This window comes from Lissotriton helveticus, chromosome 3_1 (genome assembly GCF_964261635.1).
Source record: "Lissotriton helveticus chromosome 3_1, aLisHel1.1, whole genome shotgun sequence".
NCBI lineage: Eukaryota > Metazoa > Chordata > Amphibia > Caudata > Salamandridae > Lissotriton > Lissotriton helveticus.
The window spans coordinates 128695863-128984220 of NC_136061.1; the positions used below are offsets into that span (position 1 = coordinate 128695863).

At 46.3% G+C, this 288358-nt stretch overlaps 1 protein-coding gene across 1 annotated transcript; it reads right to left on the reverse strand.

Moving 5' to 3' along the window:
- Window positions 1-105669: 105669 nt before the first annotated feature.
- LOC144822182 (myosin regulatory light chain 2B, cardiac muscle isoform) lies at window positions 105670-236719 on the reverse strand. Its single transcript, XM_078679374.1, has 7 exons — window positions 236655-236719; window positions 199809-199898; window positions 196243-196318; window positions 194209-194313; window positions 187496-187574; window positions 126463-126511; window positions 105670-105901 (listed from the first exon to the last, which is right to left on the reverse strand). The coding sequence occupies exons 1-7, from the start codon at window positions 236655-236657 to the stop codon at window positions 105803-105805; spliced, it is 501 nt and encodes a 166-aa protein (XP_078535500.1). The 5' UTR covers window positions 236658-236719; the 3' UTR covers window positions 105670-105802.
- Between the last annotated feature and the right edge of the window lie 51639 nt (window positions 236720-288358).

The window sequence follows — 288358 nt, forward strand, 5'->3', positions numbered from 1 at the left end:
TTAGATATAGGTATACTATATCTAAAGCAAAGGGTGATTACACCACCTTGCCCCAGCTGTCAAGCAGCCAGTTGTGTCAGATTTGGATGGCCAGCCAGGGGTGGCATAATACATGCTGCAGCCCCTGGTAGTCCCTGGGTACACCTATGCCCTGGGTACCTAAGGTACACTGTACAGGGACTGATAAGGTGACTCAGTATCCAATTTAGATATGTACCTAGGGTACATGGAATCCATTTTACAGAGAGAGCAGTAGGCCTGGGGCCCTGAATAGCAGGGTCCCAGGTCAACTAAGTCAGAAAACCAGCAAAACACCAGGCAAAAAGTTGGGGGCAACCATAGTCAGGGATCTACCTTCCTACAGACACATTACACCAGTCCGTTCAAGCAGGAGCCAATTGCCATTACCAAAAGGTTAACATCCAAGACAGATTATGCAGTGTATGTGTTGGAGTGTCCGTGTGGGTTGAGGTATGTTGGTATTACCAGGTTACCCGCCCACAAACGGATACTCCAACACATCCGGGCGATTGTGGGACATTACCAGACTTACTCGGTTGCCAGGCATTTTGAACTGAAACATACAGATAATCCAGGCCAACTCCAATTTTATGTCATCGATACAGTAGTACCATCTAGGAGAGGAGGAGATCGAGAGGCAAAGCTCCGTCTCCTCGAGACGAGATATATATTGGAGTTGGACAGTAAAAATCCAAATGGATTAAACGATAGGGAGGACCTGTATGCATGCGTTTAATGATGTATCAGTAAGATAGTGCTTGTCCGGTCATTTTGATTCAATGAAATTATTTATTGTGATTTAAATGAACTACAGATTGAGGCTGAGCGATGTACAGTGATCCAAGTTATGAATGTTTTTATGATCTGTTTGTCTTTTGCACTATCAGCATATTTTGCACATTTTCTTTTGCACTTTGCACTTTGTACTTTACTTCTTGGGACAGACTTGTACCATCGCCATTGCCCACAGGGGCTGTATGAACCTTGATGGTACATAGGACAGTTGTTATTCCTAAATTTGGGATTGTGCAATTTTTGATACAGAGGAACATAATTTTTAGCGGCATTTTGTAATTTAGGCCGGTGGCATTGGGGTTATTCTGTTTTTATGATCAAAAAGAACACCATTTTAGATGATATGAGATTATTTTCCTCACTACTGCCACCACGATCAATATGGATAAATATGAATTTTATACATGTTTTTATCCTTGGATATTTTATAATGTGCCCCAAAATGCTACCACCTCGACGTTTTTGAAATATGCAACAATATTTATGTATTAATTTCATGGCGTTTTTGCACAGTATTTTGTCTATGTCTATAACTTGATAATCAATGCAATTGCACTGTCACTTTAAAAGTCTGTCCTTTTGGCTTGTAGTATTTCATGTGATCAAGCTTCTTTTCGAGGCGAAACGCGTCATGGTGGACGCGCTGGCATAAATTAATTAAAACACTTTGCACCAGCAACTTAAGGGTCTGCTCTTCATCATTGGGTACTTTATACGAAGGCTTTTCTTTGGATGACGATTATCCATATAAACATATATATATATATATATATATTTTTTTTTTTTTTTTTTTTAACTTCACTTTATACCCTGAAGTATTGGAGACGCACTTCACTGGGCTCACGCTCACTTTTAAATCATATTGTCCATCTGGCAGTCCTTAAGCGTTTCGTTGAACCTTTCAACTTCTTCAGAGGTGTGCCGCACGTTGTCAGCCTGCTACGATTCTACCGCAATTGCCATTTAATTTCAAACCTTCAGTGGGTTGTCCCTCAGGTGGGTGGGTTCTTCATGGCATGCTGGAACCAGTAGTTCTCGTATGCAGGTTGGATTAAAACCCTCCGGTGGATCGTGCAAGTTTATTAATTTAAAATAGGTAAATCCGTGATGATGAGCCACAGTGCCCTAATTCAGCCCCTTTGCAGGCTGAATCAGGAGTCATGTGACGAGCCACCGGATAAGTAAAATCCTTGTTCGCAATGGCACGCATGTGGGATGAAGTATACAGGAAGTACCATCAATTGTGTAAAGTTGAGAATTTTGGAGCACATGCGTGCCATTGCGAACAAGGATTTTACTTATCCGGTGGCTCGTCACTTTTTAATCAAACACAAGAGTGATAGGAACCTATTACAATATTTCTGCTTAGATTATGTACCTGATTGTGCCAGAGGAGGGGATAGGCTGCAAAGATTGCGCTGACTAGAGTCTAGATACATTGTGGATTTGCAGAGCCCAGGGGGCCTAAACAGTGGGGAAGAACTGGCTGTACATTTGGGCTCATAGGGTAACTAAACTTTGTTAGCATTGGTATCTGCAATCCACAAGTATGGCATGATAAAATGTATCTTGATATGTGTACTATTCCGCATTTTAAATGTGATTCCATTTCTTGTTTTGGTTCTCCAGGCACCTGACTATTTCCTTCTTGTGATGGACAAGATAATTTGTCCACCAAGATACTTTCACAAATTAAGGGGCCTACTCATTTATTTGCACATAAATTCAGTAATGAGATGTGATATCAATTACATTGAATTTGGACATTAGATAACAAGATATGGACAGTTAAAGGGTTCTCTGTTTTTATGTTCCAGTCGATCATGGAAGGTAACTTATGCTTAAGATGGAAACAATAGGACACTTAGGCAACCATCAAGGTTCCCATTGCCGATCCACGGCAAGATAGTATTTGTCAAACCGACTGTTTGGGTGCACTTGATAAATTGAGGTGGTGTTTATATATATATTTTTTACAATGTTAGCCACGTATCAGAGTCAACAAGATTAATGTAAAGAATGAATAGGATATCGTTCCAAGAGGGCGCTCACAATTTCGTGAGACGCGTGAAGTCCTGTTTTTGTTTCCATAATGTAAGAACTACAAATGGCGCCGCACTGTGCGTTACGCAGTGACACAGAAGAAGGGAATTACCGAAATGCGTCTGTCAGTGAAATAAAGAACACCACTTTGTTAAATATTCCTGTGAGTGCTGCCTCTTTTTCCTGTGAAGTGGGAGAAACTTCGGAGCTTTAATATTACGCGGCACACCAACGCATGGCAGCACCCGTCAGCTGAGTGACTCGCTGTTCTGGTGTACCAGGAGCGGCAGTACATATATATATATATATATATATATATATATATATATATATATATATATATATATATAGTCTGGGTTGCGGTATTGCTGGCGTGCATCCAAATTGCTGGTAGTGCTTCGTAAGACCCCACCGCTGGTGCCTCTTAACAACTCCATAAGACTCCTCCAGCTCAATAGTCAGAGAATTAGCACTCATAGGCAAGAATAAAAATTACGGTTTTAATCAATCTGGTCTCTCAAGACTAGCAACATTAAACAATAGACATGTTTCGGGAGTATAGCTGCCTTTGTAAGTATATATATATACGGCAAAGCTTGTATATAAAACTACATATACAGCACAATTGTTATATAAATTCCTGGACACAACAATGGAAATACTAAATAAAACATTTTGCGGGCGCTCAAATTTTGCATTGTAACTTCTACGTTGTGTTATATGAATCCTTTGAAAAATGATATATATATATATATATATTCCTATATATGTATGGGAACTAAATATCTGTGATATATGTTAAGCATAGGCTGCCTACTAGTTTACAGTAGTAAAGTGTTTTGAAGCTATGTGTATGTAGCTGGATTACAGTGATTAGTTGCATCTGAAAAGCCAATACCATTTGATCAGAGTATCTTCCTTGATTCCATTGCTGCCCCAGCTCTTCCAGCCTCTAAGACCAGTCTGCCTCTAACAACAAGTCTTATTAGGTATGTAATTAAAGGAGGTATCTTATGGAGGACTGACATGAGCACAGCAACCAATTAACTCTGACATAAAATCTAACAGGCAATAAATAAAACTGCTTGTGTGAATGCAGCCTGTATCCCTCCCATGAAAGTCGGTGTGCCTCAGGGATCCATCCTAAGCCCGTTGTTATTCAATCTGTATCTGGCTCCCCTCGCCCCTTTGGCCTTTGGCGGATGATACCCAGCTGTTGTTCACCTGCAAAAAGGGTGAGGAGCCCAACGGAGAGAGGATGAACAAATGCTTAAGTGAGGTCTTTGCTTGGTTCGGACTTAACCAGCTTCAATGTGACCCTGAGAAATCCGAGGTGATCCTTTTTGGCTCATTTATTCAGAAAGCATGGAGGCGCTAGTGGCCTAGCGACATATTACCTCCTCAGTCATCAGTAGGAGCAGTGAGAAATCTTGGGGTAAAAATGGATGCCTCTCTTGATATGAAAACCCAAGCCAAATCAGTAGCGGGTACCTGCTATGGCATCCTGAAAATGCTCCGGGGATTTCTTCCCATCTTTTCGCTCAACCATAGAAGGACAGTGGTCCAGGCCCTGTTTACGTCAAGACTGGACTACGCAAACGTCCTATATTTAGGCCTTCCGGACTGTCTCTTGCATAAACTTCAGGTTATACAAAATATGGCAGCCAGAGCTATTCTTATGTTGGGTGCTAGAGAACGGATTTCTCCCCATCTAAAGAACTTACACTGGCTGCCCATTCGCAATAGAATTCACTTTAAGGCCCTTGTGTTGGCCTTTAATGCGCTTCACGTACAGGAGCCCAATACATCAGGAAACGGGTGTCTTTCTATACTCCTAGCAGAAATTTAAGATCATCACAACTACATCTGATGACGGTGCCTAGGTTTGTCCGCTCTCGCAGAGGCGGCCGCTCCTTCCAAGTCCAATGATTTAGGGCTCCTTAGAAAACAACTAAAACATGGCTATTCCATGATCAATCTATCTAGAGAGTCTGCCTCGTAATGTTTCTTTGCATGTTCAGCTTAGTGCCGGGACACTCTATCGAGTAGCTGTGCGCTTTATGAATAATTAAATAACATAACAAATGCACACATTTCTTTAATATTAATGTCATTCTTACTAATCAATGTTAATCCTTTAAGGTGTTCAAATGGTACCTTCCCCTGGTGTCCAGTGCCCTGTCCAGTTTTCTGTTTGAACACAACCATACACAGTCAGGCCACTATTTTTGTATCTTTATGACAAGGTGTTCAATCTACGAGAGGTGTGGAGGAGCGGGTGATAACTGGATTTCTTCAGCCCTTTTCATTTACGTCAAGCCCTAATGATCACAAACAGATATTCATTGTGGGTAGTAACTAAAAATACTAAGGTTAAAATTAAGGTATGGTTAGCTTTGATTATAAAGCGTTAACGTGTTTTAAAAAACCTCAGAAACTCATTTTAAAAACGATATATTACAGTTATGGTTACGAATTAAAACAGAAAAGTCTATGAAATTCACAAGCAATGGCTAGTCTGCAATCCATAATTCACATAACAGCCAATTCAACCATAACACCAAACAGAGTGCTCAAGGTGCTGTAAATAAGGGGGGTCACACAAAACTCACTAAAATAAATGATAAACTCACAGAGAACTTAGCAGAATGAACAATAAAGACTTAACAGTTGTCAGACCACTCCCCCACCTGTGCAGGGCTACCATGAAATCCATAACGTTGTGATGGAATAAACTGAGGTTAATGGAGAGATGATGGAACACACTATTTTAGTGAATTGGTCACTAAGTTGACAGTCTAAAGCCTTTATGGTTGGTGATAACAGAAAGTCAAAAATACAACAGCATACTGGATATGGATGCCCGATGGCGAAAAACTCAGGCGAATCGGAGTTAAAATAGGAACACCACTGTAATGACATTCCCCCCACCATCTGATGTGCTACAATGGTAACATTCAATGAAACACATGCAAGGGTTGTAAGATTTCTGTCTCCGAGATGGCTCTTTCTGCCACAGCGGTGCCTGTTTTTGTTTGTGAGAAATTTCCTGTGAGTGTAGGAATGCTTGCCATGTAGCAGATGTACTTTGTATTCTTTGTCTCCCATGTTAAACTAGAGTTAACCAATGGAAAGAGGCAGGAGAAATTACCCTCAATATTGTATTTACTATAGGTCTCGCAGCGCAAGCGCTGTCTACGCGAGACCTGAAAAATTAACATAAAGTTCTCAAACAACATGTATGGGGTCACTCAAGTATATAGTGGAGCAGATGTGACAGGACAACCAGTGGTTTTGGTGCACTGGTAGGGAAGACGGTGTGCTGGATTGTGACTGATGGAATGGAGAAAGATGGGCTAGAGCAGCACCTTTCTGAATTGGTTTCCCTTGTGATGTGGTGGACCAAGTCTATGTAAAATCCTACTGATTGTAGCGGCTCTGAATTGGCAATAGACGAGAACTTGTACAGATAGATTGATTTGTGAATGGAATGTGTATGAGGTATGAGTGAGTGGTGTGGTTGTGTCATTTCTCTACCTGGGAATGAATGGATTGTAGTATGTAAAATGAATTTTGTATTGTAGATCCTTGATGACAATTATGTATTTTTGATAAAGTTGTAAGCTGAAAACAATGATGTGGAAAAAAAAGTACTAATGAAAAAATAATTAAATAAAAGAAAATGAGAAAGTAAAATGTATATGTTTTTGTATTTTGGTTTTGCCCGGGGAACAACCTTTACAACGAAGGTTTTACAACGCGGTACTGTTACCACGCAACTTTTACAACGCAAGTCTTTACGACGACTTGCGCTGGGGGGCGCTCCAGGATAGTAAATAGTTTAATTTACTATCCAACTCCTTCCCTACTATCCACGGGGACTGGAGTTGGAATAGTAAATTAAAATATTTACTATCCAGCGCCCCCCAACGCAAGTCGTTGTAACGACTTGCGTTGTAAAAGTTGCGTAGTAACGGCACGCGTTGTAAAAGTACGCGTTGTAACGTCGTACATCCGTTTTGCCCATGTTTGAATTCAGAGTTTGAATCCTTTAAAAAAATAGAGAGGTCACGAGGGAGTTATTTCATAGTGGATGTGAATTGGTCACCACGAAGGGGAATTGCAGTGTGCACAATAAGGTCCTGTTACATACATGGGCCTTACAAGAGAAGACCCTGCAGCTTGTTGTATTAGGAAGCACAACTCACATTATATTTAGGAACTGGCATATCCCAAGGGTGTGCTGATGAGTTCTCTTGCTCACAGTTGTAGAGATTATGGGTTGTCATTAGAAGGGCATATATAGGCAACAAGCATGTCCCTGGTAGTGTGGATAATGGGAAAGCAAGGGCACTGAAGCTGGCTTTAAGATCACCAATGGTGTCTATCTAACAGCCTTATAGAGAGAGCTGGCTGGAGTTTTTTTTTAAGTGGGGCAAGAACAATGTTGGATGGACCGTGGGTATGGAGAAGTGTGGCTCAATGGTTAAAGCGGCAGACCCTAATGCAGAGGTCTGGCCTGGGACCTGGGTTCAATTCACGCCTCGTGGATCTTGGGCTCAATGTCCCCGGACCTGATAATTCTCGCCTCGGTGCCTATTCTAATCAAGGGTCCCACTCTGCAACTCTGGGCAATAGCTTGCTTAATCTCCACAACGGCCTCAGCAGCGCTAGGATGCCTGGCTTCACCTTGGGGGTGCCCTGGAGTGGGCACTTCACAGGGAAAGGCCAGGAAGGGTTCCCAGCGGTATGTGTACAGCGCCTTGAGACCCCTTCGGGGGTGATTTGTGCGCTATATTAGCACTACATTTACATTTACTACATTTATCAGATTGTTGAAGGATGTGGTTAGGCACTTTTTATCGGTTTCTGAGGAGGCAAACTGGTTCATAGTTTCCTTCACGCTAAATGGTTTCAGAGTAATGACTGACGGAAGTTAGAAAGGTGGTTGATGGAAGAGGGTAAGTGATAGTGTGTTGTGAGAGTAGTGAGTATGTTTCCTTTGGATGTAGTTTGGTTCTTTTAGGAGGGCAAATATAAGGGTGTCATAGGTTTTGTTAAGAAGTGATATGGCGGTACAAGAGTGGTTTTCAAATTAGGTGTCAGAGATCCAAGATGGACCTGAAGGAATAGGGCAGGAAGATGAAGGCACGTACACCAGAATATGTGACCACATGCTCAGTGAAGGCTCCGTTACAGTTCAAGATGCATCGAGCTGGTAATCAAGGAAAGAAATATAAATAGGTCATTAATTGCTAATAAAGACTAGAAAATGCCGGGGGAGAATTTGCCATTCGACAATACTTGGATGTTAAATAAAATATCCTTTACTTACCATTTTTTGGTGGTGCCATCTGTTCACACCCTTTTGACGACGCCCCCGATGGTCACTTCTGGGGTACGAACTGGAAGTACTATAAATAATACTACCATACAACCCAGGAAAGCAGGTTAGAACTCGTTAGGGGCATAGATAGCACTATATGTATGCCAACACGATGCAATAAATACTACTTGTGGAGTTAGACCTCCGTGTTTGATAGTTCATCTTGTGATATCCACTCAGCGCAGACTGTCGCATAATGAAATTAATATATTCTTCAGCCACTGAGTACAGGTCAATTGTTTCCGCTGATAATAATCTTCATTTTTTTTTGATCTTAGGTACGGATTTTTGCAATATTTATGTTCATTTATCCAAGGGTATGTTGTCAAATGTAGATGCACAATTTCCATTGTAATTAACCCCTTGCATACTCGGGACAGCACCCGGCCGTCATGCGTCACGGTGGGCGTGTGTGGAGGACGGCCAGGGGAAGTCCGACTCCCGCCCACTATTCAAATCGCCCGCACAGCGCAAAAATTTATGCTGCATGCAAGGGGTTAAACTATTTGATTTATTGCAACATGATAATTCATTCTGCTCGTATATATTTTTTAGGGTTTATTTTAGCTTGGCTTGATATTTTAATTTTCTAGTTAATATTCCTAAGCACTCCACAAGGTTTCATAAAATTGTTGTCTTGATTTTTCAGCTCTTGTTTTTAAACAGTAAGCACAGGTTCACAGAATATAAGTAGGTGAACAGCCAGAAGGGCTTCATATTGATTGTTTGCTTTAAAAAGTATCCAGCAATGTTCAGACAGTATATACACTGGAATAGATCATTATTAGATAGAGAGATACTACCACCCAGTGATTCTGGGCTGAGGGTCGCGTACAAGCTGTAAACACCTTTCCTGTCCGAAGTCTACAGAAAAGGCATACCTAGGTCTCCGACAGGCTTACCTGCACGACAGGCTTGACTGCTCGAGCATAACATAATCGCTGAGGTGCAGAGACAGGAACAGCAGCTGTCTCCCAATTGATCACTGCTTATGTTGCTGGAAAAGGGAGGCAGGTGTAGACCAACTATGAACCTTGAGTTGGCCCCTTTTGGTGCCAAGATAAGTTTTGTTAGCTGAGGGAGTGGAGAGGTTCAGAAATCAATGTAGTGAAATCCTAAATTACTGTCATAATGTTACAGTATATTATATTGTTTTGCTTATTGATAAATATCATTGATACTCTCTTGTTTGTTTTCACAATAATTTATATTCATATTGTTTGCCATAGGATAGGTTTTTTATTTTATTAAAAACCCAAAATCCATTACTAGTGTAAATTCTGGAGTGAGTGTATTCACGAAGGTTTGGGTTCCACTAACTATTCCTTTGAGTCTGACGGGACTAATCGTTACCTAATGCACACCTTAATCATGCAATGCTCAGTGGGTTGTGGGAAGTTGCAGTCCATCGGTTCTTGGTCTCATATCGGTACATTTACAAATTCCTTAGAGGCAGAGCGTCTAGAGAACACTCTCCCAGGCCGTGTTCTGAAGAGGATTCCAGAAAACGTGTCAGAAGTCCACAGAGTTGTACTCTTCACCTAGTTTGTGAGGGAGCATTCACCATGCAGCAAGGAGAGGTAATATCTTGGCTCTAGGATTGCCACAGGTCATCAGCAGGTCTTGGCTGTCCGTCACAATGATAAAGGATTTGCCATATAGGAACATGTGGTGGTGTACAGAAACCAGATCCCAGCTAGACTTTCATTTATTGGTTGGGAGTTTGCACATTCTGTGTCGACCAGGCTCCTGCAGGCAATGAGATTACTCTATTCCCTGACCCCCAACCAGGTTTTGCAGTACAGGATGTCTCCCAGGTGTTCTGAGCTGACTCTACCAGTGCTCGCTATATATGATATGGGCCGTTGACACGTCATCCTTAGTATTTGAAATGTGGTCAGGAATTCAAATATCCACATAAACATCTGACTCTGGTGATTTTGGTGGATGGGGGGGCTGGTGGTGATGAAGTTTCTAATGTAGTGGGAACTTTAACTCATCACACTTAGAATGGACCTCACATCACTTACATGGTTAAAACTGAGTTGTGAGTTTTGTCCCCATACTACAACTTTCTCTGGGTCAGGTTGCATTCCTCAGTTTGAAAAGCTGCATGTGTTTTGGCTCATGTTAGTTGTAGTCAGTGTAATGTTTTGCAGCAAGATCATTAGTTCTTTCAGAAGTCTCATCTGGAAAGATGTGGAGCAGCATCCTTCGATCATGTGATGCTGAAATACTATCATTACTGAATTTGAGGAAGTCACAGTCATGTACTAGATTGCACAGGTGGGTTATCAGTACCATCATAAAACTTTATTATGGAAACCAAAGGTTCTATAAAAGCATACATAATTAATACATAGTTCAATATCCTAAAATATATATTTTTTAGACACAAACATCCCGGCCTTGCATCATACATAGTACCAGCAACCTGTTGATAAATAAAAAAGACTCATAAAAGTATAAAAGTGGTACAAGCGTATTTCATGAGATCGGTGATTCAAAGAGGACAACGACTGTATCTATACTAATATAATAAAGAGAGAACCCAAACCTTTTAGGCGGGTAAACTCCGGAACCACAGCGCCAATCGGAACACCCAATACTCAACTTTATCAGACTCAACGCTGGAAAAACTGAGGTCCTCTTTTTCAACCAACCTTCCCCTCTAGCCCCTAATCTCTGGTGGCCGGAAGACTTGAGCCCTTTTCTAATCAAGTTCAAATAGTCTCCGCTGCTTGCTTTTGCAAAATTAAAATGATAAAAAAGTTCATCAACTACCTGCCGAGCAATACCCGAAAAACCATAGTCCAAGCGCTCATAACATCGCATTTGGACTATGCAAATGGACTCTACTTGGGTCTGACAGCAGGACTGTGCCACAGACTCCAGATAATTCAAAATGCCGCTGCCCGTCTGGTTGGTGGCATTTCACTTAGACAACACATTTTCCCATACCTGAGGAAACTGCACTGGCTCCCCATTTCTAGAAGGATCGAGTTCAAAGCCATGACCCTGGTCTTTCGGACTACTAAGGGCTTAGGACCAGCCTATCTTATTTCCAGTCTTCGCCCATATAGTCATTCCAGAGCTCTCCGCTCTACCACCAAACTGTTAGTAGTTACTCCTAGATTTAAAAAAGCGCAGATCTGGAGGTAAAACCTTTGAAGTGTGTTTCGCAGATCCCTCAAAACCTTTCTTTTCTGCTAGGAAGCTCTTGCTCTGGAACTACAGCTGTCTGCTCATTAGCGCCGGGACACCCCGTTGGGGTAGCTGCACGCTTTATAAAATACACAAACAAAATAAAATAAATAAATATGTGTTTGAAGAGAGGCAAAATTCCTGTACCCCCATAAATCACTTCTAGAAGAGATGGCAGATATACATTTTGCCCAGTAAATCTGTAATAATGCCTTCACCAACTTATTACTGAGCCTTGAGGCAAAATCGAACACAGAAACTGTTATACTTGACCTAAGTTTTTTTTTACCATCATACACAGGAGACCAAGAACCGATTCAATCAAATAGATTACCTAAGTATGAAAATAATCAACCTTTACTAAAGGGCCGTCTCTTCCTATCCTGGTGATGGCGTGAGGCTGTTCTGGCTGTTTCTACCTGGTGTTTACTCGTGCGCCATCACTTGCCTTTTCCCATTACTGCTGCGAGACTACTCTTGCTATCCCCTGGGATGGGGTGATGGCAAGTACGAGATGTAACTTCATGGCGGCTGCAGTATGGCCGTGCTTCCTTTTGACACTCCTGGACAGCTCGCTACAGTTTGAATATCTTGTATATGGCCTCGTGGATGGCAATTGCTGGCAGTCGATGGGTCGCCCCTTGTGCTTTTACGAGACTTTGGTTTCTCCTGGTCTGAACTGGGTGCCCCCGTTCGTACTTTCCTTCTGACCCGTCATCTCCAGCTCTATTCGATCTGTACCATCGAGGAAGAACGGCGCAAAATGGCGGCGACACCCCGGACACTGCTGCTTCTTGTACCATTGCAGGGAATTCGGTTCCTTTGGTGTTGACACGTTCATTTGTTATGCTGCTCCACCTGGTTTTTTTTTTTTTTTTTTTTCTCCTGCTTGAAACTTCCTGCCCTGTTTCTATTCAGGCCGACGAATTGTATGTACGACAATGACGCTTGGCGCCCTTTCCCCTGGTATGGAGAGTCTTGCGTATTGTTTGACAAGCTTGCGAGGGTGGGCTATATAATCGATCGTGTCCCTGCGTATGGTTTCTGTCTCTCAAAGTTTGGAAAGATATTATTGCAGGGATGCGGGACTCGGGAGGGAGGGTCGGGTCCCTTGGAGGGCCCCCCCTTAGCTTTCTTCCCCTTCTGTGGGGTTTTCGATTCCTTTTTTCTTCTTTTCCCTTTTCTTTCCCTTTCTTTGTGTTGGATATTGTTTTTCTCTTTCCTCTTGCCTCTTTCTTTCTATATTTCGGGTTTAGCTCTGGGCGACAGGCACGCTGCTGGGGGGTGGGCCGTGGCCATGTGCAGTGGTGCAGGGTGGGGGGGTGGAGGTGGGGTTTTGTTTTTTCCCTTTTAGTTCCATGGCCTTTTTTCATGTTGTTCTCTTGGTTTTTCTCCCCTTTTTCCCTCTTTTTTCCTTTTTCGGGGTCGGGTTTCCTGCACATCTCTGGGTGTCTCCCGGGTTCGGTACGGGGGTCTCTGTTATACTGCTCAATTTGATAGCGGGCGGGTATTGTTTGGGCGGGGGTCTGACCTGTTTGTTGATTATCCTGATTATCCGTTTCGTTATGTATGCCCTGCCTATGATGGTCCTGCCGTGCATATCCTGTTCACAGTACTACCTTAGTGTTGGCGATGTTTAATGATGTGCGATCCGATCCTGTTTTTTCCTCCTTTCAAAAAAGAAAAAATGCAACCTTTCTGATCCTGTGAACATGTTTTATTCGGCTCTCCTGATTTGTACATCGATATTGTGAGGGGTACCATGGCTTAGATCCTGATTTACATTGTTTGGATGTACTACCTCTGTACCTTTGATTCACTGTCTCGTATGCCGAATTTTGATTGTACCTGTGCAATGTCAATAAAGGTTTTTAAAAAAAAAAAAAAAAAAAAAAAAAAAAAACCTTTACTATAGTTCAACTTGGGGAGTTCGGAGAACATTCTCCTCAGGCTGTTCAAATATGAAATTCCAGGAGTCTCGGTTTATTGTTAGCCTCCAGGTGGATGGCACGTTTTGTATCCTATGACTTTCTTTTAATAAAGAATTTATACATCTAACTACCGTTTCCCGATGCGTTTCTACACTGGCGACGATTGGAGCAGCCAGGACCCCGCTCCACACCTTAACTACGAATTACATTTTTTTTCATCTTACAAGGGAAACGTGGAAAATTGGAAGGAACGTCCCAACATATATCCCTCACTACAGCATTCTTAAAGGTACGGTACTACACTGTTTTGACGTTTCAGCCTACACTTTTTTTGTGCTGACACGCTTCAGGTTTCGGCGTGTTTTATTGATGTCACACAGTAGGCGAGTGGTGGCACGCGCTTACGTATTTCAATGCTCACCTGCCTCTTTATGTTTTCAATGCGCCCTACTTCCCATGACGTCCTCTGCACTCAGACAGAGATGCATAATAGTAACTGTTTCAGGGCCGGTCGCTCCACACACTGCGCGGACCCCCGTGAGTGTGCCCAAGGTCCCCCGCTACCGCCACGAGTACACCGCTGCCCGCAGCAGAGGATTCTGGGTCCGGTAGTCCTTGACTGCGCTGCCCGTGATTCGCCGCTGCTCCTTCTGCTGAGGATTATTGGTTTGTTATTGTGCTGTGCCTGTTTCTTATTGTTGTACTTTTTCTGCTGCCCGTGACTGTTATTTTGCGTTGTTACTGCCCCCTCGCCTCCGTCTTCCCGCTCTTTCCCCCCCGCTCCCCGCCGCTGCTCCCCTGCGGCCCGCCCCTTTGTTTTTCAGTAACCCTCCCCATTCGCCGCCCCGCTCCCGCCTCCCAGCTGCTCCTCCCTCCCACCTGCCCACACGTACGAGCAGAGTTCACGCGCAGCGGGCGCGCCGATTGTGTGCCACAGGCGCGCCAAAGGCAAGCCCGTCTACGCCCGTCCGTGCCTGGACAGCGCCCAGCGCCAGAACCCCTGGTCCTCGACGATGCCAGCCCACCCGACGGACTTACAATGCCGCCACCCTCCACGCACTCAACGCCGGCCGGAACCCCGCCTGCTACCGAGCCATCTCAAAGCGCACCCACGGACCCTTCACCTGCCAAGCCTGCAAATTCACCTGCCTTCGAACCTGCACCGCAACCGCCAAACCGAGCACCAGCAACAACCACCTCAAGTGCATCCTGCTCAACACCCGCTCCGTCCACAGGCACGCTGTCGAATTCTGGATCCTCCTCGACACAACATCAGCAGACGTCGCCTTCCTCACCGAAACCTGGATGAATGCCTCCTCAGCCCCCGACATCGCCATAGCAATCCCGTAGGGCTACAAGATCACCCGGAGGGACCGCATCAACCAAACCGGAGGAGGCATCGCCATCGTCCACAGGAACACCATCCGCATCACGACCAACTCCAACGACACCCTCACCGCCACCGAGCACCTTCACTTCCAGATACACACCGACCCCAAGACCACCCTCAGAGGCACCCTTATCTACAGACCCCCCGGGACCACGCACACAATTCAGCGAAGCCATCGCAGACTTCGTCAGCCCGCACGCCTTAACCTCCACAGACTACATCCTCCTAGGGGACCTCAACTTCCACCTGGAGAACAACAAGGACTGCAACACAGCGCCGCCCTGCTGGACAACCTCGCCAACCTCGGACTCAAGCAACTGGTGGACACCCCCACCCACCTCGCCGGCCACACGCTTGACCCCGTCTTCTCCTCCAGCAAGCACATCTCCTTCAGCCACTCTACCAGACTACACTGGACAGATCACAGCTGCATCCACTTCGACTTCAGGAAAACCACGACCCCCCAGTAACGGCCCCTCGCAGATGCTGGAGCAAGATCACCGCCGACCAGCTCACCACCACCCTCAGCCAGAAGCCCCCCACCGACACGATAGACCCCAACGAAGCAGCCCGCAACCTCACACAGTGGCTCACCAACTGCGCCGACGAACTCGCACCACTGAAGAATCCTCCCAGCAGACCCGGCAGCAGGAAAGCCTCGTGGTTTACCAACGACCTCAAAAACTCCAAGAACACCTGCCGCACCCTCGAGAAAGCCTGGCGCCACGACCAGACAGCAGAAAACATGACCGCCCTCAAGAACGCCACCCGCAAACACCACCAGCTGATCCGCACCACCAAGAAGACAACATTCAAAGAACGACTGGACAACAACACCCACAACAGCAAGGAACTCTTCAGCATCGTTAAAGAGCTCTCCAACCCCAGCGCCTGCAACAACGACATCACACCATCACAAGACCTCTGCGACTCACTCGCCTCGTTCTTCCACCGCAAGATCGCCGACATACTTGACCTCGCACCCAACCACCGAACCAGCGCCCCCCCAACGACCACCCTCTGCACCTGGACCCCGGTCAGCACCGAAGACACCACCCGCCTGATGAACACCATCCACTCCGGCTCCCCTACCGACCCCTGCTCACACCACATCTTCAACAAAGCCGACTCCATCATCGCACCCCAACTCCGGAACATCATCAACAGCTCTTTTGCATCCGCCACCTTCCCGGAGAGTTGGAAACATGCCGAGCTGAGCGCCCTCCTGAAGAAACCCACCGTGAACCCCACGGACCTCAAGAACTTCCGCCCCATCTCGCTCCTCCCCTTTCCAGCCAAAGTCATCGAGAAGACCGTCAACAGACAACTCTCCGCCTTCCTCGAGACCAACGGATCCCTCGACCCCTCACAGTCCGGTTTCCGAGCAAACCACAGCACCGAGACCGCCCTCATCGCAGCCACCGACGATATCAGGTCCCTGCTCGACAACGGAAAAACTGCTGCCCTCATCCTCCTGGACCTCTCAGCAGGCTTCGACACCGTATGCCACCGCACCCTGATACAACGCCTCAGCAACACCGGAATCCAAGGAGCGGCCTTGGAGTGGATCATCTCGTTCCTCGACGGAAGAACCCAGAGAGTCCGCCTCCCCCCGTTCCGATACACGGCCACAGAAATCATCGGCGGCGTCCCTCAAGGATCCTCGCTCAGCCCCACCCTCTTCAACGTCTACATGAGCCCTCTCGCAACCATCGCACGCCAACACAACCTCAACATCATCTCCTACACCGACGACACCCAGCTGATCCTCTCCCTCACCAACGACCCCGCCACCGCCAAAGCTAACCTCCAGGAAGGAATGAAAGACGTCGCGGAATGGATGAAGATCAGCCGTCTGAAACTGAACTCAGACAAGACGGAAGTCCTCATCCTCGGACCATCTCCCTCTGCCTGGGACGACTCCTGGTGGCCCCCTGCCCTGGGCACCTCACCCAAGCCAACGGACCATGCACGCAACCTGGGCTTCATCCTGGACTCCTCCCTCACGATGAACAAGCAAGTCAACGCCGTCTCGTCATCCTGTTTCAACACACTGCGCATGCTCCGAAAGATCTTCCGATGGATCCCCACCGAAACCAGGAAGACGGTCACCCACACCCTCGTCACCAGCCGTCTGGACTACGGGAACACCCTCTATGCTGGAACCACAGCCAAACTCCAGAAAAGACTCCAGCGCATCCAGAACGCCTCAGCGCGACTCATCCTGGACATCCCTCGCCACAGCCACATCTCTGCCCACCTGAAAGACCTACATTGGCTCCCCGTCAACAAGAGGATCATGTTCAGACTCCTCACCCACACACAAAAGGCTCTCCACGACACGGGCCCGAAGTACCTCAACAGCCGCCTCACATTCTACACACCCACCCGCCAGCTCCGGTGTGCCAGCCTCGCCCTCGCCTCCATCCCACGAATCCGCAAATCCACCGTCGGAGGAAGATCCTTCTCCTACCTGGCAGCCAAGACATGGAACTCCCTCCCCACTCACCTACGGCTGACCCCGGACCATCTGTCCTTCAGGAAACAACTCAAGACCTGGCTGTTTGAACAGTAGCGAACCCCCCACCCCCCTCAGCGCCTTGAGACCCTCACGGGTGAGTAGCGCGCTATACAAATTCTGCTGATTGGTTGATTGATTGATTGAACTGTGGTGCCACTTATTTTGTGGAAGGCTGTGACTTTTCATTACCCATATTATAGACACTTTAAAGTTCTTGTACAAGTTCACGCGAAGAGAAATACATCTATATAGAAGACAGTGACTTTTCTAAGCATTGACAATTTTGGGGCATACCCTTGTATAGTGTAAGCTCCTTTACACATCTATGATTAAATTTACGTTATGCTCTAGCTCTACATGTTAAATTTCTGTATCTAGGAACACGTGTAGCGACTTGACCATCATGCATATCACTCCACCACCATTTTCTCTCTGTTCACTAGGAAAACCAAACATTCGTTGGTCCAAATGGAAAAAAAAGTATTCCTAAATTATGCTCGCTTTTGTGGAATGTCCTTATGTGCAGAAAGGAAATCTGCCTAGCTGATACACTGTTTAGGACCTGAGGGCAAAGAAGACTTTGAGTATCTTCCCGCCCTTGAAGAGAGTGAGTCCGAAGATATGAATGAATTTGATGTGTTTAAAAAAATTGGACAATCATTACTTACCAAAGGTCAGTACCATACAAGAAAGGTACCACTTTGGAAAGAGACATCAAAAGTTCCAAGAATCAGTCGAAATGTAGTGACCAAACTCAGCAAGTTAGGGGCTTTGAGTAAATATGGAGGGTCCTTAGAAGAAAGGATCTGTGACCAGTTCATGTTAGGGTGTAAAATAGAAAAATAAAGGATGAGTTGGGGCGGAAAGATGATCCTAAACTAGATCCTAAACTAGATGAGGCCGTCTTGATTATCAAGAGCATAGAACACTCACTTGCGTGTGTGTAAGTTAAAAAAAAAGAAAATGTTATCAAGTACCCATGGGTCACTTTTTGCAGTGTGCAAAAATATCGCGAAAAACTCCGGAAGAACCTGAGGAATCAAATACTCTACATTATTACTTGACCCGGGCTCCTCGAGTGACTGATTTCCCACATAGATAAAGCCCTGAAGGCGGACCGTAGGGTTTATTATCAAAAATCCAAAATAGATGGTAGACCTGTCATTGCAACTTACGGAGGGGGAGTGGTGACGAGCGTTTGGACAGGTCCATTAGCAGTCGCGGCTGCTCCCACGACTCAGTAGTGGGGCAAGGAGGAGGGAAAGGGGGTAGACAATACAACAACAACAAAAAACACGTACCTGCCGCCCAGCCCGCTGGCCGGCCACCGCCTCTCTTCCGTCCTTTTCCGGCTTCTGTTGGAGCAGGAAGCTGGATAGGCTCCCCAAAGCCAATCACAGCGCTGCAATGCAGAGTTATACTTGGTAAGCAGCCAGGCTCCCCTGAGCCAATCACAACACTGCAATGCAGGGTTGTGATTGGTCTGAGCGCCGTGGTTCGGCGCTCAGATGGGGAACGGAAGCTTGAACATGTTCTCCACCCAGGCTGTAAGGCAGCATGGGTGGAGAACATGCGTAGTGCGCTTGAATGTTTGGCCGGCCCCAGATGGCCAGCCAAACATTCATGCGCCTTTAGCAGGGTGCCACCACTCCTTCCCCCTTCCAAGGCTAGCCCACCCCTAGAAAACTGTCCCAGCACAGAAAAATAAAATGATAATAACATCTCGTTATTATCATTTTATTTTTCTAATCCACTGATCCTTGTGTGCCCGTTGCCAGCACTTTCTGCACCAAAGTTCACTATTATTCAGTATGATCTCTGAGCATACTGGTTTTTACTTCCGGTTTCATGTTTGTGGCATGATTTTATATGGGAGCTAGGACGCATATTATTATTTGCATTTTCTAAAACCCATTTGGGATGTATTCTTTATGTAAGTGTGTTTCATTTGTTTTTTACTGCAGATGTTTTCCCCTGATGAAGAGCACAGAGTTGCCCGAAATGCATTGGGATTGATATACTTAAAATGGATGCACTGTATAACGCATGAAGCTTTGCCCTGCTCAAGGACGGAATTTGATATGAAAGTATATCACATGTTGATTTAAATAAACATCACAATCAGAACAAATTGGTCTAATTGGAGGACTATTCATTTTGTTTGAACTTCTACCCAATCACATTGGGAATTATTGGTTGTGCACAGGAGAACATCTCCTAATCAGGAGATGCAACTTGGATTGCACCAGAAGTCAGGGGAGATCGTCTCAAATGTATAGCTAGTTCCAGATCTCTGATCCGGGATTCTACAGGGAATTATATCCGACTCCCTGTCGCTGCCATGTTTTTTGTTTGTTTTGTTTACTGTTATTTGAATAACTCATTAGCACAGGAATTGTACAGCATGTTAAGTATAAAGACGTCATTTATAAAACTGCTCCAGTGCCGGAAATATAGGCAAGTCCTGGAGTTGCTGTGATCGACTGCGATACTATGTGGGATGACATTTAATGTGATACTTGTACAATTATGAATAAAAAACAAGTTTAAAAAAAAAGATTATAGTCTCCATTGCCCAGGGCATTAGCCGATTCAGTATTACCCGTCCAGCCATCTTAAAAACTGAATCAATCAGGGAGATAGGTCTATAACAAGTAGGATTTGACCTATCACCGTTTTTATATACTGCTATGAAGATAGATTCAGACCACGAACAAGGAATAGGGGCTGCAACCGAGGCATTCAAAACCTGGGTAAGCAGAATGGCCCAAATCTGCGGTTCCAATATGTAAAGATCAGGTGGGCTACCATCAGGCCCTGCTCCCTAATTTTTTGACAGCCAAGAGATGGCATTTGAGACTTCCTCTAAAGTAAAATATATGTTGGAATACTCAGTAAATAAAGCTTCTTCTGCCCTTGTGACCACCGGTACCTTGTCTTCAATACTGGAAGATAAATGCTTAACCTAGTCATCCGCAGATATAACAGAGGACAAGAAGCTCCCTGCGGTTGGGCAAAAAGTGTTTTTTTAATAATATCCCATATTAATGCACTGTTCGAGAGCTGGCACCAGGCTTCCTCCATTTGTCCCTTCCCTTCACCACTATCTTGTATCTGGCCTGTAGACAAAAACCAGCTCTCTGTTCCTTGGTGTGGTCTTAAGAGCTTTCTGTAGATCGTGATTGGCCCTAGAACATTCTCTATCAAACTATCTGAAAACTGGGGGAATAAGGGGTTGTGCAAGATCTTCCCACTCGGTAATTTATCTACTTTGCTTGCAAAGTAAAAGGCACTAACAATATCCTGAGTCTCATTATCAGTTACATAGGTTACAAAGTCCGACAGACAAGAAGAAAAATGGGCAGTCTGAAATATATCCACCGATACCAAAGACCATTTTATCTGCTGTTCATTATTAGTTGTAGATAAATAACCTTGCTTGGGCTGGGGAGTAGACCTTCTCTTTCCAAGTCAGCTCAGGGTGAGCCAGATATGATTGTGATCTCTAAGGCCACCAACAGGTACTTGAATGTTCTTGATAAAATAAAATAGTGAGGCAGAGACAAAAATAAAATCTATAACCAAAGAACAACCTATACCAATATACGTCGGGGGACTGAATGGTCCGTAATAGCAGCTAACCTCTCAAAACTTTAGATAAAGTTAAAATCGTGGAGTAAGGAATCCAAAAGGGCCTCTGGAGTGGTATGCTGCATATGTAGTAAAGGTTCAGATATACAATAGGTCAAACTGCCCTGGTCCGCTCTACCACCACTGCATAGATCAGTGTTGAAATCTCCTGCCAGTATATAAACTGCGGAGGAAGGATTATCATCTCTATAGGTATACATAAAATCCAGTAAATGTTTTAACTGTTCTAACTTAGCATCCGTGCTGCTGGCATTGTAAAAGTTGATTATTAGTGTTCGTTGATTTTTAAGGAAAAAAAGTACAATCACCTGAATACTAGGTGAGTCTGTACGAAGCTGTCGCCAACTAACGCCAAAAAGAGATATTAAGGTCGGCAGGCCACCCCTAGTCCACCTGCAGGGAAGGACTGGCTGGAGGACGAAATGAAATAAAACCATCCAACAAAAAAAGGGGACAGCCATGGCCCAGGTTTCTTGAAGACAAATGAGATCAAACTTAGAGACAAGGTGCTTATTTGCAAGCCCCTTGCGCCGCCGGTGCGTCATTTTTAATATGGGAAAAACTGAGGTACCAGCGGCATAAGGGGCTTGAAAATAAGCCCCAAAGTTTCGCCATAATTCGTCAGAGGCCTTACTTCACAGGCCCACAATGTTCCAACTCAAACTGTGTGCATTATTTTAATCAGCTATATCAGACTTAATTGGGGTACACTTATTATCAGAAATTGGAGATTTTAAGCAATATCATTGGTGAGTTGTCAGTCCTTAAGCTACCCATTGAGTTCAATACCTGTTATCTATTCCTGGTTTATATATTACATAAAGCTTCAGTTGCGTTAATTAGAAGGACACAGAGTTGAGGTTGGTATTGAGTTGGTCGTTTACACCAGAATGCTAGGTCCCTACATGTCGTATGAGTTTTCCTGACGGTCTATAGAAGAAGCCTAAAAGGAAAACCAGTGCAAGGACAAGAGCCAAAGAGACAGGAAACTGTACTTCATCTAAGCTCCATGGACCACTTGAAGAGGAAGAAGAGAAAGTGGAAGCAGGAGGCACTAACCAATGAGAAGCAAGGAAATTAGAGTGACATGGGAGTCAACCAATGGTAAGTACCAGGAAGTGTGGGGATGGGTTTTTAGCCGTTTTAAAGCTTTTTTTTATTCACAACAGCATGCACTCTGTAAACGAAACCTAAAAAGGCAAATCCGGACATACACTGTATCTTCAACCATGAACTTGAATCTGGCCCTAGGTTGAATCAGAGTTTATGAGCGTCGTCCACGTGCTGTGCTTCTAGACTTCCTGGCGTTGCAATTTGGCGCCTTTCTTTGATCTCACACCAGCCATGAGGCCACCACACACCTCCCAAAACAACCACTGTAAACAGTCTGCGCTGCTCCCGCCTCTGATGAACCTGCGTCCGCTCCATTGCCGCCTGTTGCTGCGTTCGCCGGTCAGGCCCACACACGCCCAGCCATTCTTTGATGCTTAACAAGCAAATTCATGTTGCCTGTCAAGAGCATCAGGACTCTCTCTTCCGGAGGCTACGAACAAGAAACCATTAACTTCCGCGGCGCTGCTCAAACGCACAGGAACTCTGGGGAGGAGGAGGCCTGACACAGTGCAGGCCGAGGGATGTGTAAGAAACGGGAGCGCCGTCGTCGGCCGCTAGGGGGCGCTTGTGCAGACAAGAACTAGACTCCCTGTCACCGAGCAGACGAGTTGAGAGCTGGCAAAGTCCCTGTCTCAATGCTGGAACATGAGATCGGTCCGATAGGGTTTCCACCTTTCACAGTACTGCTCAGTTGTTTCTGTACTGAGAATTTTGAAGGCCCTGGGGCTGGTGACTGAGTAAGAATATGTGTAAAATCCCTGGAATTTGTTTTTAACATAAGAATTCTATTTCTACCTTTGTTTACAATAACGCCTCGTCAGGGGTAGTAAGCACTATAGAGAAATATCATGTAAATGCATTAATTAGGAATAGTTTCAACAGATCTAACTTAGTACTGAAGCAAATTCTTCTCAGAGGGGTAAATGCATGCTTTAAATTATTTTCATTAGCTAAAAATACAACCAGGCTGCCCACGTTGGTTAAATAATATCCAGGCGGTACCCCTAGCTGATTCCAATAGCAAAACGGGCTTATGCTTTAATGAAGTCAGTCACACCATCCTGCAAAAACTCACTTTTCCCTGACCTCAGATTTAAATTCTTTCCTTGATGTTGTCCCTGTTATTATTTTGTCATGCACACAACGCCACAAAGAAGGGTCCCAGCCAACATGAGTACTCTATACAGCAAAACGTAATGGAACTAGTTTCATAAATTATTTTTTCACACTGAAGTCTGACATACAGATATAAATATTTGGGACTTTTGTGACTTAGTTATATATAGTTTATGCTTCATACACAAATCCTGGAGAGTGTTCAAATGCATGGGATACAACTACACCCACTCCTTATTTGTGAGTAATTTACTATAGCATTATAACCCAAAGGAGTTTCCATTTCCTACAGGCCATCTCAAAGGATAAGTGCTGGGCCTAGCCCAAATTTGTTTCAGAAGCCTGGTGACGCCACTGCCGAATGTCAGGGTGGCGAAATATCAAGATGTCCTAGTCTTAATTCTACCTCATTCTTTTATTTCTTCCACCAACTCACTCTCTCTGCCCATTTATCTGATTCTTGCTGTTTCTTTATCCCTTCTTTCTCCTTTTTGTTACTGTTTTAACATCCTTTTCTTCCTCCACATTCCCCCTTTATTCCCTATCTCTCTCATTCTAGGTTAAAGTCTGATGACTAAAATAAGTCTCTGTCCCAAAAAAGAGTGCAGATGGGCCGCACCTGCAACCACCAGATCAAATTAAGCACTAGTCTTAGGGCTTTAAAGCTACTAGAACAGTCCATCTATTAGTGTGATAATGTTCTAAAATAAACTAGGGCAAACTGAAAGACAAGCACTGGAAATTTGGAGCAGAAGGTCTACACCAGCCATTATTGGCCCGGAGCCACTCCATTATCTTCAGTGAAGATTCCAATATTCCAATGTTCTAATCAGATGTAGTGTTCAACTCCCTTTGCTCACTTTCTCAGTGGGTATGTCAGAGCAGCCGCCAGGGAAATGACATGCAAATACGATGAATACTGAATTTACATAGCCTGAATTAGAAAAGGTTAATAATGTCCAATCTGCTAAAAAACAGCAGATACACTAGCCGCACCTACGGTAGTGTACTCTCTCTTTGAAGAATACCCAGATAAGCGGACCTGCTGCAGGCGAAGAGCCCTCCAGGTCTGTCTGCGGCTCTGCCAAAGTTCAGTGTTAACTCCGCCTTAAATGAAGGCAGGTTTGCTGCCTGACCGAGAAGAGCTGATTCGGTACGGTGTCCAGGGGATTTCATTTCATTCGTGACTGGCATGGAATTGGTGGCTGAACTTAGTTCAGTAAGTGTGGTGCCCTAAACATCCTCAAGTATATTAGTGAAAGTTTTTTTTCATATTGAATGTTTTGAATTTTATCGACATTAACATGTAAACATAAAAATGATATTCGCTGTGTATTATACACCTTTAGACCGACCATAGCTAATGCAGGTCTGTGTTTAAAATTGCTAACGTTTGGCTGCCATCTTGTTTCACGCACCTGTGCATTTTATTTCCAGGAGAAGCTGAAGTACAAATTAATCGACACAATGCAGAATACAGCACACATGGAAAGAGGAAAAACAAGGAGTAATAAAGTTATTTCTCCTCGTTGTGCCTCCCCTGCGGAGGCGTAAAGTTATGGTGCATCACCAGGTTTACATGGTTTTGAAAATCTTGGGGAAGCATCAAAATTCATGGGTGTTGCAAGGGAAAACCCACCGCAACGCCCATGCCTCCCTAGCGCAGAGTAAGGCAACACAGCAATTTGTGCCACCTAGCCTAACTCCATATCTATGAGGCCATTCAGAGCTGTGCAAAGTGGCTATGCGTGACCTAATAAATATGATTTTGTAGTTTGCGTGACAAAAAGTGAAGCTCCAGCGGCTCAAGGAGCCCATATTATATGCCCCTAACAGACCAAAGAATATAAACAGACAGTATTTGAGGGCTTAGGGTGAAGTAATGTGTATAATTCTGATAGGTTCTATTACATTTATTTAATAGTTTTTAACACAACACAGGATTACTTCTTATTCATCTGATGTTTGATATTTTGTATTTCTTGTTTAGTTGGTTTGTCAGGGCCAATGAACTAACTAATACAAAGTAAAGTATAAAGTTCTTATACAATGGAGATTATGTATTAGTATCGGGGGTTGCTCATCTGACCCTCTTATACCACTATCCCAGGTTTCAACAGAAGCTGAGTAGACTCCACTTATTTATTTATTTATTTATTTGATTTGTATAGCGCACTATAACCCAGAGGTCTCTAAGCGCTTTGACAGGATCCACAGGCAATTCGAAGGCTACAGCAGATTTATCATTTAGGAACAGCCCCATGCTTGCTGAAACAGCACTGTTTTTAGTTTCTTTCTAAAAGACATTAACTTAATGTCCTTTCGCAGATCCAGAGGCAGTTTATTCCATAGAGCTGGTAGGGTGTGTGAGAAAGCACGACCTCCCACCGTGACCAACCTACAACGCGGCTGGACAAGGAGGGCTGCTTCAGCAGATCTAAGCTCCCTAGCTGGTCTATAGGGAAGCAAACGTGCCTTCACATAATGGGGTGCCCTTCCATACAGAGCCTTATGAACAATGCATAGCCCCTTGAACATTAGCCTCTGCTTGACTGGCAGCCAATGTAGTTCACGCAAAAGGGGGGAGGCGTGTGTATGCCTTGGTTTTTTAAAAATGAGTCTCGCAGCATCGTTCATAACAATCTGCATTCTTTTTAAGAGTCTTTGTGGTAGTCCTATATACAACGAGTTGCCATAGTCCAGCCTGGCTAAAATCATAGCGGAGACCGCACTCCTCAAAGAGGAGAAGGATAACACAGATGAAACTCCACTCAGGTCCACCACCCGTTAGTCTCTTCGTGATGTAGTTAGGAGTCTTTATCAACCCCTGACTCTTGACGTGAGGTAAACTCTGAGTGTAGTCCAGCGTAGTGATCTTCTAATGATCAATACAAAACACAACGTGCTCCGGCAGATGGCTCACTAAAGCGGAGTCCACAAGGGATAAAACACACGCCAGCCCTAAGGCCAAAGGAAAAGGCAAGATGACCCAGCTCCGTGTACATTGCATTAAAATCTGTCCTTACAAATGTCATGTGGGTAATCATGGAGTGTCTTTAACACATTTTTATCCACAGACCAATGGCTTTCTTAAAGCACTTAGTAGACCCTAAAAATAATGACAGCTGACCAGCAAGAGCCTTTGTGGAAGAAGCGTGCTATCCTCCTCCCATTCACTGAGTTTGGCTATTGGAAGGGACCAAAGAAGGAAGTGCGTTTTAGTTCCATTGAATTTCTGTTTGGGCACCCGGTGAGAGTTCTTCTTAGCCTTGTTACAAAAACATGGAAAGACTAGCCGCAATAAAATATGTGCATGAAAATTGGGTAGCATAGCTTGAGCATAAGGCTAACAAAACCCCAGAGCATGATGAGGGCTACAAAGAATCTGAAGTCGGACATTGCTGATCGAACACCGGACACCCTGACATAGTACAAACCTGGACAAGAGGTTTGAGCGGCTCAACCTGTTAAGACTAAGTAGTCTAGATCCTCAATAATACTAGTTACAGTGATGCCGACTATTTAGTTTTCTGTGTTGGTTTCTTTATGGGGCATCGCCACCTCTTTGTTTTGTCATATAAATTGTTTAATAGTGTTATTGATTCCTTATTTGACCCGGGCAAAGTTACATGAGAGAGGAAGGGGGAGCCTCCGCTCCGAGCCTGCTTGGTGATTGGCAGGTGAATTGCGCATGTCGGGTTGGACCGGTGTCTTGCTCTGGCCGGCCCGACATGCGCACTTGAACCTTCTCCAGGCTCTGCAATGTAGGAGCCCCAGAGATTGTTGCCACACTCTCCAAATTAGTGTTGGGAGTCAATGACTGAGCCAATTCCTGCGCTGCTGGAGTCATGGCGGTGGGACTGGGCCTGAAAGAGGTGAGGTCATAACTTCCTCGTGGTATGCACGCACACGACTTGAGTGGAGCCTGAGGCACAGACAAAAAACTCATTGTGTTCGGTATTGGATGGTGGGTGTTTAAACTTTTAGTTAGCCTGACTCGCATCTCTCTGAGTCTCTGTCAGAAGAGGGCAGTCAGCTCTTAGGTATCAGATGACTCCTTGATTGTATGCCGTGCCTGAGCATAATAAAGATTGTTTTCAGCGCTGGGACACTCCAGGGAGTAGCTGCGCGCTCTATAAATATACGCTAACATAACATAACAAAGAGCGGGACGTCGGCTGCAAAAAACAGCCAGGTTAAAATAAAATCGAAAGAAGGGTGTTCACAAGAATGCATCAAATTGTCACTTTGCCTGAAGTATTGCTAGCTCTGCTGTGCATTGTGAAGTGAGAAACGCAGTTCCCAAGAAAGCATTATGACAATTCTAGCCTTTTTACTGTGAAAATCGCCACAGACACTTCCCCCACAAAAATATCTGGTTGTAATTGCTTCTTCCCCTTTGCGTTCCAAGTCACAGAAACCTGTTTTGTGGGGCACAGTAAAACAGCACCAATCTCACTGCCAGCTGATGCTCTTGCAGGCGACCAGCGTCACCTTTTAAATGCTAACAAGAAACGGCGAGGTGGTTTAGCTAAGCCAACCTTTACTGTGGGTATAGCTTAATCTGAGTATGCAGAAGTCGCCTCTTTGTGGCGTGACTCACCTGCTTTCACTTCATTATAATGCACCTGTAGTGGCAGATACACGACTGAACTGTTGTGGATGTTTGTAAGGAGAAACTAAAGCTGCCTTGTGTTGCATGGCTTCACAATCTCTGCTGGCCCCCTCAGACAAGCCACAGCAGCTAAGCGTTGAGCCCATAAATGATTCACTGAGTGGAGCGCTCTTTTTTAATACAGAAAGCCCGCCTTCTCATTCCAAAATACATAATACGTTATTCAAGAAGTTCTGATTTGTTGATCTCTATAAAAGCACAGGAGGCGCTATATGTCACGGATAGGGACCCAGTACGTGCTTTAGGAAGCAATGGGTCCATGCACTGAAGAGGCACGCTTAAATATATTTTAAACTGCATGACTTTACATGACATATCAGCTTGTCTTGTTAAAAGAGGGCCACGGGTGGTCCTAACAAGGGGAGTGAAAAAGACGCAAGAACTTGGGAGCAATGTTTTTTAATTTTTATGATTAACGCATGTCTTACTCCATAGGAGACAGACACAACAACATCAGGGGCCTCATTTTTGAGGTTTTGCCGTAGGGCAGCACCGCAGGCCTTCCTGCTGCACTGCCCTACGGCAAAAGAAAAGGGGAGGAATGTACCATTATCTGTCAGATAAGGCGCATTCCTATCCTTTTCCCCTTTAGCGGCGCACAATGGCCTCCGTGCGCCAACAAAGGCACCTTTGCACCATGGTGCATGCATTGCGGGGATGATTAGTTTTGTGAAGGAAGGGAAACTTTCTTGCGAAAAAACTATCACAAGAGGCTTGTTCCTTTTTTAGGGCTCGGCCTACGCCCACGAAGTGGGTGGAGTTTCGAGCTCCTAATGTTAAAGAGAAAAAAAAAGTATCTCTAGGGCTCTGGCCAGACACATTCCAGACACATTCCTTAGTGTTTTCTGGCATCTGCCTAGTGATTCGTCTTCGCTGTGCTGGGTATTTTGTAGCGTTGATGTGATAGGCTGTAAGTAATTTACGCGTGCCCGATGTGGCATATTGTGTGCGAGAACGAGCACGGCAGAGTGATTAATCTTAATTAGGAGCTGTCAGAGTGCCCGTGTAATGCAATCCAGATGGTGCGAGCGCGTTCACCATAGCATTGCATGTATTATGCGCGCGTTTAACATTTACCTTTCGCGCACGGCAGTCCATTCAAGTTTACTCGGCTAATTTCAATGTTTGAATAGCTGAAATGCTTTTACCGAAATTAAAAATGTTTGTTTGGAATAAAACGTTTACAGTTTTCAGCTACCTTGCACCTCCTTGTTTGAACACGGAATGTAAAGCGAGTTTGTTTTAGAGCACTGATGTGCGATAAAAATAAGTGGGAGAGTGCAATTTCGGATGATATTGAACATTCAACTTATTTCAACGGGTGGCGAGTTCAGTAAGAGGTAAAGAGTGCAAATTTCATGGCGGTGCAGAGTGGCGGTGCAGAGTGGTGGTGCAGAGTGGCAGTGCGGTGGTGCAGAGTGGCGGTGTAGAGTGGCGGTGCAGAGTGCGGTGCAGAGTGGTGGTGCAGAGTGCAGAGTGGCGGTGCAGAGTGCAGAGTGGTGTTGCAGAGTGGCGGTGCAGAGTGGCGGTGCAGAGTGGCAGTGCGGCGGTGCAGAGTGGCGGTGCAGAGTGGCAGTGCAGAGTGCAGAGTGGCGGTGCAGAGTGGCGGTGCAGAGTGCAGAGTGCAGAGTGGTGGTGCAAAGTGGCGGTGCAGAGTGGCGGTGCAGAGTGGCAGTGCGGCGGTGCAGAGTGGTGGTGCAGAGTGCAGAGTGGCGGTGCAGAGTGGCGGTGCAGAGTGGCGGTGCAGAGTGGCAGTGCAGAGTGGCGGTGCGGTGGTGCAGAGTGGCAGTGCAGAGTGGCGGTGCAGAGTGGCGGTGCAGAGTGGCGGTGCAGAGTGCAGAGTGGCGGTGCAGAGTGGCGGTGCAGAGTGGTGGTGCATAGTGGCGGTGCATAGTGGCGGTGCAGAGTGGCGGTGCAGAGTGGCAGTGCAGAGTGGCAGTGCAGAGTGGTGGTGCAGAGTGGCGGTGCAGAGTGGCGGTGCAGAGTGGTGGTGCAGAGTGGCGGTGCAGAGTGGCGGTGCAGAGTGGCGGTGCAGAGTGGCGGTGCAGAGTGGCGGTGTAGAGTGCAGAGTGGCGGTGCAGAGTGGCGGTGCAGAGTGCAGAGTGGCGGTGCAGAGTGGCGGTGCAGAGTGGCGGTGCAGAGTGGCAGTGCAGAGTGGCAGTGCAGAGTGGCAGTGCAGAGTGGCGGTGCAGAGACGCAGTGCAGAGTGCAGAGTGGCGGTGCAGAGTGCAGAGTGGTGGTGCAGAGTGGTGGTGCAGAGTGGCGGTGCAGAGTGGCGGTGCAGAGTGGCAGTGCGGCGGTGCAGAGTGGCGGTGCAGAGTGCAGAGTGGCGGTGCAGAGTGGCGGTGCAGAGTGGCGGTGCAGAGTGGCAGTGCAGAGTGGCGGTTCGGTGGTGCAGAGTGGCAGTGCAGAGTGGCGGTGCAGAGTGGCGGTGCAGAGTGCAGAGTGGCGGTGCAGAGTGGCGGTGCAGAGTGGTGGTGCAGAGTGGCGGTGCAGAGTGGCGGTGCAGAGTGGCGGTGCAGAGTGGTGGTGCAGAGTGGCAGTGCAGAGTGGCGGTGCAGAGTGGCGGTGCAGAGTGGCGGTGTAGAGTGCAGAGTGGCGGTGCAGAGTGGCGGTGCAGAGTGCAGAGTGGCGGTGCAGAGTGGCGGTGCAGAGTGCAGAGTGGCGGTGCAGAGTGGCGGTGCAGAGTGGGGGTACAGAGTGGCGGTGCAGAGTGCAGAGTGGCGGTGCAGAGTGGCGGTGCAGAGTGGCAGTGCGGCGGTGCAGAGTGGCGGTGCAGAGTGCAGAGTGGCGGTGCAGAGTGGCGGTGCAGAGTGGCAGTGCAGAGTGGCGGTGCGGTGGTGCAGAGTGGCGGTGCAGAGTGGCGGTGCAGAGTGCAGAGTGGCGGTGCAGAGTGGCGGTGCATAGTGGCGGTGCATAGTGGCGGTGCAGAGTGGCGGTGCAGAGTGGCGGTGCAGAGTGGTGGTGCAGAGTGGCGGTGCAGAGTGGCGGTGCAGAGTGGCGGTGCAGAGTGGCGGTGCAGAGTGGCTGTGCAGAGTGCAGAGTGGCGGTGCAGAGTGGCGGTGCAGAGTGGCGGTGCAGAGTGGCGGTGCAGAGTGGTGGTGCAGAGTGGCGGTGCAGAGTGGCGGTGCAGAGTGGCGGTGCAGAGTGGCGGTGCAGAGTGGCGGTGTAGAGTGGCGGTGCAGAGTGCAGAGTGGCGGTGCAGAGTGGCGGTGCAGAGTGGCAGTGCAGAGTGGCAGTGCAGAGTGGCGGTGCAGAGTGGCGGTGCAGAGTGGCGGTGCAGAGTGGCGGTACAGAGTGGCGGTGCAGAGTGGCGGTGCAGAGTGCAGAGTGGCGGTGCAGAGTGGCGGTACAGAGTGGGGTGCAGAGTGGCGGTGCAGAGTGCAGAGTGGGGGTGCAGAGTGGCGGTGCAGAGTGGCGGTGCAGAGTGGCGGTGCAGAGTGCAGAGTGGCGGTGCAGAGTGGCGGTGCAGAGTGGCGGTGCAGAGTGGCAGTGCGGCGGTGCAGAGTGGCGGTGCAGAGTGGCGGTGCAGAGTGGCGGTGCAGAGTGGCGGTGCAGAGTGGCGGTGCGGTGGTGCAGAGTGGCGGTGCAGAGTGGCGGTGCAGAGTGGCGGTGCAGAGTGGCGGTGCAGTGCAGAGTGGCGGTGCAGTGGTGCAGAGTGGCGGTGCAGAGTGGCGGTGCAGAGTGGCGGTGCAGTGCAGAGTTGGTGCAGTGGTGCAGAGTGGCGGTGCAGAGTGGCGGTGCAGAGTGGCGGTGCAGAGTGGTGGTGCAGAGTGGCGGTGCAGAGTGGCAGTGCGGCGGTGCAGAGTGGCGGTGCAGAGTGGCAGTGCAGAGTGGCGGTGCAGAGTGGCGGTGCAGAGTGGCAGTGCGGCGGTGCAGAGTGGCGGTGCAGAGTGGCAGTGCAGAGTGCAGAGTGGCGGTGCAGAGTGGCGGTGCAGAGTGCAGAGTGGTGGTGCAGAGTGGCGGTGCAGAGTGGCGGTGCAGAGTGGCGGTGCAGAGTGGCAGTGCGGTGGTGCAGAGTGGCGGTGCAGAGTGCAGAGAGGCGGTGCAGAGTGGCGGTGCAGAGTGGCGGTGCAGAGTGGCAGTGCAGAGTGGCGGTGCGATGGTGCAGAGTGGCAGTGCAGAGTGGCGGTGCAGAGTGGCGGTGCAGAGTGGCGGTGCAGAGTGGCGGTGCAGAGTGGTGGTGCATAGTGGCGGTGCATAGTGGCGGTGCAGAGTGGCGGTGCAGAGTGGCGGTGCAGAGTGGCGGTGCAGAGTGGCGGTGCAGAGTGGGGGTGCAGAGTGGCGGTGCAGAGTGCAGAGTGGGGGTGCAGAGTGGCGGTGCAGAGTGGCGGTGAGTGCAGAGTGACAGTGAGTGCAGAGTGACAGTGAGTGCAGAGTGACAGTGAGTGCAGAGTGACAGCAGAGTGACAGTGAGTGCAGAGTGACAGTGAGTGCAGAGTGACAGCAGAGTGACAGTGAGTGCAGAGTGACAGTGAGTGCAGAGTGACAGCAGAGTGACAGTGAGTGCAGAGTGACAGTGAGTGCAGAGTGACAGCAGAGTGACAGTGAGGGCAGAGTGACAGCAGAGTGACAGTGAGTGCAGAGTGACAGTGAGTGCAGAGTGAGAGTGAGTGCAGAGTGACTGTAGAGTGAGTGCAGAGTGAGTGCAGAGTGACGGTGAGTGCAGAGTGAGTGCAGAGTGACAGTGAGTGCAGAGTGACAGTGAGTGCAGAGTGACAGTGAGTGCAGAGTGACTGTAGAGTGCAGAGTGACTGTAGAGTGCAGAGTGACAGTGAGTGCAGAGTGACTGTAGAGTGCAGAGTGACAGTGAGTGCAGAGTGACTGTAGAGTGCATAGTGACTGTAGAGTGCAGAGTGACAGTGAGTGCAGAGTGACTGTAGAGTGAGTGCAGAGTGAGTGCAGAGTGACAGTGAGTGCAGAGTGACAGTGAGTGCAGAGTGACAGTGAGTGCAGAGTGACAGCAGAGTGACAGTGAGTGCAGAGTGACAGTGAGTGCAGAGTGACAGCAGAGTGACAGTGAGTGCAGAGTGACAGTGAGTGCAGAGTGACAGTGAGTGCAGAGTGACAGTGAGTGCAGAGTGACTGCAGAGACAGTGTGTCAGGGTGCACATTGTGTGAGTGTGCAGAATGAGTGTGCAGGGTAAACAGTGTGTGACTATGCAGGGTGACATTGGGAGTGTGCGGGTGAGCAGTGTGTGAATGTGTAGGGGCAGTGTGTGAGTGTGCAGAAAACACCACACACACATACACCACACACACATAACGCACACACAAACCACACACCTCAGTCTCTCAACACCACACACTTGTCACCACTCAACACAACACACTCACCACCACACTCACTCCCCAGGCTCACCCCCACAGACTCACCACCACACACTCACCAGCACACAGAAAACAACACACACAACAAAACACCCCCAGCCGTCAATGAATGCTTTCACCATGCACAAACACCAACAACCATCATCCATCTGTGCACGCTTTTACCAAGCACACACCCACCAGCCGTCAGTGCACCCTTCCACCAGGCACACACACCTCCAGCCGGCAGTGCACTTTTCCACCAAGCAATCGCAGTATGGTACACTTTACTTTTAAACATATTCATATAAAGCACAGCATGCCACCATTGGTAAAATTACAATTCAACCAACATACTTCCACTACACACCACATGCACACACTCCATAACACATGGCAAAAAGACATTGGCATTTACAATGCCATTAGCTCAAACTGAAATAAAACCGAGCCCGATTGCATTTCTAATGCTTGTCTTTGTGTGCTGCAAAATGCAAAGAGAAATGAAGATATCTCCTCGTTGTGCCTCCCTTATGCCTCCCCTAGAGAGACGTACGGTTTTGGCGCTGCCTCAGATTTACGATTTTTCGTAAATGTGGGGCAGTGTCAAAAAGCCAAGGATATTGCTGAGAACGTCCCCAGCAGCACCCATTGCACGCCCCTTTAACGAAGAAAACTGTGTTAAAGGGATCAATATTTATGAGGCAGCATAAGCCAAAAAAGTGCCTTAGTGCTGTTTCGTAAATATAGAGCAGGCTCCTGCGCCACGGACCGTCACTAAAAAGACTGTCCCATGAATTTTCTAACAAAACCTGTTTGGAACCCCAGGTTCGAATATATAGTGCCTGATGTATTAAAAGATTTTAACAATGCTTAATTTGAGGGAACAGCACTTATTTTATTATCATCGAACATTTAACAAGAGCAAGAGAGGGAAAAACACAGAAAGAGAAGGATGGAGGAAGGAAAAGATGAAAAACCCTTCACAAAAAGAGAAACCTGAACCTGCAAGAGTGGGATAAAGAGGTAGGGAGTGTCTGGCAGTGGATTAAAGAGGCATGAGGTGGATTCAGGGCTCTACAGCCTTTGTATTTGATGTGCTATCATTTAATAGCGCTGGCCGTGGGCTTCTGAGTAGCGATTTGGGCCCCGGCACTCATTGTTTTACCCATAAAGCACTGATTTTACCCATTCTGCGTATATGAAGAAGTGAGTTGATATAAAGTGAGCCACGATAACCTGATGGGCCTGATTCACAAAGGGTCTCTGCCCTCCTGGTGGAGGCTCAGCAGTCGTGTGGGAGTCTCCACCCTTGGGCGGAATCTCTGCAATGAGAATTCTCATTGCGGAGATTTCGGCCTGGTGCCGAGACTCCTCCACAACTATGGGCCTCCGCCACCAGTGTGGAGACCCTTTGTGAATCAGGTCTGATGTGTCTGCATCTTCATTTGCTATGCAGAGTGCTTTTCAGCAAAATGTTTGATCAAAAAAATAATATAAATATGTTGTGTTTTGCACGGTGACATTGCTGAAACTATCAAAAACCCATATGAAGCAGAACTAAATAGGATTTTCGTGAAAGGCTAGAATTATTACTTTTGCCTCATACCCTTGCGGAATAAAATCTTCAAAATACCTTTGGCCGTGGCAGGCAGTGTTTAATTTGAGCCACTGGGGCCCACGGATACTCTTTTTTTGGGGACTCACACATCCTTTTCTTCAACAGACTCTGACCCAGAGCGCAGATTGAGAAAGGCACACAGAGGGGGGAAGAAGGAGGAGAAAAAATACTGAAAAAATTTGACAAAAAGAAAGCAGGGATGAAAAAGTACGTGCAAGGGTGAGATTAAGGGGTAGGGTGTGCCTAGTTGTGGATTACATGGGTATGAAATGGAAACAAGACTAAGAAGCCCTAGTTTGCGGCACACTGACATTAAATATCGGTAGCTGTGGGCCTCTGAGAAAAATGTGGTGGCCGATACTTACTCTTTTACAACTTAAGCACTACCCAGGAGATTGTGGGTGAACCTAATTAAACTTTTCCATCAATTCTACAAATAACAGGATATCATCCTTTGCATTTACAGCCATGCTTACTTGTCCGCTAACCGTAATTTGAAGCAAAGCTCCATCAGACATGGAGTAACTGCTGCCCGGGACCTTGGTGTGTCATAGACAATGCTTAATTTGAGCCAGTGGTTTCCGGTACTCGGCACCAGCACTTCATTGTTAGCACTGGTATTGCGGCGTGTTGCATTTAGGGATGAGCACAACTACACTTGTTTATTAATTCTATGTACATTTAAAATGACTAATGCCTGCCACCAAAGCCATTCTTGCAACTTTGGAGGCTTAAATAGTCTGAACTGTCAAACGTTTAGGAATCTGATCGGTAGGAGTTGTTTTGGTTCTGTGATTGGCAGCGATGGCAGGGGGGCAATGGGTGGTGAAAACGGCAGTGGCCTCCTGGTGAAGTCCCTGGGCTTTTTTTTTTTTTACAAATTAAGCACTGATCATAGACCCTCTGAAGACATACCATCAGACATTTCGTAAGATCATGGAGAATATTGACAAAATTGGAACACCCGGGCCGCCCCGACACGGCGCGTGCAGCCGACGCCTCCCTCCCGAGCCCTGGCACTGCTCCGGCAGAGGGTGCCTTCAAGGGCTCCGCGCTTGGCGGAATGTTCCAAGTACATTTAATTAGGGACATTCATCATGCGAAGTGCACAGGAACGACGAGCACCACATTAGGCGACCAATAACAGTAAATCAAAGACACACGGTTAGACGCCAGTGTCCCAGGGCCGCGTTTGTTTTCCATGCGCTCCATTTACAAAAGCTGTTTATGTCGCAATTGTGCTGCGCGTGCACTTAGTGACGGAGCGCGCGCGAGAGTACGTGGGGACGTCCTGACGGCGCGTCCCTCTGATGTGGTCTCCTCCAAAGGAGAGGCAGGGAGGGGTGAGGGCGGTGACAGAGAAGGGGGCATTTCTGTGGCCTCCCCTTTGTAGCGCCGTAGGTTACAGTTTGAGAGCGAGAGAGAGAGAAGAGAGAGAGAAGAGAGAGAGAGGTTTATTGAAGGGTCGAGAAAGAGAAAAGAGAGAGAAAAGAGACATAGGAGAGAAGTACAGAGGGAGATACAGACAGAAGAGACACGGAGAGAGTGTGGGACTGACTGTGAGACTGTCGCGCAAGTTTGAAAACGTAAGAACGAACGAGTCGAGGCGGGGTACGACGCGGGTGGACGGCGTCCCCCCACTTATTTTACCGGGAGCTTGATAACTGGAGCAAATGGAGCCACACATTCACTCTTTGGCCCCTCTGGGGCGAGATCGGAGCTCATTCAGAGCACTTCTCTGATGAAATCGCATCTAAGGGGTGAGCGAGGGGAGGCAATGGGTCTGATGGTGCAAGCCACCTTTCGTGACGTCACTTCCTGTCGTGAAGTCAGCGTCCCCCCACTTCTTTTTTTAGGACTTGTGCCCTGCGTGCAAGAAGGTATAAACTAGTGTATACCTCAAAATGTAGGTCACCGCGTGCGCTAGAGAAGTGGGCGGGCAGCAACCAGTGTGATGTGGGCCTTAATGCAAAGTAGAGCAGTAGGTCCCAGAGCCCTAACAGGGTGGTAGAAGGCAGTCATTATTGAGGGGCAATGAGCGTCACATCCTTTGATTTTGGTACCGCTGCACCTGTTACTAATGACAGCTTTGCCCCTGGGCCACAGCATGTCATATGGGAGAATAGGTGTCTAAATTCAGCATTGTCTCTGCCAAAATGTCAATGATACCGTCTGTTTTTTCAATTTTGTTGAGTACCCGGTGAATAGTTTGGATCATTTGTTTCGAATTAAACTAATTCGAAAAGTAATTGGAGATAATAAGAGATCCGTTTGAAAGCAATGGGAAAGTATCGGGGCATATTTACCAATATGTCACGCAGCGCAGCAATTCACCTTGCTGCGCTGAGTGACAGGGAAAGGGCAAGTACACGCCATATTTAACATAATATGGCACATTCTTGCGATTTCCCAGCGCTAGCAGGCAATGCGCTGCCTAGCACTAGGGCAGGCACTCTTGCGCCATGGTGCAACTGTGCCTGCATTGTTAGCAGGGTTGTTTTTGAGCAGGAAGGGGCAAATTCCTGTACAAAAACAATCCCTTGATATATTTTTCTCTTTCTACGTGTTCTGAAAAATACAGCGCACAGAAAAAGGAAAAACAAGGAAAAATAAAGATATTTACCTCTTGGTGCCTCACGCCTTACTGGGGAGGCGTACGTTTTTGGCACTACCTCAGAGTTACAATTTCTCGTTAATCTGGCACAGTGTCAAAAAGCCATGGATGTAGCTGGGAACGCCCCCAGCAACACACATTGCACGTCCCTTTAATGCAGAAAACTGCGTTAAAGGGAACGTTATTTACATGGCAGCATTAAGCCAAAAAAAGTGACTGCCTGGTAAATATAGAGAAGGCTCCTACGCCACCAGAATGTCAGTGCTCTTGATAGGCCTATATCGTCTGAAGAAACAGTCGTTGGGAGTGATCCAGACTGTTCTGATGGCTGGAGATAGATTGAGCTTAAGAGAAAATGGGGGAGAGGAGTAGGCCTAACGGCTAGTGCGGTCGACCTTGAATATGGGGAACCGGGTTCGAGTCTCGGCAATGATGCTGAACATTCTGTGATTCTGGGCAAATCACTTAATCTCCCCGTGCCTAACAAAAATGAATGTGTCCTCATGTAACGCAACTGGTGCTACGTAAAGCGCTCTGGTACCCGATACCAGGTCAAGTTCGCGATATATAAAACTCCGTAAAAAAAGAAAAAATGAAGTGTGTGGTGATAAATGAATCAAAGCATTTAAAAGTGAGTAGTGAGGGTTAGGTCATTGTCAATAAGCTCACAACATGCAGGGATAGGGTCAGGGGGATGAATACGTCTGAGTATGGGGATCTTAGTTATCAAGTTTATTGATCATCTGTTTAAGGGCATGGGTAAGGTCCACAGTGAGAGTAGAGTGAGGCAGGAGATAGCTTGATCTATCCAAGGTAACATAGCAAGATAATGTTTTGCTCCATATATCCAATTTATAATCTGCATTAGCATTTAAATGTTAAAACAGTTTGCATAAATCAGTTACTGACAAATTATGTGACAGTAGGGTGGATTTATAAATATACATATAAACGGATGTTACCATTATCCATTTTATGGAACTCAAATTACCAACCTAAGAAGGATTGATGGTTGAGTCTACCTTACCAGGTTTGAACTCTTCATCTTCAAATCGCCTTATTTACTAGATATCTGCATTTATTGTCCATAAACTAGAAAGATGACCTGCTTTTGTTTCTTCCTGCTTGCACACATTACACTTCATTGTCTGGATTAGGTTGTTGGGAATCTAATAATTTTATAATTGTTTTTACTGTAGGCTTTCTCTGTTTTTATTCCTCTTGCTGACATTTGTGTTACTCACACTCAGCACTATTTTTGTAGTCACTTACCAGCACTTTGACTTTGGATTCTTTATTGAAGCTTCACCCATGGCAGCTGACATGTTGAGGTTTAGTCCCCCAGTACCTCAGAGGTCTATTTGTTGAAAGTCACTCTGGGCATGCGCAAAGGGCCCTCAAAGGTGAGGCATAACCACCCAGCAGGTATGTCAAAGGCATTCTAAAAACAAGCCTGTCTGCGTCCATCTGCACATGGCCCTCGCCCAGCGCATGGGCCCTGCATCTTGTTCTTGTCAGACTCTGTACATGTGTTACCATCTCCTGTCATATATGTCATTTACAACTTCTTCCATGCCTATGATGCATGTTAGCAACCAGCTGTCCAATCCGCTTCCAAGACAACACATTCACCAATCTTTGGTAATTGCTAATCTGGCCTGCTGTTTGTCAGAAAATAGTCATGTTAACAGTTTATTTTTTAAAATATGCCAACATATAAGGAGGACCTTGAGCTTCTTATTACCTCAAATAAACAACATTATTTCACTTACTGTACCTGGCTTTGTGACTCCTCCATCCTCAACATGGCATTAGCAGTGTCTCCAGGCCATAAAACTATAAAATTATCCACCAAAATGATGCTCATAAATGCTCGGGGACTTGACATTATATATAGGGACATCTTTACAATATCTGCCATTCTTTCCATTTTGTTTCCTCTTGTAGAAATTCTGGGGCATATTTACAAGCCCCTATCACCACAGATTTACAAGGGAGTGTTAACCCATTTAACATGGCTTAACGCTGCCTTGTAAATAAGACACCCTTTCACGCTATACTTAGCATGAAAAGGGTGGGCAATAGGTGTTGCGGTGGGCGTTCCACCTCAACACCCATTGATTTTGACGCCTGCCCCCTATTTACAAGGGTGACATAAATAAGAGGCAGCGCCAGAAGTAAGACCAGTGGTCTTACATGGTGAAACAAGAAGAAAAGCTTTATTTCTCCTAGATTTTGCTGTTTCTATGTGTGCTGCATTATGTCCCTTTGTTTGTTAACATTAACATTGATTCCACACATTGTTTCTCAGGAAATCTTTATTTACCAGCCATCAGTTTTGGAAGTTCTCTAACCAAATTTGTGGCACTGTACATTTTGAAATGTACAGCGGTGGCTCGACTGTAGGGGCAACTGGGCATTGCCACTCTACCTGGAAGCTGCCACACAAACCTTGAAAGCTGCACAGTTTTCTTTTATATTTAATTCTTGTGAGTGATTTGAAAACATTCAAAACTCGTTACTTGGACTGCGCTGTAATCTTGTAGTTATAGTCAGGTAGTGCCGGAGGCATGGTTCTTCTCTCGTAAAGCCTAGAGAGGTGACAGGGGCACCATGAGGTAAAGTGCGCATGTTGGACTGTACAAGAGCTGGGGTAAGCCCAGTCTGACATACTTACTTCAAAGGGAACTTAACTCATGCCGTATTAGAGAGCCGAGGAGACAGAGCCTCAAAGTCCCTGGTCTCCAACGGAGCACAGGGTTGACCTGCCCAAGCCAATCCCAACACTGTTCTCATATACTTTACTGAAAGTCTGATACTCTTTATTTTAAAAAGCAGCATTTGGATTGGCTAGAGCAACAAGAAGTTAACTCGCCGCAGACCAACCATGTGGCTCAGGTCTCTGAGAAATGGCTGCTCCTGAGCACCGCAGGGTGTGGGCAATGCTAATTGGGCCTCACAGGATGACCTTGGATAGCAATAGTGAACAGGAAAGCTAAACATGCATGAACTCCTTCGCAAATCTTAACTAGATGAATGGTAAGGATTAAGAACATCTTCTCTGTGGAGCCGCTGTCCCAGAAACAATAATTTAATTGACTGTGACGGATGTATGACGTTACAACGCATACTTTTACAACGACTACCATTACAACGAATTTTTTACAACGCAAAAACTTTTACAACGCATACCATTACAACGCAAGATTTTACAACGCAAGTACCTTTACAACGCATACCATTACAACGTAAATATTGGTAAGTATATAATATTTTTTTTAATATAAATTATTTTACATTATTAAAATATAATTAAATTTTAATTAATTTAATTTAAATATAATTTTAATTTATTTTTACAAATTAACCCTATACCCCAAAAACCCAAAACTGACCCTGAACCCTAAAAATTTTTTTTTTAATTTACATTATTTTAAATTATTAAAATATAATTAATTTTTATTTAATTACATTTAATTAATTTAATTTAAATATAATTTTATTTTATTTTTACAAATCAACCCTGTACCCCAAAAACCCAAAACTGTCCCTGAACCCTAAAAATACCCCTTTACCCAAAAACCCAAAACTGACCCTGAACGCTAAAAATACCCCTTTACCCAAAAACTGAAAACTGACCCTGAACCCTAAAAATACCCCTTTACCCAAAAACTGAAAACTGACCCTGAACCCTAAAAATACTCCTTTACCCAAAAACTGAAAACTGACCCTGAACCCTAAAAATACCCCTTTACCCAAAAACTGAAAACTGACCCTGAACCCTAAAAATACCCCTTTACCCAAAAACTGAAAACTGACCCTGAACCCTAAAAATACCCCTTTACCCAAAAACTGAAAACTGACCCTGAACCCTAAAAATACCCCTTTACCCAAAAACTGAAAACTGACCCTGAACCCTAAAAATACCCCTTTACCCAAAAACTGAAAACTGACCCTGAACACTAAAAATACCCTTTACCCAAAAACTGAAAACTGACCCTGAACCCTAAAAATACCCCTTTACCCAAAAACTGAAAACTGACCCTGAACCCTAAAAATACCCCTTTACCCAAAAACTGAAAACTGACCCTGAACCCTAAAAATACCCCTTTACCCAAAAACCCAAACATATAATATTTAAAAAATAATTATATACTTACCAATACTTACGTTGTAATGGTATGCGTTGTAAAGGTACTTGCGTTGTAAAATCCTGCGTTGTAATGGTATGCGTTGTAAACGTTTTTGTGTTGTAAAAGTTTCGTTGTAATAGTAGTTCGTTGTAAAAGTTGCGTTGTAAAGGTTGTTTCCCACTGTGACATATTGTACTTTGTTTGAATTTCTTCGTCTTAGACATCCCTGTATTAAGAACAGCTGCATGTCTGAGGTCCTAAGGCCTTGCTTAACAATGAATAAGTCCCGGATTGTGTAGGACTACCTTGTAAACGGGAAGCAGCAAAAAACCTTTTAGAGGTATTTTTATTTATATAATAATCAAATTAAACTCTTTACAAAGAATAGTCAAAGTGAAGGTGTTTGAGCGGTCTCCCGCTCAGCTCTCATGCTGCTAGACTCTCAGACATCTGAAGTTTCACTAATTAAATGTAAGGTTTGTATGTGAGAATCTCTTTTGTATTACCTAAAACATCTCAATTCTGACTTTTGAACTTTGAAACTTGTTTGTTTCTGTGCCATGTCCAAATTTCTGCAGTTTTATTTTGTTACGAAATGTTTGTATTTGTTTGAGGTTTGTGTTAAGGTAGTGCAGTTGGTTAATGTTCCTGCCAGCGGCGGCTGGCATGGAACAGGGGTGAAAAAAATATTTAACATCTCTGCATTGCCGCCTTCACTTCTCTGTCATATCTCCTGCACACAGGCTCCGCTAAGCCAATCACTACACTGCTTTCACCAGCATGACAGCAGCGTCGTCATTGGTGTGAATGGCCTGGTTCGGCGCTCAGGCAGGGAATGGTAGCCTGTGCATGATATCCACCCAGGCTGTGCAATACAGCCAGGTGGAGAACCTGCTAAGTGCGCATGACTGTTTGGCCGATCCAAGGTGGCCGGCCACACCATCATATGCACTTAAGTGCACATATTTCCTCCTCCCCACCTGCTCTGACAGCCCAGCCCCAACCTTCCCTAACCTGGCTCGCAATTAAAACTAAAATGATAATAACATTTTTATTATTGTCATTTTATTTTTCCTTTTTTGCACTGCTGAAAAACAGTGTGGTGACACTCTGCCTTAGCGGAGGAGCCGCCGCTGGTCCATGCCGCAGTGATTGTTGTTTACCCTCCAAGTCTCAGTACAGAAACAGGGCGGAATCCCCTCCTCCATAGCTTTCAAGTGTGACACGAGCCTATACTTTCAAGCAGTACTTTTAATGGAAGTATAGATGTGCAGTTATTCACTATTAATAGTACTTGTTTGCTCCTGAGAAGTGCTGATAATCTCCCATTAATTGTATTGCAGAAGTGCTGAGAAGTGCAGGTACCCTTCCCTGCAAATTAAAGTAGTGCAGGTACTCAGCACTGGACTGTACCTGCCCATTTAAAACACTGCTTACAAAGATAAAAATAAAACTACAATTCGCCAGAAATACAATTTACTGCACACTAGACCAAACAGGTTGACAGTGTCCCAAGCTACAGTGAGTGTTTTCTCCTGTAAACGCTAAAATTACCTTTGCTTAGGAAAATGTTAAGATGCACTGTTAAAAAAAAGTCCAAACCTTGAGTGGTGTTTCTTATCTGTAGTTCCTAAAACGTTTGCTCAGTGTACATCTCACATTCAAGAAGTACTGAAGATATCTACTCTCTGACATCACATTAGTCGGGCTGGTGTGGGCTGCAGCCAGTAATAAATTATCCAGACAACCCTGAACTTGGACAGTAAGTAGCAAGAGGGATAGGGGCTCCTATATTTTCAGGTAATTAGACATTTTATTAATAGCAGTCAAGTTTTCACTTTGCTTTTTTGACATTCCAAACTTTGAAGTGTGCTTATCTGTCACACTTTGAGTGAATAGAATATTTTCTCGAATTTGACGATAACCCACATCTTTGTGAAAATGAGGATACTGCTCAGAGCTCCCAGATAATCCCAAAGTTGATGATCATTTTCACATAATCACGATGAAGTCCTTGTCACTTCTCCACATGTCTGTCAAGTGTACATCAGCATCTAGATGACAGCATAACAACGATTTCTTTCAAATGCATAATATTGTCAAATATCCCTGAATTTTAAAATATCGCCACACATAATTTGGAAATTTACGAGGTCCTTTGTAGTCTTTCAATGTATCTGCTCAAGCTCCAGAGCTCTAACAATTCCCCCTTTCCTCCATGAGCTGTGTAGAGCCTGTGTTCCTGAAATAACAATTTGGTGAAAGTACAGTACGTACAATGTTCTTTCTCGGTGCAGTTGCACAAAGCAGGAGCCTTTGTGATACACAAGTTGTCAACACTTCTTCATGTGCTTCTGCACCTCCACCCATTTTTGGGGTGTGGTAAATAATCATGAGGATAATATGATGGTGATATTTTTTTTTGCAGAGCCCATACAGCATGTAGGGGGAACACCGCGGTAGCTCGAATTCACCTTAACATTTCCAATATAGTAATAGCACAGCGAACACAATTCTAAACCGAATGTACATGGATGCATACATGCACTCACACTTCACGAGCATCAAGAAACGAAGAAAAGAATAAACATACTACTACACACCTTCCCTCTTTAGCATCAAAAGAAAAAAATAAACTTTACAAAAAGATAAAAACATCTTATAGAAAATAACCAGCATAGGGGCCAGATGTAGGTAATTCTATTTTACCGACTCATAAATACAGAATTTTACCGATTCGGTATTTATGAATCGGTAAAATAGAAGGAGGGAGATTTAGGTAATTTCGGTAATTGAATTACCGAATCTGTAAAAATCGTTATTTACCGAATCGGTAAATACCGATTCGGTAATGCCCATTGATTACTATGGGCATTGAAGTCCATAGGAATCAATGAGCATTACCGAATCGGTATTTACCGATTCGGTAAATACCGATTCAAGCAAGGGTGCAGGGGGTATCACTTTGACACCCTCTAGCACCCCAAATACAGGCATGTGTGCCATGTGGCACACAGACATGCCCTAAGGGCATGTCTGTCTGTCACATGGCATAGGTGTGCATGCACACATGTGCATGCACACCTGGATTTGGTATTTTACCACCCAATTGGATTGGGTGGTAAAATACCGAATCTGAAAGGCCTTTGGGACTCAGAAGAGTCCCACCTACATCTCGAAGTTACCGAATCGGTAAAAATACCGATTCTGTATTTTACCGATTCGGTAAATTTACCGATTCGGTAAATTTACCGTATCGGTAAAATTGGCCCCCTACATCCCAAATACCTATTTACCGGTCGGTAACAGCCGAAATCGGCCGTTACCGGTCAGTAAATGGCCACCTACATCTGGCCCTAGGTCATTATATTTCTTTGGAAGTCAAGAATCCCTGACTGGTCTGTTTAGTTTCGCGACAACTAGAGTGACTCCACACGCACAGGGGTGTTGGTTATGTTAACCCAATGTATGTGTGTAAGATGGAATCATCTGGCCTATGGCCAGACGCATTTAATAGATAGCCCAGGAAAGCGGGTGTGGCCACTCCAGAAGGTGACCACGAAAGCACGCGTAATGTCCGTGTGATTGTTGACCTCGCCACGTTGGCCTGGCCAACAACCAGTCTGCAATAAGCTGTCTGCAATGAGGCACAATAAAGTATCTTGAATCTTGAGGATGACCAATCTCGGAATCTACTCTGAAATCTAAAATATTTGATGAAGAATTCACAGTTTCTTCACCAACATCTAAGTCACTCTACCTTAGCCAGTCTTGAAATTCACCACCAGGAACCATTACTTAGAAGAACAGAGGTCTTCCCAATAAATACAACCTTAAAACTTCTTGAAAATTTGCCTCACCTTTTTCTACCAACGTAAGGTTTTTATCTTAAGATGGTCTCCTATCTTTAACTTTAGTTGTGTATGAAATGTTTTAGGTTTGTATTTCAAATCTGAATTCTCCACATTCTGTTTTTTTCTGAAACATAACATTCCTTCCTTTTCAACCTCCGGCAATTTGCAGTTTAGCGAACCAGGAATAAAGCTTGTATGAGATTTCCTGGCTTTAAAGATTTCAAATGGTGTAAAACCAGTAGAATTATGGGGAGCACAATGACATTGCCATAACAATTTTTCTATGTCCCCCAACATTCAGACCAAAGCTAATGGAAAACTGAAAACCCTCCTCAATCACTCTGTTAAATCTCTCAACTAGGTTATTCATCTTGGTTGCGTATAAAGCTGTATGGATATGTTTAATTTCCCACTTTTCAAAATTTTGAGATAGATGATTAGCAACAAATTGTTTGCAATTCTCACTAATAATGGTCCAGGGAAAACCCTCTTTAAGAAAGCAATTATTCAAATATTTCTAACCAGATTCTGAATTTAAAGTATGGTGCCATTGTACATCTGCCCACTTTGAAAAATACTAAAGTATACACAAAAATGATGGAGAGAATGCATGAATGAATCTGAGCACTGGTATATACTCAGGGCTGCATCACAGTCCATTGTTATTTTGCACACCATGCCACCTCAGTTTGGACCCAGCCATATGCAAATCAGTCTTAACCCTGCTCCAATGGGAACAGTCCAGCTCTTACTGCCAGGCCAGGTCCTCCCTGAACTGGAACACAAGCAGCCCAGGACCAGTTCCACCCTAGTTAGGGCTAATCAGCCAGGTATAGCTTGGTTCTAGTAAAACTGTGTGCACAAGACCCACGTCTGGGCATACCCATCCCACTTCCGGTGAAATACTAAAGAATACAAAAAGTGATGAATGGCATGCTTGAATTAATCTCAGCCACTGGTAAGTACTCGAGCCACATCCCAGTCCATCATTATTTTGCATTCCATGCCACCTCAGTTTGGACCCACCATATGCAAATCAATCTTCACCCAGCTCCAATGGGAAGAGTCCAGTATGAACTGCCAGGCCAGGTACTCCCTGAACCAGACTCCAGTGCAGTTCATCATCTGCCACTTTCATTGGCTGATCAATATCTTGGTCACAGTTCAATATTGAAGGATGTGGTCAAAGTTGAGAAATTAACAAACAATTGCAAGTATTACATAAAAAAATGTAATATGCCTCATGTCCATCAAAGCTAGTTCAGTGGTGGCTCCTCAGCTAAGGCGGAGGAGCGTCGCCCCACTGCTCAGTGAGCAGTGCACAAAAAGGAAAATAAAATGATAATAACAAGTGTTATTATCATTTTATTTTTCTTGGTGGGACTCGGAGCCAGGTCAGGTGGGGCGGGGCTGGGCTCGCCGCCGTCAGAGCTGAGTGAGGAGTGGTTTACACTGCCTAAGTGCAGATGACGGTTTGCCATGCCTTTTTGGGCCGGCCAAACCATCATGCACACTTAGAATGTTCTCCACCGGGCTACGCTGCCCAGCCCGGTGGAGAACATACTCAGGCTCCCAGGCACTGCCTTAGCGGCCTGTTTGGCTGCTCAGACCAATCATGACGCTGCTGATGCAGAGGTGTGATTGGATGGAGCGGCAGGGAGCTTGGGTGCTTCCGGTTCTGAGGACGAAGAGGAGGCAGCGGCAGCTGCGACATGTACTTTTATTTTTTATTATTTTTATCCCCCTCCTCCCGCCCCACCAACCCTGTTCCGAGGCAGCCTCCACTTGGTGGGCTACTTAAGTTAGTCGTTCTAAAAATTAGGTTGTGGTTCTAAACATGGTGATACTTAGACATGTCCCTCCACCAGTAAAAGCATTTCAAATCGGTTTTTCAATAAACTCAAGCACTGTTCTCCTTGCTTTACATAACTGAGGTGCACTTTCAAATATTTCGACATTTTTAAGAGCACCCCTGTAGAAAAGACTTTTTAAACTCTGCAGCAAAATCCATAATTTATCCTCTGTTTCAAAAATTCCTCTTTGATGTGAGAGAGAGGGGAGTTCAATAGTTATAACTGTCACAAGTCACCACTGGAAGCACACCAATTTTACGATATTGGGTGACTTTAACATTTGTTTTGGAGCCTAAGCAACGGGGAGTTAACTACAGACATTTTAGGCCCTAAACAATTTATATAATTCCTTACTCATTCTGCTCTGCATCATCTGGATGACATTTCCTCCTATGACCACACTTTAATGGCTTCTGATCCTCAACCTAATGCTTGGTCTGATCACATTGAAATGCCATTTTCTTTCCCTTTTCCCTACCACAGTGCCGATTCCTTTCCTAACATTATCAGAAATAGTGCCCTGAGTGGATCCTTGTCCAAATTTTGTCGTACAGGGGGCGCTAGAGAGGCCACTGCAAGATGGCCACGCCTCAGTGCGGCTCTGCCGGCGAGGAATGGTTATTAACCAATAATCCTATCACCGACCCAACGGAACCCTTCTCTCTAGGGATTTAAACGGAGGACGGCAGCAGAAATTTAAATATCACGCTATTACACTATTTCTTGGATTATCCGCGACAATTGCAGCTTGCGGCCGGGCAGGCCACTGGAAGAGAGATGTGGCTGGGCTGATGTGGGGAGAGCACTGTGCCGATGTCACTTGCCTGATGCCTGCCTTCACCGCTGGCTGACCTCTGTGCCATGGTCCCGGGGGTGAGGGCTACCTGGCGAAGTGCCTTGCTGGATCATTGGGACAAGTTGAGGAGCTGGCTTGGACCTAGCTCGTGGAGTGTGGTGGACTGCATGGACCGCAGCCCTTAAATGACAAAGGAGAGAATGGTTCATTCTGCTCCTTTTGGACGGTACGGCCCCCCCTTGTGCTTGCCTTGATGCCGGATCTACTCTATGGATGCTTGGCACCTGACATACCAAGTGGACCCAGGCACCCATCTAGTACCTAGCCGGTGGCACTTGGCGGGCCTTTGAGGCTCTTGGCGGGGGAGGCGCCCAAAAGTAGTGGCGCGAATTGGCCTGCACCCGGCTTGAATGTGAGACTGGACTGCACTTGATACTTGGAACCCCTCCCCCTTTGTGCTTTTTCAGGCAGGGGGGACTCCTGGGAGTGATGACGGAAATATATTGAGGCCCTGAAACCCTGGCAGCCTGATCTAGCCTCACCTGATGCTCCTGGGGTGTTTACATCCTCCTCTACTCACTGGGGCGACCACCCCCCTGTTGTGGCCCTCCTCCTGAACCCCAGGTCTGCAGGAGAGTGTTTGCTGGGGCACAAGGGCATCACCCTTTGCCACTCTGGGCTGTCCCAGCCTGGTTACACACAACGTATGCCAGTGGCTGCCTGAATCCTCTAGCTGGGACATTTGCATAGGACATTATGGGAAAGGCGGTTCGCAGTCAACCCCGCCTCACATTTGAGACTAAGCATACCGCTAAGCCCCCAAATGACGAACCGGTGACCCGGGACAGGAATCTGCGCTGTCCAATGACACTGCCCTTGTGGTGACGATGCAAGCCATGCAACAAAGCCTGGCATCAATCGATGGGAAAATAGACATGGTTAACCTATGCAATGATCACATGGCAGCGAAACTGGATAAACAAGCTGCTTGGATCACAACAGCGAAAAAATTGAAGCGCTGGTACTCCTGTGGGAAATAGTGTTATGATTGGATGTGTGACTTACTTGTCAGTCCCCAGTAAAGGGCACTGCGGGTGCCAGGGCTTGTGAGTCAACCCCTACTCGTGGGCCTGCAGCGCCGATTGTGCCACCCACGTACATAGCCCGAATAAGGTATAAGTGGATGAAGTTTGGTATGCCTGAACTCAGCGTCTAAAGACGCAGCCTTTAGCAAGGGTGCCCTTTTCATTCTGAGTTAATAAAGGACACTTTTAGAAAGTGGGTATTATTTTGCTTGATTTGTGTACAAATACTGGGTCCCAGACCCCTGAACTTTAGAACTCATCTAAATCAAGAAGACTGCACAGAAGAAGAGCCGGAGAAACTGCTGAAAGGAACGACCGCTTTGCTGCGTGCTTTGCTGGGCTGACTTGCAGTGGCTGCTTCTGTCTTGGGCAGTGAAAGGCCCGGACTGGACTTTCTGCAACCAAATTGGTAAGACTCTTCAAGGGCTTGAGGTAGAGCTTGCCCCCTGTTCACGAAGTCTCAGGCACAGCAAAGACTTCAGTTTCTTTGACCTGCAGCACTGTGGACTGCGTGTTTTGTGCTGCAACCCGAAGAACACCACCCGAAGATGTCTACGACGACCCTGCCGAACCCGTGTCCTGAAGGCACCTCAGAGGGCACCGCCGCAATGCCGCACTGCGACCCTGGTCTCACTGACGATGCCTGCTGACCCCATCACCGAGCCACTGCTCGCACCGTGACCTGTGGGCACTGCACTCCGCACCGCCTTGCTTCACACCGAAGCTTTGGCACCGCAGAGGGCACCGGCGCCAGGCCGCCCCGCTACCCTGATCTCACCGACGATGCCTGCTGATGCCATAGCCGCTGCTCGCACCTGTGGGCCTGCACTCGGCACCGCCTTGCTTCACCACGATGCCGTGGCCTTCCTGACGCCGCCACTTCCTGCCGAAATCGACGCCACTGCCTGCACCATGGTTTGGGGGCACCGCTCGTAAGTTACACGACACACCACCCTCATACCAGACCGCAACCTTGGCCCACCAAAGCCGGTGTCATAGACTCCAGTTCGTCAGCCGATGACAGCGCTTCAGCAATGACAACGCCGCTGCTTGCACCGTGACGAGCACCACCTCCATCTCGTACTGCGACCCTGGTCTCACCGACGATGCCATCTGATGCTGCCACCAAGCTGTTGCTCGCACCCCGACCTGGGGGCACCGCACGCTGCAGAGCTACGCTACACACCGCAGCACCCGACGCCTGTTGGCGCCAGCACTCCGGATCCCATCCGAAAGGAGCTCGACCTGCAACGCGAGTGACTTCAAGGGCCTCATCACCCTGCAGCTCTGAAAGGTACTGTTGGTGGGTCTTCCTGACACCGTAGTTGGCCTGCGACCCCACGGTCATCCAGAACTATTTTTGGATTTGTTGTACACGACGCCGTGATAGCCCAGGACAGAGCTAGCGACATCAAGGAACTATTTTTAAAGCATATTTTGATGAGCGAAGATTTTGAAGTATAGTATTGTGGATTTTTATCGTATTTGGTCTCGTCTTAAGTATATACAAATATTGGATATTTTTCTAAACTTGTGTGGTGTCCTTTTGTAGTGCGTACACTGTATTACTGTTGGTGATGTGCAAATGCTTCACACACTGCCTCTAAGATAAGCTTGGCTGCTCGTGCCAAGCTACCAAGGGGGTGAGCAGGGGTTATTTTAGACGTGTAACTCCCTTATCCTGACTAGAGTGGTGGTTTTTGCTTGTCTTTGGCCCACATCCTAGCCTGCTAAACATCCCATTTCTAACACCTCTGCTGTGTCAGTTGTTACCCTTGTTCTGCTCGTTATCCTTGTGACTGGACTGTCTTTCTGGTAATATTTAGTAAATTGTGGTTGCTTTGGCTCATTGTGCCTCGTAACTATGGCTGTCTTTTGGTAATTATCTCTACATTGTAATTGTTACTGTGCCTCGTGGTGCCCGTTTTATCCCTTTTCCTTGTGCTTATCCTTGTGTCTTGGCTATCTCTATTGTTAAGTGTTGTAACTCTAACTGCTGTGCCTGTTATCTGTGCCCTTGCCTGCTTTTCCATGCCCGTTCTCTCGCCACCCTTTTCCCGCCGCTGAACCCCCATGGCCCCTCCCCCTGCCGGCCCCACTTCCGCCTCCCAGGGGAGCTTCCCTCCCCCTTCCCTATTTGATGGAGGCTGCTGTGCAGGCACGCCGCGCCAAAGGTAAGCCCGTCTGCGCCTGTCCACGACCAGCGCCAGGAACCCTGGATCTCCGAGTAACCACTGCTATGACCGAGCAGCCCTCCTCACACTCAGCCCTGGAAGAAACAACAACTGCAAGCTGTTCACGCCGCACACCACCCACGGACAGTTCTCCTGCCATCACTGCCGCCAGACCTTCACCACCCTCCGCACTCCAACGGGCACCAGCCCCACGCCAGACGCCAACACCTTGGAAGCCCTGAGATGCATCCTCCTCAACGTGCGCTTCCTGTACAGACATGCCGTAGAGATCTGGGACCTCCTCCAAACCCTCCCTTCAGACGTCCTCTTCTTCATGGAAACATGGACCAACGCCTCCTCTGCCCCGGACATCACCCCCACCATCCCAGATGGATGCAAGATCCAGAGGAAAGACCGCCCGACCGCCCAGGATGAGGACTCGCCATCGCACACAAGAGCTCCCTCAACTTCACCCTCAACCGTGACGCCCCCTCCTGATCGACCGACGCCAACATCGCAGCCAAAGAACTACACAGATGGATCTCCAACTGCGCAGATGAAATCGCACCCCTCCGCAACCCTGACAGACGCCCCAGGAAGGCCATCTGGTTCACTGCCGATCTCCAAGAATCTAGGCACACATGCAGACGTCTCGAAAGAATTGGCAAAACAACAACACGCTGGAAAACCGCACCACATACAAGAACGCCATGACAGAATATCACCATCTTATCAGATCAATAAAACGAACCTTATCCAGAACAAGATGTTCACCAATGCCGGCAACTCAAAGGAACTCTTCAGCATCATCCAAGATTTCACCAAACCCCCCCCCCAGCAAGGCCACAGACATCATCCCTTCCCAGGACCTCTACATCAAGCTAGGCTCCTGATGCCATCTGAAAATCAAGGCCCTCTACGACAACTTCAACTAACGAATTCCGGACCTCAAAACCACTCCCCCTCCAACAACACCAGCCAATCCACCATCTCCACCTGGACCCCAGCCACCACCGAAGACACTGTATCAACCATGAAAAGGCATCCTCTCAGGAGCACCCACCGGCCCCTGCCCTCCGCACATCTTCCACAGAGCCACCATCGCACCGTAACTACGATGCACCACCTTCAAAAAGGGCACCTCCCCCAACGACTGGAAACACACAGAAGTCAATCCCCTGCTCAAGAAGCCCTCGACAGACCCTTCAGAACTACCGACCCATCTCCCTTCTTCCGTTCATGGCCAAAGTCACCGAGAAGACCGTCAATGTCCAACTACCAACATTCATTGAAGAGAACTCCATCCTTGATCCCTCCCAATCCGGATTCCGAAGCAACCACACCACCCTACTCGCCGCCACAGACGACATCCGCACCCTCCTCGACCAAGGCCACACTGCGGCCTTGATCCTACTCGACCTCTCTGCAGCCTTCGCCACCGTCTCCCACCGCACACCCGCCGCCAGACTCCACGACGCCGGCATACGGGGAACCGTCCTCAAATGACCTCGCAAGACCTTCAAATGGATCCCCACCGAATAAAGAAAAAACATCACCCATGCACTCATAACCAGCAGACTGGTCTACGGAAGCGCCCTCTACGCCGAAATCAACAAGTCTCTGCTCCACAAACTTCAGACCATACAGAACACAGCAGCCAGACTCGTCCTCGATATCCCTTGACCAGAACACATCACCCAACACCTACAAGACCTCGACTGGCTCCCCGTTGTGAAGAGAGTAACCTTCAAGATACTAATCCAAGTCTTCAAATGCCTCCACAACATCGGACCCCAAAACCTCAACATTACAATCTCCTTCCACGCACCAAATAGAGAAACCTCTGATTTGCCGACCTCTCTCTCTCGCCTGCGCATCTCCAGAGCCAGAACAAGCAGAAGGGTCTTCTCCTACATCGCGGCCAAGACCTGGAACGAGCTCCCGTTCGACATCAGATGTATCCCCTCTCTGAACATCTACAGGAAGACACTCAAGACCTGGCTATTCGACTGAACGGAGCTGCTAAGCCCCCCCCACCCAGCGCAATGAAACCCTCTTGTGTGAGCAGAGCACTTTCCAATTCCCTGATTGATTGACTGTTGAAGGTGCAGGACGCTCAAGGCCGATTTCTACATCTGGCATGGTCATGCCCTCCAATACAGCTATTGTGGATTCAGGTCACGTTTGCCCTTGCCGAGATGGCGCTGGAACCTGTGTCGTGTCGTACCTATGTCTTCTTGGTCTGGTTAAAGATTTGCAGCCGGCGATGCGTAGACTGGCAGCAGTGGCATTATTGCTGGCCAAGAGGCGAGTTGCGATGTACTGGGGCAAAGCATGCGGCACCCACTAAACGTTAGTGGTTATTTGATATGTCCTAATGTAAGGAACAATTGGTACTTTATGCTGAGGAACTACCGGCGCCCTCACAACCCAAAGATAATTTTGGCCCCCTCACTACATATTTTTTAAGACTGCCAGACCTCTAAAAAAGGGTGGGAATACGTGTGCTACGATCTACACCGGTTGAACCGACTTTGAAGACTGTCTTGTTCATGTATGGGGGATGTAGCTGATTTACTCTGTATTTCATATGTGACACTGTTTGCGTAGTTTGTACTCTAAGTATATTGCACAAATGGCAATAAAAAGAAAGATTTCAAAAATCCTCTTACAATTTTATTCTAGTGCTTGCTGCTGCCAACATCAACATCTACGGAAACTGGATTGACTCCCTTCTCAATATATTTCTGACTTTATTAGCAAACCATACCAAAAGGACGACTCTGTCTGCTCCTTCGAGCTCTGACGATATGGCAACTGAAAAACCTCAATGCAAAGACCTAGAAGGAGTCTTACATCAAGATTACAGCCCTAGTTTGAAAATCAATCAATCAGCATTTGTATAGCACAATACTGTTACCACTAGGGTATCTGGGCGCTTAGGGTACTTTGTCTCCATCGAAAAGACAGGTCTTGGGCTTCTTTCTGAAGTCCTCCAGGGAGGTGGCTGTGTGGATGCGGAGGGACAGGGCATTCCAGGTCTTGGCCGCATTGTAGGAGAATGAGCGACCCCTACTATGGCTGCAAAGGATGCAGAAAGGGTGCGAGAGAGGCGGATCGCAGGTGTCTTGTGGGTTGGTGGAAGTTCAGTTGATGGCTGATGTAGGAAGGGCCTTGTAAGCATGCGTGAGGTTCTTGAACTGGCATCTCTTTTGGATGGGTAGCCAGTTATACATCTTTCTACTTCAAAAAATACAATAGCTAAAACACTATCTATATTTTCTTCCTTTTGATCTAGAATTGAAACAGCTAGTAAATGTGGCTGAGGTCATTCCAATTGTCAAAATCCTATTTGATCCTGTACCCTCATATTTGTGTGCCCCCGTGCTATTTGCCTTTACTGGGTGATGGAGAAATTGCCTTCATTACCCCTTTTTCCTTAACATTTTTTTCACTCTCCCTCACACCCACCGTGGTACCTCCATACGTTTTACCCTTCTCATTTGCCTTACGCTTTACCCTATTTATTTACTGTACCCTTTTCTCCTATTTATTGATTTTTTTCCCCTCGCCCTGGGCAGATTTATGTTGGGAATGCGCTACATTTGCGTCACGCAACTGCGGCGTAAACGTGGCGCATCCCTACGACCCATTTACAACGTGACGCATCTAGGCAGATGCGTCACGTTGTAAAGCCCTGCGCCACTTGTGGGCGTTCCGGCGCAGGGTGGGCGTTCCGGGGCAGGTGCGCCTCGCAAAAGTGGCTGAGTGAAATCAATAAGATTTCACTCAGTCACTTTCAGGCCAATGCTGCGTCAAAACCCTGCGCCTGCTTGAAGCAGGCGTAGGTCTTGACGCAGCATTGTAAAGATGGGGCACCCCCGAGCCTTGCTGGAGCTGCGTCGCGCTTGTGACGCAACTCCAGCAATGCGCCACCTTTACGGCACAGATGCGTCACGCCCCATGGTGCGCCGCATTGTAAATGCGGCGCACCATGGGTGGCGGAGCAGCGGCGCAAAAAAACTGGCGCATCCCTCGGGATGCGCCAGTTATCATAAATCTGCCCCCCTATTTTTATCCCCTCATTTCCTATTAGAAGCTACTGAAGGGTGTGACGTACCAGAGAGCTGGGTTAAAAATGTCTACTTCTTGTGACCAGTCTGATGACATTGCATAGGGCTGTCCTTAAAACTTTTGGGGTACCTATAATCAAATACTCTTCATAATGGAGTATCTAGATATCCTTCGGGACATGAACAGAACAGAAGTGTGTGGCGTTTTTGCGTTTTTTGAGCGATTACAGAACGAAATTGCTTATTTTTTAAACCAGACCAACATTTCAATGAAATTGAGACGGCACTTTTACTGGCATGACATATTCTCTTAAAATAATACTTTCCCTATGCGTTTCCCTTTTCGGCAGACTCGGTTTGTTTGGCGCCCACCGCGAAGCTTCCGAGGAGTACCATCGAAAAGATTACAAGAAAGGCATGGTAGTGCAAGAAAAACGACGCCATTGAAGTGGTGATTTCGCCTTTTAGTGGCTTTGTGTAAACCTTCCACTTTCTGCATGTCTGGTACGCAGCGGCGGCCTGGAGACGCGTCTCCTTTCATCAGGGGCGGAATCAAGGCTGTCTACTAAACCAAAGAGCCCACATTAATGTCTCCATTGTTTCAACATAATCCAAGACAGCTGGAGTAACACGTTTGAAGAGACACGAAAAACAAGCGCGCTCAAATTAGTCTCAAAACCCCATTTAGGGACATGCTCAGCATTAGCATGATGGAACTGTTAGCCGCGTTCCATGTTGTCGCTCCTTATTGGCCGAATGCTTGAGCTTCTGACCAACCGGATAGCTGACATTTCGTTGCTTCCCAATACCATCTGAAAAATCTTAGATAATGTGAAACTGGCTATAGGGAGACTTTTTTTAAGTACTGCGGGCCTCATTGATGAGGCCGTGCGTCACTTTTACGCCGCCGGTGCGTCACTTTTTGTGACGCACCAGCAGCGTAAATAATGTGCCTTGTTGCACCATATTTACAGTGACGCATCTAGGGAGATGCGTCACTTTGTAAACCCCTGCGCCACATTATACCTGCGCCAGGTTTAATATATGCAAGGGGGGCGTATTGACGCAAGGAAGGGTCGTAGAAGTTACGCAGTGAAATCTATGAGATTTCACTGCGTCACTTTTAGGACGCCGTTGCGTCAAAATCTTGCGCCTGCCTCACAGCAGGCGTAAGACTGACGCAGGCCCTTTCACATGGGGCTTGCCCCATGTGAAAGGGAGCATTGCTGGAGTTGCGTCACTTTTGTGACACACTCCAGCAATGCGTCACTTTTGCGCTTACAGATACGTCAGAAATACTGACGTATCTGTAACTCCTTGCGACATGATGCGCCATACATTAAATATGTATAAGATAAACAGGAGGGAACCCATAGACCAAGTTGGGATGGGTGTAGACTGTAAGCATAGACAATTCCCAACAGGTATCAATAGGAAGACAATTCAACGGGTGTATGCAATATGCATTACAAAAAAGGAAAAAAGGAGTCACTGTAAATTTGAGAACAAACGGGTATTATTCACCATTTAGAAAGCAAGGCAGGTCTTATGCAAGATCATACAGTTAAACAGCACTGTATACAGTAAATGGGGTGACAACCTGGTGGCACTTGGTGCAAGTGATATATACATGAATATATACAGTGAATAGTGATGGTGGTGCAAGTGCAGGGGTGAAAACAGCGTGGTCGGCGCGAAGTGACAGTGAAAATAACAGAGTAATGGCTCCAGAGATTTAAGTAATAATCACTTAAAACAAGATTCAATTTTAGGAGTACAAAACACGTAGGGCGCCATAAAATTAGGCTGTGTGGTCGACGGCGTTTCGATCCTCATCAAATCGGGATCATCATCAGGACGGGGTTGTCGGGGAAAACAGTGAAGTCCGCTACTGTCAAAGTCGTGCGGTCGGAAGGGCTGGATACGTGGGTCCAGAGCTGAATGAAGGGTAGGGGATGTATGAGTCGGCGGGGGTGATCAGCGTCTGAATGAATCAGAGGTATTTATCGTAGGTTAATCCGTGGTGTAGCTTCAAGCAGTGAATGCATTAAATATGACGCATCATTGGGGTCGCAAGGAGTGCGCAGTGAAAAGTGACGCATCGCTGTTTTCACGCAGCGATACGTCACTTTTCATAAATGAGGCCCTGCGTTTTTTGGCAACAGTCGGGACAAGCAATGGCAAAACCAATAGCTCTTGCTTGCTTTTTGGACGTTTTAAGATTCGGTAAGGCACTGAAATGATTACTATGTGAAACTTTATCGTCTGTATTCGTTTTTATTTTGACCTTCCTGTCTTTTTGTACTGTAATTTTAAGTCGGGTCTTTAAGGCAGATACAGAACATATTAGAAAGTGTTCTTTTTTTCTACATTTACCATTTGAAGTGTGTACTGATGAAAGAAAATTATATCGCATTTAGGTAATTTTCATCTTTTTGTACCAGAAGAAACATTAAAATATTGGTCATGCCAGTATAAACCCGTCCGGAAGGCAATCCTGGTTCAGCATCGGTAAAAATATTTTTGAAAAATGCGTAATGTTGGTGCTGACTGAGTGAGCAGCATCTGCAAAAAAAAAACGCCTGTGCACCATATGTATGTGTGTGTCACCACGCATGCCCCCTTATGTATCATGACACTACGGCAGCCCCAGCATGATGAAGTGTGTGCACATATTGCACGGCGTAGAGGCCAATTTTGTTTTTTATTTGCTTTTCCAAGATGGCATACTCCCATCTTGTAACACTAAGTTTAACAAATTAAGATGTGGTGAAGCATATTTAAGGAAAGGAGTGGGCCCAGCACCAATATCTGCCACCCGAACCCACCTAAAATCGAAACTAAACAATCAATGCAAAAAAATGGGACCTTAGTGGTGGAGGAGCAAAGGAAGAACACAGGACTGGTAGAAAAGCAATGCAGTGAGCAGGAAGGCTTGGAGGAGCAACAGAGGTTCCCTGGGGAGAGTATTAAAAAATCCAAGCAGGTGTAGAAGGTTGGGGAAACAATATATGAGCGATATGGATGGGAAAGCAAGATGGTGAGCACCAGAGGGTGGGAAAGTAAAGAGGGAAGCAGCACAAAATGGAGTGTAGGAGAGAACAAGAAAATGCAAGCATTCCCCTTAAATCAAAAGAAGGGCATACCTTGGCTAAGCCAATATGTCCAACCTATGAGAACTACTGACTTTGGCAATGTTTTGTACCCATACTGTACGGCAGGGTAGATGCTTTGCAGTGTGACTACAACTAATTTTAAAAAGCCCTATGACATAGCCATGACTAATGCGCTTTTTTTTAGTGCACTAGTGCTGGATGCATCATTGTACTTTTTTATTATTAATATTTTTAGCTATGTGTTAGACCTGGCCTCGTGGCGTGGTACCCCCCAACCCTCAGCGCCCCGATAGTTGCCCCTGCACAGCAGAAATCCCCGGTCGTCCCATCTTCTGTCCGCCCCCGCTCCCTCCATGACCCTACCGATAGGACGACCAACCCCGTATCCCGCCATCTATCTCCACGGTACTGGACGCCCCCAACCCGCACCAATCCCGAAGGCCTCCGGTAGCCCTCACCCTTCCCCAAGATCCCTGACTCCAAGGCCCCCTGCATGACCCCGGCCCCAGTGAAACCCAGGCACCGGACGCGCCATGCCCGGCTGGGGGGTAGAGGGCTTTCTCTAAGTGAGATAGGGTGGAGTAGTTTCGATCACACCTCTGGCCTCCCTCTGAAGACTGGTTTTGATCGCCCCTCCAGCCTCCCCGAGAGCAGCCCCCACTCCCTGCTGGGTGTCTGGAAACCTCCGGACCATCTTCACAGGATCAAAGGGCCGGATAGGAGGAAACACCGACAATCAGCCCCGGGCACCAGATACCCGCCTGCGAGGGCTCGGACTTCAAAGGGGAACAGGACTATAACCAGGGCCACTCTGGAACTAGCGGGATGATGAATCCTGGAAGAAGAGAGCCCTGCTGACCTGGTCGCGGCTCAACCATCTCACGAAAAGATCGCTACCCGAACTTTGGAACCTTTGTGAGCCCTGCTGACTCGGTCGCGGCTCCCTCGGACTTTAACAACCTCGGCGTGAGCCCTACTGACTTGCTCGTGGCTCCCTTAAAATCTACCGACCTTTGCTTGAGCCCTGCTGACTTGGTCGCGGCTCCCTTGAAACCTCACGACGCTGCAACAGCCTCTACTTGAGCCCTGCTGACGTGGTCCCGGCTCCCCAAGAACTGAAGGACCCTCCGTTCACTCGTGCCCGAGCCCTGCTGACCTGGTCGCGGCTCGAGGAGTATTCTGGTCCGGCTGGACCGACGACGCTACCAATACAACGTAACTCGAGGAGGGTGAGTGGAGCAACCAGTGCGACCGACGCCCACAACAGCCCGTAACCCCCGGATCGAGGATTGAGAGCTGTGCGCCGGATACGCGTCGTGCTGGCCCCAGTACTGTGACTGTCCTGCTTCCCACACCCCTGCAACCAAGAACTTACGAACCCTCGACCTAAATGTAAATATTTGACTATTTGACCTGAAAGTACCTCATAACTACTGCTTGATAAAGAACCTTTTATTCAGTAATCTCTGTGTGGTGTCCATTTATAGAGTGGGGGAATCTCAGCGTGTACGATCCTCAATACGAAGCCCTCTCCTGTAGGGCCTCACGCCTGTGCTTGGCAGCGTTCCTGGGAGAGGTGGGTCACGGGGTGGTCAGGAGAACGACCTCTGTCCCCCCTGGGATCGCCCCTTCTAACATTTGTGGCAAGCGACGGGATCCGAGCCGACATTTACAGATCGTACAGTGAGCGGCTGACACACTACCTACCGAAGTCACACTGGAATCAACGCGAATCCAACATTCCAAGAGAACCGGTTGGAGGAATACACTCATAGAGACCTAAAACAGTTCTGTAAAGACTTTAAAATCGCGACTACTGGTTTGAGCACCAAAGAGGATTTCCAGTCAGCCCTGAAGGCCTGGGTGGAGTCCGGGGCCCCCCTCCCCTAAACAGAAGGGAACGGCGTGGAGGAGGGACAACAGAACAAACCCAGCATCCTAGAGAGGGGAAGAACCGACCCCCCAGCATGGAGTAGCACCTCGGAGAAGGGCCTGTCCCCTGAGGAGCTGGCAGACTGCGAGAGAAGCAGAATCCACGAGCTAGAACTAGCTAAAATCAAAATCGAAGGAGAGCTCAAATTAGCCGGAAAAAAGTTGGCCGTAGAACAGTTGCGCTTACAAGGAGAGTTGGAAGAGAAGAAACTACAGAGGGAACATGAAGGAAAAAAACTTCAATTGGAGCACGAACGCAGCCTGAAAGAGATCGAACTCAAGGCGAGGAGTGAGGAAACTGGGCCCCCGGGGAACCGAGGGACCCCTCCCCCGGTGAAGGCTAAAGTCCACATCCCCAAAGATGTGGTGAAAGAGTACTATAAAAATGACGACATTCAGCAATGGTTTAAAGCCTATGAAGTAGCTATGATCTCCCACAGAGTCCCACAGAAGGATTGGGGGGCCGGATTGTGGGGGCGGTTCCTGAGCGAGGGGAGAGACACCCTTCTGGACCTACCCTCCACTGTAATGAACTCATACAGCCACATGAAGGAAAGAGGCCCTGTTAGCTAGATATGGGCTCACCCCTGAGATGTACAGGCAGCGATTCCGAGACTGCAAAAAGATCCCTGGCACCACGTGGGTGGAGTATGTTACCTTTTACAGCCGGGCCTTAGAAGGATGGATCAAGGGCAGTAAGGTCACCACGTTTGAGGAATTGTTCGACTTAATAGCCTGGGAGCACCTGTCCACAAATTGTTTTGTAGAACTGCGCCAGCATCTCCTTGACAGCAAGCTGACAGACCCTCGAAAACTCGCCATCCCCCATGCCAAGGGCCCCATGGGGGACTATGCTCGGAATGGGCAGGGACCGCCCCGCCAGAGAGGGGGAGGAGGCCAAGGTTGACAACAAGAATTCCAGTCAGGACCCCAGCGTAGCCCCCCGAGGAACCAGCCCCAAAACTCTCCACCTCCCTCCATGTCCAGTGCAGTGCCCCCCCCATGTAGGCAGGGGCCGAGATCCAACATAGCGTGTTACAAATGCCAACAGCCAGGCCACTATGCCAGTGACCCCCAGTGTCCCATGAACAAGAGGCCCGTTGCTGCGGGCCCCCCGGCTCGCCAGATAGCCACTGTTGCCCTAGGAGAAGAGGTTGAGGATCAGGAAGAGTGGGAGCCTGCAGCCATGTCCCTGGTATCCCTAGGAGATATAGAAATGATCCCTGGGCCCCCCCTGCCGACCAACACCAAGAAATATCGGCAGTGGGTGACGGTCAATGGGCGCCGCATAGGGGCCCTTCGCGACACCAGGGCGAGTGTTACAGCTGTTCGCTGTCACCTGGTCACCGAAGAATAAATGATACCACACGTCTTGTACCCTGTTATTTCAGCCGACAATTCTGAAAGTCTCTGCAGAATGGCTTAAATTCCCTTCGAGTGGGGGGGAGTCTCCGGTACCCTACAAGTAGCCGTCCGACTCACCATGCCAATAGACTGTTTACTGGGCAACGATCTGGAGAGCTCCCCGTGGGCGCAGGTAGAGCGGAAGGCTCACCTGCGGATGCTGGGCCTACCCGAATGGGTGTGCGCCACTACTCGGTCCATGACCGCTAGCATACCCACCCCCGGGGGGTAGAGCCAAAGAGCGTAGGCCAGATCTCAGACGACGGGGAAGGAGGGGAGCTACCAGAGCCCCTCGGTCTCCCCACAGGAGAAGAAAGCGACCTCGGCGCAGGCCCCCTCGGCCCTACCGTCGAACAAGGTACTGAATTGGGCGACCTACCCGAGTTGGCTCAGTGGCGCCAAGAAGGTGGGCCTTCCCGGGAGGAGTTCTGCCAGGAACAGGCCACCTGCCCCTCCCTCATCGGACCGCGACAACAGGCAACCGCCCAGGCTGCGGGCGACCCGTCCGGATCCCATTGGGTCTACTGGGAGAATGGCCTCTTGTACAGTGAGCAAAAGTCTGCCAAACTAGGGTCAGCCCGGGTGCTGGTGGTACCCCTACGATTCCGAGACTTCCTCCTGGGCCTGGCCCATGACGAGCCCTTGGCGGGACACCTGGGACAGGATAAAACCTATCACCGGCTGGTCACCCATTTCTATTGGCCACGAATGCGCGCCGACGTAGAGACCCATTGCAAGTCCTGCCCGACGTGCCAGGCCAGCGGGAAGAGCGGAGGGAAGCGCAAGGCTCCCCTCCAACCATTCCACGTAGTCAGTGCCCCCTTTGAACGGGTGGGAATCGACATTGTGGGACCCCTGGATCCCCAGGCCGGCCTGGGCCACCGATTCATCCTAGTCCTGGTGGACCATGCCACCAGGTACCCCGAGGCCATCCCCCTCCGAACGGTGACGGCCCCCGAAGTGGGGCGGGCCCTGATGGGGATATTTTCCCAAGTGGGATTCCCGCGAGAGGTCGTGAGCGACCGAGGAACGCACTTCATCTCGAAATATATGAAGTCCCTGTGGCAACAAGTTCACCACTCCGTACCACCCCCAAGGTAACGGCCTGGTTTGAGCGATTCAACCGGACCCTCAAAGGAATGATCATGGGCCTTGAAGAGCCCCTGAGGCGCAAGTGGGACATCCTCCTACCCTGCCTCCTGTTCTCCTACTGGGAAGTCCCTCAGAAGTCCTTGGGGTTCAGCCCATTCGAGCTGCTTTACGGACACCCCGTCTGGGGACCCCTCAGCCTGGTCAAGGAGGGCTGGGAGGCGGCGCCCCGAGACCCTCCCCCAGATGTGTTTCGATACAACCTGACCCTCCGGAATCAGACTCGGAAATTCAGGGAACTTGCAGAGGCGAACCTGGAGGCGAGCCAGGAGGAAATGAAATGCTGGTACGACCATAATGCCACTCTGGTCGAGTTTCAACCAGGCCAACAGGTGTGGGTGATGGCCCCGGTAGAACCCTGCGCCCTCCAGGAAAAGTGGACCGGGCCTTTCAAAGTGGTAGAGCGCAAGAGCCAAGTCACCTACTTAGTAGATGTGCAGTCCCCCCGGAACCCGCTCAGGGTCCTCCATGTGAACCGCCTCAAGCCTCACTTCATGCGGTCTGAGCTGAGTTTGCTCCTAGCCACCGACGATGGAGCGGAAGAGGACACTGAGCCTCTACCCGATCTCCTGTGTGCTAAGGAGAAGGATTGCTCCGTGGAGGGGGCGAGTCTCTCCTCCTACCTCACCCCAGAACAACGCGAGGACTGTCGCCAGTTACTGGGGCAATTCTCCAACCTGTTCTCCCTCGTCCCCAGTGTCACCGATTGGTGCGTCCACGATGTGAACACTGGGGACAGCCCTCCGGTACGGCACAGAGCCTACCGCATCCCGGACAGAGTCCCAGCCTGCATCAAGGCAGAAGTCTCGAAGATGTTAGTCCTGGGGGTGGTCGAGTCCTCTGACAGCCCGTGGGCCAGCCCCGTGGTTCTGGTCCCGAAGGCGGCCGCTCCAGGCACCGCCCCCGAGCTGAGGTTCTGAGTAGACTACCGTGGGCTCAATGCGGTCACCCGAACTGATGCACACCCTATTCCCCGCGCGGATGAGCTCATTGACCGCCTCAGATCCGCCCACTACCTCAGCACCTTCGACCTGACCTGCGGGTACTGGCAAATTGCGCTCAAGGAGGGAGCAAGGGAGAGATCCGCCTTTTCCACCCTGGATGGACACTATCACTTCCGGGTGATGCCCTTTGGAATGAAAAATGCCCCTGCCAGTACCTGGTTAACCAGTCTCTGGAAGGTGGCAGGGGCATTTTTCATTCCAAAGGGCATCACCTTGGCTGGAAGAATTCAGTGCCGCGTACCTGGACGACATTGGGGTGTTCAGCTCCCACTAGACCGAACACCTGCGGCACCTCTGGGAGGTGTTGATGGCCCTGCGTCGAGCGGGCCTTACCATCAAGGCCAGTAAGTGCCAGATTGGGCAAGGATCAGTGGTCTACTTAGGACACCAGGTCGGGAGCGGACAGGTAGCCCCCCTCCAACCCAAGATCGACGCAATTGTGGCCTGGGAACCCCCCACGACCCAGACGGAAGTGAGGGCCTTCCTGGGGCTCATCGGTTACTACCGGAGATTCATCAAGGGATATGGCAGCCCAGTAGTCCCCCTCACGGAATTAACCTCCAAGAAACAGCCGAAGAAGGTGCGCTGGACCCCCTCCTGCCAGGAGGCGTTCGAAGCCTTAAAGACCGCCATGTGCACTGCCCCAGTACTCCAGGCCCCGACTACTCTCGGGAGTTTGTGGTCCAAACTGACGCCTCCGAGCATGGCATCGGGGCAGTCCTATCCCGGCTAAACGAAAAAGGCCTAGATCAGCCAGTCGCATTCATTAGCCGGAGGTTACTACCCCGAGAATGTAAATGTAAATGTAAATGTAAATGTGCTGGACTTGTAAAGCGCACAGCTGCCCGTAAGCGTCCCGGCGCTTGCTTAGGGAACCCGTCCTGGTATTCCCCTGTGAGAAACCCTGGCAGGGTGTCCACAAGGTGAAAGCCAGGCATCCCGCCGCGAGGGGCCGTAGTGGAGATTAAGCAAGCTATTGCCCAGAGTCGCAGAGTGTGACCCCGTGAGTTGAGTAGGCACCAGAGCGAGAATTGTCGAGTCCGAGACCCGCCGAGGCGGGGAATCGAACCCTGGTCCACGGTCGATCTCAGCTTCCGGGTCTGCCGCCTCTAACCACTGAGCCACGCTTCTCCACTAAGAACAAAGGTGGAGCACCATCGAGCGGGAGGCCTTCGCAGTGGTTTGGGACCTGAAGAAGCTGCGGCCATACCTGTTCGGAACTCACTTCCGGGTCCAAACCGACCATCGGCCCTTCTGATGGTTAATGCAGATGAGAGGAGAGAACCCCAAGCTGCTGCGGTGGTCTATTTCCCTCCAGGGGATGGATTTCACCGCAGAGCACCGCCCTGATGCTGACCACGCCAACGCTGACGGCCTGTCCAGGTTTTTCCGTCTCAGTGAAGAGAACCCCCCCCCTGCCTTTCAGCTGGGAGGGACGTGTGTTAGACCTGGCCTCGTGGCGTGGTACCCCCCAACCCTCAGTGCCCCGATAGTTGCCCCTGCACAGCAGAAACTCCCGGTCGTCCCATCTTCTGTCCGCCCCCGCTCCCTCCATGACCCTACCGATAGGACGACCATCCCTGTATCCCGCCATCTATCTCCCCGGTACTGGATGCCCCCAACCCGCATCAACCCTGAAGGCCTCCGGTAGCCCTCACCCTTCCCTAAGATCCCTGACTCCATGGCCCCCTGCATGACCCCTGCCCCAGCGAAACCCAGGCACCAGACGTGCCATGCCCGGCTGGGGGGTAGAGGGCTTTCTCTAAGTGAGATAGAGTGGAGTAGTTTCGATCACACCTCTGGCCTCCCCCTGAAGACTGGTTTCGATCACCCCTCCGGCCTCCCCGAGAGCGGCCCCTACTCCCTGCTGGGTGTCTGGAAACCCCCGGACCCATCTTCACAGGATCAAATGGCCGGATAGGAGGAAACCCCGACAATCAGCCCCGGGCACCGGATACCCGCCTGCGAGGGCTCGGACTTCAAAGGAGAACAGGACAATAACCAGGGCCACTCTGGAACTAGCGGGATGATGAATCCTGGAAGAAGAGAGCCCTGCTGACCTGGTCGCGGCTCAACCATTTCACGAAAAGATCACTACCCGAACTTTGGAACCTTTATGAGCCCTGCTGACTCGGTCGCGGCTCCCTCGAACTTTAACAACCTTGGCGTGAGACCTGCTGACTTGGTCGCGGCTCCCTTAAAATCTACCGACCTCTGCTTGAGCCCTGCTGACTTGTTCGCGGCTCTCTTGAAACCTCACGACGCTGCAACAACCTCTGCTTGAGCCCTGCTGACGTGGTCGCGGCTCCCCGAGAACTGAAGGACACTCCGTTCACTCGTGCCCGAGCCCTGCTGACCTGGTCGTGGCTCGAGGAGTATTCTGGTCCGGCTGGACCGACGACGCTACCAATACAACGTAACTCGAGGAGGGTGAGTGGAGCAACCAGTGCGACCGACGCCTACAACAGCCCGTATCCCCCGGCTCGAGGATTGAGAGCCGTGCGCCGAATACGTGTCGTGCTGGCCCCAGTACTGTGACTGTCCCGCTTCCCACACCCCTGCAACCAAGAACTTACAAACCCTCGACCTAAATGTAAATATTTGACTATTTGACCTGAAAGTTCCTCATAACTACTGCTCGATAAAGAACCTTTTATTCAGTAATCTGTGTGTGGTGTCCATTTATAGAGTGGGGGAATCTCAGCGTGTACTAAGTACAAAGCCCTCTCCTGTAGGGCCTCATGCCTGTGCTCGACAGCGTTCCTGGGAGAGGCGGGTCACGGGGTGGTCAGGAGAACGACCTCTGTCCCCCCTGGGATCGCCCCTTCTAACACCATGTTACCCAGCAGCAAAGCAGCTATACAGCATATGTACAAATTATTGCCAAAGGGGAAACATCCTTTACAACGCAAACCATTACAACGCATTGCGCTGGGGGGCACTCTAGGATAGGGAATAAGTTTAATTTACTATCCAACACCTTCCCTAGTGTCCACGGGAACTGGAGTTGGAATAGTAAATTAAACTATTCACTATAAAGCACCCCAAAGCGCTATGCGTTGCAAAGGTTTGCGTTGTAAAAACCGCGTTGTAAAGGCATTCGATGTACAAGCATGCGTTGTAATGTCATACATCCTTGCCAAAGATGACAATGCCTATGCTATTAAGCAAGAACAAAAGGGAGTGGCAAAACCAATAGTCTGAAAGGAAAGACCTATTGGCTTCCTTTGCCAATGCTTTTTATGTCTTAGCACAACACCCCTGTGATTCTGAGCATATCATTGTCCATGCACGAAAAAGAAAAAAAATACGACTTTTGGCAAACAAAATTCTAACACATAAAGTAAGCAATTGCACCCATGTCCATGTCTTATTGAAAATACATTCGGAAGCGGATAATATCTGTTGTCACAATAAAAGCAGAAAAAATCTGCTGTATCATTATTCACCATTTGAAAGAAGAAAATGGCCTCTTTGAAGTGCGTGTGGCATATTAAAACATAGCTAGAAATGACAAGAGGTTCCACACGAACAACAGGAAAGAAGTGAAAATAAAAGTAGTACCTCAATCACAGCGTGATCAGCGGAACGACAGCAATCAAACTAAAGCCATCAGTACTTGGTCCATGCTCTGGCCAAAAGAAGAGCAACTGAAGCCAGCACACACTGGCCAATTAGATGGCAGCAAATAAGAGTAAAAAATAAGTCAAAGAATGTTAAACAATAGGCAGGCTTGCAAACCCCCGTGTTCGATACAACATCTCTCACAAGTGACAGCGCATTCGCTGTCACAGGCGAGACCTAAAAAGTAGTTCTCTGAATGTCAGTCAGACAGTATTCCACTTTTACAATTTGAGTTTTGCCTTCCGTTCCTTGACAAAGACCATTGCTACACAGAGGTACTGTCAGCCTTGGCTTCCTTGATGTGATTTCTCCTAACTTATTTGCCTCTACCTCCTGTATTTTTGACAGTACGCTGGATTTAGTTTTTGCTGGCTTAGATGCTTTGGTCACTTTGCCACTGCTGATCAGTGTCAAAGTGCAAGTGCTCCATCTATAAAATGTTGTTGGAATTGGTTATCCATGATTGGCATACTTGATTTACTGGTACGTCCCTAGTACAGTGTACTGAGTGTGCCAGGGCCTGTAAATCAAATGTTACTAGTGGGTTTGCGTAGTCAAAAAAAGGAGGGGGGGACCAGGAGCTGGTTAATGGTTCAGTGCCCTTGCTCCAAACTAACCATGAAGTCAACAAAAGGGGGGGCACTGTTCCAGAGTAAGTGATGCAAGAGGTCATACACTCGCTCCAAAGAGGAGAGGAGGCAGGGGGAGTGAGACAAGGAAAATGCTAGGTCGCGGACTCAGTGAAATGAGTGACGGGATATGTTGAGAAAAGACAATTCTTGTCTCTTTACCCTCACACACCCCATAGGATGTCATGATTCATCATTGGGCAGTTGCTCCTCTTCGGGCAGGCGGTGCAATGCCCTACGGGTCCCCCGAAGGGTCACTTTAGCGTAGATCTTTTAGAGAACTGCTGTTGGGTGCATGTGGGTGTGTGGATAGAGTCCTGGATATAGAGTTCTATCAAGCGTGCAGTGAGGTTAAAACTGCCTATGGGTATACCTGAAGAAGTTTTAATGGGGAGGTACCCTTGGCAGAGTAAAACAACCCGTAGGTTCAGAGTTACCAACAAAGGCGTAATGTGCCCAGGTAACTTCTCAACATCTTCCTTCACTCATTTCACTGAGTCCGCGACCTAGCATTTTCCTTGTCTCACTCCCCCTGCCTCCTCTCCTCTTTGGAGTGAGTGTATGAACTCTTACATCACTCACTCTGGAACAGTGCCCCCCCCTTTTGTTGACTTCAAGTGGGCTTGCAGCACTGGTTGTGCCACCCACAGGAGACGCCCTGTAAATCTGTCTTAGATCTAGCACTATAGTGTCTGTGCGCAGTTTAAAGTGCCATATCAACCTGGCATGTGAACCCACCTTCCAGGGCCTAACCTTCCTTTTTCTTACATATAAGGCATCCCTCGGGTTGGCCCAAGGTACACCTATGGGCAGGGTGCAGTGTTTATAAAAGGTTTTACATGTCCTGATAGTGAAATACTGCCAATTTCGTTTTTCACTATTGAAAGGCTATCTGTCCCATAGGCTAACATGGGAATTGATTAGTAACATCATACAAGTATAACTTTCCATTGGGACAAGATGGAGTAATGGAGTTTATACTTTCTGAGCTCAAATTTAATAACACATCTTTTTAGGGAGATGGTTTTTAAATTGTGTGTTTGAAAATGTCACTTTTAGAAAATAGGCACTTTCTTATTTAACCATTCTGTGTGCCTCTGTTGTTTGTGTATTGACTGTTGGTTTTGAAGTGACAGGGGCTGGAGATTTGCATTCACTGTAGACAGCCCCAAAGGGGGTTGAGGTATGTCCGGGCTTTCCTGGGTGACTGGTTAGGCTGAATAGGCATTTAGGGGCATATTATCAAGGGGCTTTATCTCCGCTTTTTTGGCTTTAAAAGCCAAGAAAGCGGAGATAAAATTATCTCCCTATTACCAAGCTGTCGCTAACACCAGTTAGCGACAGCTAATAGGAGATAGTGACCATCTTGGGCCCCGCTTTGCATGTCAGTGATATTTATCACTAATGACATGCAAAGTGGGCGTGCCAAGATGTTAGCGATTGAAAACAGTCGCTAACATCGCTATCTCCTATTAGCAACTTTTGGAGATATTCGCGCTAAGCGCGAATATCTCCAAAAGCTAACACTTGCCCAGGAGCAGTTCTTAGCCATGTTATCCAATGGGAGGTGGATAACATGGCTAAGAGCATTTGCTCGATAATGCATGAATATCGCGGACTTTTCAGCGATATTCATGCATTGCGGCCGTTTTTTATCGCATTTGCGATAAACCTTGCTAATAGCAAGGTTTATCTGCGATAAAAATCGCCGATTTGCGGCGATAATTTTTGTCTCTAAATAAGTTAGAGACAAAAATTATCTCTATTGGTTGGTAATATGCCCCTTAGATTGTTGGGAGGAGTTTCCACTAGCACCTGAATAGGCAATGTCTCTTCTGCACAATGCTGTCTCCACTTCCTCTAGTGAAGCTGGGTCAGGATCTGTCAGCAGCGCAAAACAAGTAATGCTACTAACCTTTTAAATCTACCAGCGGGGATGAAGGATTTCAGAGAAGCCCCCCAACTCCCCTGAGTGCAATCCCCCCCCACAAAGTAATGAGACACTGCTATGCAAGGAAGCACTCAGGGGAAAAGGAAAGTGGATAAAACAACAAACGATACTGCCAGGAAGGTGGCATCTTATACCTAAGTCTGGTCTAGTATCTCGGTATGTCTTCAGAAGCCACCCCACAGGTAAGTAATGCATGTGAAAGTAAAGAGAGTTGTGTAAGAGGCAGAATAGGGATTAGCTTACATACCACTACTACAGAACACACGTCTGTTTTACATACTCACAAACACTTATGCAGCAATACTCTGACAGCGAAACATGATAAAACTATCCGTTGAGAGAGCACAAACATCAGATAGACAGTGAGGAGTAGGAATTGAGGGTGGTCTCGGAATCAAAGAAGGCGCTTTGATGATAGAAACAAACGTCACGTCACGTTCAGATTCATATAGTTAATGCAAAAGTTAGCGTACTTCTGTAATACTGTTGCAATCCTGATATAAATATATATATATATCCTTGCAAGCCTTTGGTAACACCACAAATAATAGTACAGGCTGTACACAGCACAGCGATAAAGGTGCCCAGTTCGCTGTTGAAAATACAATGTGGTGAGCACAGTGAACACCGCCCACGCACTCCCGCTGTACCAAACATGGGAGCCGTGCTGGAATAAACAAAGCCCCTTATGCGTCAGGAGCGCTCCTGCGCTTCTCTCCTGTCTTCAGGGTACGATGCCTTACTATGGAGTTCTTCAGCGGTGAGGAAGGACGAGGAAGGCCTAGGAGGTTGACTTCTCCGTCGGGTGCAGGAAGGCTCGCCAGCAGCGGTTCCACCTCCGTAAAGCAGCAACAAGAAACCCTTCCGAGAACTAAAACTCTGATCCAGAAATAAGCAAGATTGTCAAGCCCCTACCCCAGGAAGGGGAGGGGCTTTATAGAACAGGACTTCCAGGCGGCGCCTGATCCTCATTCCTGCCATGCGTCCCAAGGATTTCTGGGACTTGTAGTTTACTTGTCCCCAACTGCCCGATGGTGGCACCATTCTCCCACCAGACACAGCATCATACACAAAGGGGAAGAGAGCCCTATGTTTGGATGCAATTAACCCCTTCAACCCCAGCCCCGCTGAGTGATCACGACAAGCTGGGCCAGAGAGGGCAGAACTGGTTTGGACGAGCTCAGAGATCCTAACCAAAGAGAAGAAAGAGGACATGGAGTGTAAGTAGTGGACCTTAAACCCCAGAGGATTAGATCACTTCTGGACTCAAGAGGAACCTCTAGTAAAGAGAAGCACTGGAGTGCTGTAAGGAGGAGTACTGCCCATTTGCTGTGTGCTTTGCTGGGTTGGCCTGCAGTTGCTGCTTCTGCCAAGGAAAAGACAAAAGACTGAACTTGCTTGAAGAAGAATCTCAAAGGGCTTGTGTGTACTGGTCTCCTGTTCAGAAGTCTCAGGGACACAAAGACTTCATCTGCAACCCACTGACCAGCACATGGATTCTTCTGTGGACTCCTGTATTCAAAAAGGGTCAAATTCCAGTTCCTGAGCCCTGAGAATAGTGTGGTAACTGCTGCATAGTAAGAGAAACAACTCTGTGGCCATCAGCGACGCTTCCTGTAACACCGCTACCTGCACCGAGGCCAGGCACACCGCTCATGAAGTGCACAAAACACCGCTCCGCCTACACCGCTGCTAAGTGCACCCATCGACACCCTTATGCGCTTGCAGTTATCGGCCCTCCCGACACCAGCGCTCTCGCGACGCTGTCACCGCCAGCGCCTGTATCCTGTTATCGTGGAGCCAATAACCGATGAGGGTGACTTCACAAATTCTGCGACTTCGCATCACGTCACTGGAACAGATTCCTCACCGCCAATGCCACCTAACTTCCCTGTCCTGGACTTGTCGCCTCGCCTCCCACGTGGCAGAAGGGAACCGGCTTTGCCTCGGCACTGACGCCTCACCTCCACAATGCCATGCATCATCCATAGACTTTGTTTTCCAAGGTACTGTTGTTTGGGCGTCCGTTTGACACTGTGCCCAACACCGAGCACCTCGCAGTCGGTGCCGTTCTATGGATTTATGCCTGTTACGACTTCATAATAGCCCCAGGTGGAGCTATTTGTTTCTACAAGTGCCATTTTTTAAGTAACTGTTCTATGAGTGATATCTTGATACATGAAAGTTGGATTTTTGTTGTTTTGGCCTTGTTTGGTTTAGATTCAGATACTTTATTTCTCTAAACTGATGTGGTGTCCATTTGATGTGTTTTCACTGTGTTACTGTGAGTTTTGAGTACAACTACTTTACACATTGCCTTTGTCATATGCCTGTCTGCTCGTGGCAAACTACCAGGGGGTGAGCAGGGGTTATCTGAAGTGTTTAACTCCCTTACCCTGACTAGAAGCCAGGGTCCCTACTTGGACAAAGGTGCATACCTCTGCCAATTAGAGACCCCCAGTTCTAACAGGTACCATTTTCTAGGCACTACACTAGACACATTACCAGTACAGCCAAAGTGCCAGAGTATTCTGTACATACCTACAACAGCAGGGATTCTTCAGAAACATCCACATGTTTGAGCGTGTCAGGATGCTAACTCCAGCGACATACCGCCAGGTGTAGTCTCTACTTCTCTGTTACATTGTACTCCAATATATAAAGTTCCAAGTGCAAGGAAATCATGACCTAGATGCATATTTTGTTCTTTTTTGCTACATATCCCATAGTGTGTGTTTCCGAGTTTCACAATAATAGATTGTCAATGGTTAGAGAAGAGGTCACTTCAGTGGTGTCCGGCTCTAGTTGATCTTGGTCAGTTAAGTTAGTTGTATCCCGGTTCCCGTTGAGTACTTGGAGGAGGTAGCCTGTGATAGGTTTGTAGAGGAAAGAGTAAGAGTGAAGAGAGTAACAGAACCACTGCCTATGCAGGCATGTTTTTTGTCCTTTATGGGTCCTGCCTGTCTGTGATTCGAAACCTTTCAAGAAGAGGTGGGTTTATACCTGTTATGAAAGGTTCATTGATGGGAGAAAGGGCGGAATATTTGATAGACAATGGCAGAGTGAGTAATCCTAGAATGAGTGACCTCAAATAGCAAGTGTGTGTGAGAGAGAGCAGTTCCTCACGAGTGACACAGCAATACTTAAGGTGGATTAGTCATTTGCGGCAGATTTGATCTTGTGGAGAGGATATTGGCATCAATGAATTATATGACCAGCCCAAGAGATTGATACTTAATTGTAACTTTGGCTTGGAACCGCCCTTTGACACAGATATTTTTAAGATGTTGTCAGACTCTGGTAATTTCATTGGAAATTGATTTTCTAGTCATGATAACATCTAGCTAATAATAGGTATACATTTAATGATCTATTATTTAAACTTCTACCACTTTAATATTCTTGTTTATTTTCTTAGGTAATAGACTCGGGTCACCTTGAACTGCAGCGATAAAAAAACATAAAAATTCAGGGTCATATTAGCAAAGAGGTGGTGGAGAGAGATGTCACCCTTCTTTGCTTAACGCCTATCTCTGCCATTTCGGAAACACAAGGGTGCACCATATTACCAAGGATATGGTGCAGCCTTGCGTTTCCCCCAGCGATGGCGCTAAGTTCTACAACTTAGCGCCAACGCAGACACCCTTGCACCAGAGTGCAAGGGTGTCTGCGAGCAGGTAGGTTTGTTTATGTACAGGAAGGTGTCCCTTCCTGCACATAAACAAACCTAAAATGCCAGTTTGTAACTTACATGTGTGCTGCTTCAAGCAGCACACATGTATGTTACAAAATGGCATTTAAAAAAGAGATTTGTTTATGTAAAGGAAGGCACACCTTCCTGTACATAAATACACCATTGCATTTTGCTTTTTCCATGTGTGCTGGACAAGAGAGCACACATGGAAAAAGCAAAAAAGATTAGAAATGAAGCATTTCTCCTCTTTGTGCCATCTTAAAACCAGGTTTTTACAGGTCTTAAGTTCGGCGCTGCCACCTATTATCGCCCCCCTTGATAATAGGTGGCAGCGTTGAATTCAATTGGTGTTGCAGTGGAACGCCAACCGCAACACCCACTGCACGCCCCTTTCACGCTAAATTTAGCGTGAAAGGGGCACTATTATCAAGGCAGCATTAAGTCACTTAACGCTGCCTTTATAATAGGAAGCTGACCCTATCGCCACCACAACGTCACAAAAAGTGACGTTGTGGTGGCGATAGGGGTTTGATAATATGCCCCTCAGTTCTCTATAACAGTGCAAAGTTGTTTCAAAAACGCTCCTGCTTGGACAGATTAATGGAAACGCTGGCATTTCTGCTGAGAAAATATGCATACATGTCTCCTGCTGACGCTCTGCTTCAGGGTCGAGACCCCCTAAATGCAGAGGCAGAAAGGAAGAAATAAACAGAAGATAAGACGGGGAGGCAAAAATGAAAAGAGACAGTCTAACTTCTATCCATACTCCTCACTCATTCCATCCAATCAGATTCAGTCATCGTCACACCACCCATGCAGGTGGAACATGCATAAAATTGTTTGCATACCTGCATTACCCATGAACATCACAGGTGACACATGCTGTTAGCACCTACATTCAGAAATTTAGCATTAGCCACCTGTGTGGTCGAGATGACACTAATAATCTAATGATATAATTAATAAACATCTGGGCTGACACATAGAGTAAAAGGTCTACAACTTAAACTTCAAAGGCCTGTAATACCTTTCTTTAGTATGGGTGTTACTCATTTACAATAATGTAGGCAAAAAAGCCGATGTTATCTCCAACTCTTTAAGCCGCCAGGGCGTCAACGGATAGTACACACAGCCTAGATTAGACTGGGAGGGGCATTGCAAATAATTAAGAAGGACTTCTTGAAAGTCCTTCCTTCCAGATGCTTCCTGGAATCCACCCTCAGGGAGGCCACCACTGTCCTAAAAGAAACCCTAATCTAGTAATAAAGAAGGCGTTGTACCCGTCTACTTTTGTCACACTGGTCAACTTTGGCTCCGAGGCTGTTGCATGAGTTAGGCATCTAAGGGCTGTACAAGTAAACTATTCTTACCTTCAGAATGAAGTGAAATGTTTCTACCAAGATTCAGTAAGACAGCATAGAGGTGCATCTTGGGCCAGAAAAGCAAGCTCCTTTAACAAGAACAGCAGGCAGGCCAGAGCAAAGATTTTGTGGGGCATGGAGATACACAAGAGCAGCAGGAAAAAATCAGCAAAGGTGTTTTGAGCATCTGCTGGCTGCATCTGCCCAAGATGGACATGTCTAACAAGAGAAAGTAACCGATCTTTAGTAATGTTGGATTAGGTGGATATGAACGATGCCCACGCCCAGCACCCATTGTTCTGTTTGTGACTCTAAACTACCTTCTGACAGGTTTCAGCATTTCCTGTCTTTAGTTCTAGTGTTGTGCCATGTCAGACCGTGTTGTTCATTTGTGGATGGGTGATGATGTGTTAACACTCGATTTCCTTCTCATTGAGCTCTTATCTATCCAAACAGCTGACTAGTCTGCTGCATTGTAAATAGACATGCACCCCTACCCTGAGCGCCCAACTGCATCCTGGTACCCTGACTTTTTGTTTGGTTCTGGCATCACATTATTCTAGCATGTGCTCGGTGACTTAGACCTCTCTCTGGTACTGTGAGATCCTGTAGGGGTGCACAAACCATATCATCATAGTAGGCACAGGGCTACTGTCCAAGACCTCGTTGGGTCACATAAAGCGATGATGGTAACGTAACAAGTTTTTATGAATCAGTAGAGGGGCCAGACCTTCTGCTCTGTGTCCAGGAGTGTCTGGTCTACTGACTCCTCTCATGTAATGTTCCACAATTATGTGAGCCACAGATCCTTGTACTGACATGGCATGTGTATGTATCAAGCACATGTATATGCAGTGAGTGTGCGACACATGTATTGTAGTAGGACTCTGCATGTATGAGAGTCAGAGTACTGGAACCAAGGGTATCCATTGTGTATGATCCCTGGTTTAACATGGCACAAGATGGCGAGAGGAAACAGCTTACCCTTACAGGATTTCTGTGGCATTCATGTGGCTGGAGGGGTGGGGCGCAGGCATTGAAGTGAAGGAGATTTGAGACGGGCTACCTTTCAAAATTCAGCGAGGGACTTGTTATTAAAGGGCTATTGATTAGTTCTTCCCTAAGCACTGTCATTTGGTAGATGGTAAAAGTGGAGGGAGCGATTGCAGTTCGGGATGTTCAAGGTGAAGAATTTTTTAGGAAGGTCCGGTCCTATTGTCTGTCCCAGATTACTGCTTCTGGAAGGCTGATGACAGCCAGGTGCAGAGATCTAACTCTTTAATGTGCCCTTGTTTTGAATACTCCTGCTTGGAGGCAGCTTCATTTCTACCTGTTGTGGGAGCCCTCACCTTCCACAAAGTCTTTGTCTAAGAAACAGCCAGAAAACAACATTTGAAAGAAAAGCAACGCAAACTAGATCTGCACCCTTAGCCAGTGGATCAGCATCCCCTATCCGGAAAGACTATATTAGTGGGATATACATCACTCCACTTTGTTCCAGTTCCAAGTTCTTCATGGCCAAGGAAGGGAGTGCTTTGCTGAGTAGTTGAACTACTGCTATGTTATCACGATTTTGGTCTGCTTGACATCCAGTTGCCCAGATGTGAGGATACTTCACCTGAAGCCTCCACTCTCTGCTGGAGGAGCTGAGCGCCGCATAGAAGCTATGAGTATGCCTAACTGGCTGCTGAGAGAGGGACGGAGTGTGCCTGGCCCTGCAGGGAGAGAGACTGTCCAGGAAAAAAGACTAGTTATATATGAACCAAAACAAGAGCAACCATTATGTCCATGTGAACAGGGGTATTAAGTTATCCTTGGAACAAAAGTTCACATGGAACTCATTCTTGGGAAGGTTTTGTAGATTCACAGACCTTTATAACAAAATCTACGATTACATCAACAATGTTATTCAATAAGAATATGTGAGAAAGAGAACAGCACAGCCAGTATTTTTATGATGATGGTCACCTGTGTCTGCGCACACATACAGGACAAAGGGAGACTCTTTTGAAGATTTTTTTCTCATTCCTTCTCATTCTTTATTGTTTCAAGGCTGCCAGCGTTTGAACAGAACATGGCCTTCTTGTGACGGTGAAGAATGATAAATGATATATTTTGATCAGTGATTTCTAAAAAACTGCTGGACGGATTTACACCAAATCACAAAAAGCACGTTTTCTGAACCAAGATGTAGCTTTCTGCCAAATTTGGTGTCATTCTGTTTCGGTGTTTCAGCAGAATTGCTATTCAATTTTCCTACGGGTAATTGCAGGGGGAAACATGTTTTGGGATGACTTATCAAACGATGTCAAAAGTTATTATCAAAAAATGCTTTTCCTACGATCTTAACTAAAACCACCCAGTGGCGGCCACCACTGGGTAATGTACACACATACATATTCACTGAAAGAAACAAAGGCTAAAGTAATGTTATAGTTCGGCAATATATCAGTGACAACATTAACGTTTTGAGCTAAAAAAAAAACAGAAATACACCAGTTATAGCAAGCAGAGCTAACTATAATTTTCACCCCCGCGATGCAATCTTTATGACCTCACATATTACTTCACTCATGACATGTTCTGTGACATCATTTATGAAATCACTGATGACATCTCAAATTATATCATTTTTAATCTAAAGTAATATTTATTACCATACTTAAAGGCAACTCCCTGATGCGCATGACTGGGGCCTGGCCCTGTGGGACCGGCTCTGTAGCCAACCCGTCCCGAGGCAGCCAACCCCTCTCACAGATAACCCCACCCGGCCTGTCGTTGCATGCAGTGTGGGGGTGTCAACAGGGCCTGGCTTGCAGCAAGCTCTGCGTCCAAATCCCTGTATGCAGCTACCCAGTGGCAGCTGGCACCGACTTGCGCACGCCCCTTGATCATGCGTGGCATGGGATTAGTTGTGCAGCCAGGCCTTGCTTCCAACTCCCCGCAGGTAGCGACCCCATGCTGCACACAGCCTTTGACCATGTGCACCGGGAGGTTGGGCACAGGGGATGGCATGGTGAGCCTTAATAGACCATGGGGACCCATCCCCCAGGGCTGAATACAATTTTCAAAAAGGGAGGGGGCATGTGGCCCCCCTCCCAGATGTTTTCTGGGCCCTGGAGACCCAAACCAATGGGGCCAAATTTTATATAAAATGGAAGGGGCGAACTGCCCCCCTCTCCGAGCCTTATTAGGCCCTGGGGACCCCATCCCCTTGGGCTGAAATGTAAATAAAAGGGCTACCCAAGTAGAGTACTTTCTACTTGTTAATTAGTGACTGCTACATCTTTGGGTGAATGTCTAGTGCATACCCTACACTACAGCTGCGTAAAAGACTAATAGGTAATGTCTCCAGTGACCTTGAGTACCTGTCAATTTGGCAATGTGATTGTTCCTTGAGCGTCTTCATACAGAGATAAGTGACAATTTATTTTCAAACCTTTTTTTTTTCAGTTCCATAGTACCAAAACAAACAACCATGCAGCACGATTAACACTGGGAACATACACTGAACAGTACCTTCCGTAACAGTAGTACGACAATGTTCTGGAGATAAGTATCTAGAAACAGAATTATAACACAGCAAAGAAGTACAATCAGTGACAATTCTTGTAGAGGCGAGCGCACTCCCACAAATCGAGTCAGTACCCTCAGCATTCGAGCACTCTCCATCTGGGGGTCACAAAGCGTTCACACAGGGCCCCCCTTACATCCAAGTCATCCTGACGTTTTTCCATCTTTTCTACTATGTTTTCAATGCAGCTTTTCTTACAGCGACCACATCCCACTCCAAGAGGTCCATCGAGGGGCCCCCATGCCCACTCCAGGAGATAGCCACCCTCCTCCTGGTCAACACCAAAGCCAGCTGCAAGAACTAGGAAGCCATTTTCCACCACTTGGTTCGAGCAATAGCCCCAGCGGACAATACTGTGGTGTAGGGACACGTCGCTGCTTTGTGGTAAGCACAAGGCTATCCACTACAATTACACAATAAGCCCTCACTGGCTTGCATCTCCAAGCCAGATGCAGGAAGTCCGCCCCCACACAGCCAGGAGGACAAGCAGGGTTGTGATCCAGAGATATACGGTTAAAAGTCAGGGTCAGTAGATACGGTGGGGGGAATTAAAATGAATCAACTTAAAACGAGCATTACTGGAGACTGATCTTGTCAGGGAACACACCCCGTGCCCAACCCTCATTTGAAAGCGGTTCCCCGAAGTCCGTGTCCCATGCCACCCTCGCAAAGGTAAGGAACAACCACCACCATGGCTCTATGCAGCAAGGACACTACGGGGCAGATTTACAATCCCTTTGCGCCACTTTTGCGTCACTTTTAACATGGAAAAAGTGACGCAAAAGTGGCACAAGGGGCTTGTAAATCTGCCCCTGAGTGCCCCCGTAACCCACAATGCAACATGACTCTTGTGTACTGGACATGGCTGGCGCTGCAGGACGCGCTGTCCAAGGCTGCCGGGCATGAAGAAAGTGACCCGCCCAACCCCAAGTCAATCTGCACATCCTCGAAGAAGATAAAGTGCTCGATGGGGCATAAATCCCCCAGTAACTTGTAACCCCCATCCCTTTATGCTTGGAAAGACATATTGGCATTCATGTGCCGGAGCGGAGCAATAATCCATATCAGCAATTCGCAGTGGAACGGTGCCCTCCAAACTGCCACCGCCACGAGCCGCTGCAAAACATGTGCCACCTGCCGGACCACATAAGGCAGCCCCACCGAAATACCCAAAGCCTCCATCAACACAGGAGATCCTTTCCCCCAATTGTTCCAGCCACCAGCTGTTTCTCCCAATTACTGCTGTCTGCCATCCATCGGGCTGCGTGCTTCATATGTGCCGCAAAGTAATAGCACCCCAGTCATGGTACCTCCAATACCCCTTCTCATAGTCATCGCCAAAGTGTCCTGAGACACCCTGCTGGGCTTACCCACCCTAAGTAAGAGCTATTGGGGATCACACCACACCCAAACTTAATTTCAGAAGGCAAGAGAAAGGTAGCACAAGGGGTTGTGGCATCAACATTGGCAGTAAAGGGGAGGAGCCAAGATGGCGACTGGTACGGACGTGTAGGTTCCCGGCTCCACCAGCTCTCCTTCCTCCGCGCTGATATCCTGATCTCTATCCTGGCGATTTGTGGCGGCGGAACGTTCACTAAGCTGTGCTGACCTAAATTGTCTTTCCCCGGGCTCTCAACTCGCCCGGCAGCCGAAGATATCTGTGCAGAGACTCCGAGCCCTGACCCCGTGGCTACACTTCCGTCCGTCTCCGAGTAGGGGAGGCATGGGGGCGGCCGGGGTGTCCGTGCGATACCGGTGCTGAGAGGGTGGCGATATCCTCCCGAGACGGACTCCTGATCGCGCTGCCTGCCGTGGAACACTGCGACCTGCGCCCTGTGCCCTAGCGCCTCGTCGAGACGCTCTGCAGATACGGCGTCTTTGTTTGAGGCGGGTAGCGAGCGAGAAGGAACATACGGCCATGTTTGATTGACGTTGGGTGCCTGCTCTCCTGGCCCGGTGTAACGGCCTGAAGCGCTACGGTTCTCAGTGTCGAGAGCCCGATCGGCATCGATTTAACGGGCTTGGCGCCCTGTATTGCCGACTGGTCACGCCGCACCCGCCTCGGAGATTATTCTGTGACCCACTTCTCATGGCTGTATCTGCTGCTCCGGGGAGCGGGGGAAAGTGCCCGTCAATGTCTGCGGCTTGGGTCGCCCGGAGTGCGCTGGGGGACGGCTCGCGTATTCCTTCCCGGGAGCATGATGACGAGGGTCTGCAACCACCGTTTTCTTATGGAACTATCCTGGCCGCCCTGTCTGACTTTCGAGCGGAAATATGTGCGGATTTTTCAGCACTGGGTGACCGCTTCGACATCATGGAGTCTGTTCTACGGCAGGGACGCAGTGTCGGAAGCCAGCCAACTTTGAGACTCTTTCCATCGGAACCTACTGGGGATGCATTGTATCCTTTTACTCGTGGAGAAGACGTGATTACCTCTGTCTCCACTGACGCCTGCCACCGGCCGTCCAATAGACTTGCCTGCGACACTTTGTTTCCCCTATCTCCGGGGCCTGCCACACTGTTGCCTGCGACAATGTTTCTACCTCGAGACCGGGACACGCGACTGCCGGCCCCTTCGCTGTATTTCCCCTTGTGGCCTTTGTTCATTGCGCTGGGGAGCCTATACTTCCCCGATGGCCTGAGGGAACTGTTTAGTGGGGACAAAGGATTGTATGGTGATCCTCGACGGCCATTTTGTGTAACCATGTTACTGTCCTTCTTTATGCTGCCATTTTGTCTCTTTGTCTTGGTGGGGGCGGGCCTTCTTCATGTACCTCATTTTGGGAAGTCTCCGAGATCTGGCCAGGGCTAAGTTCCTCCTTTTATGTTGCCGGTTGCTTGGTTGGTTGGAACGGGATTGGGATCGTTATACATTTGTTTCAGTCATGCACGGCGTATTGTTTTTCCCCACCTGTCTCTACATTATTACTTAATTCTGAACTATCGCGAACTGTGTGGGGTAGTCCTTTTGGCTGGTGGGCTGGGACCGTTTGGAATTGCTCCTCCTCCCGCTTCACTTGTTCTTGTGAGAGTTGTAGAATAAGATGGCCTTTTCTCACTCTCATATTTAGGTGTTAGACACGTTATTTTCTTATTTTTCCTTTTCTTCACTTTCTTCTCTTGTACTGCATTTCGGGTTCTTTAATGGGCGACAGGCACATTGTCGGGGGGGGGGTAGGCCATAGCCTCCGCATTGTTGTAGGGTGGGGGGATAGTTTTAGTTCTCCTTATTTTGTTTCTATGGGCCTTTTTTCTTAACTTTCTGCGCTTTCTTGTTCTATTTTCCGTTCTGGGTCTGCGACAGGGGTTAGTAGGGAGTGGGTGGCGCTGGTGGTGGTTCGAGAATGATTCCTGCTATTCCGTTTGTTTTACACTATATGGCCCCTCTGATGGGGTGCACATCGCTACTGTTGCTACTATTTATGCTGCCTACTCATGTTGAGGAATTATTGTACGGACTCAGTTCTCTTTGCACCTATTCTTCATTGTTTTATATTTGATCCGAAAAACTTTAAACTTTAACCTTTAATGCTCCTTCTCCTTGGCGACTAGATTTCCTCCAATGTAACTGTTATTAATTGTTGCTATACCACCTGAGATCGCTGAGAGACCGCATTGCTAGCACCTGTGCTCCAAAGTATTGTGGCCGGCCTGACGGTTGTAGGCCCGTATTTGTTCCCTTTTTCATGCACAATAAAGGTTTTCGAAAAAAAAAAAAAAACATTGGCAGTAAAAATATAACAGAACATACTCAATGGAACGTTATGTATCTGTTTAGATTGGGACCATAGAGATTGTGGCGTGCACTTGAATCGTAAAGAGGAAGAAAATGAACATAATTTGGTGATCTACCATTAATGAGGTAGGAGTCAATGATGGAGGTATTGTGGTTACTGAACAATACTTATGCATGGTTGGACCTTTGCCTCGCTTGTTCTGTATAATAAGAGATTTTACATTCTATTTGGCTCAATAGGAATTGAATATGATAAGCTTTAAGGTACCTGCGTCAAATGACGTGGTTATATATATTTCTTCACATGGGTTGTATAGATATAAATACACTTTTGTCTCAGTGAGAAATTTTAGGAATGTGGTCACAACAACACAACGAACTACATGAGAGGAATGTATTGATTAATGTATGTAGTATTGCACAATACCGTAGATTGATCTCAATCCGTAGTACATCAATGAATGAGAAAGAATGTTCTACCTGAATGTAGGCCTGTGTGTTAATATGGTGCACTTGTTGCAGGCTTGATTAGTCTTTTTTGAACAAGGTTGTCGGAAATATGGGCTCTATGACACTATTGTAACAGCGCTAAAGAGTGTGATTATAAATGCGCATTTTGTATCATTTCCAGCCCTGAGGAAGCCGGTGTTTTTTCCCTACCATGGCGAAACGAGTAGGCATAAGGGATTGGAGTCTGATGATATTAAAAGAGAAAGAAGAACAAGAGCCCAACTGATTATTGCTTATAATTTTGTTTCACAATTCTAATTTGATAATATGTGTGCTCCAAAACATTGTTAAAATATTGTTCAATCCTTGGATTGCGTTTAGGGAAGTAGGGTGTTCTCTTCCCCCTCTGTTTTTTGGAAGCACCTAACTTTATTGTCTTGAGAGTGTATTAAGTGTGATTACTATATGAGCGCCAGCATTTCCTGTACACCCGGTAGTAGTGATTTTTGAGCACCGAGTCCAGTTGCCAGACATGCCAGCAGGGGCGGCCTTAGGCATGTGCAAGCTGTGCGCCTGCACAGGGCCGCCAAACCCCAGGGGCCGCCATGCCAATATATATCCTTAATATATTAATCCTCTGAGGATGGATACATATATGCGTGGCGGCCCCTGGCAGGGATTTGGGGACTCCGGCTCTGTAACACCTTCCTGAACTCCTGGGGGCTCCGCCCTGCCCAGACCCCATTTTCCGGGGCCCCTACCTACGCTCCCTGCCCAGGGCCGCCATGAGCCTAGAGCCGCCCCTGATGCCAGAGGGTAGGGGACATAGCGCATTCTTAATTGTGTAAAGGCAGCGCAGGAGATGTACCATCCTCGAGACAGCAATTTTTCCCATAAGCAACTGCGGCAATGTATTATAAAACTTCACCGAAGAATGTAACAATTCCAGCACCATACTAGTATTGTACCGCAACTGACTCTCTTTGGTGTGAGTGACCATCACTCCCAGGTATCAAAATTGATCCAACAAGATCCGCCCAAAAACCGCCAGCAGGAACAAAAGTGACTTCCTGCGAAACAGGCGTAGCCCAGACACAGCCCCAAATTCATCTCCTAAGCACAACAGTATGCCCGGTAACTCCCTAGGATAAGATAAAACAGCATGCCATCTGTGTATAGCAACAAGAGGTGCCATGTCACGCCTAGTTCTATGCTCCAACCATGCAGTTCCCAGCGGACCTAAATTGTCATATGCTCCAGCGCGGATGCAAACAAATGGGGTGACAACAGACAACCCTGCAGAGTGCCCCTCCCCAACTCCCAGCAATCCGACCGATAAAGTCCCACCCGGACCCTGGTGCTGGGGCGTGTATACTGTGTAACAATAAAGGGTATGGCTCACAATCAGTAAGGCTGAGCACTTTAAACCAGACAACAAACGAGATGCCAATACTGATCAACAGTTTAAATCACTTGAAGAAAAGGCGCAAGAACCATAAAACTATGCAACCTTAAGCTTATTAGTAGCTTTTATTTCCATAGCTCATATTGTTATGGTATTTTTGTATCTCAAATGGAACACTCTAATACATGTGGTAGACCGGAAATAAATTGTGAATAGAATAAAACAAAGAAAAAATCTTGCATTCCAACACTTACATACAATCCCATTCGTTCTCCACAAACACCATACATACTAATCGTCCCTGGGGTACATTGTGATACACTTACACCACCTATAACACACCCCAACTGCCAAACAAAACTGTGGTTGACCTCCAAATTTCTTTTGCACACTATACAATATTCACAATAATTTACAATAAATGAAATGCTTTCATTAAATGGGTACAATACAACCAAAATTAGTATACAAGACAAATGTTTGGCAATAATACAACAACCAGGGACTACGAGTTTCAAACCACCTGGTTCATGGGTTCTCATCAGGACCAAATGAGCTTAAGGTTGCATAGTTTTATGGGGCGTGTATACAGCATCTGGATCCAAATCTGAAAATTCGACAAAAATCTCATAACCCTCAAGACTTCCAGCAAGTATCCCCAATCCACGGTGTCAAGAGCTTTTCTAATGTCAGTAGAGACCAGCGTCATTTCCTCACCCAAACCCTCTACTTCATGTAAGCCGTGCCTAATCTGCCTCAGATTCAACCCTGTATTTCAACCCAGGATAAACCAGCACCTATTTCTCCACCCACCCATGGAAGCTTGAGGCGTCATAGAAAAACTTGGATCCGAGGCTCCATTATGTCCAGGTCTCTCCTGAAGACCCCCTCCAGGTGCAGCTGAAAAGTGTCCACCACTGCATCCTTAGAGGCTGCCAACACTCCATCAGCTGCAATCAAGTGTGTTATAGGGGTAACGGATGCCTCCCTTCACAAGATCCAGGCCAAAATCCTTCCGGACTTATCACCCTCCCTATGGATCCGTTGACGATACTGCTTCAATCCGAAATACGGATATGCACCTCAGTTTCCTCCCTTTGGAGTCCTGGATTAGAGAACTATGTCTGCAGGTATGCCATTCCAGTCTCCTCTGTCTGGAGTTCCCTCCACAATTGCCTTCGTCCTCCGCATGTCTTCCCCATACACTGGCCTCATAACATCGCCTTCATGCCCTCCCACTCAGTAGTCCTACAGAAGTCATGTCCCAATTATGTTCCATGTATTCCATCAGTGCCCATGGCAGCACCTCCCTACCTTCCACATCTGTCAAACATCCACTAGAAATCACCACACCATACTCCCCGCCGCTGACCCACCCCACCCCACCGTAGTTCTCGGCAGACAGGGTATGATCAGACAAAAATCTAGCCAGGTACGAAACAGCCACCTGTTCATGCAGGGACATCCCCACCACCAATACTCGTTCCAGTATGCTGAACATGTTATGCATGAGGGAGAGGCATGTGTATGCCATGTGCAGTGGACTATGGATCTGCCAAACATCTAACAGCTGTCGATTATGCGTCACCACGCTTAAGGCGGCCGTCATTCGGGGTTTTGTGCCCAGGCAAGGGGGGAACCTATTGAGCTCCCCGTTCCACACACAGTTGAAATCACCCAACCAGACAAGGGGAAATCCGTGACAGAAGATGAAAAAACTACAGACAAAGAGTTGAATCTCCACTAAACAAGGGTACTTCCTCTTAATTATATGAAGTAAGTGCTTCTTTGTTTAATGGAGCTGTTCTCATGTTCATCTGCATCAAGAAAGCTCCATCGAAATCGGTGGGATACACGCTCAGGTCACTTTGGTAAGTTGAGCTGTCCATCAACATGGAATATTACAGGAACACCATTGCATACTATAAACGTGGAAGGGGTGCGGCCAAACGGGCAGAGCTTCTGGTGATTTTGTGAATTTGCATTCTCAGCAGTTATTAAAAGAGGAAACCATGTACTCTTCTCTCAAACCAGGATACAACAAGAAAGAACCCACTCGTCTTGGACATTAAATACAGAAGAGATTGCACTCCAATAAATAAACAATGCATTGACCTACATCAAGGATTTCAGATGTTAACGTGGATTTGTAGAGAAAATACACTTGCTTTGCCTTGGCCAAGCACAAGATCTTAGGATGATTACAGAAGTGGAGCTGGGCACCTGATATGTTTATATTTGTAAGTGCTTCCCTGGGATGTTTACTTCCTGTGAAATGAGCATCAGGGTCACAATGGAACCTTGCCTGTGTTTTTATCCAAGGCGAGTCCACAGTTTTACACAAAATGTCTACTCAAATAGAGTACTTTCTACTGGTTCGTTTTTTAGTTCTACCTCTGGCAGTGAATGTCTAATGTAATGTCTATGCTACAGCTGCTTAAAGGACCATGAGGTAATGTCTCTAGTGACTTTGTGTGTTTGTAATTTTGGCAATGTGATTGTTTCTTGACTTGAGATTCTTCGTACAGACATCAGTGACAAAATGATTCCATGTACAGCGAAGAAGACAAGACAACAGACACAGAGTTGACTCTTACAAACAAGTGCACTTCCTTTTAATTAGATGGAGTAAGTGCTTCTTTGTTTGGTGAAAATGTCCTCATATTCATCTGCATCAAGAACGTACCATCAAAATTGATGGGAAACGCACTCGAGTCACTTTGGTAAGTTAAGCTGTCCATAAATGGCTGGAACAGCATTGCATTCTACTAACGTGGAAGAGGTAGAGTCAAGTGGGCTGAAAGTGCCATTAATATCAGTGGAAAGCGCACTCAGGTCACTTTGGTAAGCTGAGCTGTCCAACTGCCTTGAAAATGGCGTGCACGCGCAGTTTTCTCAAGCATTACCGGTACGGCGAGGAAGAGGAGGAGGGCAGCCCGGGGACACTGCAGTACAGAGGTAAGCGGTTTTAAGTTTCTTTTTAATTAATGTTAACTTACTTCTTAATATGGGGGTAGAGGCTGGAGGCGGGCGGCGTAGTAGAGCTCCACGGAGTTTGTTTGCAACTCCATGGACCTTCGCGTAGCCCAGCTATGCACACTATGCCCGGGGTTAGTCCTCTTATATAATTTTATTTATAGTATGTCTCAGTGTCCTGCAATGGCTGCCAGTAACATTTTCTTGGATTGCTGGCAGCCAATCAGAGCACTTGATCCCATTGGAGTCTGACCCCCATGGGAGCAAGATTGCCCAAGGGAAAAAAACTCCCTGGACCAATCAGAAAGCTCTATTTTTAAATTAGCACTCCCACAAGACTCCTGAGACCCTCTCACAGACCCAAGAGTCCCGAAATACAAACATTTTACACCTTAATTACTCAAAAACTACTGAACTGGTTTACACCAAATCAGACAAAGCACATTCTGCAAACTAGATCTAGTTTCCTGACAAATTTGGTGTCATTCCATGCACAGCTTTTGCTGTAGCCCTGCCTAAAGAAGTCTATGTGTTTTGGGACCCTCTGTTTTCTCAGCTCCCACTTGATGGATCACCAGGAGATTTGTCACACGGGGCCAAAGTTTTCAGCCAAACAGAAAAGGAATCCTAACTGTCGGGTGGAGCTACGGTCAGATATCAACATACTGCAGTCTGCTCATAGTTTCCTGCAACTTAAATGTCATGTTGGGTTTGGTCTCCAACTTGAATATGTTGCGATTCATATCTCTGTTAAGGACACAGTTGAAGTCCACCGCCCAAAACAATGGACATGCCCACACACGGCAAACGTTTCTAGGATTCTAGGGTCGCAAAAAAGTCACGATTGTCAGCATTGGAGGCATAGATATTAAGAAGGCACAAGTCCACACCATCTCATGGGTCATGCATAAGAACAAATCTCCCTTCTATATCTGTTGTATGACTAAGGTGTTGAAACAGGGACCCAGGTGCAACCCAAATGGAGACCCCCCCATGGCATACGGTGAGTATGTAAAGGAGTACAACTGGCCCCTCCACTTTCTCTGCAGTTGCTGTGCTTCCCTGTCCAGTATGTGTGTTTCCGGCAACAATGTTATATAGATCCCCAAAAGTCTCAAATAAGTGTGCGTCCCATAGCCTTTCGCTAAGGAATTCGGACCCATCACATTCCACATGAGAAATGGAGTGGATCTACCCTTCAGCCATTATCCCTGGAACACATGCCCAAGGTCCCCCGCTCTCCTCACCCCAGGGACCTATGCCACTGTACTGACCCACCGACTCACCCCCCATCGCACCCCCCACCAAAGAAAAGATCACTGTACACTGCAGTAAATAGAACCATACAAAAAGACAATCAAACCCCCATCCTCCCTGGGTAAACACATCTAAACAAAACATGTGTCTCCCCATTTACAAAATACACCTGTATGTGATACAACTAGAACTCATGACTGTGTGCAGATGTAACAAATCTACCACAATCCACTCAATTGTGAAATATATCCCAAGGGTTGGGTGTGATCCAGGTCAACCAAAGCAGCCAGAGTCACAACTCAACCTCTATGGCGTCCCTATAGCACCTACTCAATCACTCACCCTCCCAATACCCACAATATAGTCCAAACCACAGGCTAGGAGTAACTGGGTTTGTGGGGGGGAATAGGAACCCAAAAACAGGCCCAGGCCCGCCCAGTGGACCCACCTGAGTGCCCACAAACTCTCCATAAAAGATAATGTATCTTTGCATGAATGCCACAGTTACATGCGGGTTCTAAGCATTTACCCGCAAGTCAGAGAATGTATTATAGACTCATAAAATACCATCTCTTCTGGGCAATCATCACAGGGAAGTGGATGCATCACCGGCCATGGCCCCTCATTGGGTAGCCAGCAGGAAAACAGCTTCGGCTTGGGTGGAGTCTCAAATTGTGGTGGAATCAGTCTAGAGGACCTGCGTCTCCTCCACCAAATCCAAAACAGTCCTGGCAGAGGCAGCCGAAGTGACCGACTCAACCAGGCTGTTTCCTGTTCCTGCCGCTTCTGTTCCAATTCCAAAGTGCTGTCTCTGCAAACCGTCACCCTAGCGCTGGATGTGGTGCGCTGCTGTCATCTGCTTCTCTTCCTCTTCGTCGAGACATTCTGCCTGCTCTCCCGGCCCCACTGGCAGGGTTTTGCCCAGTCCTTCAGTTGGATGGCTTGTTCCCCATGGATTTCTGACCAGCCCCAAACCTCTTCTGGTCATGTGAAGGTTAAGCTGGATACAAGAGTGTATATTTAAGACCCATTGCCCTCAATTTCTGTTTGACTCCATTAAAAGTTTGTCACTGCTGATAGACAGTTTGGGTATAATCCAGAAATATCTGGATCATCTGGTTCTCACAGGTAGGGTCACCCTTCTGTTGTACTTCCTGCAAAATTGTGTCCAGTTCCCTGTAATTGAGGAGTTTCACATTGATGGTTCTCGGAGCACCTCCCGGCAGCAGCGGGTGGAGAATAGCGACCTATGGGCTCGTTCCACTACAAAGAACCGTGACTGTTCAGCTGTCCTGGAGCTGTGACTGCACCCAGACCTCCAGGAGCTGCTTTGGTGTAGTACCCTCAGCCTTTTCAGGGTACCCCACAACTCTCCAGCTTCTGCGTCTGATTTAACAGAGCAGCCACCATGGGCTTCAGTGCCTTCATCTCCTGCTGCAAATCTGACACCTGCCATTCTGTGGCAATTGACCGCTCCAAAACCAAACGAGCATCAGCAGGTAGTATATTAACGTCCAGGGGATTGGCCTCAATTTTCACCTGCAATGCAGCGCTTGAAGCCTCGATGGCTGCCAGGATCTGAGCCCTGTAGCTCCTGCAGTCCCCCTTCGCCACCCGTCTGCTGGCCCCCGATGCCCCAGGGGCTGGGAACTGGTTCATTTTTGTTTGCTGCATATTGCAAAATGTCCTGCCGTTGCCCATGATGCCTCTCAATATGCCAATACAGATACTGCACGCTCTGTGTCATCTGACAGCCAGCCTCCCTGCCGAGAGGCCACAGGGAAACACTCAGACTGTCACCAATTGAGCACAGAGCAGTGGGTACCCAGTGAGGCCGACAAGAGTGGGAGAAATATCTGTAGGCTTAGGCTTAGGACCTCCTACTAAGACCATGCAGGGCACCATCGACATCCTGCGGCCCCTTCCTGATCATACTACTGTTGGCCGCCACTCCCCTTTGACACTGATTCAAGAAGCCCCGTCTGTAGGATGACCACCCCTTTGGCATCTGTTCCGCAGGGGCGGTAGCACAGCCTCCGCCATGTGGACTTGGGAGGTTGGGTACTGCGGCCACTTGTTGACTAATCCCAATTCACTGCCTCACAGGGGTCAAATAATGTGGGCAACCCACTTTAGGCTCCCCTGCTCCACTACTAGGTCCCACCAGGGCTGTAAGTCCCGGCTCAAAATGCCAGCAAAACAATCAGTCGTCAAGGGAACTCAGGTCTCACACAGACACAACGTCGCGCTCACTAGTGCCCACCACACTGCTCAGAGGCAAGGGGGTGGCAGTCTACGCGGTCGCCCCACTGTAGGGCAAAGTGGCTGCGGGTGTGACAGGCAGACCTCAGTGAGACGGGAAGAAGAGCCAATCAGGCAAGCGGCAGCCCCCGTTTGTGGGTGTGTCACCGCTCAATTAAGTGTCCTCAGAGGCACCGGCATGTGGGCCCGGGTCCGAGGTATTCCCAGTACAAGGGGTCCGGATCGCTGTATGCTCCAGAGAAGTTCTGGTCCGCATGCTTCCAGCCACTGCTGCGGTTCAACGATCACACCTGAAATAGAGCGGCTCACCAGATGTAATGCTAGAAAGGCTCTGGCCTCTTGGAGGGAGTTACACCCTCCCCGATCAGGATTCCGACAAAGGCAGGCCAATACACGAACCCCTCAGTGGGCTGCTTCATCGCGCAATAAACACACCACGCTGATGTCTTAAGCTTAAAAGGCTGTTTATTAGGACCAGGCTGCACACCATAATCAATAACCACATAACAACAAATAACCAATAACAAACCACAACATCAACTCTTCATCCATTCACTCCCTTTACCCACTCCAAACTCACCTCTCATTCCACTCCATGACCCGTGCCATTCTTCATACATTTCTTCAGATCTCTCCTAGCATCCTCCCCGATATCACCTGGCATTACACTCATGCCTCCAGCCCCCCCACCATTCACTCTTCCCACCCAAGGGATGGGTGCGCCAGCTAGTGACCCCCCACCCCTCCCAAGTACCGCCAACCCTGCAGCCTGTCCTAAACTGGCACGCTCCGCCAACTCTACTCACAAACCCTAGTAACTGTAGGGTGGGTGGGTGGCCTTTCCCTAACTTGACCCTACCGATGATGCCAGAATCCAGGAAGAGGAAGTCACCTTCCTCCCCTACATTCTTATACCCAACCCGAAACCACACCCCCTGACCCCAGTCTGGCCCTCCCTGCGTGAAAGACCCCCGGGGAAGACTAGTCTGCGACTTTGCTTCCCCCGGGGCCCACCACCGCCGACCCAGCAGGCCTCCTCCAATGCTCACGCGGGTGTCCACGGGCAAGACAATCTGTTGGCGGCGGGTGTGTATTTGAAGACTGGAACACACTCCCTCTATCAACCAAGTCTCCCAGGTGAACCAGGGTATGGTAGAACTCCGGGGTGGGAGTATTATAGAGGATTACTTTCGCTCGGTCAGGAGCTTTGTCTTAATGCACCCATTCAGCCATCTTGCCGGCCACGCCCCTCATATATAAACGCACACACACAGACAGTATACACAACAGATAACCACATAATACGGACCAATAATGCCATCTTGAGGGTCCAGTGACATCATACACCACGAGTCAGAAGGCCCAGCGGTTTGTATAGGTCACCAGAACCCCGGATACATCAATATTGGACCTTATTACACATTATGGATGTTCAGTATTTGCTACATAATTTGCAAACAATTGTAGATTTCATTAAAACAATTTTTCTAGCTAAAATGGAATAAAATAAGACTTCCAGAAATTGTGTTGCATAATTTGCATTTTTTTACCACATAGTTAAAAAAAACTTTGCCACAAAATGTGTTCCTCCAAGCCCAGACAATGTGAGTTGTGCAGAGCTATCATTATGATGATGAAATCCGTATTGCTCCAGAAACTGTGAAATTGTTCTCATATTTCATGATTCACCGTGAAATATGTTTTTTTGTACCCCACCTCAGTGAACAGTCACATCTCTTTCTACCAACCACCCAGATACCTCCACTCCACAGGACTCCTACTCGCACATATCCCACGCATACACAGAATCAGATATGGAGACGAGCGTTTTCTTACATCACACCTAAAGCAAGAAACGACCTCCCACTCCACATTAGAGCATCCCTCTCTCTTCCTCAATGCTGCAAGAAGCTGAAGACCTGGCTTTTCAATTAACCAACCAACCCCAGGCAGTGCTAGGCACACACACCTGCTCAGCGCCAAGATACTGTAGCCGGTGAAAGTACGCTTGGCAAATGCACATAACACGATAAAGGGAACCGTGAGTCTGACTTGGACAAAATGTATGACCGTAGAATTAATTTTAGAGATTTTACCATTCACTTTCTGTTGATATGTTCTTTTTCATGCAAGCTATACAGTACATATCAGGACAATATTTAAGACAAATATATTCAAACTGTCACGGACGCCATTTATTTATTGTACACAACTTCATGTCATAATATTGCCATCTCCCTAGGACATCATCATTAATGTAAGAATGGAAAATGATTTGATCTGGTTGTTTTTACCAAAATTTATATTTTTTATTGTATTGCTGTGTATGTTTAAAGGTCTTTAAAGTCTAATAGCCTTCCAGGCATAACAGCAGGTAATTTTATGAATGACTAAATATTTGTCCTTTGGTGCAGCAAACATGGCCTTCGTTACAAGGCAACAGCTGGTACCAAACAAACAAACCTCTTTTCAAGGTATGGGCAGGGAAAATGAGTTGCAAGCCACCATCATGTTTGCAAGTGTGTTTGTGTGTGGTAGTTCTATAAAACAATGCTCATTACATCTTTACTTGGGATGAACACCATTACCCTCTCTCCAACACTATCATAGTCATACCCAGCAATTAGATCGATGCACGGGTCCACACACCTACCAGTCAAATCAAGGCATCCTTCACAAACACACAGAGACATACTCACAGAGGTGCCTACCTACCTACTATTATTATCAACTGACTGCTGAATGCCCCATCCACTTCACATACAGCAACAGTGTTCCACTTAATTAAATGTATATAGGTATTCTTCATGTAAAATAGGACACTCGGGCAGTAGACAGGAGCGGAAGTGGGGACGTCGCCCCACTGGCTCAGAGCCAGCAGGTGAAAAATAAAATGTTTACCTATAATTGTTTAATTTTTTATTTGATGTTCTGGGCCAGCATATGCAGAGAGGGGTTGGGCCAGGTCATGGGAAGGGGAGGAGGAGTGCTACGTGCACTTTTAAATGTGCATGTTTGTATGGCCGGCCGTCTCAGGTCGGCCAAATATACATGTGCACTTAGGTTTCTCCAGCCAGAATGAAGAAACACCACTGACTCCTAGGTCTGAGCAGAGCATCTTTTCAGCCCGATCAGGCCAATCCCTGTGCTGCTTTCAAAGCATAATAGCAGCGCGTGCATTGCACAGCCTGCTGCTCCAGGTAAGTGTTATTTTTTTTATTTTTTATTAACCCCTTCACGCGATCCCCCTTCTGTGCTCCCCCGCGCCTCCTCCATCTACCGCACCACCTAACGTGTCAACCGCCACTGGCAGAAGAGAGAGTGGACAGATTCTGCCTGCTGTTCAGGGCTGATAAGCAGATTTACAGGCACACAAGCAAAGACGCTGGAGATGCTGGGTAGGGCCAGTCTGGGTTTGGCAAGCATTTTGCATTTGTCACCCCGAGTGGGCTGGGGATGCTCAGACGTGAGTCCCATGCTCTCCACACCACTGGAATCAAGCTATCCTTGCTGAAGACGGCTGATAGCCAGAAACCGGTCCTAGGATGCCTGATTCCGGTCCAGGAAAGACATGGCTTGGCAGTTCGGGCTGGACTGTTCCCATTAGGCACAGGGTCAAGGCTGATTTGCATATGGCCATGTCTGAACTGGGGTGGTGTGGAGTGCAAAAAACGATGGATTTAGGCCCAGATCTCTGTAATGGGGTGAATGTATGACATTGTTCTGCATTCTGTCCATCAACTGTTGTTTTTGCCTGGGTTTGGCAAGCTCCAAGGGGAAACAGCCTTTAGATCGCATGCTTTACATCGCATGCCATTACAACGCAGTTGTTACAACGCAAACCATTACATTGCAGTTATAACAACGACTTGCTGTAGGGGGCGGAAGGTGTTGGACTTACAATCCAACACATTCCCTGCTATTGCACAAAACTGGAGTAGGAATAGTAAATTATACTATTCCTAAGTCCAGCGCGCCCCCTACAGCAAGTAGTTGAAATGAAATGCGATTTAATCGTTTGCGAAGTAACAACGCGGTCGTTGTAACAGCCGCGTTGTAATGACATGCAATGTAAAGCATGCATAGTAAAGGTATATATTCGCTCCAAGGAGCCCATAAGTGTTAGTTAGAATGGTAAGATGTGAGCACGAAAAATGAACAGGGCATTGACCTGCCCCACATGTGTTATTGACGTGCAGACAGATCTCATAATAATATAGGTCACCAAGACCTCTGGAAGCACACAGACCTGCTCCAGGATTTTTATAGGGAATGTTTTGCGTTTGTAACCCACGTCTACCGTTTCCGTGGCGCCATATTACTTTCTAAGCTCCCTTCATGTTTCTTGTGCACTGGGCCCAGGGTCATCTCTTGTCAGTGTGCTGCATGGAGACGACTGGTCTCTTCCAAGCATCAGTAATAGTCCGTCTTGGATCATGGGAAGAGTAGGATATTTCCAATTCTTAACAGGGATCTTTGTAGCGCGTTATGTCTATGGATGTGTGTGCCAGAGGACTTTACCCTTAAAGTAAACTTCAGCTGCCACACGCCTTACCGTCCTATAGAAATGAATACATTAATTTGGTTGAGGTCAATTGAACTGTATTAAAAGAGGTTCGAATTGCTACTGATCATTCACTCTTAAAGCCAGGCACATTGATCCTGTGCCAAGTTAGTCGCTAGGCCTGACTTACAACGGACAGCATGTGCAACAGTATTGCAAATTCGACTGCAGGTGCACAGGAGGACGTAGTGACCATGCCACTTTACTTGCAAGCCCAGTTGAGCACGTTCCAAAATTGCCCAATATTAGAAAATATACTTTTTTTCAGAAAGCCCAACTTAACATTTGCTCCACTGCAACAGATTCTGTATCATTCACCCTAGGAGGAGGCATCCTCTCTCTCCCCTTCTGTCTACAGTCACTGATCATGCTGATGTATGAACAACTGCACAGTGGTTGGTGACGGGCACCTCATCCTGAGGTCTTTTGCTGGTCCTAAGAAGAGCATTCTTGTGTCTCTCTGTGGCTGAGATTACCAGATGACTCCATGTCGTGTGATAAGCTTGCAGATCTGGCCTCCTCTCTTACAAATCTTTGTTTTTAGATGTTTTAGTCCAGTTTAGTAATGTGCAATAAACAAGGCTACAGTTGGCAGAATGCATTAGTTAGATTTATCTGTGATTGGTTATGTCTTGTGCACTTGCTACCAATTTTATGCTTGCAATATTTCGGTGACCTACAAAGTCTGCCACTGACATGAAACTAAGGACCTTATTTATGAAGCCCTGTGTCACATTTACGCTGCCACTGCATCACTTTTAGTGAAGCTGCCGTGGAGTAAATAATGCACCACGTTGCGCCATATTTCCGAAGTGACGCATCTAGGCTGATCCGTCACTTCATTAAACCATGCGCTACATTATACCTGTGTCAGGTATAATGTATGCAGGGTGCGCATTGCCCCTGCATCAAAGCCTCGTAGAAGGGGCGCATTGAAATCTGAAAGATTTCCTAGGCTACTTCTAGGACGCCACTGCATCAAAACCTTTTGCCTGCCTCGTGGCAGTTGTAAGGGTGACGCAGCTTCTTTCACATGGGGCTTGCCTCATGTGAAAGGAAACATTGCTGGAGTTGCGTCTGTTTTAGACACACCCCAGCAAAGCATCACTTTTGCACCGATAGATACGTCAGTAATGCTGACGTATCTGTAACTCTTTGCAACTTGATGCGCCATACTATAAATATGGTGCATCCATGGTGTCGCAACGAGGGTGCACTGAGTAGTGTCGCATCGCTGCTTTGTCGCAGCGATGCAACACTTCTCATAAATAAGGCCCCAAGCCTTTCCCAGCCCTAACGCCTTTCAGTGGCATTGGTTTCATTAACATAAAACAACCAAATATCTCAATGCTTGCGGTGGGTTTTTATCCGACCCCAGTGTTGAGTTGAAAAGAGAACTATGCTCACCCATCTGGTGCACTTGGAAGGTGCTAACTTAGGACATTTCTAGTCTTCGGTGATAAAAATAAATCAGCTAGAAATTTCGTGCCCTAGTGTGAAGACATTTTATCCTCTGTAGACACTCACAAACTTTGTAAAACATCTAGGCACTTACTTATGAAGAGCTTAATCCGCCGTTGTGTCACTTTTCGTGATGCTGCAGCGGCATTATCAATGCGCAATAAAGCGCCCTATTTACAAAGTGATGCGTCTAGGCAGATGTGTCACTTTGTAAATACCTGCGCTACATTATACCTGCGTCAGGTATAATGTATGCAGATCGTGCGTTCCCACGTAAAAAAGGCTTGTAGAAGTGGTGCAGTGAAATACTAAAGGTTTCACTGCGCCACTCCTATGACTTGACTGCGTCAAATCCTTATGCCTGCTTCTAGCAGGCGAACGGAGCGATGCAGGGCCTTTCACGTGGGACTCGCCCCATGTGTAATGACACATTGCTGGAGTTGCAACAGTTGACCAACACACTCCAGCGATGTGTCGTTACTGCGCCACCAGATACGTCAGGATTCCTGATGTATCTGGTCGGTTGTATGACATTACAACGCATGCTAATACATAGCATGCCATTACATCGCGGTTTTTACAACGCAAGTCGTTACAGCGACTTGCGTTGGAGGGTGCTGGACTTAGGAGTAGTATAATTTACTATTCAAACTCCAGTCTACATACAGTAGGGAAGGTGTTGGATAGTAAATTATACTATTCCTTGTCCTAGAGCGCCATCCAGCGCAAGTCGTTGTAACGACTTGCGTTCTAAAAACCGCGATGTAATGGCATCGCGATGTAACGACTGCGTTGTAAACGACGTTTCCCATCTCGTCAATCCTTGTGACATGAAGCGCTGTAGTGTAAATACGGCGTAACCATGGTGTTGTAAGGAGGGCGTAATGAAAAGTGTTGCATCACTGTTTTTCCCCAGCGATGCCCTACTTTTAATAAATGAGGGCCCTAGTTTTGGTTAATTCGGAAAGGCAGCTAGTGGGGTTTGGACTTCACGGTTCTCAGTGCATTTACAAATACAAGCTCTCCATGGTCAGCAAGATTTAAGGGTGAACCTTGGTGCTTGTCTGTGTAGGCGCTCAATCCCTGAAACTCACTTCCGGCATGAATAGGAGGATTCATTCAAAATCATCATGATTCCCAGAGAGCAGAATAGACCTGGCTGTTCCCCAGTGAAATGACCTCTCAGTCATAGTGAGACAAGATGAAGTTAGTTTGTATCTTTAAATTCAGCTGTATCAGTGCTTCCAATGGGCAGGTACTGTCTGGTACTCAGTATCTCCCCTTCTTTAATTTTAAAGGGGATGTACCAGCACTTCTCAGCACGACTGCAATGCTGTCAATGGGAGAGTACCTGCTCTTCTCAGCAGCAAAAAGGAGTACCTGCACCATTTTAAGCACTGAGCTCTATCAATCCTGAATCTTTCTGCATCTTTCCACGTTAAGGCGCATCTCCAGGTGTACAAACAGTACTGGAGCACCCTTTCAAATCATGCACACAACACCCATTTTTCCCACACAGATCACGTCGTAAATTCACACCCTACCAACCACACAGAGTATCCGGGGATACCCTTACCCTTCCGCCTGCTACCATGTAATGTAGAATCTTGGTATAAACTTGTTCATGGCCATGCATTTGATAATAAAGGTAGAGATCTAGATACATTAAAACACACCTGATTCAAACTGGAGGCGCCTAGGGTTTATAGCTTAAAATGACGTTATTATAGCTTTCTCCTGCCCCAGATTATTTCTACTCCAATGCAAGTAAGTAGAGAAAATACATTCACATGATTATATTTTCAAAATCTCCCTCTTTACTGTGTGCAAATGTTGACATTCATCATCCTAGGGCTGCGATTATCCTCAAACTAAATCAGATGCGAGAGGGATCTTTTTAGGTTTCCTCTGCACAGCGCTTGTGCTGTGCTTCCGAAATCTCTTGTAATGAAAAAACAAGCCATGGCATAGCCAATAGGTCTCGCCTTTGGAAGCTTATGTGTTTAGCCAGAGCTATTAGGTTTGGCAATATTTTTAATGTATGTGTTAGAGCAGTGTAGCTGCTTTGCTCAGTACTGCAAACTTTTGGGGCATATTTACAAGAGAGTGGCGGAGTGCAGGTTAGCTCCAAAATTGCTAACGCCGTGCTCCTTCACTTTAGAAACGCAGAGATGTGCTGTATTTACAATAATACAGCACACCCTTGTGCTTCTCCCCGAGCTGGCGCTAAATTTAACTGCCTAGCGCCAATGCAGGCACTGTTGCATCATAGTGCAAGGGTGCCTATGTTGAGGGAATGATTGTTTATGTGCAGATGGTATCCCTTCCTAAACATAAACAATCCAGAATTTGCAACTCAGAATCCAGAATTGGCGATTTGCAACTCCTATGTGTGCTGCATTGTGCAAAATAAAATTTTGAATGTAAGCACTGAAAGGAAATACGTCATCCAATCAAGTGGATGGTAAAAAAGCTATGTTACAGCGTAGGAACAAACACAAGAGGAAAGTAAACCATCAAAAAAGAATAATAAGAGATTGACAGGAAAGTCAACACATGATAAGCAAGGGCTGACCCAAAGCTCACTAGAATGGTTTGATATATTTTTGCCTCTGCAGTGTTTGCATGCAATACTGATAAACCTCTTGCCATCGTAGGATGACCTGCATTGGGCTTCCTTGTTAGTGCAGTTTCATAAATTTTCAGCTAAGTTAACTGCTTTCTGCAGACAGTCATAGAAAATGTATGCAGACAGTACAAGGAAAATAGGGGGGAAAAGGTGTACAAATCTGTTTGTCTAAGAGCAAGACTCACTGGAGGTGGCTTTGTGTTCCCTTAGCCACACACATTTCAAGAACAAAACAACGCATCTTTGTTTCTCACTGCCGTTGCAAAGTGAAGAGTCGCTCAGCGGAGAGTTCCGCTTGCAACGTGGATTGTTGTTGGGAAGCGAAAGATATCCAATAGGCAGTTCTTCTTCCTTCACCCGCCACGTTTTGCTAAAAGTGTTCTGGACAAGGAGGCATACCCAGCCTTCAATCTATGCCTTTCCAAGATGATCACCTCTCCAGTGTTTGTTCCCTGAAGTACCCAAACCAAGATGGTGGGAGCCTATTTTCCAGTGATGTCATTTCCGGCCTGGAACACATATTAGGATACTTGTTCTGGAGAGGGATATGTCACAAAATGTTTCCCTTTTCTTCATCATGTTCATCACCCATTTAGTTATCTTTTTGTCTCTAAATTGTTGCTGTTGTTCATCAGGTTTCCTTTTGGATTCTTTTTTCTGGAAAACTTTATTCTGGGCTCTTTCTTATCCCTGATTCAGGGTGTATTTGGTGCCTAGCTATTCAACTTCTGCTGTAACTATCAACTACAATCAAGAAGTTCCAGTAGAGCCAAGGAGGGTTTTACTGCCTTGTGTGGTTTTTGTCTCAGAACAGGGACCATCTTTAACAAGACACTAGTCATCTTTCACATGTATATTTCGCCAGGGTGGCACCGTGGCTTTTGGGAGGAATCCCCCTCTTCTCAGGCAGTCAAGCAGGGAATAGAGAATCTCTTATTGCGTCTAGTGCGTGACAGACTGCCGTGCCAAAGACTCAATAGGCTTTTCTGTGTTATCAATCTCTATCAGGATTTTGAACTGCATCTTGAGAACGCAGGTTAAAAACAGATCTTAGCTTTAAGTTCACCTAATATCCCAATGGTACCTTTGGGTGTCCCTTGTTTTTTGAAGGATTGTGTTAAGATCATTTTTTGATTCTCTCATTGTGCTTTTTCTGTTTTTTGCCCAACACACTTTACCTAACATGATCAGCTAAAATCTTTCCATTCAAGATGGAGGATTTTCTAAGGAGGGGGTCCACCTCAGTCCTACACACCTTAGGGGTGGTCCTGGCAGAGAAGGGACACATCTCTCCTGTTTACTAATTTTCCCACCGACCGTATAGCCCAAAGTGGGGCTTGTTCTAGGGGACTGGCATCTCCACTGGCTGGAGAGGCCCTGGCTAGCATAACGAAGGGCAGGAAGTCTTTGAGGCTCACCGCTCTGAATGCTTTTCCTGCTTAGGGGTAGGTGAGAAGCACCTCCACCCCAGGCAGGCTTTGTTCCTGACCCACGAACGCACAAGGGCTCCCGCCAGAGGGGACAGAAACATGCCTGTGTGGAGAAGGTCGGTGCAGACCAATCAGCAGTACACTAGAGAATGGGTCATTTTTCAGGGGGCATCTCTAAGATGTCCTCTGCGTGCATATTGTAATAAATCCAGCACTGGCATCAGCTGAGAAGTTTGATACCAAACTTCTTAGCATTCAGTTGAGCCATCATGGAGCTGTGGAGTTTGTAATGACAAACTCCCAGACCATGTACTCAGCATGGCTTCACTGCAATTACAATGCCTAAGAATGGACTTGGACAGCGTGGGAGTATATTGCTCATGCAGCTATGCCCACACCTGTGGTATAGTACACCCTGCTTTAGGGCTGTGAGGCATGCTACAGGGGTGACTTACCTATGACACAGTCAGTGTTTTGTAGGCATGGCATGCAGGGGTGTGTGCCATGTCGACTCTCATGTCTGCACCAAAACACAGTGAATATTTGTTAGGTGAGGGATCTCTGAGTGTGACACAATACATGCTGCAGGCCTTAGAGACCCTCTCTAGTCACAAGGCCCTTCGTACACGTTACACCTTTTTGCAAGTGGCTTACATGTGGGCCGCATATCTGCTAAACAAAGGTACGCATATCTGCTAAACAAAGGTATAGTTTTTGGAAAGCACACAGACACTGGGAACCTGATTGACAGGGATCCAGTGCACGTTCAGTCAAAGTGCATCAGAAATCTGGCAACAAACCTACTATCCCTCACTACCTCATCCTTTATTTACTCTAGAAAGAAATATGGACAAGGATTTATTGAACATGAGAGCTATTTGCTGACAGACTGTACACACTCGTCTTGCATATATACGAGGGGGAAACATCCTTTACAACGAAACTTTTTCCACGCAGTACCTTTACAACGCAGGTATTACGGAGGGCGCTGTTAGATAGGTAATAGTTTAATTTACTATCCAAAACCTTCCCTACTATTCACGGGGACTGGAGTTGGAATAGTAAATTAAACTATTCCACTATCCAGCGCCCCCCAACGCAAGTCGTTGTAACGACTTGCATTGTAAAACCTGCGTTGTAAAGGCATGCGTGGAAAAAGCATGCGTTGTAACGACATACATCCATACGAGGTACATTATATGATACGAGAAGCTATTCAGTTAGCCCCATGTGATTTATTTTAACACACAAGCGTTGATTAGGAATGAAGAAGTCATCGTCGTCACTGACAAGACGAAACTAGTGTTGTCTAAAATCTGTAAATTATCAAGCATTCGAGAATTTACTCCCAAAAAAAAGATTTGCAATCACAACACTGTGGAAAATATTTTATTTGTGTGCAATTCTTCTCCACTTAGATGATATCCTAGATGTATATGTTGCCTACAAGCTCCTGATCTGAATCAATCCTGAATGTTTCACTCCAGACCCGCAGACTCACAGCAAAAGTGACTATGGACTACGATAGCCAATTCCAATTTTTTTAAACGATATTTAGGCCATGATATTTATGTCAGACAATATTTTTGCTATCAATATTCTGACATTCAACCCCTTGTCTGCAATAAACCACGTGCAGCACATATATGCCTGGTCAGAATGGGTTAAGAGAGTTTTATACTAATCTAGGCTATTGACTACCCACGGACTGCATGCAAAGAACATTTCAACCATAGAACTAAGATATGACTGTCCAGTGTATCAACAAAGTCTTAGCTAGGTGTGCTAATTGAGCATTGTAAGCTCAGGACTATGTCAATTGACTGTAACACAATGTGATGGACAATACATTTACATGTCAAGGAAAAGTCTTATCAGGATGGGCTAGGCATGAAAAAGTTGTACACCCGGGAGCTTTTCAAGTGCAAGAAGTGAAATAGAATTTTCAACCAAACTTGCTGATGGAGACTAAACCCTGACCAGTAAAAAGATTGTTTTAAATAGTTATGTATTAATCAGACTGACCTGTGTGCGGAAAAAACTGGAATGGGTATGTTACATATCCACTGTTACCCTCTGAGGCAGCAAATGTATAAAAGACTACGTTCTGTGTCATCTCATCTGAAACTTTCCACTGTCCATAGTGGGTGTACGCAGTGTGTATGCGAGTTTGCATGCGTGTGTGTGTGGCTGTTTGTTTATGTGTGTGTGTAGTCAACCCAGTGATGGGTATCTCGATGCCCTGACATGAGGGTAAACGTCCACGCTGCCATTACAACGCAAGTTGTTACTACGACTTGCGCTGGATGGCGCTGTTGGTTGAGGAATATTGTAATTTTCTATTCCAACACCTTCCCTACTGTTACGTGGGCTGGTGTTGGAATAGAAAATTATAATAATCCTCAATCCGCGCCCTCCAACGCAAGTCGTTGTAACAACTTGTGTTGTAAAATCCGCGATGTAAAGTACCGCGATCAAAATCATCGCGTTGTACTATCATACATCCGACATGAGTATTACTACCAAGTTATTTGGTGGATTGAGTTCCACTGCATTGTACTGATTGCTCAAGTGAAAACACAATTGAAAGGAAGACGATCAACGGATGACACTGGAATGATTAATTTGATCCACGTCAGAAAGTCTGAAGCCCTGAGGCTGAGCATTTGCCCCACCAAAAGAAGAAGTGAAGGTCATTGTCAACACATGCCAAAATGCCCTCTAGACTCAAACCCACTGAGAAGCTGAGGAAGTCTGGCTCACTCAGATAAACATCAACCTTTGCCAAAACTTCCAAGTCTGGTGAGGATTAAGGAGAACTCTGCTTGGGATCATTTCGAATCCCACTGAATTCTGGGTTTTAGCAAAGATCCAGACGAGATTTCCAAAGACAGATGCACACCTCACACGTCATTCGAGCTTTCTTCTTTGTCAGCAGGAGTGATTGTGCATTCAAGAATTTGCTATTTTGTGTGTGTGGATGCACCGGCTTTGGTGAAAACTTCAAACTCAATATGGACAATAAATTGATAGCAGCAACACCCTACTGAGAAGCTCATGAATCTTTAAGGACCTAGGGCAGTAATTATAATGTAATTCGAGCTTTCTTCTTTGTCACCAGGAGTGATTGTGCATTCAAGAATTTGCTATTTTGTGTGTGTGGATGCAGCGGCTTTGGTGAAAACTTCAAACTCAATATGGACAATAAATTGATAGCAGCAACACCCTACTGAGAAGCTCAGGAATCTTTAAGGACCTAGGGCAGTAATTATAATGTAATACGGAGGGGACTAGAATATCCTGACGGTTAGGGTCGCAGCTTCTCCACAGCCCCTTTGTGAAAGCCCAATGAACAAACCCTTTGTTGACAGTTATTCAAGAATCCAATTAAGTGTACAGGATGCCTATATATCTGCAGAGCTCAGTAACGTCCCTTAGGCTTGTTGTGGTTTAAACTGATGACAAAGCCTTTGTTCCTTTTGGGGACTATAGAAATGTTGTTAACACAGCCAAGCATCCTATAAAAAGTTTTAGTCCTGAAGAAGCTCTTCTTAGGAAGAGCGAAACCCATTGGCTGTGGTTTGAAGTGTGCTCAGGAATGTAATATATAAAGAACACCCTCATGTGAACTACTGCTTCTAGAACTTTTTTAAACTACATGAATGTTGATAAAATATTGAAGTTTCACTAGTTTGTGCCTCTCCTTACCGTATTAATCTGTGCAGAAGAGTGCACCTAAGTTGCGAAATGTGATATGTGAACATTTATCAAGCTAAACACACTGACCCCCACACTTAAACTCAAGAAAAATGACAAAGCTGCAGTTTGGCGACCTATCATAGTCATAGCTATTTAAAACTGTGACAGAAAAATGTTGCCACAAATTTTTTTTAAAACACTCCTTGACGCTATTAATTTCTCTATGCACCTAACTGTTCCGAAAAAGTACATATTCAGAAACTACCAAGAGAAAAAAGCGCCATCCAATCTCTACAGGCCAAATCGTTTAATCTTCTCTCTGGGTAGGAAAGAAACTCCAAATTGTGCTTTTGCTCTGCTTTAACCAACACCAATTTATATGACATTTGAATACCACTGGTTGATTATTCGTCTTCTCAAAGCTATAATATTAGAAGATGTTTGTGATGTGGAGCAAATGTGCGGAACCCCCTTGAAGAAAGAATTGAAACAGGAACAGCAGATGAGTTGAGAGGTGTGGAACAGACTTGGTGCAACAAAAGCACTGAAAACATAAAGTCCAGTTAGGGTCTGTAAGCAATGAGAGGCAGCTACATGCAGATGGGATGTACTAGTGGTCCTAATCGTTGGTCCAACTCTACGATCAACATATTGGGCCCACCCTAGCTGGTACCAAAAAATACATTTAAGTACATTGTGTTTGAGGGTTGTTGCCTTTCTAAGACACTCAGGGCAGCTTTCCGATCTTGCCACCCAGGCTTACGGTCTCTAATATCAAATGCTAAAATGTGAAGATCCAAACCTGGCCAGAGATACTGAGCTCCGCCTCTGTTTGTATGGCTACTGAAGGACTACTGTTACTCCTGCTCGCTAAGTATTTTCCAAATATTGTTGAATGACCACATTCCCAAGGGAAAATGACTCCTTTCGTCAAATGACGTCTACAAGAACTGAGCACCCGCATTCAATCCAGTTCCCAAATTATGGACGCCAGACTTCATCGTAAAAATGGTCTTCACAAAAGGTTGTCTTTTATTTACACTGTTATTTGTGGTTTCAATTGTGAACAACTATTTGTATCTGCTGCTGCAAAGGCTACAGCATACAGTATAATATTTTGTAAGCTGGTCCAAGTCCTAGTCCTTCTCCTCGCCGTGAGTGATGATATAGCATAGGTTCTTGTAGTCGAGGTTACCAGCGACATCTGGTGGGAACGCGTTGAACATCTGGGTTATCTGCAAGACAAAACAAGCATGAGATAAAAGAACTGAGTCAGAGACTTCAAGGCATGGTGTCCAAGCTACTGACAACCCTGAAAAAACGACTATCAAACCCCTGACAGTAACATGTGGCATGAAAAGCCTTTGTGTTCCCAAGAGTTATGTCAGATTTCATCAAGGTCATAGACCTCTTCCGGTTACCTGATCACATCAGCTTTATTCAGCCTCGAAAGGAGGCTCCAAAGGATGACATTAGAGATTGAAAAGAACCCCCAGTAAAGAAACCTATAGTTTTGAGATTATGTTAGTTAGAGATGTCTTCATACTTGAAACGGCTAATGCCCTGTGAACCTTTTGCCTGGGAGGCCTATTCTCATGGACTGACCATCCTTGGTTTATTTTCAGTGCTGGTTGGTACAGATTCAGTTCATTTCAGTTCATTTCATTTCAATCAGGTCTTCTGACGGAAGCCTTTTTATTATATCAGCAATAGATCACAAAAACCTACATGAGTAGCTGTGCTAAGAGTTTCAACAGTGTATGTAAGTCTCCTTGGTGTGTGTTGATCTTCCTCACAGCCTTTGCTTTTTGAAGCCAAAACCTTGCTCCAGATCCGCTGGTTGCAGTTTTTTATTGCTTGCATCTTGATGTACGAGTGACTGGAGAACAGTATTACAAAGGCTAATATATATATACTATACGATATGATAATATACTATATTATACTATATTATACAATGCATGGAATGGTGCCGCTCTTCATCAGGAATAAAATCACCAAACACATTCAACAAAGGAACCTCCGCTCTAGAATTGCACTTCGTCTCAAAATCCCAAGATACAAGAAAAAAAACATGGGTGGCACATCCTTCTCTGTTCAAGCAGCCAAACTATGGAACTCTTCATCCCCCCAACATAAGATCCACTGACAACCACCTTATCTTTAGAAAACTACTCAAGATTTGGCTCTTCTTCACCACATAAGCACCATACGCAAACAGAAATATACATCATATCTCTCTGTATAAAAGCATTTATTTTAATTATAGATATGTACCTATATATGTGTATTGTTTTGTATAAACATGTAAAGTAATTGTTTTTTAAATACATTTTTAAGTACAACACTTCAAAGGCAGAGTATATCTAATGCATCTTTAATCTACATATACTTACCTACTTTATGCATCTATATACCTTCATTGTACTTGAATCTATATATTTATTACTTTTCTCCTAAAAAAGCATACACTAGAATACCCTATTTTTCACCCTATACTTCTCTTAATATATCCTCTACCTCAACTCTCTGACTCATCTCAAACCTCTATCTACTACTCTTTCCAATGTACTACCCTGTCCTTTATGGGTTCTGGAATAGGGTGCTACTCGCCAAAAAAACTTCAACACCCCATCAGGGGTAACACGAGCTATATAAATGCAGACCTTTTCCCCTCTTCTATCCCTCCACTACCCTTCTCAATCAAAATAACTGACTAATATATCCACCACTCAAATCACTTTCATATTTCACTATACTAATTAAACACTAATCCTCTATGTTTTCCGGAGTAGGGTGCTGCTTGCCAAAAAAGCGCATCGATCCCTCGTCAGGGGTAGTAAGCGCTATATAAATGCAATTACAATACAATATTATACTGCTGCTCGTCTGTATTTGGCGGGGTTCAGAAACATGATTGTCAATGACTCGGAGTGGTATGGAGGCACCTCGTGCTTCACCTTGGCACGTGGGTGCTTCGAGCCACGACCACACTGTATCCTTTAAACACCATTCAATGACCGAGCTTAGAACGATGTGTGCAAAGACTCTGTGGATATTAAGTCAGGTGATAGAGACCTTCGCATGCATCGGGAACCTCGGTCATGGGAGTCGTGATTTCTAGAATAAAACCTAAAAATACTTACCTGCTTGGACCACCTTGTCTTCATTCAGCACTCGACCACCACTGAAGATTTAAAAAGTCAATTTTCTATTGCCCATCACAAGTCCTCACTCATATTTTGTAGCTATTTTGAAGCTACTGAAGGTGTCAATGTATCCTCTTGCTCACCTCTACTGAGTCCCTACCAAAACATAGCTGACAATACAGGTTAAAAAAAACGCATCTAAGCCACTTTTAATGCGCTCTGCGCAAGTGAATGCTGGGTTGATACACTGAGTGTGTATCTTATAACAGTGAATGTTCCTTCAATAGCAGTGAATGTTGATTCTACAGCAGTGAATGTTGATTTTATAGCAGTGAATGTTGATTCTATAGCAGTGAATGCTGATCCTATAGCAATGCACAGAATATATTTGTCATTCATATGGCGCTGTTACAAACTAGAGGTGTTACTATGGAGTAGTGGTCCTTAATATTCCAAACAAATACAGAACCAAGGGTGGAATTGCACAGAGCCTGGCCTGCACACATTCAACACCTTTTCAAAGAGAGTGATACCTGTGTGCCTGTTTGTAGCACAGGTACTTAGGGCCCGATTAAGGAGTGGAGGACAGGTTACTCCAGCACAAGCATATCTACCTTATTACAAATGCATTATATCCTATTACACTTGTGAGAAGGGCTGACGGGATAGCCATCACTTTATGACGGTAAACCCATCCGTGAAACTCTTAATCAGGCCCACAGGCAGTGGTTGGCTGCTCAGATAAAGATGACCTATTGGGTAATTAATATTTCTCAAAGGCAGCATTTTGTAAATGGCCCCAAACCTTAATGTTGCTCCATTTTCATCTTGAAATTGTCCCTACAGTGATTTAAGTCTACAATCCTACACAGGATTTTCTCTTCTGACCTCATCAACAAGGTCTCTTTGTCGATATTGCCTATTTGTGAAATAGACTTTTGTTTTCACCATCGTAATATTAAAACATGATCACGCAACATTTGCACGGCTGACAGGAAGCATATAAAATGCAGCCAGCCTTGAGTGAGAGTACCTGTGTATGGGTGAGAGTGAAAAGGGCATGTGCAAAAAAGGAGGTGCGAAGGAGCGGTTGTGAGCATCAGAAGGCACCATGTGAGTGGGGATTTGTGTGTGAAAAGGGCACAAGGGTAGGGCTCCCGGTTTTATGGTATTTATTTTCTTTACATTTCCGTCTGTAGTTATCTATATATTTTGGCCATTTTATTGGTATTTATACATATTTATTTTATATTTTGAAAATAAATGGAATTGTAAAATGGTATATTTAACTGATAAACATGCATTAATACTTTGATACCGGTCGCATTATAGCAAGTTAAGAAACCAAATACATCGACATGCGCTAGAGGGTGCTGGACTTTGGGACAGTCTGAATTACTATTCCAACTCCAGTCTACGTACAGATGGGAAGGTGTTGGAATAGTAAATTACACTATTCCTTAGTCTAGAGCGCCCTCCAGTGCAAGTCGATGTAACGTCTTGCATAGTCAAAACCGCTATGTAATATACTGCGTTGTAATGGATGGGTGGTAAAGGATGTTTCCCCTGAAGGATAGGCCTACTGGAGTCCAGCAGTCGCAGACGTCCCTGGGTGACAGCAGCAGCACGTTAGGATGCTAATGTGGCATATCACTTAAGTGAGAATGATGTCAGAAACCACATATTACCACAGCCATCCACCATTACGCTCCTCTCAGTGAGTAAAGCACCTGCTCCAGAGATCTATCTGTAACCTGCACCCAACTCATGCCTTAACTGTGTATGTTCTGTGAGCAATGAAAGCCTGCTCCTGCTGAGCTAGTTCTATGAGGAAGGAAGCCTGCACATGCTGCCCTCTGTGAGACTGGGAAGCCTGCTGTGCTACTGTCATGCCGTACCTGTTTTGTAGGGAAACATAGCTTGCACTGGCACTGTCTGATGTTTAGTTGTACTATCATGGGGCAAGCTTGCACTGCTGCTGCCATATCTGTACCTGTCCTCTAAAGGATGGAAGCTTTCACTGTTCCTGTCCTCAGTGTACCTAAGAAGATGTACTTCCATTGTTGTTATGAAAAAACAAAGAATGTATTAAATGCAGTTGCCTAACATGCCCTATGAACCCGGACTGTTTCACAATAGTTGATCTGAAATATTGTCCTGAAGAAGGGGCCTCTCCCTTTATGCACAAATGTTTGAGCATCGAAACATACCAAAGGAAAAGCGAAGCAGGGTCTATTGCATCTCAGGCTACCCGTCAATGTGCATCTCACACCGTTGTCGCTAGGATTCGAGCTCTCAACACTATGTCCATGCACGTTATGTTCCTAGGACCTGAGGTCTATCCACTGCCTCCATAGGCCACAACACCTTTCACTGTGAGCCCTTCAACCCCATGCTCTTCACTCTGCCTAAACATGCCCCAAGTTCAGGAACCCAAATCCCTCATTCTGCCTATTGATATACCTTTAACTGTGGCAGATGGGGAGGGTGTTCCAGGTCTTGGCGGCGAGGTGGGAGAACGATCTGCTGCCGGTGGTCGCTCTTCGGATGCGGGGGACGGTGGCGAGGGAGAAGTCGGCAGAGCCGAGCTGTCGGTTTGGGGTGTAGAAGGTGAGTCTTCTGTTGAGGTATGCCGGTCTGGTGTTATGGATTCTCTTGTATGCGTGGGTGAGGAGATTGAAGGTGATCCTCTTGTTGACGGGAAGCCAGCGCAAGTCTCTCAGGTGTGGTGTGATGTGGCTGCGGCGCGGGATGTCGAGGATCAGCCGAGGCATTCTGTATGCGTTGAAGTTGTTTCAGGAGTTTGGCCAGGCTCCTGCGTAGAGGGCGTTTCCATAGTCCAGCTTGCTGCTGATGAGGGCCTTAGTGACCGTTCTTCTTGTTTCGTGGGGATCCATCTGTAGATCTTACGGAGCATGCGGAGGGTGTTAAAGCTTCAGTGTCTGGCTGCAGCTCTGATACGCTGACTGAGGGAGGACTTCGGTGTCTGGCTGTATCTCTGACATGCTGACCGAGAGGTCAGTCTTTCAGTTCTAGCTCTGTACGCTGATAGCAGAAGGCTACTAGTAAGCTGGCTGTGAAAACCGATTGAGGGAGGCCTTCAGTGTGTGGCTCTGTTTCTTTCAGACAGATAAAGAGAAGCTTTTAGTCAGAGCCGGAGCTACGCATGGGCAGTGTGGGCAGCTGCCCAGGGCCCCGTAGTCAGCCCTCCAATGTGGGAACTGCACCAATGCAACTGAGTGAGACCCAGGGCTGGCTTTAGCACTGGTGGCACCAAGTGCCACAATCACTTTTGGCGCCCCACCTCTCATGAATGCCTCCTAGATTCTGTCACAACCACCTGCAAAAGTGCCCTCATCTCTCCTATCATAAGATAAGACCCCCCCCTGAGGTCACAGTGCCCCCCTCCTTAGGTCAGCGCCCAGGGCGGCCGCACCAGTCGCACTGCCCTAAAGCTGGCCCTGGTCAGACAACGGCATGAAAGGTGCCACCTTGTAAGTGCAGCACCTTAGGAGGCCCCCTCTCCTGGCCTCACTGCTATGGTGTGGCAAGGGGAACCCGAGAGGAGGGGACCCCCCTCCTCATTCGTAGGTGTAGCAAGGGGGGACCCCCTCTCCCCATTCCCAGCTGAAAACTCAAGTTTGTCTGGCAATTATGCCTCTGCCCCCACACACGCAGAGGTGCAGTGGGATGGCTATTGCCCTGCTGTTTAGCTCTCTGGCAGTATTAACACTCTCTGGAGATTAGCAACCCGCTGAAGCCCCGTGAGCCTGAAAGGGCGAGATTTTGATCGATACCTTATATCTATTGATCCAAACCTCGATCTGGTCGACTGAACCTTTGTTGCCTGTCTAGGAGGAAAACAGTACACCCATTTCCAAGCCAGTTCACCCAAGAAAGGACTCTACTCTCAAAGATCACGGACAACTTCTAGTTTTCAAAAGTTTATTGTAAAGATATAATGAGCTGCAAATACAGGCATCTCAGAATGAGATTCACGAGATACACAGGTCCAATTACATACATGTGCTCTCGAAAAGCCCTCAGACGAGCAACAGAAATCACTAACACAAGTTCTAAGAATAGTAAAGCTATCAGCATAGACGCATATCTCTCCTTCATTTAGGTTGGAGGAAAACAAACACAGGTTAGGCGTCCCTACCCTGTTCTAGATGGTATCCCTACTTAACCAAATCCCAACCTAACAAAGGTGTCAGCAGTGAATGACCCCCAAGGGAAGTCACTCACTCTAAGTCTCTTGGTGAAGACCTATAGTTCTCCAGTCATGACCCCTCACTGCCTACCCATCCGCTCTCTAAAGGGTCCTCAGGTCTCTGCTCTAACTCCACCCAGGGGTGCTGTCCCTAATACAAAACAGTCAACAACATTTGAGACGCCCCTTGCGAAACGCCTCTCACGTGGTGCAACTTCAGGCTTTTTCCATGATGCTTTGTATTGGGCCTCAGACGTTAGAGTTGACCTTGCTTCTCAGACTCTTCTCCGGCCCGCTGATACCCCTTAAACATTCCAGAACCCTCCTCCATGTCTGGGCCGTCTACTGAACAGACCTCTATTCATTCATTTATAATCGGATCCCCCCTTTCCTGTTGCAGACAGATATCTGCCGCCAAGAACCCAACTCTCATAGACTTCTAAAAAGGCTTGCAACATTTCTCAGCCCAGACATGTACGTATAAATCAATGATAAAACATTTCAGGCCTACAATATTTCTCATTATGATTATAGCATTCAACTTCTTCATTTAATTAAAGCATGTTAATACTCTTATTCTATTATTAAGTAAACATTTCTATAAATCATGGTCTATTAATGCAGTGACCAAAAACGTTAATATAATCTGTGTCGTGAAAAGAACCATCTTCCCTTTCAACTCCAGCTCTGGCCCTGAGGCCTACCACGTTCTGCTTTTAACCATATACCATCTTATGTTTTAGCAGCTTCACGACATGGATTCAAAAATAATCACGTCTAATAAAGTCACATAATGTCACACATTTCTGTATTAGTTCCACTTCTACTTAAATCTCTATATTAACTATACATTCAGAATATATTTGCAGATACTATTAGCACTCATGGCATTTCTCTTCATGATTTGTGCTTACTACAGGTAAGTGTGATGTACTCATACATTTAAATCAGTTTGCGCTCTCTCAGTTCCCCCCTTTGATGACCTCTCGGGGTCATCACTAACATTTAAACTGCAGTTATTGCTGGCATTCTCTGCGCTTCCAGAGCTCTCAGGCTCCTGTACTGATTATCTTGTATGGCAGCCAATCTCTGCAGCTGCTCTCTTTGGGCCCTTTCTGACCTTCTTGCTCTGTACCATTTGAATACCCTCACCAATCCCCACAATACTATCCCACAGATCAATATTATGATGATAGGCTTTAGGATGTACCATACAAAGCTTTTGCCTAAGGCGGAAAACCACCCTCCAACTGTACTCATTCCGTGGCCCACCTTTTCCCAGACATTTTCTCTACTCAAGTCTTCGATCTCCTTGTGAATACTAGTTATGTTCCTAATAACTTTCTCAAGGGGCTTCGAATTGTCTGGAATGTAAGTGCAACATTCCTGGACCTTCAAAGCCTTACAGACTCCGCCCTCTTTTGCTAGTAGGACATCTAATGCAAGACGATTTTGAAGAACCATAGCCCTTATCGATTGCATCTCTCCTTCTACCAGCATTAAGGACTGAGCAGTGCTGGCAGACAACCTGTCGACAACTGTTGCCAGTCGTCTAATTTTAACATCATTAAGGATTATTCCCAAAAGAGGGAACATAGCTCCAAAGACATCTCCAACCATTTCGGCATCACCTACATCTCTCCTTCCCCTCGATGATGTCTGACCCTCAATGATCACTAAATCTTGTGCATGATATATTTTGGGGAAGACAATTGCCAAGTAACATGATCCATACCAGTTGTCAGGTAGTCTCACGTAAGCATTTCTTCCACATACAAAATACACATTTGGAATCACTTGCATTCCCTTCAGGAAATCCTTAGTGTAGTACTCTAAATTAAAAGCATGCTCGCAGTCAACTTCACCCACGTATACATTTTCATAATACGTTTTGGCTCGGTGAAGACATAACTTTCCTCTCTGCGCTTTATCTAAAGCTATTGGACCACTACTACCCTTTCTCTTATGTGACTTCTCTTCCTCGGTCCAATCTATTTTCCCTTGTCCTGATTTTTTCAAAATCTTTTGTCTCCTGTAACGATCATCCACCTGCCCTATGAACTTCTTCTCGACTTCTGACACCTTGCATGTCAGGTTATTTCTACGGGCATGTGAAGTATCTAAGGTAATCCAAGGAATGAAGAATTTGGCCAATCTGTCTTCACTCTTCCAGTAATCCCATTTATTCATCTGCTTATAATTCGGGACTTCTGGCAACACTGAATCATAATTAGAGAAATAGTATTCAAAACTATCTCTCTCATAAAATATACTAAGCAATAAGCTACATGTAATGCCATATGTCAGAGGGAGGTGATGATAGCGAATTCCTTCATCTACAGACGCAGGCAACTGCATGCAGACGTAGCAATCCTTAACCTCCATGGCATCCACGTATTCATATAAAAGTTTAGCATAAGCATTTGACCTAAAGTCTCCTTGGGACTCGTCTACATGTAACCTGCGGGCTTCTGCAGCTAATAACGCTTTCTCTTGAGTGTTTTCCCTTTTCTCACCAGCAACAATAGGTGTAAGCGTTACTACAGAACTCACATCAGTTACCTTTACCTCTTCTTCATTTCCCTTTACATAAGAAATTGTTACCACTAAAGCTATTAATATTATCACTCCTACTATTAGTGTACCTATTATACATTTAGCTCTGCGGTTCGGGGTGCCGGCCTCCATTTCGTCAGACAATCTAGCTCTCTCTTTATCTTTGCAAAAAGTTCTTTTCCTCTCGTTCCTTTACAGTCTCTTTTCAATCCTTTTGTCCTTAGAATCCACACAACTGGAGGCTGACAACCTTCTTCGCAAAAGTCCTTTAACAGTTCAAAAAGACAACCCTAGCCCTTCTCCATCAACTCAAGGGAAGTTCCCTAAAATTCTCTGCTTCCTGGGCGCTAGGTAATCTTCTTTTTCTGCTTGCTTTATTTACAAAGTCCTTTAACAGTCTACTATCAGATTTGTGGTTGCAGCTTCAATAGCATAGTTCAGTATTTCCAAACGAAGATTGTGCTCTTCATGTCCTTATTCCAGTGATCAGTTCCCTTATGTGTGTTTTCAGCCCAATCGTTCTCCTCTCATCTAGGTCTCGATCTGAGTAATGTAACCTGTGGTTACCCTGTAATGCTTTGGTTCTTGACAAGTCCACCATATATTTGCCTGCTAGTTCGACTAACTTCTCATGGACTGCTCTCGCCTTTCGAGTGATGTCCTTTGCCATATACAGTATTTCATCCTGTTCATACATTTCCATTCTTTCTAAAGGCAGGGTACCATCTACCATGTCATCCAGATCTGACCTTAAGCTGGAGACATCAAGTCTCTTGGCTTTTATCTCAGCTCGCAATATGTCTTTCGAAGGGGGCTCGCTGGTCTCCCTACCATCCCAACTTCGAGCTCTGCGTTTGGGCTCAGGAGAGTTAATGGGTGGCCTCCCTTGCTCCCATCTCTCCAGGTCCCATGCTCGGCCATCCGATCTTGGAAGGTGATGGAACACGGGCCTGTTACCCCTATTCTGGCTCTGCCCATTCTCTTCTTCTTCTCTCCTCTCACTGCACACCTCTCTGTTATTTTCTCTCTGGTCGCTACACTCCCTTTGCCTCGTATCGCTCAGTATCCGATACGATCCTTCCTGGTTCCCCATATTCCCTGGGCTGCGCTCATTTCTGTCATCACAGGGACTATGGTGCGACCTCTCACAACTCCCATTCAGTTCTCTGGTGCCGGGCACACAGTGTGGACACTTAAAGCTGTTTCTGTACTCTTGTGCTCTCTTCTCCCCTTCACTGAGTATTGGGCGCGCCACCCCTCCACTCCCGGGGCCCCCGTTTTCCAGGTCTGTTCTACCTCCACTCCGGGCCCAATGGGTGACTCCCCTACTCCCTCTACAGTCCCACTCCGGGCTACTCTCCCCAGCCCCGCAGTGAGTCCGTGCTCTGCTGTCCTGACTTTCTCTTTCAGCTTCCGCAGCATTGATGCACTTTTGAGCCTTCACTGCCTCATCCCACTGCTTCATGTACTCATTTAGCTCTTGAAAGGATTTTCGTCCCGATCCCCTCAGATCCATTGGCCATCTAGGGCCCCCAGGATCTCCTCCTGGGTCCCCTGCTGTGTGCATCGGGGTGCTCCACTCTCTGGGTATCGGCATCTGACTTGGGGAATTAGTGGTATCGTTCCTCCTTGCCTCCTCTGCTCTTTCTCTGTCTTTCCGTTTCCGTTCTTCCCCTTTTGCTCTCTCTTGGTCATATATCGATATTATAGGACCTATGGTAACAGGTACCTGTAGTGCATCTGGTAATGGGTAGGATGTGGCGCTTTCCGTTTCCGGCGCTCTTTGTACCACAAACCTACCGACTACCTGTTGCACCTGACTAGGCTGGAACAACTCTTTCTTTGGCTCAGGATCCCACTCTGAACTGGGAAGCGGTCTATGCTCTCCTGCATTGCCCCCCTTTGCTCCTTCAGTATTCTCGACCTCTCCCCCTGCTCTATTATACGGGGGTGGCCTGTCTGTCAGTAATCTGTTTATCAGGCTGTCCTCTGTTTCGCTCTCATCATCTTCTTCCAGGGGACTTTTATTTACTGGCGCCTCTAACACTGGGTACAGTTTATTTATTTCCAAATTATGCACTCTCCATCTTTTAGCATCCGCATCCCACCTGGCATCCTGCACTGCCCTTACCGAGCGTTTCACCCTTTCTTGTCGTCTGTTCATATTCTTTTCATGCGCTGCCCTAATCCATGCTTCAAGAGCTTCAAACTGGGTTGGTCTAGGCAAGGGTCTCTTTGAGGTCATGACTGATTTTAATCGATGTAACACCTCTAATCTGAACGTCCCGTACTTCGGGAACGTCAGTTCCTCATTTCCTTCAGTAATCTTACTCCACTCTGATATCCAAAGGATCGTATGCAACCCAACATTTACTGCCATATAACGAGCTGGCGTACCCTCCGGCGGGGCTTCTTCCCCTTCATACGATCCCCGCTTCTCTTTTTTAAACAGCGCTTTCAACCATTTAAAACACTTCATAATTATGCGCACAAAATCCAGCCTCGCTACTCTGTTTACTTCCTGATGACAATCCACCAATCCTGTCGCGGCTTTGCTAGCTTGGCCTATCACAGCGCGGTCTTTCTTCTGTCGGCCAATCACGTCGCGACCCTGTCTGACGTGTTCGCTAGCTGGCCTATCACAGCGCGGTCTTTCTCCGGTCAGCCAATCACTGCGCGACACCACCTGACGTCACTTTTCTCCGCTTCGCAGCAGCACCCCTCCTTTCTCAACTCGTCTCCCGGTTATGCATGCGTCCCATTCATACACCGAAAAATGACTACTTCCGACCAAGCGGTCACTTCTCTCGACTGTACGTCCACAGTCTATCTGTAATTGTCAACACAACTGACGAGATGTCTATCGTCTCTCTGATAGGTTGCTTACACACACAGTAACTTCCGACCAGCGTCCGTTACTCACGCACTCACTCTTACGTTCCCCCTATCTCGGTCTCTCGGATGATCAATGGTACCTCATGACCCCCTTCACACTAGTTGACAATTACTCTGGGTGTCCGATACACCCGAACCACTTAAGCTCTCCTTGAACTTAAGATTTCCACCGGTTGCGCGCGCTCACAACCTGTTCCACAGTCACTCTACAGACATTCAACTCCGCCAGACATTACAACATAGATACAATACAAAAACACCGCAATCTAACACGCATAACCCTTTATACTCACTCTCGACCGATACTGCTGCTTTTTCTGTCTCACGTCATCCGGATCTTCATCTGCGGGCTGTTCTTCCGATCATCGATTTCTAGGGGCCTTGGGGTAAGCTAACCTGGCCTAGGTCACCGTCCTCAAGAAGGCAACCATCCTCTATAGCTACCAACTGAAAGGGCGAGATTTTGATCGATACCTTATATCTATTGATCCAAACCTCGATCTGGTCGACTGAACCTTTGTTGCCTGTCTAGGAGGAAAACAGTACACCCATTTCCAAGCCAGTTCACCCAAGAAAGGACTCTACTCTCAAAGATCACGGACAACTTCTAGTTTTCAAAAGTTTATTGTAAAGATATAATGAGCTGCAAATACAGGCATCTCAGAATGAGATTCACGAGATACACAGGTCCAATTACATACATGTGCTCTCGAAAAGCCCTCAGACGAGCAACAGAAATCACTAACACAAGTTCTAAGAATAGTAAAGCTATCAGCATAGACGCATATCTCTCCTTCATTTAGGTTGGAGGAAAACAAACACAGGTTAGGCGTCCCTACCCTGTTCTAGATGGTATCCCTACTTAACCAAATCCCAACCTAACAAAGGTGTCAGCAGTGAATGACCCCCAAGGGAAGTCACTCACTCTAAGTCTCTTGGTGAAGACCTATAGTTCTCCAGTCATGACCCCTCACTGCCTACCCATCCGCTCTCTAAAGGGTCCTCAGGTCTCTGCTCTAACTCCACCCAGGGGTGCTGTCCCTAATACAAAACAGTCAACAACATTTGAGACGCCCCTTGCGAAACGCCTCTCACGTGGTGCAACTTCAGGCTTTTTCCATGATGCTTTGTATTGGGCCTCAGACGTTAGAGTTGACCTTGCTTCTCAGACTCTTCTCCGGCCCGCTGATACCCCTTAAACATTCCAGAACCCTCCTCCATGTCTGGGCCGTCTACTGAACAGACCTCTTTTCATTCATTTATAATCGGATCCCCCCTTTCCTGTTGCAGACAGATATCTGCCGCCAAGAACCCAACTCTCATAGACTTCTAAAAAGGCTTGCAACATTTCTCAGCCCAGACATGTACGTATAAATCAATGATAAAACATTTCAGGCCTACAATATTTCTCATTATGATTATAGCATTCAACTTCTTCATTTAATTAAAGCATGTTAATACTCTTATTCTATTATTAAGTAAACATTTCTATAAATCATGGTCTATTAATGCAGTGACCAAAAACGTTAATATAATCTGTGTCGTGAAAAGAACCATCTTCCCTTTCAACTCCAGCTCTGGCCCTGAGGCCTACCACGTTCTGCTTTTAACCATATACCATCTTATGTTTTAGCAGCTTCACGACATGGATTCAAAAATAATCACGTCTAATAAAGTCACATAATGTCACACATTTCTGTATTAGTTCCACTTCTACTTAAATCTCTATATTAACTATACATTCAGAATATATTTGCAGATACTATTAGCACTCATGGCATTTCTCTTCATGATTTGTGCTTACTACAGGTAAGTGTGATGTACTCATACATTTAAATCAGTTTGCGCTCTCTCAAGCCCAATGAGTGTTGCGCGCCTGGTGCACACCCAGCCGGCCCCTTTTGGTTTACATCCGGGCATTACAGCTGCATTTGCTGCTTACGGGTAGAAACTGTTTGAGCCCAGGGCTGATGATCTATGTATACGAGTTATTAATAAACCTGCTGTGTACACAAGCTCTGCTTTGCTGTGACTATTTAGAAACTGCGTGGGGAAATGAGGGACCGAACGAACGGAAACACCCTTAGCACACACTTCGGTATTAACGTCCTAGAATTTTGCGAGGTGAATACCAGCGCCTTTTCACCGCCACCTCACACTTGTGTCTTAAAGGGGCCGACCATCGAAGAGGAAAAACTACTTTCTTTACCGAGTCCTCCACAGCTAACAATCATCAACAATAAGCATTCTAGAATGTTCCTTTTTGTGGACGTCTAATTGTGATGTCAGACATATTGTGACCTCATTCACCGGACGCCACCTTTACTGTTTCTGGCTGAAAAGCACAAGAGCCGCAAACATTGAACCCAGTAAAAGGCCCTGCATGTCAGTGGCGCCTGCTCGCGCTGAAATGTTACAGCCCTTCTTAGCAGCCTGCCCGCTGCTAGTCAGTGCTGCTATTTTTAGCCTCTGTAAATATGCGCTGAAAGCGGCGTAATCAGCATAATTCTGCTTTGTTCAGAAAGCTATTGGTTCTGACAAGTGCTGCGCTGGGGATTTATTAGCGCTTTTAATCACACCCTGGGTGAATTAGTCTAATTTCTACCCAGCAGGACTGGTTGAGAAATGGAGTTGCAGGAACAAGCGACTTTGCATACGAGGTCTGAGCACAGAGCAGATCCGGAATGACTTCTAAGTGCACGGAAACGTGTGACTGGCCCCATCCATCCACTGAAGGCTTGTGAGTGGAGTTTAATCTGTAAGAAGCATACGTGCCAGGGCCCAACCCTTTCCAGGAGCCTTGAGCCAACTACTGGGGCAGCCCAGCCTTGATTCCCCCTCACGCCTCTCTCTTTCAACAGCCTACACTTCAGGGGCGGCTCCTTCGTATTGGCGGAGGAGCGCCGCCCCCCTTGCTAAAAATTGGAGAAAAAAAAAATGCATTTTATTATCATTTTTTGTTTTTTCTGAGCGTCGTCGGCTCTCCGCACGAGTCTCCAGCGGGTCTGGGGTCAAGCAATCCTCTTGTGACAGGCATGGCAGGGGGAGGAGTGGTGGGCACTGTAAAATGCGCATGTCAGTTTGGCCGGCCATTTTAGGCCTGCCACACCCTCATGCGCACTTAGGTTTCTCCAGCCAACTGTGATGCACAGCCATGTTGTGGAAACACCACCGGCTCCTAGGCACTGGCTAAGTGGCAAACAAGGCTGCTCAGACCAATCCCAGCACTACTCTCAGGCTGGGAATAGTATTCCCAGCATGGGAGACAGGGGCGTAACACAGGCCCCTGCAGCCCACGCGGTCCGGGGGGCCCCTAGCTCCAAGGGGGCCCCTCGACACTGAACTCTGGCCGGGAGAGCTCCTGATTGAGCCCGGAGGGGGCCCCCCTAAGTACCGTGCAGGGAGGCACTCTCACTTTTCGTTACGCCAGTGATGGGAGAAGCACCTGGATTGGCATCTGGATGTGTGTGCAGTGTACAGCCGGAGTCGAGGATTGGGAGAGAGGAGCAAGGCGGTGGTCGCCAGATCGATAGGTAAGTGAAATTGTTTTTTTTAATTCCATTTTTGTTGTGTTCCCTTAACCCTCGCCCCCCCACCACGAAAGGCAAACAGCTGCCACTGCTGCACTTTCTGTCTCTTCACCTCACTCTTGCAGGTTTTTTTTCAACCTACACGGCGACAGGAGGGACTGGTTGGGGGCAAACAACTCACCTTGATGCAATTTTGACTACAGGGAGTTGCTCTCACTTCCCCGCCAGTTCGAGTGTTGAACTTCAATAAACTCGGTTACCCATGGAAATCATCCCTACACATGAGTAGGTAGTACTCCTTAAGAAGGGGTGTCTATTCCCTGCTCCTGGACTGAGGAGGTAGGGTTAGTTCTCTTGGGATCTTTTCTGTCATGTGAAGTCCTGAAGAAAGCCGGGGTAATGATTAATTGAATCCTTTGATTCGGCTGAAACATGTCGACGTTTGCTTGCAGAGTGGAGGGGTAGGTGATTCATTATAATTCACCTCACCTTCATCCACTCATTTTTGTGGCCTTTTTCTTTTAACTCTGGGCAAGGGAGCCCATAATTAAAGTTGGATTGACGACATCCTTTGATCCAGTTTTATATCACTATTTCTGCACCTTTATTCACAAATTGTGATCCCAAGTTTTGCATTTTCTTGATGTGTTGTATTGTCTTTCCCCTCCTTATTGCTCCAGCTCCAGCGTCGGCGAGCGTGGGGGGTGTTAGTAGCCCTATGATGAAGCATGACACAGCTTGCTGTGTGTGAGGGCAGTTTTATACACCTGGGTACTCTCCTTGGGACCTTGATAGTTTACAGCGATTCAGCTTCAAAAGTGCTACTTCCTTGTAGAGTGTCTAGGTCATTTTTTAACCCTGCTTTCTTATTTTGTCAAATTTTTCGTATCTTTGTATCTTTGCTTTTGCCTCTATTTTCTGCCATTTTTTCTCTTGCTCTGGGTCAAGTCTGATGATGAAAAATTAGCACTGACCCCCAAGAAATGAGTGCTGGTGTCCACCATATGCACAACTCAAGCACTGCCTCTGACCAGTATGCTTTCAGAATCTCAAGTTTTGAATATCCTGCTACCAAAATATTGTAACTAGAGTATCGATTACCAAACGATTATGAAGACATGTATATGTACGTAACTATATGATCTACTATACTTTACTCCACATATATGTACCTTGACTATTTACATCTTCAAGATACATAGATGAGGCATTAACAACAGTAATAATATTGTAACCTGTATATACTTCCTTCCTGATTTTTTGGTAGCCGATAATCTGGCTATTAAATTTTGGTGGCATTATCCTATTGTGCTCAATGTTGTTATATACAACCCTCGAATTGTCCTTGAACTTTAAGATAAATATAGTGAGAAAGAGATGGCGGTAAGATTCACTGATTTTTTTAAACATAAGCTCTTCTTCATAATGTACATCATAATGCAGACAACATTCACCAGCAGGAAAAACTGGAATGAGGTAGTTCTGCCAATGGCCCACCACTTTGGAATCAAATCAGTCAATCAATCAAGGATCTATAAAGCACCACAAATGACCCATGAGTGTATCAAGGCGCTGGAGTTGCTAACAAGGGGAAAGCAAGGAGAAGAAAGGAGATGACACTCAAAAAAGGGGGAAAAACAAGGGAAAAACAGTGAAAACAGTGAAAACAAGGGAAAACAAGGGAAAACAAGGGAAAAGCAAGGAGTAGGCACCCAAAAAGTGGGGAAGAAGCAAGGAGAAGTCAGGAGCAAGAGCAATGTAGCAGCACAGGGAGCACACAGGGAGAGCTGGGCCTGGGGACTTATGCTTTATTGACAGGCGCAGCAAGGCCTACCAGCAAGCAAACTTCATGCTGCAAGCAAACCTCTCACTGCCCTAAATTGAAATGTCCCAAATCTCTGCCCAGTATTGTTTTGCTTCCAGCAGTCTCTGAGTCCACTAGATACACATCACATTTCTGGTGGAAATACTTCCTTACAAGCCACTTAATCAGGACAGGGTCTACATACACACTACAAAAAAACAGGCAAATCACTGTCCAATTTCCCACGCTACCAAAGATACACAAATAGCTGCCCAATGCCTCCTTACCAATCATCTCAGTGATAAGTACGCAAAATCTCACGCACCAGATGGAATCGCTGCCTACTACACTGCCGCATACAATACAGCTCTGGCAAACAGCATTGATTCCAGCACAAACAGTGCAAAGAAATCTTCGCCATCATGAAGGATTTCACCTCACCAGTGTCCCCCTACAGCTCACCCACCCCCTCGCAGGACCACTGAAACAATCTCTCCCAAATCTTCAGCAACAAAATAACCTGTATTTACTGCAATTTCAAACCTCAACCACACTTGACAAACTACGCCAAACACCACCCGATCTTATCTAAAGAACCAATGCCAGCCTCATGGAACGTCATCACCAAATAAGAAACTGCCACCAACAGAAAGTCCTACCACTCAGGGACCCCTGCCTCCACCACACCTATTCCAGAGGACTGTACCTCATCAGTGAAATGCTCACACCCATTCTCAAAGCCTCCACCTTTTCTGTGGCCTTCCCAGAAGCCTGGAAACACACAACTGTCATCCCATTGCTGAAGAAACCATCCACGGACCCGTCAACATTCGCCAACTACAGACCAATTTCCCTGCTACCATTCATCAACAGACGCCTCACCGAATACCTCAATGACCAACTCCTCAACACCACTCAGTCTGGTTTTAGACCTAACCACAGGACAGAAACTGCCCTCATCGCTGCCAAAGATGCTATCCGCATGACTTAGAATGGAGGAGGAACAGCGGCACTCTCTGCTGAGTTTGACACAGTCTACCACCCCATCGTCATCTGAAGCCTACACGACATCGGAATCCAAGGACATGCATGTCAATGGATCTGCTCCTTCCTGAATGGACACAGTCAGTTAGCCTGGTACCCCACACCTCTGACATCTCGGACCTCATTTTTGGAGTTACACAAGAATCGTTCCTAAGTCCAACCCTCTTCAACACCTACATGAACCCTCCAGCCAGCATCATCCACTCCCATATTGATGTGCTCTTTACGTCAACAACACGCAACTCATTCTCTCACTCCCACACAAGACGCCCTGTACCCTGATAAAGTACAATACCTGCATAACAAAAATCACCCTCTGGATAAAGACCAACTCTCCGAAGCTCAGCACTGACAGGACAAAAATCATGATCTTCTGGAAGAGCACTTTGAAATGATACTCCACCTAGTGGTCAACAGAGCTAGAACCGACACCCACCCACATAAAGAACCTCAGGATTGTCATCAACAGCAAACTCCATATGACCGCCCAAATCAACACCGTCACAGCCTTATACTTCCATACCCTGAAGAAAAATCGATCAGTACTTGTATAGCACAGCACTGTGGCAACTAGGGGTACCTGGGTGCTGAGGGTGCCATGTCTCCATCGAAAAGCTAGGTCTGATGCCAGCTTTTGTTCTGGCATCCAGGGTCGGGAGCTCCTCAGCGGTATAGCAACAGATGGTGGGAGGGCCAGTGGTCCTGGTGCTGGGCCCGGTGCCTTTGAGGACAGGCACAGACGGGCTTGCTTTTGGCATGCCAGCAGCCTTTATAAGTAGTCCTGGGAGGTAGGAGGGGCTGACAGGGAGGTGGGCACCAGCAGGAGAGTTGGAGCGAGAGGAAACAGCTGGAGCAGACAGGGGCCAAAGCTGCACCCGCCCAAAACAAACTAAGCCTACCCAGAAAGGACCAAAGTGGCCCAAGCCAGAAACAAATAAGCAAATAAATTATGATAATAGCACTAGAAATGTGTCACAACTACAAAACAATGAAATTGGCAAAGAAAATAAAAATGAGCCCGCGGCAGGTGGGACCGAACCAGGAGGTCCTCGACTGCTGGACCAAGGTGTCGTCCTCTAACTGACGGAACTAAGCAGTGGCCAGGCGGAGTGGCGCACAAGATCAGGGGTCAAGGGCTATCTTGACCCTTCCCAATCAACACCCGGAAAACCATCGCACATGCCCTAGTTACAAGCAACTCGGACTACAGCAGCACCCTCTAAGTCAGAATCAACAAAAACTCACTAGAAGGCTGCAGATCATTCAGAACTCAGCAGCTGGACTCACACTCGCTTATATCACACCTGAAGAAGCACCACTGGCGCCCCAATACACAAATAAGCACAATTCAAACTCATCACCCACACTTTCAAGGGAAACATCCTTTAGCCTGCATTCACAAAACCAGCCTGCCTTTACGACGAAGCCACTACCCCCGACTGCGACATTATCACTTGTTACTTTAACCTGCAAGTCGTTCTAACGACTTGCATTATGGGGCGCATTGTTCGACTGTGTTGGATTTTTAAGTCCAACACCTTCCCTACTGTTGCGTAGACTAGATCTGGAATAGTAATTTATACAATTCGATAGTCCAGTGCCCCCTAAATTAAGTTGTTGTAATGACTTGCGTGGTAAAGTAATGCGTGGTAATGTCGGAGTCAGGGTAGTGACTTCGTTGTAAAGGCATGCGGCATAAATGCATGCATGGTTCCATAATACAACCCACTTTGAAGGCACTACATAACACTGGCCCAAGATATCGCATAAAGAATCTGCTTTCACAAACCTTCCAGACACCTCGGTTCATCCGGACTCCTACTTGCACACATCCCACACATAAGGAAAACCAGATCCTGTGGTTGAAACCTTCTCCTAAAGCGTGGAATGACCTGCCGCTAAACAAAAGACCCTCCTTCAAATTTCTTGAATTTTGAAAGAAGCTGAAGAACTGGCTTGTTGAGTAGTCCCACTAGGCCCAAGGTTTGGCAAGACTCACACTAGTTCAGTGCCGGGATACCCTCCTAAGTGGCAGTGCACTCTACAAATCTGCAAAACATAACATAAAAATGACCGGACGGATCACTATACTATATCTTGCTAAACCTGAGGCTACTTTAATCATCCCACTGGAGGAGGAGGACATATATATCTCCATCCACCATCCTATCCAACATGACAAACAATCAATGTCTTGAATCACACACTACCAGACAATAGTCAGATAATCATTTACTTGTCAAGAGAATGAATGTCCACAAGGCTTAGTTCTTGTAAAAAGACTTATTTTAAACAGAAGACACCTGCAATAGTTTCTGCCTCAAGATGCAACTCACTCAGATGAGAACCTGACTTCAACCCTCGCCATGCATGTTACAGAATGTCACCTTGAGAAAATAGTTGCACAAGAGTTAGAAAAACTAGAATAAAAAACAAAGCACATTTGTGAAGTCTGGCATAGGTCTTGGGTACATTCATTGCTTCTAACATCAACCTGGTGGGGTTTTTTGTAAGGTGGTTGGGTGGCGGTGGTGCAAGTGTGTAAGGGTGCATTAGGCAGGCAGTTTGAGGTGGGAAAAGAATGCAAAATCATCTAGTTTCTTACCTCTTCCTGGCTAAAGCGGTCAGCCTGTGTCGTCAGCATATCTTTGATACTGTTGAGGAAAAAATAGGCATGGTCAGTCATGGTTAGTCTAGCGTCAATAAATAATGAAACATGGCAATAAAAGTATGATCCTTAAACAGATAAACTTGTTTTTAGGATAAACTAATCTATAAACGCCTGATTTGGGCACAAAAAAAACAGGAGTAGAGGAAGAGCCTAGACCACTACTCACTAGGGTGAAAAAGACAAAACTCTTGATTTTTCTTCCTAATGATACACTAAGGGCCTTATTACCAATACGGCGGTCCATAGGACTGCCATACTGGTGGTAGCGGTTCAACCACCGCCACACTGCAGGGCTGCCGCAGTATTAGGAGTGTGGCATTCCAACTGCCAAAGGACTGCTACGTTCACCGCGGATCCAGAATCCTGCGGCAGTCTCACAGCGCACAGAGAGAAGCAACATGCTGCAATGTCGCTGCGGCACCGCTGTACATATGACTTGCCTGTCTACCGCACCTTTCATGGCGGTGAGATCGCCATTAAAAGAGTGACGGAGCGGCAACGGACTCCCTGTCGCTCCTGGGCCTAGGGGTGCACTCAAGGGGGCCCATTAAAAATGTTTTGAGTACACCCCACGAGCCAGGCACTTTTTAACCATCACTAAATAACACTTCAGACCCCACCACTCACTTACTATCACAAATAACCTCACACACTCCACACATAGTCTGAGTAAAAAGTGCTCCCACGTAGACGTAGGCTGCAGCACGCCGCATCCCGTAGAGGGGTGCGAAGACCCCAATGATGAAGCATGACACCAAGGGCCCTTTTGTTGTGAAGTGTTATTTAGTGATGGTCAAAAAGTGCCTGGCACGTGGGGTGTACTAAAAAAAATTAATGGGCCCCCGGGCTGGCTCTGTTAAAATAGTGTGTTTTTAGGTTCTTATGTAATACAATGTACATCACCTCATGTGTGCGTCAACATGTTTCGGAATGGAACTCCTTCTTCAGGACGGGGTGTAAAATGTTTTACAGTGGAGCCGCGTTGGGGGCAGCAAGGCAGAGACTCTTCCTCGCAATCGATGCATACTGGCTCGATATCCCCCCCACGTTATGAGGCTCATGAGGCACATAATACTATGACAACAAGTTCGCTAATCGAAGATACCTCCTTGATAATTGATTTAGGTACAAATTAACCTTTATCTACAATTTTTACTTTTCTGTAAAATACAGATTTTGTGTAAGAAAACGTGAGTAAGGTGGGGATTTGTGCACTCTGTCCTGAAGAAGGAGTTCCACTCCGAAACATGTTGACGCACACATGAGGTGATGTACATTGTATTACATACGAACCTCAAAACACACTATTTTAACAGTGCCAGCCCGGGAGCCCATTAACATTTATTTGAGTACACCCCATGAGCCAGGCACTTTTTAACCATCGCTAAATAACACTTCAGACCCCACCACTCACTTACTATCACAAATAACCTCACACACACCACACATAGTCTGAGTAAAAAGTGCTCCCACGTAGACGTAGGCTGCAGCACGCCGCATCCCATAGAGGGGTGCGAAGACCCCAATGATGAAGCATGACACCAAGGGCCCTTTTGGTGTGTGAGGGGTATTTAAAGAACACTACGTGCTCTCCACCATTGTAGGGACCACCCACACGCACCAGTGGATTCCATTTGTTTATACAATTCCGGCTAGGGAGAACGAATCCACACCTTCTCTCTCTCTCTCCCTTTATGTTATTTTCGTAAGGTGTGACACACCATGTGGAAGATAGGCCAGGTTGGCACAGTGCTGGAGTTGCATTACGCCCACGACAAAACTCCAGCACTGCGCCAACCTTATGCCAGCAGATGCGACACGCATCTGCCTATCCTTGCACCATGGCGCGCCGCATTGTAATTGCGGCGCATCCATGGTGGCGCAACAATGGCAGTGCGAGTCGCACGTTTCTTGGCCCATCCCTGCTGATTTGCAGGGTTGCGCCAGGAAACGTAAATCTGCCCCTCTGTGTCTAAGGGGAAATAGTGACTTTCGACCTGTCGGCAGGTTTCAAAACTGCAGGCCGCAAGGTACATCTGAGTTGTCAGGACCATTAAATATGAATTTAAATAACAGCATTAGCATGAAAACAGTCTTTACGTATAGCTAGGGCCACTGGAATGAAACTGTGACAGCAGCATTTTTCACATAATTATAAATATGCCATATTTACCACATAATCCATCATCTACTGCATGCTATGCTGACTTCAACAAAAGAAATTCTACCTTAAACGGTTCAAAAGTTACTAAAAATGCAGTGACGGGGGCGTGGCCAAGATGGCGGCGGAGTAGGACGTGCTTTTAAGTCCCTCCGGCGCCTGGCCTTCTATAGCCTTGTATAGCACTCTGCTCCTGTCTCAACTGTGACCCTCGGGGTCCCCTTGCTTCTCCCGGAGATCCGTGTCCCACTGCCGGTTCTCCGCTGCCCTGCCGCGGTGTCCCGGGGGCAGGGAGCGACCTGACGGAGCTGGAGCTGGCGGCCCGCGCGAACGGGACGCAGCGGTGAACTGACGACTGGAGCCATTGCCCGGCTGGGGAGAGCGGCACGCTGGGGCTGCACGGTGAGAGGCGCCCGGGTGTTGCCCGATCGTGCGAGAGGCTGACCTGGACGAGGCAGCGAGCCCTGATGGAGGCGGAGTGACGGAGGCCCAGCGCGGTTGGGGGCGCCGCGCCCTGCGCCCCACGCGAGCCCGAGGTTTGAGGCCTAGCTGTCCTGGAGGTTGTGGCCGTGGAGTGGGTTCTGCCCTAGCACTGAGCTTTCTTGGGCTGCGGAGCTGCTCCTGGGGGTGTGCGCGCGCTGGACGGCGCGAAACGGAGGGCTGTGTGAGGCCCAGAGGAGCAGGAACCCACCTCGGTGATCCCCGACCCACGTGGCGGACTGTTGGTGGCCCGGACGGCCCTCCTGGGATAACCCTCACTCCCCCACTAAGGTTGGAGGGGAGACGGCTTGTGGGGGCCGGTGTGGCGGTGATCTGGACACTGACGCCCCTGGAGCCTGGGTTGGGCCTGGAGTAGGGGACGCCTGCACGAAATCGAGCCTGGGGATTACGGGCCTACTGCGGCGGAGAGCTGAGCCTGTGGTGTCTGGGGGCATGCGAGGGGTGGCCCCGTGGGACTACTGAAGTGCGGGATCACCGGTGCAGAAATCGAGCCTGTGGGTTGGGGGCCTGCGACGGCTGGACACTGGACCTGCAGCGTCTAGGGGCCCCCAAGATAAGGTGTGAGGCGATCGACACATCGGGGCATTGGTGAATGGTGCTCTCTCCCGGCGCTGCTGTGGTGGTACCACTGGACGTTGTATCCCTCTTGAGCTAAGGCACCACGACAGGGGGTTCACTCCAGCAGGGGTGGAGTTGAGTGAATTGCGGTACCCCCCAACAGACCGTGCTTGGGCTGGCTGAGGATCTGCACGGAAGGGCGGTTGGTGAGAGACGTGGAGGGCGCCATATACCGAGTGGGGAACGCGACGCCTACCAGGGGACCGCTGAAGAAGACATCGCACTCTGGGGCCGAAATCTGGACAGTAAAGGTGTAAAGTCGGGCCAGCGGCGCTACATTCTAGAGGTAGGGGACTGGGGCAACGCGATGTCCTCCACGCAGCGCAAAGGGAAGCCCGGTAAGGATGGCCCCCGAAAGGATCCCAGCCGCCGGCGTCCCCCGGACCCAGCGTGTCGCCTAGGCAGAAGGATGACGAGGCCCCCGCAACCAAAGCCTTTATGATGGAGCTTTTCGCTTCTATCAAGGAGGACATCTCTGAACTCCGTTCTCATCTGGCCTCGGACCTCCGCGAGGTGAGGAGGGACGTGGACGGTATCGGAGAGCGGGTAGCTACTCTGGAGGATCACGACCTAAGCGTGGCGAACGATGTTCACCAATTGCAGCAGGATGTAATTCGGCTCACGGAGCAGAACCTGGATCTCCAAGCACATGTGGAGGACTTGGAGAATCGTTCCCGCCGGAACAACATCCGCATTCGTGCAGTGCCATGGGACGGGGAAGCAGGTGATCTACGGGGCTATGTACTGGCACTCTTCTTGCAGATCCTGGATGATGAGGACCTACACGAAATCAAGATGGACAGGGTCCACAGGCTCGGACTGCCTAGACGGGGAGGTGGTCCGCCACCCGACATTTTGGTTTGCGTGCACGACTTTCAGTTGAAGGAACGCATTCTTCGAAAAGCACGGGATATCACGTCATTGTAGTTCCGAGATCATCGTCCTCAATTATACCAGGACTTGGCGGCATCGACACTCCAGAAGAGACGCGAATTTCGTCCAGTGACTATCTTTCTGCGGGAACACAATGTCTCCTACTCTTGGGGCCACCCCTTCCGCATTATTTTCAGATGGCAGAATAGGCTGACGCAGATCCGATCCCTTCAAGTAGCGAAAGACCTCCTGGGTCTTGATGACGCGGCCCCCTCCCCAGGGGGCGGAAGCTCCCCTTCGCGGAGAAGACGGCGGTGCTCCTCATGGCAGAGGGTGGGTCGAGATCGGAGACGACCTGATCGCACAACCAGCTTACAGGAGCGGGGAGAGGCGGTGGCCTCTGTGGCTTCGGCAACGGTGGAGACCTCCCAGCAGAGCTCTGGGGCAGCCTGAGCTCTGAGACGACGGACGATTGGTGCCGGAGGGGCACGTATCTTCAGGTACCATGGGTAAATTTGTACTTTTTGGGAAGACACCCCGGTCCATGGCCCAAGGGGCACTCCCAGTGGTGCCCCGTCCTCACCCCATGGTGGAATCTACAGACTTCTACGCATTGGGACTGTTATGATTCGCCCCTGAGGAAGGGTACCTTTTGGTCCCAAAATGCATTGGGCATCGTGTCTTCAGAAAACCATCTGCGATTGATTTATGCTTCACTATGAATTATGGTTTTCGAAATGTTTAGAAATATGTAAATACATTATATGTTATGAATCAATTTACATCTCTTTGCAAATCGAGTTGATTGTTCTACAGTTAGAACAGATGCACAAATAGGATATTTGAACGTAAGGTATTAATGCATATATACTGCATAAAAGTTCTATGAATGAAAATTAAATAATAGAACGAGAAAAAAAAACAAAAAAAAAACGCAGTGACGATTTGCTGCGCAGTGGAAGTCCCTTTCAAAAAGGTTGACTGCTCACCTTTCTGTTGTTTATTAGTATATTTGAATGTTAAACTGGTGCAAATGAAGTGCAACTAATGCCCAGACAAGTGCAAAAATTCCAAAATAATTGAGTAACAGTATCACAATATGTGTTACGTATGCCACATTATTTGCCTTTCCATTATTTATATGTTTGGGAGTTTTATATAGGCAAACTAGACCTGAAGGTATCAGAGTGATTTACATACCAGTTGCCTTACACAAGGACACATACATTTTGTAGGCATGAGGAGAATAAATGTTTTGCCCAGAATTACCAGATGTCGGGCGTCCCTGCCGAGACTCGAACCCGCTTCCCCAGCTCCCAGGTCGGCCGCTCTAGCCGTTAGGCCACATCTTCTCCCCTCACACATCCTCTTCCTTCCTGCATAATTTACTGAACCCTGAAGCTTAATTCCAGTGGTCCTACTTTAGGCAAATACAGTCTACCGGGCTACCATACTACAGGTTTACAGAATCAGGGTTTAGTTTCTACCTGGGATGCCATGTGAACAGGCCCTGTCTCTTCTGTTCAGTGTCTCACATTCCCACTTGCCCATTGGGTAGCGGGCTGTGATCTCTCCGGCCATTCGCCAGCAGCACACACATCTTTCTGTAAATACTGGAAAGGGGCGGAGCACCGGTGTGTCGTGCAGCACGTGGTGCGGAAGACATGGCTTTGTCTATGAGTGACAAAACCAAATCCTGCCCTGCAGTGGCACAAACCCGAGGACTCTTCCAGTTTCCAGGGTCATACTGTGGGTTCTCCCACATCCCTTTTGTACACGATAAGGAAATGGGATATAATATTTAAAATTATTTGGAAAGAGAATGCCAAATACGGATTCTAGGTTTCAATGGTGGTATTTCACATACCTCCTGCCATTTTGTAAGTCAAGTCAAGTCAAAATAAGCTTTATTCGAGATCACAAAGTGATTCATAAAAGCTACAAAATACATCACTACAATGGTTTAAGAATGACTAAAAATTCAAGTTGAAAACATTTGTATATGAATACTTGATTCTGAATAGGGTTGTTTAATAGAGTTTGTGATAGATTAAAAAAACTGTTTTTAAAATTACAAGAGGGAGTTATTTAACAGTCAATTCTCACGTGGCTACCAGATTAAGGGAGTAATGAAATTTGCGTATTTGCATATTTATGATGTACCTAAAATTGATCTAATAAAGAAGATAACATGACTAACTAGCTAATGAAGTGCACACTCCCTTTTATTTTTTAGCAGTAGATGCACATTTTCTCAGTGGCTTTTCTTTCATATTGTCTTCTTATTTTGGCAGCAGGGAGTGTGACAACACACCTAAATCGCAATAATTTATTACAGTGGAGTAGCCAAGCAATACAATTAATGAATTCATCATTGACTCAATCAGTAGCTACATTGTTTTCACATTACAGTGAGCAGTGATCTCAAACCTACATTGTAATAGTTGACAAGAAACAGCGTATTATACTTGTATTACAGATGTATTATACTAATAAACTATAATTTTTGAAAAATCTTTTTATTTAGCAATTGCTCAGTGTACAAAAGTAGATACAATCTTGTTCGAATAATTCGCAGCATTACAAAGAAGAGGCACACAGCGGCATTACAATGACACTTAGGGGCAGATTTACGAGCCCCTTGTGGCACTTTTACGCCGCAGTTGCGTCACTTTTGTGACGCAGCAGCGGCGTAAACAATGCGCCATGTTGCTACTTATTTACAACGTGACGCATCTAGGCAGATGCGTCACGTTGTAAAGCCCTGTGCCACATGAAACTTGCGTCAGGTTTCATGTGGGCGTTCTGTCGCAGGGTGGGCGTTCCCTCGTAGGAAACCCTCGTAAAACTGACGCAGTGAAATCTACAAGATTTCACTGAGTCAGGTTTACGACGCTGCTGCATCAAATCCTTACGCCTGCTTGAAGCAGGCGTAAGGAGTGACGCACCACGTTATGTATGGGTGGCCCCTATGCATTGCAGGAGTTGTGTCACGCTTGCAACGCGACTCCAGCAATGCGCCGCCCGTACACCACATGATGCGTCACGCATCTGCCCTTCCTTGCACCATGGTGCACCGCATTGTAAATGCGGAGCGTCTGTGGTGGCGCAAGGAGGGAATTGCATGACGCATCGTTTCTGGCGAGGGAAATACGTAAACTACCCCTATCCCAAAGGGGCTTGTCCAGTTCTCTGTCTACCTTATGGAAGAATTCGGGGGGCACCCTGCAGGGGATATTTTGGAGGACATATAGCAGTCAGGGAGGGCCATCAACTTCAACGAATAGACTATTATAGTATTAGACGTATTATAATATTATAGAGACTTAGGAGTGTTTTGCTCACAACCCGAGTGTCTCTTGTAGTATGTCAGGGTGCATAAGTGGCATAGAGGGTAATTATCTTTTTTTATTTCATTTATTAGAGTTTTATATAGCGTGAACATGACCCAAAAGGGTATCAGAGCACTTTACATATATGCAGGTGAGTGAACCAGTGAATCAGACGATAATAAACCGTACACAAACACAATAAAAGTACAAAAGGCCGTGGGAAGTAGGTAGGGATACAAGAATGATCTATTTAATGCTCATTAATAAGAAATAAAACTGACCAATCAGTCACATCAGTAGGGTCATTTCCGAGAAGCCGTTCTAGAGTGAGAAAATCAAGATTCAGATTTTGCCTACTTTTTTAAAAACAGGCATTGACAAATCCAATACATCTATGCTCTAAATGTGCATCCATCAAGACAAATGACGGACAAACTTGGAATGGGTTTTCTAATAAGGCACTGAGGCAGGCAGCATTGGTGAGCGGGTAGATGAAAGAACAAGCAGCCCAGAATAACATGGAGCATGATGGGATAGGAGCAATTCAGGGGTAGAGGTGAAGTAAATAGAGTTTGCCGGGGGTGGGGCTGAAAGAGAGGGAATGGGGCAGTGCTTAATTTGAGCCGGAGCATTCCGATGCTAAGCACCTGCACTTAATTGGTTTCCGGTGCTCGACACCGGCACTAAATTGTCAACACCACATTATGGGAAGTCTGCCACAAAGTGGAGCTGCTCATGTAATTTACAGATGAGCATTATAACAGTTGTTTGTGAAAACATTATACATAAAAAAATTACTAATACCTTCCTCCCCAGCCATTCCTTTAGCTATGGAGACCTGGAATAATCTGAACTGTCGCATTTACATGTGAGAGAAATGGTTAGTAGTTGTTTTAGCATCAATGACAGGGTCAAGCTGCAGTGGCCTTCTGGTGAGAGCCCTGGCACTTAATATTTTACAAATTAAGCACGAATGGGGGAGGACAGAAAAAAAACACATGCACTCTCATGAAGTGTTCGATAGAAAAGTTAAAGAATTCCCTCGGTTATGCAGTGGAAGGAACCAAGTTGTCTAATCCCAACAATGTGAAATCAAAATGCTCCTAGGTAGGACAAATACAAGAATAGGGGGACAGTCATGCAATCAGGTGGAAGGAAGTAAGATAAACAGCAGGCAGGAGCTGACCTAAAGCACACTCCACCCATTCTGGAAACCAAAAGCGTGTCAAAAAGGCAGCTACAGTTGTGGGTTGCTTAGTCCTAAATATTCCTTACATCAAAAAAATACACGGTGGTCTTTAGCAATGTCAGTGCTGGAAGCAAACTGGCCATTTACTCTGTAGCTTCACAGCCCTCATACTGGTCCAGCTCCATCTCCTGCTTTTCAACAGCAAGCAGTGCTTATTGCCTGTATAAACACCTGGGAATGTCGAGGATTAAAGGGGGCGGGGCTCGCTGCCACTGTGCCTGTTCAAGCAAACTCCTCGTGACCATTGAACCGTTGCCAGACTTCAGCAGTGAAGAGATATTTATTCACAAGAGTAAAACGTGTGACTTTTTGCTATTTTCATGTTTAGTGTGAACAATTTCTTCACATCTGGCTGCTAATATTTATCACAATGTGCAACCATCGTGCAAGGAATTTATGGGCCAATTTAATTTTCGGCAGCACACCTATTGTCCTGATAGAGATTCCACCCACCAAATTTAGAAATACTTGCCAAGCTGGTGCTCATTTCTAAAGCATTAACAGGAAATGCCGTCCCAGTCAAAACTGTTCATAGTTTGGTGCAGGGCTCCGTCAACATATTGTACCAAACTAGTTTCTTTTTTATTTTCAAAAAGAAAAGCCTGAGCTGGGTTTTCTTTTTGAAAAAAAAAGTCATCTCCCATGGCGAGGGGGGCATTTTTTGTTTGTTTTGTTTTTCTGCTGTCCCTTAATCCCAGGGTTTGCCTGGCAGTGGCAGACATAAAAAACAGATATATATGTCCACCCATTCTAATTGGGTGGACGGGCATTGAGTCAATTCTCTGATGGCCCTTACTCCGTTGGGCCGTCGGAGAAGTTTGGCCAAGACAGTGATGGAGTAGTCACCACCTTAGCCAAACCCATGGTCTGCCCACATATACATCAGACGGGCAGACTAGTGCATTTATAGGTAGGGAACTCCGTCACCGTTCCAACAACAATTTAATCGGCTCCATAGCCAGAACATTGTACAGAAGAAACTGGGACTTAGAGCATTTGGTCAGGAAGTGTGATATATTTATCTATAAGACCCTACATGTTGGTGCTTGTGGAAGATACTGGACTAAGAGACTGAAAGCTGACAACCTTCCTCTACACACTTAAGTTGCAGGATGGGTGATAGAATTACAAGATCCCGCTGCACACGGTGATGCAGGGGACCGACCATTATCTTTTGTGACCAGAGGCCCACAGGCTACTTAGCACCAGAGTGCTACAAGAGTTGCAGCCATCTTGGAAGAGCATTGTCCATATTAGCGTACATGAAATATACATCTGTAAATGTTGATATCACTTCACTCATTCCTGCCCTTTAGACAGAGGAGATACTGCGAGCGCCGCATACAACACTTGCAACAGCACCACACAGTAAAGCGCACATTTGTTGCTCGGCATTGGCTCCCCACCTCCTATCCTCTCTAGCTTAGCCCCACTTCCCCTCTTTGTCCTATTTTGCAGTCTTTTCTCTGATGACTGTTCCCCAGGCCCCATAATTCCTTCTCTCTCACTGTTTCTGGTGCAGAGACAGGCATAGGGTGTGTGCCTCTTTCTGTTGCCTGCGGTTTCTGTCCTGCTGTCCTAGTATCCACTGTGCAGTGGCGGGAAGGCATCAGGCTACATGGGCGAGTTCATAGTGTGGATCTGTTTCTACTGCCTGTCTCTTCCATGCTGTTGTGCCGGAGATGTGGGGTGGAGTAGGGCTGATAGCCCTACTACTTCTACTCATGGCAGCCTGGGTGTGAGAAAGTGTGCAATGCCTTAGCTCTCACCCCTTGTACTTGTGCATTTCTCAGAGAAGCTTGTACTGCTTCTGCCAGTGTTTGGTAGAAATATTTTTAATATGCAAGAGCTAAAATATTTCCCATTCTGTCACAAGACCAAAGGCTCAATTATGATTTATCTTCTTGTCTAATAATCTCTAGGAGCAAAATTATAACATGATTATCATTCCACAGGATAGAAATATAACAGCATAAAAGTAGCAACGGTCAGCAGCCCAGCAGTGCAGTGACCTCACAATGTAACCATCAATCATAATACAACCTATATTAGAACGATGGAATGTGGAGTACTCCTTGAATACAATGGAGTGCTCCGAGCTTATACGGGCCGGTAAAAGCCCTCAAAGCAAAAGTCCAATATTGTTTTAAAAAGGCCTCTCAGAGCCCAAGGGGATTTAAACCCCCTCAGGCACCGGGAGGCCTTTGTTTTATTTGTTATAAATTCTGCCCTCAAGTGGCAGAATGTTCTAATAGCCTTATAGCTCTCCGTAGCGGGGCTAAATCGGCCATTAAGGTTCCGCTCCCTCGTTAAAGGCCCTCCCCTTCAACTCGGGCCTTTAACACTGAAGCGGGCCTTTAATGGCCGGTAGGCTATAGTATAGCCAACTCTGCAGAGCAGCAAATGTCCTCTTCTGTGTTGCAATATCAAATTATTATTACCCCCTGTTTCTTTCTATGTTTTAAGCATAACATTATTTTATAAGGGTGTGTTTCCGTTGTTGCCAAATTGGTAATAATGGTTTTCTAGGCACATCTAAAGCTTTATTTCTTATTTTTTGCTTAGTTTACACTAATTTATTGAATGGAACATCATCGGTTTAAAGGGGGCCTTGAGGCATTTGGCCTCAAGTATGGCGCATAAGAGTCAACTTTACTCTTCAGCTTAGCATGCAACACTATGGAGCGTTTTTTTCTTCGCCCTCTGCAGGCTGCAACAGGCCCAATGTTGTATTCGTATATTCTACATTCTACATTCACAGGGACTTAACGCATCCAGCCTGCATTTTACTTCAAAGTCTGGGCCTTTTAAACATTGTTCTTCTTCTCTGGGAAAACTTTGTTTGTCGTTTGTAATATTATATAATATAATATATAATGATGTAGAGCTATATGTATATCAAAATAATTCTCTTTACGGCTTAGAGTGCCGCATAAATTATGCAAAAAAAGAAGCAGATAACTCTGGGTAGTTCCCAAGTTTAGATGTAGAGCAACTCCTGTATAAAACACCCTACAACACACCACTGACACACTGAACATGCTCACTTCTAATGTTTGTTTTTCTAGCAACATTCCTAAGCATAGCACAGAGATAGAAAGAAATAAAGAGCCAGATGTACAACCATTGTTTTTTGCAAGTTGTAAATGGCAACATTTTGAGACTCGCCAAATGAAAACTACAACAGTGTCTCAGACACTGTATGCGTTTACTAATGGGGTTGCTAAAGATCTATCTCATTAATATTAATGAGGTAGGTGGTAAGTTGTAACTCTCTAGGAATCTCACATATCACAGGGATGGAGGCCTACTGCGGACAGCAGACAACCATGTCTGTGATTGCTTTTTTAAATAAAGAAACTTTTTTATTTCAAATGCAGCCCATGTTTCCTAAAGGAAAACAGGATGCATTTAAAAGAAAAAAATGAAGTTTTCTTTTCATTTTTTAAGGCCATAGGAACACTGCATGCTCTTAAAAAATATTTTCGCTGCCCAACACAAAGGGGAAGGAGTCCCCTGAGAACCCCTTCCCATTTGTAACTGGTTTACCAACTACTTGAAGTAGTTGGTAACTATGATTGTTTTGCGACCGCATTTGCAGTCGCAAAATAATTGTACATATCAGTGTGTCTCGCTATTAGGAAGGGCGCCCTTGGCATGTCCCTTCCTAATAGTGAGTCGCAAACTATAGTTTGCCATCAGTAATAGGTTACTGGCTTGTAAAATGGGGTATGAACATACCACAACCCTTTTTAGCGGTCACAAATGGCCGATTTCCCATTTGCGACTGCTAAAAAGGGTCATATATCTGGCCAAAAAACTTGTCATTTCTACAGCAAAGTCTTTAATCATAGGATTAGCACAGTGCCATCCACGCCAAACTGTAAAATGACAAAAGCCTTTTACCACTCCAGGCACAGTATTACAGCTTTAGATTGATAAAGTACCATCCAAGCCAACCTGGAATCAATAAAAGACAGATACATGTTTTGCTATCATTATAGTTCTTCAGAGAGATTTAGCTTTGTCCAGACACAAAGAAGCACCCAGTATAAGTCAAAATAATACCCTCTCAGGCTGAGAGTGCTGCATACATTATGCAAACAAGAAGCAGAGACCTCTCGGTAGAACCCAAGTTTAGGTGGAGAGCAGCTACATATATACATATATTTATATATCATATAACATAACATTTGACTATATATATATATAAAACTATTGACCTCTGAGGCGGAAGCCGGAGGTGTTTGCTCGCTCTTTTTTTAAAAAATATTGTGATCTGTGTTATCTGTATTTTAAAATCACTGTGCACCTACCCTGAGCACTCTCCTGGATTTTCGCCAAGCAGTCACCCTGCTACAGCAGATCTTAGCGCTGGGTCATGGAAAGACTCCACTGCCGCCATCGCGGCTCGAACGCTGGGACACGCCCACCCATGAGGCCACGCCCACCTCGAACCCTGTTAAAGCGCTGACTGATAGCGCGCCATTTGAAAACTATTGACCTCTGAGGCGGAAGCCGGAGGTGTTTGCTCGCTCTTTTTTTAAAAAATATTGTGATCTGTGTTATCTGTATTTTAAAATCACTGTGCACCTACCCTGAGCACTCTCCTGGATTTTCGCCAAGCAGTCACCCTGCTACAGCGGATCTTAGCGCTGGGTCAGGGAAAGACTCCACTGCCGCCATCGCGGCTCGAACGCTGGGACACGCCCACCCATGAGGCCACGCCCACCTCTCTTTCTATAAATGTGCATCCCACACAAGCGCAGCGGACGAGCGCAGCAGGAGCGCCGTTTGCGCGCCGAAGGCAAGCCCGTCTGCGCCCGTCCTCGCCAAGTCTTCGCCTCTCGCCAGTCCCCCTGTTCGTACTCCATCAACACCCCTTCACTACAACAGGGAACAACTACTTGCCTGGAACTCTGGTCGGACCTGTGCCCACATAACAGGTATGCCTGGCCTCACCTGCCTTCAATTGTGATGTATTCCTATAGGTTCTGTATCGATCCCCCTATTCCTGACCCTATTCTGGTTAACAAGTTAACTAGCAGCCATCCCATGAGGCAGAAAACCCCCATGATGCAGGAACCGTTATCTGATAAAGCCACACTACGGCACAGGAACGTGTTATCTGATTAGGTCATAACGCTTGCCATCTAATTAGACAAGCGATATTCCTCCAGCCCCTGATAAGGCATACGGAGTTCTCAAAACAAATCAAACCTATGACAGACCTGGGAAAAACCCTGCGGCCATTGTTTTGATTTCACCGAGAACTTCAGCAAAAGAATGTGCTAACGACCAGGTCGTATGACATCCTTATTGACGTATCTATGTCCATCCTTACGTCAATCTCGGCACCTTAAAGGTATAAATATTACCGATATTGCCCTATGCAAACACACGCGGTGGTGACGAGATCGGAGCAGCCAGACTTGCCGAAGCCCAGAGCAGAGCAGACCCCGCTGGCGCAGCCCCGCCTTTCCTGACGCGCTGAGAACGAGACGCTGCTTTCTCCTGCCGAGAAATCCAGCTCCGGCGCTTCCGGGTAGCCCTCGCAGGCAGCCTGGAATATCGAGACGAGAGATACCATCCCTCATTCATCCTAGATTCCAGGTACAGAACTGAATAACCCCTTGCAGAGAATTCTTTAGTCAGTCACTTGGCAAAACAAACTTAACTTAAACTGTAACTTTCTATTCCCGCCCACGTATTAGGCTTAGGTCAGGTACACGGGGTAGGCGTAGTTAGAAACACCAGTTGAGTACGATTAGTCAAATGTAAATGTGTATGTATTCATTTTATTAATTTTAAACCTTCATATGGCTTAGAAACCATATCAATGTTTTTACAGTATTATTTTATACTTCTGCTTTTATTGTATGCACTTTACTTAACCATAAGTATTGCAATAATATCGATCCATTTCTCTTGTATGAGAAAAGAGACTGATCAATAAATAACATCTTTTATTGAACACGCCCGTCTCTTCCTTTTCTCTACAATCTGGTGAAACTAAGAATGCACGTACTGACTGAGTAAAATAAGTCGTCTTTTGTTTTCACACGACTCTAGAGATATACTCTTGATTAGGGGAGAGCAAAGTTGTCATGTTCTATGGTTGTCAGAAACTAAATCCCTTCTTGTCTATCCAGGGAGGTTCAACTCCTCCTTGCCTATTCGAGAAAGTTTCTAGTGAACTCTGAGCTAGCTGGCAAACCCAAAACTTTAAGTCTAATATCGACAGTAGTAGACCTAGTTAACGTCTGGTCTAGGCCTATACTATTGAAGGTATTATTCCAATGCGCAGAGCCTATTGGGATAATAGGAACTACACTACATGGCGCCCAACGCGTTTGGAAGGGCGATAAAACTAACGTAAGACATTTAGAGTAACTCAGTCGTGCTTTTTCACTCAGACCCCTTTTCCCATAATACTCCAAAGACGTCTGGAGTGGGTAAAAGGTAATATCCGCCAGACCTCGCAGGAGGAAACTCCTATGTATGGTTCTTGGTTTAGTCAACGTTGAAGGATACACTGTTCCAAAATATTGTGCATCTAATCTTTGTTTCCATAAGAAACCTGATCTGCAAACAAACTAAATAACGTTCCTGTCGGTAAAATGGGAGACAGTGATGACGAAAGAGAGACAGTTAGGATAGCAACTGAACTCGCAGCTGCTGATAATGCACTGCAAGACACAGACCCGGATATAATACTCATCCCGGTCATCAAGAGGAAATCTATAACTTTAAAACTTATAGAAAATGGACTGACACCTAGAGGTGGCACAGTCATATTCGTGATTGAGGCACACGAATATCGGCAGACAGAGGTATATTATTCATGGATACACTTTCCAGCAGCAAATGCTGTAACAAAGTACTTCCACTATTACAAAACAGAGGACCTTCCTAATGAGTACACTCCTTTCGAGGAGGTGGAAGTACCACTTAAATTTCAAGAGCATCTGCTCTTATTTAATGGCGCCCTAAAACATAATAATCACATCACCAGGCTCGGTCCATTAGGTAGACCAGGAGCAACGTGGCCGGTCCTAGCCGGATACACACCACATCCAGACATCAATGGGATGTCTCAAGCAGAGCTTTTAACACAGCTAAAACAATTAATAAAATTACATAGACAATTAGTCCAATATGTGATGCGGACTTCAACAATTCAACCAGCAATTAAAATTCCACAGCTGACCCCTCACCAGGGGAACACAAATAAAATTACACCACAGAACATACAATCCTGCCTAGGTAAAGTACCAGCTAAACGGGAACAAATACCATTCTGGTTAGCACAAAAAATCACCCAAATAGAGGCGGTGTTTCCAGACACCAACCCGTTAGAAAAACACAGGATTCTGACTATCTGTCTTCCAATGGGAATCGCACCACACGTGGAGGACTGTGACACTTGGGGTACAGTCTTTGCTTCCATTTACACAAAAACGCACGGTGTTCCATCCATTTCGGTAATACCAGATGTGCTAAAACAAATTCAAGACGAATACGGTCCAGAACCCGCTTTAACTCTTGGTATGAAATTACTAAAAGACTTCAAGCAGGTCTCGGCTATATTATTAGCCAACATAAAGGGAGAAGCAGCAAACGTGGCGATCCGCCAGAGGTTAAAGGAGACAGATATAGCAGACCAACCAGCTGAAATTGCCAGAATTATAGAAAAATCCTATGAGGAACTAGGTAGAGATAGTTTAGGTGGAATACCAGTAAAACCACAATTGATTGAAAGTCCTGAAAAAATATTTTGTAATAATAATTCAACATCACAAAAAAAGAGCTGGGATGGAAACAAACAATCCAATCCTAAAGAAAAGAAATTCCAGTCCAGAGGAAGGTCTCCTCGGCGGAGAGAAAAATCTCCGAACCAAAGACACAGGTCACCCCAAAGTGACCCCTCTGGGAAAAGATATAACCTTAGAAATAGGGATAATATAAAGAAGCCTGATAGATATCAAGACATTGATACACGTCCCTCTCAATCTTTTCAGACTTCCTCGCAGAAATCGGAAAGAAGAGGACGATCAGAACAAAGAGAAGAGCACGCCAAGTCCAAAGACAAGGAACCTGCTCATCTAAAAAAGAAATTACAATTTCCAAAAAAGAAGGTAGCCAGTATCAAGGTAGTTAACAATACCGAGAATACTGAGGACACAACTGAAAAACGGAGAATGGGCTCAGACAATGCTAGACAGCGCAGCAGAAGTGAGCATAGCTCGCAAAGTCCTTATGAATCATCTGGAGACAGTGGACACGAATGAATATCTTCAAGTGGAAACTGCAGACACCAGAGTTAGCAAACCTCACAAAATATATGAAATAACTTTACGTATAGAAGGGGATAAGACTAGAAAAATAAGGGGACTATTTTGGGATAATATCTCCAAGGGCTATGACATCCTTCTAGCTGAAAAAGACTGGCCACCAGAGTTTGTCAGGGAGTGCCCTCATGGCGAAGAAATAATTATGCCTGCCTTCTCAAATCATATCCCAATTCATAAAAAATATACACTTGCCAGGAAGTGGGCAGTAGCTCTAGCTCCTGCTTTATATAAAAATCATGTAGGATGGGATGAGGACTCTCCTCCTCACAAAATCCAGTTAAAATCACAACCTACTGCACAAAGACAGTACCCAATTAAGCAAGAAGCTAAAAAACAGGTAAAAGAAATTCTAGATCAATTAGAATACCAGGGGGTGATTGAAACTTGCACCTCACAAATGAACAACCCTTTGTTTCCGGTCTCCAAACCAGACAATTCATATCGTCTAGTTTTGGATTACCGACACCTTAACTCATGTTGCAAAACTTTTGCAGTGCAAAACTCGCATAGTGCTGCACTAATGAATAACATAGTGCGCAAAAAATACAAAACAACATTAGACATCTCTAATGGATTCTTTTGTCAAAACATAGCACCAGAGAGCAGATATTTGTCTGCATTCTCAATAAATGGCACTCAAAAACAATTCTGTCGGTTAGCCCAGGGGTACAAGAATAGCCCAGGGGTATTCTCAGCGAGAGTAACAGAATTACTACAAACATATGATGACGAAGCATTATCTTATGTCGACGACATATACTTAACAGATGATGACTTGGATACTCACTTGAAGAGAGTGAACACCATAATACTTGGGTTCGCAGCAGAGGGTTACAAATTCAACTTTAAAAAATCCAGAATTGCCCATCTAACAGTCCTGTTCTTAGGATACGAATTATCACGTGAAGGCAAAAGCCTGGCTGACAATTTCCTAGAGAAATGTGCCGTACTCCAAGCACCTAGAACACTAAAAAACCTACAGTCAATTCTAGGCTTCCTAAATTTCGGAAGAACATACATCGCAAATTACGCAGAAAGGGTCAAACCCCTTTATGATCTAATAAAACCAGATTTTAAAAGAACCAATTGGACTCAAATACACACAGAAATCTTGAGATCCTTACAAACAGACATGTTAATTAAAACAAAATTAGAAACACGTGATAACACACGCAATCTTGTGATTCGAGTCATCCCAGGAAGATGCGGATTCACATACCTGACCTCTAATGAGGGAGAAAAGGTACCAATTGCATTCAAATCACACTTGTACACTAAGGCTGAAATGAAATTTAGCCCAACGGAAAAAATTCTTACTGCAACACAGACAGCTATAGCAAAAGAACGAGCCCTGGCACAAGGTAAACGAATAATAATCGTGACACCAATACCAGCCCTAGAGGCTGTAACAAAAGCAAGCATTCCAAATGCTAAAGCGCTCCATCCGAGATGGATACAATGGGCTAATTCTCTTGCTGCAACAGACGTGGCATACGAATTTGATCCTAACTTAAAAACACAAGAATTTCTCCAATATGAATTTGAATGTCCTCCGCCGACCGAAATTCTGCCTCTAGAACATTACGGCTGTATAATATATACAGACGGATCAGCACAACCCGCAGTAGGGGGTAAACAAGCTTACAGTGCTGCGTGCACGATTGTTAAAGGTCGCTGGCACGAAGGAAAATTCAAACTGGCTATCACTAAGACACAATCTCTAGGAGATTGTACAGCTCAGCGAGCTGAACTACTGGCGTTTAAGATGGCGCTTGAAAATACCGATCGAGAATTCCCTACACTCATAGTGTGCGATTCGTATTACTGCGTTCAGTCTTACAATTAATACTTGCAGATCTGGCTTCAGAATGGCTTTAAGGATGCAAAAGGAGGCACAATCAAGCATAAGATGCTCTGGGAACAAGTAGTTCTTTTACAAAAAGAACTACCAAAGACTCACGTGATACATACGCTGAGTCATCAACGTGATGGCGTTCACGTTGCAGGGAATTCATTGGCTGATGAGGCCGCGAAGGCAGCTGTGCAAACGGCTTCCGTAGCTGCCATCACACGGTCAAAAACAAAAATAGACAGCGAAATATTACAGGCTGTCAGCGCTACAGAAAAGGATTCGATAGAAACACTCCCGAAAGGCTTTCCAGTAAAATACTCATACATAACTGATGCAAACAATGTTCCTTTTGCTCGAATCCCTGGAGTGGGGGATAGGGCAATTCCAAACATGGAACATAGGTTAGGACTGATAATAGCGGCACACGAAGGGCTTGCTTCTATACATGCTGGCGTCTCAGCCACAGTATCATTATTAAAACAGAGATACTGGTGGCCACAAATGAGAAGACAAACAAGGAACTATGTTTTAGAATGTGAAATATGTCAAAGAATGAAAGTATCAACGGTGAGACGTCCAGCGCAGACGCCCCTTCTAATCTCGGATAAACCATTAGCCTGTGTTTACCTAGACCACTGTGGTCCCTTACAAAGGGATGGTAACTATAAATACATCTTGGTTGCAGTGGACTCATGCACGAGATTCATATGGATGTGGCCCCAGCGAACGGCTGACGCCAGAACTGTTATAAAAGATTTGCGAGTCTTTATCGGCACATACGCAATTGGCATGCTGCATTCGGACCATGGTCCTGCTTTTAGCTCTAGGGCTTATAAGGAGGCCATGGTCAGCATGGGCGTTACATTGCGGTACTCTTGTCCATTTCACCCTGAGGGGAACGGAATTGTTGAAAGAAAAAACCGTGACATAAAGCAATCTATAACGGCAAAGGTATTAGGTTCGGGAACTGGGTGGGTCAAACATCTAATAAGTGTCCAACGTAGTCTAAATAACTTGCCAAGAAATTCTCTGAAGGGATTCAGTCCGTACGAATTATTATTTGGAACTAGGATGTTAGTCTTAGATCTCGACAGTCAGACTTCAGTGGTGAAGGAAAAATGCTTTGATATCAAAGATCGTTTGGCTGTTTTGCAGGACTTAAACGAAACAAGAAAAGACCTGAGCAACATAAAGTTGAAACAGCAGCCAACAACCACTGAAGAACCACCACCTGTCCCAGCAAGACCTGTCTGGATTCCAAAAATCGGGGATCTAGTCAGAGAAAAGATCGCGGTAAAGAAGGAATTTGGGCCTTCTTACAGAAAAGCAGTTCCTGTCTTGTCTGTCAACGGGACAAGATCAGTTGTACTACCGCCGCTTGCTGGTAAAAAGGAGAACCGAGTTGTATCCGTCGACCTGGTAAAACCACAACATGTGGCCGATAACTAATAGTAGGCCAAGTGGACTCCCGAGAAGTAGTAGAACACCAAGATTTGCTACTAACACAGAGGTTCAATCTAAGAGGCTAATCACATTCGAAACGCCTACAGAACTACAACAAGGACTATGCAACAATGCAATGGAACTTAGACCTCTGAAAACCCAAATAAAAACATTTAGCAGAGACACACCAATCTATAATGAAGTAACAAACGACTATGCAAGAAACAGTAATCCTGAAACAATTGGAACAATAGACAGAACTGCATCCGGCTACTTCATAAACTTCGATGATTCCTCTGAAGGCTTCACTGAATCAAAAACACAGCCATCAACAAAAACCTTTAAAGATAAAGTTAAAGTACTTTTGAAACAACTGAAAGAAACATATCTAATTTCTCCATGGATTGAATTTTGGGTGGGTTTTGGTGCATTTATCCTCATACTTTGGCTCATCATGGTACTAACTTTGGGACGCTTCATTGAGGGAAAATATGCTAAAATGGACACAGCAAGTCAGAAAATCAACTTGATCCTCAAACCACACACATCTTCACACGTCGAGAAAAGAGAACTTTCTTCAGTCAACTTCACAGCCAATCCTATACCGGGTGGGGTAGCATGGGACAAAACTGACTACGAAATTTATGGTCCGGTTGAAATCCTGAAATATCCACACCAAATTAAGATCTCATTGAGTGACTTTGTAAAACCAAGCTCATTTGCTGATGATTGGGACTTTGAAAGTATAAATAATATGATGTCTGACTTAGTAATGTCTGCTAAATTTACCAAACATGATTATTTGCAGGGTTCGACAAATTATGATAGTATGTACTGTTATAACCACTATGGTAACCATTTTCTACATAGATCTGCACAACCTAGAAATGTTTTAAATTATAATCAATGGGAACATTGTGCAACCCCTCCAAAAGGAAGCTCAAGAACCGTTTATGACAAATATTCATACTTTTCAGGTTTCAACACAAGTAATGCTGAAACATTTTATTTCAAATTGTCAAATAAGACAGGGACAAAGACCATGATAACAAACACGAAATTGATATATTCAGACTCATTCTTTGAACAAATGAATACTTTTGGTTTTGATTATTGGGACAAAAATGTTGAAGTAAAAAGTGTTTGGGGTACAAAAGAATGGCAAGTACAGGGTATAGAATCCTTGTTTAGAGCCTGCATGATCCGAGAACAAATTATATTTTTAAATGACACTGTTCAACAAACCACCTGTCTTGGCTTAGCCAAAATAAAAGACTTAAATAAACCGTCTATTCCAAAACCAACAATGAACAGCAATAGCTCCACAGATGAAGAGATAGACGTAAATTATGTATTAAACCAAAACAGAACACATCCTGATTGGAAACAGTGGTTGATCTGGCCCACAGATACTAATAACTGTCAAAACAGATTCCTGAACAAAACACAGGGGTTCAAAATGACCAGGCCAGACCCTAGATATTCCCAAAGACAACACCCAGGAATAATAACCACCTACAGTGTGGGCAAATTATGCCTTCAATGGCTACAGACTTCCACACTGGCAGAAATTAAGCAACACCTAACTTTACTTACTGATGGTGCTGACTTGCGTGATTTCATTATGGGACCGCGCAAACAGCGACAGAAACGTTTCATAGCAGCCTCTGTATATGCAGCATACAACGAGGCCTGGAAGGTGACTCAAATTGAGACAGCAGAAAGAATACGGGAAATTGACCGTATTAATTTGGAAAAATCACTTTCTGTAGTGGACAATGGGTTAATGACTCTGTCCTCCAGAATTTTTTCTTTGGACAGCATTGTGTCTTCAGCAATCGACATAATATCGCAAGACTTACTGTTGTTACAACACGGTCAGTCTCAATTGCGTTCTATTGTACAGCTTGGCTGGACGTTACAAAACCTGCGTTCAGGCTATGTGCCTTGGCGTTTAATCAACACAACGTCACTATTCAATATCTTTAACCTTACTGATAAACAAATCAGTATGGCCCAGAAGGGTGCTGATTATACAATCCTGAGCATTGAGAAACTCGAGAGATTACCAGTGACAATGTCAGAACGACCTGTCAGTGAATGGATAATACATGGGATAATTAATATTCCAATATCAACCTTCAGGTTTCAATACTGCCAAAAATATATACAGGCTGGCATGTACGAAAAATTGGGAAAGGGGTACATTAAAACAACATGGAACTTGCCCTATTCACATGCATGTGTCAGTAATAAAGGCCAGAAAGTGTTTCTTAGTGGCAATAATTGTGCAATGTCACTGAGCGGTACACTTCTGTGTAATGGAATTAGTTTGCATGGAGCCTGTGAAGGGAACTCAAATAACCTTTCATGTCACCAGCTAGGCGCACCTGCAACAGAGATAGAACCATTCTTTCAAAGACTCTATAATGGGAGTTACATTCTAATTGTAGATCGCAGATGCTGTAGTCTTATGCCCGGGACTCCTTATCTCGTAACTACGACTGCGAAGGTCAAGTGCTGTGGACGCTTATTGTTCCCCAGCTCCCTTCCAGACAGGGAGGCAAGGGCATGGCCCAACTTGAAAATTACTTCTATTCGAATAGATACTTTAAGCAGAATGAAAACAGTGCTTCTTCAGACGCCGACCAGACTCACGTCATCAAAAGAAACGTATGATCTCCTAGTCGCAAGGACGACTGCAGAGATTCACTCCTTATTATCAACTAATTCCCCCATACATTTCGCAGAAATCCTGAATGAAATCTTAAATATTTCTGATACCAGTGGAGTCTCAAAAGTATTTAAGACAGTATTTTCGATGGCATTAACACCATTCAAAGCCATACTGGGTATTTTTCCAGATTTCGTCCATTCGATTTTTGGCGGACTTCCCCTCATTTTGGGACTAATTGCAGGAATCCTATTCTTAGTCCTTATATTTCGTTATGGCAAACCATGTCACAGACAAAACACCTGCGACAAGGGAAGAAACAATCCTAGCCATTGGATACCGGGACCGGATATCAAAAATCCTGGGACTATCCCGGCTTAGAGACCTGAACATGACTTGGTTTCTTTCATTTCGACCAATGTGGCATCGATGTGTTTTACCTGTATTAAGGTGCTTGCTATGCGGAGAAGAATGCGTGTTAGACACCTGTCTGACTCTACAATCAGATGCGCCAATGGATGCAGAAACATTGTTGAGTCCAATAAAGGCTCATACTTTGTGCTGCCCTCAACGGCTACCAATCCTGATGACGGCATTCGTGGAAGCTTCACCACTACGATTAAGGGGTAGTGAAGTTCAAGATGAAAGCAGCATTGATCAGGTACGACCTTCTGTCAGCAATACTAATCAAAGCGTCAATGGAGACAATCATGCGCACGAATGCATGGTTACATCTTTTTCCGAGTTAGTGGAACTCTCCCAGGAAGCTGTTGACAACTTTTTCGAGAGTCTAAATGATATGATGTTCTCACCAGAGCAGAAATAGAGACTTTTGAGCAAGCTCGCACACGGCGTTCCCTGAATTTGGCCTTCAACTAGAATAGCAAAATACCATGAACAATGTTCCCTCCAGTTCACGGACAGCAATTTTTTTCAGCAGCCCCAAAATATTTTTACGAATTTTTTCGGGACACTTATTTTCTGCTTAAAGTAAGAACTATTCTTAGAGAACTAAGATTTCTATTTTTAGATACTTTATAGACATTAGCTGCCCGCTGGTATGTTCATAATTATTTTATTCTGTGATGGAATGGTCTCGAAACTTTTTTCTGTATTAAGAGCCATTTCATGTGTAAATTCTCATATACAAATTAGTGATAATGTATAGATATGCGTGATTACTTTAGCATTATTCTACAGCTTGAGTGCATATATTACATGTGACTGTTTTTTCCGTATATTTGATAAATTCAAAATGCATTTATGTATTTTGGGGTGGTAAGGTATACACGATACTCTACAGTATGTTTTACTATGCATAGATTCGTAAATATGTCCATAGTTAGCGTGGAGTGGGTGTGATGTATTCCTATAGGTTCTGTATCGATCCCCCTATTCCTGACCCTATTCTGGTTAACAAGTTAACTAGCAGCCATCCCATGAGGCAGAAAACCCCCATGATGCAGGAACCGTTATCTGATAAAGCCACACTACGGCACAGGAACGTGTTATCTGATTAGGTCATAACGCTTGCCATCTAATTAGACAAGCGATATTCCTCCAGCCCCTGATAAGGCATACGGAGTTCTCAAAACAAATCAAACCTATGACAGACCTGGGAAAAACCCTGCGGCCATTGTTTTGATTTCACCGAGAACTTCAGCAAAAGAATGTGCTAACGACCAGGTCGTATGACATCCTTATTGACGTATCTATGTCCATCCTTACGTCAATCTCGGCACCTTAAAGGTATAAATATTACCGATATTGCCCTATGCAAACACACGCGGTGGTGACGAGATCGGAGCAGCCAGACTTGCCGAAGCCCAGAGCAGAGCAGACCCCGCTGGCGCAGCCCCGCCTTTCCTGACGCGCTGAGAACGAGACGCTGCTTTCTCCTGCCGAGAAATCCAGCTCCGGCGCTTCCGGGTAGCCCTCGCAGGCAGCCTGGAATATCGAGACCAGAGACGAGAGATACCATCCCTCATTCATCCTAGATTCCAGGTACAGAACTGAATAACCCCTTGCAGAGAATTCTTTAGTCAGTCACTTGGCAAAACAAACTTAACTTAAACTGTAACTTTCTATTCCCGCCCACGTATTAGGCTTAGGTCAGGTACACGGGGTAGGCGTAGTTAGAAACACCAGTTGAGTACGATTAGTCAAATGTAAATGTGTATGTATTCATTTTATTAATTTTAAACCTTCATATGGCTTAGAAACCATATCAATGTTTTTACAGTATTATTTTATACTTCTGCTTTTATTGTATGCACTTTACTTAACCATAAGTATTGCAATAATATCGATCCATTTCTCTTGTATGAGAAAAGAGACTGATCAATAAATAACATCTTTTATTGAACACGCCCGTCTCTTCCTTTTCTCTACAATCTGGTGAAACTAAGAATGCACGTACTGACTGAGTAAAATAAGTCGTCTTTTGTTTTCACACGACTCTAGAGATACACTCTTGATTAGGGGAGAGCAAAGTTGTCATGTTCTATGGTTGTCAGAAACTAAATCCCTTCTTGTCTATCCAGGGAGGTTCAACTCCTCCTTGCCTATTCGAGAAAGTTTCTAGTGAACTCTGAGCTAGCTGGCAAACCCAAAACTTTAAGTCTAATATCGACAGTAGTAGACCTAGTTAACCTCTGGTCTAGGCCTATACTATTGAAGGTATTATTCCAATGCGCAGAGCCTATTGGGATAATAGGAACTACACTACACAATGTAAAACTTGTCAATTCACTACAGTCAACCCCCACCACATCCGTCAACTACAAAACTTACCCAATACTACCCCCATTACGATCCTCCATCTCAACGTCAGGTCACTAACCAAACACCACCTTGAGGTCAATACCCTCATACTGGATGAAAGCCCTGACATCCTCTTCCTCTGTGAAACCTGGCTACGGGATGGCACTTCAGTCATACCTAACCTCACGCTTCCAGACGACTATCTTATGTTGACCCTAAACAGGGATGGAAGAGGCGGAGGTATCGCTATAATCTATAAAAAACTATTCTCATGCTTATTCACCAAGGAAGAACTTCCCGACTGTGAATGTGCACATTTTAAAATCGCTATAAATCCCACCATGTCGGGCCTTTACATCTATCGCCCACCTGGACCTGCTTCAAAATTCATTGAAGCTCTTCTTGAGACAGCTAACTCTCTAGTGACAAAGAATGCAAACTTCACCATATTAGGCGATCTCAATCTTCACTTTGACCTACTTAGTGACTCCACCATCAAAAATCTTCTTGCTGACCTCTCTGCCCTGCAACTTAACTCTCTTATTTTTACTTCAACGCATCTAGCTGGTCACATCCTAGATCCAGTATTGACAAACATCGAGGGGATTAAAACAGAGGCACCCTTACCGATGGGATGGACAGACCACTACCTTATTAAACTGACTATTCAGGTCAATAAAACAATGCACAAAATCATACCCTCTCCCCGTCTAAAAAGACCATGGCACAAACTATCCATCAGTGATCTCCATGCTACCCTTGGGGAATTCCATCATGAGACCAACCTTGACATCAATGTAATCTATAGCACGTTTCACGATTGGATTACGGGAGGATTAGACGCCCTTATCCCAGCAAAATGGACGAAAGGACGTAACTCACCGTCCAACCCATGGTATAACGATACCCTCAAAACCATGCGCAAAGACTGTAAAAGAGCTGAGCGCTTATGGAGAAGGGAATATAAAAACGACGATAAAACTAATTATCTTTTAAAACAAAAAATGTACCATAAAGCCATTCACGTTGCACGAACCGCCTTCTATGCAGATAAAATCAATTCTAGCCCTACCCCTGCCAAAGAAGTTTTAAAACTTGTTCAAGAACTTCAGAGCGGTAGATCCCCCCCCCCCCAGTATTTCCTCTGCGCAACAATGCGAAGACCTAGCCATATTCTTCGTTGACAAAGTACAGAAACTATACATCTTTTCCCCAGCACTCCCCCAGCCCCACTAAAAGCCCTATCCCCTCCCCCAATTATACCATCTTGACCCACATCCCAGAAATTTCCATTGACAGCCTCACCAAACTATGCCAAAAAGTTAAAACTGGCTCTCCGTCAGACCCCATGCGCCCGACTCAATTTTTAAACTCACTTAACTTCTTTCTTCCTTCCCTGACCTCTATCTTGAACCTCTCCTTTTCCTCAGCGAGTGTACCATCTGCCTAGAAGCAAGCGTGGGTCTCACCCATCATCAAGAAACCCACCCTAGATCCATCTAAACCGGAAAATTTCCGACCTATCTCCCTGCTCCCATGGCTGTCCAAACTCGCTGAAGCCCATGCAAACAGTATTCTGTCCCAGCACATGGTCCAAAACAACATCCTGGACCCATCACAAAATGGGTTCAGACCAGGCCATAGCACTGAGTCTGCTCTTCTGGCTACCACAGAGCACCTCCGGACGATCTTAGATGCCGGTCAAAGTGCTGCGCTGATTCTTCTTGACCTCAGCGCGGCCTTTGATACGGTATCCCACGACATCCTTCTTAATCGTCTGGAGACATTCGGAGTTTCTGGCCTTGCATTGGAGTGGTTCCGATCTTTCCTAGAGGACAGATCTTTTCGGGTCTCAGCACCCCCCTTTCTATCTAATCCTCACCCTATTGCACAGGGAGTTCCACAGGGCTCGGCATTGAGCCCTTCCCTTTTTAATCTTTATGTGCAACCTCTTGCGACAGTGGCCAAAGAGTGGGGCCTGACACTAGTGTCGTACGCCGACGACACACAGCTGGCCATCACTCTGACGGAAGGCCCTTCCATCTCGGCTTCCAGATTCAAAAACGGTCTCTCCGCAGTAGCCCAATGGATGACAAACAACTGTTTACAGCTCAATGCTGGTAAAACAGAAGTGCTACTCCTTGGTAAAAACACCAGCCTTTGGAATGAGCACTGGTGGCCGTCCTCCTTAGGCACCATCCCACCCCCCAAATCCCTAGTTAAAAATCTAGGAGTATGGATGGATGCCTCTCTTAACTATCAGACCCACACCCAAAAAGTTGCTGGCACCTGTGTCGGCCTGCTGAGAAGTCTTAGCCACATACTTGGCTTCTTTGACGCCAAGGTTCGCCAGCTCATTATTCAAGCTACCATCCTATCGCGTTTGGACTACGCCAATGTACTCCTCCTTGGCGCCAACAAAGGAGAGATAGCACGACTACAACGCGTGCAGAACTCTGTGGCTAGAGCCTTAGTCGGCCTCCCTCGCAGATGCTCGGCCAGAGCTACAATTCGAAAATTACACTGGCTACCTGTTGACTCTAGAATTAAATTCAAAAATCTTATCATGACCTTCAAAATCATCAAATCTGGAAACCCAACACTGCTGCGATCTCTTCACACCCCCTACGCTCCATCACGTAACCTACGATCCTCTAACCAGCACCTCCTGTGCGTTCCTCGCATAAAACTCTGCCGCATGGGCGGCCGCTCCTTTAGGGTCCTAGGAGCCAAACTATGGAACAATCTGCCACAAAACATCCGTTCCATAGACAGTCTACCGGTCTTCCGAAAAGCCATTAAAACGCATCTATTCCCCCTCCCCTAATCCTCCTCTCCACCTTCCATTCTCAGGCCAGGGTCTGTGGTTTTCTAGCGCCGGGACGCCTCTTCGCTGGGGCAGCTGTTTTGCGCTTTACCAAAACAATACAATACAATACAATACAATATATATATATATATATATATATGTGTGTGTATATGTGTGTGTGTGTGCATATCTATATACACATATGTATTAAATATAGACAATAGGTTGTGATTCTAATACTTAGGGTCTGATTACAATGTGGCCCGTAAAGGCTCCGACCAATGGTCTGAGACGCTCTGGCCACAACATAATGGGTCGCTGGGTTACTTTCCGACTGCCGCATTATGATGCTGGCGGTCGGAAAGTAAGCCGGCCAGTCATTCCACCTGGCTTACAATGGGCTCATGGAGCCCGTCGGCCAGTCAGAGCTGCCCGTAATCCCAAAGGGAGGGCCTTTCTGCCCTTGGGATTATGATGCACTCTTTCCGACATGATTTCCATGCCGGTCTGTCTGACATGGCAACCATGTCGGAAAGTGTGTTTGGGGGCCCCCAGCAAAGGCCCTCTCTGGTGCGTGGCCTATTGTTGGGGGCTGAGTGGGCACCTATGGTGCCCCCGTTGATTCCTGCACCCTGTGGCAGGCACCTTGAGGTGCCTGCCACGGGGTGTAGGGATGAACCTCACCTCCCATTTCCCTATGGGACCAGGTATTACGGCTGATTCAGGGCCGTAATACTCGCTCCCATAGGGAAATGACCAGAGGTTGGTCAGTCCCTGGACCGAGTCAGTGTCAGGCAGAAGCAATAGGCCCCTAAGTCTATAATAACTTTTTACATTCAAATATCTTTGAGGTTGCCGGGGACCGTTGACTTAATTCAATCCATGCAAGCCATAGCTCTTATATTGCGGCTTCCTTTAACAAGCTTATTGATCCCGTGCCTCCTTCAAGAGATGAGATGCATAATTCTCAGGGGCGCCGTTCCCCAGCTACTGGGTCTGAAAATTCTGGTGCAATAAAGTGAAGTGCTAAGGCATCTCACACTTTCAAGGAAATATCTCCTCCGCTATCCACTAGAAACTAAGACTCTCAAGAGATATCCCCTAAAAAGTCTCAAAAGGTTACTTTTGTTAGGGATCCGTTGTTAAGACAAAGGGTGACCATGCCTGCCCTTCCATGAGGAACCTCAAATATGGTTTGAGTGTCCTCTCCTATTGGACAACAAGATTACAATGATGGCAATAATGTGCCACAGCCTCAAGACTCGACAGACATTCCAAGCCCTCTGGTAGGTACCCGTGGCATGATTCCGGATATTTTGTGCAGTTTTAATCCTAAAGTAATTACACATCCCCAGTCAGGTGCATATGCACCAATATCAATTATCTTTCAGTTTGGGGCACATTGGATTAGAACCCCAATGGAAAACACTAACAGAAATAAACTTAGCTCAGAAAGGCCAAGACCAGTTCCTCTGTACAGGTTAGCTACCACTCCTACTACTGATCCAGCAATGGGATCAATTTTTATAAAAGAAGGGAAAAAAATCCAAAGAGGGCATTAACATAGCACTACAAATATGCCAAGGCAAGCTATTTGATGCTCCTGGTGCTTTAACACAAATGTTAGAAATAACAAAAGATGCAGCATCCACAGGTACTCAAAACAATTACAGCTGAAAGACGAAAGAACCTCTAAATGCGGATAGACCCAGACATGTCAAGTAATGAGTTAGGCTCTGAAGTAGAGGGTCAGTGGTGTTTGGAGCCTGTTTTGTCAGAGAAATCTCTTCATGTGTGCAGACTTTAACATTGTTCGAAAAGCTCAACAAAATCTCAAGAAGGTCTTTGCACGCCTGACATCCAATAACTTCCCGGCTCACTTCAACCATCCTTCAATGCCCCAAGAGGTGGAAACTCCACTGGATACAGCAAAAACTGAGGCTATGCTCCATTTTTAATATAAAGAGGCAGTCAATTCCTGGGAAGATGCTAGCATGGCAGATGACATAGCTGTCCAAATAAGGTAAGTCAATGTATCTTAAAGTGTTTTGCCCAACCTCTTTCTACACAATTGGAACATGGTTTTGTCAGACTCAGGGTTTTTACAGTAAACTCAAAGTTACAAGATAGAGTTTTATTCTCAACCAGTACTGTTGACCCCTCCTTGTTCAATGTATTTTACTGTTCAAAATACAGAAATTATAATAGAAGTAATTTACAAATTACTTCTCAAGGGTGAAATAGAAGACGTCTCAACGTACTCTCATGGTGTTCTCGACTACCAATTTCTAGTCCCAAAGTGATAAATTTGAAACTGTTAAATGGTTTCGTCCTTTACAGACATTTTAAAATGAATATTCTTTGCAGATTTGCGACTGTCTAACAAAGTTGGATCTGAAAGATCTTTGTCTCTCAGTTCCAATACATCCATCTCACAAACATTGCCTATATTTTCTATAGCAGGGAGAAAAGTTCCAATTGAAATTGCTTCCTTATAGATTGTCATCATACCCTTGGCGTTTCACCAAGTTATTGAGACTTGGTGTCACTTTACTCGGGTCTCACAGGATCAGACTGATAATTTATCTGGAAGACATGTATGACACTTCCAAACAACTGTTGATCAAACAAATAAGAGGAGTGGTTCTCCTCCGTCCCTGTTTAGTATTCATCATAAATCAAAATAAATTAATTTTAGTTCCAACACAGACCATTCAGTTCCGGGCATTTACCATAGATTTTTTTGTGAAAGTGTCTGTACCCCCCTCTAGGCAATATAAAATCGATTTCCAACCAATGAGATTCAGTCAGTCCTCAGATAAGAGAAATGCTCCCTCAGAAGGTTTGAGGGACTTCTGTCCACATCAATTCATGAACTTTTTCCATCTCCTTTACGTTATTTTAAAAAAACACTTTCTTGTTGCAAGGGCTGTCCTTACTCAGCATTTATTCCCCTTTCTCCTGAAGGAAGGGAGGAATTGTGTTGGTGGTTCTCCCAAATGGAAGCCTGGAATGGAAAATATATTTTTAGCCTCACCCCAGATAGCATGTTAGAGTCAGATGCCAGCAAAATAGGCCAGGGTGTGAGTTGCATAGGCGTTATCACAGGAGGCAAATGATGGCTAGAAGAAGCTCAATTATATATTAACTAATCAGAACAGCTTGCAGGTTCCTTTGCTGTAACAAATTTAGCAAGGGACCTAGCAAATGTTTGTATTCTTCTTCGAATGTTTCAGCTGCCCATTACCTAAACAGGTGTAGGAGGAGCCAGATCCAAAGGCCTAACAGATCTAGCCAGAGAGTGTTGGAATGTATTCTTGGATAGAGAGATCCTGCTTCAAGCTGAATACCTCCCAGTTCTTTCCAATATGAAAGCAGATTGGGGTATAGGTTTCTCCAAGACAGCAGCGATTGGTCGTCAACAAGATTCGTTGTCAGTAGGTGCCTCTTCAGATACATTTCCTTGTCTCTTGGTTGAACCACCAACACTCCTGATTCTATTACAGGACTGGAGGCTTCGTATTATGCTTTCTCTTTCATTTATTGCTACACACAGCAGCCAATGAAACTTTAATATTGTGTAAACAAAAACTACGTTTCCCATGATGCAAATGTATAAATCACATCCTGTCAGACCCCATAAGAGCCACTCATGACCGGATATCCTCCTCTTTCTTTGCTTCAAACAGTAAAAGTCCAACAGAATAACTCAAGTCCAATAATAACATCCTTTTATGGGGTCTGACAGGATGTGATGTATACATTTGCATCATGGGAAATGTAGTTATTGTTTACACAATATTAAAGTTTCATTGGCTGCTGTGTGTAGCAATAAATGTGTCCTTAATAGAATTGAAAATTCTTGCAGCGATGGCTAGCTAATTTGTTATTCTATAGTTAGAGACCAGATCCGAAGGTGGGAGCACTTGAAGCTTTCCTCCAGCGGTTGATTCAGGGCTATGCCTTTTAGGCCTGCCCAGGTTTTGTTCCCTAAACTTCTAAAGCTGTCTGTAGATCTCATCCTTCATGGTCATTTACAACTCCCTGTATCAAGGATTTCAGGTCATCCTGGAATGTCCCATAACTTTCACAGGTGGCGTTGTCAGTCAGTAGGGACTCCTGGTCTCTTTCCACTCAGTCCAGATATACATACTCATGGACAATTAGAGTTGGCTGGTTTGTGGAATTGCAGATTAATCCCATATCTGCTCCTCTATTTTAGGAGATGTAATAAACCTCTTGGTTTCCCTTTTTGCCACAGGCAAATCTTACACAACAGTAAACCCCTATAGATCATCCATCTGTGAAAGTTATGTTTTGGTGAAAAGTGAACCAATCTGGAAACCTTTTGTACAGTTTGCTCAGCTTTTAAATACATCCATCTAAAGTTTCACAGAAACCAAAATACTCTTCTTTGTGGGATGTTAAGGTAGTATCAGACTATCTTCTATCTTGGCTCGATAATTAATTTCTTTCTTTAAAGCAATTATCAGCAAAATTAACCACGTTATTGTGTCTTATATCATTTAGACAACTGTCTGATGTTTGGGTATTAGATGTGGATAGCAAATCATTCTCCCTACATGCTGTCCCATTCTAAATAATATAACAAGCAACATTCTAGTCTACCTCTACAATTTATCCCGCTTTCCAAAACTGTAAAAAAAACGATGTACTGTTTCATGTTTGCACTTCTAGGACTTCCTAACATCTGCTTTCATCCTCGTTCTACGTCACAATTGTTTTATTTCTTCAAAGAAGCCTTTTGGTCCTGTATCCCCTTCTACCCTGGCCGGGGCCACAGGGCTCAGGTGGATTATGGCTGGAGCAGGGATTGATACATCTTTTATTCGGCACCCACTCCACCAGTGGGGCTATGGCATGCAAGCCATACATTTCCTTAGGATGTTTAGAGAACATTCCTAAAGCAGCAGATTAGTCTCGGGAGACGATGTTTAAAACATTTTATTCCAAACTCATTCCACATGTATCGTGCAATGTTATTACAAAGCTTTGAACTTGTCATAATTGAGCCTCCGGTCTTGTAAAAGAATGGAAAATCGCCCCCACAAAGGTTTGGGTTCTATTAAAGACAAAGAGTCGAAGAGTACCCCTCCCTATTTCTCTCTTTGTTTATCTCCTGTTTTTACTCTTCTCAGTTTCATGTGGAGTGTGGTATTTCAATGGAGGCCAATAGCATTTCATCAGATCCTGCACAAATGAGAACCTCTCATTGTAATTTTGAGCAGGGATCCACTGGACTTCAGTAGTTTAATATCAAGACTTTCTTCTCATTCTTCTGTTTGAGAGACCTTTTTATTACACACTGCGACCCTTTCTGGTTGCAAAGAAGGGGGTAATCAACCTAATAATAATTTATTTCTTCTTTGAGAGTTTTGTAAATATATATGTATACGCATGTGTGCATATATGTATTAATATATGCGTGCGTATACATACATACATTTATATATATTAATGTAAACCCCTCTCTCCCTCCCTAGACCCTGGATAGATCCCTTACTACCAATAACCCCTAGCTAGCCCTAAATCTTAAACACTCCATACTCTTACCCACCTGTGAGGGGTTGGGTGTGGCATAATATCTAGCTTTGTGTGTGAAATTCACAGAAAAAATTAAAGGTAAAAGTGATGATATGGTTAGGTATGGGTAATATCTTACTTTACGTTGGAAAAAAACTTCCAAAGTTCACTGAAATGAGCAAAAGTGAAAGTGATGCTAGACTTGGGTGAACATATCAGTCAAAACGTACCACTTTAGACTAAAAAAAAACACAGAGCGTCACTAGTTATAGGTAACTACAGTAACTATAACTCGTGCCCTTGCGCTGCAATGCTTATGACATCACATAATACATCACTCATGACATGTTCTGTGACATCATTGAAAAGTTCACTGTTGGCATCCCAGGTGACATTACTGTGAATGGCGGGGTTGCAAGTTATATTTACTTTACTTAGCTATAACTAGTGAGTTTCAGTGGTTTTTGGAGTGTAAAATGTTGCATTTTAACTGACATGTTCACTATACTATAACATCACTTTAACCTTTTGACAGTGAATATACACACACACATACATATATATATATATGTACATCACGAAAAAGAAGTGCTGAAGCCCACTTTCGGGAACAACAAAGCATTTATTTAGAAGTCAGCATGCTCTCATTTATACACCTTACGCGTTTCAACTCCATAATGAGTCTTGTTCACAGGTGGAGCAGCTTGTCATGAAATGGCTACGTGCTTCTTATAAAACTATGCCCCACATGAGACTCTCGTGATAATCTGGCATAAATTCCCCACAATGCATTGGAGATAAAATTCTACATTTAACAACGGCAACAAGGATTTAAAGTAAAACATGATTGTGTCCAAACTTGCGCAGTTGTATATTTTCAAGTTTGTTTGTTTTTCAATGCATTGGTGCAATACAGTTATTTCAAGTATGGGAGAGCCATGTGCAATTACATTTTAGCCTGGCACACTACATCATAGTTGTTCCGAGCACAGCCTTTAACAAAGTTGTTAAAAATAATGTCTTGAATAGACACAAGGCACTGTCTTGAATATTGCCTTGTGTCCAGAAAAGTGTATATATATATATATATATATATATATATATATATATATATATATATATATATATATATATATATATATATATATATGTGTGTGTGTGTGTGTGTATATATATATATAGATAGATGCACACACGCACACACACATATGTATATATATAAATATGCGTACATACATATATATATATATTTTTTCCCCCCTGCAACATCATTCCGAGGATCCGAACATTGGGGATTCTGGGACTTGTGGTCTCTCGACACACTAGGGAGATCACACAGGTGTGCTGAGGGGGCGGAGCGGGCCTGCAATATCGAGGCCTAAGAAGGCGGGACGCACTGGTGCTGTGCTATTGTAATCCTGGGAGGCTTTTGGGCGCTGATGACGGCGAACATCGAGCCAGAAATGCATTCGCCACAGAACACATTAAAGGCCTCCAATGTTCCCCTCGGGTTTCTGCTCCTTTTTGTCAAGGGAAGGAGGTTCCTGTCATATATATATGAGGGCGAAGAAGTGCAACCGCCTATGCCTGATATTTTTGGTGGAACAAGAGGCAAGCAGAGAGAGGGGGAAATGGGGCTAACGGAGCTGAAACCCCCATCTACATTTTGCCCGATACTACCAAGAGATGGAATAGACATCTTCCATGAAAATGTGACTAATGATTTGAAGGAAATGCAGAAGCGCATAAGCAAGGAACGCTACAAAAACAACGAACAAACCAAGGACTATGAAAATTTGATAACAAAACTGAGCAAGGACAAAAACATAGTAGTTCGGCCCAGTGATAAGGGAGGCAACGTAGTCCTGCTCACTAAGGAAATGTATAATAAAGAAGCACTTATGCAACTCAATAATCGAGAACATTATGAGAGAGTGAACATGGCAACAATCAAAGGATGGCAGAGTGAGTACCATGACTGGTTGGCAAAATGGAAAAGGAGGAAACTCATATCCGAAGCAGAATACAGGTATTTAAAGGTGGACCATCCGGTGATGCCATGCATTTATTTCATTCCAAAAGTGCACAAGGACCGAGAAGACCCCCCGGGGAGACCCATTATCAATGCAATGGGGGGTTTGCTGGAAAATACATCGGTATACATTGATCAGTTTCTACAAACCTTTGTGAAAAGCTTGGACTCATATATTCGGGACTCGAGTGATTTCCTTGGCAAAATGTGCAACATTGACTGGCAACCGGGAGACTGGCTGTTGGCATTAGACGTAAGTTCCTTGTATACAAGCATAAAACATCTAGATTGTATAAATGCGGTCAAATACTATCTATCTAGAAGATCTGAAGACTGCAAAGAACACACTGAAATGTTGCTAATTATGTTGACTTATTGCCTAGAACACAATGTTTTCATATTTAACAACCTTCTTTACCGACAATGTCAGGGGGTGGCAATGGGGGCCAGTTTTTCACCAAGCGTGGCATGTTTACACATGGGGGCTTGGGAGGAACTGGTCCTCAAAATCAACTTTGAAAAAGAAATGAAGGAAAACATTGTAACATGGTATCGTTTCATAGACGATCTGTTTGTAGTGTGGAGAGGGCCGCAAGTGGATGCGGAAAGATTCATTGAAAACCTAAATGGGAATGAGTTGAATATTAACTTTACCTACACAATGAGCCAGATAAAGATCCCTTTCTTGGATATAGAAATTTATACCCATGAGAACAAACTAGCTAGCAGGCTATTTCGCAAAACAACAGCAGGGAACACGATCCTGCACGCCAGCAGCACTCACCCGGCCCATCTAATACGGAGCATTCCGTACGGTGAGATGCTAAGGATTCGTAGGCTGTGTAGTGAACCTGATGAACTATTAAGAGCACAAGATGAATGTGCCAAGCGGTTCATGGAGCGAGGGTATAGCAAAGGGGTCATACAACAGGCAATTAAAAAATCCATGGTCAAGGACCGCAAGGATGTATTAGGTATTGGAGAGGCCTCGGCTGAGGCATCTAACAATGAACCCGTAACGAACCCTGACCACAACAAACAGGCAGAACCGTTCCGCATAATAGTAGGGTACTGTAACCAACTGTTGTATAGCTCCTATATATCCATATTTCGTGTTAAGTTAGCATAGGTACATTTCAGATTTAAACGCCATTTTTCCTTTCTTGCAACTTCTGCACACGACCCTTAATTGTTGACTTAGCTTTCAACCTAGTGGTTTGCCGTGGTGAATGTGAGAATAATATGTTATTGCTCTGATATCTGCTTTGTTTAATAAAACATGTCTGCACGGAGAGTGCTGAAGTTTCAGGAGCAACACGATATGGAATTGTTATGAGGTCTGATCTCCACGCCTTCATAGTCATAACACAAGTGCAGCCTTTGCCAACTTGGGCTTGAGGCGGGATTGATATTGCTTTGCACGAGAATTGTTAACACACTTGATGCGGTGCACATGCAGAGAGAGCTGGTGTATGCTGATGTGATTCCTTCATGCTAGGACACTAAGGTATGGGCCCGCCCTAAAACAACCCAAAGAGACCTTCTTAGATAATAATATAATATATGTGTTAGGGAGGGTGAGATATAAGTGTTGTTAACTCTTATTCATTACAGCATGTTAACATGCTGTCACCATTCGCTTTTTATGTCTTAGTAACTATGCTGATAATTTTGCTACTGATAATAAGTATACTTGTATTATCAAAGATACTGCGCCTGAGAAGACGGCATTAGTAAATAAACATTTCAAATGCACATGTGTCTTCTTTACTCCATGTTCTGGTTTGTAATGATAATATAACGAAAGAGTGTTCATGAGTCCCACGTACCCTGAGGTACTGTAAGTTCATGTTCTGGTTTGTCTAAACATTGGGTGTTTGATATGTCCAATGAGACACTGTAGCTAGCTCGGTAAGGGGTGAGTTGGTTGCTAAGGTAAGTTTTGGGACATCCTAATTTGCCGAGGTTCCACTCCTCTGTGCACAGTTCTGTGTGAGTACAGAAACCCTGCAACATGGCGCCCAACGGTTTCGGTGGTCTTATATCATGACACTCGAGTAGTTTATCATTCATGCCTTAACCCCTTCACATCCGTTTCCGGAAAACGGGGTGTTGGTGAAACCTACCTATTTTTTGAAATAGGTCTTTATTCAAGCTTGATTCTTACTTAAACGGTTTCTTTGAATTTCTACCCAGTTGTGCTACAAAGTATTCTTTGTGTTTTCTTGTTTCCAATTCTGTGATGGCGGCAGCGGTGGCTATTGCGCAGCATAGTCGCGTAGCGATACGCAACCATCTTCAGACGTACCAGGTCCCAGTAGATGGGATGGCTGTGATTTTCGTGGTAAGTGCAGATCCGGCGTTTCCTTATGAGTTGTTTTACTCTTGGGTCACGTTTCCGGCTGTGGACGCTAATTCTGGTTTGTACCACTCCTACACCGCCTCGGATGTCCCGGCTGAATATACGCCATACAGGGCATTGGAAATACCTATTGATCATTGGCAGCATCGAGTTTGGTTTGATGGCGCCCTCCCCCACTCTTTGTCCCGTGCGAGGTTAGGTCCACTCTCAATTCCAGGTACTAATTGGCCTGCGTTGGGTGGCTTTACCCCGCACCCGAATCACGGGGCTTGTACCCTGGCAGAAATTCGCAGGCTACATGTAGTTTCCATTTCCGTGATTCGTGCTTTAGTGCAATACATCGGTCGACATCTTCCTGGTGGTCCCCAGGGGGGTGCGGCCGCTCCCTTGGAACGAGGCGGAATGCGTCTCAATCCAGTGATGGTAAATTCGGTTTTTGGTGCGCGTCCTGTTGACAACGATGACTTCCCATTCTGGCTAGCAGAGAAGTTTGATCAACTGGAGGCGGTTTTTCCGAATTCTACTCCTGCTGATAAACATAGAATGTTGACGATTACTCTACCGAAGGATATTACCCCTGAACTTGCTGACTGTGACAGCTGGGGAAAAACATTTGCGGCAGTTTATACAAGGTGCTTCGGCACCCCGTCTATGACTGCCCTGCCTGAAATCGTTCGACGTGTTCAGAATGATCACGGTCCAGAGGCAGCGGTTGAATTGGGTATGCGCCTGTGTGGTTCTTTTGAGATTGTAAGTGATCTCATTCTCTCCAATGTTAAAGGAGATGCAGTTAACTTTCAGGTGTCGAATGCTTTGGCTGCTCTGCCCGATGCCGACAAACCCCGCCAGTTAGCAAAGATTGTGGTGGCCGCTTATAAAACGATTGGCCGCACAAGTAGAGGTCTGAAATATTTTCCAGTGAAGGAGAAAAAACAACCACAGGGGCAGTCTGCAGTGACAGATGCCCAGCCAAAGTCCAAGAAACAAAATTGGCCTAAAAAACAGACACAGGGGAAGCAGACAATGCAGACTCAGGGTTCTTTTCCTGCAATAGAAGCTCCTGCGCCATCCGAAAAAGTTTATGATTTGCGCGACCGCGCGATGATTAAATCACCTGATCGTTTTCAGGTTTCTGATCAACGCTCTCCTCGTTCCTTTCAGGACACATCGGCCCAGAAAACCGGTGGAGGAGGAGGAGGGGGTGGACGTGGACGTGGTGGCCAACAAGGACGTGGTCAGTCCCGCCAGACGGACGGAGCGGTGAAGCAGGAGGATTCTACGCCTAGGCGTCCGCAGTTTGCGAAAAAGAAAGTCGCAGCCTTAACAGCGCATCGATATGCCACAGATAGTGAGAACGCGGCTTCGGAATCTGACGTGGGCTCTGACCTTGCTGGACAGCGCGGCGGAGATAACAATAGTCAGAGAGGCGCTGCGTCCACTACTGAGGGTGACAGCGACTGAGGTCTACGTTGTTATAGAAACAGCGGATACGAGACTTGCTCCCCCTGAAAGACTATATGAAATCGTCCTGTTAATTGAAGGTGACATACAGCGTACCGTTAAAGGTGTATTTTGGGAGAATCTGTCTTCCACATATGATATTTTACTTTCGGAGGCTGACTGGCCCCCACCTTTTGTGCTCGCGGCGCCGCGAGGGGAGGAGGTAATCCTACCCAGTTTCGCGAACACTGTCTCGAAAGAGCATGCGCAGCATTTTGCAGAAGAGTGGGCTCGGGCTCTCGCGCCGGCTCTGTACCGTAACCAATGTGGTTGGGATAAATTGTCGCCTTGCCACGAAATTCCGTTGCGGTCTCAGCCGCAGCCTCAACCTCAATATCCCATTCGGCGTGAAGCAAAATCTTCCGTCGCGGAAATCCTTGAACAATTGGAATATCAGGGAGTTATTGAAACGTGTGTGTCACCGATGAATAATCCCCTTTTTACTGTGAATAAACCTGACGGATCATATCGTTTGGTTTTGGATTACCGGCATTTGAACTCGCATTGCCGTAACTGTGCAGTACAGAATACCCACGGCTCTGCCCTAGTGGATAGTCTCGTGCGTAAGCGTTTCAAGACAACGCTTGACATATCCAATGGTTTTTATGCCCACAGATTGGACAGCTTTAGCTCCCAATGGACCAGTTTTACAAGCGCTGGAGTCCAAAAGCAATTCCGGCGTCTTCCAATGGGCTACAAGAATAGTCCTGGTGTATTTACCGCTCGAATTGTCTCTATTCTGGAGGCACTCGACCCTGATGCTTTTTCGTATGTGGATGACATATATCTCACAGACGACGATATTTGGGAGCATCTGTGTCGTGTAAATTCTCTTGTTTGCAACTTCGCAGACATGGGTTACAAATTCAACTTTGCAAAATCGCACATAGCTGAACATACAGTGTTGTTTTTGGGCTATGAGCTCAACAATGAAGGTAGAGGTTTGGCTCCTCACTTCTTGGAGAAGTGCGCACAATTGCGCGCACCAACAACACTGAAGAAATTACAATCCTTACTGGGCTTTTTGAATTTCGGCAGAACTTACATTCCTGAATATGCCCAGCGTGTCAAGCCTCTGTATGCTTTGATACAACCAACTTTCTCAAAATCATGCTGGCTGCCTGAGCATTCAGCCATTTTGCAATCCTTGCAGGCTGATCTGCTCGCTTCTAAATATTTACTGACTCGTGATAACCACACCAACCTGGTAATAAGAATAATTCCTGGGACGGTGGGTTTCACCTACCTCACTTTTAATGAAGGTGACACAGTACCTATTGCTTACAAGTCACACTTGTACACCTCGGCTGAGATGCGGTTTCCCACCATAGAAAAGGTTTTAACTGCTGTACAGATGGCAATTCTAAAAGAACGTGCTCTGTCACAGGGGAAACGCATGCTAGTGGTAACACCCTGTCCTCATTTGGAGGCAGTCACGAAAGCCAGTGTACCAAATTCAAAGGCTTTGCACCCTCGGTGGATTCAGTGGGCTGCGTCATTGTCATCCGCAGATGTCATGTTTATTTTTGACGCCTCCTTACGGTCACAGGAGTACTTGCAGTATGAATTCGTTCATCCTGCTCCTCTGGCGATGCGACCTTTGGAGGACTTCCATTGCATCATTTACACTGATGGGTCGGCGCAGGTTGCGCATGGCTCTAAATATGCCTACGTTTCCGCATGCGCCATTGTAGTCGGTGCTATGTTGAATGACGAGTTCATTTCCAGGGAGGTACACACGTTGCCCCTGGGCGATTGCACTGCACAATTGGCAGAGCTTCGTGCTCTATTACTAGCTTTGGAGTACGCAGATCCAAGTGTTACTACTCTAATTGTAAGTGATTCTTACTACTGTGTCCAGTCTTACAATGAAAACTTGTTCTTTTGGATTCAAAATGACTTTCGTGATTCCAAGGGTAGCACAATAAAACATAAAATGATCTGGGTTCGAGTGGCAGAGCTTAAGGCTATGTTGCCACTCGTTTATGTGATTCATACTCTCGGTCATCAGCGCGTGGGAGTACACGCTCTTGGCAACTCGCTTGCTGATGAAGCGGCGAAATCAGCAGTATCTACATACTTAGTTGCAGCAGTTACTAGGTCTAAAACCAAGATTGATAGCGACATCTTGGCAGCGGTTGCTGCCTCTGAGAAGGGAAGTAAACATCCTTCGGGATTCCCTTCGAAGTATAAATACCACTTAAGTCCCGAAAAGGTTCCTTTTGTGACAATTCCTGATGTTGGGGAACGGCTGATTCCCAACTCGGATCGCAGAACAGACTTGATTACAGCGGCTCATGAAGGTGTGGCGTCTGCGCATGCGGGCGTCTCAGCCACTGTAACGCAACTACAACAACGTTTCTGGTGGCGGGGACTGTACAAACAGACGCGTGATTATGTCCTTCTTTGTGACATATGCCAGCAGATTAAACCTTCAACTGCTACGCGTCCGCCTCAGACTCAGTTGTACATTTCTAATAAACCACTAGGCTGTGTTTATTTAGATCACTGCGGTCCATTTTCATCTGATACTGCGTATAAATACATCTTAGTAGCAGTTGACTCATGCACACGCTTTGTGTGGTTATGGCCACATCGCAGCGCTGATTCCCGGACTGTCATCAGAGATTTGCGTATCTTTATAGGGATTTTTGCCTGTGGTACCTTCCATTCGGATCAGGGTCCGGCTTTCGCCTCTAAGGCGTATAAGGATGCCATGACTTCGATGGGGGTCCAAGTCAAGTTTTCGTCACCCTACAGACCCGAGGGTAATAGTGTAGTTGAACGAATGAACCGTGATTTAAAGCAATCTTTGACAGCCCGAGTTATAGGCACTGGCAGAAACTGGCTGGCCCACCTCTATGGCGTGCAGCGTGCTCTTAATAATCTCCCTAGAAGGTCTCTGGGTGGGCGGACCCCATACGAAATGCTCTTTGGCATCAAGATGTTCGTCCCTGACCTTGACGGTCTAGACTCGGTGGTTCGCGCCACTTCCTTTGACGCAGATGAACATTGCACTGTTTTACAGAATCTACAAAAGACGAGAGACACTCTTGCAAAAGAACATTTGCCCTCCACATCGGATGATGCGTTGCAGATCCCGGTAGTTGGCTGGCTACCCCAGGTTGGAGAACTGGTTCGAGAGAAGATCGACAACAAGAAAGAGTTTGGTCCCTCCTATCGAGCTCCGGTCCCAGTGCTTGGAGTGAAGGGCACAAGAACAGTCATTTTACCACCACTTCCAGGTCGTAAGGAAAACAGGTTTATTTCTATTGACAATGTCAAGATACACAGAGTGGCCGATTCTTCTTAGCATGACACCGGCTGTTTCCTGTCCTTCCATTGTGAGAAATTCAGTTATGCCCACTGCTTCTAATAATGAACCTGAGGTGGCCATCGAATTACCTGCTATTTCCAGTCCATTATTGAATAATTTACCAGGAACTAACCTTGATGAGACAGACTATACATACCCCACTGATTTGTCCATGCCTGACCTGCAAGCTCGTTTAGCCACGGAATCCAGATTTTCATTTGACTCTGCTTCCCTTGCCTCGAAAAAACCTTCTAGAATTACAGTATATGCCAGCCTGTTTAAAAAACATTTTTTGATACCTCCTTGGATATACATTTGGCTGGTCCTTTTTTCAGTTTACCTTTTTATGTCAATTGGTTTTGTGTTTTATTTTTTTCGGATTATGAATGGACACTATGTCGAGGAGAGAACTTGCATTACTCATTTGAATGGAACTTTGGCCCCACTTTCCTCTTCACATTCTACACACAGATTAAAAAGAGACTTGACTTTGGTTAACATCACAGCATGGCCTGTTCTGGATGGAATCGCGTGGGATGCAGTTCGTTTTCAGATTCATGGGCCAACGGAAGTCGTTAATGTCCCTAATGTACTAAGAGTTAATATGGGGGATGTGGTGAAACAAAACATTCGTTCTGATGATTGGGATGTTAATGCTGTGGAAAGTTTGTTTTCTGATTTGAAATATTATGCTGCTTTTGATGCTGAGGATTTATATTTAGAATCTGCTAATTATGGTGAATTGTTCTGTTACCAACATTATGGCAATCACTTCTTACACAAGACATCTTCCCGAAGGGATGCGGTTAATTTTACTCAGTGGGAACATTGCCCAGCACCAAAACAAGGGAGTTCAGAAACGTTTCTTAAAAAGTATACTTATTTCACTGACTTTAATCAGTCCAATCCCGAGTCATTTTATTTTAAATTTAACAAACAGCCACTGTCCAAGGTTCGACTTACAAATACAAAATTGTTATATTCAAAGGCCTTCCTGGATAAATTAGTTACTGGAGGGTATGAGTTATGGAAGGATACCATAGACCTTAAATCAGTTTGGGGCTCAAGGGCCTGGCAGGTACAAGGCACTGAGGCTTTGCACCGTGCATGTCTCATCCCAAATCATATGTGGTTTTTAAATGAAACCATTTCCCAGACCACGTGCTTTGGATTGGCTACATCTAAAAGGTTAAACACCCCGTCTTTCCCGGAGTTGGAGGAATATGAGAATTGGAGTAATTTTACAAAATTGTCCATTAGAGAAATACAGGCTCTGCTTCTGAATTCCTCCTTTAACATTTCAAGTATGAATCCCAAGGGTTGGCTGCTTTGGCACCGTAGTGCTGATGCTTGCCAAAAAAGATTTTTAAATATAACTGACGGTTTTAAGACTGTTAGATCTGATCCCCGTTTTGATTTGAGTCATACTGTCACCTCTTACTCTGTTGGCAAGTTGTGTCAAGCTTGGCTGAAACATTCAACTTTACCTGCGGTTAAGTATCACCTTTCCAAACTGAATGCAGACGTGGATTTGAATGATTTCATTAAGGGCCCAGCTAGTGGCAGGTCGAAACGCTGGTTATATGGTGTTTACAATGAAATTTGGAAACTCTCACAAATTGAGGCTGCTTCGCGCCTTAGGGCTATTGATCAGGCAAATCTTGAGAAAGTTCTTGCAGTTGTTGACAATAGCATTAACGTGCTTTCCTCAAGAATTTACACATTGGATAATATTGTGTCGTCTGTTGTTGATATTGTACATGATGAAGTATCTGTATTATACCATGGTCAAAATCAATTACGTTCAATCATGCAGTTTGCGTGGACACTTCAGACTCTGAAAATGGGTAAAGTTCCCTGGGGATACATGAACGTTTCTTCTTTATTTGCACCGTTTAATTTGACAGACAAACAACGCTTGCTTTCAATGCGTGATGCTTCCTTTTCCATGCTACATATTGAAAGGTTGGAATCTTTACCTTTTTCTGTGGCAGAATCCACCGCTGCTACGTGGCTTATCCACGGTTTAATAACACTGCCTTTTGCTTTATATAAGTTTTCAAATTGTATGAAATATGTGCCAATAGGCCGTTTTGAACCCTTAGGTAGCGGTTTTCTTCATGAGGTCTGGTCACTCCCATACACATACAGATGTTTCAAGGATGACCAAGAGGTTTATCTAACAGGGGATGAGTGCACTGAGACGCCAGATCATTCTTTAATGTGCAGACACATACAGTTACACGGTTCATGTAATAAGGACCGCCCGAATATGGCTTGCGTTTTACAGGGCACGCCAGTTCCTGCTATCATCCCCACGTTTAAATTGTTAGAGAATGGTAGTTATTTAATGCTCAATAATGAAAACTGTTGTGGTTTAATTAAAGGTATAGCTTTCATAGTAACAGTTAGTGAGCGGGTTATTTGCTGCAGAAATGTTCTTTATCCTCCCACACGTGAACATAGGGAGTCTTCCATTTGGCCACAGATACCGACCTTGGGAGCAGAATTCAGCGGCATGGCTAGAATAAGAGCTCTATTGTCCCAGAAAGAGGTGGCCTTGAGCTCGGCCCGTGAAACTTTCGTGCTTCACATTGCTAACACCCGCACGGAGGTTCAGGCTCTTTTAAACACTGATTTGCCCTTGCATTTCGGAGCCATGGTCCGTTCTATCTTTAACGCATCCTCCACGACGGGCCTAGCACATTTTTTTAAAGTTGTTAGCGGTGGTCTCGTGACTTCCTTTGAGAAGATTTTTGGAGTCATCCCTGCTTTCTTCCATTCTATTTTTTCTTCCTTATTTGGAGGGTTCCCGTTTTTACTTGCTTTAGCGGCAGGCGCATTGGTGGTTTTCTGCCTTTTTAAATATGGATGCCCTTCCTGTGCAAGACCACGCACAGCTACTACTGACGCGGTTTCGCAACCGCATGCTTGATTATTATGGCACACTGCCGTTGGCGACTCTAAGCACGGCGTTTGGATTATCTTTTCGGTTCTCCTATTTCACCTGTGTCCAGCCTGTATTTCGCTGCCTGACCTGTGATTTCCTTTGGGCCATTGATTTGTGTCTCTGCGGACCAGCATCTTCTGACGTCGATTTTGATCAACTGATGAGTCCTATCATTGCTCACGAGTTGGTTTGTTCTGACGAAAGGATTATGGCCATGGCGGTGGCACATGGACTAATGGGTCCCTGGGATGTGTTGTCGGCAGCGCGAAATTTCTTGGAACAAAGTTTTCTTGAAAACCCACCGAGCTGTCCTCTGATGGTTATAGAGGATCCGGTGCTGGAAGATCACGTATGTTCCTTTCATCTTTTAAACTGGATGGCTGAACTGTTTTCGCATGAGGACAGTGACTTCCTCCTTGAGGCTGTTGCAGCTTACTTTTCATATACGGTCTTATCATAGACACTGCCTCAGATTGGCATGCTGATTGATAGCATTTCCTTGATTTTATTGACTTTTGGTCAAGACATTTTATTTTTGCTTGCCTATTGGCTTGAGCCACATTATATTTGTGGGCTATTTTTTAGCATTAGTTTTTATAATTGAATTTTTATTCATGCTCGTTTATAAATGGATTCTGCTCTCATGTGATGGCACTTCTGTTACCTTATTTAGTCCGTTCTCGGATCATGGGGGGGTGTTGTATAGCTCCTATATATCCATATTTCGTGTTAAGTTAGCATAGGTACATTTCAGATTTAAACGCCATTTTTCCTTTCTTGCAACTTCTGCACACGACCCTTAATTGTTGACTTAGCTTTCAACCTAGTGGTTTGCCGTGGTGAATGTGAGAATAATATGTTATTGCTCTGATATCTGCTTTGTTTAATAAAACATGTCTGCACGGAGAGTGCTGAAGTTTCAGGAGCAACACGATATGGAATTGTTATGAGGTCTGATCTCCACGCCTTCATAGTCATAACACAAGTGCAGCCTTTGCCAACTTGGGCTTGAGGCGGGATTGATATTGCTTTGCACGAGAATTGTTAACACACTTGATGCGGTGCACATGCAGAGAGAGCTGGTGTATGCTGATGTGATTCCTTCATGCTAGGACACTAAGGTATGGGCCCGCCCTAAAACAACCCAAAGAGACCTTCTTAGATAATAATATAATATATGTGTTAGGGAGGGTGAGATATAAGTGTTGTTAACTCTTATTCATTACAGCATGTTAACATGCTGTCACCATTCGCTTTTTATGTCTTAGTAACTATGCTGATAATTTTGCTACTGATAATAAGTATACTTGTATTATCAAAGATACTGCGCCTGAGAAGACGGCATTAGTAAATAAACATTTCAAATGCACATGTGTCTTCTTTACTCCATGTTCTGGTTTGTAATGATAATATAACGAAAGAGTGTTCATGAGTCCCACGTACCCTGAGGTACTGTAAGTTCATGTTCTGGTTTGTCTAAACATTGGGTGTTTGATATGTCCAATGAGACACTGTAGCTAGCTCGGTAAGGGGTGAGTTGGTTGCTAAGGTAAGTTTTGGGACATCCTAATTTGCCGAGGTTCCACTCCTCTGTGCACAGTTCTGTGTGAGTACAGAAACCCTGCAACACAACATTATGAAGTACGAAAAATTATCAACAAAAATTGGCCAATAATCAGCAGTGATCCTTTAATAGGTCAGGATCTCCCAAAGAAAGCCTCCATAACCTTCAGTAAAGCTCCCAACATGAGACAAAGATTAGTGGCAACCTGCCCAGAAATTATTGACAATAGTTCTTGGTATCAGAACAATCAAGGCTTTTACAGGTGTAAAACCTGCAAAGCATGTGTACATGGTGTGAACAAAAAAATGTACAAGGACGGATTTAGTGACCAAGAGCATCGTATCACAAAAGTCCTGACTTGTAAAACGGATTATGCCGTTTACGTCCCCGAATGCCCCTGCAAACGGCAATATGTGGGAAGCACGAAACTTCCCGTGCATAAAAGGATATTGCAGCATTTAAGGGCGATAACCACGCAGGACAACACCTATCCCGTGGCGAGGCATTTTAAAAGTCAACACCAAAGCAATAACAAGGATCTGAAATACTGGGTGGTGGATGCTGTAAGTGCGAGCAGGAGGGGAGGCAACAGGGAAAACAAATTACGTAAAATGGAAACCAACTACATACTCAAGCTTAATAGTAAACAGCCTGTAGGTCTGAATTTGACTGAGGATTTACACACATGTTTGCATAACTAATGATTATGAATGACAGAAATGCCCAAGTATGAGAAATTAATAAATGTGAACAACATAAATGTGTAAATAGGATGTACATATATCAATTAGAATTGAATGATATATAGATGTATATTTTTGGATAAGTGTGTATATTAGTTTATGTGTATATATAGTTGTATATAGGTGAAGATGATATAAATTGTGAATAATTAATTTTATACAGAACTAATTGGGCAACTACCATATTCGCTGAAATAATCAATAACATGTGACAATTGAGTAATAAGTAGAAGGACCATATTCACTGATACATAGTATGTAAGTTAGCAACCTGAAGGAAAAGATAATCAATAGTGAAGTAACTGAGAACTAAAATGGCAACAGGATAAACTCGAACATAAGTGTAGTGGGATTGTAAAATAGAAGGAGAAAAGGTTGGCTCTACAAATAATAACAATGAAATAACTATCTAAATTCAAAATGTATAGCCCTCGTTTACATGGTTTTTAAACACTTTTTTGCACTGGAGCACTTTTATATGGGTATGGGTAAGAACACAAATAATGCAAGGCGAATTAAAATATCAAATGTAATGTTGAAGTTAATGCTTAACATAGTAATGGATAGAAGGCCAAGATGGGGATTTAACCCAAAACTGCTAAAGTATGGCAACATTGTATAAATGTGGTGGATATTCTTTAAAGTACATAATGGGATTTAACCCGGAATTGTTTAAGAATATTTAGGGATTTATCCTAAACATCAAAAGAGAGTGGACAGCTAATAACTGTAAACATGCATTGTAAATACGTGTACATATCGTATTAATGTGATGTGTAAGTCCATCAACTGTGTTTACCCAATGGTTGTGACAATTCAAATGAACCAATCACTAATGAGCACTGTGCACTTTAAATATGCCAAAAAAACAAGGTTACGCTGTCATGTGATCAAGGCTTTTCAGCCGAAACGTTATGGCGACAGCTGAATAAACGAAACTAACTAGCATCCAAGTGTGGTCCCTGTCTGTTTCCAGCGCGATCAGGTCAGAGGTGATTGTGGCAGGAGAACGGAGGTTTTTTCATATATATATATATATATATATATATATATATATATATATATATATATATATATATATATTACCTACTGGCGGTCGCCAGTAGGTATATATACTTAGGATTTTTTCTCTATGGGATTTTTGAAAATTCTATGTCTAATAACTTTGGCGTTTGTGGACGGAATTGGCTGAAATTTTCAGGAAAATGGCACATTTTGTTTCTGAGCAGCCCTTGAAAATTTGGGGGGGGGTTCGTCAAGGGGGGGCCGAGAAAAAAGGGGGGTCCCAAAACGTGTTTTTAACATTGAGTTTTCCATAGGGCGGTTGGCCTCACTTTTAGCCCGAACGGCTGAATGGATTTGCACGAAACTTGGCAAAATTGTAGGGACTGGTAGCCCGATGTGCCTTTTGTAGGTCTCAATATATGTGCTCCAGTGGATTTTGAGAAATTAACGTTTAAAAAAAGATATATATCTGTAACAGCGGACCTGGCAGCGTCCCAGGACGCGTACTTTTCGCGCAACGGAGCTTTGTGAAGCGAAGCTGATTGGTTCTCCGGCGCCTGTCAACATTCCAAAAAGTCCGTAGCGGCCGCCATCTTGTCTCTCGGTAGGATCGAGAGACAAGAGGAGGTCAAAACAAAGGGGGAAATAACTATAAGGGGGCATAGTAGATCCTCGCTGACCCCCTAGGTTTGATGTGGAGGTTTTAAAAGGGCCCCGCGGGGCAAAAAAAAATAATAATAATAATAATCGAACGGCTGAATGGATTTGCACGAAACTTGGCAAAATATTAGGGACTGGTAGCCCGATGTGCCTTTGCTAGGTCTCAATATATGTGCTCCAGTGGATTTTGAGAAATTAACGTTCAAAAAAAGATATATATCTGTAACAGCGCTCCGCTTCGCGTAACGGAGGTTTGCGAAGCTGATTGGTCATTCTGTCACTGGGCTATAGTTGGGCTACATCTGGCTGATATTTGGGCTACATTTGTTTTTTGTGTGTCTGGCGGCCATCTTTGGGCTACATTGGGCTACATTGGGCTTCATTGGGCTACATTGGGCTACATTTGGGCTCCAACATATATATAGGCCAATGTAGCCCAATATATATTTTTCAAAGTTAATTTTCGTAAAAACCACTGGAGCATATATCTTGAGACATAGCAAAGGCACATCGGGCTACCAGTCCCTACAATTTTGCCAAGTTTCGTGGAAATCCATTCAGCCGTTCGAGCTAAAAGTGAGTCCAACCGCCCTATGGAAATGAAGGAAATGAATGGGTAATTTGTAATTAGCAAATAGCTAATCGCAAACTAGGAATGGTAAAGAATCGCTATTTATTCCTTAAAGTTCGCTATTTAGGAAATGCAAAAAACTTTGATGATACATATGGCGGTTCATCTCTAACAAGATAAGAAGCATAGGGATACATTTATGATGACTGGCGCATCACCAGGGATGTGTTAGTCATTCTGTGCCGCTGTTCCGTCACCTATGGTGTGCTGCATTTACAATGCGGCGCATCATGGGGCAAAAACAGCACAGATGCGTGATGTATCTGTGCCGTAAAGGTGGCGCATTGCTGGAGTTGTATCGCAAGTGTGATGAAGCTCCAGCAAGGGTCGGGGTGCCCCTGTCGCAGGGTTTCTGTTCCCACACAGAACTGTGGACAGAGGATTGGAACCTCGGCGAATTAGGGTGTCCCAAAACTCACGTTAGTAATCAAAAACTCCTTAGCAAGCTAGGTACAGTGTCACATTGGATATAACAAACTCTCAATGTTTAGACAATCCAGAATATGAACTTATAGTACCTCAGGATACGTGGAACTCATGAACAGTCGGTCGTTATATATTTCTTAGAAACCAGAACATGGAGTTAAGAAGAACACATGTGTATTTGAAATGTTTATTTACTAATGCCGTCTTCTCAGGCGTAGTATCTTAGATAATACAAGTACACATATTATCAGTAGCAAAATTACCAGCATAGTTACTAGTACATAAAAAGCGAATGGTGATAGTATGTTAACATGCTGTAAATGAATAAGAGTTAGCAACACTTATAAGCAGCCGCGGGCCGTGGAGGGAGTTACGGTGAGGCAGGGAGGCGGGGAGGGGGAGAAGCAGGGTGGAGAATACAAGTACACATATTATCAGTAGCAAAATTACCAGCATAGTTACTAGTACATAAAAAGCGAATGGTGACAGTATGTTAACATGCTGTAAATGAATAAGAGTTAGCAACACTTATAAGCAGCCGCGGGCCATGGAGGGAGTTACGGTGGGGCAGGGAGGCGGGGAGGGGGAGGGGCAAGGTAGAGAGGGCTCCACCCTGCTTCTCCCCCTCCCCGCCTCCCTGCCTCACCGTAACTCCCTCCACGGCCCGCGGCTGCTTATATCTCACCCTCCCTAATACACATATTATATTATTTGCTAAGAAGGTCTCTTTGTGTTGGTTTAGGGCGTGCCCATACTTTAGTGTCTTAGATTTGAAAGAATCACATCAGCATACACCAGCTCTCTCTTCATGTGAACCGCATCAACTGTTGTGTATGTGTGTTCGGCAAAGCAATATAAAACCCGCCTCATGCCCAGAATTGGCAGAAGTTGCACTTATGTTATGAGTATGAAGTCGTGGAGGTCAGACCTCATAACAATTCTGTATCGTGTTGTTCTTGAAACTTTAGCACTCGCTGTACAGATATAGTTTAACAAGCAAAGCAGATAGTAGAGCAATAACATATTATTCTCATGTAAACCACGATGAACTACTAGGTGGAAAGCTAAAGCAACAACTAAGTGTCGTGTGCAGAAGTTGCAAAAAAGGAAAAATGGCGTTTAAACCGGTAATGAGCCCATGCTAACTTAACACGGTGTAAAGATATCCAGGACCTAGATGACACCTCCCCATGATCCGGAAACGAACTGAATAAGATAATAGAAGTGCCATCTCATGAGAGCAGATTGCAAGTTTATATGTGGACGGTCCGCAAGGTAAAGCATTAAAAACTAGGAAAATTTAATGCTAAAGAAAAATAAAACAGCCAAGTACTTTATCGAGTCTTAAGCCAATAGGCAAGGTAAATAATAAAAACTTGACAAATAAGTCAATGAATTGTCAATGAAATGCTAGTACTCAGCATATCAAACATGAAAAAGGTCTATGACATAACTGTGTATGCAAAATAAGCTGCAACAGCCTCCAATAGGAAGTCACCGTCTTCATCCGAAAACAGTTCAGCCATCCAATTTAAAAGCGGAAAAGAACATACGTGCTCTCCCAGCACCGGATCCTCTATCACCATCAGAGGACAGCTCGGTGGGTTTTCAAGAAAGCTCTGTTCCAAGAAAGACAGTGCTGCCGCCAGTAAATTCCAGGGACCAAGTAGTCCATGCATCAATGCCACAGCCATAATCCTTTCGCCAGGACAAACCAACTCGTGAGTAATGATAGGAGTCATCAGCTGATTAAAGTCGACGTCAGGAGAAACCGGTCCGCAGAGACACAAATCAATGGCCCAATCGAAATCACAGGTCAGGCAGTGAAATACAGGCTGGACACAGGTGAAGTAGGAGAATCGAAAAGATAATCCATATGCCGTGCTTAATATCGCCAACGGCATTGTGCCATAATATTCTAGCATGCGATTGCGGAACAGTGTCAGCAGCTGCAGGGTGGGAGGTTGCATAGGAGGGACATCCATATTTAAAAATGTAAAAAAGCACAAGAGCGTCCGCTGGTAATGCAAGTAAAAATGCCAATCCACGAACCAGAGTGGAGAAAATAGAATGAAAGGAAGCAGGGATGACTCCAAAGATTTTCTCAAATGAAGTCACGAGACCACTGGTAACAACTTTAAAAAAGTGCGCCAGGGCCTTTGTGGAGGATGCGTTAAAGATAGTCGGAACCATCTTGCTGAAATTGAAAGGCAAATCTGAATTGAAAAGGGTCTGCACCTCTGTACGGGTGTTCGCTATGTGAAGCACGAAAGTTTCACGGGCCGAACTCAAGGCCACCTCTCTCTGAGACAAAAGAGCTCTTATTCTTGCCATGCCGTTGAAATCTGTCCCAAGGTTGGTATTTGTGGCCAGATTGAAAACTCCCTATGTTCATGTGTGGGAGGAAATAGAACATTTCTGCAGCAAATAACCCGTTCACTTACTGTTACGATAAAAGGAATACTTTTAATTAACTCAGAACAATCTTCATTATTGAGCATCAAATAACTACCATTTTCCAACAACTTGAACGTGGGGATGATAGCAGGAACTGGCGTGCCTTGCAACACGCAAGCCATATTTGGTCGGTGTTTCTTGCATGAACCGTGTAACTGTATGTGCCTACACATTAGTGAATGATCTGGCGTCTCAGTGCATTCCTCTCCATTCAGATAAACTTCTTGATCATCTTTGAAACATCTGTATGTGTATGGAAGCGACCAGACCTCATGAAGAAAAGCACTACCTAAAGGTTCATAACGACCTATTGGTATATATTTCATACAATTTGAAAACTTATATAAAGCAAAAGGCAGCGTTATTAAACCGTGGATAAGGCACGTTGCCAAAAAACCCGCAATCCTCTGCTGATGATGTCACTGAGCATGTCATGAATGATGTAATATGTGACATCATCAGCAGTGGATTACGGGTAATAGTATCTCTAGTTTACTCCCCTATAGCTGTCTTTCTTTTAACATAAGTGTCTGTTTCCTTCCCTTATACTTACTGTTTTTGGTTCGCTTCCGGTTCGCGTACCGGCGAGCGAACTGGGAAGCGAACTAAGAGAAATAGAGGTTGGCACAGTTCCAAATATTGTACCAATTTTTTAATAACGGGGAGGTAGTTCTGAAAAGAACTTTTTTTTTTATTGTTTTTGTTGTTTTATATTTTTTTTATTATTTTTCGGAACATTTTTTTACTTTTTTTGAATTTTTCTGAACAGTTTTATATTTTTTTGGGTTTTCCGGTGAGACGTCCTGGGCTGCTCAGGCAAAAACTGCCTCTCTTCGTGCTCGTCGTCCTGTTCCTCTTCTTCCTCTTCTTGTTGAATTATAACTTGAGCAGGTGGTCCACTCTTCCTTGGATGTGGTGGAGGTGGTGGGGAAGCACCAGCTGAAGCTACTAAAGAAGCCATTGCTCAGTGATCACAAAGGGTCTTTCTCTCACAATGATGAAAGTCAGAGTGAGGAAAGAAGGAGGGATTTTCATCATTTGGGAAAAACAAGAGTTCTCAACCAATCAAAAGTGTTCATTTTAGATTATATGACCTAGTCTTACATCATTAGGAAACCAAAAGTGAAATGAACCAATGAAAAGTGTTATTACCAAGTCACATGACTTGCTGTGTTTACGTTAAGCGCTTTGCAGGGCCTCCCGGTTTGCTTCCAGAAACCTGCGCTTTGCGACTCGCTTCGCGTACCAGTTCGCTAACGTAGCACGTCATATGACGTATCACGCGACAACGTGAAACGTCATGCGGACGGGAGGCGTCACGATGTTGTTTTCTAACGCGGCACTTGCGGTAAAGAAACGTTTACCGGCTCGCGGTCTATTTCGCGGCATCAAGGTCAGCTAACGGGAAGCTTCCCGATTCGCGAAGCGGGAACGAAGAAAAAAAAATATTTTAAAAAAAAATTATTCATAAACATATAAAATATATTTTTGGATTTAAAGAAGAATACATTTTACAGCTACAGATATTAGCTGTTAAAAAACCAATGAAATTCACAGAAAAAACCATAGGTTATAGACAATATATAGTTAGGAATTAGCATTTACAAAACCTTGAAAATTCACTGAAAAAACCATAGGTTATAGACCATATATAGTTAGGAATTAGCATTTAGAAAACCTTATTTTACTCACACAAAACCATTGAAATTCCATATATAGTTAGTTGCACTAACTATATATCGCGCACCCGCAATCCACTGCTGATGATGTCACATATTACATCATTCATGACATGGTCAGTGACATCACTGATGACATCACTGATGACATCTCAAATGACATCACTGATGACATCATCTAGTGTCTGTGTGTTTTTGTAAAGTTTAAATACGTTTTACATATTGAAGAATGAGTGGATGTATGGAAGACTGAGTGTGTGTGTGGCTGGCTGGGAGGTGTGTGACTCTGTGCATATCAATGTGTACTTGTATCAGTGATTGTATAAGAGAGTAAGTATGTGTTAGTATATGTGTGAAAAGTATGGTGTTCTGTGTTTAACTATAGATGAGGAAATCGAAGTGTGATTGATTCTTCACAGGACTGACTAGGTGTATGAGTGCATATGATAGTGTTCTAATAATAACTGACTGTATGTATGAGTAATTGTATGGGTGAATGAGTGAATGTGTGTGTAGACGTACGAATCAGTGAGTGCGTATGTAGTAACTGGTATTGGTGTGTCATGATGTCATCAGTGATGTCATTTGAGATGTCATCAGTGATGTCATTTCAGATGTCATTAGTGATGTCATCAGTGATGTCACTGAAGTATGGTGTTCTGTGTTTAACTGTATAGATGAAGAAATGGAAGTGTGATTGATTCTTTACAGGACTGACTTGGTGTGTGAGTAACTCCATGGATGAGTGGCAGTGTGTGACTGTCTGCATAGGTGTATGAGTGCATATGATAGTGTTGTAATAATGAGTGACTGTATGTATGAGTGATTGTATGGGTGAATGAGTGAATGTGTGTGTAGACGTAGGAATCAGTGAGTGCGTATGTAGTAACTGGTATTGGTGTGTCATGATGTCATCAGTGATGTCATTTGAGATGTCATCAGTGATGTCATTTGAGATGTCATCAGTGATGTCATCAGTGATGTCATTTGAGATGTCATCAGTGATGTCATCAGTGATGTCACTGACCATGTCATGAATGATGTAATATGTGACATCATCAGCAGTGGATTGGGGGTGCGCGATATATAGTTAGTGCAACTAACTATATATGGAATTTCAATGGTTTTGTGTGAGTAAAAAAAGGTTTTCTAAATGCTAATTCCTAACTATATATGGTCTATAACCTATGGTTTTTTCAGTGAATTTTCAAGGTTTTGTAAATGCTAATTCCTAACTATATATGGTCTATAACCTATGGTTTTTTCTGTGAATATATATATATATATATATATATATATATATATATATATATATATATATATATATATATATATACACACATATATATGTATGTATGCATAAACAAGCTAAACAAGTCAAGGTACCCTTGCCATGCTATGTCTGTAAATTAGCAGTGGATAGCGGAATATGCTATTCTCATGTTGGGCTTGTTGTAATCTCTTCCGTTGAGATGGTGAAAGAAAAAGCCCTTTCAGGAAGCTGTCAGAGAGTTTGGTCACTCATCAACAAAACAGCAATCTAGTGGAGCAATGAGATCCTTCCTTCTCACCCAGTGCAAGGGGTCAGGTGAGCTGCTTGAAACATTTCACACACTGGATGTGGCCTGTACAGAGCAGCTCCTGTGCAATGTGTGAACTATTAGGGGAAATAAAAATATCTGAAAGAGGCGTTATTGTTTGAAGCAAAGTCCCGTCTGACATTCTTTTTGCAGATATGGCTTGCATCAAAAACGCGGGTCCTTGCGATGAAATGCCCAAGTTTCACCTATATAACGCACCTTGAGGCAAAGTGCTGCAAAGTCCTATTTCCACTGAAAAATTTGAGGTTTTTCAGCGCAAAAAAAAGGTTTTGCACTGGAAAGATTTTACAATGTCACTTTTGGTGGCTTTGAGGCAGCAGAAAGGTATGATACATCTGCTGCCATATGTTAATAGTTAAGCTTTCCCCTAATACGATCTCAAAATGGAAGAGCAGAGCAAAGTTTACTCGTCCCGTGATGTTTTTTACAAAAGCTCCTTATAAAATATTTTATTCAGTCAAGGTAGATAAAAGTCATCTATGAATTTGAGGCATTTCATATGCATTTTGATTATGTTCGCGGTTCAATACACAGTGGATAAAACGTAGTGAAGGTATCTTCGAACAAGAATTTCGGATGCGAATGAAGACCTTTGAGCACATGCATCAAGGGTTTTTCAATTCGCAAACGGTGCGAATCGCAAAAATCGGCCGTTTGCGAATGCAAATCCCTTTTTTGGAATGCATGAAGCTTTGTGCTTTTTTCGCAATTTAAGAAATCGCAATTTATTTGTGATTTCTTAAATTGAGTTTGCATTTAAGAAATCGCAATTTTGCGATTTCTGAAATACAATGCATGATTTTTTTTAAATTGCGAAATCGCAAATAGGAAGTGGTAAATTACAATGAAGATAGCCTTCATGGTAATTTGCGAAAACTTTCAAAAATGCACAAAAGTGCATTTTTGAAAGTTTCATTTTACACACACATGCCTTTGGGGCATTTAAAAAATTTTTTTTTACTTAAAGGTACATTTCAGGGGTGCAGGGGGGGTCCTTTGGACCCCCCCTGCACCCTTGAAATTGCATTCTCATTTTGCGATTCCTTAATTGCGAATCGCAAAATGAGAATGCCTTCACATTCATTCCTACGGGCCTTTAGGCCCATAGGAATCAATGGAAAGGGATTCCTTAATTGCGATTCGCAAATTGTGAATCACAATTAAGGAAAAATAAGAAATCGCCAAAAAAATGTGATTTCTTCATGCATAGCCGTTTGCGAATTCTTAATTGCGATTCCTTAATTTTCACAATTAAGAATTCGCAAACGGGAACATTGATGCATGTGGCCGCTTTACCTTTGTAGTGAATGGTCATATTGCACCCATTGTGGACATCTGTTGTGTTAATTCCTCGGTCTGTGCAGCCTCATCCTCAAAGGATCAGGCCAGCATCTTCATAGCACATTTGGAAAAAAGGATTCCGTGTGCTGTCCCAGTCTTCGACATTCACAGCACGCGCCAGACAAGGGCACAAACAAGAAAGACGAACAAGACACTTATAGGGTTTATGGTGGGGCGACAAGCGAAGGAGGGGCTCGTGGAAAAGCATTGTCACAATTTTCAAAGCTAGTCAATTTGCGTAGATGATCCATTTCTTGGAAGACAAAAAAGAGAAGTTTCCCGAGGCTTTACAGAAACCATTAGCAGCCCTGCCTTGATGTGGGTAGCATGGGAATGCGCGCGCTAGTCAATGTCAATCGCGCGACCGTCATTGGAAACATGTGGCATCACCCTGTCATTCGCAAATGACTTTGTACCGTAGGGATGTTTTATAATCCGTGGCCATGAGCCTCCTCCAAGTCCCTTCATTAAGAGTTTACATCAGAGAGAAAAAAGGCAGTTTTGGTTTACATCTAACTAAACATTCACAAAACAACAAATTTCCTTTTCCAGATTTTTGGGGGCGGAAATCCTTAACAGTCGCTATATTCTATAGGGACAGGCGGACTAATGTGAAGAGAGTCTTTGCGTGGGTTACCAAATTTACAAAACTACTAGTATAGAGTCCAACTGATGTGGAGAAGTGTGGCTCACTGGTTAGAGGAGGCAGACCTGGAAGCAGAGGTCAGCCCGGGACCAGGGTTCAATTCCCGGCTCGGCGGGGTCTTGAGTCCTAAAATGTCCATGGACTCGACAATTCTCGCTCCGGTGCCTACTCGATTCACGGGTTCACACTCTGCGACTCTGGGCAATAGCTTGCTTAATCTCCACAACGGCCCCTCGCGGCGGGATGCCTGGCTTTCACCTTGTGGATACCCTGCTGGGGTTATCTCACAGGGGAATACCAGGACGGGTTCCCTAAGCACGCGCTTAGAAACCGCTCGGTGATTTGCGCTATATAAATTCCTGTACATTTACATGATAAACAAGGGAAAAGTTACACACAACCCCTTCTCAAGATTCGATATATTTTGTTTTATTACAAATTTGTTGAATAGCTAGTACAGTACTAGAGTCAAATGTTAAGCAGTTAAAAAACACATGGTCACATTATTTAAAAAAACGTATTTGCTAAAAAAGTTCAGAAATCACAATTTATATGCACAAATAATTACACTTAAAACACAAAATGAATTAACAAACAAATTGTCGATGCGGCGTTTCGGTGATCTACAAGCTCTGCACCTTCTTCAGGACATTGTTGTTCAAATAAAAACACCTTGTAGATCACCGAAACGCCGCATCGACAATTTGTTCGTTAATTTATTATTTGTGCATATAAATTGTGATTTCTGATTTTTTTAGCAAATACGTTTTTTTAAATAGTGTGACCATGGGTTTTTAACTGCTTAACATTTGACTCTAGTACTGTACTAGCTGTTCAACACTAGCCCACCTAGGATAGCAGACTGCTATTAACTCCAAAGAGACGGAAGCATCTCTGGAACCTGCTCAGGGCCACAAGAACGACCCATGCCCTAACCCAACTCTTAGCCAACGGCTCTAAGATTTTGTATGCACCGCCAAGCACCCCAGGGGGCCTTGTTATGAACTAAGGTTGGATGGGATGTAGTGAGCTACCCAGCTCTCTCTGATGTCCTCTGACCCCACGCAACCTGACATCCGGGCACAGCCAGGTGCGGCTGGAAGGTATAAATGTACAGGATCTCGACCGTTCGTGGTCAGTCCTGCACTATACATTAGAGTGTGTCCGTGATCTTTTACCTCCCTGCATGGCCTGACAGTGGCATCTTTATTTATTACTCTTTCGCGACCCACCAGAAATCAGCTGGCGACCCACGAGTGGGTTACAACCCACAGTTTGGGAAACACTGAAGTAGACAGAAACAAAATACAGCCCGTCTTGTGCTACATGCATTTTGGTTGACTTAAAGCCTGACCCCGGTGTGAGAGGGAAGAGTCCCAGGGAACTGGAAGAGACCCTTCAGCCATATGTGGCTGGGAAAGGTTGCCATCTTGAAATGGAATATTGAAGATACATCAATGAATAGGTAGAAGGAAAGTAATAGAATAAAATGTGCTTTCTTGAGATTGGCACGTAACGTTCAATTAGCCCCCATACTTTGCATTTATTAAATTTATTTTATGCTGACTCTTCAGTGATTGCAAACTAAATACGATTCGGGATCAGCAATGAATTGCTTTGACTTTTTTGGCTCGGAGAAAAATCTTCGGTAAAGGTGCACATTTTCAAAGCTATTGTTACTCTTAATAGTAAGAGTGTTCGAAGAATAATTCTGAGTCACTGATGTCCTAAGACGTCGATTGAATTAGATGCATTGATTGTGATCGAATAATCACGTCATGGGATTCCTGTATCTGCAATGCATGGGGTAGGATCACAGCCTTTTTGCCACACCACAACAAACACCAAAAATGCAAAAGGACATACAATTTATTAACTTACTAGTCTGCCTTAATATGGCCTTTCGCATCGGGGTCGAAAATCTTAAAAGCGTTTAAAAGGGTTTCCTCTGGGTCTGTGCCTGAAAAAAAGACATGGAGATGTTACAAAATAAAGTCTTACACATGCTTCATCTGGAGCGGAGCTTTTCAACATAGTTCTAGGAAGGTCGGATACATGCCAGGTTTTAGGATATAATAACAAACATACACATCATCCATCAGAACAAATCAGAAAGAACACCACACGTGCATCCCTTGCCACGCAACAGAACCAACCACTTAGGAACAACACAAAATATCCAACTGAGTGCATTAGGCAGAACACTCCCCACCCACCCAACTGGGCACAAATATACCTAGAGGTGAGCTTCACCAGGCTTGCAGCATTTTAAGCATTAATAAGTAACAACAGAACAGTAGACAAAAAACACATGTACACTAAAGATAGCTAGCAACAGCAACCCACTCCCCACAAAGCCATAGACTGTGGATGTTCAACAGGAAACTGCAGATGCAAGTATGTAAGCCCCCCACTGGCAGCAAGGCACTGCGTATACCAGTCTAAAAAGATGGCATGAAGCATTACTACCCACTAGACCACAATTACAGCCATATCATGCACATAGAAACACCACAACTACCGTTGATGACAAACCACATATCCAGAAAATAAACCTCAGGTTGATACAGACTCCAATCCATGGTGTAAATCGAATCCACCGGTGTGAGGCTATAGGACGTTTAATATACATATCTCTCCAACAATTTCATAGTCTGTGGTTATACTTAAAATCTGGTATGGATTCAGCATTCCTGGACATATGGTGGACACCCTTGATCTACAGCCATTAAAAATTCCACCGATGGGTAATAGTGTCCAGGCAGTGGTATGAGCAGAGTTGTGCTGGCAACTTGAACTTTTTGTGAGACTACTGCCTGAGTCAAAGTACACATTTCTAAGGACACCCCCAGGAGTGTGCAGCACATGTCCAGGAGGGAAGAGCTGCCCGAGGTGTGGAAATATTAAAGGAAGGTGAATAAGCAATGGTAACCTCATCTCTAGATCACAGGTCTATGGTGTCTACAAGAGTTGGATCCATTCCATGGCAGAATTTCTTGGTACCCACCTGTGTAGATAAATCTTGGATAAAGCCACTGTATCTAAATGTATTTACTGTGGATATCCTTAATATTGGGCAGAAATTCCTCACACCACAATACTGTACAACCTAGCTCTAGTGGCTCTGGCCAGTTCCTTAGGGTGACCATATGCCTCCAGGTCATTATAGAAATTGTTTACAGTCCTGGATATTTGTGTAAAACTTAACCCCTTCGATGCTTGTGACGGAACCGTTCCGTCATCAGTCACGGCTAAGCTGTGCTGATGACGGAATGGTTCCGTCACGACCGCACCCTGTTCTGGAATGTCCAGCACAGGGGCGGAATCGGCGCCGCACGGAAACGGTTAATACTTGGAGAGGGTATCCGTAATGACCTGGAGTGAGACGGCCGCATTAAGGGGCATATTTAAGAGAGGCTACTGTCCCGTTTGCATCACGCAAAGTGCTCTTAGTCAGATTTTTGAATCCACGGAAAGCTGGCTTTGATTGGTTTCATAAATTTGGAGTAAGGAAACGCAGTGCAAATCACTGCATTGCCTTACTCTGCAATTGGAGCCATTCCATGAGCATTGCGGTGGGTGTTTCCACGTAACTCCCATGGTTTTTGACGCATTCCCACATTTACCAAACCGGGTACACCTCGGAATGCGCCAAAATGCTGCGCCACCCCAGGTGAGGCGTAACGAGGAGAAATATGTTTATTTCACCTTGTTTTTTCTCTTTATATGTGTGCTGCATTATGCCATGGTGTAAGGGTGCCTGTGTAGGCACTAGGGGCTGTTGAAACAGCGCCAGTGCAGGGAGGAAGGGACAGGAATGTGCCATATTGTTTAAGTTTCGCAGTGACGCAGGGCAGGACAGCAAGGTGACTTATTGCGCTGTTCTGCGCCACTATTTTCATAAATATGCCCCCAAGTGCACTGGATTAAAGGCATTACTTGGTAATAAATTGCAAATGTATTTCTCCTGCTTTTTTCTCAACCATTATAGGATCTCAGCACCCTCAGCATCTATGGGACCCTACAGATGTTTTTGGTTCACCTGGGTACCAGCTCTGTCATGGCCACACCGGAGTATGGCTATAAGAAATGTGTTTTTTTCACCAATAGGAAGGGGTAGGTGCAAACAGCCAGAAGACAGGTGGACACCGGTCCGCCCAATATAACTGAATATGGGTTTAAGACAATCATCTGTGAGGCTATAGGAAAAAGCTCTTTCTGACGTTGAGGAGCAAAATCCAGGTGGTGAATGTCAGACACCCTCTCGTTCCTTTTCATGGTCTGACTTGACAGCGCAGCTGTTTCCAGACTATTATGAGATCATCACTACAGAGGGGCTCTGGCTCCACACACATGTAGAGAGACAGGAGAACAAGTGTTGCTTGGGCAAAACTTGTGCTCTTCACATAAAAGTGCTTGCCTTGTGATCATTTTGCTTATTTATGCAGCTACCTGGGTTTGAGTTTTCAGGGGCACACCTCAACATTTGTGGTCAGTATTGGAGGATTGCTGATTATGATACATATTTTTCTAACACTTTGGTGTCTGCTGTTGTACAACATGGATGTCTCAGTGTTATGGTAGAATAGTGTATAACTGAAACATTAATAAATAAATTATTTTTTTTAAAAAGACTTACATGAATTTTTGTGTCTGGCTTGACAGTGCATGTATGAGACAGACCTATTGTCATTGCCAGGGCTTGCTCAATATGACCTTTATCCACCAAACAATATCACTTGTCATTGCCCCTTCATTCTCTTCACTCAGATCTTACGTAAACTCTTTGGGGTGATACCTTGTGTGGCAAGTACCACCTCAAGCTGGACTGCAGGTTGTTACACGTGCGCCATGTGTAGACGATCTATCTGCTGTGTCTGGTGATCTAGTTATGTTACTAGAAAAGGATAAAATTGTTGTTTTCAACAATTGGTTTGCTTTTGACATAAGTGAATTAGTTTTTCAAATATTTGTTTTGCAATTTAATTAGCACAATTTTTTGAGCGATATAGACAGGGAGTCACGATTTACTGTGAAGTGCGTTTCTTGCCAAAATGTCCCAGATTTGTTTTGGGAAGAATTAAGTCCATTCCTCCGCACCCAGCAATGTCAGTACCATGACACCATACTACATGGTACACAGAGCAGGCACTGTCTCCACAACTCCTGACACTACACAGCTTCTCATCAGGAAACATCCTTTACCACGCAACTTTTACCATGCAGTGCTTTTACAACGCAGGTTTTACAACGAAAACCATTACAACGCATTGCACTGAGGGGCGCTCTAGGATAGGGAATAGTTTTAATTTACTATCCAACACCTTCCCTACTATTCACGGGGACTGGAGTTGGAATAGTAAATTAAACTATTCACTATCCAGCACCCCCCAAACCAATGCGTTATAAAGGCATGCGTTGTAAAACTTGCGTTGTTACAGCATGCGTGGTAAAAGCATGCGTTGTAACAACGTACATCCCTTCTCATCATCTCGGTCTCTATATCTTGGCTCATTCAGGACAAGTAATATTTATCTGGCTTCCCATAATCTAGAACAAAGAAACTTGCTATTCCAAACCTGACCGACAAATGCTCTACCAGTCCCAGCAGAGCACAATAACACTAAATATTCCAAATAAATTGCTGACTTCGAGCTTAAAATTGAAATGTGGCAATGCGCAAGAGGTGTTTAACTTCTGTCTACAAAGGATGCGTCAAACCCAGATGTTTATGATAACAACTAACAATTTAAATATATTCCATTCAGAATAATTGCTTATCATTGGATCCCATGTGGATATCCTGAACACCTGGCATGGATCCTCGTGGACTACCACTGGATAACCCTGCCCTACAGACTCTCACGGTGTATTGAATCCGATGGAAACGGCTTACTGTAAAAAAAAATACCTTTATCGTTAGATCGTAAGGCGATTACAGTTTTTCTTACTAACTCATTTTCACTTTATGGGGCTCCATTCCTTCCAAAATGTCAATTCTCTTCCCTTATCTAACAATTTGCGAGTGTAGCCATACTTAGGCTTCTTTTCTCCTGCCCTTGTCTTTGTCTCACAAAAGTGCTTTTTAAGGTTTACTTAGATATCTTTGTGTTTCAAACCTCTGTTGATCTCACCCTTGAAAGACGATCAGTACAATAAATGATCAGTTGAACCGGTATTGATCTACCTCACACTGGACCGGCCCATAGACCAGAGGTGCGCCATGGTTCTTACTCGCTGCCACGTCATTGGTGACCACGGCTAGGGTAGGATCTAACGTCTTACTCAGTGAATGGCGCTGGTAGTGGCTTGTGTCTGCAAGGAAGGTACTGTGGAGTAGACCCACTTGAGTACTGTGTCGCGCTGCCTGATGTTGAGCTTGGATTCCACGTGTCCATGTTGCTGGTGGACGGCGTGTGGTCACGGGGTGGGCTTCCATGTAAGTCACACACAGATCTCAAGACCCACAGATCGGTTTTAGCTCTTTAGGGCCTCCCCCGCTGTGTTCATAAGGATTCCTTTGAGCCAACAAGCTGATGAGCTCTCCTGGGATGCACCTGTGTGCCTGTGGAGAGGTACTGTGACCCGTGAAGACTTGGGCACCATTTCAGCAACCCCTGATGACTTTTTTCTGCTTCTTAATACTTTTTGCTCTCTACTGATGAGGGGCTAAACCCAGAAACACGTGTCTAGAGATAACAGCACTACCTGCACCAACTTTGGTGAAAGACTACAGCAACTTAGAAAGTAAGCGTACTGCATTTACCAGGATGCAATGGGGTGAACTGTCCTGGGATGAGAGTGTGCTCTCTCCCCCCTTTGTTCAAAAGGATCCCTTCTCCATCAGTGTTGACACTAAAAGCACATAAAAGGCCAACTCTTTCAAGTCCTCGCTTGCGTTCCCAAGCGGAGCGCACCGCCAGTGACGCACGTGCACACGAGGCCTCCACAGCACATGGCGGCAGTGTGAGGGGCACCAGATGAAGTTGATACTCGCGCACTTCCAGGGGCAGACCGGCGCGTCTATGCATCAATAAAAATTCTTTTCTTGGGATTTTGTTTTAGAAGATGGAATTATCCATGCATTATTGATTAGCTGGTAAATAAAGTGGTGGCTTTGATGTACAAGATCTCTGCTTTCTATGCTAACACTCTCATCTGGTTGGCATTACATAAATACAATTTGTGTCTGGGATCAGGGCACTGGCTCCTCAGCCCTGGTTCATGCCACCTCCCCCCTCCATCCTACGCCCCTCCCCAGGGTCGCCAGCTCGAGGGGACCCTTCTTCCGGCTCTTAAAACGATACTTTGTTCACCCCGCAGTCACTTCCGGCGGCCTGGTCTCCATCTATAATTGCACTACAAAGGCCTCGCATCCCAATTAGTTTTCATTGGGAATGCGCAGTGTTTTTGGCTCGGTTCAGTGGGCATGACAAACCCAACCAGAAGGGCGTGACAAAAGCAGCTGTGAATCTCTCCCCGTTCGCAAATGAAAAAAAACCTGTTCTGCGAATGGGCAGCAGGAATCAGGCAAACTGTGCGCACGGGAGCGGTGGGGAGCCGAGGGCACGGTGTACCAGAGAGAAGGGAGCAGCAGAGTGGAGAAGGAGACAGAGGGGAGGGTGGATGGTAAAGGAGCAGAAAAAAGAGAGAGGGAAAGAGGGAAAAAAGAGGGGAGCGGGAGGAAGGAAAGGGTGAGCGAGAGAGAGGAAAAGGGAAGGCATAGATAAGACGAAGGGAACGAAAGGAGAGTAAGGGAGAGACAGAGTTGTCGAAGACAGATGGAAGCAGAAACAAAGGGGCAGAGAGAACAGAGAGTAGAAAGGAGGAAATGGGAGGGAAGGAAAAGAGAGACATGAGATAGCAAAGAGAATAGTAGGACGGAAAGGGAGAATACCGAGGAAGTGGGGGAAAGGTATGGACAGAGAGAGAACGAAAGGGAAATGGAAAGAAAGGTTAAGAGGGCAGTGGAAGGCAAGTGAAGATAAGAGTAAGAAAGAATGAAATTTGCTGAGCATTTAGGATCAGCATTAGCCTTTTTTAATAAGGGAATTTAAGGGAGAGTCTTGTGATACCAAGACATACCTACGCTAACCAGGCTGGATGGCTCTGAGGTTCGACAAAGAGTCTGGGTTATTGCTTTCAGTCTGTCCAGGACGGTGGGATCAAAACACATTCGGACCTGCTTAAGTTGCAACTGAGCGGAGCCACCTCTCCAGTGCTTCCAAAACAGAACATGCGTGTTATTCAAATCAGCCTTGCCTTTGGTATCTCTCGGCTTTATGCTGGACATTGTTGGGGAGAAGTCCATGTTTCCATTGATATCGAGTCCTGATGCCTTCTCAGCCCATTAGACCTGCTTGTCTGGGGCAGGTCTAATGGGTTGCAATGGGTAGGCGTCTGCAATGGGTAGGCGTCTGCACTGCCCTTTTCCTTTCTTGTGGGCATGATGCAATTAACCTGTTTACCACTTGTACTCCACTTTTTATGTGATTAAATCCCACGAGCACCCACAACACACTATCTTGTCCTCAACCAAGAACCTGACCTCAGTAGGATGTTGCAGTTGAAAACATGGTCGCCAGGCGGCATACCTTTGAGTTTCTCACCAAACATGGTGAGGAAGACGGTGAAGTTGATGGCTCCGGGCGCTTCTTTTACCATGTCTTCCAGTTCCTCGCTCTTCACATTGATGCGGCCTGAAACACAAAACAAGAAGAAGACACTAAGCCTAAAAAACACCTGGCAGAGCAAACAAAGAATCCTGGCGCATCTGCCCAGGGAGACATTAACTAGGGAAAAACATGTGTGATGCTTATAACGTGATCAAAATGAAAATAAAGTTTTAGAAAAAAAAAACTTGGGAAAAACATGTTACCGTAAGGGCAGGAATCACACATGTTCAGTAATGTTCAGCGGAAAAGCAACACAGTCTATTTAACTGCAGATCAGCTATTCACACCTTAAGTGAAGCAAAAGCAGGGATGAAGGCATTCGTGTTTTGGATGGGGGCGTTCCTCAAAAAGAAGGATTATTCACACCTGCTGGGAGCAGTGTGCTATTCTTCGTCATTAACTCAGGACACAAAAATCTCAGAAAAATTAGATCGAGATAGCAAAATGAAGGGAGGAAAAAGAAACGTAAAGGACAGAGACAAGTAGAAATGGTTAACGATAAGGGCACTAATACTAAGGGAAATGTACATCTGACATTAAAAAAGTCAGAGGGGAACACAAGCAGGTAGAGGTGGGAAAAAGAGAAAATAAATTGGAAAGACACAATCAAAAATTAAGGGAGTAGCGTCAAAAGGGAATAAAACATTAAAATAAGGGAGGCGATACATAGAGTCCCTTTGCCCCAGTAAGTGAAAGGAAAAAGGTGAAATGCAAGTGAAAGGTTTGTCGAGATTTTCCAAACAATTGTATGATTTTTTTTAAATAATCACAAAAAATGAACCTAGAGATTGCGACTAACATCTCTAGAATACTTATAGAAAAAAAAACATAGGGCGCCCTTTATGCGCATGGTGTGGGTTAAAGCTTGTAACTGCTGTTGTGGTGGCGGTGAACAGATAACTCTCCAATTCAGCAATCAGCGGCTAAAAGGTGACCACTGAAGCTTTGCAAAGGGCCTGACGCCTTTGTATTTGGTTAAAATCTGCAAATCATGCAGCATAGGGTGGATCATGTGACAAGTGCAGTAAAATCCGTAATTATGCATAAAACATTGCAGCCACAGAACTGCACACCCCCAGGTTATAAGTGTATTTATTGTTGATGTCTTTATAATTATATTTCCTTTTTTTATTTAAAAGCCATTTTAGTCTGTCTTTTTTGTCCATTGACATAGACACAAATACTCTAATACATATAGCTTGTATTTTACGTGTGCAACTTTTCAGTTAAATATGCAGCACTAGTGAATGTTTTTGTAATTTATTAACTGTGGTTTCTTAATTTTGCCTGTGTATTTTGTTGTTTTCTAAGAGCATTGTGTTTGTAAATGAAGAGTCTATATTTTCAATCTAATAAACATTACTATATGACTTTGGTTGCTTGGAGCCAAAAGTATAGCTATCAATAGTGCAGCAGGTAAAGATGCATCCCAATTAGTGGCTATTTTATTTTACGATTAAATCAGTAGATAGATGTAAAATGCTCTTTTCTGCATTTGGGCTTAGGACACCCTTTCTACTCAAGTGTTTGCAAGAACCGTGATTTTAGTGGCACCTGCCTATAGGGGAAATCGCCTGCACTCGCCTAAGACTGACAGTATTAATAGGGCCAGCAATGAATGATGTCACAGTAGGTCTCAAACCCAAGCAGACGTCATCTTAGAAGCTTTCTGGAAAGTCTATTGTTGATGATTGTTAGGTAAATGAACTTGTGTTTTTTCCTCTTCACTAGATAGCCCCTTTAAATATCGAGTTGTTTACAGTTAAAAAATTGTCCCTAAAAAGTAACGAGCTATTAAAACATATTAAAAAAGTAAACAAGTTGACCCGTGCTGAGGCCAAACAAGAAGTGCACCCAAAACTTGGCTATATTGCGTTTTTATGATTTTGGGTGAGATCACTGAGGTAATGTGTGGAACATCTCGTTGCAAAGTAGCCTTAAGTGAAGTTTTACCCAAAGCAGCGAAGGTGTCTCTCAGATCCCCTTTATCGATGAAGCCGTCTCTGTTCTGATCCATGATGGTGAATGCCTGGAGAGAACAGAAGACTGTGTTATTCCTTCATAGTTGTCACACCCTTGACACACTCACTTTACAGTTATTAATGCTACCATTTTATATAAAGCGGGGTCTGAAATCCAGCAATAATACCCCAATAAGGTTATAACGTTAACGCCACTAGGGGGTGTCCCGCTACCCCTAACTATAGAGTTCTAGTGAAAACAATATGCAGTAAAAGTGTGGAACACAAGGTGATAACACTGCATCTGATGTACCAAACATGTATTCTGTTTCTTGGGGTGTTACCATTAGGCGTTTGCTAGTGAAAAGAGCCCTGAAGCAATATGGGCAGGGCAACTGGAATTATGGGGTGGGGAGGTCAAAATTATGCGGCAGAGTTGAGTAAATTATGTTGCGTAACGCATTACATTTTGTGATCGTAATACTTCATTGTTTTGTCATTGTTATGCTTGTTAACACTGTCTGGACGTTAGTTGCACCTCATTTGTATTAACCCTGGGGGTAGTTCGCGAAGTAGCGCTACGTGTAGCTACGAGAAGTGCACTTCGCACTACGCTAGCTACGCGTAGCACTACGCGAACTGTGTAGTACCCTGTTCGCACTGTGCAAGATGCCGTTTTCAATGATGGATCAGTGTGGACAAGCATCCGGCACTGTGCAATCATTGAAAACGGTATCTTGCACAGTGCGAGCTGTAGTTTTCTGACACTCGAGTAGATTTTTACTCGAGCGGCAGCTTTCTCAACGCGGACTGGTAGTTTCTCATCACAAGCGGTTGCGAACATACGCGACCACTCGCAATGAGAAACCTGACCTCCCCGCGTTGATTATCTTGCCGGGAGTTTTATTTTCCACGATCTCGATCAGCAACTTGATGTTGCTGATCGCGAACGAGGAAAAAGTCTCGCCGGGAGGTCATTTTGCTTACTCACGGTTGCCAACATGACGTTGAGGACCGCGAGCAAGCAAACAATTACCGCTGCCCTACGCTACGCATGTTTGCACTGTGCTACATGCAATTCGCATAGCACGAAGATGCGGAAACTTCGCAAACTACGCGAGTGTAGCGTAGTGCTTTGCCCAGGGTTTCTTTTTTACTCGTTTAATGCCCAAATATAGCAATATTCAACAGAAAGGTGGCTAGTCCATCTTTGCCAAAGGTTGTCTGCTGTGAGGTGACAGGTGCAGCTGCATTTTTAGTAACTTTTGAACCGATTAACCCCCCCAAAAAAATTTGGGGGTTAAAAGCTGCAGATTATGCAGTAGATGATGGATCCTGTGGCAAATGAGGCAAATCTATAAATAGGTGGAAAATACCACCGCTGGACAATTGCATCATTCCAGTAGCCCTGAATATGGTATCTTCGCATTAATCTAAAACTGCTGGAATGGTAGTAACATCTAGTAACTAAATTACTACGAACTCTATGTGAGAATGTAAGGATCAGCACAGTGCGGAGCATCATTAACCGGTAAAGCTACTAAACACGGTTCCATGGTTGATAAAGGGGCCTCCATTCAAATAAAAATGAGTCTGCAGCTGCTTCCATTGGCTGGGTCTGAAGAGTCACATGCCTGCATTCGCTGATTTAGGTAGTGCAAAAGCGTTATTGGCTTACTCTGGTAGAAAGACGCTTTCATTGGCTTAATCGTGGATTATATTTGTGTTCTGCATCAGTGAGCAGGCAAGCCCTCATTTCACAGAATAAGGCAGCAAACATGCTTCCACTAGGACTACGAGGTATTAGGCACAAAAGCATGCCTGTAAAAGCACACCTACTGCCATATGGCATGTCGAATCACGTGGTAAGCATGCTATAACTTTAAAAACATGTAGTAGGCATGTTAATCAGGGAGCAAACATAATTGTACTGATTGGCTCAGGTAGTACAGAACTGCACCGCCTGAACCAGGTAGTAAACAAGCTTGTATTGGCCCATTCGGGTACCATTAATGCTCGCTCTGGCTGGTTTGTGCAGCAAACATGCTTCCCTGGGCAGAATGAGATCACAAGCATGTTAAACTACGGGTTCACATGCAAGCATGGTTCAGTTGTCTGATCCAGGTGATGGGCAGGATTCATTGGTGCAAGCGGGTAGGATAATTCTGCGGTAGCTGATGTATTTGGTAAAATAACTTCGGTACCATTTACTCAGTACTTTCAATGTTTGGGTTAATCAGTTAACTGACAGTGCAGTAAATAGCAAGCAGGCTGAGTTGTACAGTGAATATGCTGTACTTGCATCAATCACATATAAAACATGATTTTGTTGTCTGAATTGGGAAGAATATATCTGCACTGACGGTTTCAGATAATACGCATGCGCACTTTGGGTGACCAGGGCGGTATCCAATGTTTGTTGGCCTCAGGCAGCAATTGTGTTATCATTGGCCTTCATTGGCCGATTTGAGCAGTATTCGTGGTTAATTTGGCTGGTCTAGGAAGTATATATGCTCTCATTTAATCAGATATACATCACTCTTGCATGAGCATTGAGAGACACAAAGAGGAACTGCCAAATACTATGTCATGCCACATTCACACATTTAGGACTTGTGCATATGCAAGCTGAGGCTGTGTGCATCTTTGTGAATCCTCCATTTACTGTTTACACTCAGGTGTGAATTGCTCCACTCTCTCTGCACTTTCATCGTAGGAATTGCAACTTTCATCGTCATATTTGAATCTCGTGCCCACCCCCATCATCCAATAATACCTACCTAAAATTTAAATGTGCTGACCTGAGGCTTGAATGCCCCATCCTGCACTGGTCTTCTCCCTGGGTTCTTTTATCCTCAGGTAGCAAGCACCACTGATTCTGTCCAGTAATTCTCAGGCATGAATCCTGCATTGTGCACTGTTCCTCTCCCTAAGTTCAGATATCATCAGATATGACCCACTCTGAGTGAACGCTCATCTGTCCTCTTATTCTTAGGCATTCATCTGCCATCCTGCACTGTTCTACTCCCTGGGGTGTGTTACCTTCAGCTGTGAATCACCCCTGAGTGAATCCTCGTCTGCTCTGTCGTTCTCAGGCATGAATCCTCCATTGCTCAGTGCTCTCCTTATCCTTTCGCGTAAATCAACCCATGTACTATTCCCAGGAGGGAAACCATCACCTTCTCAGTAGGTTATAATCAGATATGAGGGCTCTGTCCAGTTACCCTCAAGCATGTCATTCCCTACTTTGTTACCTAGTACGCTTCTCCCAGTCGCTCCCTCCTTTGATCCCTCACTTTATTCTTGTCCTCTCCCATATTATCTCTCCTCAGGCCTTTCCAATGGTCGCTGGCCAGAGATGCAAAACAGTCCCATTTCACTCCCTAAACTGTGATCCAGTACACGTCTCCCAGTCGGTACCTACTCCGATCCCTTACTTTACTGTTTGTCGTCACGTACATACTCTGTCCTCAGGACTGACCATTGGTTGCTGGCCAATGATGAGAAGCATCCTAATTTCTCAAACTATGAAAGCAAAAAAGAGCTTGAGCAGGTCACCTCTTTAAACTCCTGGATCTGACTTTGATCGAACATGGAGAAGACATTGGAACCGGCTCCTTCTGCCTTCTTCTTCAACTTCTTGGGAGCCTGTGGAAGAAGTTACAGACAGAAAATATAAGTTCTGTTAATATCGCCCCCCAGTTGCTTCACTCTGTGGGCACTGGATGGAGGTCAAGAAACCAAGTAAATCAACATACATTTTTTTACATTGTTCATGCATACCAGGCAACAAAAGACATGATTTATATATCACTAACACTGTTAGACACTGGATACAAAAGATTTGGATGAGACTAGAATTGTTTCACCCCCTCAGTTATCTGGGGGTCTTCATCAGTACAACATAACTGATCTACAACGCTGTGCTCGGCAACAAAGTGTCAATTCCTAATTACTTCTAAATACATCAACATTAATAGACGGGACACTGCAAACTACCTTCGAGTATGCAATAGCGGCACCATCATATTTTGCCAGTTTAAGCACTATTGCACAGTAACAGGATACATTATTTCCTCAGTATAATATTTCTGTTACGAGGAAGATATCAATGGTAGACTGCAGAAGAATGAACTTGCATCATTCGCCTACATCTCTAATCCCGTTTCAGAAGAGCAGCGGTCCACCACACAACCTGATACGGCCAGGCATGTTGGCAGCGTCCCGTGCGCCGGGCTGCATCGGGTTGTGTGGTAGACCGCTGTGATTCTGATTTGTGTGTATTCTTTTAGGGTTGCAGTTTGCAACAGCTTGAACTTAGGGCTCAAACAAGCCACCAGTCATTCTGAAGGATATCAAAGACCAGGGAGTCAAACATTGCTTTGCAGTGAACGGGACACCACTGATTCTCCCTGTTTTGTTTTCCTGACGGCACCAGTCTCTTGCTTTTACCACCTACATTAATTACCATAAGTAACTATGAGGGCATCCAATGTGTGATAATTAAAACAAGTACGGAAAACAAAATTCCTCACTTGAAGAGCCCTCATAATGGGCAAGCATGTTTTGCATCTGAGAGTATCCATGATCAATGCAAAGTTTTCAAGAGAAGGGTGACATTATTATATGGTTATACCAAATTCATAACTGTGTGCGGATTTAAGTTAACTTAGGATAGGATAAGTGCTGATCTGTTACCCTTAATTTTAGTAAAGGATGATGTTGGGTCACATTCATTTACATTATGGTGGGTTACTAATCTTATTTATTATGGCTCCCTTGGGTAAAACGGATAGTGTTCTTTAAGCTGATGTTTTTCAAGGAATATGTAAGGTTTTCTTATACCACGTAGTAGCATTTGATAACAGTAGACATTAATTACTAAGATGTTTTAGTAACTACATCTAAAGAAAGTGAGTGAAACAAATTGCTTCAGGAAAGTTATACTTCTCTACAAAGATGACAAATGAATCTGTGTTAGAGTTCAAAAACTAAAAAACCTTGGAGTTTACCATTCATCTTTAGTCATATAATCATAGCTACCGCCCTGCGGACACACTGCTCTGGACCTCACACATGACATCACAAATTACAACTGCCAATAACTGCCCTGGTGCTTCATACCGGGCCTGGGGCACATACAGGATGTTCTCTGACCATCCCATACATGTTGCAAACAAAAGGCACATACCTTAGCCATGCCCTATGTCTATCTCACAAAACGGCATGGGACATAGATTTTTACAAAAATTATTATTATTTGCCATTTGTAAAGTGCGCCGCTGCCATTGGGTTTCCCGGCGCTAAACACTATAGGGGCGTTACTGAAGACACTGCCATTAAAAGAGCCATGTTTTTAAGAGTTTGCGGAACTGCATTAATGAGGTACCATTTCTCATTTACTGAGGCAAGGCATTCCATGGTCTTGGACCTAGGTACGCAAAAGAGCGACCAATCTATTGAACCCGATGTATTCTTGGTGCACAGTATTATCCCTGGTTAGCAGATCCCAGCGGGAAGGACTATACAAGGAGGCTAGCTCTTGTATATATTTAGGGCCAAGCCCTGCCTTAGCTTGGAACATGAAACAGAGGGCTTTGAATTGTATTCTTTTTCCAAACAGTAACCAATGTAGCTCCCGAAGAATGGGGGAGGCCGCAGTTCTACTTCAGGAGCGAGCGAGAAGCCTGGCGCGGAGTTTTGTACCACCTGAAGGCGACGGATAGCTGCCTTGTCTGCGCCCAAGTGCAAAACATTTCCATAATGTAATCTCGAAAGAATAAGGGCCTGAAGTAATGCTCTTATTGCTGAATGAGGAATGGTCCAACTAATTTTCCTCACCCACTCCATGACTGCAAACCAAGATGTTGCAACTATGGCTGCTTGGGGACTCATAGACAAGTCTTCATCTAGCCAGACGCCCAGGCTTTTCACTTTTGGAGAAGGAGTGGGAACAGAGCCTAAAGAGACCGGCCAATGCTGCAGACCCACCAGATGTGTATATTTTCCAAAGATCAGAACCTCAGTTTTGTCATCATTCAGTTTAAGTAGATTGCCATCCATCCATGTGGCAATCCGCTTGAGAGCCTAATTAATTGTCTCAGCATGCTATTTCTGATGGGAAGTCAATGAAAAGATAATTTGGGTGTCACCAGCATACGAATAAAGTGTAAGGTCGCAACTCTCCACCACATCTGCTAATGGACGCACATAAAGGTTAAATAACAACGGACTGAGTGCAGAACCTTGGGGAACTCCAGAGAGTAGGGTACAGGTCTCTGACCGAGAATCAGACAAAAATACTTGGAAAGGTCTTGTTTTCAAAAAAGAGACCAGCCATTCGCAGGCGGTGCCCTTCACGTGATTGATCTCAGTCTATCCAATAGAATAGGGTGGGACACAGTGTCGAAAGCTGTACTCAGGTCCAGCAATATCAAGGCCAAAGTATTACCCTCATCCAGAATATGTCTCAAATTTTCTGTGGCCCCTAGTAAGGCAGACTACGTGCTGTGACCCCTTCTGAACAGCGACTGAGACAGGTGGAGGAGTTGGTGGGTTTCATTATAGATGGTTAAACTTATATTTACATGTTTGTCCAAAATGTTATCAAAGAAAAGCAGCAGAGAGATTTGTCTGTAGTTTGCGCAGGTGATTGGGTCAAGATTGGGCTTTTTTAGCAGTGGAAGAACCATGGCATGTTTCCATGTTTGTGTTTTATAGCCCTCTTTGATTGAACCATTGAGCAGACCCATCACCACTTGTAACAGATCCCTGTCAAGAAGCTCCAACCTGGCCGGGGAAAGTGAGTCCAGAGGGGATCCCGATTTTATAGCCCGTAAGATATGATTTTGTGGCCAAACCTTCTCTGTTGAGTGCATGTGCTACATATTAGGACATGGGTCACACAGAATTGGATATGAGAGTATGTAGCCCCGCTCTAGACATTTCCTTGTGGCATCAGGTTCAGGGGGCATAGTAACCGAGTGGGTCCATGCACAGCATTGGGCCTCAGTGGACTAGCTTACATGATCTGGGCCCCAGCACTCATTTTGTAAATAGGGTTCCCATACAGAGATAAAGACGCATACGCATGTACACGCATAGCTTCATGCAAACAAGCACAGATGTCCCTATTCACCCAGTGACTGAACAGCATTCAGAGGTAATTCACTCAGTAAATTGTACTAACAACCAATACTTACACACACACAGACACGAACAAGCATTTACACATGTACCTACACACGTTGCAAACGACACACATACACAGACATCTCACATATACTGATGTCCACAGATGTGCATATTTTATAATAGTATTACTTCATTATTTCACCTTTTTGCTTCGATGGGCATTTGCTGCATCTCAATAATACCAGTTTAACATCCAATTATAGCAATAATCAACAAAAAGGTGACCAGTGCGGCTTTGCAAAGGGCCTCCCACTGCGCGGCACACGAATTATGTGAAAATTGCCTGGGCCGCACAATCGTATAATTCCAGTGGCCCTGTCTATGAGAGACTGACATCATGACCCAAGGTAGATGTTACACAATTAAATGAAAGATACTTAGTCCAGAGGTGTAGTTCAGGATCACAGTTTTATTCTTCAAGTAGGATCCATATTAAGTCTCATGCTAGGCCTCATACAATGCCCCACCAGGAGCAGCATCCTTGCCGCTCAGCCCTTCCACACCAACTGATTCCTTCTTCCACTCAAACACTCCCAACAGAGAGGATGCATTAATCACTTACTAGATTACAACACATCCCCCCCTCATCAGCATTGTAAAAATACAAGCATGCAAGATAATATACATACATACAATATGACAAATTATAAATAAAATGTGCGGTGGTGGACATACACACATACAAAAAATCAACAAGCTTCAACAATAACACAAACCTTAAAGACCTAACACTAAAGGGTAATTTTGCAACCCATAACCACAGGATGATACAAATACTTCAACCAAAACCAAGAGTAACTCCAGAGAAACTTAAAAGCATTCACTTCTTCCCAAACAAGGATAAATCCAGAGAATCTAAAGAGCATTCTCATCTCTCCAAAACAAGGGTAAATCCAGAGAAGCTAAAAGGAAATAGTCATCTCTTGCGCGCACCCGTAACGCACAGTCCAACACCTCACAAGAGGTAAAAACCAATTCAAAGGGTAAAACCAAACAGGCAAGTCAGAGAAGATACTCGAAAGGTAGACCTCTCATGTACGTACCCGTAACGCACAGTCCAACACCTCATACGAGGTAACAACCAATTCAGAAAAGCGTACACAAATATTGTAGTGTAGCTCCTATTTTCCCAATAGGCTCTGCGCATTGGAATAGTACCTACAGCAGTAAAGGCCTAGGCCAGACGTTAACTAGGTCTACTACTGTCGAAACTAGACTTAATTTTTGGGTTTGCCAGCTAAGCTCAGAGTTCGCTAGAAACTTTCTCGAATGTTCAAGGAAGGATGAACTCCCCTGATTAGACAAGAAGGGATTTAGTTTCTGACAACCATAGAACATGACAACTTTGCTCTCCCCTAATCAAGAGTCAATCTCAAGAGTCGTGTGAGCACAAGGCAATTATTTTACTCAGTCAGTACGTGCATTCTTAGTCTCATCAGAATGTAGAGAAAAGGAAGAGACGGGCGTGTTCAATAAAAGATGTTATTTATTGATCAGTCTCTTTTCTCGTACAAGAGAAATGGATCGATATTATTGCAATACTTATAGTTAAGTAAAGTGCATACATTAGAAGCAATAGTATAAAATAATACTGTAAAAACATTGATATGGTTTCTGAGCCATATGATGTTTAAAATGATTAAAATATATTTACATACACATATACATTTGACTAAACGTACTCAACTGGTGTTTCTAAATACGCCTACCCCGTGTACCTGACCTAAGTCTAATGCGTGGGCGGGAATAGAAAGTTACAGTTTAGTTTAAGTTTGTTTTTGCCAAGTGAATAACTAAAGAATTCTCTAGGAGGGGTTATTCAGTTCTGTACCTGGAATTTAGGATGAATGAGGAATGGTATCTCTTTCTCTGCTCTCGATATTCCAGGCTGCCTGCGAGGGCTGCCCAGAAGCGCCGGTGCTGGGTCTCTCGGCTTGAGATAGCAGCGCGTCTCTCAGCGCGTCAGGAAGGCGGGGCTGCTGCCTGCGGGGTCTGCTTCTGCTCTCGGCTTCGGCAAGTATGGCTGCTCCGTCTTGTCACCACGCGTGTGTTTGCATAGGGCAAGGTCGGCAATATTTATACCTTAAAGGTGCCGAGATTGACGTAAGGATGGACATAGGTACGTCAATAAAGATGTCATACGACTTGCTCGTTAGCACATTCTTTACTAAAGTTCTCTGTGAAATCAAAACAATGGCCGCACGGATTATCCAGGTTGTCATAGGTTTGATTTGTTATGAGAACGTCGTATGCCTTATCAGGGGCTGGAGGAATATTGCTTGTCTAATTAGATCTCAAGCGTTATGACCTAATCAGATAACACGTTCCTGTGCCGTAGTGTGACTGCGTCAGATAACGGTATCTGCATCATGGGGGATTTCTTGCCTCATGGGCTGACTGTTAGTTAACTAGCTAGTAAGTTTAACCAGAATAGGGTCAGGAATAGGGGGATCGAATCAGAACCTATAGAAATACACGACACCCACTCCACGCTAACTATGGTCATATCTACTAATCTATGCATAGTATAACATAGTACAACATACTATAGAGTATAGTGTATACCTTACCACCCCAAAATACATAAATGCATTTCGAAATTTTCAAATATACTGAAAAATTGCAGTCATATATATTGTATGCACTTAAGCTATGAATTAGATGCAAAAGTGAACACGCATTGTTATGCATTATTGATTGTTGGTATATGAGAAATACACATGAAATGGCTCTTAATATGGCTATACAGGAAAAAAAGTCGAAACCATTTCATCACATAAAATCTATTGCGAACATACCAGCGGGCAGCTAAAGTCTATAAAGTCTATAAAGTATCTAAAATAGAAATCTTAGTTCTCTAGGAATAGTCTCTTACTTTAAGCAGAAAATCAGTGTCCCGGGAAAAAATATATAGAAAAATATTTCAGGGGCTTGCTGAAAAAAGTTGCTGTCCGTGAACTGGATTGTAATTGTTCATGTGACTTTATTTTTAAAGTTGAAGGCCGAATTCAGGGAACGCCGTGTGCGAGTTTACTCAAAAGTCTCTATTTCTGTTCCGGAGAGAACATCATATCATTCAGGCTTTCGAAAAAACTGTCAACAGCTTCATGGGAAAGTTCCTCTAAGTCGGAAATAGGGGTAACCATGCATTCATGCGCATGATTGTCTCCATTGACATTCTGATTTGCATTGCTGACAGAAGGTCGTACCTGTTCGATGCTGCTTTCATCTTGAACTTCACTACTCTTCAATCGCAGTGGTGAAGATTCCAGGAATGCCGTCATCAGAATTGGCAGCCTTTGAGGGCAGCACAGTGCGTGAACCTTGGTAGGAACCAACAGTGTATCTGCATCCACCGGCGCATCCGATTGTAGCGTCAGACAGGTGTCTAACACGCATTCTTCTCCGCATAGCAGACACCTTAGTACAGGTAAAACACACCTTTGCCACATTGGTCGAAATGATAGAAACCAAGTCATGTTTAGGTCTCTAAGCCGGGATAGTCCCAGGATTTTTGATATCCGGTCCCGGTATCCAATGGCTAGGATCGTATCTTCCATTGTCGCGAGAGTTTGATCTGTGACATGGGTTGCCATAACGAAAAATAAGGACTAGGAATAGGATTCCTGCAATTAGTCCTAGGATCAGGGGAAGTCCGCCAAAAATCGAATGGACGAAGTCTGGAAAAATACCCAGTATGGCTTTGAATGGTGTTAATGCCATCGAAAATACTGTCTTAAATACCTTTGAGACCCCTGTGGTATCAGAAATATTTAAGATTTCGCTCAGGATTTCCGCGAAATGTACGGGGGAATTAGTTGATAATAATGTATGTATCTCTGCAGTCGTCCTTGCGACTTGTAGATCATACGTTTCTTTAGATGACGTGAGCCTTGTAGGCGTCTGAAGAAGCACTGTTTTCATTCTGCTTAAAGTGTCTATTCGAATAGAAGTAATTTTCAAACTGGGCCATGCCCTCGCCTCCCTGTCTGGAAAGGAGCTGGGGAACAAAGAACGTCCACAGCACTTGACCTTCGCCGTCGTAGTGACGAGATAAGGAGTCCCGGGCATAAGACTACAGCATCTGCGGTCTACAATAAGAATGTAACTCCCATTATAGAGTCTTTGAAAGAATGGTTCTATTTCAGTTGCAGGTGCGCCTTGCTGGTGACATGAAAGGTTGTATGAATTCCCTTCACAGGCTCCGTGCAAACTAATACCGTTACACAGAAGCGTGCCGCTTAGTGACATAGCACAATTGATGCCACTAAGAAACACTTTCTGTCCTTTGTTACTGACACATGCATGTGAATAGGGCAGGTTCCATGTTGTTTTAAGGTACCCCTTTCCCAATTTCTCGTACATGCCAGCCTGTATATATTTTTGGCAGTATTGAAACCTGAAGGTTGAGATTGGAATATTTATGATTCCGTGGATTATCCATTCACTGACAGGTCGTTCTGACATTGTCAACGGTAATCTTTCTAGTTTTTCAATGCTCAAGATTGTATAATCAGCACCCTTCTGCGCCATACCGATTTGTCTATCAGTAAGGTTAAAGATTTGAAATAGTGACGTTGTGTTGATTAAACGCCAAGGCACATAGCCTGAACGCAGATTTTGTAACGTCCAGCCAAGCTGTACAATAGAACGCAATTGTGACTGACCATGTTGTAATAACAGTAAGTCTTGCGATAATATATCGATTGCTGAAGACACAATGCTGTCCAATGAAAAAATTCTGGAGGACAGAGTCATTAACCCATTGTCCACTACAGAAAGTGATTTTTCCAAATTAATACGGTCAATTTCCCGTATTCTTTCTGCTGTCTCAATTTGAGTAACCTTCCAGGCCTCATTGTATGCTGCATATACAGAGGCTGCTATGAAACGCTTTTGACGCTGTTTGCGTGGTCCCATTATGAAATCACGCAAGTCAGCACCATCAGTAAGTAAAGTTAGGTGTTGCTTAATTTCAGGCAGTGTGGAAGTTTGTAGCCATTGAAGGCATAATTTGCCCACACTGTAGGTTGTTATTATCCCTGGGTGATGTCTTTGGGGATATCTAGGGTCTGGCCTGTTCATTTTGAAACCCTGTGTTTTATTCAGGAATCTATCTTGACAGTTATTTGTATCTGTGGGCCAGATCAACCATTGTTTCCAATCAGAATGTGTTCTGTTTTGGTTAAGTATATGGTTTATGTCTATTTCTTCATCTGTTTCAGAGTTATTGCTAAACATTGTTGGCTTTGGAATAGACAGGTTATTTAAATCTTTGATTTTGGCTAAGCCAAGACAGGTGGTTTGTTGAACGGTGTCATTTAAAAATATCATTTGTTCTGGGATCATGCAGGCTCTAAACAAAGCTTCTATACCCTGTACTTGCCATTCTTTTGTACCCCAAACACTTTTCAAATCAACATGTTTGTCCCAATAATCAAATCCAAAAGTATTCATTTTTTCAAAGAAAGAATCTGAATATATCAATTTTGTGTTGGTTATCATGGTTTTCATCCCTGTCTTGTTTGACAATTTGTAATAAAATGTTTCAGCATTAGTTATGTTAAAACCTGAAAAATATGAATATTTGCCATACACGGTTCTAGAGCTCCCTTTTGGAGGTGTAGCACAATGTTCCCATTGATTAAAATTTAAAACATTTCTAGGTTGTGCAGATTTATGCAAGAAATGGTTACCATAATGGTTATAGCAGTACATGCTGTCATAATTTGTAGAACCCTGCAAATAATCATGTTTTGTAAATTTAGCAGACATTACTAAGTCAGACATCATATTGTTTATACTTTCAAAGTCCCAATCATCAGCAAATGAGTTTGGTTTTGCAAAGTCACTCAAGGAGATCTTGATTTGGTGTGGATATTTCAGGATCTCGACCGGACCATAAATTTCATAGTCAGTGTTGTCCCAGGCTACCCCACCAGATATTGGAATTGCTGTGAAGTTGGCTGAAGAAAGTTCTGAAGAAAGTTCTCTTTTCTCGACGTGTGAAGATGTGTGTGGTTTGAGGACCAAGTTGATGTTCTGACTTGCTGTGTCCATTTTAGCATATTTTCCCTCAATGAAGCGTCCCAAGGTAAATACCATGATGAGCCAAAGTATGAGGATAAATGCACCAAAACCCACCCAAAATTCAATCCATGGAGAAACTAGATATGTTTCTTTCAGTTGTTTCAAAAGTTCCTTCGCTTTGTCTTTAAAGGATTTTGATGATGGCTGTGTCTTTTGTTCGCTGAAGCCTTCAGACGAATCATCGAAGTTGATGAAGTAACCGGATGCAGTTCTGTCAATTGTTCCAATTGGTTCAGGATTTTTGTTTCTTGCATTTTCACTTGGTACTTCTGTATAGATTGGTGTGTCTCTGCTAAATGTCTTTATTTGGGTTTTCAGAGGTCTAAGTTCTATTGCATTGTTGCATAGTCCTTTTTGTTCTTCTGTAGGCGTTTCGAATGTGATGAGCCTCTTTGATAGGACCTCTGTACTGGTAGCAAACCTTGGTGTTCTGCTACTTATTGGGAGTCCACTTGGCCTACTGTTGGTTATCGGCCACATGTTGTGGTTTTACCAGGTCGATGGATACAACTCGGTTCTCCTTTTTTCCAGCAAGTGGCGGTAGTACAACTGATCTTGTCCCGTTGACAGACAATACAGGAACTGCTTTTCTGTAAGAAGGCCCAAATTCCTTCTTTACCGCGATCTTCTCCCTGACTAGATCCCCGACTTTTGGAATCCAGACAGGTCTTGCTGGGACAGGTGGTGATTCTTCAGTGGTCGTTGGCTGTTCTTTCAACTGTATGTTGCTCAGGTCTTTTCTTGTTTTGTTTAAGTCCTGCAAAATAGCCAAACGGTCTTTGACATCAAAGCTTTTTTCTGTTACCACTGAAGTCTGACTATCAAGGTCAGAGATCAACATCCTAGTTCCGAATAATAATTCGTACGGACTGAATCCCTTCAGAGAATTTCTTGGCAAGTTATTTAGACTACGTTGGACACTTATTAGATGTTTGACCCACCCAGCTCCCGAACCTAATATCCTTTCTATTATAGATTGCTTTCTGTCTTGGTTTTTTCTTTACACCATCCCATACCCTCAGGAAGGAAGTGAGAAGATTCCCGCTGGGCTGTGCTCATTTGGCCATTCTTTCCCCCCCCCAGGCTGGATTGCCTGAGAAAAAGAAAAAAATGGTCGAACGTAGCATGCTCTTAGCGTATATGCCATTTAGACTCGCAAATCTTGTATAACAGTCCGGACGTCAGCCGAGTGCTGTGGATCTACATTATAAGTGGAAACTAGCCTGTATATGTTAATCGCAAGCCATTCTTTTTGCTGGTAATATTATCTGCCTTGATTCGACGAGGTATTAAACTGCTTCTCTCCCCACTGCGATCTCTGTTGCAGTTTGGGCAGTTTTTTACAAACATGGTGTAGTGCAGGCTCATGCCTGGCCACCAGTACCGTGATTGTAATTCTTCCAGAGAATCTTGTAATTTAAGGTGTCTGTGACCCTCGCCCATGTGTGCGTCTGCGATTAACAAGTTTCTCCTGTCCATGTTTGGAATCACTCTATCCCCCACTCCAGGGATTCGAGCAAAAGGGACGGAGTTTGCATCGATTATGTATGTATAATTGAGTGGATAGTTGATCGGTAGTGCTGAGCAGTCGCCGTTTGATGACGTTTTCACTGCCAGCAATGTTTCACCGTCAATGTATTTTAATGTACGCTTTTTTCGATCTACGGGAGCCGGTTTACTGGCTGCCGCTGCGGCTGTTTCAGCCAATGAATTCCCTACAACGTGAACGCCATCACGCTGGTGACTCAGTGAGTGTGTCACGTGAGTCTTTGGTAGTTCTTTTTTCAAAAGAGCTACCTGTTCCCAGAGCAGTCTCTGCTTTATTGGTGCATCCGTGTCATCTTTGTAATCGTTCTGAATCCAGGTCTGCAAATCCTTGTTATATGCTTTGACGCAGAAATATGAATCTGACACTATAAGTGTCGGGAATTCGCGATCCGCATTATCTAGCGCCATTTTCAAAGCTAATATTTCAGTTTGTAGTTCTGAATTAGTTTCTACTGAGTGTGATTTTGTTAATAGAGGTCTTAGTTTACCTCCGTGCCACACTTCTTTTGTAATCTCACATGTGGGATTGTATGCATGTTCTCCCCAAACGGAGGGTTGAGCATGTCCGTCTGTATAGATTACACAGGCGTAATGTCGTAGAGGCAGAATGTCGATTGGCAGAGGATACGTTTTTTCATATTTTAGATTTTTTAATTCTTCTAGTTCTGGATCAAAGAAGTAATATACTTTGTCCGTTGTGATTGAATTTACCCATTGTAACCATTCTGGATCCAATGTTGTTATTGGTAAATTACACGGTGTTGTTAATGCCTCAAAGGCTGATTCTGCTGTTCTGACTGTGATATGTCTACCGTCAGCTATGTCTTTTTCTCTAGCTATTGCGGTTTGAACTGCTTGAACAATTTTTCCTTTGTTGTTGAATCTCTGTTCAGCTTTTGTGTACAAATGTGATTTGAATGCAATTGGTACCTTATCTCCCTCATTAGAGGTTAGGTATGTGAATCCGCATCTCCCTGGGATGACTCGGATCACAAGGTTGCGTGTATTATCACGGGTTTCTAATTTTGTTTTAATTAGCATGTCTGTTTGTAAGGATCTCAAAATTTCTGTGTGTGCTTGAGTCCAACTGGATCTTTTAAAGTCTGGTTTAATTAGATCGTAAAGGGGTTTGACCCTTTCTGCGTAATTTGCAATGTAAGTTCTTCCGAAATTTAGGAAGCCTAGAATTGACTGTAGGTTTTTTAGTGTTTTAGGAGCTTGGATTACGGCACATTTCTCTAGGAAATTGTCTGCCAGGCTTTTGCCTTCACTTGATAACTCATATCCTAAGAATAGGACCGTCAGATGGGCAATTCTGGACTTTTTGAAGTTGAATTTGTAACCCTCTGCAGCGAAACCAAGTATTATGGTGTTCACTCTTTTCAAGTGAGTCTCCAAGTCATCATCTGTTAAGTAAATGTCATCGACATAAGATAATGCTTCATCATCATATAGTTGTAGTAATTCTGTTACTCTCGCTGAGAATACCCCCGGGCTGTTCTTGTACCCCTGGGCTAACCGACAGAATTGTTTTTGAGTGCCATTTACTGAAAATGCAGTTAAATATCTGCTCTCTGGTGCTATGTTTTGACAAAAGAATCCATTGGAGATGTCCAAGGTTGTTTTGTATTTTTTGCGCACTATGTTATTCATTAGTGCAGCACTGTGTGAGTTTTGCACTGCAAAAGTTTTGCAACATGTGTTAAGGTGTCGGTAATCCAAAACTAGACGATATGAATTGTCTGGTTTGGAGACCGGAAACAAAGGATTGTTCATTTGTGAGGTGCAAGTTTCAATCACCCCTTGGTATTCTAGCTGATCTAGTATTTCATTTACTTGTTTTTTAGCTTCTTGCTTAATTGGGTACTGCCTTTGTGCAGTTGGTTGTGATTTTAACTGGACTTTGTGAGGAGGAGAATCCTCATCCCATCCTACGTGATTTTTATATAAAGCAGGTGCTAAGGCCACTGCCCACTTTCTAGCAAGTGTATATTTTTTATGAATCGGTATTTGATTCGAGAAGGCAGGCATAATTACTTCTTCGCCATGAGGGCACTCCCTGACAAACTCCGGTGGCCAGTCTTTTTCAGCTAGAAGGATGTCATAGCCCTTGGATAGGTTATCCCAAAATAGTCCCCTTATTTTCCTAGTCTTATCTCCCTCTATACATAATGTTATCTCGTATATTTTGTGGGGCTTGCTAACTCTGGTATCTGCAGTTTACACTTGAAGGTATTCATTCGTGTCCACTGTCTCCAGATGATTCATAAGGACTTTGCGAGCTATGCTCACCTCTGCTGCGCTGTCTAGCATTGTCTGAGCCCATTCTCCGTTTTTCAGTTGTGTCCTCAGTATTCTCGGCATTGTTAACTACCTTGATACTGGCTACCTTCTTTTTTGGAAATTGTGATTTCTTTTTCAGTTGAGCAGGTTCCTTGTCTTTGGACTTGGCGTGCTCTTCTGATCGTCCTCTTCTTTCCGATTTCTGCGAGGAATTCTGAAAAGATTGAGACGGACGTGTATCAATGTCTTGATATCTATCAGGTTTTTTAATATTATCCCTATTTCTAAGGTTATATCTATTCCCAGAGGGTTCACTCTGAGGTGACCTTTGTCTCGGGTTTGGAGATTTCTCTCTTCGCCTAGGAGACCTTCCTCTGGACTGGAATTTCTTTTCTTTAGGATTGGATTGTTTATTTCCATCCCAGTTCTTTTTTGGTGAATTATTATTAAAAAATATTTTTTCTGGACTTGTATTCCACCTAGACTATCTCTGCCTAGTTCTTCATAGGATTTTTCTATGATTCTGGCAATTTCAGCTGGTTGGTCTGCTATATCTGTCTCTTTTAACCTCTGGCGGATCGCCACGTTTGCTGCTTCACCCTTTATGTTGGCTAGTAATATAGCCGAGACCTGCTTGAAGTCTTTCAGTAATTTCATACCAAGAGTTAAAGCAGGTTCTGGACCGTATTCATCTTGAATTTGTTTTAGCACATCTGGTATTACCGAAATGGATGGAACACCGTGCGTTTTTGTGTAGATTGAAGCAAAGACCGTACCCCAAGTGTCACAGTCCTCAATGTGTGGTGCGATTCCCATTGGGAGACATATAGTCAGAATCCTGTGCTTTTCTAATGGGGTGGTGTCAGGAAACACCGCCTCTATTTGGGTGATTTTCTGTGCCAACCAGAATGATATCTGTTCCCGTTTAGCTGGAACTTTACCTAGGCAGGATTGGATGTTCTGTGGTGTGATTTTATTTGTGTTCCCCTGGTGAGGGGTCAGCTGTGGAATTTTAATCGCTGGCTGAATTGTTGAAGTCCGCATTACATACTGAACTAATTGTCTGTGAATTTTTAGTAGTTGTTTTAGCTGTATTAATAGCTCTGGTGCAGTCATCTCGTCGATGTCTGGATGTGGTGTGTATCCGGCTAAGACCGGCCACGTTGCTCCTGGTCTTCCTAAAGGACCGAGCCTTGTAATGTGATTATTATGTTTTAGGGCGCCATCAAATAAGAGCAAATGCTCTTGGAATTTGAGTGGTACTTCCACCTCCTCGAAAGGAGTGTACGTTTCAGGAGGTTCCTCTACTTTGTAATAGTGGAAGTACTTTGTTACAGCATTTGCTGCTGGAAAATGTATCCATGTATAGTATACCTCTGTCTGCCGATATTCGTGTGCCTCAATTACGAATATGACTGTGCCACCTCTAGGTGTCAGTCCATTTTCTATAAGTTTTAAGGTTATAGATCTCCTTTTGGCGACCTGGATGAGTATTATATCCGGGTCTGCTGTTTGCATGGTAGCATCAGCATCTGCTATTTCAGTAGCTAATCTAATTGCCTCTCTTTCTCCATCACTGTCTCCCATTTTACTGACAGGATGGTATTATTTTTATTTGCAGATCAGGTTTCTTTATGGAAACAGAGATTAGGTGCACAATATTTTGGAACTGTTTTATCCTTCAACGTTGACTAGACCAAGAACCGTACATAGGAGTTCCCTCCTGCGAGGTTTTGGAGGATATAATAACCTTTCACCCACTCCAGACGTCTTTGGAGTATTTGGGAAAAGGGGTCTGAGTGAGAAAGCACGACTGAGTTACTCTAAATGTCTTACGTTAGTTTTATCGCCCTTTCCAAACACGTTGGGCGCCATGTAGTGTAGCTCCTATTTTCCCAATAGGCTCTGCGCATTGGAATAGTACCTACAGCAGTAAAGGCCTAGGCCAGACGTTAACTAGGTCTACTACTGTCGAAACTAGACTTAATTTTTGGGTTTGCCAGCTAAGCTCAGAGTTCGCTAGAAACTTTCTCGAATGTTCAAGGAAGGATGAACTCCCCTGATTAGACAAGAAGGGATTTAGTTTCTGACAACCATAGAACATGACAACTTTGCTCTCCCCTAATCAAGAGTCAATCTCAAGAGTCGTGTGAGCACAAGGCAATTATTTTACTCAGTCAGTACGTGCATTCTTAGTCTCATCAGAATGTAGAGAAAAGGAAGAGACGGGCGTGTTCAATAAAAGATGTTATTTATTGATCAGTCTCTTTTCTCGTACAAGAGAAATGGATCGATATTATTGCAATACTTATAGTTAAGTAAAGTGCATACATTAGAAGCAATAGTATAAAATAATACTGTAAAAACATTGATATGGTTTCTGAGCCATATGATGTTTAAAATGATTAAAATATATTTACATACACATATACATTTGACTAAACGTACTCAACTGGTGTTTCTAAATACGCCTACCCCGTGTACCTGACCTAAGTCTAATGCGTGGGCGGGAATAGAAAGTTACAGTTTAGTTTAAGTTTGTTTTTGCCAAGTGAATAACTAAAGAATTCTCTAGGAGGGGTTATTCAGTTCTGTACCTGGAATTTAGGATGAATGAGGAATGGTATCTCTTTCTCTGCTCTCGATATTCCAGGCTGCCTGCGAGGGCTGCCCAGAAGCGCCGGTGCTGGGTCTCTCGGCTTGAGATAGCAGCGCGTCTCTCAGCGCGTCAGGAAGGCGGGGCTGCTGCCTGCGGGGTCTGCTTCTGCTCTCGGCTTCGGCAAGTATGGCTGCTCCGTCTTGTCACCACGCGTGTGTTTGCATAGGGCAAGGTCGGCAATATTTATACCTTAAAGGTGCCGAGATTGACGTAAGGATGGACATAGGTACGTCAATAAAGATGTCATACGACTTGCTCGTTAGCACATTCTTTACTAAAGTTCTCTGTGAAATCAAAACAATGGCCGCACGGATTATCCAGGTTGTCATAGGTTTGATTTGTTATGAGAACGTCGTATGCCTTATCAGGGGCTGGAGGAATATTGCTTGTCTAATTAGATCTCAAGCGTTATGACCTAATCAGATAACACGTTCCTGTGCCGTAGTGTGACTGCGTCAGATAACGGTATCTGCATCATGGGGGATTTCTTGCCTCATGGGCTGACTGTTAGTTAACTAGCTAGTAAGTTTAACCAGAATAGGGTCAGGAATAGGGGGATCGAATCAGAACCTATAGAAATACACGACAATATTACCAGGGACACTATACTCAATCTCCCTCTAAGTAGCACGCAGGTTCTTTAAAATCGTCACCAGGCTTACAATTAAATGAAAGATACTTAGTCCAGAGGTGTAGTTCAGGATCACAGCTTTATTCTTCAGATGGGATCCAAGTTATGCCTCATGCTAGACCTCATACAATGGCCCACCAGGAACAGCCTCCTTGCCGCTCAGCCCTTCCACACCAAACTGATTCTGTCTTCCACTCAAACACTCTCAACATTCTGATGACATCACATAGACTGAGCAACAAGGCAAAGGCAGCAAAAGAGATGATGCATTAATCACTTACTAGATTACAACAGTAGACATTGCATATTCTGTGAGAGATGGCCACCATGTCCGAGACCGCACACCCCAGAGATGGCATACTGAATTCTTATGGGAATTCCAAGGTTATAATAACCACGGGAAGGCACTTTTGCCAGGGCAGATTTAACAGGTGCACATTAACACATGCATAAATACTTCGTAATGGACAAGTTCCACTTTGAAACCTTTTTCCCCCTCAACGAGTAAGTTGTTCTTGTGGATACATCCTTTTTAGACGTGTTCCGACCCAGGATACAGATTTACTCCTGCCCTAGACAGGGGTAAATATCTTAAAAATGTGCTTTATGGCCATGCTGTTTACAATAGTTTATAATTACCCACATATTTAGCACGTCGCCCTACTTTGCCATTTACAACTGCTCCGACGCCCACTTGACCCCCTCCACTCCCTATCCCCGACCTGCAGAGCCCACAACCCGCTCTACTCCTGCCCTGAAATGCCCATGCCACTCCCGAGAGCAGGTACGGTCACAGGTAATATTACACAAAACTACTACTGTGTGTCAGCAAACACCTCTGCAATTGTAAATTCACGTATTACTACTAGAAGAAAGAATTTACACTGGTAAACCTGAGTCCATTTAGGCCTATAGTTCCAAGGCTCTGTTTTGTGTACTACATCGGTCCCCAGAGAGGTTTGTGCTGCACAGTTACCTGTACACACAGACATACGTTTGGCTTTGCCATTATGTTTCAAATTTCATGGACAACAATTTCCAACTCGCTTGAGTAATATGTAGAACCATAACATCAATTTTCGACGACGTGTAATAAAATAAAGTGAAAAAAAGGTAATTGTGCGTGCATGGTTTGCAGAACTATGCACACATACAACTTTATCCACATTAAAACATATTTATAAAAACATCCACTCCCAAGCAGCTAGGATTTCAACCACTGCTGCTAACAGGCATCTAGTTTCATATATGAAAACAAAATACCAGTCCCAAGGTCCAGGCAAGGCTGGCTTTAGAGCGCCAATAGATCCTGAACTCACCCTCAGTGAGGTAGGCCTTCAATATATATGACCTCTGCTAGCTGAAAGGACATTGGCTATTTGAGGCATTGCCCTTGCATGACAATCTAATTTCTCTTTTTCGTTTTGTACCTGTAGGAGGCTGGCTACATTTATGGTGCACACTTATTTAAGTGAAGCACCTTGCACTATTCCAGGCAACCCTTATGGTGATTTTAGTGGACAACCCAAGAAAGCTCCCTAAGTGATAGCTGTGGAGAGCAATCTTCAGGCTTAGTCCAGAAGGAATATGTTAAGCAGCTTGTTTTACCAGAACTGATAATATAGTATAGGTTAAACGAAAATGGTCCACACAGTGCAGTTATAAAGTATTTATATTTATTATGCACACTCCGTCACACATTGATATATCTCTTACCCAGAGATATCAACACAATACACACAATACTGCAAATGGAAACCAGTAAGTAAGCACAAATACACAGTGTTCTCCAGGGGGAGACTAAACCCTATACTAAAGAAGTGGAATGCGAACTGCGACTGAAGTCGAGACTTAGACCAGAAGACTTACAAGAGCTGGGGACAAAAGAAACCATCCGAGGTAAGTACCCAGGAACCCCACAGAAGCTTTGTACAGAGTGGAAATACAGCAGAGTACTCAGTACAAGTCAATGGAAAAGTTGCGGTTGCAGTTTTTAAGAAGAAGGACCCTTCCCAGTGAACCCATGACCACTGATGACGGAAGGTGCTAAAAAAGCTGCAGATTGTTCAGAACGCGACGGCGAGAGCTCTGTAGGGTATGCTAGGTAGATCCAGAGCTAGTCAGAACCTTCGAGATCTACATTGGCTCCCGGTTGAGCAGCGGGTACTGTTTAAGGCTCTCACACTAGTTCATGGTGACCTTTATAAGACAGGGCCTCAATATCTTAGGAGATGTTTTTTGTTCTATGTGCCGCCTCAACATCTTCGATCTACAGGCCAATGCTTTGCTGTTGTTCCTAGGTACCGCCTGACTAGATTAGGCGGCAGCTCCCATTCTGTTAACGCGGCAATGGCTTGGAATGCCCTGCTCTTTGAACTACGAAACATAGAGAGCTTTAGACTGTTTAAAAAACTGTTAAAAACCCTGCTATTTAAGTAATATTAAGCAGGCCAACACTTGTCCTTCTTTACCATTTGGCATTCGCGCTGGGACACTTCCGAGTAGCCGTGCGCGCTATAAATGGAGTCTAACATAACATAACACTACTTTCCAGAGCCTCAGCTTCCTATTGCACCTCCTGCACATTGGATTGGGCTCAGGGAGAGAGTGAACTCTAGGGAAAACCTGCCTCATGCACTTCTGCCTGTGCTTCGCTAACTAGGTTGAACTCTCCTTCTTAAAAGCCACTTGCACAACCCAGGAGCCAGGTTCAGCCATGGAGGTGAAGGAGGGGTCCGAAGAGCCACTGCAACAGAAATCGCCCCAGAAGGTACTGATCTCAGTCACCCGGTTGAATCCTCCAAGATATCACACCGGGTGGAGACTTTGATCCCTTAGCCACACTCCCAGATGGAGATGGACTCAACCCCTCGCAGCAACTGACCTCCAATTGGCTCGACCACTCGAAGCCGAGATGGTTTGGGGACTCTGACCTCTAGACAAGGAGCAGGACTCAGCATAATCATATAATCAAGTCTTTGAAACAGGTTTAGACCCGAGACAACACCTCAATCAGAGCTTAATTTGAGGCGGTGGTTTCCGGTGCTCGACACCAGCACCAAATTGTCAACACCGGCTCTTGTTGCAGTCTGCGTCTAGGTTGCGCTATCTGAGATGATACCAACAACAGTCAAGTATTAATTCTGCATACATTAAAAATGACTTTTACCTGCAGCCCAAGCCATTCTTATAGCTTTGGGGGATTGGAATAGTCTGATTTGTCCCACTTGGAGGAGTGTGATGGTTAGTAGTTGTGTTCTTACTACCATCGGCATCATGGTAGAGGCAATGTGTGGTGCAAGCAGCAGTGGCCTCCTGACGAGAGCCCTGGCACTTCTTTTTTTTTTTTACAAATTAAGCACTGCCCTCAACACCACTCCCTTGACCATGACACAATGGTTCACCGGGAACTACTTCCCAGGTACGGGACATGGTCTTTCATCCAGTTATTTTTATCTTCCATATGTTTACTACCGCCACGTGCATAGAACCAGTAATGGTCACTTCAACAAGGGCAGGAGTCTCCATGAGGAAGGCCTTGTTAGCTAAAAGGCTTCAAGGGTGCTCGGTACCTCCACCCACTTGGCCCTAACCTCATATCTTACTCTTCTTCCTGTGGCAGAAATCCAACCAACAGTGCTCCCTCATTCTGCTTGCCAGTCAGGAGGTCCTTGAGTGTTCTTGTAGCAATGGTAACACACAGCGAGCATGTGCAGGGGTCGCAACGCGCATAGCTTGATGCTGGAGCATCGCAGCACAGGTTGTTCGATCTGAAGGAAAAATATTAATGAGGGTAGAGCAGAAAAAAGGTAGGTCCAAAAAAGAGTTGGGACAGGTTTTGTGGTTATGTTTTAAAAGGAACTAGAAGTAGTGTCAATAAAGGTGCCTTGGGATTCACAGATGTTGAGTGCACGGCTCTGAATGACGTTAATGCGCTATGCTAGTCTTTGAGGAGAGAAACCTGACTTACCACTGGAGTGAAATCACTGAAATGGAGGAAACTTGTAGAAAAAATGTTATTGGCTGGACTATAGGTATGTTTACCTTTCATTCAATGGTATTGCCTATGCAAAAGAAATATAAGACTCAATTTTAATGAGGCATAAGATCAGGGTCTCATCAAGCAATTGATAGAACATCAGTGGGTGTTATTTCTCTATAGTTTAAGAAATTGCATTGTGTGGGCACCTATAACATAGAGGTCAGCACCTTGGTTTCGCGATGTAACCTTGCATGCTGCTGTCATCTCCACCACACCAGCCCCTTGCTCCAGCATGCATCACAAAGCAACTGGCTGTTATTAGCCAATCAGGAAGCTGATGACATCTCATTTTGCAATGCCGCCAACGGCATCGATTACCTGATGAAATAACGCCCCGTGAAGTTCCTCCTATAGTCTTAAAGGCAATGTCACAAGTTTGAGCGCTACCATTAGATCAGTGGGGTACTTGAGTGTCAACACTGCCAGCCATGGAGCCAGGATACCTGGACTCCAGTCCCTGCTCTGGACGCCACCACATTGAGCGCCGGGACACTCTATTGAGTAGCTGTGCGCTCTATAAGTACCTATTTACATTACATTACTTTGTGTGATCCTCGCCAGTTGCTTTATCCCCTTGGGCTTCAAGACCCTAATGTGCCAAAACAGGGAGACACAAATACACTAAATTGTGTTATTGAAAAATGAGAAACTCTCTCTCTCCCTATGTAAAGCAAACACAACATGTTATTTACATTTAACAATCTATTCGTCTGTCAACCAGTAGTAACAGGTATTACTATGGTTATTATTATCATGGTTAATACTAGTAGAAGTCGCTGCAGGAGGTAGTAATAGAGGTAATAGTGGTGCGAGTAGCACCAGTAGTACTAGAACAGGAAGTAGAGGTAGCATTCGCAGTACAAGTTGTATCAGTAGTACGAGCAGTGTGTAGCAGCAGTAGTGGCTCTAATAGTACTAGTAGGAGCAGTAGTAGTGTTAATAATTAGTAGAAGCAGTACCAGAAGTACCAACAGTGGGAGTACTAGTAGAATAAAGTGTAGCAATTATAGTATCAGTAGTGGAAGTAGCTGTAAGAGGTAGTAGTAGAGGTACTAGCAGGGGTAGTAGCATGCGTAGTAGTAAAACACGCAGCAGAAATTGCCTTAGCAGTACAAGTTGTATTAGTAGTATGAGCAGTGTGTAGCAGCAGTAGTAGAAGTAATAGTACTAGTAGCAGCAGTAGTAGTATTAATTCTTTGTAGAAGCAGTACTAGAATAACTAATATTTGGAGTAATAACAGAATTAATCATAGCAATAATAGTTGTATCAGTAGTAGAAGTAGCTTCAGGGGGTAGTAGTAGAGGTAATAGCAGTGGTAGTAGCATGTGTAGAAGTAGAGCAAGTTGTAGAGGTTGCATTAGCAGTACAAGTTGTATTAGTAGTACGAGCAGTAGTAGTAGAAGTAATAATACTAGTAGCACTATTTCGGGGACTAGCATTAGTAGTAGTACCAGCAGTACTTGTAGTGTTGTGCGGCTAGAAGAAGCACCACTGGTGCCAGAGTGATGTCTACTGAAGATTGTGGGACATTTGCAGGGGACTTCCTATATGGTGGATTTGTACATACAAATGCTTTGATTTCCCTACTATACATCTCTTTTACTCATTTTCGAAAGTACATCATATTACCTACCTGAGTTATCAAATGACATCAGCATATATTCCTCCTGCCAAAACAGAGTTACGCATAACCCCCCACAACTTCCTAAAACCCCCTTCCGCAGAGGCGTTACCGTGTGAACCTGCTGTAAAACCCTCCTCTTACGCTGCACGGTTACTCGACTCACATCCTTTCCAACGTCCCACCTGGTTCTAATCTGCCTGGCTGAGGAAGCAACCCAGAGCAGTGTTTCCAATTAACTGAACGCCTCCTGCAACAAGGAACATCTGCTAGCAGACCATCAATCCAGACCCACCCTGGCTGCAGCATCCAAGATCTCACAAACAGCTAGATGCTGTTTACTGTGCACTGGGCGAGAACATTGTCTACTCCTAGGTCCCCACCAGCTAATACCAACCGGGGACGTGACGTGGGTTTCCATGGCTAAGGCTTGGACAGGCTGACCTCCTGGGAGAAGGAACCTCTCTGGGAGAAGGCAATGCCATGTGGTGCTCCGCATTGCTTCATCCTGGTAATAACTCAGTGCAGATGCCGAGAAACTCTCGCGCTCACTGTTCACACTGTATCTTGAGTTTCTGGGCTGGCTGTACAAGTGTGTATTCACCTGTGCAGATGACCCTCGACTCTATCTAAAGATGCGATGAATCCAGTGAATAATTTGTAAAACAAAATAAGTGCCTGGGCTCTCGTCAGGAGGCAGCTGGCACCAGCCCATTTCTCCTGTTAGCGCCGCCTGAAACAGAATCAACTACTAACCATGAAAGTGGGGATAGGATGTAGCATAATGGTCAGAGCTGCAGACTTCAGAGCAGGTTCGAGTCTCGGCTGTGGATCAACATCCCATGATCCTGGGCAAATCACTTAATCTCCCTGTAAATGAATGTGTCCTTAACCAGTGCTCATGAAAAGCACCAGTGTTGATGATTACGTGCCGGCTCTGAACACCAGAAACCACCGGCTTAAATTAAGCACTGGATGCTTCACTCTAGTATTGCAGAAATCCAGCACTGGATGACAGACCGCTGTCTGATGCAGAGCCTTCAGAACACAGAGCTCCTTTTCACTATCACGAACACAGAAACACATTTGAGCCATTGCTTCTCAAAAACCTGAAGGTGCAAGGCTTCACTCCCCACCTCAGTAAAATAACTCACGTTTACACTCCCCAGGACCCCTTCACGCATCCTGCACATCAGCAGATTAGCTCAATCAACCTACTTTTACCTTCCTTCTATTGGAAAAGATAAAAGACCCTTCACCAGCCCTGCTGAGAAGAAAAGCAGCCCGCCACCCAGTTATTTTGCGCATGCGCTTCGGCAAACCCCTACTAGCCGGGGTCACTCTGTCTCCTACCGAGCAGTTACGGCCCATGGAGGGAGTTCCGTGGGGCGGTGAGGCAGGGTGGGGGAGGGTGGGGTAGGGGCTAGTAAACACCGGAATATGGATGAACGGAGGTAAGTAAACATTTAAATAAATAAAACGAATTTCGTTGCACGCGCTGCATCGCATTATGCGATGCAGCGCTTGCAACAATTTTTTTTATTTATTTATATGGTTACTTACCTCTAATCGGCCGTAATCTGTAGTTTACTACCCCCCACCCTGCCCCTCCCCATATCAGCGCCCGGCAGCACTTCCACCACGGGCAGCTACTGCTCCCGAGATACCCTACCCCCGAGCTCCTCTTAAAGCGCTTCCTTTAGAGGTGCGCAGAATATTAATTACGCAATCATATATCATGTTATTCTAAATTGTTTGCCTTGGTGTCGTTTGAAGAATCTCATACTGTTCCTCCGCATTGACTTGGGCAGCTTTCTCGTACACGTTATTTTAGCATCTGTAACTCACAAGTCATGATTGAATATTTATACCTCACTTGGGTTTTTCTAACAAGCACTTTGTCTCTGCTTCACACAGATAACTCTGAACAGGGCTTTAAGTGGGCTGGGTCCTGCCGGTGCTCAGCATCAGCAGTTCTAAAAAGCAGGTGCTGAGACGGGTTCCTATCGGGCTCTCCATTTTTGCTCTCACCCTCACGGTGAAGAAAAAAATCACAACTCTTCAGCAGTACCACTGCTCAAAGCCTTTGATGTACCTTCAACGAGTCTTGTTTTAGTTCTTTCACAGTCTCATCATCTCAGAACTGAAGAAATACTAACCTGAAAGTGTCCCTCTTAATTAAATGATGCTTAATTAAGTGAGGTTCAACTAACTGCTTGGTATGCGAACAGGCGACCTGGAGGTTACCAACAGACCCATACAGCAAAATAGTTATTTCACTGAGCTATATTACCAGTATTATTGATTTATTATGGGTATTTCTTGAGAATAGTTGATGCATAATTTTAATGTCATATGGCAGTAGAAGGTTGGTGTAGGCACTGAAGCATGATAGGAAATAAAATTGCAAGACACATAGAAAAGGCAAGAGCTGTAGTACACAGTGAAAGAGAAAGTAGGTGATTTGAGTTTGGCGGATGATGGCCATCTACTAAAACAGGCACTGGCAAAGCAAATTGGCCTCGCATACGCAAGGTATTGGCTGTGTCAATGTTTTTAGTCATGCGGAACAGCAGCACAGCATTCTCTAAATCAGTGTATAGGGCATCATCAGTATATTGCGGTTGAGCAAGTCATCCCTTTACCGTCATCACCATCTTCTGGTGCCTCTTGCCCTGTTATAGAATCAAAGTCGGAGGCAAAAAGATTATGAAACATCTGCTGGAGATTTTATAGCCTGACATCGATCAGACTCCAGCTGAAGTTGGATTGGAGTACGACACTGACGTTGCCACCAAAAAGTCTTCCGTGCCGGTTGACGGAAAGGTGTGGATCGCGGGACCAAAGTAGTAATATGTACTTCATTGGTACAGGCCGGTGGTAGTGGGTTCCAAAGGGATAGAAGAGGATGGGCCCAGCGGCAGTACCCAACCAGGGTCCCCAGTGGTTGCATGAAGCATACTAGAGGAAAACAGGAGTGCACCGAAAATTTGAAAAATGGCCTTATTAAAGGACTGAATCTACTGCTAAATCAACAACAGACTGGGAAATTCTAGGCATGTGGGAGCAACTCAGGAATTTGTTCTGGGGCTGGAGACCTTGAAGGAATGTGACTGATATTATGACATCCTTACATCTTCTCTCAGGAGTCAGAGTGGCAGGATGGGGTCAAGTCCTGATTCTCTTTTTTATGTCTGTGTATGGACTCTGTGTATGGACGTCGACTTCAACTTACCGGAGTACTCTGTGTTTGACTTTCACTTCCCGTTTTCGGATCGTCTTCAGATGCATGACAGAGCACTCATTGCATGACTTAGAGTTTTGTCCCAAGCCCAAGCCCTGCTCTCTTCAATGTGGCCGTCACAAGGCGGCAATCGGAGGAATCGCCAGCCCCCTGTACTCTTCAGTACGGCAAGCGCGGGGCAGCAAATGCAGGAACCGCCACGGGCGGCCAAAGGTCTATACGCCACTGTTGTGAGGGTTCATGACTTACATCTGCTTCCTGCAGTCGCAGGCTGGCTTGAAACCTAGTGCTTAAGGTAGGGACAATGTTCGCTATCACAATGTGAAATCAGTGGTAGTTGTCAAAAAACAGAAGCGGAGTTCTGGATTCCAATGTGAAGGTGAGGAAAGAAAGGAACTGTCATTAGTGGGTAGGTGTGGGGCTTATTTGCAGCTCTGCTCTATCACTTCAGGGCACGGGCCTGCCGGATAGAAACAAGACATAGAAGCCTTTTCTTGAAGGCCAACACCTTTCAGACTGTGATCTGAGTGGTGAACCTTGAACTTCACCGAAACGGAGATAGCAATACCCTATGAGAATACTGCTGTGTGACCCCCTTTCTCAAATTACAAGATCCGTCCAGCTGGCGCATTAGGGTCCCTAAGGTGGCATCACATGAAAGTCAGGAAGGTTTTGGTCCCAGATATTGACAGTATGGTGGAGGAGATAGAGGATGACTGTTTTTTTTTTTTTTTTTGCAAAGCCAGAGACCTTGGAAATGACCCTGTGGCCATCACCAAAGAGAAACATGATCTACCATGGAACAAAATAAGCTGCTACATTTGTAATAATCCAGATGGAAGACAGGTAAAGTCCATGGTTGACAGTGGCACCCACTACTCTGATGTTGAGATTGTCAACTTGATAGCTTTTGATTATGTGACTCCAACTACAGAAAATATGAGCTACCCCAAGATGTGCCAGTGAAGTAAAAATTGAAAATAGCTAGACATTCAATTAAAACAATATTGCTGAATTATGAATTATCCTGATAATTCATTCTTTCAAGACAGTCCTTCTTTTGCCTCAAGCCAATTTCAAAGTGGAGAGGTAAATCCTTAATTAGAAAATGAAAATTGGACTGGAACATCAAGAGAACCTTGAGTGGCTCGTCCACCAGGTCATGTGCCTTTATTTTAACATCCCTTACTGCACAAATCAGTGTGTCCCTGCATCCATGCTGTATATCCTAGCTGTCAAAGACACAATTCTGCCACCAAAAGACGTCTGGCAACCCAGAAGACAACTGAGGACTGATAACAGAGAATAAGGGATAGAAGCACATGCATGAGTGCTAGATGAAGCGTCTACCCCTCAGCATTGGGAGCACCAAAGCAAGCTATTGTTCAGTACCAATACCCATTACTTCTCCCTGACTGTCACTAAGCACATGAGATTATTGATGGCTGCAGAAAGGCAAACATGTGACAAGAAATGGCTCCATTTTCAAATGCTTCACAGCTGAATCATAGGTAACTATACCCCCCAGCTAGCCTACAGGGAAAGCACTAGAAGACAATAAGAAAAGTCCAGCCCAAATGTGCTCTCCGCCATTTCCAGAAGTGCCACGCTCTATGGCGCCTCCATCACTTGAGATGGCACTGAGACGAAATGGCCACACTAGAAAGACAAGAAGTTGCCAAGCTGATCTCCGCCTATATCTTTACCACTCAAAGTCTCATAAAAAGTCTCACATTATATAATTTGTATTAACATTGTGTAGTGACGTTATGTTGTCAACACACCAGGAAACCTGATGTCACCTGTTACATGCTGTCAAAATAATAAATGGAAGGTTGGAATTCTCGAGATCCAGTTTGGACCTGCACATTGAGTCTGTGTGTCTGAATAGCACGTAATGTGGCCTATCAAACCCCCAGACCAGTGGCATAATGCAAAATGATGGGGCCCCCTTGTAGAATGTGATGAACCTTGGCGTCTCCCACATTGCACAGATATTCATTCGATTTGGCCTTAATGGGGGCACCCTGTAGAACTGTGGGCCCACTTAGCAGCAAGGGTCTGCATTATGCCCCTTCCATAGACACGTCGGGTCGCTTTTGCTGGGCCTCTGTCTGCTACATTAACAGTGTTGCTTTTCAGATTTTTTCTACTCGCATAAGCAGTGGCTTTACCGAGCTTTTAGATTTTTCTTATTCCATGCCATTGTACACATTCTGCCAGGCATGCAATGTCATGGCTTAAGAGCTGAGGGGGCCACCTCCAAAGCAAAGCAACCCTGGGGGCCCTATGCACCGTTATGCCACAGACCCCCCAGGCCCCCACCCCCTCCTCCGTGTACCAGGCTGCGGAAGTACTGAACTGAATCCTTTATACTGTCAACTGTCTCCAAAGTCTGCAACCAAGCAGTGCCCAAGCCAAGCATAGCAGCTGCTGCTGTCCCTGTCTACCCTAACTGAGGTCCATGGCTCTGCAGGTAAGCCAAAGTCAGGCAGCTGCGGTTGCGCCAGGAACAGCCCAACACACAATAACAGTAGTTACAGGCTACTGTCCCAGGGCATCTCATTGGCTGCCCCACACCACATTCCATGGAACGCGCCAGTCTGTCTCGCTCGCCCCGCCCCCGCTCCTGTCAGACATCACGTCCGCCACGCCTGTGAGTGGCTGTGTGGTCTTCCGCCGGCGCTGCGTGCGCTCCCGCGCGCCGCAGCCAGAGCGTCTCCAGCTAAAACTAGTAATTATTTTCTCTGGGCCGCTTTGTCTGCGCTAATCCTCTGAAAGTAGCGCGGCTTTGCTGTGCAGCTGAACACCGGCGAGGCCCCCTCGCGTGGCTCCGATATTTACCAATGCCTCTCTTCAGAGAGGAGGAACTCCCCACAGAGACTGCGCGCGTAATTACACTTGGGCACGTCTCTCAGATTAATAAACAATTATCATTTCATCAAAAAAAGCCCATCCCAGTCTCTGCCATCAGAAGCGCCTCGGACTTACACGTATCCAGTCCTCGAGCCTGCTGTGTTTGTTAAAAACATGTCGTGTGTTTTGTTGATGCGTTTTTTCTGATCCATTTTGTTATTGCGCCGTTTCGTTTCTCGGTGCTAAATTGGTTTCTTTGTGTTTTTGTTTTATGTTTGCAGTTCACTTCCAAAACAAGTTTCTATGTTTTAGTTCGTATTTAATTTTGTCTTTCTGTTGTGCTCTTTCTTTTGTCGAACTGTTGTACATCTGGGGCTTGTTTTATTTAGTGTTATGTACATTTATGTAAAATATTGTAAAGGTAAGCATTTATACGTCAATATAGGTTTACTATACTTAACTTCACATATATGTACCTTTATAGTAGACGAAGAGTTAAAAATAGTAAATCTATACTACCCTATATACATTTATCTTCGCAATCTTTTGGTTCTTGATGTAGGCTTCCATATTTACGCCCTATAATATTTTTTCTCGCTGTTTTTACTAACCCTGGACAATGCACTACGCTACGCTCACGTAGTTTGCGAAGTTTGCACATCTTAGCACTACGCGAACTGCACGTAGCACAGTGCAAACATGCGTAGCCATAATTTTTTGCTTGCTCGCGGTCCTCAACGTCAAGTTGGCGACCACGAGTAAGCAAAATGACATCCTCGCAAGACTTTTTCCTTGTTCGCGATCGCGAGCATGGAAAATAAACCTCCCGGCGAGATTCTCAACGCGGGGAGGTCAAGTTTCTCATTGCGAGTGGTCGTGCATGCTCGCGACCGCTTGCGATGAGAAACTACCAGGCCGCGTTGAGAAAGCTGCAGCTCGAGTAAAAATCTACTCTAGCGGCAGAAAAGTACAGCTCGCACTGTGCAAGATGGCGTTTCCAATGATTGCACAGTGCCGGAAGCTTGTCCGCACTGTGCAATCATTGAAAACGACATCTTGCACAGTGCGAACATGCTACTACGCAGTTCGTGTAGTGCACTTTGCATAGCTACGCGTAGCGCTACTTCGCAAGCTATGCCCACCCCTAGTTTTTACATACAATCGTCTGATTAAGTCAATTTTGCAAGGCTCTTCGTCGCTTCGCACTGGTATGTTTGGGAGCCGTTTAGAGAAAAATAGTCTGATTGCACTTGGGGTTGGCAAGCCAAGGACTTATTCGTAGATGAGGCATTTTGTATGTGTCCCAGTTTTGCCCGCTAAGGTAGAGCTTTCTTTCTGAAATTCGCCCCAACTCCCAAATGTCATTTCCAACATTGTTTCACTACCAACAGAATCATACAGACAAGGTAGGGCCTTCAGGAATCGAAGTTCAAAATGGAAGTACGTTTCAGCTGGACTTAAAACATCAACACTTTTCTTTCACTTTCAATTTTTTTTTACTATGCTTGGGTCACAACAAAGGAATACCTCTGATCTCCCATCCTTATCTTCTACAACATTATTTAGGTTCTCTCTGTTCCTTCTACTCTACTCCTCTGCCCGCCTTAGAGGGCTGATGAGTATAACTTTCTTAATAGTCATTGGAGTATTTCTTGAAGCAGGGCCATCATTCATAAGAGAAGTTTTTGGCACTGTTAAAGACAAGGTAATTTCCATTTGTAACCATTACCGAAGGGCAGGATTAAACTTAAAATGTAATGCTTACCCTTTGCAGCTCGTTGGGAGAAAGGGGACAACAAAGGTCTCCCTACATGAAGGTACATTTTATTTTTACTTAAGTTATGAAGAAGGTTCAGGGTATTCTTGGTAAAAGAGGTCTTCCTCTTTTTGAATGAATATTTTCAAATTGTAATGCCCTCGCTTTTCACACTAAATGCTTTCTCATTGTATAAACCCTAATACAATGTTGACTCAATCTGTTTAGTCAATGTCTGCCTTTTTCATTTTACAGCATCTATGTGTCAGAAAATTTCTGCGTTCCAGTGTACAGGCCCTGAAAGTCTGTCTTTGCCTATCCAAAGTATCTGAAGGAAAACATCAATTGAAGGCATCGGCAAAAGCTTCCTAAGAGAGCTTTTGACTGGAGGACTTGGAGGCTTATTTTCATTCATTTTTGCTACTCGCCCCTTACACTGGAACTCACTCCCCTCCTCCCCCATATAGTCAGCCCCACAAAAAACACTTTCCACTCCCTCCTAAAGTACCAATTTATCTGCCTCTTTCCATTGTTTTTATTGATACTTTAACATATAGTTGCCTTTGATTGTTTGTGTCACCTTTAATTGACTTGTTCAGTACCTCTGCAAAGTGATATTTAAACTAAATAAAATGAAATTTAAATAAATAGCAATTTTTCAGTTACATGACCCTATGCACTGATTATTAGATCCCATAAACACGCCGCTCTTAATACACATGTGCCATACCCACTGCATGGGATACCTATGCAGATTCTCTTACATTATTTCACTATGTGATTAACAAGAATTCCCAGGTGAATCCCTGTCGTGATCTGCATGGTATGCATTCTGTTACTGATCGAGGAATATATCACAATATAGGTGAGCATCTTACATCAAGTCTGTCACCCAAAAGCAGTATTTTAGCGTTCTTTTCCGGCATCTGAACATTATTAACTCTTTCTATAGTTGCCATAATCCATATATAATTTAACAATAAACATTTCTAATAAATGTGTAAACTCAAGTTTTTTAAAATTTTCTTTTTACTGGTGCCTTTACAAAAACCTTATGTAGTAGGAAAAAGTTATTATGTAATTAAGAAAAATTGATATTATTTGCTTATTATAACATATTACACTATAAGCAGTACTCAGAGTACCGTATCCATATTAAGGGACTCAGCAGGCAGTGTCATGTCTCTCTATATGGTTATAAAACTCCTTGGTGACCTGCAATAGCATATTGCAGAACAGATGGAGTATATTCGCCCATATATAATACAAGGAAGGTTGCAGTAGGAGTGTAGAAACCCGTCTCTAATTTTCTTTTACTGTCGAGCTGTCACCTACAGTAGGAAATAATGTTGGTGTTCTGTAATAATTTTTTAGAGCTGATTGGAGACATCACAACAAGAACAAGCAGACACTGAGAAATGTATCACTGAGCAGAATTAGAACTAAACAGTGAAAATGAAAACTCACTTAAATTCTCTGTGGAACAATTATTCCTTAAAGATTAATAGTAATCAGCTGATACAGAAGAATTTACAGCAGTAGTTATTTTTTTACTTTTTGCACTGATGGACTTGAATGTTCAAGCTGGAAATGTGTCTGCACAGTCAGATTACCACAGATTCTGAACTACAGCCACTTTTGAAAGTACTAATTGAATTCCTCCAAATATATTTTGAAACCAAATACAAGCTGCTTATTGGTGTTTACTTTCACAAGACAGATTCCACAATAATTATATGTACCCGAAACCATAATATTGCATATAAGGAGCAAGAGAATCAAGATATTTAAACGGGTAAAGCCAATAGGTTTCGCCTTTGCAAGATATATTGGCTTAGTTAATGTTTTTTTGTGTGCAATATGGCTTAAAAGTAAATGAAAAAAGTGCTATGATGCAGCCAGCATTGGCCACGTCAGATCACTTTTTTCCTTTAAGCCATGTTGCACAGCAGCCAGTGCTGCTATGCAGTATGCCTAAAAACACACTGTGGGGTGGGACGAGGGAGGGAGCTGAAACAACGGACAGCAGGCATGAGGCACGCAAAGGAGCTGCAGAGGAGGAGGAGGGACAAGCAACAGCCAGTGGGAAGAGGGCAGGGGGAGACCAGTCAGTTAGAGAAGGATGAGCTGCTGATCGCTCAAGCCAGGCTCAAGCATGAAGCCTGGCTCAGTTCAAGGTCATGTTGGAACGTCAGGCCCATAACGAGCCGAGCTTTCGTTTGGTTGATGCATGCCACCTTCGCTCTACCCTCATGCAAAAGTGGTAAAACCAAAGGATTAACACAACCTAAAAAGGAGAGATAAATAGACACCCATTTAGTGGCTGATTTGTACTAAGTGAAAGAAGAAAACCTGCTTTGATTTTTGTGTGTATATATTTTAATTTACCAATCCTATGGAAACCTGCTAAAATGTAATATTACCAGAATATGAGTTTTAAAATGATTTTCTGAGCTAACTCTTCTAGGGCGATGTCTCTGTGTCCTAAATAGTATTTTCCTAGCTGTAGTAGGTAGCTGTTAAATCATCACAAGCTCTTCAAGACTGCGCTCCATTTTAAAATAAACTGATCCCTACACACAACAATACATAACTTCACTCATCCCTACATCCTAGCTCCCCAAATGATCCAAAAAACATTTGTGTACATTTTTATCTTAGATACTTCCTTTGATTATGTTCCACCAGTTACTTATGCAGACACTTCCCTTCCCTATCACCCCTCTCTGCGTCCTGATTGAATATAGTTCTCTAGGCATGGACTTTGGTTTTACCAAAGGCCATGGATAGCAGAGGGACGTCACACAAACACACCCACGCTTAAGCCCTAAAGACATCACAGGATTAACCTTTTTCTTCCTTTTTGCTGCTAAGGTACATGGTAAAGGTCATGGAGAGGACTCCACAGTGTAAACCAGAGTCTTAGAACTTTGCCTACTTTCTGTTCTTTCTGTGGCCTTTATGACCCTTGAATTCAGGAAAAGCAGAGGCAGTACCTGAGGTACCAAAGGGCAATACAGGGGTAGGAATAGCTAGCTTTGGTTGACATTCTTGATACTTAGGTATGTCTGTATTCCTCTCACTGTGCTGTGAAAATGTAATAACAGCGGGGTGCTGTTTGGAGTGTGATACCTGCCCTGAATAAAGGGATTCTGGTGTGTGTTGTTGGGTCCAGGGTCCTCCAGTCGGGCTAGCATTGTCTGTGGTCGGATTTTTACTCGGATTAGCAGCACTAATCGCAGAGACATGTCTAAGAAACTTTGCCGAGCTTGTATACACCCAACCTCATCTTCCCTCGCACACATAACAGGCCAAGTGTAAACAAAGGAGTGGATGGCTCATGTGGTGCAGAGAAGTCTTTTAAATATAATACAATTTAACATAAATTTTGTCATTTAAATGGCAGTGATGGTTGAGAAATCTGTTTCACATCCCCTGAATCTAACTGACTGAGCTATGCCCATGAATAAAAGCAAAGCACGCCAAGGCCTCCAAATATCGGATTGCATACCAATTTTAAAAACATTTGTGCACATTAACTCCCAAGTTTTGCTCTTTTGATTCTTGAAGGTCTACCATGAGCTGTATTACTGACGTCTCCAATCCATAGAGCCGTCTACCTGTTCTGCTGTGTGACTCTATAATATGGTATCATTAACCTCACTCAGGTTTGCAGCGAAGGCCTTCATTGCATCATTCAGCCTAGATGCACTGTTGCCTCTTGTCTGTCTATGCAATGGGATTTGAATTAAGGACAAAGCCTGTGCCTTTGTGCTTAACATACCATTGAGGATGCAGGGACGTCCCCGTTAGGATGGGGGCAGGATCATGCTCTTGTGGCTGGACTGGTCCTATTGGACACTGAGAAGTCCCTGGTAGCATCAAAAGCTCCTGTGAGGATTATACTGACCAAATAGGACAGAGGCCATCCTCTTGTAGGCTAGGGGACAGGACGATACACTCAGGGTAGGATAGCCAGAGGTGACCTCAGCCAATCCGGCCCTTAGAGCGGTCATAGAAGCGCCACCTAATTTATATAAGCAGCAGTGTTAATTGCTGGTGAAATAGTGCTCCTGTGTACTTCCCCTGATCCTGAAGTATTGGATTATTTCCTGAGTTTATAAACTCAGTTGTACTTGTAAACCGCACGTTCACTCAAGGATATCTTGGCGCTGAATAACATGTTTTGTTGTTATCCAACTCAATGGTACTCATTTTATCGACCTCAGAAGGACAAAAGGCTGAGTAGACCCGCTGGGATTTCAGTCCATGACTATGAGGTCGATCACAGGCTCCTACAGCGGACGCATTAGTCCACTAAACCTCCAGACCCGGCGTAATCACCAGAACTGCACAGTAAGCCTGGGGATGATTTTTATGGCACAGCTCTGTAAACCCACTGAAGCATTACAAAAAATGTGTGGGTATGGACTAGTTGAATCTCTAATGAAAGGAGAGTATCTCGCACTCAGTGGCCGAACATTTACTGCATTGTAGGCAGCCTGCTGCTGCCTGTAACATATTCAAGAGCTGCTTTCAGCCCCCAGTCCAGGTCTGGATTGTAACTGCCCTGAACATCCAGTACCATGTCTTGCATGCAGCCTCGTGCTGCAGTGGTGTGTTTAGAGGACTTATGCAAGCCGCTACCTCTGGATAAAAGTTTATATTTGGCAATAGTGCCCCTCTTGGCACCACTATTACAGTGGGGCTCGGAGGAAAAGTTGGCATGATGTCTAGCTGGAAACTCATTGTCACCTTCACCTCAAGCAACGGAACGCACTACATAGATTTTGAATATCATCAGTCAGCCCACATCCATCCTCAAGCTGATATTATCATAGGTATTGCAGTGGAGAGGAATACGGTAAGACCAAACACCTAAACAGAATGAGCTTGATTCATAAAGGTAAACTTCTAATGTTGCGACTTTCGGTATTCACAAAGGGCATTTACGAGTAGTAAAGTTAGAGTTTTGTCTTAGTTAAACGTAAGTTTTGGTCTTAAGTTTAACTGAGACCAAATCGAAGACAAAAGTTAGACTTTTGTCTCAGTTTACCTTTGTGAACCGGGCCCAATATGTTCATCATTAGACGCGATTCTCGTGGTTTATACTTAGCACTCTTTCTTCCGTGAAGTTTATCAAGCAAAATATCTGGAGCAGCAACTGATGTGTGTTTTCTTTTTGTGGACGAAAATTTCCAAACGTTGAGCTGGCTTATCTTCCTACGAATTAACACAAGATAATTGCCCATAGTACTAGTCATTAACAAAAGGTAATTGCCCATATTTTGTCAATAAGAAGGTAGAGCTGAACTTGACGTGTAACTTTCAGCTGTGACACCGTGTCTTTAGGAGGGGGAAATGTGTTATTGGACCGGATTGACTCTCACCGACCCCTAATACCTGCAGTAGCTTCATTCCTCACTGCAGTGTAAGAGATGTTTAGGGCAGTAAATAAAGGCATTATCATGGCAACAAAAAGGCCGCCATCCAGCCCTTCCCTGGTGCAGCAAAGACATGTCCAGAGTCAGCAGCTCATGAAAGAAGATCAGAGAATCAGTAGTCCGCATGCGTAGAGGAGCAGAAGGAGTAGCAAAGTACCTGAGGTCCGCATGCGTAGCGGAGCACTTGAAGAATCGATGCTAGAGTAGCTATGTCCAGGATACCCAACCTGCTGGGAAAGGAAGGGCTGGCCCCCTTATTCCACCGCTTGTTATTCCCTCCTTCAAGAAGAAGAGAATTGGTGGTGCCAGAATTTCCATGTTGGCCCCCACTTCTGGACCTCCCCACCACGTCACATTAGAATGAACCCCGGCTACTCCGGATTTAGACAACTCCTGAAAACATGGCTCTTCATGCAAGCGTATGAGTGAAATAACGAGCAGTGGGTTATGTTCCTCTGCTTAGCGCCAAGAAACCGGTTGGTGTATGCGCGCTTTATAAATACCTTTAACATAACAGAGGGGTAAGTTCTGGAAAAACAGTAGGCTGTGGCAACTATGGCCTGAGAGGCGTCATGCCAAAGGAGGCCTCAGTGGGATTGGAAGATATGTAGAAGAACAGGAGATGGCAAGAAGGTAAATATAGAGAGGGAAGATGGAAGGATAAGGAGGGCAGGGAGAGTCATTTATAGGCTGCCATATTGGCAGTTCAAGACACAAACGGAGAGAAAGACAGACATGAATGGAGAGATAGAGAGACAGAGCGGCAGACAGGTTGGTTGGTGGACAGACATACAGATAGATAGGCAGGCAGATTGGACACACACTGGCACCGACAGGGAAACAGATAACACGCAGCCAATCAACAGACACAGAACGATTTATGGCCTCCCTAGATCTTCAGTGACAGGACTTCCAGCTAGAGAATGCGCTATGATGCGATAAAATTGGTAATTGGCGCTACACAAATACGAATCGCCGAGCATAACATAGGCAGAGACACACACGAAGTCTCGCGGGCACTGCACACAGTCCTACCATTGTCAAGCGCGTCTGTCCGCCCCTCCTGTGCCAGGTCACACGACAGCGCGCGCACAATAGGCATTGTCTCTTTATATAGGGTGGCCAGGGAGTATTAATATTCGGGCTCCAAGTTTAGACAATGGATGCCACGTCGGAAAAGTGCAGTAATTGGAGCCCGCGCCATGCGTGGCATCTGCGCTGGACAGCGCGAGCCTTTCACTGGAACAATAGGGCTGCCGGGGGCACTGGGGGCAGAGTGAGCGGAGGCTGGCGGCGGGGCAGGGAGGGACAGTGAGCAGGGGGTCTGATGGGCTGGATGGATGGCGGGACAATGAGCGGAGGCTAGAGAGGGACTGTGGGCAGGTGGGACAGGGAGCAGAGACTCTTGATGGGTGTGTGAAGGGGTGGACAGTGAGTGTGAAGGGACAGTGAGCAAGGGTTCTGGGTGGGCAGTGTGCATGGAGAGAAAGTGAGCGGAGGCTAGACATGGACTGTGTGCAGGTGGGACAGGGAGCAGAGACTGGATGGACAGTGGGGGATGGACAGTGATCATGAATGGACAGTGAGCAGAGGCTCTGGCTAGGCTGTGTGTATGGAGGGACAGTGAACGGAGGCTAGACATGGACTGTGGGCAGGTGGGACAGGGAGCAGAGACTCTGGATCGGTGTGTGGGGGGAATGGACAGTGAGCAGAGGCTAGAGATGGGCAGTGAGCATGAAGGGACAGTGAGCAGAGGCTAGAGATGGGCAGTGAGCATGAAGGGACAGTGAGCAGAGGCTAGAGATGGGCAGTGAGCATGAAGGGACAGTGAGCAGAGGCTAGAGATGGGCAGTGAGCATGGATGGACAGTGAGCAGAGGCTCTGGCTAGGCTGTGTGTATGGAGGGACAGTGAACGGAGGCTAGACATGGACTGTGGGTAGGTGGGACAGGGAGCAGAGACTCTGGATGGGTGTGTGGGGGGAATGGACAGTGAGCAGAGGCTAGAGATGGGCAGTGAGCATGAAGGGACAGTGAGCAGAGGCTAGAGATGGGCAGTGAGCATGGATGGACAGTGAGCAGAGGCTCTGGATGGGCTGTGTGCATGGATGGACAGTGAGCAGAGGCTCTGGATGGGTTGTGTGCATGGAGGAACAGTGAGCAGAAGATAAGGAATTGGTGTGTACAGGAAGGAGAGACTCGTGAGGAGCTGTGTGGTAGGGAAGGACCCCGAGCAGAGGGCAGGAAGCACAGGCTATGGATGGGGCGTGGGCGAGGAGTGACAGTGACAAGAGGTAAGGGATGAGCTGTGTGTAGCATGGGACAGTCACAGTCTAGCATTGGGGGTTTGTGCAGGGAGGACAGCGAGCAGATGGTAGGGATGAGGTGTGCCCAGGGAGGGACAGTCAGCTAGGGTTGGGCAGTGTGTGGGGAGGGAGAGCCAGCACAGGCTAGGGTTGGGCAGTGTGTGGGGAGGGAGAGCCAGCACAGGCTAGGGTTGGGCAGTGTGTGGGGAAGGAGAGCCAGCACAGGCTAGGGATGGGCAGTGTGTGGGGAGGGACAGTCAGCACAGGCTAGGGATGGGCAGTGTGTGGGGAGGGACAGCAGCACAGGCTAAGAATGGGCAGTGTGTGGGGAGGGAGAGCCAGCCCAGGATAGGGATGGGCAGTGTGTGGGGAGGGAGAGCCAGCACAGGCTAGGGATGGGCAGTGTGTGGGGGGGGGGGTAGTCAGCACAGGCTAGGGATGGGCAGTGTGTGGGGAGGGACAGTCAGCTCAGGCTAGGGATGGGCAGTGTGTGTGAAGGGACAGCGGGCGCAGGCTAGGGATGGGCAGTGTGTGGGGAGGGACAGTCAGCACAGGCTAGGGATGGGCAGTGTGTGTGAAGGGACAGCGGGTGCTGGCTAGGGATGGGCAGTGTGTGTGAAGGGACAGCGGGCGCTGGCTAGGGATGGGCAGTGTGTGGGGGAGGGACAGTCAGCACAGGCTAGGGATGGGCAGTGTGTGGGGAGGGACAGTCAGCACAGGCTAGGGATGGGCAGTGTGTGGGGAGGGACAGTCAGCACAGGCTAGGGATGGGCAGTGTGTGGGGAGGGACAGTCAGCACATGCTAGGGATGGGCAGTGTGTGGGGAGGGACAGTCAGCACAGGCTAGGGATGGGCAGTGTGTGGGGAGGGACAGCAGCACAGGCTAAGAATGGGCAGTGTGTGGGGAGGGAGAGCCAGCCCAGGCTAGGGATGGGCAGTGTGTGGGGAGGGAGAGCCAGCACAGGCTAGGGATGGGCAGTGTGTGGGGGGGGGGGTAGTCAGCACAGGCTAGGGATGGGCAGTGTGTGGGGAGGGACAGTCAGCTCAGGCTAGGGATGGGCAGTGTGTGTGAAGGGACAGCGGGCGCAGGCTAGGGATGGGCAGTGTGTGGGGAGGGACAGTCAGCACAGGCTAGGGATGGGCAGTGTGTGGGGAGGGACAGTCAGCACAGGCTAGGGATGGGCAGTGTGTGGGGAGGGACAGTAAGCACAGGCTAGGGATGGGCAGTGTGTGGGGAGGGACAGTCAGCACAGGCTAGGGATGGGCAGTGTGTGGGGAGGGACAGTCAGCACACGCTAGGGATGGGCAGTGTGTGACAGTCAGCACAGGCTAGGGATGGGCAGTGTGTGGGGAGGGACAGTCAGCACACGCTAGGGATGGCCAGTGTGGGGGGGGGCAGTCAGCACAGGCTAGGGATGGGAAGTGTGTGTGAAGGGACAGCGGGCGCAGGCTCGGGATAGGCAGAGTGTGGCAGGGACAGTCAGCATAGGCTAGGGATGGGCAGTGTGTGACAGTCAGCACAGGCTAGGGATGGGCAGTGTGTGGGGGGGCAGTCAGCACAGGCTAGGGATGGGCAGTGTGTGGGGAGGGAGAGCCAGCACAGGCTAGGGATGGGCAGTGTGTGGGGGGGGTAGTCAGCACAGGCTAGGGATGGGCAGTGTGTGGGGAGGGACAGTCATCTCAGGCTAGGGATGGGCAGTGTGTGTGAAGGGACAGCGGGCGCAGGCTAGGGATGGGCAGTGTGTGGGGAGGGACAGTCAGCACAGGCTAGGGATGGGCAGTGTGTGGGGAGGGACAGTCAGCACAGGCTAGGGATGGGCAGTGTGTGGGGAGGGACAGTCAGCACAGGCTAGGGATGGGCAGTGTGTGGGGAGGGACAGTCAGCACACGCTAGGGATGGGCAGTGTGTGACAGTCAGCACAGGCTAGGGATGGGCAGTGTGTGGGGAGGGACAGTCAGCACACGCTAGGGATGGCCAGTGTGGGGGGGGGCAGTCAGCACAGGCTAGGGATGGGAAGTGTGTGTGAAGGGACAGCGAGCGCAGGCTCGGGATAGGCAGTGTGTGGCAGGGACAGTCAGCATAGGCTAGGGATGGGCAGTGTGTGACAGTCAGCACAGGCTAGGGATGGGCAGTGTGTGGGGGGGCAGTCAGCACAGGCTATGGATGGGCAGTGTGTGTGAAGGGACAGTCAGCACAGGCTAGGGATGGACAGTGTGTGGGGGGGACAGTCAGCATAGGCTAGGGATGGGCAGTGTGTGGGGAGGGACAGTCAGCACAGGCTAGGGATGGGAAGTTTGTGTGAAGGGACAGCATGCGCAGGCTCGGGATAGGCAGTGTCAGGGTGTGGCAGGGACAGTCAGCACAGGCTAGGGATGAGCAGTGTGTGGGGAGGGACAGTCAGCACAGGCTAGAGATGGGCAGTGTGTGGGGAGGGACAGTCAGCACAGGCTAGGGATGAGCAGTGTGTGGGGAGGGACAGCCAGCACACGTTAGGGATGGGCAGTGTGTGGGGGGACAGTCAGCACACGCTAGGGATGGGCAGTGTGAGACAGTCAGCACAGGCTAGGGATGGGCAGTGTGTGGGGAGGGACAGTCAGCACACGCTAGGGATGGGCAGTGTGGGGGGGCAGTCAGCACAGGCTATGGATGGGCAGTGTGTGTGAAGGGACAGTCAGCACAAGCTCGGGATGGGCAGTGTGTGGGGGACAGTCAGCATAGGCTAGGGATGGGCAGTGTGTGGGGAGGGACAGTCAGCACACGCTAAGGATGGGCAGTGTGTGGGGGGGACAGTCAGCACACGCTAGGGATGGGCAGTGTGTGACAGTCAGCACAGGCTAGGGATGGGCAGTGTGTGGGGAGGGACAGTCAGCACACGCTAGGGATGGGCAGTGTGGGGGGGGCAGTCAGCACAGGCTATGGATGGGCAGTGTGTGTGAAGGGACAGTCAGCACAGGCTAGGGATGGGCAGTGTGTGGGGGGGACAGTCAGCATAGGCTAGGGATGGGCAGTGTGTGGGGAGGGACAGTCAGCACAGGCTAGGGATGGGAAGTGTGTGTGAAGGGACAGCAGGTGCAGGCTCGGGATAGGCAGTGTCAGGGTGTGGCAGGGACAGTCAGCACAGGCTAGGGATGGGCAGTGTGTGGGGAGGGACAGTCAGCACAGGCTAGGGATGGGCAGTGTGTGGGGAAGGACAGTCAGCACAGGCTAGGGATGGGCAGTGTGTGGGGATTGACCGTCAGCACACGCTAGGGATGGGCAGTGTGTGGGGGGGGGACAGTCAGCACATGCTAGGGATGGGCAGTGTGTACCAGTCAGCACAGGCTAGGGATGGGTAGTGTGTGGGGAGGGACAGTCAGCACAGGCTAGGGATGGGCAGTGTGTGTGAGTGGACAGCCGGCACAGGCTAGGGATGGGCAGTGTGTGGGAGATGGACAGTCAGCACAGGCTAGGGATGGGCAGTGTGTGGGGAGGGACAGTCAGCACGGGCTAGGGATGGGCAGTGTGTGGGAGGTGGACAGTCAGCACAGGCTAGGGATGGGCAGTGTGTGACAGTCAGGACAGGCTAGGGATGGGCAGTGTGTGGGGAGGGACAGTCAGCACAGGCTAGGGATGGGCAGTGTGTGTGAGTGGACAGTCAGCACAGGCTAGGGATGGGCAGTGTGTGACAGTCAGGACAGGCTAGGGATGGGAAGTGTGTGGGGAGGGACAGTCAGCACAGGCTTGGGATGGGCAGTGTGTGTGAGTGGACAGTCAGCACGGGCTAGGGATGTAATGTTAAAGTAAATGTAAAAGTATGTGTCTTGTAAAGCTCACTGCTGCCCTGAGGCGTCGTGGCGCTGTAGACCGCTGGGGCACCCGTCCTGGCTATCCCTGTGAGATGGTCCCTACTGGGTATCTCCAAGGTGAAACCAGGCATCCCCGGCGAATGTGGGGGGCCGTTGTAGAGATGAGGCAAGCTAATGCCCAGAGTTGCCGAGTGTGATCCCTGGTTAGAGTAGGCACCGAGGCGAGAATTATCGAGTCCGCTGACCCTGGTCCACGACCCTGCCGCGTCGGATATTGAACCCTGGTCCCGGGCCGTTCTCTGCTTCCGGGTCTGCCGCCTCTAACCAGTGAGCCACTCCACTCCACTGGGCAGTGTGTGTGAAGGGACAGTCAGCATAGGCTAGGGATGGGCAGTGTGTGGGAGGGGGACAGTCAGCACAGGCTAGGGATGGGCAGTGTGTGGGGAAGGACAGTCAGCACAGGCTAGGGATGGGCAGTGTGTGTGAATGGACAGCCGGCACAGGCTAGGGATGGGCAGTGTGTGGGGGGGAGCCAGTACAGGCTCGGGATGGGCAGTGTGCCGGGGAAGATAGTGGTGAGAGGCAAGGGATGGGCAGTGTGTGGGGAGGGACAGTCAGCATAGGCTAGAGATGGGCAGTGTGTGGGAGGGGGACAGTCAGCACAGGCTAGGGATGGGCAGTGTGTGGGGAGGGACAGTCAGCACAGGCTAGGGATGGGAAGTGTGTGTGAAGGGACAGTCAGCACAGGCTTGAGATGGGCAGTGTGTGGGGGGTGCAGTCAGCACAGGCTAGGGATGGGCAGTGTGTGTGAAGGGACAGTCAGCACAGGCTAGGGATGGGCAGTGTGTGGGGAGGGACAGTCAGCACAGGCTAGGGATGGGCAGTGTGTGGGGAGGGACAGTCAGCACAGGCCAGGGATGGGCAGTGTGTGTGAAGGGACAGCCGGCACAGGCTAGGGATGGGCAGTGTGTGGCAGGGACAGTCAGCACAAGCTCGGGATGGGCAGTGTGTGGGGGACAGTCAGCATAGGCTAGGGATGGGCAGTGTGTGGGGAGGGACAGTCAGCACACGCTAAGGATGGGCAGTGTGTGGGGGGGACAGTCAGCACACGCTAGGGATGGGCAGTGTGTGACAGTCAGCACAGGCTAGGGATGGGCAGTGTGTGGGGAGGGACAGTCAGCACACGCTAGGGATGGGCAGTGTGGGGGGGGCAGTCAGCACAGGCTATGGATGGGCAGTGTGTGTGAAGGGACAGTCAGCACAGGCTAGGGATGGGCAGTGTGTGGGGGGGACAGTCAGCATAGGCTAGGGATGGGCAGTGTGTGGGGAGGGACAGTCAGCACAGGCTAGGGATGGGAAGTGTGTGTGAAGGGACAGCAGGTGCAGGCTCGGGATAGGCAGTGTCAGGGTGTGGCAGGGACAGTCAGCACAGGCTAGGGATGGGCAGTGTGTGGGGAGGGACAGTCAGCACAGGCTAGGGATGGGCAGTGTGTGGGGAGGGACAGTCAGCACAGGCTAGGGATGGGCAGTGTGTGGGGATTGACCGTCAGCACACGCTAGGGATGGGCAGTGTGTGGGGGGGACAGTCAGCACATGCTAGGGATGGGCAGTGTGTACCAGTCAGCACAGGCTAGGGATGGGTAGTGTGTGGGGAGGGACAGTCAGCACAGGCTAGGGATGGGCAGTGTGTGTGAGTGGACAGCCGGCACAGGCTAGGGATGGGCAGTGTGTGGGAGATGGACAGTCAGCACAGGCTAGGGATGGGCAGTGTGTGGGGAGGGACAGTCAGCACGGGCTAGGGATGGGCAGTGTGTGGGAGGTGGACAGTCAGCACAGGCTAGGGATGGGCAGTGTGTGGGAGGTGGACAGTCAGCACAGGCTAGGGATGGGCAGTGTGTGACAGTCAGGACAGGCTAGGGATGGGCAGTGTGTGGGGAGGGACAGTCAGCACAGGCTAGGGATGGGCAGTGTGTGTGAGTGGACAGTCAGCACAGGCTAGGGATGGGCAGTGTGTGACAGTCAGGACAGGCTAGGGATGGGAAGTGTGTGGGGAGGGACAGTCAGCACAGGCTAGGGATGGGCAGTGTGTGTGAGTGGACAGTCAGCACGGGCTAGGGATGTAATGTTAAAGTAAATGTAAATGTATGTGTCTTGTAAAGCTCACTGCTGCCCTGAGGCGTCGTGGCGCTGTAGACCGCTGGGGCACCCGTCCTGGCTATCCCTGTGAGATGGTCCCTACTGGGTATCTCCAAGGTGAAACCAGGCATCCCCGGCGAATGTGGGGGGCCGTTGTAGAGATGAGGCAAGCTAATGCCCAGAGTTGCCGAGTGTGATCCCTGGTTAGAGTAGGCACCGAGGCGAGAATTATCGAGTCCGCTGACCCTGGTCCACGACCCTGCTGCGTCGGATATTGAACCCTGGTCCCGGGCCGTTCTCTGCTTCCGGGTCTGCCGCCTCTAACCAGTGAGCCACTCCACTCCACTGGGCAGTGTGTGTGAAGGGACAGTCAGCATAGGCTAGGGATGGGCAGTGTGTGGGAGGGGGACAGTCAGCACAGGCTAGGGATGGGCAGTGTGTGGGGAAGGACAGTCAGCACAGGCTAGGGATGGGCAGTGTGTGTGAATGGACAGCCGGCACAGGCTAGGGATGGGCAGTGTGTGGGGGGGGGAGCCAGTACAGGCTCGGGATGGGCAGTGTGCCGGGGAAGATAGTGGTGAGAGGCAAGGGATGGGCAGTGTGTGGGGAGGGACAGTCAGCATAGGCTAGAGATGGGCAGTGTGTGGGAGGGGGACAGTCAGCACAGGCTAGGGATGGGCAGTGTGTGGGGAGGGACAGTCAGCACAGGCTAGGGATGGGAAGTGTGTGTGAAGGGACAGTCAGCACAGGCTTGAGATGGGCAGTGTGTGGGGGGTGCAGTCAGCACAGGCTAGGGATGGGCAGTGTGTGTGAAGGGACAGTCAGCACAGGCTAGGGATGGGCAGTGTGTGGGGAGGGACAGTCAGCACAGGCTAGGGATGGGCAGTGTGTGGGGAGGGACAGTCAGCACAGGCCAGGGATGGGCAGTGTGTGTGAAGGGACAGCCGGCACAGGCTAGGGATGGGCAGTGTGTGGCAGGGACAGTCAGCATAGGCGAGGGATGGGCAGTGTGGGGGGGGGCAGTCAGTACAGGCTAGGGATGGGCAGTGTGTGTGAAGGGACAGCCGGCACAGGCTAGGGATGGGCAGTGTGTGGGGGGGACAGTCAGTACGGGCTAGGGATGGGCAGTGTGTGGGGAGGGACTGTCAGTACAGGCTAGGGATGGGCAGTATGTGGGGAGGGACAGCAGGCGCAGGCTCGGGATAGGCAGTGTGTGGCAGGGACAGCGGGCGCAGGCTAGGGATGGGCAGTGTGTGGCAGGGACAGTCAACATAGGCTAGGGATGGGCAGTGTGTGGGAGGGGGACAGTCAGCACAGGCTAGGGATGGGCAGTGTGTGTGAATGGACATCTGGCACAGGCTAGGGATGGGCAGTGTGTGGGGGGGGGGCAGCCAGTACAGGCTTGGGATGGGCAGTGTGCCGGGGAAGATAGTGGTGAGAGGCAAGGGATGGGCAGTGTGTGGGGAGGGACAGTCAGCATAGGCTAGGGATGGGCAGTGTGTGGGAGGGGGACAGTCAGCACAGGCTAGGGATGGGCAGTGTGTGGGGAGGGACAGTCAGCACAGGCTAGGGATGGGCAGTGTGTGGGGAGGGACAGTCAGCACAGGCTAGGGATGGGCAGTGTGTGTGAAGGGATACCTGGCACAGGCTAGGGATGGGCAGTGTGTGGCAGGGACAGTCAGCATAGGCTAGGGATGGGCAGTGTGGGGGGGACAGTCAGTACAGGCTAGGGATGGGCAGTGTGTGTGAAGGGACAGCCGGCACAGGCTAGGGATGGGCAGTGTGTGGGGGGGACAGTCAGTACAGGCTAGGGATGGGCAGTGTGTGGGGAGGGACAGCAGGCGCAGGCTCGGGATAGGCAGTGTGTGGCAGGGACAGCGGCACAGGCTAGGGATGGGCAGTGTGTGGGGGGGAGGGAACAGCCAGTACAGGCTAGGGATGGGCAGTGTGCCGGGGAAGATAGTGGTGAGAGGCAAGGGATGCGTAGTGTGCGTGGAGGGACAGCACAAGCTAGAGATGGGCAGTGTATGGGAAGGATAGTAGGCAGAGGTGAGGGATGGGCAGTATGCGTGGAGGGACAGCAAGCACAGAATAGGGATGGGCAGTGCTCGGGAAGGATAGTAGGTAGAGGCGAGGGATGGGCAGTGTTTACGGGGCTATGGATGGGATTTGTGTGTAAAGGGACAGAAGGATGAGGCTAGGGGCGGTGGGGGCAGCAGGGGGGCCTGAGAGGTCTTGGGACAGACGAGTGGTCAGCACAGTACACGGGGGAGGCCGGCCATGATGAGAGCAGAGAGGCCTATGACACCGCCCCATGGGCCAGCTTGAGGTTCGTCTCTGGAGGGACTCGCCATTACCAAGCATGACCTGCTCTCTGACATGCTGGGTGGGTAATAGGGGTATGTGACAGCAGCATAGCAGCATTCCCTCAAACCCCCACCTCCCCCACCCCCCAGGAACCAGCTTACTCTTTTCATCTTTGGGGACGGAGGTGCTCGCCATGGCAACTCTAAGCTGGTTCACCTACGAGGGGTGGGGGAGCAGGACCAGTGTTGGTATATCCTGTCCCCCTTCATGTACATGACCAGTTCATAATCAGGTGCCAGGAGGTGAGTGAATGAATGAATGAATGAATGAATGAATGAATGAAAAGGCATTTCTAAAGCGGGTGGCTACCCGGGGGCTTCCCATCCCAGGAGGTGAGTTTATTAGCAGGGCAGAATCATACTCTCGTGGATGGATTCCATGAACCAGCCTCACCTGCTTCACCTACAAGAGGGTGCTGTTTTATGGCTGGGGGACAGACATATCTAGGGCCTGCTTGCGGTGGCAGAGATCACCCCGGCACCAGGTGTATGCTGTTGAAAGCATTCACTGTCCCTCGAAGTGTGAGGTAGGACTCAGGCGCTATCTGAAAGAGACGTGTGTACTGGCTCCTCACATGCCCTGATTGGTGGAATCAAGTAGTCACCAAAAGAGTACTGGAAATGTGCCACCCACTGGCTCAAAGCCACACGTCACAGAGTTGGGGACCTAAATAAAGGACTGTGGACTTCCTCTTTGAGAACATTCTACTGTTCTTTGCTCTCCATTGGCAGTTTCCTAGCCAATCAGGGGCGGAGGGAAAGAATCAATGTAAGGAACCTGACACTGGGCTCTGGCTTTAGGAGGGATTGGCCGAAGGAGCTTGAGCCCACACTCACACCCGAGAGGCCAACAGAGGAGTGAAGGCGACCTCTATCCACAGAGGGCTGTCTACTGTTCTGCTGCATTCATCAGCAAAGTAAATCTTTAGGGGCACCCTGACTTTACATACTTCCTGGGCTGCCGAAAGTGTTGCCCTGCCTCACTAATGACCTGTCTGACTTCTGCAGCCAGGATTTACCTCTCTCCTTTCTGAGAATTGGCCCCAGTAAGGCAGAAGAGGCATGCCATGTAGATTTATGACCAAGCCTCTACTCCATTAGAGATAGCCTTGGTAATTCATTTCATTGGGGATCCACGGTTACGTTTACCCGAAGAACCAAGCCCCCAGCTCTAGTTGTGCTTTCCACTTGGAGTGTCACAGTGAGATTCATTTTTTCAGACACTCCTTTCTGTGTGTTGATGTATTGGATGCAAGAGACTCGATTATCATCAGCCCAGGTGAGATGCTGTTCCATCCTAAATAAAATCATCACAGGTGACACACCTGTCACAGGATGCATCACATACAGTCATGGCAAAACTAAAATGCTTTAACATACTTAAACAATTCAAGTAGCAAGAGAGCAAGCAGTTTTAAAGCACACAGCAGCGGCCCGTCCCTAAGGGTGGAGGGGCAACACCCCCCAAAATGTTCCTGATATGAACAGTGTATGACTGCCTGAGAAAAGGTCAGACTGACAGACACTCTTTTGTTGAGGTCAGAAAGCCAGGTGTTATACATGCTCTAAATGTGCAGGCGCCTGGGTGCCTATGTCACAGCTCTTGTGGGTGTGACCTCTTCAGCCTGGCATAGAGTTTAGAAGACCTCCCTCTCAGGATGAGGGGGGAGCGTCACTGATAGCCTCAGACCTGGGCACTTCAGTTTTAATCCCTGAAGTGCTCAGAGCGAGTGTCTATCACAGACACCTTATCATAGAGTAGGGTGGGGTCAGCAACTCTCACTGACCCCATCACACTCTGTGACGAAGTAGGGACTGCCGCCTCCTCTCACTGGCTGACATAAGGTCCCTCTTAAACCCCTCGTCCATGGCTTTTAGTTCTTTTCGTCCACTTGGGTTTGTAGTACTACAAAAAGCGCCATGAAACCGCTTGGTGTACGCGCGCTATAGAAATACTTTTAAACTCAAACTCAAACTCAAGGTCAGCCAATGAGAGGAGGAGGTTGTTCCAACCCCACTGGAACTTCTGAGACTTCCTTTCGGAGACTCTTCAGAAGGTAAGTGTTGTGTTTCCATTTAATGTTTGGTGCGCGTGTGTATGTCTGGATGTATGTGTACATTTGAGTACGTTATGTGAAGGGGTGTGTGTGCATGTGGGTGTGTGAATGCACACCCACATGAGTGAGTGTGCATGTGTGCAAATGGGCCCCCAAGTCCTCTTTTGCCCCATTTTCTGCCTGCCACTGAAAACACAGGGGTGATTGATAGTTTGGAAGACAGGGTACTCCCTTACAACGTGACGGAGTTATCCTGTCTGCGAAATGATGGTCCAACCCACCATGTTTAGAGTCGGGAGAACTGTCATCTTTCTGTCAATGGAGCCCCTGTTGATTCTGTTGATAGAAGGCTTTCTCTGAAGGCCCGACGTAGTATGGGCCATTAGAAGAAGGGCATTACACTGCCCTACCTAATTAGAGTGGACAACGTGCCATTTCTTTTTTTGTCTGTCATCATCAAAAAACCTGGTGGTGAGGACCATTAAAAAAACAAATAGTGACTCCCACACCCATGGAGAAAGCTGCCTGTTTGTGGGGACATTCATTTTTTTGTTTTTCAATGGCAACCTCCCACTTTAGGAGTTTGGTTTTGAAAACAAAACGTTTATTAAAGTTTGGTGGATGGCTGACAAATTCTTCGACGGCTGTCCACCAAACTTTTTGTACCTTGACAGGAACCACCAGGACAGCGGTTCATGTCGAGGTACCAAGATCTCTGCTGGGCCAGAGGTGATGTTTAAATTTGGAAGACGAAGATTGTCAGGATGGTGCACGTAATATCCTCTGCCACCTTGATGGATGGTGTAACATCTGCAAAATTCTAGATCCAGCCCTTAATCTCATCATTTCAAATTTAAATTAAACATTGGAAAGAATAATGTTAACCCCTTCCACGCTCGTGACGGAACCATTCCGTCACGAGCCACGGTGGGGCTGTGCTGGTGACGAAATGGTTCCGTCACGGCCCTGCCGCCGCCCCTGCGCGGCGCTGATTTTGCGCCTGCGCGGCGCATCCTATTGAGCGGGCGAGGCCGTGACGGAACCATTCCATCACAAGCACAGCGCCACCGCGGCTCGTGACGGAGTGGTTCCGTCACGAGTATGGCGGTGCCTTGCGGCACCCCACCACCCCCAGCGCCGCGGCAGAGTTACCGCCGCGGACCAAGGGGTTAAAAAAATACATAAAACATCTAAAATGTTAAAACATCAATACTGCCCTTTATAATACCATTTCAGACATATTGAGCCTGATTCAAAAACCTTTATCCAGATCTGCACTACTGTGAATTTGGAAAAAAAAGCATTTTCCTAACACAGAAATCAACAAAGAGAACATGAGTAAAATGAAAGTCATTTTTCAAGGATATGTCAGGCGCTGATTCTACACATTAGGGATTAAGATATGAGGGAACTTTACATTCGCAGGCCTCTTGATATATCGCCCTTCAGGACCAAAAGCTAAGTTTGCGGAGATTTGGTGTCAAACCTTGCAACCTTTATATGACTGCTGCCCACTATACTATTTTAGGGGATTTTAACTATAATTTTGACAATAGTCAGGACAATGATTCTGGTCTCTTTCTGTATCTTATGGCCAACCTTGGTATGATCAGCTAGTTCATTCCCCCACGCATACAGTTTGTCATACCCTTGATGGGATTTTTACTAACCATAATAATCTAGTCATTGAAGCCACCCAGCACCTTAGCTGGGTTGTTCACTGGTTGATCATATTGAAATAATTTTTTGCTGTACCCAATTACGGGTGCAAAGTATTCCTCCCGTAGGCATATACGCTACAGGAGCATGAATAAAATCAAGGCTGAAAATTGGGAAGCAGCCCAGGCAACGATATCTGATGCTAGGGATATTTTATATCCATCTACAGCAGGGGGGTTCGGTGAGTGGATTAATGCGGCCCTGGACATTGGTGCTCCTTATAAAAACTGTGTTGTTAAAAGAACAAAACCCTCGGCCCCTTGGTTTTCGGCAGAACTTATGTCCTTTAGGTTCGAATACCGAAGACAAGAGCGGAAATGGAGAGCCAACAAATGTCCTAGTAAAAAAAAAGAAGCAGAAAATACATCTTCGAAACTACAAACAGGCTATCTTCCAGGCCATATCATGCTATGTCACCGAAAAGATCAGGTAGGCTGAAAATTCCTCTAGAATGTATTTTAAAGTTATAAAGGAGATATCTGAGCCTCCGAGGTTACATATGCTGAACTCTTCTCAAGAGTTCTGCGATAAGGTTGCAGTCTATTTTCAAGAAAAGGTCCTCAATATCATTCAAGATCTTGTCCCTTCTGAGGGAGAGGAAACAATTTTTGTTGACTTCGATCATTGTCCTAATGAGAATCTTTTTACTGCCTTTCCACAGATCTCGGTTCAGCAAACAAAGGCGTTATTGCTTTGTTTAAAATCAGGAGCCCCCTTGGACCCGTGCACACATTCTATACTCAAACTGGCTCTGGATCCAGTGGCCACATTTTTATGTAAGGTGTTTAACGACACACTTCAATCTAGTAGTTATCCAGACATTTGGAAGGAAGCTATTGTTACGAAGCTCCTTAAAAAACCAAAAGCTGGGGCGTGGCCTAGCGGCGAAACAAGATGGCCGCAGTCTAAGGATTCTCCTGATCAACCCCCTTTCCCCACGCCTATCCGACTATCACATCCGTGTCCTGACGTCAGAATCAACAATCGGAAGGCTCACGGTTACCAGCAAGACCAAAATCGGGGCGATTGATGTGCAGAGACGGGAGATATCAGACATGCCAACCCTCCCGATTCAGGCGTGAGACTACCGATTTGAAGGCTAGTCTCCCGCCTCCCGATTCCTGAAAGCAAAAACCCGATTCCTCGGGGGTTTCAGCTGACAGGGCTTGGTAGGTATTGTGTAACATGCTAATTCTTCCAGCAATAGTCAAGAGTAGCAGGCAGGGGCTCTAGGAAGGACTGAAAAACCAACAACGCCTCATTAACAAGCGAATGGGCTTATAAAGACCTATGAAGTACTCGGGGGCGGCTGTGTGTGTGCCCGGGAAGCTGGGGGAAGGGGTGGGGGGGGGTATACACTGCCAGGCCAGTGTTCAACACTTGCTGAACCCTCTCTCTGCCTGTCATTGCGCTCCATGCTTCTAAACAGCAGCACACTTCCAAAGCCTATACATGACGGTAACCCGATTAAAGGCCCCATTCTCCCGATTTTTGGGGGGATTTTTTTTAAATCTCCCACTTTGCTCTTCTGAAATGTTGGCATATATGAGATATGGACGCTTCTAACTTTTGCCTGCGATCTAGGGGGAGCCGGATCCTGGGGTGCCTGGCGTGCCCCGCGTCCAGGTCACGTCGGCGGCCAGCGCCCGACGCCCTGACCGGAGGAGCGCCCGCGATGCGGCTCGGCTGGAAATCGGCCTAGAAACAGCAGCGGATTCCTGCGGTGAGTGCCGGAGCTGCGGTGCTGCCCCCCCCCCCCCCCCCGCTCACGTCGTCGGAAATATTGCCAGCAGAGGTCCCGAGGGCCGGGGGAGAGGCGGGTGAGGAGGCCTGCGAGACAACTGCTCCTTGACCCAAGGCGCCCAACCAATTCTGGCAGCGAAGGGACAGAGGGAGCTGGAGGCAGACACTGGGGCCCCTCCAGAGACCGGGAGGTACAAGAGACGCTGCCTTCTATTGCTAATCGTAGCAGCCTGAGAGGAGAAAGTGCATCACATCACTGGGCTATCTTCTGCACCTGGATATCCCGGGGGCCGCACCCCTACAGTAATCACTAACCTTCCCAGTCGGAGGCTGAGAGAGGAGAACTTTGCTGAGTGAGGCGCACAGGCTCTTGAAGGGGGAGCGTCCCACAGGCACAGGACAACACCCTGCCGCACAGTTGACTGAGGCGTGGTACCGGGTGTAGATTAGCACCTACTTAAGGCCGTAATCCAGCCGCTCCCTCGGCCCTGACTCCGGCTGTTGCTTGAGGTTCACCTGAGTGCCCCCCCCACGTTGCACTCCATCCCACAGTGACTAGTCGTATCAGTGCCCCGGAGACAAGAAGGGATAGAAGGCTCGGACAGACAAGGCCCACCAGTGCATGGAAAGCCGCGACCACCATCACAGACACCGGAAGACAACCTCTAGATCGGCCATACAGCGGTCCGTGTCACTCCTTTCGCGATGTCAAGCGCGAGGGGACCAAAGACTGTCCAAAATAATACAGGTATACCTGCCCAAAAACAGGCCTGGCCGAACAACCCCCGCCCAAAGTGGCATCAGGGGCAGAACCAACCACGGACGCCCCGGAACATACCCTGAAGTATGTACTGGACGCAATCGGGGGGATCCGAACATCTTTGGAGCAGAGAATGGACCCTATCTCCTCGGAGGTCATATTAATCAGGGCAGGGCTAACCACAAACAGGGAGAAAGTTAAACAATTGGAGGTAACAACAGCAAGCCTGGTGGAAGATACTAACCAGCTACAAATCGAATTGCGAGAGCTGCAGGCGTTCCGTAAAATTGCTGAAGGGAAGCTGGACGACTACAAAGGCCGCAGTAGGCGCAACAACGTACGCATCCTTGGCGTACCGGAAAAAGCAGAAGGACAAGCGAGTTCCCCGGGGGGAAACCAGATTCTTTGAGGCTCCGGAAGATGCGTCAGACTGGCTCGATGGTTGGAAAGACTCAACGGAACGCGGCTCCCAGAGAGACTAGGCGGTACCGGGGCCCTAGCCCCATTTGACTTCTGTGTTGGGGTATGGGCGTCATCCCCTGAAGGGGCCAGACTTTCACTGACTAACTGCGTCGGGTGTGAGACACCAAACATAAACACTAGATTGACTGACTCAGGAAGCACATTTCCAGGGCATCAAGGGAGGGGGGAGGAGGAGAGTGTACCCCCCAATTTCTCCACTTAGTTCAAATTCAGGGTGACAGGCACTCTGCATTGTTGTAACTATGGGCAGTTTGGAGCCTAGAGTGCAGGGCAGCAGGGAGGGGGGGGAGTTGGGAGGGGTTCAACAACAGTTACTTGGTTTTCAGGAATCGTCAAGGCATCGCAGTCCATCGCAGTCCAACAACATAGGCATTATGAGTACTCAATGGGATAAAGAGTTTAAGGTGATGAGTAGGAACATAAACGGTCTGGGGGAGGAGGTAAAGAGAACCGTTGTACTATGAAACATCACGAGACATGCCCCCGAGGTGGTGCTGCTACAGGAGACACACTTGGTGGGGAAAACATGTAAAGCCCTTACCAGGTGGGGATACAGCCTTGTGGCGCACTCAGCCTTTACTTCGGGATCGAGGGGAGCGGGGATGATGCTCAGGAACTCCTTTCCCCTTACAGTCAAGTCCACCTGGGTAGACACTGGGGGGAGGTACGTGGGCATCTAGGGGCAATGGGAAGGGAAGTTACTGACCCTAATGTCAGTCTATGTGCCGCCGGGCCTTCAGAAACTTGCCTTTAAGGACCTGGGTGCTATTTTGTTAACAGTACCAGAGGGACTCCTCCTGGTGGGTGGGGTCCAGAGAGTGGGAAGGGTTTGCCCCATCAGCCCCTGGCATCTGCGGAACCCTGTGATTCGGGAGGCTTTACACATTGCAATTAGACAATATTTCCTAGAGAATGTCGGCACGGTGAGCTTTCACCAGACGCCATGGGAAGCATTCAAGACAGTAGTCAGGGGCCAGGCCCTCTTCCAAATAGCGGGTGTGAGGAAGGAAAAGGTCAAGGAGGAAGAAGCATTAGAGTCAGAGATCCTCCGATTGGAAGAAGAATTGACAGAGGGATCCAACCCAGACACCCTACACGCCCTACACCTTAGGAAAGACAGCTACAAGGCCCTGGTGACAGATAGAGCTAAAGCACTGGAAAGAGAGACGCTAGGAAGGATATATGACCAAGGGAATAAGGCCGGGAAGTTGATCGCATGGCTGGACAAGCAAAAGCTAGCTAGTAGGCTTGTACCAGAACTAATTGACAAACCTGGCCACCCAATCACAGACCCCCAGGACGTTGCTAACACATTTGCGGCCAACTTTGGGCAAGTCTACTCCTCACAGAACCGCTACACTAAGCAAGACTCTCTCGATCTCCTACGAGACATCGCTTTGCCTACCCTATCAGCGTCAGTCCTGGAGTATTCAGAAGGGGCGTTCACGACAGATGAGATGACACAGGCAGTTAAGGGGCTTAGGTCGGGATAAGCATCAGGCCCCAACGGCCTCTCGATTGAATTATATAAACTTGGGACTGACATCCTTGCCCCCCACTTGTGTAAAATGTTTGCAGAGAGTAAAGACCTTGGGGAGCTGCCTCGTGATCCGAGGATAGCCACCTTAGCAATGATTCACAAAGAGAGCAAACTTCGAACGACCTGTTCTTCCTACAGACTAATCTCCCTACTAAATGCTGAACCCAAAATTTTAGTTAAACTCCTGGCCAACAGGCGGATCAAAGTCATCAACAACTTAGTACACCGTGACCAAGCTGGCTTTATGCCCCAGCGCAATACAGCATTAAATCTCCGCAGGGTACACGGGGTGATAGGAAGGGCGGCAACCATACAGGAAGAGGCGGTATTAGTCTCGCTAGATGCATCCATGGCATTTGATATGCTTGAATGGACATACTTATTTGTGGTTCTAGAAAAATGGGTTTCGGACCTCACTTCATTCAGTGGGTAAAACTCCTCTACCCTAAACCCTTAGCCCAGATAATTGTAAACAATAAAAAGTCTGCAGTATTTGGACTCCATAGAGGGACCAGACAGGGATGCCCGCTCTGCCCTCTCCCTTTCGCTCTGGCCCTGGAACCCCTGGCCTCCTGGGTGCGTAGAGACCCGGTGATTCGAGGTTTTAAATGGGCCGAAACACGAGAGGACCGCATCTCCCTGTATGCGGACGACATCCTGTTGTTTTTAACATCCCCAAAGGCCTCTCTCATTGCAGTCCTTGATATCTTCGCCATATTTGGAAGATATTCAGGATCTTCCATTAATTGGGCCAAATCGGTGCTGTACGGCCTCAAGGGACCCCTTGTGAGCCTTCCCAGGAATTGTCCGATACAGAGCACCACGCAGGGTTTCAAATACCTAGGTATCTATATTACCTTAGATCCCGCAGACTTTAATAATAACTTACTCCCACCCCTGCGGAGACTCAAGAAGGACTCTGAGCATTGGATGACGCTCCCACTGTCCATGCCGGGTAGAGCATAGTTATTCAAAATGATGTCCTTACCTCGGTTCCTTTACGCCCTGCAAAATTCACTGGACTTGGTACCTGCAAGCTACTTTAAAGAAATTGAAAGTCTGCAATGCCGCCTACTCTGGAACGGGAAGCTGCGGATAGTGCTCCCTAAACTAAATCTTACCTGGTACGATGGGGGCATCGCCCTCCCAGATCTAAAAAAATATTATTGGGCAGCCCATCTGGCAGCCATCAGCCACTGCACCTACAGACAGGCGGATGATCTGGGCTACGCAATGGATCATTGGGTACTAACGGGAGGGAACTACCAACGTGCGCTATACTCAAGCGCCGGAAAGGATTGCCTCACCGGACCCACAAAGCACTCGGTGCAGATCTGGCAGGGAGCCAACAAAAGTCTGGGGTGGAATCGTAAGCTAACTCTGGCTACTACTCTATGGGACTCGGACCAGCTGGGGAACCTATGGACAACTAAAGGTTTTGACAAATGGGACCTTATAGGTATATAAAAAAATAGGAGACCTATGGACAAAGGGTGAAGTTAAATCATTCTCAGTTCTACAACAGGAATATGACCTGGCTCCCACAGAATATTTTAGATACTTACAGGTCCGCCACGTGTTGCAATCCTTTTTATAGAAGGGTGACGTCCCACCGGACTCTTCACCCCTCGAGGACAGACTCCTGGATGGATACTTACCAACGAAGGCCATATCACTCACCTACAAAAAGTTAGTGAATCACACTGTAGATCCCCTCTTGAAACTGCGGGAAAAGTGGGAAAGAGAAGGTATAATTCTTGATGACGAGGATTGGATTAGCGCGCTAGCCTCACCATGTGAGGTTGCCATTGCAGCTAGGTTAAGGCTGGTACAACTTAAAATACTACACCGTATCTACATCACGGGGCCTGGCCTGGTACTAATGGGTAGAGCGACGGATGGCCATGCAGGAGGGGGGTTGTAAAGGAAGGCACATTCCTCCACATACTGTGGGAATGCACATATATACAGAGGTATTGGAAGAAGATACACGAGGTGATGGGCGAGGTATTACTGACTATACTTCCACTAGAGGCCAAGCGATGTCTCCTTAATGTTTGAGAACCCACAGATCTCAACAGCACACACACCATGTGGGCCACATTGGGGTTCATGATAGCAAAACGTAATATAGCACAGAAATGGGGGGCAGCACAGGCACCTGTGGTATCCGCAAGGAAAAAGGATATGGATTGGTGCATGCACCGTGAAAAGTATGTAAACGTGGCTAGGGGGTGCCCCAAAAAATGGTCCCGCATTTAATCTGACTGGAACGAATATAGAGGGAACGTCTGTGCTCCACCGCTATTACCAGCTCATGATGAAACAATCTAGAGGTGAAACATGTTACCTATTGTCGTGAACTGTGCACTTCCGACTGTCCAAATTACATCGTGAAAAGACATGTGAATGTACTGTGATTTGCCTTTTAATGGTGATTCCTACTGTTCATAAAAAGAATTTAAAAAAACAAGAAAAAAAACAAAGCTAACCCCCAAGATCTGAAGAATCTCTGTCCAATCTCTCTTCTCCCCGCCTCTGCTAAAATCCTGGAGAAATTAATCAATAAAGAGCTGATTTAATACGTTGATTCCCAGGAGATCTTAGATCCTTCTCAGAACGGGTTCCGCGCAGGTCACAGTACCGAGACTGCCCTTATCGCGGCCACCAACTGAATCCATGCTAAGGTAGATCAGGGTGGAGGAGCGGTTCTGATAATGCTTGACCTGTCGGCGGCATTTGATTCCGTCTCCCCGGCACATATGGTTCAGCCCCTGCAGCAAGTGGGAATCACTGGGACAGCCCTACAGCTTCTGCATTTATTTCTGTTGAATAGGGCCCAAATCGTTAGCTGTGGAGGCTTTAAAGCCAAGGCCTTTTGTCTTCCTTGTGGGGTGCCTCAGGGGTCATCTTTGAGTTCTACCCTTTTCAATCTCTATGTGACTCCCCTGGCTGGCCTGGTGCATTCTTTTGGCTTTCAGGTATTATCATATGCTGACGATACGTAAACTATTGTTTCCATCTCCAATGACCTGCAATGGGTAGCAGGGCGGTTTAATCAGTGTATGTCCAGCATTATTTGCTGGATGAAGGACAACTCACTGAAGATTAACACAGATAAGTGCTGGTGTTTGGTTCTCAGAACTCCATCTGGTCAAGCCACCAAGTTATTCCCTACCAATTTACATTTCTAATGTGGACTCCTTCTTGGCTTTTAAAAAACATCTGAAAACCTGGCTCTTCTTGTCTTAGTTTTGGCTCCCTGGCCGCCTCTCATCTTATGTCCTCCTGGTCTGGTATATCGCTTTAACACCTCCAGGTATTAGTGCGCTTTACAAGTGCTATCCTATCCTATCTTATCCCTCATGTACAAAGTGATGTGATGGAATCTTGCGAGTAGTCAAAGAACTATCTGACCCTAGTAACTGAATCCTCCTCCTTCGCTGTCACAGACACAATGTGATGAACAGGCACACTTTTTTGTAAAAAAGGTGACAGATATTCAACACTCTCTCTGCTGCCTCGACTGTGAAGTCTCAGAAGGATGGAAAAACCGCTGGCACTGCCTAATCGGTCATATGCACTAATTCAGGTGCTGATTTTATCAACACCTAATACTATAAACAAAGTTTGGATTAATTTGTTCCTCTGTATGCTCCTCTCTTTCACATTTTACTGCAAGCCATAAAGTCATGTTCTCCTCCAGACCTGCTTTCTCCTTCCTTAATTCTTCCCTGCAAGAGGGGCGTATTTCTCAGGAATGGAAGCATGCTATGGTTTTTCCCCTATTGAAGAAACCCAGTTTTAACTGGTCTAATTGTAAGCTGTTTCCGCTGTTTTCCAAAATCTTGGAGAAACATGTCAACCAGCAAATATCCGCCCCTGCAAACTCTCTGAAATATTTGTTATCAGTCACAGTCTGGCTTTAGAGTGGGCTACAGCACTGAATCCACTCTTTTGGGAGTTACTGAAGATCTCAGACGGCTTCTAGATAATGGTGGAACGGCTGTCCTGATCCTACTCGACCCGAGTGCCACCTTTCATAACGTGTCCCACATAACACTTCTAGAAAGGATGGAGAACATGGGTCTCCAGTCCACAGCTTTATCTTGGATGACCTTGTTCTTGCAGGACTGGACCTTTCACGTCTTTTCAGCTAATTCTTATCTCTTCAAGGTTTCCCCCGGATGAACATCAACTCCTTAAAGTTGAACGGTGACAAGGTGATCGGTAAGAACCTCCTTTTCCGGTGCCCCCAACACTGTCCCGATACCTACGGTGCCCTCACTATGCCGGTCTCTAAGGTTAAGAATCCTGGTTTCTGGCTAGATGACAATCTATCCATGAAAATCCAAATTGCCAAGGTAGCCTCCATCTGTTTTGCAGTCTTAAAACGCCTTTAAAATCATTTGGATGCTTCCCTTTTCGGCTCGGAGGATTATTATCCAGGCCTTGATTTTATCGAGGCTAGACGATGGGAATATTTTCTATCTGGGGGCTGACAAGGATTCCATCAAACACCTACAAGTTATTCAGGATTCCACTGCCAGGCTTTTATTTAATCTTCCCAAGTGCTCCTCGTTGTTGAGTGTTCTCCTCGATCTCCACTGGCTTAAGGTGGAGAAGCATATACAGTTTAAAGCCTTATGCTATAAGCATAAAGGAAAGATGAAACACTGGTCCACTCTATTTGCAACAGGTAGTGGAACCGTACCATCAACTCGGTCTCTTCAGTCGAGGAACCGCTACTTTGCAAGGTCCCCAGTCAAAAAAACATGTATGAGTGGGTGCTCATTTTCCTACGTGGGCCCCAAGTATTGGAACACATTGCCCAATTTTCTGAGTAGCTGTCAATCGCAGACCATTTTTCGTAAAAATCTCAAAACCTTGCTGTTCTGATTATCTTTATGTCTGGCTAGTTACCTACCTTTGTCTAGCACTGGGAACCCTTTGCGGTAGCTATACACTATTTAACCCCAGGGCTGCTCATGACGGAACCACGCCTTCATGAGCCACGGGCGGCGTGTGCTCATGACGGCGTGGTTCCATTATGCAGCTGCCGCTCCGCCCACGCGGCATTAATTCTCCGCCAGTGCAGGCGAATTAATCAGCGGGCGGGGCCGTGATGGAACCACGCCGTCATGAGCACAGGCCACCCGTGACTCATGACGGCGTGGTTCAGTCACAAAAATGGTGGCTCCGCATTCAACGCCCCCACCCTCCTCGCACCGCGGCAAAATTAGCACAGCGGCAAAGGGGTTAAAAGACCCTATAATAATAATCTGAGCCTGGAATACCTCCTTTGCGTCTGTAACAATCAGAGGAGAAAACAGTGGAGTCAGGGTATAAAATGATGGACCCTATACACTAATGCTCATTTATTTAAAATGTGTTTCACCAAGGAAGAATGATTTTGACCTGCATTAAGTATAATAATACCATTTTATTAACATTGTGCCTTCTAACCACCAGGAAGAAATAGCTTGTATAAAACTTGCGAAGTTTCAATATGAGGAAAATACAACTTGTACACGTCTTGTCACAAATGGTAGGCCTCTCTTATTCCTTGTATCTGAGTTATGTTTTAGAAGTGGTCATTGGTTTTGAATTTAATGTCAATCTACACAGTCTCTTATTTTCATTAAATAAACCTTGCAGACAAGTATTTTACTTTACATATGTCTCACTAGGAGGCACAGACATAAGACCTTAAAAAGAAAAGGAAAATGTTTGGATTTCTTTGTATATTCTGAGTGCTCTCTTGAAGTATCTGTGAACAGTGTATGTGGTGTAACACCAATTTAAACAAATAAAAAAAATCATGACAGAGAAGGAATCATTCATTCCACCCTCTTCGAATTACATTTAAATATTCAAAGATTGTTTACATGCTGCTGACAAGCACTTCCTGTGTCTATATACCGAGTACTTTATTATTAACTGGATAAAAGCGTTAACTAATTTTTACCTTGTTAACACCCAAACACTGAATGCTGAAAGGTCACCTTTCTTGTTTGCAATGTGTCTACCTCCATGTTTCTCTTGTGCCTGTAACATTTGACCTGTTTGAACAAGAAACTATTTTTTACTTAAAATCTGCAAATTATGAAAGAGATACCATGCAGATTCAAGTAACTCACCCAGGCCCTGCTTATTATAGCTGTTGGCTGTTTGTGTCAATATTTGCCTACAATCACTTGCAGCACTAATTTCAAGTTATATCTGTGACACCTCAGACTTTATATGTTACTTATCTGAGTTGAAGCAGCATGACTAGGACCCGTTCATAAGTACTGTAAAACGTTTATACCACAGAAGGCCTTGTACCTAGGTAATGGATGCTGAAACTTGGCTACTGCTTAGAGAGGACATTGAAAGTGTTAATCTTCAATTGGTCATTCATTTTACAGACTAGAACCTTTGCTGCAATGACTCTAAATCATGGGCACAGCAATGGGGTCTAATAAGGTCCCTTCCTCCATAAACATTTGTGTGTTCTGATCTGGAAAACCTATGTTTTCTGTTCCTGAGTGGTGTGATTCAATTAATGAAAAGATCAGATTTAAGCATGAAAGTTATTGTTTGTGGTCAAAGTTATGTTATTCACGTATGTGTCTTGGTGATGACACGAATTAAGTTGAAATGCTATGTTTTATGCGAGTGGCTCTTTTATTCTACAAAGTCCTCCATTACAATGGCTACCTTGGGTCCATCGGCACACAGTTCTGGGGGTTTCATCTCAGACCGGAGTCAGAGCAGTCCTGTGATGATATGTTCTGAGTATTTTGTTAATCTCTTTCTGTTTACTGGCAGTGCCATGTTCAAATTAGCTGTAGTTATGTCCTTTATGGTGTCTGAGAGGTATGGCAACAGCTTGTGTATCTCTAAGGGTGGTAACATGCCATTTGCCAGCAATCATTCATAGTGTTGACCAGGCGTTGCTGGCTATGTTGATCAGTGTTAGAATGTGAGATGCTTTGTCAGAAGTGGTCTGTTGAATGTTTCAACTGATTGTATATACATTGCTAGTGCATAGGGTATAATTTAATAGACTATATGGCACATTGGCGTTGGGTTTGATGTGTGTGAGATGTTCGGTCTACCGTGTGCTGGTAGATGTGTGTGTATGTGAGGTCAGTTTGATGGTGTCAAATGTTTAGGATTCTTGTACATATTGCAAACCTGTGAGAAATTGGGTTGTTGGTTGACTGGGGTGTGAGTCTTGGTAAAGCAACAACTACAGTACCTGGCAGGGTGAACCACCCAAAGTCATTAAATTGACCTGTGCTTAATCCTAGGTAGCTTGGCACAAAAAGCTGTCAGACGTTTCTACGACGTGCTTAACTCGCTGTCAACTGAAGACTGCAGACTGACTGGGGGATTTCTTTCAGAAGACCCTTTGTAATGGCCTGCGTTGCTTGGAAGTTGCTTAGAGGCAATGTGTAGAGTATTTATGCAGCACACAATCAGTAGTAATGTGAAAACATAAAAAGAGTACATTTTAAGGAATTATTTAACAAAAATCCAACCAGTAGAACCAGCGTTATGAATTTTTAATGGTTTTAGTAAAATCTGGCGCCTGACAGATCAAAGTGCCAGCAACGGATATCTAGTTACGCAAGACTGGGTCAAAGTTGAAAAATATGGCTGCTCTCAATGGCTAATGGGTTGGATACAAGAAGTAGATTTGACCTGATCAGCGCTTACCTTCGGACTTGGAAGAATTTTCAAGGGAAGTGTTCTGAGAAGGTAAAGTTTAGAGGGCCTACGCTGCAGGGAGTATCCAAGGAAGGAGTGTCGTCGTCGGGGAGCCGCTGAATGAAGTCATGGTGAAGAGTTCTACTTTCAGACGTAGTCACTTTCATGGAAGTCAAAATTCTTCAGCGGGACAAGGCAGGAGGATGTAGCCGATGAGATTTCCAGGAGGCCGGATAACCCTTTGGTGAAGGACAGCTAAACAGGATTTGCGGCTGTGGGGAAGAACATAGTTGGAGTTACCACAAATTCAGGGAGACTGGCGATGCCCCTCAGGTGAATCAACATGCTGGTTGGTCCGGGTCTTCTCTCGGTGTTCAGAGCAGTTTCTAGCCCAACATTCTTTAAGTCCACAGCTTTGTACTATGGCTATCTGGACATCTTTGGCACCACCACAGAGGGTCCAGAACTAGAGGGGAACCACTTGGGGGGTTAGGTCTCACTAAGGCTGAGTCCAGGTGTGGGACACTGTTATGTCCCTGTGGCACTGAACGGGAGGCCAGCAAACTAGCCCTTGGAGTCACTCTGGTATTTCTGGGTTCAGGTGTCGAATTAGGGCTTAACAGCAGGCCTCTAAAGGTTCTAATCAGGTTCTAGGCAGCAAAGCAGTCCTTCCAGGTGCAGCAAAGCAGTCTTGTTAAGTGCACATTAGGCTACAGTAGCAGGCAGTCCTCTGAGAGGTCTTCCACAGGTCCAAAAAGGGAACTGAAGAGTATGTTTGAGGGCCCTATTTTTATGGTGCCTTCTTTAAAGTATGAGCAGTTTTTACAGGTTTCTCTTTGTAGTTCTTGGAATTTCCTGACTCCATTGCCCTGGTTCCAAGCTAGCTGCAGAGACAATGCAGTGGTGACAAACCCTTTGTGTGAAGGCAAAGCACATCCTATTCATTTGCAAGTGGGGCTGTGCCCAGGTCCGGCCTCATCGTGCCAGCAAATGACCCATTGAGGCACACCTAATTTCTCTATTGTCTGACTGTCTGGGAGGAATTCACAGGTATAACTGCCAACTACACCCTGTTATGTGACCCAAAACAGGCTGCAGGCACCAAACGGCAGAAAAATGCCACTTTCTAAAAGTGGCATTTTAAAAATTGGATCTCGCAGTTCGGGCTTGACTGTTTCCATGAGCAACAGGGTCAAGACTGATTTGCACATGGCTGGATTTGAACTTGAATGGCATGGGGTGAATAAAATCAATGGATTTAGGCCCAGATCTCTACTGGGGTGAATGCTTGACATCGATCAGCATTCTATCCATCAATTGTTCTTTTTGCATTTGTCAGCCCGAGTGGGACAGGTATGCCCAGATGTGACATGCCACCGGAGTCAAGCTAGCTTAACTGATGAGGGGTGATGCCCGAAACCCGTCCCAGGATGCTTGTTTCCGGTCCAGGGAGGACCTGGCCTGGCAGTTCGGGCTCAACTGTTCCCATGGGGAACAGGGACAAGACTGATTTGCACATGGCTGGGTTTAAACTGGAATGGCGAGCAAAAAACAATGGATTTAGGCCCAGATCTCTGTACTGAGGTGGATGTCTGACTATCAATTGTTCTTTTGCAACTTTCTAAAAATGGCATTTCCAAAATTGTATTTTAAAAACAGACTTTACCATTAGAGAATTTTTAATTACAATTTTATAGATACCAAACATGATATGCGTATCAGTTCCCAATAAAACGTTTGAAATTATTAAATGTAATAATGTAATAAGGCAAACTGATGTTATCCTATGGAACAGGTAGACCTCACAGCAGTGAAAAACTAATTAAGGAGTTTTCACTACCAGGATACGTAATACTTAAAAGTACATGAACAACCTTTTAATTACAATGCACCATGCTCTATGGGCTACCTAGGGCCTACCTTAAGGGTGACTTATATGCAAAAAAAGGGAGTTTAAGGCTTGGCAAGGGGGTTATATTGCCAAGTAGAATTTGCAGTTTAAAACTGCATTCAGGCTGCAATGGCAGGCCTGGTGCATGTTTTAAGGGGCTACTTACGTGCGTTGCACAATAAGTGCCACAGGCCTACTAGTAGCATTTAATTTATAGGCCCTGGGTATATGGTATACCACTCTACAAGATATTTATAAGTAAATTAAATTTGTCAATTACATGTAAGGACATTTAACATGTTTAGGGAGAGAGCACAAGCACTTTATCATTTGTTATCATATGTAAAGTGCACAGAGTCCTAAGGAGAACAAAAACAAATTCAGAAAAAAGTAGAGGGTAAAATGCAAAATGTTTGAGGATGATCCTGCACAGAGGGCCAGGTCCAACAAAACGAACTAGCCTCTCTAGTCTGCTTCATCTTTGAGATATATTTTTTGCTACCAACTCTAAAATCTGTACTGTGTGCTTTTTCAAGGGCCTACCACCACATGCACCAGGAATCTGATGAATACAGTAGGATAATATATATGGGAATCTGAAGGTAGTAAGTGTTAACATGCATTAACTTATATTTCTAAATTATGGATGGTCTGTGGACTATTTCAGGATGAACGGAATTGCTAGCAACTCAAGAAGGCACAGATATTTTTTCCACCTAAACATTTGTAGAGTGGTTAAGCTACAGATGCGTTTACTCTGAATACCCTAGAGCGGCTGAAAAAAAACCCAGCAACAACATAAAGGTACCATTTTTACCGGAACCGACCACACTGTAGAGTATGGCTGAGGTTATGGATGTTGGTTGCCAGCATGGTAAAACACAATGGGGTGACCCAGTATCCCTCAGAACCTGGAGAGTAGTACAAAGATAAATAATCGGTTCTGTTGGGTGAGTGCTATTTCTTTAGGTTTTTCTGATTCTTCGACACACTATTAATTTCCAAGATGTTCATTATCAAGTGAATTAATTACAAGAAATGCAAATCCAAACCGTCTAGGTTAAGCCAAAATATTTTTATAAATTACTTCATTTATAAATACCCTTATTACAATATTTACAAGGCTGTTAACAATACATGGTGGCGCATCATATGTGAAAAAGTGACATTCAGTGCTCGGTGATGTGCGTGAAGGTGTAATACATACAGTGATAATTAAGGTCAGGGGGGAAAATCAAGGGGAATTGGCCAGCAATGCAAGGTTTTTTAGATAGTTCTGCGGACCACATGAGTTGGTCTCAGCGCAGAGTCCATAGAGCTGGTCAAAGAGGTTCTAAAGTCGACGTTTCAACCCTGGAAAAACACTCTTAAAGTGTCAGAAGCGGGTCTTCATCAGGACTGGGTAAAGGGGGGGGGTTTGTAAGCCTTAAGGCGTGTGTCAGATGAACTTTTCTTGTGCTAGCCCAGGTGGGGCCACTTGTAATTCCGTGGCAGGCTAGGGGTTAAGACTCCCTTTCAATGATGATTCTCAAGTGTGGATGGCGATTGCTTGATACATCAGCCCACTCATCTTCAAGGATGAAGAAAGGCAATGTGTGGCCCCGTCGTGTTTTCTTTAAATGGGGATCCACGTGGCAGGTCCAGATCCTCTCGGGTACTGTAATTACTTTATGCTCCCTCCCCGATCGTTGTGGATTCGCGTTGTGTCAGCAAATCAGTCTGACCCTGTGCCCCTGATTTGCATATGGCCATGTCTGAACTGGGGTGGTGGAGTGAGCTAAAGAATGGTGATGGATTAAACCCAGATCAGTTGACTGGAGGAGACGGTTTGATTTGCTCAAACGCTCCGTCCATCATCCCCTTTGGTATCGCTTGGTTCGCTCTAAGTTGGCAGGGTTTGCCCAGTCGTGGGTCCCTTGCTCACTCTACCACTGGAGTCAAGATAGCCTGGCTGATGAGGATTATGAATCCGAAACCGGTCCCAGGATACTTGTTTCTGGTCCAGGAAAGACATGGCTTGGCAGTTCGGGCTGGACTGTTCCCATGAGGCACAGGGTCAGACTGATTTGCATATGGCCATGTCTGAACTGGGGTGGTAGAGTGAGCTAAAGAATGGTGATGGATTAAACCCAGATCAGTTGACTGGGGGTGAGTGTTTAATTTGCTCAAACGCTCCGTCAATCATCCCCTTTGGTACCACATCAAGCCAGCACCACCCCTAAAGTGGGTAGCTGTTGTGGGCTCCACCACTTTAGATTCTTCCATCTTGTTTTGGACGGAATTAGCCTTCTATGGTCAGGGTTATGCCCACTTCCCAGAGGAAGCAGTTATATATATATGGTGTAGACACCCTAAAAGCAGGAAGGCTATTGGCTACTAACTGTCACTCCCCTTAATACCCCTAAATTGAGTATTTAGGTGGCACCTCTGAACACATGAACTCCAATTTGATGGATCAAAAGAAGGATGAAGAAGAGTCACTGCCTGGCACAGTCTCTCTTGGAGTAAAGGAGCTATTCCCTTGCAGCCTGCAGTTACCGAAAAGCAGAGTCCAGTCCACCATCTTGCAGCTCCTCGGCCTGAATGAAGCAGCAGCGGATCAGGAAAAAGTACTCGTGCTCTGAAGGATCAGATCTGTCTCCCCACCCAGTGTGACGACACTAGGACCAACCTGAGCTGTGCAGCACCAATACTCGGGGTACCGGATACCCTACAGCAAACACTGACAGCGAGAGCCCAATCCGGATTCTCACTGCACCATGACTGAGCAGCCATTGAGGTACATCCACACCACTAAAACCCACTTCATGAGTGGCCCAGCTGCCCTGATTTTGCACCTGCCAGCTTTTTGTCCCTAACCATAATGAGCACCAGCCCAGCCAACCTAATCACTCTGCATCCGAGCCGCCTGGCCTGGGTACCGAAGAACGGGCTGTGCCCCCTTGCTCCAAGACCCCTTGCGACCTAAGCCCCCGTTTGGGAGCTCTCTGACTTATCCCCAGGTCCCCCCTGAAGCCTGCTTCCAGGTGCCCCCCTGCTCTGTAGCGCAAAGCCACCAACTTCACTAGCACCCTGCTCCTGGCGAAACCCGGGCAGTTTCCGAAAAACTGCTGGTAGTACTTTGGACCTTGGGCCACTGCAATACAACATCCAGAATGTGAACCCCTGAAACCGACTGTAGATACCGTTAAGCATGAATGTCTTTTCCTCCCATAGGGTTGCGTTGTGTGTAAAGGAGCGCAACTTTGAAAAGTTTACTGATCTGTAAAATTGCTAACAAAGACAATACTTACTTTTAAACTTATTTCTTGGTTTTACAAAAATGTATAAAAAGCAGTGTTATTTTTCTAATCTCGTCTTGGATTTATTTTTGGAGTGTGTCTTATTTTTACCTCTGTGAGTACAACAAATGTTAGCAACAAATGATAAGCCTAACTGCTCGCCCACACTACCATTAAAGAGAGTGTTAGTATTATCTACGTCAGCCTCTGTAAACCAATTGGGGAACCACTGGACTCTTTACACAGCTGTTGGAAATGGTCCTTTTTGCAGGGTTATCCCCAAACTTTTTGCTTCTTCCTCCTCTTTTTACCTGACTTGTTTGTGTTGGTTTTAGGACTCTGGGCACTTTACCACTGCTAATCAGTACTAAAGTGCATATGCTCTCTGTGTAAATTGTTTTATGGATTAGTGTTTCCATGATTGGATATTTGATTTACTTGTTAGTCCCTAGTAAAGTGCAGAGTGTGCCAGGGCCTGTTAATCAAATGCTACTAGTGGGCCTGCAGCACTGATTGTGCCACCCATGTGAGTAGTCCTAAAACAATAACTCAGACCTGCCATTGCAGAGTCTGCACGCAGTTTGTGACTGCCCTGTCTACTTGGCCAGTGCACACACTTGCCAGTCCCTAAACCTTCCCTATTCTACATGTTAGTCACCCCTAAGGTAGGCCCAAGGTACCCCTGAGGGCAGGGTGCAGTGTATGTGAAAGGTAAGACATGCCCTGGTGTGTGTGGCATGTCCTGATAGTGAATTACAGCCTATTTTGTTTTTCACTATTGCAAGGCTACCTGTTCCCCATAGGACAGAATGGGAAGTTTGTTTATAACATCTTATAAACATAACTGGCCCTGGGAACTAGGCAGGAAAATAAAATTTAGTATGCCTGAACTCTGAATCGAACAATGCGTCTTTTAGTAAAGGTGATTTTTACATTGTGTTTGAAAATACCTCTTTTAGGAAGTAGGTATTTTCTGTCTCAGTCATCTGAACATGGATTGCCTGTCTGGGTTTTGGACGACAGAGTAGGAAGCAAGGGTGGCTCCCGATAGTCTAGGTAGGTTAGGAAAGGGCTGAATAGACCTGGGCTGCGATGGGGGCAGAGGGAGGAGATTTCCTTGCACCTCAAAGGGCCTGGTCTGCCTCTGACAATGCCGTCTCCACCCCCTGCCAGGAAATCACACCAGAGAAGGCAGAACTGGTTCTGGCTGAGCACAGACACCCTCTGCCTAGAGGATCAAATGATTTTTGGATACAAATACTGGGGCCAAGACCCCTGAACTTTAGAATTATTTTGGATCAAGAAGACTGCCAAGAAGAAGAGTTGGAGGAGCTGTGAGGAGGAACTACCACTTTGCTGTGTAATTTGCTGTGTTGGCCTGCAGTCGCTGCTTCCGTCTTGGGCAGTGAAAGGACTGGACTGAACTTTCTGCAATATACTTTTCTGAGTTTCTCCAAGGGCTTGAGGTAGAGCTGGCCCCCTGTTCAAGAAGTCTCAGGAACAGCAAAGACTTGAAGCTCTTCTGTCTTCAGCACAGAGGACTGTGTGTTTTGTGCTGCAACAGAAGAAAAGCAACCCGACGACGTCTACGACGCCACTGCCGACTCCGTCTACGACGCCGCTGCCAACTCCGTGTCCTGAAGGCACCGCAGAGCGCATCGCCACAACGTGACCCTGGTCTCAACGACGACGCCTGCTGATGCCGCCACCGAGCCGCTGGTCGCACCGCAACCTATGGGCACCATACTCCGCACCGCCTCGCTTCACGACGATGCCTTGGCACCGCAGAGGACACTGCCGTAATGCCGCACTGCGACCCTGGTCTCACCGACGACGCCTGCTGATGCCGCCACAGAGCCGCTGCTTGCACCCCACTCTGCACGGCCTCACTTCCACGACAACGCTTTGGCCTCCCCGATGACGCCGATCCACGCAGAAATCGACACCTCTGCTTGCACAGTGGTACGAGGGCGCCGCGGGCCTGGTCTCACCGATGCCGCCATCTGACGCCGCCACTGAGCCGCTGCTCGCACTATGACCTGAGCACACCGCATGCCGCACTGCAGCACCCGACGCCTGCCTACGCCAGAGCTCCTGACTCCATCAGAGGAGATCGACCTGCAACGCGTGTGACTTCGAGGGCCCCGACGACTCCTGCATCGACCTCCGGAAACGACGCCTGTGGACACCGTGTTTTCGGAAGGTCAACAAGAGGTTGCCGGCACCCTGGATTTCTAAAAGGTACTGTTTGTGGGTCTTCCCGACACTGTAGCTGGCCCGCAACGCCGCAGGCAGCCAGAACTGTTTGGATTTGTTTGTTCACAACGCCGGGATAGCCCCGGCGGAGCTATCGACAACAAAGAACTATTTAAGTATTTAAAAAATATTGGATATTTTTCAAAACTGGTGTGGTGTCCTTTTCTAGTGCTTACACTGTATTACTGTTGGTTATATACAAATGCTTTACACACTGCCTCTAAGATAAGCCTGACTGTTCGTGCCAAGCTACTCAGGGGGTGAGCAGGGGTTATTTAACTCCCTTATCCTGATTAGAGTAGTGGTTTCTGCCGGGCTTTGGCATATGCCATAGCCTGCCAAACATCCCATATCTAACAGTGTATTCATTTTAATGCGCTATATAGAAAGCCAGCTTCCTAAACTGATGTTGTGACCTAAGTATTGACTGACAAAACACTGTAAAGGTAAGTATAAATAGGTAAGAATTGATTTACTCTATTTGAGTACCATGACTATTTATGTTGTCAAGGTATGTGAATGTAGATAGGAAATGGCTGCACACTGGTGCCAGTATTGGGGTCAGCTTCACAACAATTTCAGGGGTGATGGAACCAATGACTGTAGACTAGAAACATAAGTGTTTTTGATTGACTATCTTGCGACTATATATGTGGATCAGTGCCCATGCCTTGCAATACCGAGTCCAGCATTTGTCCGTAATTTTTTTTTTGTACATTTAGTATTATTGAACAACCCCTTGTCTTATGTGTGTTGGCCCCATGGCAAATGTTATTTGTGGCTTGAGTGGTTGGTGCACCAATCATGAGATACAGCTTCAGATACATAAGTATAGGTTACCCTGGCCTTCACCCAATGGGAACCAGTGTGCATGGCTTTGGCATTGCCAAAGTCAGTAATAATCAGGCATTCTCAAGTGTACAACTATCTCATTCATCATGTCAAATGTATGTTTGTCCTCATCTAGTACAGTCTGGACATAGGTTCAATAGGCATTTATTGGACTCACCTGGCTCTTCCCTGCCTCTGTCACATCTTTCTGGAGACGGACGCTAGGTGAGCAACCTCCAACTATAGATTGCCTGAGTAGCCCAGGTTTTAAAAGTCTTGGTCAGCCATAGGTATGGGCGACCCCTTACAGAAGGCACAATGCTGCAAACGCTTAAATACGCCATGATCGTTTGGTAAGGTAAGCTTAAAGCCGCCATGATCGCTTGAGAAGGTATGCTAAAAGCATGACGTGCAGCCATCTTGGATTGGGCTATTTAATAACCCAGAACTCCTCACTAGAGGATTCTGGAGAAAGGAGAACCAGGAAGAACATGGAGATGCTGGCAGAGTTCTCCCAGCTGCCCCTTCCCAAGAAGAAATGGACATGCGGGAGGTGGTACCTGCGGGCCGGTCACTGCAAGATGAGTTTGCAGCAGAGGAAATGTGGCGTCCAGACGGTTTCTCTCCTGCCATTCAAGAGCCATGAGTTCTACCAATCCATGAGCAGAGTGGGAGTTGTTGTCGGGCTGGATGCCAGCGCAACAGCCTCTACCTTCAGCTCCTCCTTCGATGCCCTCAATACTCGAGACGTTGACAATGTAGGGTACCTCTTCTTCCAGGCGCTATAATTCTGGTGCTGTCAAACCCTCAAGTTGTCAGGGCTCAAGGGGAATCTGGAGAGTAGCTCCCCGATGCATTGCTTCAGGTTTTAAAGCACTACATTCCTCAACAAAACGAGGATGGGAGGCCACAACATTCATATTTTTGCCACATTTGCCTTCAAAACTTAGCTCCTGTCTTTTTAGAGGTGGTGGCCTTATGAGCATAAGATCTTGATTAAACTCCTCCTCTGCAAGGGCATGCAGTTCAGAGTGATTACCGCAATGGATGGATCTTGAGTATGGCCGGTTGAATTGGGTTGTAGAATCCACGACGGTCGCTGTGGGAGTAGGGTGACCAACCGTCCGTAATTTTCACGGACAGTCCGTAAATTAGCCCTAAAGTCCATTGTCCGTTATAGAAGCCATTTGTCTGTAATTTTAGCCTCTCCCTAAAAGACCAAAGTTCATTACCACAATTGTGATTCCCCAGCTGACGGGAAGGAGTCTCCTGTGCTGCATTCTGGAGAGAGGGGCAGACGGCTGAAAAGAAAGGAGCCTTCTTGCCAGAGTGACTGCTTCCCTAAAGAAATGCAAATATGCGCAATTAGCAAATGTTAAGGCTGCTTTGGAGCCGGTATTGTTTTTAACTGATGTCAAGTCGCTTCACACTTCCTCATAACAGGCTATGGGCAAGCCCATAACTTTAAGATGGCTTTGAATTTCAGTGAGTCCTGTTTCCACAAGGGTCTATCATTGGTGCAATATTCACAGTTAAAACAGATTTTCCCCAAGACCGTGCTGCTTGTCTTCTGCCAGTCTTCAGAGTGCCAGCCCGTTCACTCTCCGATAGACAATAAGCGAGGGTGTTTTGAAAAGTTGTGTATTATCACTGCAAGGTTCTCTACATTTTGTGTGAAATGCCCAGTGACACATAAAAACTGAAACAAATTATTTTTTTAAAATCATTCTCACGTTCCAGCAGTTATTTGTGTTAGGTGTAATTATTTTTATCTCTGAAATAACAATGTGGCATAAGGGCATGATACAGAAACATAAATTGTCACCTTTGCTTACACCCCTCACACAGTTTTTGCTTAACTGATTTTTTTTATTACCTACTAATAGCGAGGTTTACAGGGTTGCAACACCTGAGATGAATCCCTACAAGACAGCTCTTCTAATTATTTACTGATATGGTTTGAATGTCTATTTGAGTGCACTGAGAAACAAATGGAGTCTATTACAGGTGTTGCTGAAGTAAAGTACAGCTGCATTGTTCTTTTAATAGAGGAATGTATGTTTTCGCCTTATTGATTTCTGATGCAGGCCTCATTCGCTATGTACTCATCACCTCAGGACTCCACCATCTTCTTGTCTTAAAGGGGCCATGTAGTGTAGAGAGCAAACTGTTCTCTTTGACCAGTTCTGCATCTCTAAAAACAGCCAGCAACATAGGCTTTCGAGAATATTTGATGTTGGCTGGGGTTTTGAGATCTAGTGTGACATCCTTCACAGATGGCCCATTTAAGACTTACAAAGTGTTATGCATCAAGGGATCACTGTATCAGTACAGATAACGCAGTATGTTGCATACATAGCCTTTCCTCTCTGTGTGTGATACTGCACATGTCCATTGTCTATAGCCCCTCTGTGACGGGGCGGTGGGCCACGAGGATCACAACACTGACTTGCCCTCGGACTGGTGGTCCGCAATGCCTCTGACCCCCCTTTCTGTCGTCCCCGTACAGACTGCTGCCTCTGCACTAGGGGACTGGCGTTCACAGGAGGACTACGGTGTGTGGGACTACAACGAGGAATACGTACACGGCCCCTTTAACCCGAGGAGGCAGGACGGCGAGGCCACGCCCACCGTGAACGCGGAAGCTCCAAAAGCCGGAAGAGCGCCGGAGGAGACGGACGGCGATTCCCTGGAGGCGGACGGTGTGTTGGAGTGGAGGCGGAGAGCGGTACAGTCGGAGATCCCAGGAGAAGACTACGGAGAGAGCCCAGCGGTCGACAAGCCAGGAGGCCACCGGTTTGGCGCTTCGCCCTGCCACGGTCCCACGGGAGGAGCGTGGCTGGACAAGGTACGGGGCGCAGTTGCGGGCTGGGTGGGACGGAGTGAGCCGCGGCGCCCTCGAGACCCAGTGTAAATTTGTACAGTCAAGACCCCTTCCCCTCACGAGCACCACGGACGGCGGGGTTGTTGTTGTGCACTTGGTTTCCCTCACTCCCCGGGCCCCTGCATTCCTGTGTGGACACCCCAGTGACTGTGTTCTTTCTTTTCCTTGCTTTTTGGGGACTTCTCCGGAGTTACGAGGCACTCACAAGACCGACGCCTACTCGACTTCCAACCTGAGCAGCCCTGCATCATTCTGGCTAGTCCCGGATTTCCAAGGGGAGTCAGAACGGAGACCTCTGACTTCGCAAGACTGAGAGCTACCACTAAGAGACGAAAAGCATATCTTAAAATAAAGCCGTCTCTTCGTGCACCATTTCCTGACTCTGCCTCATTTGAACCCGATCATAGCATTGCTGATCCACCTTCCCCTGTGGGCCCCGCTCCTACCCCCTCACAACTGGTGTCAGAAGTGGGATCGCAGTCCATCTGTGATTCTGAGATGGACGCCCTGCTGCAGCATCTCATCAAGGGGCAGGAGAAGCTTGAATGGGCCGTCGAGCGGCAGATGACGTCGGCCCAAGCCGACAGGGACCTCTTCAAGAATACTATAGCCGCCCAGATGGACAACATGCAGAAGACAATGACACACCCCACAGGGCTGGTTCCTGTAGAGAGCAGAGCCCATGTACCCAGTCCAACCGGTATCGCGTTGCAGAAGTATGTGCACGGTGAAGACCCTGATGCCTTCATGATGAATTTTGAGAGGGCGGCCAGGGCTCTGGGTTGGCCCGAAGAGAAGTGGCCGTTCTTCCTGGCCCCCCTGCTGACTGGGGAGGCCCAGTCCGCCTACCAGGTGGCGAACCCGGCTGGGAATGCTCCCTATGCTCTGATAAAGAACGTGATCCTGGATCACCTGGGACTGGACTCGGAAGCCTATCGCGTACGGTTCCGCAAAGAGAAAGGGATCCCGGGAGAGAATCCAAAAACCCTTTTCTTCCGCCTAAAGACGATGGCCGATAAATGGCTGAAATCCGGCACCAGTACAAAAGAAGAAATACTGGCACAAATATACCTGGAGCAATTCATGGAGGCGCTCCCCTATGGCTCCCAGAGGTGGCTGAGACAGCACTCGGGTCTCACGGTGGAACAGGCAATAGAGATGGCCGCCAACTATGCTCGTGCACAGCCCAGGGGCATAGGATGGGAGCCGGAGAAAACCACAAAACAGCCGTCCTTGGGAAGAGGGGAGAAGAAGACCAGACCCGTCCCGGAGCCCTTCCGGCCCCGCCCTCCTCGGATAGAAGCGCCCATACCCAGAGGCCCTCAATGCTTCGAGTGTGGAGAGTGGGGCACATAGCCCGCCTTTGCCCCAGGAGAAGACCACCAGAAGAGCCCATGGAGGTGGGGTATCTCCCCAAGGCGGTCCTCTTCTCCACGGAGCTGGGCTCATCATTCCATGTGAGTGTACAGGTGAATGGGATTAGCCTCAAGGCCCTCCTGGACTCAGGGTGTAGGCAGTCAGTGGTGCAAGAACGGTTTGTCCTGTCCGACCAATATGTCCCGGATGAGATAGTACACATCCGTTGCGTGCATGGTGACATAAAACCTTATCCAGTCGCCAGGGTGTCATTTGTCCCCAGTAATCACCCAGTAAGTACAGTGAGGGTAGGAGTGTTGCAGACCCTCCCTGAGGACATGATCCTTGGTGTGGACAACCCGGGCTTCCTGGATCTGTTTCGGAGAACCGTGTACGACCAACCACCGAAAGAGCCCAAACCCCATGCGGCTTTGGTTACCGCCGAACCTTGGGTCTTGGACGGCAGCTTCCGGTTCGCCCAGTCAGAGGACCGTGCCCTGTTTAACGCGTGGGAGGCCGCGCAGGCCACACCCGAGGAGGCCAACGAGACGTATCCCAGGTTCATCATAAGAAGAGACCTGTTGTACAGAGAAGCTGCTGCCGGGAAAGAATTACAGCTCTTGGTGCCGACGTCTTTCCGCGAACAAGTGCTGTTCTTCGCCCATGCTCATCTCACGGCCGGCCATGCGGGGAAGGAGAAGACCACAGAGAGTATCTTACGACATTTCTACTGGCCGGGGATCTACCGAGACGTGCAGGAGTACTGCAGGAAGTGCGAAATCTGCCAGAGGAGGAACACCCACAGACCCCCGGCAGCTCCCCTGCAGCCGATGCCCATCATAGGGGTGCCCTTTGAGCGAGTGGGGATGGACCTCATAGGGCCCCTCCCGAAGACCCCCAGAGGACATCTCTACACGCTAGTGATAGTGGACTACGCCACCAGATACATAGAGGCATTTCCCTTGAAAACCCCCACAACCGCCAATGTGGCTGAAAAGTTCGTGGAGCTGTTTTCCAGGGTGGGCTTCCCAAAAGAGGTGGTAACAGACCAGGGTACACCATTTACCTCACGTCTCATGAGAGAGATCTGTAAATCCCTGGACATACAACATCTGAAAACGTCAGTGTACCACCCACAAACAGACGGTCTTGTGGAGAGGTACAACCAAACCCTCAAGGCCACCCTGAAAAAGATGCTATACTCAGAAGGACCGGCCTGGGATCGGTTGCTCCCGTTAGCCCTGTATGTGCTCCGGGCACAAAAACAGAGCAGTCTCGGTCTTTCGGCCTTTGAGCTCCTATATGGGAGGATACCCAGAACCCTACTCGAAATCACCAAGGATGCCTGGGAAGAGCAGGGAGATCAGGAGAGAAACACCCCCCTGGAATACACAGCACAACTGAGGTCCAAGCTGGGGAAACTACGAAGCCTGGCTTATACAAACCTCGAACAACAACAGAAGAAACAAAAGAAGTCATATGACAGAGGGACACGACTAAGACGGATGGCGGTAGGCGATTGGGCCTTGGTGTTATTACCCTCGATCACGAAAAAAAACGAGTGGGTCGGACCATACGAAGTGACCGAAACGATAGGAGAGACCACCTACAGGCTACGCCTCTCACCATCAAAAACCCAGACCTACCACATAAACATGCTCAAAAAGTGGATCGGTCCCACACCCAGGAGTGCCCACTTGGCGGTCCCGAATAGAAGAAAGGAAGACAACACACTAAGACACCTCGTGATAAACCCGGATCTGTCTGACAGACAACAACAAGACCTAAGAGAAGCCCTGTCGCCCTTCATTACTGTGTTTTCGGACTTACCTGGAAAAACACACCTGGTGGAGCACCAGATCGAGACCCTCCCAGGGAAAATAGTCAGACAGCGACCCTACAGGATCCCTGCCGCCCGGAGAGACGCAGTGCGACAAGAGGTACGGGATATGTTAGAGCTAGGGGTGATCCGTCCGTCGTCCAGCAACTGGGCTTCTCCGATAGTGATGGTACCCAAACCTGACGGTACAAAACGCTTTTGTATGGACTTCCGAGCGCTGAACCAGATATCCTCTTTCGACGCATACCCCATTCCCCGCGTCGATGAGATGATTGAGAACCTAGGGGAGGCGGTGTACATAACAACCATAGACCTGACCAAGGGGTATTGGCAGGTACCCCTTCGGGAGGAGGACCGGAAAAAGACTGCCTTCATCACCGACGAGGGGCTCTACGAGTTCACTGTGCTCCCCTTTGGGCTTCACGGCGCACCAGCCACGTTCCAACGGCTAATGAACCACATCCTAAAACCCTTCCCGTCGTTCTGCTCGGCCTACCTAGACGACATCGTCGTCCACAGCAAAACATGGAAGGAGCATCTCCAACACCTCCAAGCCATCCTCCGGGCCCTGCAAGAGGCGGGCCTCCACGTCAACGCCAAAAAGTCAAGGGCGGCGTTTACAAGGGTGAAATACCTGGGCTACGTGCTAGGTGAGGGCACCATAGCCCCCCAGGACGAAAAAGTCAAGGCCATCAGAGACACATGTTTCCCGGCAACAAAAAGGGAACTTTCGTGCTTTCCTCGGATTGATCGGGTATTACCGGAGGTTCATTCCCAGGTTTGCCGAAGTAGCCACCCCCCTAACGGACCTCCTGCGCAAGGATGTAAAAACCAAGGCGATACAACATCCGCCCCGGGAAGCCCAGGAGGCCTTCGTCCACCTGAAAAATGCGATCACTTCAGCCCCCGTATTGGTATCCCCGGATTTCAAGAGGGACTTTCTCCTAGCCACTGATGCATCAGAGACCGGCCTGGGGGCCGTTCTATCGCAGCTGGACGATGAGGGCATCGAGCACCCGGTACTGTTCTCAAGCCGGAAACTATTCCCTAGGGAACAGAAGTATTCCACAGTTGAGCGCGAGTGTCTCGCCATCAAATGGGCGATTGAAAAATTGCGGTACTATTTGGAGGGTAGGCCCTTTATATTGCAGACAGACCATGCCCCCCTGCGGTGGATGTACCGCAATAGGTCGCTCAACCCTAGAGTGCTCCGATGGTTTCTTTCCCTGCAGCCCTACTCTTTCATTGTGCAACACAAAAAAGGGTCCGATAACGGGAATGCTGATTTTCTGTCCAGGGTCCTCCCTCTCCCCGATCGGGAGAGTCCAGGGGGGGAGGTGTGTGACGGGGCGGTGGGCCACGAGGATCACAACACTGACTTGCCCTCGGACTGGTGGTCCGCAATGCCTCTGACCCCCCTTTCTGTCGTCCCCGTACAGACTGCTGCCTCTGCACTAGGGGACTGGCGTTCACAGGAGGACTACGGTGTGTGGGACTACAACGAGGAATACGTACACGGCCCCTTTAACCCGAGGAGGCAGGACGGCGAGGCCACGCCCACCGTGAACGCGTAAGCTCCAAAAGCCGGAAGAGCGCCGGAGGAGACGGACGGCGATTCCCTGGAGGCGGACGGTGTGTTGGAGTGGAGGCGGAGAGCGGTACAGTCGGAGATCCCAGGAGAAGACTACGGAGAGAGCCCAGCGGTCGACAAGCCAGGAGGCCACCGGTTTGGCGCTTCGCCCTGCCACGGTCCCACGGGAGGAGCGTGGCTGGACAAGGTACGGGGCGCAGTTACGGGCTGGGTGGGACGGAGTGAGCCGCGGCGCCCTCGAGACCCAGTGTAAATTTGTACAGTCAAGACCCCTTCCCCTCACGAGCACCACGGACGGCGGGGTTGTTGTTGTGCACTTGGTTTCCCTCACTCCCCGGGCCCCTGCATTCCTGTGTGGACACCCCAGTGACTGTGTTCTTTCTTTTCCTTGCTTTTTGGGGACTTCTCCGGAGTTACGAGGCACTCACAAGACCGACGCCTACTCGACTTCCAACCTGAGCAGCCCTGCATCCTTCTGGCTAGTCCCGGATTTCCAAGGGGAGTCAGAACGGAGACCTCTGACTTCGCAAGACTGAGAGCTACCACTAAGAGACGAAAAGCATATCTTAAAATAAAGCCGTCTCTTCGTGCACCATTTCCTGACTCTGCCTCATTTGAACCCGATCATAGCATTGCTGATCCACCTTCCCCTGTGGGCCCCGCTCCTACCCCCTCACAACTGGTGTCAGAAGTGGGATCGCAGTCCATCTGTGATTCTGAGATGGACGCCCTGCTGCAGCATCTCATCAAGGGGCAGGAGAAGCTTGAATGGGCCGTCGAGCGGCAGATGACGTCGGCCCAAGCCGACAGGGACCTCTTCAAGAATACTATAGCCGCCCAGATGGACAACATGCAGAAGACAATGACACACCCCACAGGGCTGGTTCCTGTAGAGAGCAGAGCCCATGTACCCAGTCCAACCGGTATCGCGTTGCAGAAGTATGTGCACGGTGAAGACCCTGATGCCTTCATGATGAATTTTGAGAGGGCGGCCAGGGCTCTGGGTTGGCCCGAAGAGAAGTGGCCGTTCTTCCTGGCCCCCCTGCTGACTGGGGAGGCCCAGTCCGCCTACCAGGTGGCGAACCCGGCTGGGAATGCTCCCTATGCTCTGATAAAGAACGTGATCCTGGATCACCTGGGACTGGACTCGGAAGCCTATCGCGTACGGTTCCGCAAAGAGAAAGGGATCCCGGGAGAGAATCCAAAAACCCTTTTCTTCCGCCTAAAGACGATGGCCGATAAATGGCTGAAATCCGGCACCAGTACAAAAGAAGAAATACTGGCACAAATATACCTGGAGCAATTCATGGAGGCGCTCCCCTATGGCTCCCAGAGGTGGCTGAGACAGCACTCGGGTCTCACGGTGGAACAGGCAATAGAGATGGCCGCCAACTATGCTCGTGCACAGCCCAGGGGCATAGGATGGGAGCCGGAGAAAACCACAAAACAGCCGTCCTTGGGAAGAGGGGAGAAGAAGACCAGACCCGTCCCGGAGCCCTTCCGGCCCCGCCCTCCTCGGATAGAAGCGCCCATACCCAGAGGCCCTCAATGCTTCGAGTGTGGAGAGTGGGGCACATAGCCCGCCTTTGCCCCAGGAGAAGACCACCAGAAGAGCCCATGGAGGTGGGGTATCTCCCCAAGGCGGTCCTCTTCTCCACGGAGCTGGGCTCATCATTCCATGTGAGTTTACAGGTGAATGGGATTAGCCTCAAGGCCCTCCTGGACTCAGGGTGTAGGCAGTCAGTGGTGCAAGAACGGTTTGTCCTGTCCGACCAATATGTCCCGGATGAGATAGTACACATCCGTTGCGTGCATGGTGACATAAAACCTTATCCAGTCGCCAGGGTGTCATTTGTCCCCAGTAATCACCCAGTAAGTACAGTGAGGGTAGGAGTGTTGCAGACCCTCCCTGAGGACATGATCCTTGGTGTGGACAACCCGGGCTTCCTGGATCTGTTTCGGAGAACCGTGTACGACCAACCACCGAAAGAGCCCAAACCCCATGCGGCTTTGGTTACCGCCGAACCTTGGGTCTTGGACGGCAGCTTCCGGTTCGCCCAGTCAGAGGACCGTGCCCTGTTTAACGCGTGGGAGGCCGCGCAGGCCACACCCGAGGAGGCCAACGAGACGTATCCCAGGTTCATCATAAGAAGAGACCTGTTGTACAGAGAAGCTGCTGCCGGGAAAGAATTACAGCTCTTGGTGCCGACGTCTTTCCGCGAACAAGTGCTGTTCTTCGCCCATGCTCATCTCACGGCCGGCCATGCGGGGAAGGAGAAGACCACAGAGAGTATCTTACGACATTTCTACTGGCCGGGGATCTACCGTGACGTGCAGGAGTACTGCAGGAAGTGCGAAATCTGCCAGAGGAGGAACACCCACAGACCCCCGGCAGCTCCCCTGCAGCCGATGCCCATCATAGGGGTGCCCTTTGAGCGAGTGGGGATGGACCTCATAGGGCCCCTCCCGAAGACCCCCAGAGGACATCTCTACACGCTAGTGATAGTGGACTACGCCACCAGATACATAGAGGCATTTCCCTTGAAAACCCCCACAACCGCCAATGTGGCTGAAAAGTTCGTGGAGCTGTTTTCCAGGGTGGGCTTCCCAAAAGAGGTGGTAACAGACCAGGGTACACCATTTACCTCACGTCTCATGAGAGAGATCTGTAAATCCCTGGACATACAACATCTGAAAACGTCAGTGTACCACCCACAAACAGACGGTCTTGTGGAGAGGTACAACCAAACCCTCAAGGCCACCCTGAAAAAGATGCTATACTCAGAAGGACCGGCCTGGGATCGGTTGCTCCCGTTAGCCCTGTATGTGCTCCGGGCACAAAAACAGAGCAGTCTCGGTCTTTCGGCCTTTGAGCTCCTATATGGGAGGATACCCAGAACCCTACTCGAAATCACCAAGGATGCCTGGGAAGAGCAGGGAGATCAGGAGAAAAACACCCCCCTGGAATACACAGCACAACTGAGGTCCAAGCTGGGGAAACTACGAAGCCTGGCTTATACAAACCTCGAACAACAACAGAAGAAACAAAAGAAGTCATATGACAGAGGGACACGACTAAGACGGATGGCGGTAGGCGATTGGGCCTTGGTGTTATTACCCTCGATCACGAAAAAAACCGAGTGGGTCGGACCATACGAAGTGACCGAAACGATAGGAGAGACCACCTACAGGCTACGCCTCTCACCATCAAAAACCCAGACCTACCACATAAACATGCTCAAAAAGTGGATCGGTCCCTCACCCAGGAGTGCCCACTTGGCGGTCCCGAATAGAAGAAAGGAAGACAACACACTAAGACACCTCGTGATAAACCCGGATCTGTCTGACAGACAACAACAAGACCTAAGAGAAGCCCTGTCGCCCTTCATTACTGTGTTTTCGGACTTACCTGGAAAAACACACCTGGTGGAGCACCAGATCGAGACCATCCCAGGGAAAATAGTCAGACAGCGACCCTACAGGATCCCTGCCGCCCGGAGAGACGCAGTGCGACAAGAGGTACGGGATATGTTAGAGCTAGGGGTGATCCGTCCGTCGTCCAGCAACTGGGCTTCTCCGATAGTGATGGTACCCAAACCTGACGGTACAAAACGCTTTTGTATGGACTTCCGAGCGCTGAACCAGATATCCTCTTTCGACGCATACCCCATTCCCCGCGTCGATGAGATGATTGAGAACCTAGGGGAGGCGGTGTACATAACAACCATAGACCTGACCAAGGGGTATTGGCAGGTACCCCTTCGGGAGGAGGACCGGAAAAAGACTGCCTTCATCACCGACGAGGGGCTCTACGAGTTCACTGTGCTCCCCTTTGGGCTTCACGGCGCACCAGCCACGTTCCAACGGCTAATGAACCACATCCTAAAACCCTTCCCGTCGTTCTGCTCGGCCTACCTAGACGACATCGTCGTCCACAGCAAAACATGGAAGGAGCATCTCCAACACCTCCAAGCCATCCTCCGGGCCCTGCAAGAGGCGGGCCTCCACGTCAACGCCAAAAAGTCAAGGGCGGCGTTTACAAGGGTGAAATACCTGGGCTACGTGCTAGGTGAGGGCACCATAGCCCCCCAGGACGAAAAAGTCAAGGCCATCAGAGACACATGTTTCCCGGCAACAAAAAGGGAACTTTCGTGCTTTCCTCGGATTGATCGGGTATTACCGGAGGTTCATTCCCAGGTTTGCCGAAGTAGCCACCCCCCTAACGGACCTCCTGCGCAAGGATGTAAAAACCAAGGCGATACAACATCCGCCCCGGGAAGCCCAGGAGGCCTTCGTCCACCTGAAAAATGCGATCACTTCAGCCCCCGTATTGGTATCCCCGGATTTCAAGAGGGACTTTCTCCTAGTCACTGATGCATCAGAGACCGGCCTGGGGGCCGTTCTATCGCAGCTGGACGATGAGGGCATCGAGCACCCGGTACTGTTCTCAAGCCGGAAACTATTCCCTAGGGAACAGAAGTATTCCACAGTTGAGCGCGAGTGTCTCGCCATCAAATGGGCGATTGAAAAATTGCGGTACTATTTGGAGGGTAGGCCCTTTATATTGCAGACAGACCATGCCCCCCTGCGGTGGATGTACCGCAATAGGTCGCTCAACCCTAGAGTGCTCCGATGGTTTCTTTCCCTGCAGCCCTACTCTTTCATTGTGCAACACAAAAAAGGGTCCGATAACGGGAATGCTGATTTTCTGTCCAGGGTCCTCCCTCTCCCCGATCGGGAGAGTCCAGGGGGGGAGGTGTGTGACGGGGCGGTGGGCCACGAGGATCACAACACTGACTTGCCCTCGGACTGGTGGTCCGCAATGCCTCTGACCCCCCTTTCTGTCGTCCCCGTACAGACTGCTGCCTCTGCACTAGGGGACTGGCGTTCAGAGGAGGACTACGGTGTGTGGGACTACAACGAGGAATACGTACACGGCCCCTTTAACCCGAGGAGGCAGGACGGCGAGGCCACGCCCACCGTGAACGCGTAAGCTCCAAAAGCCGGAAGAGCGCCGGAGGAGACGGACGGCGATTCCCTGGAGGCGGACGGTGTGTTGGAGTGGAGGCGGAGAGCGGTACAGTCGGAGATCCCAGGAGAAGACTACGGAGAGAGCCCAGCGGTCGACAAGCCAGGAGGCCACCGGTTTGGCGCTTCGCCCTGCCACGTCCCACGGGAGGAGCGTGGCTGGACAAGGTACGGGGCGCAGTTACGGGCTGGGTGGGACGGAGTGAGCCGCGGCGCCCTCGAGACCCAGTGTAAATTTGTACAGTCAAGACCCCTTCCCCTCACGAGCACCACGGACGGCGGGGTTGTTGTTGTGCACTTGGTTTCCCTCACTCCCCGGGCCCCTGCATTCCTGTGTGGACACCCCAGTGACTGTGTTCTTTCTTTTCCTTGCTTTTTGGGGACTTCTCCGGAGTTACGAGGCACTCACAAGACCGACGCCTACTCGACTTCCAACCTGAGCAGCCCTGCATCCTTCTGGCTAGTCCCGGATTTCCAAGGGGAGTCAGAACGGAGACCTCTGACTTCGCAAGACTGAGAGCTACCACTAAGAGACGAAAAGCATATCTTAAAATAAAGCCGTCTCTTCGTGCACTATTTCCTGACTCTGCCTCATTTGAACCCGATCATAGCATTGCTGATCCACCTTCCCCTGTGGGCCCCGCTCCTACCCCCTCACACCCTCTTACATACATCTCTAAGGATCGGAATGCCAACATTTGAAAGCTTTTAGTTTATCTTTCTAATTGTTTGTGTTATGCAAGAATATATATATGGTTTTTGCAATCTAAACACACACTCAAGGGCTTTAGAGAAATAACCGCTTTGCTGCGGCCAGAAATCCCCCGCGGTGCTGAGGAATTTGATGCGTGCGCAGTTCTGACGTCCCTGGCCATCATCCGCACACGCCCACCCTTAAGTAGACATTGGCTAGTCCTGTTTCCGGAAAAACGGGTTAGTGACATACTGATATGGGAAAAATCATTATGAATGACAACAGTTGTAAATGGCACTTTATGAGCCTGCGTTGGTGGCCTGTAGATCTTTGGTGCAATCTTGCTCGCTCGTACCCACCAAATACCTTGGCTAAAGGAAAACTAAGAGAATAGGAGGGAGATATGATGGGAAATATGATAAAGGTATGAATTGTATATCCATTTTATTAATGTTGCACTAATTATAGAATGTATACCTTTAGTGATGAATTTCCTGTGACATCACCTGGATCAAAAGTCACATGGCATCACTGCCTGGAAGACATTAAAGGCAATATTATGTTACTTCCGGGGATGTCACTGGAGTCAAAGGGCATGTGATGTCACTTCCACTACCCCTGGTATTTTGATGAATCGACATACATGGCATTAGGTAAAATCTGTATGTTACTGAATTATATAATGTAGAAACACTTTTTATCTTTAACCTAAATTTATATGGGCATTTAGTCAATCAATTAATCTGTGCATTTGTAGAGCGCACTACTCACCCGTGAGGGTCTCAAGGGCCTAAGGGGAGGGGGGGGCGAGAGAGCTGCTACTGCTCGAATAGCCAGGTCTTGAGAAGTCTTCTGAAGGTCAACAGGTCCTGGGTTTGTCGCAGATGGATGGGGAGGGTGTTCCATGTCTTGGCGGCCAGGTGAGAGAATGATCTGCCACCGGTGGTCATTCTGTGGATGCATGGGACAGTGGTGAGGGAGCGAAGCTGGCGGTTCGGGCGTAGAAGGAGAGTCGTTTGAGGTATGCCGGTCCGGAGTTGTGGAGTGCTTTGTGAGCATGGGTGAGGAGCTTGAAGGTGATCCTCTTGTTGACGTGGAGCCAGTGCAGGTCTCTCAGGTGGGCAGTGATGTGGTTGTGGCGGGGGATATCGAGGATGAGACGTGTGGAGGCGTTCTGTATGCGTTGAAGTCTTTTCTGGAGTTTGGCTGTGGTTTCCGCGTAGAAGGCGTTGCCGTAGTCCAGCATGCTGCTGACGAGGGCCTGGGTGAACGTCCTTCTGGTTCCTGTGGGGATCCATCTGTAGATCTTGCAAAGCATGCAAAGGGTGTTGAAGCAGGAGGAGGAGACGACGTTGACTTGCTGGGTCATTGAGAGTGGTGAGTCTAAGATGAACCCCAGGTTGCGGGATGAGGACCTCTGTCTTTTCTGAGTTCAGTTTTAGGCGACTGTTCTTCATCCATTCAGCAACGGCCTTCATTGCTTTGTGGAGGTTGGTTTTGACAGTGGTGGGGTCCTTGGTGAGGGAGAGGCTAAGCTGTATGTCGTCGGCGTATGAGACGATGTTGAGGTCGTGTGATCGGACAATGTTGGCGAGCTGTGCCTTGTAGACGTTAAAGAGCGTAGGGCTGATGGATGATCCTTGGGGTACGCCGCAGATGATCTTGGTGGCTTCGGATCGGAATTGGGGCGTACTCTCTGGGTTCTGCCAGTGAGGAAGGAGGTGATCCAGTCCAGGGCTTTGTCATGTATCCCCGCATTGTGGAGGCGTGTGCATAGGATGTGGTGGCAGACGGTGTCGAAGGGTGCCGAAAGGTCCAGGAGGATGAGGGTCACGGTTTCGCCTTTGTTCATCAGGGTCCTGATGTCGTTGGTGGCGGTGATGAGAGCGGTTTCGGTGCTGTGGTTGCTGCGGAATCCAGATTAGGATGGGTCCAGGATGTTCTTCTCGAGGAAGTGGGTCAGTTGCCTGTTGATGATCTTCTCGGTGACTTTTGCCGGAACGGGATTAGGAAGATGGACCGAAAGTTCTTGAGGTCCTTATGCTTTGGGTTTCTTTAGAAGGGCGTTGATCTCAGTGTGTTTCCAGCTCTCTGGGAAGGTGGCGGATTCGAAGGAGCTGTTGAGGATCTTCCGGAGGTGGGGTGCGATGATGGAGCTTGCTTTGTTGAAGATGTGGTGGGGGCAGGGGTCCGATGGTGACCCTGGGTAGATGGTGTTCATGATTTTGATGGTGCTGTTGTTGTTGACGTGGTTCCAGGAGAGCAGGAGGCTGGTGTGGCTGGGGGGCGGTGAGTTTGGGGTGTTGATGGCTCTCGGCGGGGTCTGGGTGTTGAAGCTGTCGTGGATGTCTGTGATCTTGCGGTGGAAGAAGGTGGCTAGAGAGTCGCAGATGCATTCCTTGAAGGAGGTCCTTTTAGCGGCTCGAATGAGTTGGTGGTGCTTGCGGCTTGCGTTCTTGAGGGCAGCGTGGTTGTCCGGTGTCTGTTCGTGGCACCACTTCTTCTCAAGTCTTCACAGGTCTGCTTGGATACCTGGAGGTCGGTGGTGAACCAGCTGGCCCTTCTGTTGGTGCGCCTGTTTGAGAGTTTCTTGATCGGGGCGAGAGTGTTGGTGCAGTCATCAAGCCATTGGCTGAGGTTGCTGGTGGCTACGTCTGTGTTGGTGTGGTCGGTTGGTGGGTCTCGGGCGAGGGCGGTGATTAGCTGGTCTTCGGTGACTTGTTCCAGCTGCGGTGGGGGATTCATTGAGGGTGGTTGTGACCGACGTGTTTCTTGAAGGAGAAGTGGATGCAAAGGTGGTCGGTCCAGTGGAGTTCGGTGGTGTGGCTGAAGGTGACGTGGTTGCTGGCGGAAAAGATGGGGTCGAGCGTGTGTCCGGCGGAGTGGGTGGGAGACATGACAAGCTGTTTGAGTCTGAGGTTGTCGAGCAGGGTGGTTGAGTTGTTATCATTGGCGTCCTCCAGGTGGAAGTTGAGGTCTCCAAGGAGGATGTAATCTGCGGAGGCCAAGGCGTGCGAGCTGACGATGTCGGTGATGGAGTTGCTGAACTTTTGCCGGGGTCCGGGGGTCTGTAGACGAGGGTTCCTCTGAGGGTGGTGTTGGGATCGATGTGGATCTGGAAGTGCAGGTGTTCGGCGGTGCTGATGGTGTCTTCGGTGCTAGTCGAGATTCTGAGGGTATTCTTGTGGATGATGGCGATTCCTCCTCCCGGTCTGTTGGTGAGGTCCCTGCGGGTGATCTTGTAGCCGTCCGGGATGGCTATGGCAATGTTGGGTGCCTATGAAGTGGCAGCATATATTATACTGTGTGCACTGCTTATTTAAAATAATAACTTAAACATTTACAGGGCTTTCAGGGATCTCCTAGCACAAACAAATACACAAGTCACGTTTCCCTAATACACCAAACAGGGTTAAATTCTGTGGACCTTTGGTTGCACACTTATACATCTGTAGTGAATGCATTAACCAATATAGGTTTCATGATATACAATATAACATTTTCTATTGATTAGTTTACCTTTTATTTCTTTTATCAGTTAAGATGTGCATTATTTTATGTATAGTTACGTGATGGTTAGAGTTTAACAAAATAGTCAGCAGTGGCCAGCATAGCTAAACGCGGTAGGGCGGGGGCAGGGCTGGGTGGGAGCGGGGGGAACATAATGTGCCACCTCAATGTAGCATACCTACAGGCAATCACATAAAGACCATAGTGAATATATAGTAAAATGTAGGAAATAGAAAATAAATGCATTGATAAGATAGGGGGGTAGGGCCTCTCCATCAATTTGTCTGTAAAACTGAACCTTTGTGCTGAGTTTTTGTCCTGATTTTGACCCTTTGTCCTGAATTTGTGTCCTGAATTTTGACCCTTTGTCCTGAATTTTGAACCCTTGTCCTGCATTTTTTACAGTCCTGTCCAGAATATGCCTCCATGTCAGTTGGTCACCCTATGTGAGAGTGGCAGAAGGATGGAACTCCACAAAGCAGCAGGCTGATTGCAGCAGTGACCATGCTGGAAAGTAGGGGGATCCTGCCAGATTCTGTTCCATCAGCTTTTTCTGGGTGGGATTTGGCTGACCCATGGAAATATTCGGATTTATTCCATTTGTAGTTTTCCGACGCCAGGACATAATGCAGCAGCACCCGCACGTTGTCTGCTTTCCGTTCCTTTGAAGCAGCAACCTGCAGCTGATGAGGGCGCCTTCTTCTTTTCACTTCCATCTGGATCTAAAAGAAAGGCTTGATTTAAATGGCTATCAGCCCCTCTTATGATAAAAGTACTATCCTGGCAGTGAGCCATATTGAGCCTCACACCTGACGGCAATGCAATAAAAGGAAACAAAGACACACAGCTTATCAACTCACAAGTACGTTGAAGAAACTATCACTTGAAGGCAGGTTTTTCACTTTGTTTAATCCCCTTATGTAAGAGATGTGCATGTGCTGTAAGATTGCCAGATGTATCAGTGTGTATGAGTAATTACACATAT

Bases quoted from the DNA above. Each gene is read 5' to 3' on its own strand.
- LOC144822182 (XM_078679374.1), bottom strand. The intron at 194,314-196,242 runs GTAAAACTTCAC...TTTGTGTTTCAG, and splicing joins AGACACCTTCGCTGCTTTGG to GCCGCATCAATGTGAAGAGC. The intron at 126,512-187,495 runs GTAAGTTAATAA...TTTCCTCAACAG, and splicing joins GGCCATATTAAGGCAGACTA to TATCAAAGATATGCTGACGA.